The sequence below is a fragment of the Strigops habroptila genome, chromosome 9 (assembly GCF_004027225.2).
Source record: "Strigops habroptila isolate Jane chromosome 9, bStrHab1.2.pri, whole genome shotgun sequence".
NCBI classification, from domain to species: Eukaryota; Metazoa; Chordata; class Aves; order Psittaciformes; family Psittacidae; genus Strigops; species Strigops habroptila.
Window position 1 is genome coordinate 1,635,823 of NC_044285.2, and position 288,358 is coordinate 1,924,180.

Genomic DNA, 288,358 nt, shown 5'->3' on the forward strand with positions numbered 1-288,358 from the left:
CTGCAAAATTATTAATACAGTCATACCACTGCATTTTTCTCTGTCCTGGAAAAGCACATCTTGATATGGTTTTCCCATTTACAGACTTAGCAATCAAAAGCACACTGAATACACAACTCACCATCCATGAACTCTGTGCACAGGGAAATTCTGTTTTCTACAAAAAAAGCACCGTAAAATCCTATGATATATGATGAGTCACACTGGGAAAAGAAAGGGAAAAAGACAGAAGCCTGGTTTAAAATTTGCTGTTAAGAAGATTTTAAGGAAGAATAATGAAAATGAGAAAACGTATATACCTTGTAAAGAATTTCTAACTCCGACATTATCTGCTTCTGGAGTTCCAGTGTTATATCTAAGGGTATGACCTAAAATACAACAAAATGGACATATGATCACAGTTGACGTAAGAGTGAATGATTCAAAATCAAAACCTGAAGAGCTGTGTATTATCTTTATGTGATTAAAGGAGCGGAATAGGTGGAAAGAATATTTTAATAGAGCAATGAGCAAAGGAAGGAAATGGAAATGAAAGGACAGACTTATTTACTTTTAAAAGTCAGTTAAAAGCAGACTAAATTATGCAGCCAATTTTATCCATGAAATGTCATCAGGTTTGTGGTTTAACCATTTGACTACGAGACGAGTTAGAGCTTGAACACAAGCCCCACATGTAATGTGAAGAGCAGGCATAGTAGACCTACAGGTCCCAGTGTGCCAAAGTTAATTCTAAGGGCTAAATACGTGTAGTATTGGAAGCACCTCTGAATGTCTCAGTGGTGCCCTAAAGGAGTGTCTCTTACCACTGCTTTTACAGTTTCAGTTTAATATTTATCCCCTTTTTATATCAATTTCTAACATTGTATGAAACCTGGAAAACTGTTAAATATACAGAAAAAATGCAGATGATACAAATGCTTAGGTAAGCATCACCAAAGCATTCCTCAAAACAACTTCACACCCCTGACTTTGAGCACTCAGCAGCTCACTCTCATGCTTATCCACTGCCTCCTTCATCCATGCCCTCATTTTGAGCCAGGCTGCTACCCAGGACTGAAGCACCCAGTGCTGCAATGAAGGTGGGCTGCACTGCTTAGAGTTATAAGTCTGCAGGATTTTCAAGACAAACCCTCTTAATAAGGATGCTGGTTCTGGTAGAACCAGCATTGACAATCAACTTCAATATGCAATTCCTTGCCATGATTATTTCAAGACTTCCACGCTCAATTATTAAGTACTAGTATATAAACCAAAATGGACTCTAAATGCATTTAGCCACCACAATATTTCACAGCTTAATACTTTAAGCTAAAGGGAAACAAAATGTAGTCAATTTGCAGAATTAGCAGAACAGATATAATAGGCTTCGTATACCGCTGATGCAACAAAATACAGAGACCATTTCCAAACACACAGACTTTACAGTATCAAAATCTGTCTAAAAGAAAAACCGATAACCTGTTTCCATCAAGAGTTTGCTTTAGGGTTATTTATAAAAGCTGTCACTAAACTAAATTGTAAGTGTAATACAGGGCTGCCAAGAAACGTTTAACACACTTGTCTAGATCAATAATCATTTGCCAACAATATTCACTTACATTTTTCCAGCATGAAAAACTTAAAATAATTTGCTGGGATACCATCAGTTTTATCCATTGAATATTAACAGAATTTAATCTTGTCAACAATATGAAATCAGCATTTTATCTCATTAAATACTACTCGCAGTGAGAAACTTCCCTGCCTGTTCCCTGGGTAGGCTTCACCAACCTGAGCAAGGACTAGTTAGCATGATCAGTGTCAAATACTTCACTGACATCCAATCAACCACAACCTGGCATGAAGAAAGGTCTTTGGCTGATTTGCATTAACTATAATTACATACAGACCCTGCATTCTAATAGTGGAATGCTAACCTGGAAACGCAGAGCGACCCTACTAACAAGTACTGAGGATGCTACAGGGTAGGACATGTATGGAAACGTACTGGAACAGCATGGCAAGCATGCACAGCTTTTAACAAGGGCCTGTGGGGACAGGACAAGGGGAATGGCTTTAACCTGCCAGAGGGGAGATTGAGATGAGCTCTGAGGCAGAAGCTCTTCCCTGTGAGGGTGCTGAGGCGCTGGCACAGGGTGCCCAGAGAAGCTGTGGCTGCCCCATCCCTGGCAGTGTTCAAGGCCAGGTTGGACACAGGGGCTTGGAGCAACCTGCTCTAGGGGAAGGTGTCTCTGCCCGTGGCAGGGGGTTGAACTGGATGAGCTGTAAAGTTTTTTCCAACCCAAACCAGTCTGGGATTCTGTGATTTTTATTTAAATGGTGTGGTGGTCCTTTGGGATTAAGCAAGGGGCTCTAAACATTCCTGCACATCTTCCTTAAGTTCCTGCCTAAAATACAGTGCTCCAGAAACCACTTGGCACACTTAGAACCTACATGAACTCCACACACCTAATGTTCCAAGTGAAAAGGGTTAATTTTGAAGAGAGGAATACCTGAACATATTTCCTCTGCTCTCCACTACACCTCCAGGACAAATAAGGATGAGTTGTCAAGTTAAATACAAGCAGTCAAGTGACTGAATTATAATTTACTCTGTGCTCAATTTAAATTAGTGTGAGGCTATTAAAATATACAGTATAAATACGGCAATTCATCACAAGCTGTCATGGATGACTTCATCTATTTGCTGGAGTGGCATACGTTCCACTAAAGGGAACGAGAGCAAAATCACAGGTCAAATTAAGCTGCTATTCTGTTTTAATTCACTTATTTAATCTGTGGCGACATAATTGTCTTTTACAGTATGTACAACTCAAAGGAAATTTGGGAGTATTATAGTCAGTATACAAATGATTAATCAAATGGTCCATTTAAATGCTAGCTTAAGAGCAGGAGAAACTAAAAGCAGTTGAAGAATGCCAACCAGCCAGTGTACACTCACATTTTTCATTCAGATTTTTCCCTCTAATTGGAAAAAAGTTACCTTTGAATAATCTATTCAATCCTCTGCGCATTATCTAGTGTGAAGTTTACATAAAATGACATAGGTTTGGTCTACAGCATATGTAGCATTGGTTTGTTTTCCTGTTCAATATATTCATAAGGTTCTCTGACAACTGAAAGCATTTTAATCAACAGGTTTTCCAAATGTTATCTTGTCCTATCAAATCTGTGTTTTACCATCAAAAAAAGCCCCCAAAAAACAGAACTCTGCTTTCACAGATCCATCCAATGCTGTTCCTATTAGCGTGGTAATCCTCTGTCAAAACACTTGATCCGTGTGATGATCAGGTCAAGACACTGGCATTACCATCCTCCCATCCTCTTTTTATTGCTGAGTATGCTGGGCCATGGATGTGTTAAGTCATTTTCTTAATAGAGCAAGCCAGCATGATCGCTATCATTGCAGGTTTCCTGACCTCCAGCCTGTGAGCAGGTTATTTTACACTATGATAACACACACAGGTTGATGTAATATCTCTTCTGAAATCACACTAAAAAATATAATTGAGGCTGACAGGACTGACAGGACCACCATGAGTAGTATCTACAAGAGAACCCAGTTCCCCAAATCTTTAGTATCCTAATTACCCACCAGGACTAACCAAACCCATGGACTCCAAGGGAAACAAGGAGATGAAATTGCTGGGGAATAGGCTTTTTGCCACAGGGAGGTGATTTCAATTAACCTTGCAAAGGGTGAACTCATTTCCCCTCCTGCCTGTGTGAATTTCCTTGTGCTCCACCTCCTCTCCAGGCAGCTTCTGGGGGTGCCCACAGCCCCCCAGCAGCACAGGGCCCCGGCTGGAGAGCAGTGATGATGGCACTGAGCAGAGCTGGCACAGAGGATGCTCTCTGTAGAGCTTGAAGATTACATGAGGAGCAAGTACCAGGGCAAAGCAGCATCCATACACAACCCCAGCATTTAAAGGAAGAGCTTTTTTAGTTCCATACTGGAAGTTGTAATAAAATTGGTTTTGATAATTAAGTTTTCCATACTTTCGTGCCTATTATAACTCCGAGAATTCCTGTCTTACTGCTCATTACAGGCTTAAGAATCATAGAATGGTTTGTGTTGGAAAGGACCTTAAAGCTCACCCGGTTCCAACCCCCTGCCATGGGCAGGGACACCTTCCACTAGAGCAGGTTGCTCCAAGCCCCTGTGTCCAACCTGGCCTTGAACACTGCCAGGGATGGGGCAGCCACAGCTTCTCTGGGCACCCTGTGCCAGCGCCTCAGCACCCTCACAGGGAAGAACTTCTGCCTAATGTGGAGTTTTCCTGCATAAACAATGTGGACTTTTCACGTGATAAGCCCAACTGAGATCTAACAATCAGAGGGAGGAGAAGGAAACCAAGGTCAAGAAAGAATGGAGAGAAAGAGAGAAAGAAAATTACTGTAATATCTTACCTTTACTGCTAGTATTTTTCCACTAGGGACATGATATGCCCTGCATGAGGGAAAGAATTAAGTAAGTTGAGATCACATAAAATTACCTCTATACATGTGTGCAACTCGTATCCACTAATTTCACAGAAAAATGACTTGGAGCTGATATGTTTTACATTAAGCCCATCTCTGAGAGCATTTCTAAAGACAGACTGATGAAAACAATTGATCACAAGACTATATTTACACTGAAACCATTTAGCAGGTTTTTACATCTGCATGTCTTATATAAAATCTCCACACTGAAGACTTCCATATAGCAGAACAGCGAACATCTGGGTATGAATTTATCCACCTTCACATTTCCATTCAATGAAATAAAATTGATGAATATCCTTTATTCGCATAAACCAAGGTTTATCACACCAGTTTGCAGCCCTATGGGTCTTTTCAGTGGTAAGACAGTGAGATCCACAGCTCTATCAATTAAAGTGCAGTAAAACAGGTAATGGCTGATCCTTTATAACAACCTAAGGACCCACAGAAAACATTAGTGAAATGACCTTTCTGCACTTGTATTTAAGATTAGCACATGTGTGCACATACAAGAAAGCATTATTGTCAATGCCCACATGGACCCAAAATCATTTCCCACAGTATTTCAAGTCATTTGTCTTAATTTCTAAAGAAATTGGCTATTTAACACTGACTTATGCATTCCTGACCACGAACTCCTAAGAAAATAAAAAGGTAGGTGAAAAAAAGTCTACTAAGAATCTGATGTAATTTTGCATAAAAACAAAACCATTAAAGGTTTTCCTCTTCACTAGTTTTATTGTCTCATACTGATTTATGACACTATGCAGAGTAATGTCATATATGTGGCACTAACTTTAAAGAATTATATTATTTTACCACTACATACCTCTAGCAATTATTACTGAAGAAAGGTGGTTTTTTGCATGCAAAATCATACATAGCACAGGGCGAGACTGTTGTTTAATCATATTTATAACCCTGAGTGTTCATATAATTTCTGTTAATGAAAGTTTCTAAAAACTTCACTTTAATTTAATAACTGATGGATAAACATTTATGTGACCAAGTGGCAATAGCTTGTAGGACTAAACACCAAAAATCAGTGTTATTTAATATCATAACAACAGGCAAGAAGCAAAGACGGAGCTCTGGCAGACCGGTGGCTAAATGCATAATCCATGAATCCCATGGAGTAAATGAACTCTGCTGTAACTAGGGATGAATCAACACTGGCAAAACATTATGGACTTAAGATGAGCAGCAACGATAAGCAAGTGAACAGGTTGAGATAGCATGCTCAGCGTCTGTTAGCTGCCGATGTACTGTGCCGGACAGTTTGGCAACTTAATTAGCCTGTCAAGAAAGCTGATCTTTTTTTCCATAAGAGAGATCTCCTGTTTCCAAGTGAATTAAAAGGGAAGACTTGATTATTTAATTATGATGCACGCTAATTCATCCGTGGAAGTTTGGGTTCAATTTCCAGCAGAGGGCAGATACCTGGTTTGGTTTACAGAGCACTGACAGGACCCATTTAACATTTAATTATGGCTGAGCGTTGGATCACAAAGGAGATGCCATGCCCATGGGTGCAGCGTGGCCAGTGGCTCTGCAAATGCCATGCTACCTGGGAGGAAAGGAATTTGTTTACTCCAGGCTGATCCGGCATCTTGGTTGTCCTGACCTCCCTCAACACAATAACTGTAAAGTGATTAATGAAGTTTGAATAGGAGCTTTGGTTACACCAAAAGACAACTGTACACCTCTGTAGTGCTTTAATTAACAGCTAACACTTCAAATTAGTCCGTAGTTGCTACAGTAATTACCCGTTCCAATGAGTGTGTAGGGAAAATGATTTTGTTAGATATTACATACAACTCTAAGTTGGAATTGATCATTTTGGTTACAATCAGCACAGTGAAAGCCTGAAGACTTAGTACCTTTATGTGGCTTCAGAAGGATGCACTGAAATAATCCAACAGAATAATGTTTGCAGCATGAAGAACGTACTTGTGCATACTGCAACCATGAGTAAGTCTGCAGGTGTCTATGAGGAGATCAAACTAATATTCATAAAGTAATGTGAAGTCTCATCTCAAGTGTCACCTCTCCCATATTCCGGTGACACCTCCAGAAGAAAGTAAGCAAACTCAGCACCTTAGAACCAGATCACCGGACGAAGCAAAGCAGCAAAATGCAAAAGGTTCCTCAGCAACACTCACTGCACATTTCAGCCAACACAGGCTTAAAAGTCTTCCAGGATGGTAGGCAAGTAGTGTCACCTAATAAACAGTTCCAACTCCTCTCGCCAGGAATGCCTAACCATAAAGACAAGTGGGTGTTAAAGAGGAGCGAAAACACTTGCTAAATAGCTGTTGAACTACTTAAAGACAAACGTAAAAGCAGGAATTAAATGCATGGAAATGCAAAATATTCAAGGAAAACACTGTTTTGACATTTTGTTCCCTGCAAAAACCAGCTCTGGGAAAACAAGTTCATTCTTCCCCTCTTTCGCTGGAGTTTGCTTTTGACCCACTGCAAAAGCTCTATCAGATTATTACACAGGTGGCTATAAATAGTTTATTGTGAAGAAATTGTACCACATCAGAGACAGCTTCTGCAACCAGAAGTTCAAAAAGCACTTTTGAACTCTCGATACCAGAGTCAACTATTAAAAACATAAAAACATTATCATTTAAATGTTGTTTCACTCTGCCAACTGCAGGAAGCAGGTTCCGATGTGCATTTCCCCTTCCCTCTCTAGTTAAGCGATCGCTGTTTAATTAAAACCAAGGTTTAACAACTCAGAGTAGTAATTCGTCCAACAAAATGTTTATAGGTTGCACAAAAGAAGGAAGAAATCTGCAAGGAGGATGGAGGAAAGAAAGCAGCAAGTTTCAAACCTCCTCAGGAATAAAATATATTCCAGAAAGAGAGGCAGTGTGGGAGAAAGCACTGCACGAGCTCCAAGAGGGGAAAAATGGAGCAAGAAAGCTGGGAGATAGGGAGGAGGTGAGTTATGGAGGCCTTCGTTCCCCCCTGCCCGGGCACACTGTGCTAATGTGGGATGGAGGAAGCGGCCGACATCTCCTTTGGGAAGTTCTAGTGAACACACAGAGCACGTGATGTGGAGAAGTTGGTTTAAAGCTGCCACACGCTGTACGAGAGGACGGGCAGACTTCAACCACCACTTACTCTGAAACCTTCCCACTGGGGAAAAGGAATTCCAATCCTGCCCCTTCCCACTAGAGTTTATTATTCTGAGCCCCCTCCATCCATTACAACGAACAGCTTCTAAGCAAGACTGGCACAGTTGCGTCGAATATTTTATTAACCTTGACTATTAACCATATCCCCAGATATTTAAAGCCCTGAAGGGACCCATGCGAGCCAAGTCCTTTAGCAGAACTTTGTCTCTTCTGCTCTGAAAACGGAGAGGGCCCCTGAGGGAGCGCTGCAGAGGCAGCTTGCCCAGCTCCGTGGCAAGAGCTGGGTTATTTTAGGGAATAAGAAAGGCAGGGTGGGAGCAAGCATGTGCTCTGCTTGAACAAAGCCCTCCAGCTAAGCTGGAAAAACTTGTGATGGACTGCGGAGTACGGCGTGTGCATCCCTTGTGTTCCAGAAATCAATATCATAGAAAACTAGAAGAGGGCTTTGGGGGAACTGCCAACTCTTCGGCATCTCTCCCCCCTCCCGCACTGTATATAGGATGTGTTTCTACAGGAAAGCAAATTAAACAATGAAAGCGCCAGAGCAGCTGGTTTCTGTTTTAAAAAGGCAGAAAAAGGTAAGTGAATTTTATATTGCCTGCTTTGTTCTCCCTGAGCTCCACTGCAAAGAAAACCAGCGCAGAAACGTACGATGCTTTGCCTCAAACCTCTTTATGGAATAAACCGCAACCCATCCCAATATTTAACGCTAAAAATTTCATACACTGAATATGGTGAGTTTCTGATCAGTTCAGAAGTAAAACAAACCAACCCAAGCAAACAGAACATGTACAAGCTGCTTAATAAATAGCTTAGATGTCAAACAAAAACATTCTCCCTCTTTCAACTTGCCAAGACTTAACAATTTTATATTCTCCCTGTGAGGAATTTTACCTAAGAGCACAGTGGGGAGCTGCACTACTTGCTGTGACTGCGGTATAATTCCTTCCAGGGTAAGCAAAGAACTAACTTCAGGTTTCACATGAGAAGCACTCAAGAGAAACAGCAATCTTCAGTTTGTTTTCTGATTTTTAATTGTAAAGCATTTGCTCACATACGAGTGACTTCAGGATGGTCACATCAGGCGCACGGACTGAGCATGCAAAGATCCCTGAGCTTTCTCAAACTGCTTTTCCTAACATAGAACTTTTTACTAAAAACTGAGTTTACTATTTAAATACTCAAAGTAAACAGTCTCTATCTAGAAGCAAAAATTCATTGAAGTTATTATATCATGCTGCTAATGCTGGTGCAAAAAGGCACTGAAGGAGCCTGCAGCAGCCTACCACACACAAGATCTGTCTTCCCATCTGTTCACGCTGGCCACCAGGATATATTTTTCTATTTCCTCGCCCCCAATAGCCACGGAAACAATTTCTAATCAATAAGATATTCCTTGCCAAGGGAAAGCCATGACCTGTCTGCTATGCCAATGACTCAGTCCCTTCCTGTTATAGAAATACAACCAACATCAGCAAATATGACAAAATGATGTACTGACAGTACTGCTGTGTTAGCGGTGTGACTGCAGGATGCAGGGACACAACGCTCCCCTTTCACAGAGGTACCAGAGGAACTTACACCACAAGCTCAGATGTGCTGTGGCTCTACTGGCTCACAAGTGTTGGTGTGTCACTCTGTCAATTGCGCTTCTAGCGGGTAAGAGTGTGGTTGAAAAGGACCTCTGCACACCATCTCATCCAACTTCCCTCTTTAAGTGAGATTTGAGCTCAGTCATGGTTTTGTCTAGCTGTGCTGAAAGCACCAAGGATGGGGATCCCCTGTCTTTCTCAGGGGTTACAGCACTGCTCTACCTTACTTCATCATGGAATGGTTTGTGTTGGAAGGGACCTTAAAGCTCATCCAGCTCCAACCCCTGCCACGGGCAGGGACACCTTCCACTAGAGCAGGTTGCTCCAAGCCCCTGTGTCCAACCTGGCCTTGAACACTGCCAGGGATGGGGCAGCCACAGCTTCTCTGGGCACCCTGTGCCAGCGCCTCAGCACCCTCACAGGGAAGAATTTTTTCCTAGGATCTCATTTATATCTACCCTCTTTCAGTTTGTGAAGAGGTTTCCCCTAATGTCCACTCTGAACCTCCCAAGGTGGCAACCCGAGGCCACAAAGTGAAAATAAAAGTAAATATTTAATATTTCAGGTGCTTTCTCCCAGATATGTTTTCTTCTGCTTCACACCTTGGTATGTATTTGCTAAACAACTGGTAAAAACATCGAGACATCATTTCACTCGCCAAGAATTACACATACTGCCCCATTTCCCTGTATCTGTGTCAGCTCACCCATAGCACTGCACTGATGAACTGTCCTCCAGTCATCCTCCTCACTCAACACAGAGTAACACACACAAGAAGTCTCAGTGTTTCCTAGCAGAAATGAACATATACCCAGAAGCCCCAGGTTTCTTATTTGAGTTAAAGGCTAACACAAAAAGCTCTGGTTGTAGCAAGCAGCACCTTCAGATGTAAGGGCATCAATGAAGTCAAACTGAGCATTTTCCTGCCCTATGAGAAATAACCTAAAGCAAAATGACTGCGCCGGTGTCGTGCAAGATGAATTCAATCCTCTGAGTGCCATGCATTGCAGAGCGACGTGCCAGTCACCAGCTGCAAACTATACACAGCAAATCACCCACACATTTGGTTTACTGTTCATTTTCCCCTTTTTTCCCCTCTTTTTCCCAAGTACTGCCACTGTCTGTCGTGCTCCTGGTCAAAGTCTGACAGTCTGATGATAGAATTGTCACATACTCTGATGGCCATCTAAAGAAACAGATTCAAATTGTTTCTAGGAAATAAACGCTTTGACAGTTGTTGCCTTCTGCAATAGACAAACACATTAGCCTGACTCTCTGGCTGTTAAAACAGGAAATCCAAAGTGCACAGCAGTTGTAAAAAGGAGCTTTTATGGGCTCTGTGCTAGTTCAAACAGCAATCTACACCAACCTCCCCTCCATCTAAAACCCCATTACAGATGCTCGAGTACTGATTGCAAAATGATTTGTTGTTGAATGAGAAGACAAACAAAAAAATACTTGTATCTGAATTTCAAACTTTTCAGAGGAGCAACACTGGCACTAGAAGCTGCATAAGGAAAATGGCAAAGAGCAAAATGTCTCACTTAACCCATCGCTGTGGGAAAGAGGCGGCTTTGCCATCCGGGCCAAAGCACGATGAACCTCTCATCTCTTGCATGCTGTAACCTACTACTTCCATCTGTTACCACTTACATGACTCTTCCTTCTCCACTGCAGCCAAACTTTCAGGGTCATTCAAAACCGGATTACAAGTCTTTCTCCTTGGACCCATCCCATTGCAGTTCAGTCCCCATCAGATCAGATGCAGGCAGAGCCATGTGTTTCAGCTGCTAGCTTTAAACTAGTTCAAAGGACAGAACACAGCAGAGCAGTCTTCTTAGACTTCTGTTTAGACTGACACAGACAGGCATTATCTGACACAGCCAGGACAAAGTAAACCCATTCGAATTTTAAGAAGAAGCTTGAAGCAACAGAATGAGCCGAGAAGTACGTCACATCCTATACTAATGGCAATTTAAATGCCACATGTCTCCACAAGATGACCTACAGCTGGATTTTCTGTGTTATCAAACCATTTGCTCAAGACACACATGCTCATGACACCCACAACATAACACCTATTAAGGAAAACCAGAGCTGTTCAGTAATTCATTATGGACCAACAGTAGAAAACAGAACTGTGCCAAGAAGCAAACATTTTCTAGGTATTCACTGTAATAGCTGAAAGCGTGTTTTCTTTCAATCATGATTCAGTTTTAAGTAGAAAGCTTGCTCTTCCCCAGGAGCAGGCTGAGAGCGTAAACACCATGAGGTTAGTTACACTGCTCCATCCATTACTGGACTGCAACGAGATAACATCATGATGAGCAACATGCTAGAAACAATTCTGGCATTGCTCCTCTGGTATTGCTTCTTGCCATCCCCATTAAAGCAGCTGTGGTGACGTACAGGGAGGGTGGTTGTATGTCAGAGCTGGGTATGGCTGGCTGAGCCTTATGATGGTCACTGGATATCTGAGTGGTTCATTTTTAGCACTTTGAGAATCTGGGGTGAAAAGAAATGGAAAAATCAATGTCACCTTTGCTGGTGCTGTTACAGCCACCGCTCTTCACAGAGACATCACACAGAGGTTAAGGAGAGAGTCTGAAACAACACTGGCAGCATTATGGTGAGAAAGGATTCCTACATAAATACATGTTCTTCTGCCCCATATCATCTCGCATTCACTTCTAAGAGGAAAAGTCTTATTTAAACAAGTATTCTATGCTAGGGGTCAGTGCCTATAAGCTTGGTGGCAAATTCCACCAATTCTCTACTACATGGAGTGTTATTTGTTACCAAGAAACAGATGATCTTGCCCCCACTGGGGAAGCTGCAATGAGAGCTGCCCTATGCTCCCACACCACCTCACCCATCGGTAACAAGAGCAAACTCAAGTTTTCAAGGTTACTATTTGCTTCATCTTCCAGGCTATGGGCATGCAACACAAACAGAACAACTTTAATTTAAGAATCATCCCGTTTCTAATTAAGCAGCCACAGGCAGCTGGCTGGATACGTTTTAATCAGCTTCAATAACGTATTGATTGTATACTGAAGCTTAAAAATTAAAAGTAAAAAGATGACCAGGGAATTGTCCCATCTCAGAACAACAGTAGAACCCTCTGTAAATAACTCCTCTTTTAACCATCAGCTAAATGAACACTTCAATACTGCACTACAAAGTCTTCTGCAAAATTACTTTAACTAACAAGCAGAAATTTATCAGCTTCAGCCAAAATCAATGCTGAAATCAATTTGAACACTGGTTGTGTCTAAAGGGGCTCATTGGCAATTTAGGGAAATTACACCATGTAAATGCCTGTGCTTTAATTGAACAGTTTCATCAACTAGGCTGTGATTGCTGTCCATTCATTTATTTACTTTCACTGCAGCTCCCATTCTGCAAAGGAATGGGTTTTGTCAGACTTGAAGGAGGTACTTTATCTTCATTTTATGCACTTTTGTGCATAACAGATTTTATGAGGCAGGCAAGTGATAGCCAGGGTCAAAAGAAACAAGTGAACAGCAATCACTGGTCAGTCTTGTTTAAACTGCAATGATAATATGCAGAAATTTGGTGGGGTATTTCTGACTTACTCCAGCTATTATTGTTCCAGTGCTTTGCAGTGTGACTAAAAATAAAACAAAACAAGAGAAACAGAAAATTAATGTAGTCTGGGAAGGGAAATAAAGGAAAATGCCTCGATTGCAACACAGGAATGCGGGGAGATGCCATTTTCAGACTTCACATGGCCACAGATTTGTTTTAGCACCAAACAAAACATTGAACCTGCCTGTATCTCCTTTCTTCAGAGCTGCATCAAGCACCAGGCTGGGACAAGCAATGTGTATGAAATGTAGTGGGAACCTGCCACGGGCAGGGACACCTTCCACTAGAGCAGGTTGCTCCAAGCCCCTGTGTCCAACCTGGCCTTGAACACTGCCAGGGATGGGGCAGCCACAGCTTCTCTGGGAAAAGTCTGTGCCAACGCCTCAGCACCCTCACAGGGAAGAGCTTCTGCCTCAGAGCTCATCTCAATCTCCCCTCGGGCAGGTTAAAGCCATTCCCCTTGGCCTGTCCCTACAGGCCCTTGTCCAAAGCCCCTCTCCAGGTTTCTTGTAGCCCCGTTAGGCACTGGATCACCTCCCTTACTCTCCAACACAGCTAAATCACCTCCAGCTTCCCCACTCCAGAACTGACAATGCTTTTCCCTGCTGATGTTTGAGGATGTGCAATACGCTGGCAGGGCGCCGTTTGCAGCCTGTCTTGCAGGAGATAGCAACTTCCCAGCTGTCTTGCCATACACTATGTTTAATGTGCTAATGGGGCACCCCAAGGTTGGTTGAGATAGAGAATAACGAAACAGGCATATGCTGGAATGTACAACTCAACTGAACAGCAGAATTGCTCCAGTAAATTGCTCAAACAAATTAAGCTTCTGTATTTATCCGTATTTCCCTGCTATACAATTGTGCTGGGCGGGACACAACAGCAGCAGCCACTTCTCTCCCAATTACTCAACTGAAAGTGAAGCCGTCTGGTTTAGCAGCATTTTGCTAAGATGGTAACTGATTCCCCCTTTTTCTCCCTCTCTCCCAGATACTTGGAAACTTCACAAATTAATTAGGGCATCATTGGGACTTTACGTTTATTTCACTATACAGAGGGTTATAGCTTGCTGCTGCTGGAGACTCCTCCAACAGAACCCAGAGATCTACAAACCATACACAACACACATTTTGAAAGAATCCCAGGCACGCGGAAGTCTATTCTAGCCCCTAAACAGAGTTCCTTAAATATCTCACTTCTCAGAACCTACAATTGCAAATCAAAACCACAAAACATGTAATAAGAGAAAAATCATCTTTTTGTTTGTCTATAAAGGAAGGAAATAGTAATACTATAGATACGCCGTGTGAGAGACTTCACAGAGTAATTACTTGCCAGAGATAAATAGCTCTACTTTGTAGTACTTAGGTTCAAAATATACACAACTCAGGATTTGGGGTCTAAATAATTTAATGTAGCTACTCCAGGGACTGGCTGGCAAAGCACATACATCCCCTTACAAACCGAAATGTTAACCTTCTGTCACTGATGAGGAACAACCTTGTACAAACAGCCTCGCAGAGCTCTGCAGCCAATGATGGAGCTAAAAGATGCAGCACAAAAGCACACGTTTCAATGTCTTTTGGACCTACCAGTGAATGATTTCTTCCAGAACAGCAATTTAAGTAAACACAATAGATGCACTGCTATACAGAGGTTTTCTTCTGCTGTGAAGCAGCCTCAACTGTGTGTTCTCCATCCTACCAGCTTTTAGGAGATAGCTGATAACAATTAAAAAGCCTGTTGCGCAGCTGGAAGGTCATACACCTACCAGTGCAACAGTCTTAGGGCCCTCTTGTCAGGAAAGGTGCAGATCTCCATGACATAATGGCAGCTGAGTTTCCAAAAATTCAAAGAATTGGGTAACTGGCTTTGCTGTACCTAACTCCATAATTGTTATCACTCCTTAATTAAGAAAATAGCTTATCAAAAGGTAAGGGAAAATAGGAAGTCAAACAACTCTGCAATCCCTTCTCTTTAGAACAGGAAAAACATTGAGATTCAGCAAGTTCTCACTAGAAATATTGCTATAAAGTATTGATTTTTTACCAGACTCAATTGACTGAAAAGTTGTTTGTATAGCAATACTGGCCGAGCCAATATACTGGAACAATTTTGCTACACACAGTAATCAAGTGTATTTCTAAAGTATAATTATACTGTCATAAAAATAAAGCTAAGATACCTCTTCTCCAAGCAATGAAACAGCTGCAGCTGTAAAGATCCCAAATAAATGAAATACATTTTCTAACTAAACATAACGTCTTCCAAAGAGAACAAAACCATCTCCCCTCTCCCCCCTTAAGCCAAGGTTAGCATGAAAAGTGATCAATACTTCAATCTCAATAAACTATTTCAATAGTAGTTAATTCACGTGGAAAGAGAGGCTGAAAATTTTTGCTCAGTGACCTGCGACACGCTCTCTTGTTTGCTGAATGCTGATCATATATCATTGCCATAATGGATATGACTTAGTATAAAGAGCTAGAAAGAAAGGGGGAAGAAAAGATACCAAGCCACGCTCGTTCTTTAGGCTCAGATCAATACTACACACAGGCTCTTCTGCACCGAGCCGACAGCATGGTCTGCTGCAAGAGGAAAACGGCCAAATGCTCGCAATTCATTTTATTTGACAAATGTTCATTGATTTACTGGAATAAAATATATGTGGGCTGCTATCTATGACTAGTGCAATCCAGCTACCTGTAAGTATTCCATTTTGCAGTTTCTTCTTGGCTTGTGTAGCTCAGATGCTCCTTTGGCAAAGAGAACAGGTTCCCTTTTACAGTGGGGTGATCGCTGGCCATGTTGAACACGGCTTGGAGCAACCTAACCTGGTCTAGTGGAAGGTGTCCCTGCCTGTGGCAGGGGGTTTGAACCTTAAGATCCCTTCCAACCCAAACGATTCCATGACGCTATGATTGTTCCAAGGTTCTGCCTGTGCTTTGTCCAAAGCAAAGTCCAAAGCTTTATCCAATTTACTGTGTCATGGCACAGTAAATGCCAACTCCCTGCAATGACAGCAGCCAGCAGCTCTTCAGGGACCTAAGAGTGAATTAGTACAACTCTTCAACCCAATGCACTAAGAAACAAATTAGGGAAGATCTGAGAAGAATGCATAGCTTAAAAACCAGTTTGGGGTGAAAACTAAGTTATTTTTATACCACCTTCTGCACCTAGAAGCACTCTGTCATTGCATGCGCTAAGCACACAGAGCAAGCATAGAATGTTCCTTGCGAATAAGGCAGATACAAGCTGATAGACATTAAATTCAGCAGATCCTCAGTGCAATCTCATTAGAAAAGTCCACATTCACCTGCCTTGGTTTACATCCCTTAGACTTTGGCCACTATCAGATAGAGGATGAAGGTGAGAGACTTCTGTATGACCTTGTATGGCCATTCTTACACTGCTCATAGTTTCGCATTGCTAGCTTATTTCAGCTACTTCTCTAAAGAAAATAACCCAGAATTGGGTAACAATGACACATGAAGGTTCTCCCACTTCATGGGACATTCCTTGTGCCTAACTGTTCCTCAAGTGCTTTCCACAGGGACCTGTGGCCTCCTTTGTGATACTTCTCCTACCTACATGCACTCCTGGAGCCTCCATCAGTAAGCAGGAAAGGGAAGCAACCTTCTCCAGGTCAGAAAACAACACGAAGTCACTGACTGTGGTGTAAAGTTTAACACACTCTCTCAAATCTTTCTTACTATCAATATAGTTGGATATTCCATAGCACAGAATTCCATGCTCAGAATATAAACTGGAGGGATCTGGCCAGGAGCCACTGGTTCCTGCTCTGGGACAGGCTGGGCATCAGTCAGTGGGTGGAGAGCAGTTGTATTGTGCAAGTTTTTAACCCTTGGGTTTTATTCCTCTCTCCTTTTCATTACTATTATTATTATTCTATTTTACTTTATTTCAACTACTAAACTGTAAGTAAGAAAACACTACTGTTTCTGCAGGTTTCTTGGTTTAGCAATACCTTTCCACAAGAGAACATCAATGAGATGTCTGCACTATGTTCCATCTACCGGCCTAACCTGATTTCTGAAGAGTCCATTCCATGACTGGATTTGCCCCTTTAAGGTTCTGGAAGTCCGTTTTCACTGAGCCTTCTGCAAGGAGAGTTGTTTTGCCATGTTGGCAGCCAATTAGAAAGTACACTAAATGCACCGTGACTTTTAAAACATCTAAAAGAACCCGTTAATCTCAAAGTCAAAATGTCTAAGGTATAAACAAAATCATAATGGGATGCTGGGTTACTGTACATGGTAAATAGCTCTCTGGAGGAAACCTTTATTACTCCCTCAGGGCTTTCTTACGAAGTATGGATTTCTTAATTCCTAGTGGAATATTTTTCATACACCACTGCAGACTATTAAGTACCAGATATTACATTTTGTAGTTTAAACTTTGCACTATGCATGAGAAAGACTCTCCTGTCGAGAAAACTATATCTCTGCTATTATAATCTTTACAATATTAAAATTAATACTGGCTGCAGGGTATAAGCTTCACTACCAAAATTTGGGGGAGTTTATCATTTAATGTATTCATCAGCCTGTGTGTGAAGCTGCTCGTGAGGGAGGGAAGTCGCTGCAGCAGCAAAAGGGGTTATTTACTAATTTGGAATTGCTAGAGAAAGGCAGAGCAGCAGTGTCATCACATCCCACTGGTGTCATTCTCAGTACTGGGCTGGCGAAGGGCGTGGTAAAGCAGCACGAATAATGGCATTGCAAACACTGAAGGCAATTCATTATGCTTCAGGACATTTCAAGTTCCACTTGTGAACCATTAACTTGTTACCCAGGAGGGATTCAAAGCTAAGTATTAAAAAGATAATAAAAATGCACCAGCCCTCACGGCACCCAAGAGCAGATACCTTGTAAATATGGAAAGAGGATTCTTAAAAAGTTCCTATTAAGAATTTATTTTATAATCTTCATAGCAGCACTGCCAACCTACATCTCAATACAAATATGAAGGGTAACAAAAAAAAAAGGCACTTTTAAATTCCATTTTCAACAATTTTAAGTGAAATTCAACACTCACTTGTAGACTGTGCCTCCATTGCCATGACCGAGGATGTCTCGATACCGTATGTCTTGTTCATTCATCTCCACAAGAAAGAAAGAAAAACAAAAGAGATGTCATGCTGTGGATGGAAATGTCAAGGAAAAGCAACTCTAGGCCATAAACAACAAGCAGTCTGGGTCATTTCAAGTTCAGCTGCAAGAACGAGAAGATCAATACAACATTTGCTGTCCAATTTATAAAAGACGATACCAAGGGACAAAGTGATGGAAAGTTTAATGACAATTTGTTTGCCTGGGTCATTTCATTAAAGTTTGATAAAAGGTGTCAAAATGGAATGATATAATATAGCTCAAGAGGGTCAGGTCACAGATACTGATAGGAAAAGGGTCTCCAGAACAGCACATAACCAAAGCCAAAGTTGGAGGTGAATGGAAACAATCCAACAGAAAACTGTCACCTTAAGTATGGCTCAAAAAGTTGGTGATTTATTCTGGAATCAGCATAACTGATACTAATTGAGTGACAATTCTGGCAGTAGGAAAGCGTCACAGTGCTTCATTTATCTACCTTTTAACAAAGGCAAACCTTTGGAAAACACAGTCTTGAACTGCTATCCAATAAAGATCATTTTCCTTGAAATACACAGCTAATTGCTTGCCTCGATCTTTCTGTTCGCCAGGACAACTCTCCAGACATGAAGATATCCTCAGATCTTCAACAGAAGCCCAATATAAGCACTGTACATTGCAAATGCTGGAATTTGGGATCTTTCTGATATTGCTTTTATAAAAGCTTATTGTAGGGCTGAATGAGCAATTCCAATGTAAAACTAAAGTTCAACCTTCTCCTGTACAAATACAGTTATTCTGATTTTCCACCTAAATCACCTATTAAAAAAACCCCAACCAAACACTAAAAACATTTTTGCAATGCACATGTATACTTGAAAACATATCATCAGAATAAATTCCAGGCTATATGCGTTTTCTATTCCAAAAACATCTTCCTCATTGCCTGAGGTGGTAAAGGATTGGGCAAATCCCATATTAAAAGAGATTTTCCTAGGAACCATTAACTCATTTCTAGTACCTATTTATATTTTATGGGATACCAAGCTAAACATTCCACATGAGTTGGCATGGCTGCTTACAGACTCTGTCATTCTTGTGTTAAAAGGCATCAACCCCCCATATGATACGTCTGCTCTGCAATCACTGATGTGATTAGAGCTCACGTAAGCACATCTGAAATAGCTTCAAATCAGTGATTTCAAGTACCACAAGCAATATGGTGACAGCTCATCATAAGCTAACTATCTGTATTTATCCACCTTCCGAAACAGCTTTTAAATTCAATATGGACACATGCCCTTAAGTTACTAAGCCATATTTAAGCATACCCTTTCATACGATGTCAGTGAAGAGAAGAGGAACCTGCCTTCAACTGGAAAAGTAAGTGATGGTAAAATGCCCTAAAGAGTCAATACTCAGCATGTCTTAGGAACAAAAAATGGAATATTAATTGATTTTAAATAATATGTTTTAAAGACATAACTGCTGAACTCCAAAATCTGTGCTCTTTCCTTTCACTACCTGAATAAACAGCACCCTTGTTTCCCACAGGAAATACTGTGCATTTCTTCCAGCAAGGGTAGAATCTCCAAATTCTGAAAAACTTCAAAATACCTCAAAGCAGAAGCTGACTCTACATTATCACCTATTTGCAGTTAAACCTGGGGCCAGATATCTTAAGAAGGTATGAAACTGCTCATTCAAGTATCAAGGTTTATGATGAAAATGAAATTTAGTTTAGTACTGAAGAGCTCTTGCTTATTGCAACCAGAAAATGCAGATAAAGAGGAGAGAAAAAAAGAGACACCTCATGAGGAACAATAACTCCTGGGTTTTAAAATATGTGAAGAAACTATACTGAATCCTAAAAATCATTTCTCTCAGACTGCAGTACTCGTTAATTTAAAGCACACACTGGGTTTAAGTAGTTTTGCTCTTCTAAGCTGGAGGACTTTAATTCTCCAGTCTTTGAGGTAACAACAAACATCTTTTTCCTATATTCCCAGCAATGTTCTTCTAAACATAACTCTTAAGAGACATTAAATGAATCCACAAAGCCATGAACTTGTATCTTTGCTTCTTGGGGGGGAAAAAAAGAAGAATTTTTTGCAGTTACACAAGTTATAAGCAACAAATTGAGCAGAACCAGAGACATAAAGTGTGTTCTCTTTTCTCCTGCTTTTTGCTAACTGGTAAAAGGAGTTATTTGCTTCACACCACTCCCTAAAAGACAGTGATATGAGCAGCTCCATCCTCTGCCATTGCACTACTTGCACCCGCTGCCAGCCCAGCACCATTTCTTGTCTCTATGCACAAAGAGCAACCAGAAACCCAGGGTGAAATAGGAAGCCTGGGGTGGAGCAAGTATCTGCCAGCAACTGATAGAGAGATAAAGTGTGATTTACTGGCTCAAATAAAGATGCCAAAAACATGTGGTGATTTATTTATTTTACTGGGAAAACTGGATTCTCAATCATAAAATGATAACATAATAACAATGAACTCGACAGTAAGGGCTGGAATATTAAACCTGCAAACCCAAGTTTGATTGGATGCCAATAGTAACGGAATTAATGACAAAGTGAAAGAGACTTCAATTACGGATCAGCAAACAAAACATCCCTTGCTTATACCTGCTGGTTTTGAAAGAAATCAGTGTCTATCTCTTGTAAATCATTAAAACCAAAATGCTCAATTAATCCTTATTTTATATGTAGAGGCCTGACAGAGGCAAAGTCCTATCGCCATACCTTTGCGTTACGAATCGAAGCAATAATGGTTTCAGAAAGCAGTCACACTCTATGAGCAGACAATTGAAGAGATTTAGTAAATCCCACTTTATAGAGCAGAGACTAATCGGAAAACACAAGCCAGTCAAATGTTTCTTATGAACTGTTGACACTATATCAATGCTGAATCAATTGGTGGCATTTACTCTGAGTGACAGAAAAGAAATAAATATTTATATCACATCACCTATATCAATGAACCTAGGCAGAAAGCTATTTCTAACCTGTCAATATTTGATTATCTTGAAGAATCATGTCCCCTTCTTTTAATGATTAATATGAATTCCTTATTAAACCTAAATGGAAACTACTACAGGAATATCATTATGAATGCCTGAAAGCAGAAACTGACAAAAAATAATAAAAAATAATTACCCAACCCATACTTAAGTAATGATGAGTGTGATTTAACCCCCCTAGAAGGAAGAAAAGTTAAAGTTACAATAGAAACCTATCTCCAGTTACAGAGCTGTGACCAAATTCTGCAGAACACAATGCAGCGTAATGAAAAGCATCTTCTCTCGACAGAAAGCAGTGCAGCTCCTGCCAGAGCAGGGGGACTGAAAGGTAGGGTTAAATTACTTACTTCTTATTTTCTTTTTCTTCTTAAATGGGTTTAAGTAACATTTTAAAATATCATAATAAGAGCTTTAGTTCCTTTATGTCTTTCTAAAATTCTCCTACACAGGAAAAAAATCTGTAAATCTATTGCAGGGCACAGAAAACACTCATTTCTGTTGCCGAGAACAAATGAAATGCCAAATTCAGCTTATGGACTCAACCACAAAAAGGTGCCTTTTACTCACATTCAGTAATTCTACTTCAAAAACTATTAGTAATATTGGAGTAATTATAAACTTGATTTTCAAGGTTCAGAAGCATGCTGCTGGTATTTACAGGATTTTAATTTAACCAGAGAAACATATTGCATAGGTATAATTTTGAAACATTAACAAATCTACCTGGTAGGCATCTGTGAATATTAAACTCAGTCTGCATGTCAGGCTTTAAAATACATTTCCAAGCTGTATTCAAAGGATTCAGTGCCAAACAGGCAAGGCTGCAGCACTGGGCTGCTCGGCTCATGTTTTAGAGGGGCACTCTCATCTATTAGACCACAATGTTACAGGTGATACTGAAGGACAAGCATGAAGACCAGCCTTTATCTTCTTGACACGCTCAACTACAACTACTTGATTCATGAAATGCCAATGAGGCTTGGAGAGGTCATTGTGTGAAGGCACTGAATACGCATCTGAGATAATTAAGATTTCAGCCTTCGAAACATGGAGGGGAAGTGAACAGCAGTTAAGAAAATCAATAAGAGTCTTTTATTTGCAGTGACACAGATGTCTCAGTCAATAGAGCCTAATAGGCAAGCTTGATCGCAACGGACAGGTGCTGCGTCCAAGGCTATCAAAGGGCTTTCACTATGACAAACGTTAAAACATATTTATGTTGGTGCTGCTGAAGAATCTGGGGTTCTTTTAAAGGTAGTTTAATTTAACAGTGTATATTTAATGTCATTATACTACCACAAGCCTGCCCATACATTCAGCTCAAAACTGGTACAAAATGTTTGTCCAGGGCATCCATTTGTCCGTCAATTGTTACATTAAACCTTTTACTTCTGGGTGCCAGAATCTGAATGTCCGGAGCAGGAGAAGCAGCAACACAACAGCTTTCCACAACTTTGGGGGCAGTTTTTGCTTTAGGTTGTGTTTTGGGTTTTTTAAGAAGTTACAATATAAGGTGACTGCAAATAGTAGAGAGCAGTTCCTTGCAAGAACCTGCTAAATATTTAAGTATCAACTGCCCTAAAAAATAGGAAGGTCATTTGAAGCGAGCAGTTGACTTAGTTATTCAAAATTGATTAACTTTCTTCCCTGAAATTGTGGCAGCAGCACAACATGTGTGAGGTACTTCAATCTATTTGGAGCTAAATCTGATTAGCACATTTTGAGAAATGGGAAGCAAATTGCTATGCCAATCAAAGTAAATCAGGACACATAACTCATTCGTATCATGAAGGTTTTCATGGTCCCTCCAGTTCTGTATTAAAAGAACACATTACAGCTAAATGAGCAGTAAGCATCTCTCCACCTATTTGTGGTGTGCCAATCACTGCAGAATGAGGCAGTAACGAGACATGCATGTAGCCCAGGCTCAATTCAATGCACCTACCTGGCCATTTGCAAGTATTTTCTTCAGCTCTGCAGAAGACTTTTTTAAGCTGAAAGAAAAAAAAGAGAGAAGCAATTATTTTAAATGACTGTGCCATTTCACTTTATAAAATGAAGTGAAAGCATGAGAAACCACCAGCTGTCAGCTTAAGTTCATGGTTACATATTCTGAATAGGTTTAACTTTAGCAATGCTGACTGATGGTCAGTATAGCTACTCCTCACACTGCAGACAGCACACATGGAAGGCAGTGAACATTAAACAAACCAAACCTCTATGTATTTTCACCTTTACAAACTGTTTTAGATGCCTGACTGTACTGCCCTGTGAGACAGAACCTATTGTATGCCAGTTCAAAGAAAACAAACAACAAACATACACCATCACACACCATAAGTTTCAAGAAATAACATGAAAATAGGGTTCACATCTAGTTTTCAGGTGCCCCATCTTGTTTTAAAACGCTGAAGGCATTATCCCTCAGTAATTTCTATAAATCTGCAGCAAAGTTGTGTGCTGTCGATGCTGCCTGACCACCTTAACTGACCATAGACTGGAGCATGGTGAGCAGGCAGGGTAAGTTCTGATTTAGGCATCTCGGGGTCACGCCTAAATTCAGGGGGGTGAGTCCAGATTGCCAGAGAGTTATATCACAGAATCCTAGAATGGTTTTGGTTGGAAGGGACCTTAAAGCTCATCCAGCTCCAACCCCTGCCACGGGCAGGGACACCTTCCACTAGAGCAGGTTGCTCCAAGCCCCTGTGTCCAACCTGGCCTTGAACACTGCCAGGGATGGGGCAGCCACAGCTTCTCTGGGCACCCTGTGCCAGCGCCTCAGCACCCTCACAGGGAAGAGCTTCTGCCTCAGAGCTCATCTCAATCTCCCCTCTGGTACATCCATTCCAGGTCAGCTTGCTGCTGCAGTCCCTGGGGTTTTTCAGGAGAAACTATTCCTCTGTCAGTAGTCTTACATTACTTAAAATGACCCATATATTTTTTTTCTACCACAACTATCAGCTCATTGTGTTTTGCAGGTAAAACTATTAATGGCTTCAATGCTTCCACCCACTTGCAAAATACTGCTTCACCTCCTTTCCTGACAAACTCTATTCCTTGTTCATACAACACAACAACCTGCCTGGGTAGCAATATGTCTGCAAAACTTAATCTCAAAGAGACATTCTGCTCTTATTACTGAAGTTAAAAAGTACAAAATAATATATTCTTGAAAGGCATGTGCACGTGTCTTGATCACAGATCATTATTAACAAGAACAGTGAAAACACAGATTTCATATTTGGTGGCTTTGTTCTTTAATAGGCCTCTTGTTCCCACGACTACTTTAAAGAAAAAATAAGTTTTCCAAGGAAACATAAGTTGATCTTGTCATCTTTCATGACTAACAATTTGTGAACATGAAACAAAGAGAGACTTTCAATTACTTCAAAAACCAAACTCGTAGTGCAGAAGGTTTCGGAAAAGGAATGGCAATTAACCACCAAATAAGGTGACAAGAATCTTCTAGAAGCCTCATTTTCAATGCACTTTAAGAACAAGCTCAAAGTACAGGAAGTACTGAAAGCAAAAGCACAACAGCAACAGAAAGCAGCTTTATTTAGTTCAGCAGTGTGATAGATTGGGAGGAGGGCTGCAGTTCATAGAGGCATTCAGATTTATTGCCTTTAAGGAGTCTTGAGCAGGATCATCCCCAAAGGATGGGGCAAACTTTACCAGAGGAGACTGACACAGGGTATTGGCTTTCTTTTTTTACCTCTACAATTAGCAAAGCCACTAAAGGGAGCATCAAAACTGGTTTTAGTGGTAGTTGAAGGGGGCTACCAACAGCAGGACACCACCAGCACTGCCGCCAACCACGTGGGGCGGCATCCTCCTTCTCAATGGGTAACCACATCACATCCCTCCCACCACATGAAGCTGGGGTTTGTGGGACTGTCCCACCACTGCAGCACGTGTGGTGTCTGCCAGAGTGGGTACCGACACTGCAGTGCCTGAACAAGTCTAATGCAGTTTGATGGGTCTTTGGTCGTGACCATCTCTGCCCATTTCCTTTTTCAAAATGCTCTGGGACAGAGCTAAAGTGCTGATGCACAGATAAATGTAATATTATATGCTTATTAGAGTAACAGAATACTACAGGCTGAAAGGGACCTCCAGGGATTTCTATCCCACGTTCAAATATGCTCTTACGTGAAGAAGATGGAGTCAGACTTCTCTTATTTCCTTTTAAGAATATATAAGGGGGTTTTTTGTTTGTTTTAACATCAGTATTGAGTACGACGACTGCCTGCAACAGCTCATGTAGTCACAGGGAATTTACGCTCCAGTATTCAAGAACAGATCTCTAGGAAAAAAGAAAACACCTTCTCTTGCATTTTAAGATCTTAATTTGGGGTTTCAAATTAGGAGTGGAATCTAAAAGGAAAGATAATGGAGATGGACTCCCAAACTCTGCTGAAACTGTATGAAATAGGGCACTTAAGCTGATCAGGTTTTTCAAATATCTCAGCCCACAATAAACCTAGCGCATTTGGTATCAAATTTTAAATCAAAGAATCCTAGAGTGAGTTAAGTAAAAAAGACCTAAACACACAGACCTTGCCACAGACAGTGATTATTAGATCAAGTAAACCAAATCAGCTCACCCACAGACAGTATTTCGATGCTTTACAAAGGACAAAGCCACCTGAAACACTCTGCAAAGACTTATTTCTTTCAGCACAAAACACTTGTGAAGAACCAGCAGTCTGAGCCTAACAAGATCCATGAATCAAGGAAATTTCACCTTCCCCACTCCACTCCTGCCCAGTAGTCATATTGAGAAAGTTATTCAACATCAAGCTTATTGTTGGTACCTCTGCACACAAGGCTCCATTTTGTTTTAATAAAAGCGAAGAAAACAAACCATATGCTCCCATTCTTGACTCTTACCTATTGCTTGGAAGGGAATCCGAGACGGCCGAGCTGCTATTATTAGCAGCCCCTGCTCGAGTATTTACCTGCAGGTAGGGAAAGGATCTTGATCAGTCGGTTGTGTTCAGAGGACACTATTCTAATTAACCTGTAATTTGCCATGAATTTCTCATTTCACTCTGAAGGTTAATTAGCTTGTTGCTAGGCTTGCCGGTGGTTGAGGGCTCGCCTCTATGTAGGTTAGCAGGCTATAGAATTCCTGGACCACGCTATATAATCTTTACATCTTGAAGGCTTAGTTAAATAATACAAAAAAAGGGATATGCCCACCATTTCTTCTCATCTTAAAACCTAAACAACCATTTCATATACCTGTAGTCTTCTGCATTTCAAAATGGGTATGATTACAGAGGCAATAAGCATACCTGAATGAATCAATCCACCTAAAAGAATTTCATTGCTGTGCCTTCCACACAGATAAATGACTGAAATCAAATTAATACAGAGGGGTTTTTTCAATGCTTTGAAGTAGAAGCAGACGTTAGTTGATAAACTGAGTATTAAAATTTAGGCACTTATTAGCAGAGGTTAAAAACAACAAGAAAGGCAATTCCGTTCTTAACAAAACTGTATATACAGCTCCTGCAGCCAACACTCAGCAGATGAATCCTTCTCCCACCCTGACCAACAAAAAAATTAAAGGGGAAAAAAAAAATCTGCTTGTCAGAGCTCAAGAAAGTGCAGTTTTATTTGACATTTCAATAAGTGGAACACAGCATTACAAATCCATCTAACTTTACTGAAACAATTATTGAAATTCCTACCTTCAGGCCATGTATGTTCCGTTTCCCGGGAGGTTTGCAGGCTGAAACAGTAATTGACTAAATTGTAGAACACATCAGGGCCATTTACAAATTTGCTCAAAATGAATCTTTTAAAAAGAAATGAGGGTGACACCAAAATTAGCAGAGAGAAATGATTGAAAAGTGCCTCACAAGACCCAGAGTGGGAATTATGAACCAGGATTTTTAACTTGCAGGAGTGAGCATTTATAAATGCTAAGAGCTTTCTGACACCGTGTAATATAAATTCTAATTTCTGCTTAAAACACATCAAAATCAAGAGGGCTGCTGGCTCAAATGATCAGATTCTTTTTGTAATTCAAATTAAAATCTTATGTCACTATATTTTCACATGCTGTATTTTTTTTCCTGGCATTTAACAGAAATATTTGCAAGATACATTTTAAAGGACTCAGCTGCCACACATCATGAATTAGTCACATAGTCAAACACAGTTTGTTTTAAATGTGGAAAAAACACGTCAGGGGCAACAGCAACCAGATCCTGGATAAATGCAATGCAAAACGCTGCATTTTGGACACAGATGTAAAAATGTGGCACCTTATGATGATGTCTGGATTTAGAGAGGGACTTGCTGCTTGAGGAGAAAGTATTTTCCTCCAGTCTCTCCAAGTGTATATTGCCTTGTTCTTCTGTTCAGTGGATGTGCTTTTGTCAAATGTTAAAGCCACAAAGGCTTCCAGCTACATGTTACAGACAGTTCCCATTTTAAAACTACAGTGCCCTACAAATTGTATGTTAAAGGGCCTGTCACTTTTGATTGATTGTCTGAGGAGGGATGAATTTGATTTTTCTCGTTCTCTGATGCACATGCATTTCCCTTCAATTTTTGACAGCAGGAAACAGAACTATTTATTAGTCAGAAGGACACAGATGATAGTTATTAAACACATCAGTTAGGGCCAGGCCACGTGCCTTTAAATGACATCAGAAATTACCATGTGCATCTTAAAGAAGAAAAATATTATGATACTGTGAGCATTAAAAATAAATCAATCAGAAAACAACAAACTATTTAAAATACACATATAAGCATATTATATTTTTTCCAATAGATTAAAATCAACATTTTGAGCAAGACATCGAAAGCATAGTATTTTTTATGATATATATGTGAATGGTATCTTCACCTTGAACTCCACAGATGGGATATATATATCATAGGATATATATATCTAAATAGATAGATAGATAGCATAGACAGGATATAGATATCTCTATCTATATATATAGATATTATAGACAGGATATATCTCTCTATATCTGTATGTATATATATCTTAGGATATACATGTGTATTAAATGTATATATCTGTGTGTGTATGCAAACACTCTTATTTCTATACATGCATACATGAAGGTTTATTTTCAGTATAAAAAAAGAACTCGGGCTCTTATTACCCAGAAAGCAACAATACACTTCTTTAAAAAAATACACCAAATACCAATTTTTCCCCTTATAGACATTTAAGTTATCAAATGAATCCAGCACAGGCAAGGTAATGCTGGGTGGCACATGGACCATTACTACTGGCAGGCTCTATGGAAGGCACAAGTTCTTGGAAGCTGACTGGAGACAGCAGCTGGGAAGCTTCCTCAGAAGTGAGAGGGGCAGAAAGGGAAAAGGACTCAAAGGAAGATTGGCCTTGCAAAGAAAGCTCCTAAGAAGGGAGAACCTGCAATTACAGGCAGAAAGCTGCACGTCACTGATGGGGCTTTAAACTGCAGTACATAGAGAGACATGGCCAAAAGGGCATGGAAGAAAAGTGCTCGTGCTAACAGAATTTGGGATGTTCATTAGAGGCAGGACAAGACAGAAAACAATGCAGAAGAGTGCGTTTTGCTCAATACTGCAGAAGAGCAGCAGCAGAACTTGGAGGCGGGCTGGGTATGAAGGGAGTAGCTTTAAATCTGTAACCTAGAAAGGAAAGATGTTTTAAGAAGGTGATTTGGAAAGATGAAACAGCAGCTCAGCTCTGAAGCAGTTTAGAATCACTGACAAGCCACTGACAAGGAAATACCCAGCAGACACGTGTATAGTTGAGCCAATGGTGAAAACGTGGAGATAATACATAGGGATTGTATCACCAGCATGGAGATGAATTCTGAATCTGTACAAAGAGGATTATCTTCAGATGTAAAGCAAATAGAAGACAAGAGCAGGAGTAGGAATCTACTTGGCTGGTTCCTCAGAAACAACCCAAAAGGAGAATCTAAAAGAAGGTTAAGCCTGATTTGTAATTTCAAATGTCCCTTTAAACAATGAGGCATGCAGCTACTGAGCATATCACAACTTCCTCGAACTGCTTGCTTAAGGGGGAATATATCTAATTGCCTTCTATTTCCAAGAAGGGTTCCCTACCTACTATGATCACCCACTAGATCAGTTTCTCCAAGCCACATGAAAGCCTCACAGTTTATTTCTTGCAAGTGCTGGTCAGTTGTTTTAGATAGGGTGTATATCAGTAATTAAATGGTCTTCTAAGGAAGAGGTCTCTTCTGCAGAAAGAAAGGTCTCAGCCTTTCTCTAAGGACCCCCTGAGATCCTCACATCTCAGCCTGGGAAGAGGCAGAAGGCAACGTGCCTCTTCACAGCGGCCCTTGTACTCATCTCACAAGAGCACATCTTGACTGCTGATAGCTCTGGAGTCCCACAGCTCAAGTATCCAGGAGTCCCTCTCTCAATGGGATCCTGCAGCCTGAGCCATGAAAGAATAATCTCTGTATTCCCCTTGAATTCAGGTCTCTCTTCCACAGGAGCACACTAAACTACCAGGGAACCCGGCTTCCTTTGGAGACCTTATTAGCATGTGTTTGAGAAGGCTGTTGGTTAATTGCCCAATTCAAACTTCAGAGAGTTGTAAGTAATGGAAGTCGAGAATGTTTAATTGGGAAACTCATGGTATGATTATTTGTGTAATATCAGTTAAGTGAGAACAGTTTCATTTTTAATTATTTCAATTAATTTATTGCTGGGAGATTTACTTGGAGAATTTAAACCTGTTTCATCAATTAAGAAGCAGATTCAAAGAGAGCATCTGAATGAATCAGTGGAGTTATGTAATGTATCAGTCTTTCTTTAACCATTATTGGAGTTCAGAGAGAGCAGAGCATTCCCAAACACCAAACCAGCTGCCTACGGATTTTTGTTCAGGATGCAGATGACCTATTTTTTAATTGCCTCAGCCCACGTAACTGATTACATCTCTCCCTGTTCAGGAGGACTATTAAAGTACTTGGGATCATTTGGATACCACTGCTAAGTGCCCAAATCTCACTCAAAATGTGTCACGGATCAAGCTGCTGTGACTGACACATTCCCATTTTTAAAGTGAACAGTGACAGTCTGTTAAACTGATCAATGACATTAGAAGATCTTCAAGTCCCATTTCTTAAGTACCCAAAACTTAAGTTATTCATCTGCTTTGGTTTGAATACATGCAGAACCATCGCCAACGAGGTTTTTAAATGTACTTAAATATGTTCTATGCAAACTGAATCTAGTTAGTCTAATTTACTCCAGTAAATTAGCTATTTTATATGCAATAAATGTAGTTTTCACTACACTCCCCACAATAATGAATTCTTCTATCCAAATTAAGAGGTAAACATCATGTTATGTGCATTTAAACCTCCCCAAAAACATAACTGTTGATGAAACAGTTTACTGATATCATCATTGTTGATTAGAATTTGTTCAGCATTACCTCTTGGATATATCTGTAGAGGCTCTATTAACTGTCCATTTACTTGCTGTTCCATTACAGTGGAGTAATACTGCAAAGAGATTAAAGAAAGAGATTACTCAGTATTGTATAAATGTAGTAAGAGCTCTTATGGATTGTTTAATTCAATGCATTTTAACTTTTTTAAATTGCCATAGTACAAATGAGCCTTTCGCATGCTTTCTTACCATTTGCAATGCTCACACAATGAAGTGGCATGGGAGGAAGGTAACCCAGGGGCTGCATCAGTACTGACTCCAGCCCAGGAATCTGTTCTTGGCTCAACTACACAAGTTTCAGGCCCACCTGAAACCTGGGAATACTTCAGACGAGCGAGCAAAAGCAACATTTACAGCAAACACAGCAGTTGCCACACCTGGACAAGCTGGGAAAAACCAGTCAAATGTGGAAACAAAGAAATGCTGTAAATATAAGCAGAAACTGTGCAATTAGGAAAACTCCGAGGGAAAAAGGGATCTGGAAATTATCCAAGAACTTGCAGTGATGAAGCACAGTCAGGGCAGTTGAGGCCACATCCCACACAGGCAGAAATGCTGTGCATTGCCTCAGTGTGAACATCTAACACACAGTAGGACAGGCAATGGAAAACCACTGCAGACATGCTGAGACCTTGGACTCCACAGGAACTGCCAGGAATGACCAGGGGGAAGTTTATTGATAAAGAAAGGTGAAGAATGGACAAAAAGGGATGCAAAAGTATCTGAGAACGTTAAGACCCAAGAAGACATAAGATATGTAATGTGGTATGAGGAAGCCTGAGAAGTGGCTTCTCATCGCATGGCATCCTCATGAGGTTGAGGATGAAGAGTGAGATTAAATAAAGGTTTGGACTAAACAGTGAAATCTCCATTAGCCTTTTTTAATTGACCCTCACTGCCGAGAAGGGGTGAACATTCACTAGACAGGACATTTAACATCACAACCAGACAACCCTGGGGCAGGAGACAGACCTTGCTATGAGTTTACTGCCTACAACCCGCACATCTCTCATCACAACGTGTTACACGTTGAAAGCACATCACAAAGCGCGTTTCTTCTGCAACCACCAAACATCTTTTGAAGCAAACACATTGGCTGTGGGCCAGATCTTCATGGCATAAATCAGTGCAGCTCCACTGACTTTCATGCTAATTCTCACCAGCCGAGTGTGGTCTAAGACTTCAGCATGTCACTGTTACCAGCGGCTTGTGATACTGTTACTCAAACTGGCAAGAATGGATGTCAACAAGGAGAAAAAAGCATTCTAAGTCTCTGTGGAATCAAGCCACAGAAATACACAAGCCACGTGTATTTCACTCACACTGATGACTTCCTGTAACACAAGCACTTTTTCTTAAGCAACTTACATAAGATAAAGGTTTATTAACTAGTTAGTGTTACAAAACGCTCTCCTCTTACAATGGGATTAAACGTGGACTGGAGTAAGCAAATGTTAAACGGACACCAAAGTCAATTTATATGCAGAGGTTTTCAGAGCTTCTGTTTCCCACATTCGTGTCAAGAAACAGGAAGACATTTCCTTTTTGTTAAAAACTCATGATGAAGAAAACTGCTGAGGGTTTAAGGATCCATCCAGCCCCCCCCCCCCGCATGTACATCTAATGTGGTGCTGCTAAAAGCATTCCCCTCATTAAAATCTTGCCACAAGATTTTTGAGGGGGGCATCTCATTCTTTTTACTGTACAAACATATAAATGCACATCTTAAATAAGCACATGCTTACAAAGAGCAAAGCCCTTCATTCCAAAAGCTCACTCTTGAAATAATCAACTTTCACGAGTCAGGACTACCCCATAGACTTATACTGCATCAGGGGGGTCATGAATAACACACCGAATCCTTTCCCACATCTCCATATCCCTTTATAAAGAAGTATCACTGGTACCTAATAGTTACAGAGCTGTGAAGCAATCTCCTGCTCCACTAGGAGCCAAAACTGCTTCAGAAAAATAAACTTTTTCGTTACCATTTTACTAGTGGCATTCTGTGACCTGAAGACATATATATACACACAGAGTATAAACACACATGACATACTCTCTAGAATAATAAACTAAACTAAGCATATATGAGACTGTTCTCTACCAAAAAAAAAAAAGAAAGAGAAAAAAATAGAGGGAGAGAAAGAAAAAAACACAGCCCTCTCCATTACTCAAACAGTGATGACAAGTAAATGAAATATCAATCATGTAAGCTGTCAACCTTTTGGGACAGCAATAACTGTTAACAAGTAGTCTGGAAAAATTGTCTGAAAATGACTTGTCCTCCATACATGAGCATTGGAGGTTTCCATGGAAAATTAAGATGCCAGTGGCTATTTGGAACATTGTTCAGGTATTCCTTTTAATGGAAAATTTGCCAGTTATTGATCCAGAGCATGTACCCCTTGCTTCCAGAAAGCTGCGAGCAACTTTCCAATCAGCGCCTGTCAAAAAAATTACTGCCTTTTTATACTGATACAAGACAACAGCTAAAGTGCAACTCTGCTGCTACTCAATGGCTGGCTGTAACTAACCACAATGCACAGCACAAAAATGACTCTATTCACCATCCCACAGTATCTGCATTGACATAACACGAAGTATTTCTGCATACTCTAAAATAACCCCAGAACTGCCTGACATAACTTACTGCCAAGTTCAGAAATGATAAAGCTTAAGGATAAGAGGTGGTGCGTGATTCAAAACATCTTCCCCAATGATAGTGTCATACCTGCATGGAAGAGATCTGTATTCTCAGGGAATTAAACCGAAATAAACCCCTTTGCTTTCATTCGGGAGAATACTGGAACTGGAGGCAAACTGCACCATGTCAAAATTCCTAGAAATATTTCAGCAGCTGCTCAATCCTCCAAATATTTGTTGCAGGCCTCAAAATAGTCAAAAATTACTATTTTTATTTCCCCAGTACATTCTTCAAGATTACAGTAAATTCAATCCTTTTCTTGCAGGGCAAGAACATTTGTTTTCTTATAAACATAGCCCCAAATGACACCTATAGAATGTTAGAAAGTTAAACCATCAGTGCAACACACAAATAGAAAACTAGTTTAAAACTGAAGGGAAAATTTTCTGAGAAGAAAAGCTGCTGAAGCAGAAAGAAGTCATTTACAGACATCCCATAATTTTTAAGGGAAAGCAGAGAGTTGAGCAATCATAACTCTAATGTACTGAAACTTTAACAGTAAGCTTGGAAGCATAGCAAAAAGATGACCTTACAAAGGCATGATTAATCTTAAGACTGTGCCAGGAAAACTCAAGTTTTCCAGTTTAACAGCAAAAACGACAGACATTTTATCAGGGAAAATATCATGAAACACGAGGAATTCCAGTGGGGAAGCATCACCAGTGATCCAGCTGTATGAAACAGAACCAAATAAACCTCAAACAAGCCTAAAAGCCCCTTGACTATAGCAAGATTTTTCTTCCTTTCTTTGACACAACTGTCTTACACTCTTTAATATCAAACTTGTAATAGAATGGTTTCACCTCCTCTGGAAAGAAAACTGCACATGAGAGAGGCTTATTTAATAAATCCCTGGACTTTCACAGAGATCAATCACCAGCATCTGGAACGTGCAGTTCTTTGACCCCAGGATTAAGTCACAGGCAATGACTAAAGTCTCTGTGAACCAGGGTCTGCTAACAGACCTCCAGTCAACCAATGTCCACCCGAGCCTGTGCAAGGCAAGAAATAGTACAACCTCTGCAGCTATCAGAATGATCAGAATTCCATGGAGGAGCCCTTCCTGGAGCCTAGAAAACATGAGCTTCCTTCATGAGAAACATCCATCGTTTGATGTATTTACATGCTAAGTTCACAACAACAAAACTACATTGTTCTGGCAAAGACTACAGAATACATGCCCAAGAGGGATCCATTAAGCAGAGACTCAGGCATGAGGGAGGTGATCCAAGCATGTCCCTGCTCTGCTTCCTCTGCAACAGGGAACTGGTGAGAAGGACTGAACTGAACCAAGTCGTTAAGTCCCACCTACAAACGGTAGTAACGGTGTTTGTTTCCGATATGGTCCAAGTTAAGGCCATTAATATAACAGTGCATTTTCCAAGGAACTAGCAGCCCATCTGGCTTGGAGAGAAAATACCCATTTGTTATTTTCTCGCTTATCAATTGCAATTGAAATGAAACGTCAAGTGATTTTTTCACTTATATCTGCAACATGAAGCTACATTCAAATTATTCTGTTTCCAGAAGTAACTGCATACTTGATTCCTGTAGACAGATTTTATATTTATAGGTATCTAGACAGATTTTACACACATCTCTGTCTAAAAAGGCACACACAGACACATCCCTCTTGCATTAAAAAACAGAAATACGTCTTTAAATCCTCTCTGAATATTGAGCCTGCAGCTACAATGAAACTCTTCTGTGAGGAGGGGTGAGACAGTCTCCAGATGAAAGTAGATTCTGAAAAATTTTTAGAGCCCAGGGGTTCATTTTTAATGAGCCGTTACTTTAAGTACTGCATAAAAAATACAAGAAATTGATAGTCCATTTAGCCTGCACTATACCTAATGCAAAAGTCATTAAGATGCATTATTCTTAATGTTTATGATATGATCAGTAAGTGTACAAGTGTCTTTTTTTTTTTCAAAAAGTCAAGCCTGCCCATGCATCTCGTGATGCAGTTTTTAAACACCTATACTTAATACAGGAATATTTTACTCTAACTTAATACAGGAATTTTGTCCTGTGAGCACTGCAGCTGATGTTAACACTTGGATACAAGCAAAAATACACAAATAGAAACTGATAAACATGGAAAATACCAGCATTTGTTATACTATACCTACATAGGACAGCATGGCTTTCATTTCTTCATCGCTTCTAACAGTAATCCGGTCACCGTCCTCATCTTCATCTAACAAAGAAATGCATTACATTGGTGAGCAATGGAAGAAGGGTATTTACAATTTTAATATGTATTTTGATTTCAATCCTCCCAGATGGAATTACATTTTGGCAGTTTTTCATCAGAAATCAAAATAAAACTAAACTAAAATTGTTTCTCTCCTAATAAAAGCTTCTGGTCTTATTGTCGACCCAACCTCAACTCACCTGCCCTGCGCCAAGATCTTCCCACCCCTCTATCCCCATCCCTGTCACAAATGCATGGGAATCTTGGCTTCTTCATGACACAGCAATGCTGGCTTAAAAATGGTATCTTTTAAGTGGACACTAATCCACGAGGTTTATATAGAGAAGTTTAGATGAAGTTTTTGAACCAGCAAAACAAGTCTGTGTTTTGTTCATTGGGCAGATGTGGGTGAAGAGGAGGCTGGAGGCAGGAGCAGCATTACCAGGCAATCCTGGTTTCATGATGAAGGCTCAGGCATGGCCACAAACACAGAGACAAGGCACTTCTGGAGTAAGGAAAGAGGCTGCTGTAGAAGCAGAACCAGAGGAAAGGCAGCGAGATCCAGAGAGGCTCCAGCAGAGCAAAGCATTCAGGAAGAATTATTAATATGAAGATCTGAAGGAGGAAAAGACCTTCCAAAGACATATGGTGGGTTCAGCAGGTGCAGATTTACCAGGGGGCTCAATCCCCCCCATTAGCACCAGCTGGTGCAGTAACATGCTCCAGTGTCACAGGCAGCAGTTGCTGAGACACTCTGTGAGGTTCCTTCAGCAGTGGCCACCCGTCCTCTCCTGCACTGCTCCTCGTGGGAAGCTCTCACACTGCCACTGACTGGAGATCTGCACCTCATCCAGGTGAAGGAACAGAGCCCTCTCCTCCAAATCAGCTAGGAAACAGCAAGTTCTTTTTATTGCTTCAGCTTTGGGGGAGAAGGGAGGGGTTTGTGATCTGCCTCCAATTTTTGCCTGCTGCAATTCAAATCTCTTCCTTAGATACTTATCAAAAAATTAAAAACAAAAGCAAAAACCAAAGCAGATCAGTGTACAGCCCAGTTTTATACTTGTTTTTACCCTCTGGATTAGGAGCCCTGAAAATAAAGTAACAATGAAACAGCCACAGAATGGCTGACAAATTCACCTGCCTTCTTGCCCAGAAAACACCCATTGTGGGGAATCTCAACCACGCAGGCCCATTTGAGCTGGGATATTTAAAAAGCTTGAGATATCCATCTCTTCCCAAAAACTGATGGTGTGTCAGGACGAGGACAGAGAGAGCAGAACAGTTCTGCCCGTGCTCCAAGGTGCAGGCAAGCCGCTCAGGAAGCTGTAGGGTAATAGAAAAGCCCTTTGCCTGAGCTAATGTGCACTGGGAAATCAAGGAGCAACACACACGTTATATTTCAAACCCCTGTTAAATACCAAAGGGAGAGGACATGGAGATGAGCAAGTGCATTTCCACAGCAGGTCTGCTCCCGGCCAGCGGAGGGTGCAAGCAGAGGCTGGGGCAGTCTGTCTGTCCCCATCTCTACAGACATGCTCTAACTGATACATGTGCTCTCTGCAATCACAGCCCTGCATATTGCATCAGCATTAAAAAGTGCCATTATGTCTCTGGATGAAAACACCCTCTTGCTCCTGGTTATGCACAAGAATTAGGGAAGGGATCCAACAAATTAAAATTACCCAAAAAAAGGAGTTTGTTCATTTTGCTTCTGAAAACCTACCAGGTAATTTTGAGGCTACAATGAAAAAGAGAAAAACAATGCAGAACAGAGAGCAAAACAAGAGACAAATAAGAAGGAAAAAAGTAAGATAAAACCCTCAGAATTACACTTTTTAAATGTCCTGAAAGAGAGCTATGGGACACTGGAAATGTGGGAGCTAGAACTGAAACGAGACAGCACAGCCACGTCCTTCAAGAGCCTCATCTCATGGAAATTTAACTGGTGAACTGCCAGATTGCTAAAAGTACTTGCTAGGGTTAGCAGCCTGCAGCAAGTCATGAATGATGAAAAGATTAAGAAGAGTTAGTGAGTTGAAACTGAATGTTTCCTTGCCTGGAAACGTTTTAGGCAGCAAGGAGGAGGAGCTGTAAAACCGCTACCTGGCCAGAACCCAAGTTCCAGCCGCAGTGTGTAAACAAGTAGGAAAGGCTGAAGAAGCAGCTGCTGGAATAGTGAACACAACAAATGCCATGCATCAACCAGAAGGGATCAGAGTGAAATGCAGAAGTGGGGAAACATGACACAGAGAGATGAATATATGGAGATAAAAGCCATTGAACAGGCCTGGTTTGAGGGAACAGACTGAGCCGGGGCCACCAAATAAAGACAAAGAAAGAAGTGGAAAACTCTTAAAGCCACTTGCAAAACCTTAATAAAAATCACACATTATTCATTGCAAGTGATTAAGAAATTAACTCTCTAGTTCTCAGAATGGCAAAATTCCTGATGGTGATACAAAAAGAACACGTTAAAACTGCGCAGATGAAAAGGCACAAGATGTTATCCGGCATTCAAAAAGCCAAACCTGAAACTGTCAGACAATGCTTGTAAAGAGCAACACCAGAAGAAAATGTACCTCTCATCCATGCAGAGATCCTTTGCTTTCCTACCATGACATTTAAATGGGCACAGCCCAAAACCGACCTAGATCTGACACATGGGTTCAGAAAGATTTCCAGGCTTCTCTACTTGCCTAGAGCACAGCAATACGATTTTCCAGCACATTAGCGAAGCAAAAGTAGAACCAAAAAATCCTACGTACTGGCTGGATTTTGCTAATGTCACTTAAAATGGAGGAAGAAATCCTCACAAGATACCAAATAGAGTGCAGCAGATGGTAAACAAATATTATGAAGCAATCTTCACAAAATCTGCAGCGTGTCACAACTATACAAAATGGCAGAGTTTGGATAAAAGGATCATAACAGGCCATATGTTGTTAGTGATTTTATTTGTAGCGCTGTGCAATGCAACGGTGAAATCCACATCAAGGTCCAACAGGAGGAGAAGTGCAGCCCCAGGTAGGAGCTGCAAAGGTTGGTACACTGGAGATAACAATAACTAAACCCATAGCAGAGGAGCCTGCACTGGATGGCAATTATCCACATCTGAAGAAGCAATGAAGCAGGTGAGAACAAAGCTTAAGCTGGTGAAATCCAGGAATTTGATACGGAAAAAGTAACCAGGAAAATCACGCATCACTATACATAACATATTTTAGATGCCAGTTAAATGGCAGGGGAAATGGGTTTGTGCAGATGTAAATGACAGACTAGAGACATGAACTGAAAGCACAGAAGCAGATGTTAGAAGACACAATGAAATAAGTATTTCCAGGAAAGTTCTACACATGGTACCATTAATATGGGCTACTGCCCTGATTGCAGCGACTGCTGCTGGTGCATGAAGTTCAAACGAAGCTAATGTGGGATGTGGGAGGTATGGGGGAAAAATAAATATTAACAAATCATAACAAAACCTGGCAAGGTCTGGAGCCTGGGTTTGCTCAGGTCCCTGCTCAAAGTCTTGTTTTAAAGAGCGGGGCAGAAGAAATGTCAAGGCTACAGAGAAATAACACATCAGCTCCACTCTGAGGTGTCTGGAGTTTTAGGAGGGGAAAACACAAACATATGAAAAGAAAGATAAAAAGCACTTGAAGTACCATAAAAACAGTATTTCCTTTGATTATCTACACACAGAATTACCCATAAAGCTCTAAAGAGGGGAGAAATGCTAATAAGAATGCAAGGCCCTATCTTGTCATATCTGCTCTCTCACCTTCAGCATCACTACCTTACTGATATAACACCTCTAATCCCCTCCAGCTCCTTCTTGCTATTTCATCTCTATCAAAGGAAAACACAGAGTTACATAGAAAAAAGATATAATAAGCATTAAAAAGGGAATAGCAGGAGCCCTCTCCACTTGCAAGGGAACTCGAGCTCAGTATCTTATCCCTTAAGACACAGATGTTTGACTCCCCTTTGCAACTTCTTGCTCTCATGACAGGACAATCCCCCAGGAATCCCTCAGAAAAGAAAACTAAACAGGGTTCAAAGAACAGAGCTGAAATAGGTACTCGCAGATATATTAGGTATTAGCAGATATTAGCAGGTCTCAATCTGCACTAGCGTACTCACCAAGAGCTCTCCTAACTCAGCAAAAGCATGATACAACCCCCTTCCTGAGGTGCAAGCATCATTATGGACAACCCCAACCTACAGCTTCCTCTGATCCTACACAGCTGCTGGTTTTCCAGGTTGCCAACCAGACCCATGTGGCTTTTTACAGGTTATTCCTACTGCCCCAGTCTAACCTGGTGCCATCCTGCAGCTCTCACACCTCCTCCAGGAGACAAAGGTAAATAACTGCCATTCTCACACAGGAGACAGAAGATGGTGCCTTTAGCTCAGGCCCAGCAGAAGGAGAAAAGGAAAACTAAACCCACAGCCTACTTACAGCAAAACACAACCATTTGTTCTAGTGAAAGGAAACATTCATTTCTAACACTACTATATTTGGTACAAATCTGTCTGTCGTACCCTATTTCTGGAAAAGCTGCTGCTTTTCTGGTTTCTTCCAATGAAGGATTAAAATTTCAAAGCCTTAGACCTACAGGTTCTTTATACTTTTCATTTAACTGGAGCAATATAACTGCAGTGAAGAGTACGAGCAGGGTAAGGTCATGATGGTAAGTAAAGCTACATTGTAGAAATATGCTCATTCAAGATATGATTAAATAATAAAATATTGCTCAGTTCAGAATCATCATTAAACTTGCATTAACACATAAATATTTAACTGTAAGATATAATGAACACAAGTATTATTTATTTAAAAATATGACAGCCCTATAACGTGACCAAGGAGACAGTTTATACAAGTCATACTTACACTCAAATGCTGTTGTCGTTGCATCTGGCAGAACTTGGCCGATGACATCCTAAAATGTAAAGAAGAGTTAGCTGTGTTATCACATGGGAAATCCTAGAATGGTTTGTGTTGGAAGGGACCTTAAAGCTCATCCTGTTCCATCCCCCTGCCACGGGCAGCGACACCTTCCACTAGAGCAGGTTGCTCCAAGCCTCTGTGTCCAACCTGGCCTTGAACACTGCCAGGGATGGGGCAGCCACAGCTTCTCTGGGCACCCTGTGCCAGCGCCTCAGCACCCTCACAGGGAAGAACTTCTGCCTAAGGTCTAATCTATGAGATGATTTAGAATAATCCCTCCCCAGATGCAGGCTGAAGACTTAAAGACCTGCTACTCACCACTGCCCCAAAATTACAAACTATTTAGCGCACAACACAGACCAGTACAAATCACAGTGCTCTCCTCCTTCCTCTCCACGTTACCTTGAGAAAGAACTGCTTTCTTTTCAAATAACTCAATCATCCTCGCAAAAAAGTCAGTGTTGTCTGGTTTTACAGTTTAAAGAATCGATTTTGTGCGTAGGTTATAGAAAAATGTACATCTAACTCATCCAAGTCAGTCATAAAAATGGAGGTTTATGAGTGGCTTTTTATTTAAGAAAGCACGTTTTCTCTCTCAGTCCTGCTCACATCACCCCAATTCCTCCTCTCCATCTCCCAACTGCCCTGGTCCTCCCTCCCGCTGCAAGATATCATCACACAGCTCCATCTTCTGCCCTGAGAGTAGGGTAACAAACAGCTCCACGTGGGCTCAGGGCTGCCATCCTGAATTAAAACAGTAGCTGTGAAACTGCACAAGGTTTTGCTGCTTTCACTCCACAACAGCCCCGGAAAGCGGTGGGACCCAGCAAAGAGGAAATGGACCTCGCAAAGCAGCGCTGCGCCTCTGCTCCATGCAAGCAGGAAAGTTTGGAGGGCTCTTTGCCATTCTCAATCAGAATTCAAACTTTTAACCTTAGTAGATGGATTGCAACACATTGGCTGCCCTGGAGGAAATAAGGTTAAAACACCCAAAGAAGTGAATGCACAAATCTTGAAGGCAACCTCCAGCCTCAGCGTTACGATGATGCCCTGAAAGCCCTTTCTTAGGGGATGTGCAACTCCTACACAAGCCCATCACAAAATATACCAAACACTTCTAAGTGTTACACATCTCTGATCCAAACCAGCAGTTTTTTGCTAATACAAACCTTTTCTGTACAACTAAATCAAGAGAAGAAGAGTCGTCTGGGGCTTTTTTAGCCTTTTCACACAGCATTTACTCAAAATTCAGTGAAAAATCACTGCTCAGACTGAAGTCATCCCAGGCTCCCAGTGCATGTGCTGCTGTCAGCCTTCGCAAGGCTGCAATATGTCATGTCAGGGCACGGCATAAATGCACAGCATGGTTTATTCCTTCCTGCTGCCTGATTTCTCATGTCAGACAATCTCTCCACTGACAGTGTCACCGAGTGATTAGAAATTAATGAACAACCATATTTATTGTGGTACATGCACTGTGAGCATCTCAGGGTGCTGAGCACTCCTCCGCAACAGAGCTTTAGTGATCACTGTCCTGTCACTTTTGTTTTTGCTATTTTTGCTTTTAGTCTAAAACCAGGAAATTAAACATTCTGTGCAATGCTGAAAAGCCACAATTAATAAAATGAGAAAGCAGCAAAAGCAACCTAGATTTCCACAGAGCTAAGCGAAGCAAAGAACATTTCTACAACTTTCTCATCTTCTTCCTTTTAGATGTTAAATTACATGCTATTGATTCATTTTAAACCCTTAACTGTATACAAAAGATAAAAGATTTTCAATATAGCTACCTAATTATATACACTGTGAATTTAAGGAGCCAAACCCCCCCAAACATTGCCATGTTAATAGAAATTCCTCCATTTAAATACTTCTCCGGGGTTTGACAGCTCTGCCAGTCCTCTGTCAAAAGCCAGCCAAGCTGCACCCTCTGCTCCTAGCAGGAAATCTAAGTCTTGCCCAACTGTACTGTGAACTGATTCTTTCTAAATCCACTTAGTTAAACATTGAAAATTCCTCAGCAAACACACCTTAATCCCGTTAGACTTAAGCCCCTTGTAAAATGTTCTTATGTGGGCACACAGATGCTTCCATTTAAAAATTGTTATCAGAAAAGGAGCCTGACCTGTGGTATTTAAACTGTATGCAAGAAGTGTGTAAGCACAGCGCTGAGATAGAGACAGGTCTGACAGTCCCAAATGCCTGCTAGGGAAGCTTTAAGGCTCCCAAAGCTGCGGTAGCACTGAAAGAGATGATAAACTCTTACTCTGCCCCTATTTAGAATAACTACTTACATATTTGGACTTCTTTAAAACAAGTAATAACCAAGTACAAGAACTTAAGAACCATGCACCATAACTCTGTCTTACAGTACATAAAGAGTTGAAAAGAAAACCCTACCAACAGCCACAAAAAACTCTGTTCTTATCAGCTTTAAATACTTGTACTAAATCAACACATCTGAGCAAAACTATTCCTGCAGGAAGTGGGAGGAGGGAAATCACACCCTTACTCTGTAGTTTCTGTAGTATTTTCATCAGCTACATAAGACTTCCCTGCTCAAGCCTCCAGCAGACCTCTCAGTGACCCAAGCTTAAAGGATTACTCTAAATTTCATTAGATTATTCATGTATGATGATTTTCTACTATCACAACAGAGATCCCAAACAATAAAATACAACCTGTAGACACTGTTCAAGCAGGCTCACATACACGATAGTTTCTATTTTATCTTACAAAACTGAAAAGCCTCTAGTAATGAGGAGAAAACTCAGGGAACAGCAGCTGAAACAAGAACTCCAAATCTGCTCTTTGGAAGAGCTGTGGAGCACTTCTCTCTGGGGTGAGGAAGCAGAAAATACGGATGCAGTGCTTTAAACGACACGGTAAATATTGACACCAGGGCTCTCACTCCCGTTTCAGTTAAAACTTGTTTTATCTCACTATGACATCATGAGGTTACCCTGAATTAACACCAAGTGCTTCAACACTCCAGTGACAGCCAGAGCAAACAAATCCAGACAGCCTGATGAAAAAAAATAAGCTTATTGTAATTCATTTGCTGGTGCCTTAAAAATAAATCTATTTACTGGTAACTCACAGCTCTGCAAAGCTGATATACACAGAACATATTTAAAGTGACATTATGAAGAACAGCTCTTAGCACCCAGTTTAGGAGAGTAATCAAGAAAATGCCTAACCTAAAGCATACAAGTAGAGCTGCTTCCACGGGTCAAGCACCACCCTACAGCATCGAGGCCCACCACCAGTAGCAACATGCAGGTAGCAGGCTTTCCAGCTGAATACCTGCTACACCATTTAGTATCTGTAAAGGCTCCTCCAAAGAACAGAATTAGAGCAGCTGAAAATCAAGAAATGCATCATTTAGTGTGTAAGGCACTGCACTAAGCATCCAACTCCTCACTCCAACAGGTTACTCTATGGCTGTGGATGGTATTTGGTGACTCTACACTGCAGCTTCTTGTCTGAAAAAGGAAGATGGAAATAATCTTGTGTGCCAGCACGAAATGCTGCAAGGATATACATGGCTGTTCACACTGCTGGGATTTAGTTAAATTAACTAAAATCATGTCTAAAAAAATATCTTGTTGGTCTCAGATAATGTTATGGGGGCTTTTTAATACAAAGCCGACCATGGCACCTACCTCAGAAGGGTGATGCCAGATCCACCCAGCTTCTCTGGGCACCCTGTGCCAGCGCCTCAGCACCCTCACAGGGAAGAGCTTCTGCCTAAGAGCTCATCTCAATCTCCCCTCTGGCAGGTTAAAGCCATTCCCCTTGCCCTGTCCCTTGTCCAAAGCCCCTCTCCAAGTTTCTTGTAGCCCTTTTATTTAGGCACTGGGAGATGCTCCAAGGTCTCTCTGGAGCCTGCTCCTGGAGAACCAGGCTGAACAAGCCCAGCTCTCTCAGCCTGTCTCCAGAGCAGAGCTGCTCCAGCCCTCTCCAAGTGATGGCCTTGAGACAGTTCAGACCTTATCAAACTTCTTCCTTCTTAAGATTTCGCAGTGCGCAAGAGAGTTTTTGACATGAAAATCACAATCATCCAAGGATATTACTGCACAGCTGTGCTCCCAGATGAACACTGCCATAACACCCATCATCCCCACAACCGAGATGCCCACTGATGAAGAGTGAACAGCACACGTGGCCATCCAGCTGGTGCGGTTCACCATAATGCTCTGCTCTGCTAAATAAAGCAACTGTGTAAGGATACACTCCCCACTTCAGCAGCTGTGCTTGGCTGGGGTAGAAGTGCCTACAGCACAGGCCCTGGACATTGACCACAATGGCTCTTAGAAGCACTTCAGGTATCAAGGGCCCTGCCGGGCTCTTCCCAGCATGCTGGAGGTAATTACTCAGACTCCTCACAGCAGGGCTTCTCACTAGACCAGAGCTCAGTACTTTGCCCTGATAAAACTAATAAATCAATGCAGGTGAAGCCTATTGGTGCTACTTCAACAGCAGTAACTTCTCCTTGAGACCTGGTTCCAAAAGGCTTTTAACATTGTATCACCACTGAACACACAGGTTCATTTTAACTTCAGGTCAAAAAGTCATCAGCTGCAGTCCAATGGAGCAGCCATAGGAGCTACAACAGGAACTGCAGGTGCAACCTCACATGTAAGATATGGTCCAACCACTGAGTTACAGCTGTGCTCCCTGAAGCCCTCTCCAACTTTAGACAGGTGCCCATTCCTCACCACTGCCCCAAAGGAAGGCTCCTGGAGCACCCCCAGAACTAGCACTGCAGCAGGGCCAGAAGCTCGGAGCAAACCACAGGCTCCAGTTCCTACTGCTTATGCAGTTTAAGCTTCAACAGCACTTTTTTTGAACCTACTTGTTAAACAGACTACACAGCTCTGGTTTAAGGCCCATGTACCCGCAGCTACTTTTAAGGTGAAACAACAAGGATGACAACTAACTAGCGGAATGGTTTTGCAAAGCCATGCTTTCACCCTGACAACACTTCTCTATTTACTTCTAAGTAATACAACCAAACTTAAGTGTTCAATACCTCTAAAATGCCAAAGGATAGCCCAAGAATCAGGGATTATCTCACTTTACTGGGGGGAAAAATTGAAAACATGAAGCAGAATGTGCAGTAAACCTGGCTGAGATTCGCATCGTTTGTCTTTGAATGGTACAGTGGGTTGTCCCAGGATTGCTGCAAGGGGAAACTGCCCCCAAACCCCATTGATCTGTCAAAAGTTCTCCTTCTCCTCCATCTATAGGAAGTCCTGGATAATGATAAATATTAGGAAGAACAAAACCTGAAACATCTGCCATTTGCTCCAGTTACCTCTGCAATCTTCCACAGACCCAACATCAAACATTTTCCAGTAAATCAACCCCTTACGGCACACAGTCTTTAGCAGAGATGTGTTATGTAGAAAAGATAAGGGCATCCTGAAGAAAGTTAAGTATGAGCTGCACACAAGGAGGACAGTTTTCTTTGGGCTACGGATGCAGTTAAGAAGAAACACTGCAATAAGTATCCACTACTACTTCTGAGTAAACAGAGGATTCCCTGTACGCTAGATGTGAACATGGGGAGAAAACAAGGCAAGCAGTGGTTGAGTGCAGTTCAGGGAAAAGGAGATACAACAAACAAAGAGCACGGCTACGGGCACTATCACCAACAGCAAGAGCAGCTACAGTCCAGGTGCAGAGCACACAGATACCATGCCAAAGCCAGGGAAGCACTAATTTCCAAAAGACAACTTTTTAAATCACTGTAAAGCGCTGCCTTTGATGGCCCGGTCACACCAAGACCCCGGGATGCCGCATCCCTGGCATCCCCAGGCCTCTGGTTTCTTGTAGTCACTTTCCCATTACAACTTTGAGGCGCAGACAGGAGGCAGCAAAAACCCCGTCCCTGAACAAACCACCACCACCTTTCGCCCCCCAGGCAGGGATTTTGTCACCACTTTCCCTACCGGCCCTGGGTGACCGGTCATCGCCGCAGACCCCGCTGCCCCCGGGTCCTCGCTGGGACTCACCAGCACGTCCCTGAAGAGCAGCTGAGGCGCGGAGTGCACGGTCCAGTCGACGGCCCCACCGTCGGGGATCTTGATGCGGATCACCAGCGCCTGGCTCTCCATGGCGCGGGAGGGGCCGCAGAGCAGCCAGAGCATCCCCGCCCCGGCGGGCTCACATGCTGCGGCGGGCCCGGGGCTGCCGAGCCGAGCGGCACCGAGCCTGCACCGCCCCGCCCGCCTGCAGGAAGCAGCCACTGCCCCGGAACCAAAACGGAGCGGCCCGGAGGAGGGAAGCGCCAGGAGGAGGAAGGGGAAGGAAGAGGAAAGGGAGGCGGCGCCATGTTGAGGGGAGGAGGCGGCCCTCAGTCCGTGCTCCGCCCCGGGGGCGAGCACGAGTTGCTCTGGAAAGCGGGAAGGTACCGCTTTGAATTTCTTACCCCCCCCCTATTATGCCTTCTACTTTTAACAGGAAAACCACTTCCGAGACAGAAAATCCCACGGAGTCAGGCTCGGACTTTAAATAAACTGTGGGAAGTCCCCAGTATTGCCGCTCCTCAGAATTCAGAGTAATGAACTGGGGCCTATTGAGCTTTTCCTCCAGAACTCAGGGGGTTTGTGCCTTCAGGTCGTTCAGCTGACACACGAAAACACGTACACAAACAAAAACCTGTGCCCGTGGCCACCTTGCACAGTCCATTCTCGATGCAAGGTGCCTGTGCTGGCCCTCGCTGTCAGGCTGCAAAGCAAACCAGTAACTGGGAACAGCATCACACCGTGCTCCGCTCACTGCTGTAATATCCAAACATCTGTATTAACGTGCTTTAAGCAGTTTTGCCAATAGTCGTCACGTACTTTCCTCTTTTTCTAAACTACACAATACTCGTCTAAACATTGATACAGACGTCCAGGTAAAATTCTTATATCCAAGTGGTTTTCCATCTCTGTTCAGCAGTGCTGCTAAAGGAAGGACATTTCAAAACACAGTCCATCATGAAGCACAGCTCTGACGAAAGAAAATCCCTGTTAAAAGCTTATGTCCAGCATCTTCAGCAGCAGCAAAGCACGGGTATGTTCGAGTGTGACAGCTCTGTAATCCGCCACAATCACAAGCCATGACAGTCTATGTTCAGCTTTTTAAGAAAGCTTTTTGTCTGACAGAAGTTAGAGGGAAGGATCTCTGATCCATAAGCACAAAACTTCCCAGTTCTGTTTAGCAGAAGAGTGTTAATCTCAATTGCAGGCGATTGAGCTGTACATTTTATCACAATCTCTCACATCATGTATGACAAACTGGACTATTTGAGTTACATTATCAATTTAGATGGGGGAATACAGGAGATGTATTTGATTTAATCTCTGAAACATCTTCAAGCTTTCTCATGTTAAAATTCTATTTTGTTTGAGCTTTAGGAAAAAAAAAATCTTTCAATGGCCATTAGCAGGGATAAATCCTCTCTCTGTTCACTAACTTTATAATTTAGTTCCTACATTAGAAATTAATAGAACCCCAACTCCTAAGTATCTGAGGGATTGGTGCTGCCCACACAGATGTCTTTCTGTTCAAATGAACCTTTTACCTGCAGTCCCTGTGTACCTCTCAGTCAGGTTAATTTCAATCAGATTCATTTTCTATTAAATTTTCAAGAATAGGATACAAAATCATAGGAGTTCTATAGAATTGCAATTTTTCTAAAATGTCTTTTTCATTTACAAGACTATGGGGAAAACCAACTCAATTTCACACATTTGCATAAATATTATGTAGATTTTCCAGGGCTAATCATAACCTTAATCCCCCATTCTGATTCGTGTTGATGCAGCTGTAATCAAACTTCAAGGTTTTCTAGATCTTAAGAACTACAGTGCATCAAGCACATGTTTCTTGGTACAGGTTTGGGTTTGCCACTTACTAAAAGCCTGTGATTCATAAGAATATTCATTCTAACTACACTAACATTTCAAGCAAATAGTTAATACTTATTTTATCATCCTGCAGCATTCCTGCCATGCGAACAAAACTTCACCAAAATCTGCTCTTACATTTTTCCTCAACATTGGGAGGGAAATTTGTGAGGCAAGAACATGGGTATTTTTTAATATGTATCATAAAATACTCCTAAAGTTCAATATTTGACTACTCCAAGAATCTCCTCTTAAAAAGTTTCCGACACAGGAAAATCACAAATTCCAGAAAGCCCCAGGAGAAAATAATGAAGCAGTGTGATTTTCTCCACTAACCCCAGATGACATGCTGCCAGCAAGAAATATGCGTGCATTTCCTATTTATAATTACGTATCCAAAGTTATTGTCTATCCACAATGCAATAACATTCAAAATCTGCAAAGGAACAATATATCTGTTCTTTAATTACAGGAGGATCATGAAGCCCATGACTTCTATAAATTCTGTTTTTATTTGCATGGGGGAAATATCCCCCATCAGTGCCACAGACTTCCAGGCTGGTTTTATGCTACGAGCACAAGAACGTTTGTCTCACTGCAGTCTGCTGCTGCTCTCTGCTGCTTCCCATAGTGGCTAGAGAGGACAGAGGAGGTGTATTTTCTTTCTGGCCACAGAAAGAAAATAAACGTTTGTTTTCAAGGCAAAGCAGAACGCTGATGCAGAAGAAGACTAAATTATTAGATTTGCCATGCCGTGGAATCCCATGGGAGTATCGGTGAGCAGGATGGAAAAAGAGCTGTTCCCCACTGGCTGCCTGGAACAGGGTTATCATGATGATTTGCAAGGCCCTCAAAAAGTAGCGAAATAAGTTATTACTCGTTTCCCTCTCTAATTCCCAGTGCAAAAAGAGTTATCTAACACAAGTCATTTTCTATCTTTTCACTGCCACAGATACCATGTAATGAAGTTTTGAGTCCCTCTACCAGAACTCCATAAAAAGAAGAGGGAGGAAAGAAAGAGCTGACTCCCTGGCCCTGTTCCTGAGTATTCCCATTCCAGGACCCATATCTAGGAGGTTTGCCTTGCCATTGGTGGAGGGATGCACGTGCTCAACCTCAGGATCAGGCTGATGCAGGTGAAAAAGGCAATTTTAACTTCATTACTGCTAAAATTTGCCCAGCTATGACATAGGAATAGCAGACATTTACTATGTAACAGACTAAACAGCATTTGTTAACTACCTGTGCTAAATGTTATTCAACATTTTAACTATTAAAAAGCTTTGGAATACTGTATTACCAGCACTGTACTCTATTACATGTAATTCAGATACAGTATGTAAACCAGACCTAGAGGAATCAGAACCTAAATGCCAGTCCTTGGTTCACCAAGCTCAGTTTATCATCTCTGCTTCCTCCCTGTACAAGTTTCTAGATGAGTATTATAAATAACAAAGGAAAAGCTCTTCATTTCCTAGAGAAAATGGCACCTGATCATTGCTTTAGTAGCATATTTTCATGTCTTTTTTTTTTTCTTAAGAAGGGATTAATACATAACTTTCTATGTTGATAAAATGACATATCAGGGTGAAATTCACCTTTATTACCTCCCCACATCTTCTGATTACCTGCAGGTGCAGCACACTGAATTCCCTTAGGCTTATGAAAGAAGTAGGTCAACAGTGCCCAGGCCTTCTAAACAAATTCTCCTCTAAAATGCATCTCCTAGGAAAGAATCGCACATTGTACCAGCTTCATCTAAACCTGTATAGACCAAGATCCCTCCAAACCTGCATTAAACCTTGCAGAACTAGCTGTTTTCTTTCTGTGCCTTCCTAATACCCTGTGCAGTCACTGTGCACGGGCTCAAACCAAATCCCAAGAAATAAACTGATCTTACTTTCAGTTTGGTGGGGGCAGAATCTGGCCTCAAGTAGATCTTTTAAAACTCTTTCTCATAGTAAACTCATCTTGAACTGAAAAAGAACCCAAACAACAGTAAACTTGATTAAGGCTGAATTATTAAATGCTTAGTTCTTGCTTTAAATCATGAACAGATTTTGAAATAAGCATATTGGAAGCATGGTTTATGTATATTTGAAAGCCTAGATGTGATAGACGGTTACTGAAAACCTACAACACAGACTATACCAGTTGGATTGAGCAAAAATGCCTGGGTCTCATTAACGCTGTTACTGTACCCCATCAGACCAGCTTCAGGGGCTGCATAATTGTTTTTCTGTCAACCTATAAATTCTTGAGTAACAACAAAATTATTATGACTTTTCTTACTAAATAATTCATATATCACAAAGCATGTACGTAACCAGGCCCATGAATCACTGAGCACGTAGCAATCGTATCTCATGGCATTTCTTCTTGCAAGAATAAAAATAGTTTTGATTTTGTAATACTTCATCAGCTCATTCAAAAATTTCAAGTGTTCTTTAAAAGTGGTCTGTCTTGAAATTTACATTTTGAACTTTAAAGTTTTCTTGATCAGACTTTGTCTGAAGGATTGCTTTTAATCATGTTTTACAGTTTTAGTTCTATTAGGATTATTAATAGCACTGAAAGTAATAAATTGGTTTTATAATGAACTAGAACTGGGCTCATAAACTGTGCTTAAAGTGATGTAATTGCTATTAAAATCACACTAAGCCATACGTATTCTACCTTCCCAAGCAAACAGCAACCATAATGCATCCAAGCTGGCTAAACTATAACACAGCATTCCATCATTTCAAACCTTAGTGGCTTCCTCTGTATTTTTTTAAAGGCTGAACTGATATGTATTTGAGTTTTCTGTTAAGATAACACAAAAAATATTAACAATCTGGATCATTTATAACTTGAACTCAGACAAAATAATCTCTTACAGGCTGCTGCAGAGAGCTCTCATGCTCCACGGACATCATTACTTTCTAAAAACATTCTGCAGTGCATTTACTAGCACATTATGATGGATTAGAATAAATAATTAAGATTAAACTACACTCATCTTTGAGTAATAAATATTTGGTGATACATTAGCCCTCTTTATTTCAACTGTATTTATTCACTTACTAATTCACAGAGGTCAGTAATTGACATTGAGCATCCCAATCATTAATGCAAATTTTGATGTTCTACTGCACATATGCTTTATTTAAAAGACTTAAATACAAACACAGTTATAACATCTTAAGTCTTTTCCAGAAATAAAAAAAAAATCTTTTAAATAAACTTGGAATATATCAGTGACTGGTTTTAGTCTACATTCCCATTCATCCTTATTCTGTATTCCCCTTGCTGCAATTCCCCAAAGCTGCCACTTTTTCTTAGGTGTATTTAAACTATACAGCCCAAGAAAGTACAGTATGACATCTACTTCCATAAATACCTATATTTTGGGATTAAATCAAGACAACTCTCAGCATTAATAACTTTTCTGCAGTGAACATGATTAAGGAGTTACAGCAAAAGCTAATTTAAATTAAATGGCCAAAGTAAATAATACATGAAGCGAAATCTCCTTTGTTTCAAGCAAAGTTGGTCTAAACCAAAGGCCTAAGGGCATACAACTGTTAAGAAATACCTAAATTTCATTCAATAATAATGTGCATCAGGAAGATCTATAATGATGGTTTGCAGAGATTTACACATCAAGGATCTTTTTAGTGCTATTAGATTATTCAAGGGGACTATTTAGTCAACTCACATTTTTCTATTTAGTTTTTCTTGCCTATAGAATTATTCCAATCAATTCTGTTTCATCAGAAAATTTAAATCTGTCCATGACAAAGGGCAGGAACAATTTTGAGGGCTGGAAGAGTAAACTCTAGGTTCCTGTTCCACTCTTCCAGAAAGCATTACTACTGGAAGGTGTATCCATAGGTTTCAGAGTACTTACAGCTGAAGAGTACCAGGCTGCAGCAAGCAGCTTCTCAAAACCTGACCTTTTTTGCTCATTCTCAGCCCCACTCTAGACATCCTATCTACCAAATCCATCCAGGAAAGAAAAATTGAGTAGCCTTTCTCTTTGTTGATGAGGAATTAACCCCCCTTCCTACTCTACCAAGTTGGAACTGCTTTGAATAATTAGGGGACACCAGCCCCATAAGAGCTCAGAAAGGAGAGAGTTCTCTCAGATGACTGACTCAAATTAAGGCTGAGGTTATGGATGTCGTTATTGTTTGACAGATTTTCAGATTCATACGTTCACTAAGCACACACACCAGGAAGCTCCAAATTGCACACCAGCACAGGTACATCACGCTGTCAGGTAGTTCTGTTGTTAAACTTGAGATACTGCTGCTCTGCTTTAAAGGAATCTTAAGAAACTGAGATGTGCTCATGCTTGCCAACTTCCGCAGGCAGAGTAAGCACAAATATGTAAAACCAGATTAAATACTAATATGCAAAAACAAAGATCAAAGAAAAAAAAACCAAAAAGATTCTACCTACTGCTGCTGCACACTCAGAATTACAGTAGGTCAACACACAAAGGAAGCTGAGGATGGATCTGACATCAGTCAAGGAAAGGTCAGTTGATTCCAGGTTTCTCATAAGACTGGAGAAAAGCACTAGCTATCCCTCCAGGGAAGGTCAAGAAAGAGAGGACACAGCAACTTATTTCTGAGATGATGTGAGAGTACTAATCATAAACAATTGGGAATATCAATCCTTACTAGTCTCTAAAAATAACTTTAATTTAAATTGGAAAAAAAGTTACGAACTTCATGGTGAAACTATGTCCACCTGAAGGTCAGCACGTAGTGTATTTTCTAGTGATAGAAGGAGTGCTATTATATGTTAAAAAATTATATTTAAATACAATGAGCTGCCTGGAACATGTTTGCGTTACTTCATTAAAACAAACATAGGAACACCCATATTATCACAATTTGGAGGAAGAGACAGTAACAACACACAGTATTTCTTGGGTACTATTGTCAGTGCTAGAGAGTCTCTAGTGAAACATTTGCAACACATACAAAAAGGTATAAAAGTGAAATATAGTAATTAAGACCTGGGCTTTATCGATTGTGTGGCTTAAGTAATTTTTCACCACAAACATAAGATTTAATAAGTAGTTAAAGATCCTGACTTGGCTGCAGTCATTAGCATGTAATTGAACTGGTAAAAAAGATCAGTTAAACCTACGTTGATTACCACCTTATCTTTGAAAGGCAATTAAGGACCTCAATCATTGCAACAAGATTTGATTGTGCAGCCTCTATTGGACATTGATCTTTCAGCAAAGCGCAGTTACATTTTCCATTAATTTACAGTAACACAGTTTAACTCGGATACCTGAGACCACTGACCTGGGTAAGACGTAATGCTAAGCACTCGTTTAGGTTAAGATGCCCCCAGTAGTCATTACTGTTTAAAAAGACTGCTACAAGAAGTGGCTACCTGATCCTCTGGGCTTAGGCTAAGGTTTCACTAATCTGAAGTAGTTGTTAAGTGAGGTGAAACAAAGCTCTCTGCCTTTTTATGTCATCTCTCGTTTAAACATCATTCTTGAATACAGTGAAGAGATAATTAAGACAAGACTTACAAGATAAACTGCACTTCATTTCAAATGGCAGGGGTGCAGAGCAAATCTGCAAAAAGTTAGAAGGGTCATTTTATGCTTCATCTATAGAAAAATAGGTGTCAGCATGAGTGTGTTTTATACACAACATGTGCATAGTATAATACATACAAAAAGGAGGCTGCTAGTTAGAACAATTAACAAAGGAATTAACAAAGCCTGGTTCGCTACAAGTCTGCCTTTCAAAGCAACGGGGTTACAAGACAACCCAAAAGGCCCTTACAGGCAAGAGTAAGGTGCTGTGTGTGTGCAAATAACGCACCTTTGAATAACTACACTGCCAGCAGCTCAGCTTTACAGCCCACTTCAGGGCCACTCTTCAGTTCATTTGGACTGCTCCACAACAGAAGACCCAGCTCTCCTCACACCCAGTGTCCTTTCAGGGGCCTGCTGCCACCAGGCAGGAGTTTATGGGGATTAGAGAGGTAAAGAGGAAAACTTCAGCTGAGAACACCACACAGCATGCTCATCCTTGCTTGCCCTTCCCATGTTTCCCTGAGCCTTACAGAAATATTTGAGACAAGATGGCATCAATCTCCTTGAATCTTCTTGGCCCTCAACATTTCCATCTTGTGTTCAGGCCAAAACTTAAGATAGATTATTAAAAAAAATACTAAGAAGTAAGTATTTATAGCAAAAAGAGACTTAAGGCCAGATGGAGTATTTTACCTTTGGCTGAAGACAAGCAAGTAGGTTTATATTCATACTTGAAAATTATTTTTGTCATGATTTAGTAACTCAAGCATTATCCCTTATAAATAGCATATTTTTCCTTTTAAGGTCTGTAACAGGTCACATACAAGCCTTAATGAAATGAAGGAACGATACTATATTTGCACTGTGCCCTCAGACATCTCCTAGTTCATCCTTTAGCGTGATCAACTTCATAAGAGCAAGAGGTCTATTGATTTTCATGTAATACAAGAAAATATTACATTTGCTTAATTGTTACACAGTGAGATCATTGAACAAGAAATCAAGTCTCTATTTAATGCTGCGAGCAGCACAGAATTGCAGGGATCAATAGGGTAGTTTGTCAGAGATGTTCTCTAAGGAGACTTGCCCATCACTGTATGGACAAGGAGTCATGTTGCCTGCATTTATCGAAAAACAGGTAAGCAAAGTCAGCAGTACACATTATCAGAAATCAAACAAGCTGCAGTGAGTGGAGGTGCAACTCCAATGAAGAGCTGTATTTATAGTCTAGTAATTAAAAACCATTTTATCAACCCTGCGTGGAGACTAAACCTTTACAGCAAAGTATTGACCAGATCTGTGGCAATGAATGAGTAGTATTTGACTTTAACTTATGAGCTGCAGTTATTTAACTTTGTCCAATACAGTGAAAATCAGTTCTAGAAAGATACTAACAGTAATATTTATTATTAAAGAGGCTTCTCATGATACCACCTCTTCAGCTTTGAGACCCATTTACCTCATGTCAAGAACATGCTCCCAAATTAAAGAGTGCCAGCACTTCTCTGATTAAAGTGTTATTTAGTGTTCCTTTAGACAAACCACATGTATTGCTTCATTAAGTGGCAAACAATTCCATTATCTGGAATTAAGTAAAAAAGTGTTTAAATGAAATTATACTGTAGCTGTAGCTTGGTAATCATTTATTTAGGAATGTGGATTCCCCTCCACACCCAGTACGCACCCATTTTGCATTTATCTTCCTACTTATGAAAACTGAAAAATCAATTTACATCACCAGACGTGGGGTTTGGAACAGCAGTATTCACTGGCACTAAAACTAGACATAATCCTGTACAGGTGTTTCCATTGTTTGAACCTACTACCCAATAATTCCGTACTTCCACTATCCAAACAGTTCCCTCAAAGCTTTTTCTCTGGTTCCAACTGAATGTAAGTCATCCCATTATATGTGCATGTTACAGCTGTACTCAGTTACAGCTGGAGAAATCGGCTATTCTGCACTGAAAAAACAAGGGTAGAATTCTTCTCATTCTCCTCTACTAATAAAAAATAGCAGCACTTTGCAAATTAGCACAGAGGACAATCTTCTAGATTACTTAGGGTTTGTTACTTACCTATGAAGAAGTAACAATAAATATATATAAAGCATATATGTATAAAATAAACGTAATAAAGTATATAAAGAAACAACAACAAAAAGCAGCTATCTGGAGTTCAAGAATTGCAAAAGATACAAACATAAACCATATTTAGATATTTTATTTAAATATCATTTGAAGAAATATGATACAGCCATTCGTAACTTCTTAGGGTGGTATTTTTCCAGAGTCTTCCTGGCAACTGTGACTAGTCAGTGCCATGGATTCACTCACACTTGCAGCTATGACAATTAATGCATTATGAAACATCCAGTCAGAGTCTAAACCTGAGCAGGTTCATCTTTTCAGAGACATTCTGAAAAGGTCTAGTGTATTCACAGTTTCCTTGTCCACACGCTACAATTCAGTTCTATAAGTTGGTAGATGTATTGCTTTAAATTAGCACAAGTTTGTTCAGCAGCAATAGTCACTGACTTCCATAAATTCTAACACCCTTAGAAATATTAATTCTTTTACCAAGGCTTTTACTTTTTCAACTTTACTAACCTCTGCAAAAATAAATCTCTTATGATCAAGAAGTCCATGAAGCTTCCTGAAGGCAGGATGTTAAGTCAAGAAATGCACTGTAAAAAAAAAAAACCAAACAACCTTCAGTTGCCTTTAGTCAAAGGGAAGAGATACTTGTAGCAGCTGTAACACAGAAACCCACCAGAGGACAGGTACTTGAGGGTGTGATTTCAGTACATTGCGCCTTCATCTTCTTTATTTAGAAAATAAATAGTAACTGGGCCATGACTCGTATGAACAGTCTCTGTGACACTGACAAAGAACCAGGAGCCAATTCCATATAGTAAAGTTGGGATGCCTAAGAAAAGACAAAAACACATTACATACAGCGATAGCAAGCCAGGAAAATTAAACCCGCCAATTAATAGTGATGATGACTCCAAAATGAAATTAGAAAGAAGGCATTCCTCTAAAAGCTGCCTTATTCACATTTTGTCTTTACTGAAATCAGGAAGCAACTTAAGAAAAGCAGCAATTCACAGAAACTGATAGAAAATGGGAGGACAGCAGCGTGACAGAAGCGAAACATGGTCATGTATACAGCCTGATTTCTACTCATTAAAAAATATATATATATGCAAATACTAGAAACCAAATTCTCTGGACATCCAGAGAGTTAGCTATCAGTTCAGAGTATGCCATGTATCAGAGCGGAGACAGGAAGGAAAATAGGCAGCAACTTCACAGGATCAACATGAAGCTGCTCTTGGGAAAATCAGTTCAGTAGTTAACACTACCAACTCCAGCAAAACTGGAATGAGTAGGAAGGTGTATATATAAAAAGTGCCACCATTTTTAGCACTGTCAAGTTACTCATCTGTTACAGACAACAATATTTTACTTAATATAGGGGAAAAAACATACATGGATTTAGACCCCGAATTCAGCAAAGCACAGGAACACCGAATTTAATGTGCTTAAAGTTACCCAGGTGCTCAAGGTAGATTCTCAGATGAGGGAGGTGACTTTTTAACTGTACTTTTCAATCATTTAAATATGAAAAATGCAGGGTAGCTGCAAGAAAGATGGGGCAGGGGAAAATAAAATTAAAGTTGTTATTACTAATAAATCAATCTTTGAGATTGTATTTTCTCACTACATCAGTCTGGAAAGATCAGAAAATTATGACTAGTGAGTATGTTTTGGGAAAAAGTCACTAAAGACTTGCAAAGTGAATTAGATTTATTTTTTAATGAAATATGAAAACAATAAACTTATGGAATTAGTTATGCCACTGTCACTGCCAGCATTTAAGTAAGCAGTGTATGCATAGGTGAAGTTTTGAATAATAATGTATTTCAAAACTTATTTATACTTATTTTTATATTAATGATAAGGTACTGAGAGAACATTTTTATTTATAAACCTTTATATTGCGGCAGCACTTGAGGATCAGAGGCAGTCCAAGCCCACACCAGAAGCTGGATGCCAGGTGCAAAGATTTGCTCAGGCACTCTCTGAGAAACAGTTTCCCTTCAGCTGGCGCTCGTGTATTTGCTTAGCGAACAGGATTTCACCCACGGTAAGAGAACATAGATTTTTATGTGGAGAACGATCCATACCCGCTAATGTTAGCCTCTTCTGCTTTAGGGCGGGCTGATTTTTCCCTGTCACACAGGACAGCGAAACCCGAACTCGGTAAAACCCCCGAGGAGTGTTGATTTACAGCGCGGGGAGCTCGGGCGTTCTGCGGTTCGCGTTTCCTCACGCCGCCCAGTCCGGCCGCGGGGCTGGAGGTCGAGGAACGTCGGGCGGGTTCCCTCACCTCAGGGGAACGGAGCCGCCCCGCAAGGCCCTGCGCAGCCCCCGCCCGTCTCCAGGGACGCGGCCCTCACCAGCGCCCGCCGCTTTACCTCACCCCTTCCCGCCTCCCGCCCCGCGCCTCGCCCCTGTGCCCGCCTCAGCCGGCGGCAGAAGCTGAGGAGAGGCCGCGACGCGACTTACCGGCATTGAGGACCTTAAGGGCGGTGAAGGCGGCGTTGTGCATGGCCAGGTCCTGCGGGGCGGCGCGGGAGCAGTGGTACTTGATGAAGGGGAAGCAGCCGGTGCGCAGGATGTGGTAGTTGGCGCCGTTCACCCGCCAGTTGAAGTTGGAGAGGCCGAACTGGTCGTTGCGGACGGCGCTGTACTTGACGCAGTACGACGTCCAGTGGGGCAGGCCGCGCTGCCGCAGGTGCTGGCTCAGCACCTCCGAGGCGGCGGGACGAGGCGCTGCCGCCTCCGCCGTCCCGCGCCACAGCAGCAGCCCCACGACCGCTTCGTGCAGCCGCCTCAGCGCCAGCATCCCGCGGGGCCGGCCCACCCCCTCCCTCCCCACAACCACAGCAGCACCCACTGCGCACGCGCGCAGGCCCCGGCCGGCGCGCGTGCGCCACCTCAGCGCCTGCGCCCGGCCCGCCCGAGGGCGGGAAGGGGCAGCGGCGGCGGGGCTGGTGTGAGGGGAGCGGGGCGTGAGAGGCGCGCTCCCTGAGGCGGCCGGGGCACCCCCGCAAAGTGAACGGAACCTCCCGGTGCGTCCTGCCCCGCACAGCCCGAGAGGAGGATGAACTGCGGGAGGGGTACGTTAGGTCTCGTTACAGCGAGTTAAAATATCCCTGAATCGGGCAATTACAGTTTTAGGAATTGTTTTGTCTGCGGCTCGTTTGCTGCTGGTATATCCCGCGGCTGCCGCGTCCACCAAGTTAACATACGCTTGCATAAAACCCACATTAAACTGCATTGATTTTACTTGTGAAATTTGCCAGATTAAAAATAGACCTTTGCAAGTGTTAGAAACTTTCGAAGCAAAATATTTTAAGGTTTTACCCAATATTGCTCCCTGTGAGGGTGCTGAGGCGCTGGCACAGGGTGCCCAGAGAAGCTGTGGCTGCCCCGAGAAGCTGTGGCTGCCCCATCCCTGGCAGTGTTCAAGGCCAGGGGCTTGGAGCAACCTGCTCTAGTGGAAGGTGTCCCTGCCCGTGGCAGGGATTGGAACTGGATGAGCTTTAAGGTGTCTTCCAACCCAAACCATTCTAGGATTTCTCTAAATAAAAGGCAAGTTTATGAACCATTAAACATTCTATGTGAGGGGAAAAAAAAAAAGTGTAGAAAAATAAACTGAAATGGGGACAGATTTTTTCCTTCTAATAATTGTGAGCAGTATCTCAAACTCAGCAATCTTAAACCATTGAGCTATGTAGTATGAATGTGTTAATTAATCACTTACTACTCCACAACATACCCTGTTTATGTACTGCAGTGTACTACATGTGTATGGAACCAGTAATTATTAATCATTGCCAGTAACACATTTGACTCAAGTTCACCTTCCTATAATTAATAGAGCATATAGTTAGCTTTAATATCTTTCTTTGTTAGTGGCAACAATGACTGAGGATAGAGAAGTCTGAATCGGATGCCATGGTTGTCTGTGGTAGAAGGCTGAGGTAATGTATTATACTTTAAGAGTGATATTCTGCTGTTATATTTCATGGTCAAAATTACCTCTTATAAAGCTATTGCTATAAAGTGGACATATGACAATTACTTTGATTTTTAAATTATTTATTTCAAGATACTTTGCTGTTAACTGTGTTGCTTCTGGCAGCCCCTACTTCCAGCAAATGGAATCAAGTAGCGTCTGTATTTATGGTTGCATAGCAAAACATCGCAAAGCATACTTCTAAGGTATGCAAAAATCATGACCAAGCATACTGAAGATGAGTCTTTAGTGAGTCTTTGGAAGGATTACAAAGCATTTTTCCAAATGTCTTCTGTTAATAATATTTGGTTTGCACAATTCAGGCCTCTGTGTTCATTGGATTCTGGTAGAGTTTGATAATTTTTACATGAAAACAGTCTCCTGAAATGCATATTTTTGTGATGCAACTAAAAACCATTCTTCAGTTAAGATTATATATTAAATTACATTCATGAAGGTTGTGGATGATCGTAGTTCCTTATCTTTAGTATCTGGTTGCTGTAACAAAATCTGTAGTCGAAACTGAAATGCAGAGGATCAGTGTATGGTAAGGAGGAGTACCTCTTAGGTGATTTATTAAACGGGGAGTGATGTTAGGTAACCACTGTGAAATGCTGAGGGCCAGGTTAGTCTTAAAATCCCATAGATTTGTTACCTTAACCTAGATGAAAGGTGGTAAAATTCTCCTGATCCATCCCTTTGAATGGAGATCTTTCAGGAAATGGGTAGGGTGAGTATTTCAGAAGACCTCTGGAAGTGGTTTGCTGATGAACTATTTTGCTCTGTGCTCATTCTAAATGGGGAAACTTGGGCTGAATGCCCACTCCCTTTTTTTCTCTTGGGCAATTTCTGATGAGCAGCCACACCTGGGCCACCTTTTATCTCCCCATTCACACTTGCTCTGTTTTCTTCACAGTCTAGATAATGTTCTGAAATTCAAACTACAGCTCAAGAACCCTATTACTCCTTTAGTGAGTAGGAATAAATAATCCAGTTGTGTGAACAAGAGAATGACTATATTTCTAACATTTTCTTTTTTTTAAAGATTGTAATTTCATTTTATATCTGGTGTATTGCTAAAAAGAAAATACAATTTTGGCACCACCAGCATGGGACTTGAATGTGAGAGACTGTAAAGCAGTTTCAATCCTTCCATCAGCTCAACGCTCAGAAGTGTTAATAGTAATTAAAAACTTTTTTCCCCCCCTCAAAATACATTTCACACTTTGCACATACTGAGAAATCTCTCTCACCATGGGAACTTTCAGGTCACTTGTTTCCTGCAAAAACAGGTACAGTTTTCTTTTGTCAGAATAGAACAAAACATAAGGAAGTGCAGGTTTCGTTTACTCCTAGGACACTGCAGTCTATTAAGTGCCAGTGAACTAATGAGCCTCTCAGACCTTATGTTGTTCTGGCTTCGATCAAGGCTTAATTTTCCTTAACCCTTACAAAACTAGCTGGCTCCTAGGCTGGCACTGCTGAGCTCTCCCGTGCCTCCTTTTCCCCCAGGATACTGCTTTGTAAATGCTTCAACATATTGTTCTGCAGCCCCTCCAAGCAGAACAGAGAATAAATATATCTTACCTTTTAGAAGATGTAATAAGCAGTTATACTGTCTTTTTCAGCATATTATTTCTTGGCAAGCGAGAGATCATTGTACCTACCACAGCCCAAAATACTTGTTACTTTCACTTCTAACTATAAAGAATAGAGACTTCAAGGAAGTTTATTCACAGGTTAAATTTTCTGTTAGAAAAATCTGTGGGTGCTGGAATATCCAAACCCAAGACTGTATTGAGATTACATGTAAGAAAGGAACAAAACAAAAGAATTAAACAGAAATACTTTTAGATTTTTATCTGAAGCAGGGATCAGCATTTATGCAAACGTTCTCATCTGCAGTAATTACTTCTGTGATCAAAGCAGGAGAGAAAAACATTAACACAAAAGATCATTTATGAAGGTAACGGATCAAAGACCTGGGCATTGGCAAACCTGGGCACTGATCTTCTGCGACTGCTTGGTCACATTCATTGTTTGTCTTTAAAAACTGGTTCTGCCTGAGCTTTTTGAGAAGTAATCTCAAAGATAGTTGCCATGCTTGGACAGGAGTATCCATCCAGTGGTTAAGATGTGCTCTCCATAGTAAAATTAACTGTGTTGTCTGGTGGCATATGAGAGATTTGATGGATAATTTTACAAATGTACCTGTAGTCCTTTAACATTACAGTGCACAGAAATTATGACGAGAAGAGTCACCATTGTCTGAAATACAGGATCTACCTGATGGACAGATGGATCTGTAAAATCATGGTGCATTGGGAATTGTAGTACGATTCTGATGGTCCCTTCACAATCCATTGTTGAACTAGTGCTATTACTAGTATTTCTGATAATTTGAAAATGAACATGAAAAAATGCTTCAAGAATCTGTAGATAACAAAAGAAATAGTGGAAAGATAATATGGCCAATCAGTTCTAAAGAGGAATCTGGGTTGTGGGCTTACTGCTAAGGTGGCATTTAAGTGTAGGTAGAAGAACACTGGACCTACTTTCACGTCAGAAGTCTGTTTTAGAATAAAGTAGGTTTGAAGGAGAATTTAGGGTTATGGGACTCTTCAGTGGAGCATGATCTCCTCATCTGATTTAGTGACAAAGACAACGTGACCCCTATTAACAAGATTTTAAATTCAGATACTGTACTTCAGGAGTGACAGTATGAACAGAGGTGTTCATCATGATCCTCTGCTTTTTAGCAGTCTATTTTTGTGAAAGCAGGGATATTCTTTTAAACACCATGCTTAGAAATGAGAACTGTTCCCTCAGTTAATATTCCTTCACATGCTGGTGCAGAAGGAAAACCAAACCTGTTCTTACAGATGAGAAAGCGTTTCCAGGAGCATAAAGAATAAGGCGCTTAAACATTTCCCGTTAACTATTCTTTCAGAGCATCTGCTGCTGAAGGTTGCTCCTCTTCCAATTTCAGTTTGTTTTCTGCTGTAATTCCTAGAATTGCTTCGATATCTTGAATTGCCATCTGCAACAGATTCAAGGAATACAAGTTATTTAATGGGCATTATAATGAAATCCAGCAGCCAAAATGCACATCTGGTAGCACTTGCCTTGCAAAGGTAACCCATGTTACACAGCACATGATGCACCAATTAAATTTACTGTTACTATGGGGACAGTTGTGGGAATTATTAGTAAATACATACAAATCTTAGGTAAATAAATACAATTCATTGTAATTGTTACTTCTGATTAATTAACAGTTGCTCTATTTCATGGTAAATCGTCGTTAACTCACTATGAAGAAGAGTTCCCTTTTGTACTTTACTTCAGTGGTTGCTTTTCACTCCTCTCTACTGGAAAAAGGTTTTTTTGTTTGTTTATTCTGTAACATGTTGAAATTTAATTATATCTTCTCTAAACCTGTCACTTCACGCTCCGCTTGGCAGAGGAAAGTACAGTCAGAGTTAAAACGGGAAAGAACCTGGTAGAAATTATGCAAGTTAAGGTACAAGTCTGTAACATGGTGCTGCTCCCCTTTCTACAAAATGCTTTCAGGCAGGATCTTGGCAAGTTTTTATGAAGTTAAAGGTGATGGAGTTTAGCAGGAGGAGTCCCTCTGGACAATTCAGCTATTCTCTGGAATCAAAAAGCAGCATTGTGACGAGTGCGCGTTTCAGGGCAGGGGGTTGGATTCATTTCTGCTTTACTGTCGCCTTTTGCCAGCAAGGTCGTCGCTGAGGAGCTTCAGAGTAAAGGTGGGTGCTCCAGAGGGAATGCTCCCAGCGTGAGGAGCCCCACACGCTTTGTCGTGATGCCCCCCACGCCGCCCCAGGGCATCTGCTGGCACATGGGGACAGGCACTGCGGGAACTCCAGAGCACAGGGAAATTGGGAACAAAATTGACTTGTGAAAACGGTGGCGAGGTGAAGGTCGTGAACTAATGGATGAAGCACACAGTGGCTGCCTGCTTAAAAAAAATCCGTGTTAATAATCTAAGGAGCTATTATAAACCGAGAAGTCTGTTTCTAATTTAGGATTCCTACCTTGATGGTGTCCTTCTAGAATAAACCAGACAATTGTGATAGACCTGTCTGAGGCGGTGCCAGTAGCTCCCTGCCTCTTACAAAGGACGGTCGGGAGCATTACATTACAAATCATTTCACACTAAAGTATGTCTCTTTTCAAAGAAAAAGTTTCAAACTTAAATTTAACTAACAGGTTCCTTGGGAGACTTGCTATCTTGACCTAGACACTGTAAAATACATACCGCTAACGATAAAAAAGGAATGGTTTAGCACTTGTTTATGATCCAGCATGAGGTATTTTCAGCCCTTGTACAGAAATTAACCAGGATCGTTAGTTAATTAACACCTCACCTTAAAATTGGTCTCGCCTTGCATATTAGGTGCTGATATTTCTTGATGGATGATGAAGAGATTGCGAGCAAAGGTCATGAGGACCCCCTGGAGATCTTCTCCAATTGTTCTGTTAATGATATCCAAACAAATGAGTTTACCAATGATTCCCCTCACATGCTTAAAAACAATCGCCCTCTCATTTGTGCCTGTCTGGTGATGGAATTTAATGAGTATTTTCAATCTCACAAGGTGGCAATCTTCAGGGAGATATGAAAGATGAGGCTCCATTCTACCTTGTCAACAGAAAGGATTTGTGCAATAAATAATTTTTATTAATCAACTTAGCAGAAGTAAGCAGTGAGGTTTCAACTACTGCGTGTAAAAGGCTACTGTTGAGGTAGGACTGTAAACACAGAGATTAGCTCAGAAGAACTGTTGCTTCTGCCTACAGTTTGTGAAAGGCATCTGAGAAGAATTGCAGCAGTTACTAGCATTTCTTTGGTTGTAGCTTTGGAGGCCTTGGTTTCTCAGTGGTACGTAGAGATGTAATAGATACGATCTTATGGAAGAAGATACTATGCCGAGGAAGAGTGTACCTCAAGTACTGCCTGGAACTGACAGTAGATCTCCAATATAGTAAATTGGATGAGAATTCACACAGATGTTTCAGGTATTTCAGTGATCTGTTGTTCTTGAAATAGTCTTTAGAGTATTTTCAAATGAAGATAAGGAAATTGCATTGGAAATCTGAGGGAAGACAAATCCAGAATCAGAACACATGGCAAATGTGTTTGAGAGTATTCTGGTAATATATTAATAACTGCCAGGTCAAGCTGGTGATCCAGGAGGTACTGTTTTGTTGATGTGTTGTTCCAGAGGAGTTAGCAGGAATGTAGGTAGAATGCAGTGTCTCTCATCTCAGCTTTAAACCAATCAGACTCGCTTGTGTACTACCAGTAGCCTCACCTACAAGGAGCTCAGTACAGGCTGATAGAATCGTAGCCCCAGAAAACATCTTCAGGATTCATTTGGTCCCTTCCCTGTGCCAGGGCGGGATCAGTGCTACTTGCAGCACCCTCACAGAGGTTTGTCTAATCTGTTACTAAACACTGTTAATGGTGACCACAACGAACAGTCTAATTAGTTCTTCCCTTACTATCAGAAATGCTAAATGTGAATCTTCCTGGCTGCAAGTGAAGTTCACTTCTTCCTGTCTTACTATCCAAGACATGGAGATGGGATTCTTCCTTCCCGCAAAGGCTTTTTATGTGAGGACTGTTAACAGATCTACTTCCTCCTCCTTCCAGTCTCCTTTAATTTGTCCTTGTAAGTCATGCTTTCTAGAACACTCAACATCTCCACTGCCTTCCTGTGAGCAGAATGGAAGGATTACTGCCCATGTCTCCCACATTATCCTGTTTACCTTTTTCCATAAGATAATGACATGGTGACTCGCAGGGCAGTTAGTGAACCACTGTTACTCACAGATCCTCGTCTACAAAGCTGATTGTTCCTTGTATTCATTCCTGCTATCTCAGTCTGATTCTTGCAGCTGGTTCCACCTGAATGTATTTCTATTTTTCATATTATCTCTTCAATTTGCTGAGATCATTCTGAATTCTATTCCTGCCTTCCAAAATGCTTGCAGTCAAATCCAGCACTCGAGGAAGCTGTTTTCTCATCTAGGTCATTAATGAAATAGCTCCAGCACCAAAGACATACAGAACAGACTGAGAACAGGGCGTTGCAGCCTCTCACTCATTACATCCTGTTTTGGCAGTAAACTTTACATAAATTCTCTCTGAAGAGAGGCTTTCCATCAGTGTGTAGTGGATTCATGCAGATTATGCTTTCTTAGACTTCTTGGGAGAGGTTCAGATGTCTGAAGAATTACTAAACTATGGGATCTGCTGTTGCCTGAGTGCTGTTGATCACTTTGTGAAGAACAACATAGAAAAGACATTCAACTCAAACCTTCTTTGCATGATGTGTAGTTAGGTTTTTAATAATGTTGCCTGTAAAAGTAAGCCCGTGCTAATCCCTCTGCTCTCACAGCTAGATTGCAGCTGACAGTGCATCTAGCTAATTGCTGTGGTGTTTAGTCTGCAGCAGTTAGGCTTTGATCTAAGCACACTCCTGTACTTTTGTCTTTATTACTAAAATGAAAGCCTCCCTAAAACTTTTCAGAAGGCCGATCTTAGAGGAAGTCACTCTGCTTTTCTGAACAGGGGGTGACAGTCAGTGAACTTGAGTGTGTGGTGTCCTTATTCTCTGCTTCCTTCCCAGCCTTCATCAGAGACCAGGCTGCTGTGGGGCTCTCTTCACATCAAGGTGTTCCCAGCAGTTTATTGGCCCATGGGACTGACTCTGTATACTTACATCATTCCCAGTCTGTATCGCTGCTGATCGTCATACAATATAAAAACTGTTCCCTGTTTTTCCTGTTAAATAAAAAGAAAGTTGTTTTAATTATTCCTAAAATAGTGATAATTATAAATGTATTACACTGGGACAGTAAGTACATACCCATAGCTAAGAAGGGCTAGGTTTGAATTCTGCATAACGGATTACTGCTCAGTGTAAGCAGATTATTGCTCTTAATTAGAGAATACATTAGGTTTATATAAATACAATACATACAGCAGAGTCTATTCAGTACCAAATACTTTTGTTCCAAAGCAGTAAGAGATGGTCGTAAGTATCTTAAAAATTATCTCCTTACAGTTATTTTTATCAAGAGACAGGTTAACCCCTAAAAGCCTTATAGACACATACATTGAAAGACAGAATATATTTAGCTTTTCCTGTTCTTAGAGCCTGTTTTTCACCTCAGATATACACGGGACATGAACTCTCATTAACCTTCTGCTCTGGTTCTTCATAGGCCTCATAGAGACGAGAGCAGCAAAACCTGCAGTTTGTGCTGAGTTACCACGTGTCGCTGTGAGGTGCCATCCCTGGGGAGGATTTATTCAGAGAAAACTATTCAAGCTCTGCCTTTCCCAGCGAAGCCCTGTGCTCTAGGATCTGAAATCTGTGTGCTGTTCTGTCTGGTGTAACATCTCCTAAATGCTTTTACATTTCGTTCTCTTACAATTGTGTTCAGAAGCCTTAAGCGCTTTCTTCCCTAGCACAGGCTGCATCTTCATTTCTTCATTCCTCATTATCACCCGACCTCCTGTCCTCTGAAGGATTTATCTTCTCTCCTGGGTAGAGAGGTGTGTGAAAGGGCCATTTGATGGCCAAGTGCTCTCAGGAAAACCTGAGCACTGCTCCAGGTGACTGCAGATCTGCACAGTATTCTCTTGGTGGTTTCCCAGAGAGACCCCGTCTCACTCCCTATTGTATAACATGAACATGTTGTCACATCCTCTATCATCCTTCACTGCTCCACCCTTATGCTAAATCAGATGGATTCTCTGTTCTTCAAGACTTACATCCCAGCCGAACTAAGATGACAGGCAAGTTGCAAGATTAGACTCATCAGCACAGGAACTCCTGAAGATCTTTATGCAATTCAGAGTTCATTAATTAGCATCACAAAACCAACTGAAAATAACACAATTCTGATTTATACCAAGCCCTCCTCACAAAACTGCAGAGCAGCACCTCACTGTGTTTTTAACAGAACACTTAAACAATAGATTACACTATACACAACATTTCATCTTTACACTGTGCTGAGGGATTTCACCGTATTGGGATTTACACACACAATTTCTGCAGAGTATCACATTTTCTAACCTTTCCTGCTCATACCTGGAGGTCAAATCCAACCCCACGCACTTTACACGTCTGGAGGAGAACACTGTAGTAGGTTTCTGCAAGGCCGGAGTGCCTCAGTTGGCTGCTTGCTGCGGCACACCAGCTGCTTCTTGGAGAAGGCTAGAGAAAAATCACACAGGATTATTTTCATACCAGTTCAGATCAGAAAGCAACAATTCACTGTTTAAATGGCTTTTTCTCAGTGAACTCATGTAAGTGTGGAGTAAGACTCCTTTGGGAGGAATTCCTGTCCATCACAGTGTCTGTTGAACACAGACATTTCCATGCAGCAAAATTCAGTCCTCAATCATGCTGTTAGTCAAACCTGACATTCTAGAGCAGGTCTACACAATCACTCTTTATGAACCACACTTCCACAGCTTCATCAGTAACCGAGCCCTGTGAAGTCATTCTGAGTGGATTCTCTGAATCCACCCTGCCCTGTGGTAACATACGTTGTTCTGGAGTCGGCTCTTCCCAATAGCAGAAATTCCAAAGCGGATAATGAGTTGTATGTGAAACTGGGGTTCTCCAAGACCAACCATTCCCCCTTGGCATTAGAGTATGTAATTTTTCCAGCAAGTCTTTGAGGAGACTCCAAGGAGCTACAGAGCTGATGCCAGGGGAGTTGACACTATGGATGAAAACCAGCACTGCGTTGGAGTTTAAACTCTCCTCAGTGCTCAGGACTAAAGAATAGAGATGTTCCCCTAAAGCAAGGCTTTCCTGTGATGTTGTTTTTAATACTGGACTGTTCAGAGGGGGGATACTGCATGCTGAAGCATGTAATTTACAGTATTTTCTTCCTAAAATGATACTTGTTTTGACATTGACTCATTTAAGTTGACATAGTTGAAATCCTTATCTAATACATCTCTGCCTGAAAATTAATCATGTTTATAATATTCTGAGAATTAATAACACCCATTGCTCAAGTCATTAACTTAAAAAAGGAGCTTCCAAAATCTGTTCTCTGCAGTAGGGGACCACAAATAAATGAATGCTTGATAAAATAATCCAAGCAGCAGTTTAACAAGCGTAAACTCGGCTGTGGCTGCAATAACACAGAACTATTGTTTAAGGGTTGGCATCAGGTTGATGAGGTGCTTATTTCAGCTACAAAGCATGCATACACATGCATAATGAACTGCAGGATGAATTATTAATGTGTTGCTTATTTAGCCTCATCTGTCTAGAAGATAATGTATCCTAACTATAATGAGTGATTGGGTTTGTACATAATTACAGTAGCAGCAGTATTTAGGAAATTTGTTCTTTCAAAGAAGCATTTCTAAAAATAAAACCATCACAGCAACTCGGGTGCTGCTCCGTTTCATCAAAATCAAACCTACCAGCACTGAGAAGATCTAATAAATTAAAAGGGACAGAATCATTATTAACATCATAATTTTACACAAAGTGTTTTACTTAATCATTCATTACAGATCATGTGCTGTAAAAGCATTTGTCTCTTGGTTTGTTTGTTTCTTCTCAAGATATTTTCCTGAGTGTTTTTGTAGTTAACTCTTCAGGAGGTAAAACCCTCAGAAAGACAGAAAGGAGAAAAATCCAGGCTATAGTGACAATTCATGTTAATTCTGACAGAATTTTAATTAAAAAAAGTTGCCACTTGATTACTTTTCCTTTCTAAAACTTGTACTACTGGGACTAATCAGATTTCATTTACTTCTCTTCTACTAAAAGTGGTTGCTTGACAAGAACAATAGATCAAGAGCTCATTAACCTCTGAATTACAGCACCATGACATTTTGGGAATGGGCCTAACATTCCTCCTCCTCCTCCATGAAAAAAATAGGGAGTTGTCAATCTTCTGTCAACACGTGTAAACTGGCATCTGTTTTGTATCTCAATGTGTATACACACATACACTTCTTATTCTCTGATTTTTCACAGACTCATGGAGTGGTTTAGGTTGGAAGGGACCTTAAAGCTCATCCAGTTCCAGTAAGATTTGGGTTTAACTCAAGCAAGAGCTGGGAGGGATTTCGGGGACCAAATCCTTCTGCAGATGTTGCCCTGACCATTTTACCCTGTTTTGTGCATGTCTCACACAGCTGGGGCGCAACTTCAGGTTCCAGTTTCTGATCTCAAATCAGCACTTGTTCCGAAGGCTCAGCTTTCATCTCAGCTGCTTCTAAGCTACTCCTATGGTCAGGGCAGTGCTTTCACCTCCTCCCTTTTTCTTGCAACATACAAATTACCATATTTTTTACAACTTGAAAACTAGCTGAAATATGTAGAAGTTAGTTACTACCACAAATCAATATTACTGAGTACAAAGGAGGAATAACCAGGTGCCCATAAGCATCCAGAACCTCTCCTTTAATTTTTGACATGATGGTATCCTGAATTAACTGCATAAAAATCTAAAAGTAGCAGTTTAAAGTCTGAAAGGAGCAGATTCAGCTCCTCTAGAGCAGTGATCTAGGACAGATTTTACCTTTTCAGTAGTTTACATTCATAGTCTTATTTGTAACCAAATTGCTGCTCACAGTTTCTGTCTCGTCGTGCTCAATACGTTGGCTTTCCATTTCCTTTGAACCAAGAGATACTTCAAAGCAGCTGGAGGTACAATCCAGGTTTCCATCTGTCACGTACAACATGAGCTGAGTCAAGGCCAGCTGGTCACTATAGCAAAGGTCAAGGTCTGTTGCCCACACCTAATCCAAGCACAGACAGGTGCATTAAAATAAACTTAGAAGAAGAACAGGAAGGGTGAAACTCAGCAGTCGTATGAAGGAACATCTTGTGCCCCTGGCTGCATTGCTGGAAGCATGCGGAGCTGAAAAGTCCATGGTTAGGGTAAGCACTGCTCAGCAACAACTCAGACATCACTGTGTTATCAGTTATTCTCATCCTAAACCCAAACCACAGCACTGTAACAGCTACTAGGCAGAAAATGAACTATCCCAGCCAAAACCAGGCCAGCTAACCAGGTTTTATCAATGATGAGAAAAAGCAGATAGATGAGCTCAGCAGCTGTGAACTGTGCATCATGTAAAATTGCAATCATCTAAATACTACACACCACACCTGCATTTTTCAGCTGAAGAATAATCATTGTTCAGTAAAGTCAGTTTGGAGTTACAAATAGGTATTTTGAGATAGAAAAAGGGGATCTACAAGAAATCTGGAGAGGGACTTCTTACAAGGGCATGTAGTGACAGGACAAGGGGGAATGGCTTTAACCTGAAAGAGGATCCATGAGGCCAGTCCACACTGAGGGTGCAGCAGAAGGAAGTACCATGGATTGCTTCTCTGAGGTTCCCAATAACCTGAGCTTGAATGAACCCCATGAGTTTTCCCCACTTAAAAAATGCTTGTGCCTACTACTCCAATGAGAAATGTTAACACACACAACTGTCTGCCCTACAGTGGACCCCTTTAAAACAAATCTAGCAGTGAATGACTTGAATAAGCCTCTGAATGGTAAATGGCATCATTATAAGGATATTAAGAGGTCAGGCAGTCAAGGCCTCTTGGTAAACTGGAGTTCATTTCAGAATCATATGCACATAGTAATGCCCTTTTTATAATGGTGAATAAATCACATCAGTAACAGTTGTTAATATCTAACTGCCAAGTATCTGTTGCTGTATTAAATATCCTATTTGTCAACTTAAATATTTCCTGCTGCATGGTATAAAATGCAAATCAGATGCTAATGATTGCCTTTACTTAGTAATAGGAGAACGTTCCCCAATTATAATGCTTAATTTTCTTCAATAATTTATTCTTTATCATCACTTCTGCAAGGCAGGAAGGAACTTTCCTATTGATTTGTACTTCTCCAGTCTGTGCTACCCTTTTCAATGAGCTGAATAATTATAAACTATACATACTGTAGAAGCTTTACACTAATTTCCATAAACACTATGGACAAATCAGTCACAGCCAAGGTGTCCTGAACCTTGTTTGAGTTGGAGTTTAGACTCTCAATTATAGTTATGCCCTGGAAAGAGATGGCAGAGCCACATGAGGGGACCAGGGACTGCTGAAAGTTTTGGATACTCAAGGACTGTTCGCTAGCTCAAAGTGTACTGGTGGCTCTTAATCCAGACCTTGCTATTACACCTGCATTGTTCTGACCTCAGAATCTACACCAGCATTATCTGGAAGCTTTGTTGATGCATGAATAGAGGAGGCCAAGTGTGATTGAAGTTGGAACATAAAATGGCTGTAGTGGAAAAAACCACGTTAGTTAAGCAAAGATGTCCCTGTTACTGGGTAACTACACGAGCCGTGTTCTGGCAGCATTGAGAATGGGTTGAGCATTTAACAGCAGATAAAGCATTCAGAAATGCAGCCTGGCAAACAGAAACAGCCATCAGCACGAGACAAGTTCATCCCACTCTGGTGGGACTCAGACAAGCCATACCAAGCATGGAACAGCACGTGTGTTCTACATGAGTTACTCCACAAACCCCACGTTGTAACTGAAGTACATGCAAGTGACATTGTTTTCACTTCAGATGTAGAAGAGACCCATTACTTACTTGTGTGACAAGTTTCACAGAATCTAAACAAATCACCAACATGCCAACCTGGCTTTAACACCCTGCCAGCACCTTCCCAGCCACTGCTCTTGAAAGATACAGAATCATTCCTGGATCCCACAGCACCAGGGGATGACTCCAGCCTCACCTCTGCCCAAGGAAGGGGCTGTAACATGGGGAAGAGGAGAAAAAGCTTTTAGCAGAGCAACTTTCATGCCAGAAATCATGAGGCCAAACAAATGCCAGTTTGAGTTCACTTTCAGGGTGTGTCAACTTGTTTCAGACATGGCTTCATCATCTCAGACCAACGACCCTCACACCATTGGCTTCAAAATCAAGGGCTCAGAGGTACAGGGTGAACTGATGCCCTACCATGTAATGAAGGCAGGTATCCATCATCCCTTCCCCGGCCCGTAACTCTTTAATGTCCAGAAGGAGAGCTCTAAACACCTACTGCAGCTTCAGTCACAGTTACATTCTACATAAAGCCATCATATTTTTTGCTTTTTCTAAAGAGAAGGTGCAGATCTCCACAAGCACAGGGGGAGGAAGGCAAATGTGGCTGGAAACCACCTGTCCACCTCCTTTCATTCTGGGCCTGAGGCTGAACCACCCCTACTGCAAGTGAAAGCAGCCAAATGGTCATTCCTGTGTGCCAGCTGGGATCACCCCCAAGGATTCTTTTCCTGGCTCGGGACTGTTGGAGAACGCTGTAGTGTGGCCATGTCCCTTTCTGCCCTGGCTGTGTCCCAGAACATCCCTATTGTGGAGAGAAAGGAAGAAGGATCAGATGGCATAAGATTCCAGCTTTATCCTAGCAGGGGATTCCCTTTTGACATGAAAATCCAGAAATGCCCTTTAAATCCCCTTTTCCCAGAAATGGGAAAGACAAAGGACGTGGGCAGTGGCTCTTCATTTTCAGATCATGTTTTCCCATTTTATGAGTTTAAATGCAGGCTGGATCATTAGTAACTACTTGACTGAATTCTTCAGTTGAACAATGTCTAAGTCCCATTCCAGTTCCTGAAGATGAGTGCTCTTCCCAAAACTGTAGCACTAGGCAACATTTGTGGTAGTTCTGAGCAAGGATGGAAGTTCAGCAGGACCAAATCTGGCTGGTGAAGCCGTTAAAGACAACAGCTATGGACCTGCTTATAGTGCTCTTACTCTGGAGGTAGGCAGTGGACATGTGTGTGCTGCCTCTGTCTGGCACCTTTCCCCAATCATGTATCAATATGTATTCCCAAATGGAGAGGGAGTTGCTTGTTACATCATCCATTAGATTGCAACGGGTTTTCCTTTGAAGTAATAGAAATTGGGTGTTAAAAGCTTGTAGAATGTCTTGAAAATCTGAGCTGTGGTGGTGTGGGGTTGGGGTTTTATTTGGTTTAATGTTATGAATCTGTTTCCATAGTCTATAAAGCAACGTCTGTGGAGGTCAGGCAGTTAATAACAGAGAATTATCATCTCCTCCAATAAATCAGGAGCTGTTAGAAGAAGGCCTGTGCAAAGGGCAAGTTTAAGTAAAGATAAAGAATGATACAATCATACAGATGAACAAGTATCTGTTCCTTGAATCCATCCTCATTTTCTGCGGGTATACAATAAGGGCACGTATGCAGTTGTAGGTATTTACAACCATAGGTGTCACATCCTGATAGGATTGACTGGCAAATGAGCATAACCTGAGCGCTTTCACCTGAGATTTGGGGACTTTTCAGGACAGTTGTGTTCAGAAACTGGACAGAGCTCACTTGTGGAGAACCGATATATGATTTTCAAACAACAAATGGAAGTTCAAAAGATAAATCAGATCTGAGGGTTTATGATGACTTACGATTTAAAAAAAAAAATAAAAATTAGAGGCAGTAGTTAAAATTTTAGATAGTTTTTAGAGTGGTTTTAGGATGAACTAAGCAAAGCACAGACTGGACTTTCCAGAATCCCACCACTGGAAAAAAAAAAGTAGTTAGAAATATCCATTCTGCAGGACTTCCTGCCTGTTTGTCCAAGGAAACACAATGAAGTCTGGAATCACTCCCTTCTGCAGTGGCTGCCAGGAGATGCTCTCCTTCAGCGTGCACAGCTTAAGAGCCCTCATGGTACAGACATCTCTGTAGTGCCACAACTGTAGTGTAATTCTTTACCACTGCCAGAAAAATGCTTCAGCTTTAAAACATAAACTTCAGAAGGGAAATAGTAAATTCTTAAAGTTACTAAATTACAGCTTTTAATTCTCCAGTTTACCTGTTTTATCCGCATCTAGTGTTGATGTCTGTGTTCTTGTAAAGAGCACACCTGCTATTTTTAAAGAAGTGGTTGAATGACACTAAAAATGTCAATTAGTAAAATATTAATGCAACTCTGGCGTTGGAAAGGGGGTTTCCTTTAGGAGTTTAAAACAGAATTGATCATTTCGGCAGGGATCGCAGACAGGATCTTATCCGGCTGCCATCTCGTGGCGGCTGCTGGGATGGGCTGGTGCTGGCCCCAAAACTTACATTTTAGGGCCCTAGAACTGGCCCTAACCTCTGAGAATACCGCACCTAAACCTTCCCAGCGCTGCAGTTCTCCTGTCAATATGTTCTGCCTCAGCTTTTCCTCTGCATTCTGAACAATTGAATCCAGTGCTGCTCAGTACTGCAGAGGCTGTGTTAAGCTCTCAGACCGATGAAAAAGGTGACTTATGACCCCGCTTCTCCAAATCATCTCTCCACAGATCTATGGATGTAAGTTTATGCGTTCAAGGAATGGACTCAATTAAATGGACTTATTTTAGGTGCAGCTCCTTGACAAGTTGGGATCTAAGCAGCACACAGTCAATACTGTGCAAGACTTCGCTTCAGAGGGTCAAGGCCTTGCTCTTAAAGATCAGTCTTGGAAAACAGAGTGGGAATCAGAAGCAATTCAGTCCAAATTATGCACCTAATTCTCCTCCTCCACTTTTTCCCCCAAGACATTGAAAACAGCATGTCTCCATCTCCCTTTCCCTCAGGAACAAATCACAGATGCTGAGAAGAGAGACAGAAACAGATTTCTGTGGCAAACAGAGCATGTGTCATGTCCCAGCTTTCCCTGCCCCTCAGCTTGCTGCCAGGGTGTGGGTCACAGATCACATCACTGATGCACGCTCCTGTGGTACCTTTGCCATGCTCAGCCCCACGCTGTGCTCCACGGGGAGCACAGTGCAGAGTGATGCTGTCAGCAGCAGGCTCTGCCTTGCACCCTCCTCAGCTAACCCAACACTGCGACTCCCGTCTTAGCCTCAGTTAGACATGGAATCAAGAATGAAATGCAGGAAAGGAAGTACAACGTGCAGCAGACCACAGGGCAGGCAGGTGTGGAGACTATCAGACAGGGGTTAGATCCTCCTACAGGCACTATCCTCGATGCTGTTGGTTGCAAACTGCAAACTTACCCAGTTCTATGATAATTTAAGGAAGAGTTATCTGTAGATAGAAGATGGTACAATATGCAGAGGTTCCTGAATTACTTGTGTGTAGAAGCAGTGGCAAGAACTGCCCAGCTAGGACTGCACATGCAGTGACAGACTGACAAGCTCCTTTGTGAGGATGAGGGAAAGGGAGCCGGGAGAGACTTGGGTACCGAGTAGAAGCATAAGGAAAGCCCAATGTAAATATGAGGGAGCGTATCTCACGTCTGAAAGGTTGCAGCATCACCCACAGCTCCTCCAGGCTGAGGACACTACCGCTCTTGTCGCCTTTTGGTCAGTGTAGAACTGCATGAGAGTAAAGGTATTGTGGTGTCTGTGAAGGGGCATAAAGCTCTACAGTGACCCAGGTGGAGATTACTTTCTCATATCTGCATTCACCCATTTATGTGTTTGACAGACACACATTGTTCCTCATCCATCACACAGTCTCTTTGCTGCTAGTGCTCAAAAGAACACAGCAATATAACAGAAGTACTTCCAGGAATTATGTCTGAGCCTTTCAGCTACTGCATTTAAGTGGGCACTTCTGAAATCAGGGAGCAAATGTTCTGAGAGTCTAATAGGATTTCTTGTTTGCCAAAAAAATAGTGCTTTCAGGAACACAATGTTTTGTGTAATCTCCCTCTCACAAGACAGATGGCATCATTAATTGCCTCTACATCTAGTTAAATTTAAAAACCTGTGCTTAAATAATGTTAAAGTTGTGGTACATGCTGACAAACATAGGAGATACTAAGGTAGAATCAATTGAAACTAGGGAAGAAAACCAAGGCAGAACAGACAGGAATAATTATAAGAGGCCATAAGGAACACTGATTGATTTAATGTGTCCTTGTTCATGCCAGGAAATGTGACCACCTTCATAATGTAGGAAATATTTCTGCATTTGGGTGAAGTCCTGGCTTGAGTGAAGCCATTGGCAAAACTCCCATTGATTTCCACGGGGAAGAATGTCATCCCTTCATCCTTGTAAAGCAACTTTACATCAAGTTGTCCAGTGTGACTTATCCACAGTCCTAATCACAATGCCTGTGTAAATGCATTTTGGGAGTCAAATGTAACCATGATCTGCATTTCAAAGCTAACATTATTCATATCCTCTGGTTTACCGCAGTCACCCTACAGTGGTATCAGTTACCAAACCCCTGATTTTAAGCCTCCTCTGAGCTTAAAATGGAATATAATTATCACAGCACTGCCAAAGAGCCAGCTTTTGCCAATGGATACCATATGCTAACTCTTTGGTTTTAAACACAAGCCCTGTGTTTAAAGCCTTTTCTCACACCGCACAAGCTGTGATTTTCAGACAATGAGGAGAAATGGACACCCAAACGGATTCAAGTGTCTTCTGAAAGTCCACCTCTTCTACATAGCCTACCCCAGGAAATACAGACACGTTCCCTTTTACAGTTACTTCTTAAACAGTGCAAGTCCTAATTGAAGCGTGTAGAAGAAAACAAAAGAGCAAAAACCAAGGAGATGCCTTGGTAATACAAGAAATAATTGAGACTTGATGCTGAGATCTTGAATTAGCATCAGTATCCATACACTGGATTTGAATTTGTGTACAGGAAGCACAACAGTACAATTCATCACTGACAATATGGGGTTTATGTTCTTTAAAAATTATCTCATTTTCTTTAGTCTTCAAGCACAAGGCCACTACCAGTACACTGGAAGCTCAGTCTCTTCATCCAGATTTTACTTCATTTTGTGTCATTTTAGTCAGGCATTATCCCTTAGGTTTGTCCACCTGTCATAATATTCAATCCTATTGGTGAATATCAGCCAAATTTGGAAGAAAGTATAATTATTAAATATATCAAACTCCCATGAGATTCCTCAAGTAAGTGGGCAGAGACCTTACTAGTGACTTACAACAGGAAAGGCTGCAGGGGGAGCCCAGCCGGAGCACACATGGGAACTGGATTCAGGGCACAGCTCTATAGGAAGCCTGGCTTCAGTGGTTTTAAGTTCCTGGAAGTGTTATCTTTAACCTGGATACAATATACAGCAATGCCCTTCATTTGGTTTTCACAGTGACTGGTGAGGGGACTGCTTTCCGTTACCTCCCTCTACTTATATTAACTGTTAGGACGTAAACCTAACTGTTCATCACCACCATCCTATTTACTATAAGCAATTGGAAATATCTCCTCTTCCTTAGATTCATCCTCAAACCTCAGATCCACATTCTAACAGACATTGGTTTACGCCAAAGAGAGCAATAATCCCTGTGATTATTTTTACAGCAAAATACAAGAGATGCAGAACATTGAAACTAAAATCCTCTAAACATCTTAGCCATAAGACCATCATCTGTAATTACCAGCTTAATGCAGGAGGCACTTATTTTAGGGGAAAAAAAAAAAAGGTCATTAGGAGGAATTAAAACATTATTCTCTTACCACTCAGCTCTGAAAGGTTTTGCTGGTTTGTTACTCTTCAGGCTGTTGAAAAAGGCTCCTCAGGTCCACCTGGCAGATCAGGTTAAATTTTATGCTATTGTTAGAATAACCACGTGCTCTACCTCCATCCACATGTATCATGGCTTAGAAATAAAGTGTGTTCAAAAGGGCAAAGCTTTCTCCTGATCTCTCCTGGAACCAAGGAGGAAAGCAGCTGTTTCTTGATCCCAAGGGGACAGCATGAAGTGACATAATCTGCCCCACTCACCTGCTGCTCCATCGTTTGTGGGTGGATGAAAGTTGCAAAATCCACTGAGAAGTAACCCAGCACTCCTTTAGATTTACAGGTCTCTCCAATTTTAAAACAAAGTGAATTAAGAACCGCTGGATCAACAGAACGTTGGGGAATGGTGGTGCCAGATGATCGCAAAGGACTCTCAGCGTGGAGCTGGTCTCCAGATGACACTATTTTTATCTTGCCCGTGGGCTCTATCAGCATATCCACCGTGAGGTTGGTGACATGCTCCGAGAGTGGGAAGGCTTCTATCACACCACCTAGTAAGAAATGAATTAGCTGTTAAGCTTGTAATCAAATTCACATGTGATGCTCTTCAGAGTGCACAGAGTGAAACCAGCCAGCTCCTATTGTGCTCAGGCATTGCAGGGAGGACTGCCATGGAGATACAGCGAGTAAATAAATGTAATGTGAGCAGCAGAGCTAGAACCCATGAATCTCTTCCAAGAGAAGATCTCTCGTCTACTATAGCACTGTACAGTTCAAACAGTGGCTTTTCAGCTGCAGATGCTTTCAAGCATTTCCAAACCAGATACGGCACTGGAGAAACCTGCTCTTGGGTAATATGAGTGGATCCTGGGCTGTCCCACAGCCCAGCTAAACCCCAGGCCTGGAATAGCAGCAAAATGCAATATTGGAACCTCAGGGGAGTGGTATCTCCTGCTGCGAACTAATCTCGGAGATTCCATCCATACAATCACAGGCCTTGTTCCTGTCATGACCTTTTCTCACAGGATGTAACTTGAAGATTTTTAACAACCAGGAATTCGCCGCTCTCTTGGCTCAGTCTGTGAATCAGGGCTTTGAAGCTGTGTACCAGCTGACCAGGATGTGCACGATTCGGATGAGCTTTGTCAAGGGATGGGGAGCAGAATATAGGTGAGACCCTCCAAATGAAACTCTCGTGCTTGCCACTGCCACCCCTGTGTTCCACAGCCTAGGACAGTGTCCTGCAAAGCTGCTTTACTCAGCTTTTAAGCAGGGGGGAATTAGCACAGCGTCTCCTCAGTAATGCAGATCATAGCATCATGGAATGGTTTGGATTGGAAGAGACCTTAAAGCTCATGCAGCTCCAACCCCTGCCAGGAGCAGGGACACCTTCCACTAGAGCAGGTTGCTCCAAGCCCCTGTGTCCAACCTGGCCTTGAACACTGCCAGGGATGGGGCAGCCACAGCTTCTCTGGGCACCCTGTGCCAGCGCCTCAGCACCCTCCCAGGGAAGAGCTGCTGCCTAAGAGCTCATTTAAGTCTATGCTCTTTCAATTGGGGCATAAACAATAAAATAAAAAAATAATAAATATAAAAAATGGGGCACACAAATACAGGAGATCTTTAAGGTCCCTTCCAAACCAAACCATTCTGTGAGTCTATGTCTGTGCAAAGCCCCCTCAAAGATACACAAATTTGCAGAGGTTAGACAAGGGTTTGATCTGTGCTGCCTCTTACATACACACATGGGCTCACCTTGAGCCTTAGACTAGTTACATACTGGGCAGCTTTGAGACAAAGCTGCCACAAGCGGGTTTAACGCAGGAAGCCCTGCTCAGGACTCGGCACCATGAGAACATCTGACAGCATGCAGTGTATGTACATAGCATCCAGAGTTTACATACAGCTCCCTTCCTGGTTCTATGGCAGGAAAAAGCCACTCTCACAGAGGTGTGCTCACCAACACCTAACCTAGATGAAACATTCTCCCATTTACCTGGTGCAATCTCACTGGCATTCCCTAAAGCCCTTTACCAAACGTGACAGCCTTTGTACAGTAAGCCAGTGTTGAGGAGTTGGTGCTTATTGATTCAGAATCATGCAGGAAAGGTGATCCCAGATTAATATCTTAAAAGCTTAGATAGGACACATGAATGATAGAATAGTTGCCTATAATTCATTCATAAATGAACATTTGAAGCATAATGGAGAAATAAAAGGAGATAAATATTTAAATGGGCCCAAGATTAACAAGAATATGGCATACAATATGGTATAATTACTCCTTATAACACTTAACAGCGACTTTGCAGTCTTATTTACCTTGAGTAAGAAATGTTTGGAGGAATTTTTCCCATGTAGGGAATCGTTTCTCATTGACTGGCTGTACGTGCTGTGCTAAAAGGCCCGGCAGCTCCTGGGAGATCTTCACCAAAGCTAGCTCCTGCAGAAACAAATTAAATAGAACCACAAGCAATTTTACTACAGAAATGAAAACTGCTTGTGGGGTGATTAAAAACCAGGCCTCCAACAGGCAACCACAAAAAATGTGGTTACTGTTTACCCACAGTCAGGAAGCCTTTTTTAATTTTCCTACTTACTCCTCTTCCCTCCTATTGAAATCTGTCCTTCTCTGACAGACACCAACCTCCCCCTTCAGTATAGCATCTATTTCATTATAATTTATATCAATAATTTGATCTGGCAACTGAAATGCTGAAGCACTTGGTAACTGCTGAGGGATCGATACTCACAGTCAATAACTTCTACATTGTTTAGATTTGGAAACAGAGCGGATTGAAATAGTCACAAATGCCCAACATAGTTTTACTGGTTCTATGTTTAAGCTGTTCTATCAACCCAAACACCCTTTAGTTTAAAAAAAAAAAAAAGGAGGAATGATCAACCAGAAGTGTTTCAAAAGCAGTAGATATTCTTTTACACTCTCCAGTCTATGCCATAAATTCACAAGTGTATTTGTGCTTCTATCTTTGGTAGAATTTGATTAGTGTTAGTCATACTGTAGGAGATAAACTAGTTTTTTCCTAGTTTCAAATTCTTTCCTATATTATCACACACACACGCAACAAAACAACCCCATTAAATACAGACACTAACTGCATTGCTTTTACTGTTCAGAAACGTCCCAGAAGTACACGAGCATATAAAGTGCAAGGACCCTGACTCTATTGCTTCAGGCTCCTTTCCTTGCTGCTTCATAAGCATTCGCCTGCTTCCCCTGGGTCTCTTTGCTTCTGTTTTACATCCTCTCTCTTCAGCATCCTGTGCCACAGTAGATGACCAACCGTCCTCCGATCCTGGCAATGTCCTAAACCACAATCAGATTATCTTGAGCTCTGGAGGGACACGATAAAACCTTATGGCTAACATCTAAGAATAGGGAAAACATAAAAATCTATTTTTTCCAGGCCAGTGAGTTTGAAGAGATGGGCTTTGTCATGAAGCACACAATGTGATGTCACCAAAAATACAAATTCAAAATCAGCTTACTGTGATTTATGTACTAGAATGAGGAGGAGGAGGATGGGCCAATGAATAGGATATCGAGGAGACCTAGATATATCTCATTCCTGAACGCAGTCTGCCTGGGATTTCAGGCAGGTGACTTTCTGTCTGTGCCTTTGCTGACCAGCCATGAAAGGGGGACAATTGCTGTCCTTACCTCACATGGAATTGAGAAAAAAGATGCTTTAAAAATATTTAGGTACTTGGATAATGATGCTGATCTGGGCTATGTGGGCTCCTGTCATGTACTAAGGAGCAAAGTATGTGGTTAACTTTAAACATACTACATAACATCACCTATAACATAACGTCAGAAAACATGTTAAAAATGGTTTTAGTCAGTATATCAATAGATGAAGCATCACGGCCATAACCACATGGCAAAAAGAAAGGACCACATAAAACGTGAGATCCAGGTTCAGAATTGGCCTGATTCAAATCTGACATTGCTTTTTTCCAACAATCTGTGAGGAGGAATTCAGTGTCGCTTCATGGAATCACAAGTGGTTTGGGTTAGAAGGGACCTTAAAGCTCATCCCAGTTCCAACTGCTCTGCAGGGCAATGCAGATGCACAGTGCCCGGCTGAGGAGCATCTCACGGTTCAGAGCACCCTTGCTACTCGCTGCCTCTGAAGGATATGGGCATCAAACGTGGTCGCCTTACAGAAGGAAGAAAGGGGATTTAAGGAATAACTAATTCAAGGAAATCTGAAAAATGTTCTTGTGAGATCAAAGCCAACATAACAGTGCTTTTAACAAGCAATGCCTTGAGAAGCAAGGCGTTCACAGGCAACCGCTCCTCAAGGATCAGCACCTGGAATTCTAGTTCATGGGGGTGGTTTTTGCAACTGGAAGCTCTAAAAAAGGCAATAATCCTGATTATAGTGAGGTTTAGTAGGCAAATCCAAGCCTGGATCCAACATTCATTCAGGAAGTCAAACCTTTTAAAGGGATCAGTGCTCGGTAGGCTAATTTCATTTAAATTGGACAGTACCTCCAGCAGAGCTTACCAATGGTTTATCTCTTGATGTGGCCCAAACCAATTCAGAATCAGAGGCTGAATGGAAACAGGGAGCATGTGTTCAAATCCTTCAGCTCGTGCTTCTTTGTACCAGTAAAAAAGGAGCAGCCCAAAAAACTGTTTATGTCATGTAAAAATCTTTAAATCTATACAAATCTGGTTTGTATCTTTTTATAATAATTAATAAGCAAGAAGGAAAATCACCTTTTCCCTCCTAAATGTAATTTCTCACCCTTCTGCAAGCTGAATTTTGAAAGGCTTTCTTAGAATGGCAGTTGCAACAAAAAACGAGGAGAAAATGTGGCATATGTTGAAGGCGCTGGTAGGAAATCTACTCCAGATAGATCAGTCAGCAAAGAAAAGCCTGTTGAGAAGATAAGGAAATAAATAGAAAGAAGAAAGAGACATGGAAATAGGAAGACAGACCCGGGGACAGAAAGAGGCTGCAGAGCAGAATGCACGAGAAAGACCTAGGGCTTTTTAGCTAAAAATCAGATTGAAAGGAAATTATTTAGACCTTGCAAGCAAATAGAGTGAAGAAACTAACTCCAAATAAGTAAAGCTGACTGGGCCAGGGAAGAATAAAGCCAGCAGACAGATCCTCAGCAATACAAAGTGCCACATCCCTGTGGAAGTCAATGAAGCTATGGCAATTTATGCCACTTCAACGGCACGATGACAATTCATACCATTTACACAGTATATCCTTTCTATTGCGATCAGTGGAGCTGTGATAACTTATTCCAGCTGCCTTGAATTGGTCCAGTCCAGCTTATTTTCTGTTCTCAGCCACACCAGCAAACCGGGTGATGTTGGAAGAGGCAGCGACTGCTGTCTGACTGTCCAAATTACTCTCACTATTTCCTACTTTGCAAATTAAACTGATGTGATATTGTTTCTAATCCAGACAGGTACACGCTGGCCAGAGCCACAATCTATCACACTGAGCAAAAAACAATGCGAGTGGTTTATAATATGGAAATGGTTTTTGGAAGTGATGCACTGGATCCCCCATCTACTTGAAGTTTGCCACCTGATTTAAAGCCCGGGCATTTAATTGTTAACTGCAAATTTTAAAATCAAAAAGTGCCAATTTTGCCTTCCACGAGCTGGAAAAGTACGTGCTGATAGAAGGCAGCATCGTGTAAACCAACCATCATTACCAAGTAACACAAATGTTTTTTGTATGTAAAATTGCTTTGTAAAATATTTGCTCCATCTGCTGAAAGTAGCAAAGACAATTTTCCCTGATAGCTAATGGCCCATTGCAGCTGTGTGGCGAGCGATGCACCGGGCCTGCGACTTGCATTAAGTGCAATGGTGAAAACAGAGCACAGAATTCGCCACTTACGTCGTATTATCTACTCACTGCTTCCTGAGAGCCCGTCCCTCATTATCGCGGCCTTCGCTTTGGATCAGCACCCAGGCTGAGGCTTGCTTTGACTCGAGAGGCTTTTTGTCAAACCCAGGCACATATGCTATGCTTCAATACAGAAGCACAAAACAGCCACTTTCCGTGACTACAAGAACAAGAAGGTTAGTTCTCTTTCAACTTTCCAGCACTTAAACTGCTGTTCCTTTTTTCACACCACATGGGGCCATGGGTTTCTCTTCTGGCTCATGCTGTCACTCTGCACGCTGAGGATTTCAATATATAAAGATCAAGCGCTTCTTTTAATTCTAAATTCAACTACATACACACACACAAAAAGCAAAAAACCCAGTGGCCTGCCCCCAGAACCCCCTCCCCATTGCCTGTTCCATTGTACACGTTGCTATTTAGCGTACCTCCATTGAAAAGCACATGTTTACATTGTGCCCTGAACTACTTCAACACCTGCTAACAGACCAATAAAAAATAAATAAACCAGGGTCGTTTAGAAAGAGAGACCCTTTCTATTTCCTCCAAACACTCCTAATGTGGCAGCAGCAATATGCTGCCAGAGCCCTGTTCGTAGATGTCATCTCGGAAAACACTATCTGCAGGGAAATCAAAAAGAGAATCACAACAGCTACCAAAAATCAGACAGAGGATTCTGAACGCTCCTTGATGAACATGTCAAATAATTCTGCACGTTTATGCACAACATGTTAATTTGGGATTAGGACTATTGTATTAAACAGTTTTCTTTTTCAATAAAAAAAATACTCTATGTGCATTGCTGTTTTATCCATAGCAGCATGTCTTTTGTAAGGTTGCAGCCTTCATTCCCCACATCTACCTTCAGAGCAAAGAAAAAGTAATGTAATTGTCATAACCTTCAAAAATATCTCTTTTAAAAAAACCCTGTATCTTTATTTCAAATGCAGCATCTGTAAGTTCAGGGCAATGGGATGTTAATTCTCATAGAAAATGACCTAAGTAATACATGAATGCATCTTTTCTGTATTTTAATGAAATATCTGCAAATGCTCAAACAAACCAGATGCCCTCAGATTAATAGTATTTTCCTAATTTATTTTCCTCTTTCAATCTCTCTGCGTTCCTCATTCAATCTCTCTGCTCACTCACCCTCCGTTCTGGCTTGTCTCTCTAAAGAAAGGATTCTAATGAAGCCCAAAAATGTAGTTTCAAGAAGAAGAAGAGACATCACACAGATAATCCACAGCCGCTTCCCAGGAATTGTATCTAACTTGCTGAGCTGCAGTGCTAAAGGCATTGTCAGACAGAACCTGCTTTGTGTTTCATGAGCAGCACACAGTTAAACTTCCTTTATTCCCTGAGTTGCCTGGGTGTTACTTTCTGGATTTTCGCAAAATAAACATTTTTAAAATAATCCAAGCAGGCATTTTATTGGCTGCGATAACATTAACGGATTTCAGATTTCTTTAGTGCTCTTGCTTTATCCTCTCCTTCCACACTGTTATTGCTACAAACTGGCACTTAAATTCAATTGATTCAAAATATTCTGGATCCATATGGCCTAAAACCCTGGAGCTGAAGTTCTGATATTGCCTCACTGCTGTTTTCTAGCATTTGCCTCTACTCCAGTCCCCAGATGGTGGAAGTAACATTTAAACCTCCTTTCCTCTGCCTTGTACAATAGACCTTGGCACCATTTCAACTGTTTACTCCGGTAATTAACAGCACTGATACCACAACAATTACAACTCCTACAATCTTAGCACAATAATGCTATGAATTAGTGAGAGCTAATGGCTGGAAGGTATAGTGGTTCCAGACTGCGAGATCTGTGCGGTTTTAGTCTCAACTAAAAGGTACAAACAGCACGCTCGCGGTACACAATGATTACCTTGTAATTAGTTTACACAAAGCTTCCTATTTAATGGCAAAACGCTGTAATTAACGCGTGACAGAAAATCAAAGGGTACTTTGTAAGCATATGAAAAATTAACACTGCAGGCCTATAGCTTTATGTACTGATTAGAAGCATATTAAATCAATAGGACATACAAACCAACAGCTTGCATATCTGATTATTGCAAGGCTGGGGAACGGATATCCTGGCTTCAATTGAACCAAGGGATACAATTATCATGCTTTATTTTACTTAAGATTTGAGAATCACCTGAGACATCACCATGGCAGATACACAGATATATTAATGAGCTGAGTAAGAGCACCACAGCCTGTCTGCAGCTACAGTGAATATTTCAATTATTTAAGATATACTGCTGACAACACACTGCCCATACCAGGAAACAACCTGCAGCTGCATTGCTGTATAGGTAATCAATGTCTGTCTGAAGTCTTTGGGTTCTCTCTCTTTTCCTGTTAAACATCGTATCAGTTATGAGGAATTTTAAAAGCCTGTCGGAACGCTGTAAATGCGCCTTGTGAGGATGCGTCAGTCCCCAGCCCTCCTCAGGCTGAGGAAAGAACACACCTGCCAGGGCATAAGTGCAGTAACACAGCAGCAAAGGCTGCCTGCCCAAGAACCCCTTCTCGACTTCAGGTGCTACACTAAGACCAACTCAGTTACTTGCCATTTATTCCAGTTGCAGCAATATCCGTAGCACTGCCCTAGGATGAAGCTGGTGGTGATACAAAAGGTGATGGGAGCGGTGAAAATGAGACTGGATCGTGGCAAGGAAAAAGCAGTGTTAGGAAGCTGCACTGTGCTCAAAGAGGGTCAGAAATGATACATGGCATTGCCAGCACGCTCTCTAAAATTGCTGCTTTGGCAGTGTTATGGTTGGTTTTTATTTTGACCTGCTTATAAACATGCTCTTTACCCTGAATTCCTTCCTACAGTAAGGAAATAAGACGTGGTGCATAAGCTTCAGTTTTCTTACAGTGAATGCAATTCATTCAACCCATAAAGAATCCTTTCACCACTATTCCTAATTTCAGATAACCACAAAGTTTATATATTACTTATTACAGCACTTTCTAAAGTTGACCAAAACGTTTAATTTAAGGGAACATCCAGCCTTTTGCATCAGTTTATCTCGGCCTTTAAAACTCTAATTTTCCAATAGCAATCAATGCAAAATCCTGCAACCAGTGTCTGAATATTGCTTTGTACAACCCAGCTGGATTTTCCAGTTTTGGCACCTTTTGAGAAGATTCTGATTTCCTTTTATGCATTTTAGTGAATTTACCAAGATAGAGTCTATAGGAAAAGAAACCATGACAAAATACCGTGACACAACTGGAGGCAGTAGGATTCAAACGCTCTAACATTTAAAACAGTAGGCTGCCAAAGCACATTAAATAGCTTTTTTTCTTCTACAGCAGATATTTAATGGAGGGTTTTGAAATGGTTGTGTAGCCAGGGCCAATTATAATGGCTTATTGCGAGAATATTTGTTGCTTGGTTTTCTGTGTCTTGTTCTATTCTTGGCGTTTCAGCTCTTCTTTATCCCCACACTTCACCCCTTTCTTTGTCTTTGGTCTGATCTTATCTTTAGGATTGCTGCTAGGTAAAAACTCACATCAGGCTGCTGGTCCTGGTGCTTAATTAAGAGTTGTAGTGTAATAAAAGATCATTCTAAAATTAATTTGACTAGTAATTTAATTTAGATATTATTTAGACTTCTGTAGTTATACAATAGGGCGGCATCTCTGCACAGTCCTGTATTATTTTATCTAAAAGGGGAACTGTTAAAAGAATTAAAAAGGCAACACTAAGGGGAAGGTGATGTTACTTTTCCTCTAAAAGGGGGGAAGATGTCAGAAGTTCTGAGAGTCTGAGGTGGCAGTTTGAGTCCCAAGATTCAGAGATCAGGAGGCATCACAGACTTTGATTTATCAAACAGAAGGCACCAAATCCACTCTGTAGACCACTTTTCTACCGATCTTCGGCCTGAATTCTCAGCAGCATCTGAGCACCTTTCTGCAAGATCATGACCATGTGGTTTTTACAGTGAAGAACGTCCCCACAAATGGCCTCACGGCTGCCCAATGTGCACGTGTGGAGGCAGCAATTCTCTTGATATCAAATATCATTAGAATCTGGGCCTCAGGATGACAGATCTCAGCAGTGCTCAGTAGGACAAAAGCCTTACAGAGATGTTTGGCATGGTTTGTGTATGTATTATGCAGTTGGAGAATAATTCTTCAGGTAACTCAGGTGCTGCATTAAGTTAACAGGGTAAAATACCTCAGTAATCCTGTCCTGCACTTCTGCTTGCCCAACATTGCATTTGAAATGAGGATCTAGAATCAGCCTCATTTTTAGATGGAATACATTTTTTACACAGTTCAAACTCACAAAGTATATTATTTTTAATCTGTTGCCTACTCCCTGCCAACGAGGAAAATCTGGGTATCGTGTCTTAAACTGCTATGCAAATGATGCTATTTGTAAGTATTAACATAATTTAGTGCTTACAGTCATGTTCTCATTTCTAATAATTCTAGCAGAATGGCGAGTTTTCCAGTGTACTCTTAGCCTGCAGGATAGTCTTTCATCAAGAAGCTGAATTTTTTAATAACCTGCCAGCATCCGTTTTGTATGTGGCAGCCGATGCCAATGACACAATGTCTTCATTATCAAAAGAAACAGGTCTACACACTGTAATAGGACATTAAAGCATGCCTGTGCTCATAAACTAATGCTTTGATGTTTAAATGTGTATCATTACAATGGGATTCCTTAACAAAGGATGATTTTAATACTCTGCTCTCAACGGTAATACTCAGTGGAGGCTGCAATTCATTAGATAAAAAAGGTCTCCTGTACAAATTTGAACACATATTCTAACAAGACGTTCAAAATGGCAGCAAGGTCCATGCTTTGCCAAAACCAGCTTTAATACTGGGCTGGACTTATGGAAGCTTTCCTGCTGACTCTAGGAAATTAGATCAAATACATTATTCCATATATATTTTCCAACTTCCAACACATGTTTATGTTTAAGGGCTTTAACAGGTTGGTTCCTGGTTGCATCAGAGCTGAATGTGTGATGTAAAAGGGAAACCAAAGCAAGCCAGTTAGCACTGCATCCCATCCAGAGTCACTTAGCCACAAAGAATCCAAAAGGCACAGAAATAGGAATTCTAACACTGACACCGGCAAAGAACTGGACTTGGGGAATGATTCCTGTGCCCCACTGACGTAGGTGCTGGGTGCAGGACCCAGGTGTACGGTTAGTTTTATGTCCCAGAGAGCTCAGCAGCCAGATGCTGACCTACACTGGCTCTGCAGCACTCTGCTCTATACTGGTTGACTTGCCCACACGGGGGGATCTTTAGCAGATCAGAGAACTCAGCCCTTCAGCTTTACATCATCAGCTCTATTTTATAGCATGGAATTATTTTGTAGTTGTCAAATGCAACAGAACCATAACCAGCACAATTTGAAATTTTAATATACAATATAATTCAATCAAACAAAAATTTCAAACTGGTTTGGATTGAATTAAAAAAAAACCAAAAGAGCTATAATGAGTAGTTTATGTAAATTAAACAATTCTTTCTGGATACATTCCTTCTGGCTTTAAACCCATTACATTAGGAATGAATTTGGCACAATATACAGAAATATCAAATGCTTATTGAAATTAACACATTTAAATACCAGTGAATATTTAAACTACAAATAGTTCTCTGAATGGCAGAACTAATCAACTCTGGTTTCTTACGGATTTTTCTGTGGTTGAAATGTATCATCTTACAGCCTCTCAATCACGTGGATTCTTGGGAATTTATGAGTGCTATGCTGTTCTCCTCTGTAAGTATTTATAGGATCTCCCTCCTCACCTAAACACCCGCTGTAATGAAACATGCAAGAGTCTAACAATCTCCAAGACCTCAAGTGTTCTGTCTTACACAGCTGAAAATAACTTCATTAGTTATTAGTGAGGCAAAACAGAGAAAAAATCATCCTTAGAAAACCGGATTATAAAATAATGACTTTGGATGTGGTTTCAAATTGATTAGTGTTGTTCAACTGTATTAATCCAACACTTTGTTCCAATAATTCCAAGTTTCTATGTAGATATAAGGCTCTGCTACCTATATACTTTCATTTACACGTCCCCACTTTGGAGAAAAACTGTGTAAAATCTGCACATCATTGCATATGAAGGAAGTGTTACTTACTCCCCATTGGATGCCAGGCGTTCGTTTTTATCTTGGAATATTTAACTGTTTTATTTGAACCACTGTTACCTATTGCTTTGTACAAGCTAGTCTGGACTCTGTAATATCAACTCTTCCCTAAGTCTTAAAATGAAAGCTCAGAGAAGGGATGTGGTGTGAGGAGTAACCACAGCGGGCTATTAAGAAGCCACAACATCAAACAGGACACCCCACTCCTGTGTTACTTACGTGTGCCCACTTCTCACTCCACGTCTCAGGGCTGTGTTGCTGACGTTCCTTTTGCACCCAGGGGTAGCATTTCAGATGTGAAATAATGTCACAATAGGCAGTGCCATTTCCTCCACACTCATCATTCACTTTAAACAACCAGCGCTGCACTTCCATATTGTCTACAATGAGCTTGCTGAGAACACTGATCATCTGTGGAGCAATCACAGAGAGATATTTTAGGCTATGGTTCTTCAATTTAGACTTCCAGTTCTCAAATAACTGGACCTAAAGTTTATTGCCTAAACACAGTTTCTTTATCCCAGAGATGCTCATGTTATTACAGTATCTTGGATACGCAGCAAAATCAACCTTGAACATCTTTTGATAAAGACTCTATGGCCTTCATCCTGTACTGGAGTCCACGAGACAGCACTGAGCACCTTTGCTGGTCAGAGCAGCTGTGCTCTGAGCGAGAAATTCGCCTGTCCAAGCAATTCTGTCTGATGAGGATCTTAGGTTTTGGATAATCAGTACCGCTCAATAAATGTTTGTGACAGGGAACGACATGGGGTGGACTACACTATCTGCAATATCTGAGAAACAGTTGTGCCAGATTCCAACACCAGCCAAACAGCTAGGAAATTTTCCTACTGGAGAGCACGTTCTCTGGTTATAAATGTAGGAAGGAGTTACTAGGCAGCCTTTATAAAAATGCTAATTATTTATTTGTGTATGTACACAGATTGAAATGGCTTTTAAAATGCCTTTTGCCCAGCTGGTGTAGGATGCAATTAGCTTCTTAGAAGCTGCAGATGCCTTTGAACCTAGTAGAAGTGTTATGAGATCCTGTCGCGTTGGCTACAGCCTTCTACATTTTTACATAGTAATTTGGGGGACTTTTGTTTCTTGTTTTTTAATGTTGACCTAAAATACAGTTCCATGTGTGTCCTGATGCTATTATTTGTGGCTTTTGAGAATCACATAAATGTGTTTTTCTTGATGACTCCCCTACAGTAATGAAAAGGATCAATAACACTGTAAGGACTGTACCAATCATAAAGAATTATGTGCTATCCTTAAGTGCAAATGGAATTGTGCTTTAACGTAGCATCACCTTGCTTTGACTTATTTAACCTCAAATGTCAATATTTCGTACAAGCAAACAGAAGTAGAACTTCCGTAACACTGTAGTAGGAATCGCAAGTATTTGATTCACATAAATTATTTAACAATAAATCGGTTGGGTTTTAGATCACTGATCATGTATTTATTTCATCTACTACAGAAGTTGCAGTGTTTGAGTAGCTGAGATTGTTTTCAGCATTAAAGGTGATTAATAAATAGCAAAGCAACGTGAAAAGCCTCTCTAAGTAGGAATACCTGCAAATCATGGCTTTCATTTTCCTGTACGAGATGTAGCACCACCATAAAAATATATTTAAAAAGAATCAGTACAGATCATGTTTAGACATATCAAGGCAAATTGCAAAACCAGCTTATAGAATGAATGCACTGAATGCAAAATGAGCAGATGCAAACTGAACCCAATACAGAAAACTCTTGTGCCTTGTAGCTTAAGTAACATTTTGTTCTCTTCTTAGGGGTCACGCTAACAAGATAGGTGACTTTAGCAGTGATAAGCTGGATACAAAGCAAACTTTGGTTACAGATACGCTCAGTGAGCCTCAGTTTGAATAAGCTGCCTAAGTGCAAGAAATGTTCCTTTCATCAAACACCTCATTTTCCCAGAATTCCTTGTTCCGTTTTCTGTCACTGGTAAAACTCCAACTAATTTGACTAAGGCCACAACTTCATTCATGGAGCAGCAACACAAACTCTTTGAAATAACTGGACCAAACCCCCTTATATATCCTCAAGAAAGCCAACGGTGAATGCAGAACAATTGGGTTACTGCCTGACCAGGATACAAATTGCATTTAATTGGTCAGGTAGAGCCAAAGAACCCAACCTCACACATGGTTTAATGAAACCCAGTCAGGGCCTGGTCTAATCAATAGGGTCATTGCAATCATATGTTTGCATCCTACCAAGTGAAAACAGGCACCTGCGAGTTGCCCCATCCCACTTACCTGCTCCTTGTTGTAGATGTCTGACTCTCCAGGAGGGGTTGGCACACAGGCACTGGCAAAAATGCGTTTACTTCCAGACTTGGTACTATAGAGATGAGCCACTTCTGGCACTGAGCCTAATATAGGCACATTTAGCATGTCAGCCACAGCTAAATCATCGTTGTGGGGAACCCCTCCAACAATGTAGGCAGCTCTGCTCTGGAGAAGAGTTCTTATTCTCTTGATTGTCTTGGGACTGTACTTCAGCAGCGTGGCCAGGCACATGTGATGCTCCTGGAGAAAGATAACATTATTCTTGTTAAAAGGTGTTCTTTTCTATTCCATGAAACTCATTTATAATGTTGCACACAATAAATACATTATTAATAGCAGGCTGGGTTATGACCTATCCTGTAGCTTAGCAGTTTAAATTGATAAAAGCTGTTGGGGTGAGGCTCCATAATCGTGCACATCTTTAGTGTGCTGGAAATGGGCTCATTGGGAATAGAACTAATTACTACACATCTGTATTTATTTGATCCATGCGGAATTATCCTTCTGTCAGTCGGCAGAGAGGCTGGTGGCCTTTGGATAATAGTGATTCATCTCAGCAACACTTCTGGCATGGTTTAACTCTAAAGCTCCTAAAAATCAATAACAAAAATGAAGAACACCCTCGCTATAGCAGGGAATGTATTTCACCATACAGTTCAGCAGCGTTTTAAGTGATTCTCTGAGAATAAACCGCTTTGATTTACCAAAGCTTGCTCTGATCACATTTAATTACTGGGGATATACATTTCCATTACATGGTGTTTCTGATAGCTACTGTAAATGGAACTGCAGATACTCAAGGGTGGTATTTTTGTTGTTTAAAGTACAAGGGCTTCAACTTTTTGGAAGGAATTTTTCATTTCTAAAAAAGAAGCTCTATTGCTGAATGAGCTGATGACAGATGCTGTAACCTCTAAATTTAAACTAAGAGTATCAGGTGAAACCTCAAAAATATTTCCTACCACATATCCTATGCACAGCCTGCAGATAACGCAGTTCTCTTTGCAAAGATACAGAGGTACATTGAGGTCAAGACAGACAGGGGTGGACATCATGCAGAGATAGTACAAGAGGCATCCACTGCAACAGATTGCCATAAATCATAATTGTTACAAGGAGAAAATCATCTTTACATTTTGATCTCATCTAATTTAGGCCCTAGTCAGGAAAGTTCTCCTTTTCCGGCCAGCATAACTACTGGATTTGCTAGGGATTTCCAGGACTGGGGAACCCAAAATATTTTCCTTCAAAGTCCTGGATGCTCCTTCACAGGATCTCAAGTATAAATCCTGATTTGGATGGAGATGAAGGTGGAAAAGGAGATGGGGGAGCCCCCAGAAGCAGACATAAGGAATCCCCTTTTAGCAGTTCCTCAGTGCTTTGTCACACCAAACAGCTCCAAGCAGCAGCCAAGTCTCTCTATAAAAGTCAGACATACTGCAAGGACAGTAAAGATATAAGTCAGAGACATAAGATACTCTTCAGAGTTCTAGTAGGAAGAAGGGAGTCCTACAAATGTAAGGGCAAAATGAACAACAAACGGGTTTCCTGGAGCCTTTTTCCTCCCGTCAGTTTTAAACCCCAGACTCTCCATGTTGTGATTTGTGTTTCCTTTCTTTTGAGCACTGGGATAAAGCAGGGACATGGCCCATTCTGCTGGTCTTGTGGCCGAGTTCTGCCACAGAGAGAACAGGATCAATTTCCAGCCCCGGTCACTTGCTCCCTGGGGCCACGAGTGGTGATGTAGGGATGAGATTTGCTTTGTGTCTCTCAATAATGGATTTTACACTTAATTAAAGAGTGCAGGAAACAGGCTGTAAAATCTAGTTCATTCCTGCTTTGAGAGCTGCAGTAGAGCTGCCATGATATATAGGAGTGTGAGTGGCAGCAGGTAAAAGCAGAGCGGAGGAATCCTCAGAATTCCAGCACGACTGCACAGGACACTGCTTCGGAGGTTAACCAAAGGGCTGGTTCTGGCTTCTCAAGCCTGTTGATTATTTCATTTTGGTTTTAAGCTTCTCAAGATCAGAGAAGCTGATGTTGGCATCAGCCCTTGTAACTAAGGTGAGCTCCCTACATCACAGCATGTAACTGTTCCCAGGAAATCACAGCTGCACCTCGGAAAGAAACTTTCTTTGGAAGACCAACAGAAACTGGAAGTGTGAAGGCTAGACACAAGAGATGCCTGAAAACAACCTGCTTTTACACTGAAACTACTTCAGCCAAATCACCACAGCCAAAATCATCCATGAAAGACATTTTCCCTTCCTGGACAGCCTGTCCATGTTCAGCAGCACATCTTTTATCCATAAACTGATGTGGTTTAGATGATATTTTTAACATGTTTTATGTAGAAGGCTTCTTAAAGCTTCCAATATTTGGTAGTCAGTACTGGAAAAATCACCCGGTATCCAAAGAAAAACCAGCTGCAATTGTTAAAGTGAAATTTAGAAGGAAACAATTTCATCAACAATTTACCATCCCAATAAGTCCACTTTACAAGGTGAAGGCCCAGCACAAGCAGCTCTGATTCTTGTAGGTGTCCAGTATCAGGTAAAAGAACAATACTGAAGCCAGCTCCTAAACCCACAGATACCACCTTGATGCTTTTCTACAACTTAAGAGCAAATAGAACACATTCATACCTACAGAATTCATTCTATCTGTGGCAAAGCTAACAGGCAGTTCTGGCTCAGGGGTCCCTCCCTGCACAGCAAGAGCACGAAGCTCTTTTCTCACTTAGGTGGTTTTGGACTATTTCAACAGAAAAGGATTCATACGTATAGCAAGTGTTTTGCTGAACAGTATGCTAGTGTCAAGCAACACATTTATGAAATATAAAAAGCTTCTTTCCCTTCTGAAGCCATCGGTTTCAATCTCTATATGGCATAACAAATACTTGTTCCACACTAGAAGAGCATTGTTAATATATGTCAAAAACAGGAGCAGGGTTTCAAGCATAGACCCTAGAGAAGGAAACATAGCACAAAGTTTCATAAAACTCAGATCTCAGCTGAGACCCCATAATACTTATAAAATTATTCTCCACTGTAAGGAGCGTTCACTACAGTATTCTCAGAAATAGTGTACATTAATTAAGGTCTCTTTTTAGACCATGTTTTATCACATGGATTTTAAACTGATTTCACAGGTTCAGAACTAATATTTCTATATTAAGTTGTTTTGAGTCGTGCTTTTTTAACAAGTTCTGCATTGGATTTCCTTGCAAGAAACACTCCAGACGTGACTGATTGAATGCTGGGCTGCCCAGAGATAAAAGTTGGAGTAATAAGAATGGTTTATTGCTACAATTTGCTTAGAGATATAAATCTATCAAGTTCCCAGGCCCAAGCATATAGTAGGAAGGGACAGTGCTCTACAAAGAGCCAATATAAGACTATCTCAACTAAGTCCATAAAGCTAAACCGGGATATTTATTTCCGATGCTCTAACTAGTAGTCTAATCAGTAAAGCCCTTAAACTTGCAATAATATTTCACTGATGTGTACCAGAGCGTTACAAGTTATAAAATTTCCAATTTAATTTTACTGCATCCCTCAAGCTGTAGTAATTAGAAGACAAACTCACAGGGAAGCTGTTTATAGCTTCAGGGGTGAGAATTCTGAACCTGTCCTGCAGGTCACCCATGGCCTCGGGGTTCCCAGATCTAACAGCTGCCTGCAGACCCAGGAGTTTATTGTAATACTGCAGTAAGTCCTCACTCAGATGAAGGGGGCAGATGTAGATGACGTCCACGTTGGCATCTAAAACAAAGGGGCACAATGTTCATTACTGGAAGAAAGGTAGACTCCATTCAGAGCAGCAATCCGCTAATTCCCGGCTGCTTGCAAACAAACAGCTTCCTGAAAAGAGTGCTAGAAATAAAAGAGAGATCTGCAATTCCCAAATCTTAGTGGTTTAACTGCTTTTTCTGTGCTTCAGCATTTCTCTGAAGGCAGGTCGGCAACCCAAAGAAATAGCTGGTTTTCAGAATTCAATCTGCAGAACATATTGGGGGCAGAATTTGGAAGTGTTGCAAGGGGATTTCTATGCACGACTCCCATTAACATGAATGGGAATTGCAGCACTGCTTTAAAACTATATCCCATTAGCTTCAGTAAATTATAAAACTGAGCTATTCAGTGTAGAAAGCTGATGAAACTGCAGGTTTTGTGCTGCCTGGATTTTGTATGGCCTGTTCCCATTCTTGTCCTGTCCACATAAAAGCTCACGGTAGGATACCATTAATAACTATTGTGGAGCACGTGGGTGTGCAGATTAGCTACTTAAATACCACAGTGTGGAAATCTGCTTTTCTGCATGTAAAACAACTTGGGCTGAAAGACAGTGTATAGGCAAACACTCAGAGGTGAGAAAGTGAAAGTCTTTAATATATGTTTGGAAAAATCTTAACTACTCTGCTCTTCTAAAATATTAATGTTAATAGATGAGCTAATGAATTAACAGGCCTTGCAACATCAATAGAACACGGTGCCAAGAAGCACTCCTAGATTGTGATCCAACTCCTGCTGAAATCAGTAGGAAGTCTTTCATTGTCTTTCCTGGGCACAGGAACAAGAGCCTGGGAAGTGCCAGGGACAACTGCTATTCCACGTGAGCGCGTCAGAAGCAAGTGTCAGACTAAGGAAATCCTGAGCCTAACATTATAAAAGAATAAGATATTCCATCCATTCACTTTGTTTTGCCACACTGCTGCAGGCAAAGAACCTACAGCAGAACCTAAGGCTGGAATCTGAAGTGAAGGAGTACAGCATTTGACAAGCAGCCCTGTATCTGAAGCCCCGACAGAGCCTTTATATAGTACCCCTCATTACTATGTAACTTCTTAAACATAATTAAAAGGACAGTTCACTAGAAGTGTCAGTCAATACTCTGTTGCTTTTAGGCATTTACTCAGATTTGCAAAATGAGCCTCAAAATGCACCAGCTTGGGTACAAAAAGACTATTTGCTTGTGTCAGCTGTAATGCTGGACTGCACTGTCAAAAATGGACAAGCTCAAGTGAATCTGTTGAATAAAACGCTGCAGCACATTTTATTGCTCTTAGCACTGCCCTATCAAGAGATAATACAAGTCTCCTTTGGCCACAGTGGGGCTCCAGAGACAGATTAACTCATGGGAGGTCACAAGCAGCAAGGAAATCCTGTGGGATTCTAAAGAAAAAGAAAACCACTATGGTAAATCTCAGTGCTCTTCTGCCAGGCAGAGGTAAAGCATCTGATCTAGGTAATAATTTAGTTAATATTTAAGTAGTTTGTATCTTACTCATGGTCTATTCTACATTTTACAGTAGAACTGGTTTTCATGTGACAGATTTTAAAGTGAGAAAAACGCCTGCTTAATGTGTTCACTTTGTCCCTTTAAGTTTCTAACTATCATTTTAGAGCCAAAAAAATCTGTTTAAAAAAATAAAACCGTACTGTGGAAACCAATATTAGTGCCTAGATAATATATAAAGGCAATTACATTATTATTTTAGGCAACTGTAAATTTCTGGATCCAATATTTTTTGGTAACAAACTTACTAAATGGCATTTATAAAATAATAATGATACTGAAATATACATGGATCATGTGAAGTATCATGAAGTATGTCATTCCAGGGAGCCAGTGAGGCTGGTCACTGACAAATCATATTCTTCACTGCTTTGCTTAAGAGAAGACTCTTATTCCAGGGAAGAAACCACTTTTAAATGCATGTCTTTTGCCTTCTTTGCTCATTTAAAAAAGATCACTTTAAATAAGGCCTTGCTCTTTTCTAGCACATCTTTCTCTCCATATGAGCCTGAGTGAACACCAGCGGAATTAGCTACCTAATTTTGTAGAACACTAAACACTTTTGTGGTGCTCAGCATGCCACAGGATGAGGCTGCTTTACCTTATCATGGAGTTGGAAAGAATCAGCATATTTTTCTTATGAATAACATGGACAGGAGCAAATGCCATAGCAGATAAATTACTTCCAAGCTTATATGTTCTCTATATTTACCATTAATACAGAAGTCCTCCCAGTCATTCTCTTTTACTTACAATTATGGGCAAATAATGAGCAAAAACCAGGCAGCCAGCAGCTCAGAACATACCCAGTATGTCACACAGCCTTCCCATCTGCATGTTCTGCTGGAGACCAAGGTCAGGAATATGCTCACGGATGCCCTGGGAATATCCTGGAAAACAAGTAAAGCCCCCCTCAACTGTATTCAGAAAACTCGCAGGATCAGAAAGAAACCAGACTTTGGATTAAAAAAGGCTGTAATGAAAGTATTTCAAATCCCAAGCATGGCATAGCACTAACTGCATCATCTTTATGAATTTACTTGTATTAGTGAACTGATGTAAAGTCATGGGTTTATGTTATGAGATACTAAATACAAACCTAAACGTTAGACCTGTAGAGCTTTATATTTTAAACATGCAGACTGAGCATTTTGAATCTTCTTTGCTGCTGGGTTTTATTTTTAAACAGTGAAAAACCTGACACCATCATTAAGGAAGACTCCTGGTACATTTTGTCCTTCACGCAGATAAAAGGCAACAAACCCACTTCATTAAGGAGATGCCTGAGCGATACCTGATCACTTTGTTGCAGAGGATGAGTGAGTGGCAGCCTGTCTGAGCTTGGATTATCTATCTGGAGGTCAGACTCCAGCTGATTGCATACTCACATTCAACAAGACAGCAGTAAATGACATGTAACTATAACCTCTAATCCTGCAATTTTTAAATTCAGCTAATTCTAAATAAATCTCTGTGTATGAACACACACAACCTGAGCTCATAGCTGCAATAGCTGTGATTGAATTAATAAGGAAGTTAAGCTTAACATTCCATGTTTGGCATAAAATCTTGACTAACCCAGTAGCAAGATCCTTACATTTCCATATATCCACACACAACCAATCACCTGAAATGTACAAACCCCTCAATTTGACCATAATCTGCTCAGTATTTCAGTGCTTTCATTTTGGAAGACACTAACGGTGGATCCTACAGGCAAATTACAAGGACAATTCTTCCAAGTAATCAGCATTCGGAGGTGCTGTGGCAATGACACTTTGCACACAGGAGAGCAGAACGTAATAAAATACAGAGAAATGGAAATCACCAGCTTCAGTTTTAGTAATTTCTGGTAAAACGTACACACAGTAGTTAGCACAATGGTACCAGGCACCTGCAGAACTACATCAATGCAAAAGATATTGATTTTCTTTTCCCACTTTAATATTAAGCTACAGTAATATGAAAAAGCCTGCTCCCATTAGTTAAACTGGGGGCTCAAGGCTTCACTTTGTTCTCTCAGGTGAGGAGCAGTTGTAAGCCACTAACAATGCTGCCTTCCAGTCTCAAACACAGAATGTCGCTGATTTCCTTGCACTAAATTGTCCTCTGGAAAACACATTTGGTTTTAAGAAATAAGTCTGGGCAGGAAAATAACATGCAAATATCACTTGGAAAAATCAGTAATTATTAAAAAGGAATAATGGTTAAAGAAGCAATCAGAAGTAAAACTTGCATGTTGCTGTGGTTCTGTGGATATGCTATAGCATAAACCCTGACAGCATCACACCAACTACCACATGTACTGTTCTTAGGTTAATAAAACATCAATTCACAATATATTAACTTCCATTGACATGACCCCATTAAATTTAATGAGAGAAATATCCACTCCTTGTGAATTCTTCACCTTCCAAGGGGCTTTATGAACTACATTAATCCTCACACCTGATGCATTCTAAACGCTCTGTACCTACATGGCTGCTCCTCCGACAATGCTTATTAAAGGCAGAGGCTTAAATATTCCTCTCCGTGTATTGAGCAGTTCTTTTTCAAAACAGTGATATACAAGACATGGCAGATCAAAGGAATAATTGGAAACGGCCTGAGAACAAACTGCACCATGTTACAAGCTGGAAGGGGGCCAGTAGTGAACCCGAAATTTTACAGATGCTTTTTAAAATGCCAAATGCGTAGGAGCAGAATAATTAAACATTTCAAATTATTTCTCTGCTTACATTGTGAAGGTTTCTAGTTGGCAGAATTTATGTTTTCACCTTTCCAAATTTTAATTATAAGCTGTTGTAAAATGATATAAACCCAAATTTGGCCACTTGCTCAGTCATGTTATGTGCCTGTTTCTCCAAACCAGTTCAGTCTTAACGTTTCCAAAGAAAAACATGCCACATACAGGTGCATCCCATTTTAAGAAGCCAAATGCTGATCATGATGTAATTCATGTGAAAACCCTGTGAACTCTGTCAGAGCTCCTGATACAGTCAGTGCATTTAATAAAAACAACCATGAATAACTTTTTCAAGCATCCCTTTCAGATCCCTCTTTTGGAGGGCACAATGTATGTTTTCCACTGCCTTACTTAAACAGGATTCCTAATCTTCTAAGAAAACATCTACACTCAAAATGATCTTTACCACTTGCTTCCTCATTAATGGACAATTTCCACTCGAACGCTGCAGCTTCCTGTACAGGCATATCCAAATTGCTGTATTTACAGCAGAAGGTTGTACAAAGCCTGTTACAGAACCAGGCCCTGGGCTCAGGTGAAGTGCTAAATGAAGCAGAATATCCCTGGAGTTTTCCAATTTATTTAAGAGGTTGAAATAATTTAAGGACTTTTATAAATTCCACTGTATGCTACAAATCCATCAGAGGAACAGGGACATCCTGATGCATTTTTTAGCCTGTTTTGATTATACTGAGATTGTTTTTCTTTACTACTCCTTTGAAAGCATCTGTTGTGAACAACTGCTGACTTTTGAATTCACACCCCTAATTAGTAATTGCTTTTCCCTGTATAAATACTCTGCTTCACATTTGTACCCAATTCAGAACACTGGAATGGATAAACTATTTTTAAGAGATCCTGCTTTAAGATAGGACTCAGTCACGTAATTTAACCCACAATATTCATGGGAGACTTTAAAACAGAGGTGTAATTAAAACCAGTTGTTCATCAAATGTATATTTATGTTAAACATCAGCAGCAGAATCATGCACTAAAAGGCTATCGGGGCTCCAAAAAAGGAGCTTAAAACTTATTTACAGTCTTCATTAATTCAGATCTTAACCAATTCACTTCCCAAACTCCTGAATCTCTCAGGTCAATCCGTTTGCTGTGTAAGTACAAATTATAAACCCAGTGACAAGCTTTTTGACAGGATTTCATGGTTTAAGAGATTCTCAAGAAATCCTGTTCTCTAATTTCCGAACACCTACACTTGGCCATCGCGTTTCAGAAAACAGCTTTTAAGCTCCCCAATTCATAAATGTAATTAAATAATTACATTAGTGCTAATTAACATGAAACTGCAGATTATTTAAGCGCAAAAAACACTATTCAACTTCTTAATTATTCTTGTTCACACAGCATTTCCTTTTGCTCAGGCGCCCTAGGTGCAAATAAAGCATCCCATCTGCTCGTAATTAGAACTAAATAATTTCAGAGAATGTAGCTTATCATTTTGACTGCACATTTGATTAAAAACAGTGTACAAGCAATATCCTGGCTTATTGCTGTAACAGCAACAACACACGCAGGCCCATGTTTGCCTATCATTAAAGAAGACCGAAAACATTATCTGTTATTTCAGGGGGAAAAATACAACTTTTTAGTTCATTTCATACAGATGAAAGCAAATTACAGCAAATCACCTCTCCACTGAATAGCGGCCCCCACATAATGACTTTATTTGCTTAATCCCCAAATTAAACGCCGTTTCGAGCGAGGGCCCTGTGTTATTACTCTCATCATGTCGAGAACATTTTCCTGCCGAGACCAATTTGAATAAAACAAGGGGCCTTCCTTGAACTCAATCAAGGAGTCATAATGTGGTGGGTAATAGAGGTTGCTGATAGATTTGCAGGCAAAAGTGTTATACCTAATGATGGGATATGGATAATAGTCCTCCTGGAGGTCCTGATGCGATTCCAGTTGGCTGCCAGATGCTAAAAATCAAGAAGAGCATTGATCAGTGACAGGGAGCTGTAGTGGATTCATCTAGTCAAACTTCAGCTGGTTTTTCCACTGTACAGTTAAGCCAGGCATAAATTATATTAATTGATTTAATTACATACTTAAAACATCTTCCCCAATTAATTTAATTAGGTGGCTACATGAAGCTACTGGCAGGGGAAGATTAGAGGCTGCTCACTTAATTAACAGAATATGAATGAAAAAAAAGCAAGCAAACATAAATGAAATTGTGAGCACTAATTAAGAGCCTGGCTGCAAACTTAAATACTTTCTGACAAAGTGGTGACAGGAATGGAGACAAGAGAGGGCTTTTTTTCCCAGCAAATTAAGTGCCACAAGGTATATATATAAGGAACTGAGGTAACGCAGTTAAAACATTGATTTTCTGACAGAACTACTGAAGTCAAAAGCAAAGGGACGTTTTCAGGAGAAACACTGCAACAGATTTTTGCAGCCACAAAGGCTGAATTGCTGATGAAGGATGAAATATGATACTCGGACGACTGTATGGTTAAAGGGGGAAAAAAATGGGAACAGCTTATTGCAATCACTGAAGCAAGAGATGTTTAGAGAAGCAGCGCTGCCGTAACAGCTGGTAGCACTGCACACCTTGGCCCTGATGTGAAAACTCTCCAGGTGTCTCTGACGTGATTCCTTCAGGCTCTTTTTCACACATGCCATGTGATTACACGAGCGCCAGGAAGAGCCGATCACACCTGATGCCCACTGCTGCTGCCTGAGATGGATGGAGGCCTTTCTGGCCTGGTAGCATCGCCATGTTGCTTGGATCTTGGTAGCGGCCATTTCAGTGCCTCCCTGGCCTTTGTGTCTTTGGCCAGGTCGATTTAAGATCTTTTCCACAGTTGATTGATTCTTTATCACTGACAGAATGTCACTTTTGGTGGGTTTTTCATTACGCTCAAAGTCTGATGCAACTTCTGCCAACTTGTTACAGTTTATTGTAGCCAGTGGTACAGCATAGTCCTGGAGAAGCTTTTCTGTCTGCTCCAAAAAAGAGGCAATGCTCCCCCAAGACAGACAATAATGTTGCTTGAATGCCAGAAAGCCTGGAGCTGTCCGGTCTATCGTGCCGTGGTGAACAGCCATGTCGCAATCAAAGCACGGATCCTCTAAGGGCTGACATGGAGATGTTTGTGGGAGCTGTGGGAAGAGAACAGCCACAGATTAAGAGGAATTGCTATTGATTGTAAATGAGTGGCCAAAACACACGACTGGATTACTATTTATGATTTAACTGTGGGAATTTAAGTATCTGAAACACATTCATGTTGATTTATGCATCATAACCACAAAGTGTAGCCCAGCTTTATCATAAAACCCATTGCCGCACACAGACCTCAGAGATCATGTAAGAAGAGCATTTTTACAGAAATACAATAATTGCACATAAGAACTGTGCCTGATTTACCAAATATAAAAATCAAGCTCTACAGTGACTCACTGACTACAATCAGAAAGTAACTGTAATAGCGTTAGTCCACTGAGACTGCCTCTGCCTGTCCCACGAGAATGGGTGACATCCTGCCAGTATAAATGCCAACAGAAATGTTCCTGCCTCTTAACACAACCCTGTATTTACTGACAATTTCAGCCAGCAACGCATTAGCTCTGATTTTCCATCTAAGTGCACTATTTTCAGGTAATTCTTTTTATTTACATTAATAACTCTTGCATCTCCATTTCTCAGGTTTGCTTTATCTTTGATTTTCAGCTCTCCTCAATGGCACAAAAGTCAAAGTCTGGAAAGATCAAGCAAAAATCCAGACGGTTTGTTATGGAACACAATAACTAGCCATAAAAAGAAAGAAATGTCCCTTTGGCATGGGGATCAAGAACAATCAGCAGGCATTAAGCAGTCAAGGTCAAACTCCCCTATAGTCTTCTGTAAACATAAAGGGAAACACTACATTTGCTTAACTGCAGTGGGGGAGATTTAGATGAGACATTAAAAAACTCTCTTATAAAGTAAAGACAGTTAGTTAAGCACTGGAACAGATGGCCTAGGGAGACTGTGGAGTTGCTATCACCGAAAGTTTTCAGAACAGGTTAGAAAAACATCTGTCTGCAATATTACAGGTACAGGTAATTCTGCCTGGAGGTCTGGATAACCTCCTAACATCCTTTTGAGACTTATTTTCTAAGAGTCTGTGAAAAAACAGACAAATGTAGGTAGAAGACTTGAGAAGGTAGAAACTGGCAATATAAGAAGTGTTTCCTGCTTTACTTCAATATTTACTGGATTTGGTTCAAACCCTCCTGTGCCAATTCAGTGATTTTCAGTCACTTCCTAAACCATCTCTGGTGAAGTCAGTATTAAAAACATGAACAAAAGCCTCATCATCCTCACTCTCCAAATACCTGTGTCTGAGAGGGAATCCGCGGCTCAGGTTCCAACTGTTGAACTGCATATGTCCACACTTGCTTTGATTTCCCTGCTGAAAGCTTGGAGCTGCTGGATGGACGTGGTGCAATGTTACCTTTACTAGAGGAATATGTGCCATAAATTGCTTCCTTTGAGGTTGGGAAGGTGACAGTGTCTGCATTCTTGGCATCCACCCTACTACTAATCTCACCTGTACCAAAGAAAAAAAACGATTGCAGGTTTTATTGTTAGAAGGGCAACAATTTATGGGATTGCTACTAAAGCCACAGCTCATTTTGCTTACATTCCTTTCCATACATGCCACAAGCAGTTGTAGCACACGTTTTAAGTACGCTTTGTGACAGAATCATACAGATAGATCAGAATCATATTGCCCAGAGTCTATTAACTTATTAGCAGTCATTTATTTAATCACACTGCCAAAACAGACACTCGATCAGCTGTTGTAAGTCATGACTTACAGTATCACTGACTTTACACTAACACCAACAGTCACATCTTCAGATTCAGGTGCTTAGAATTTGAAACATTCAGGTAGGAACCCAGCAGGATTTCAGAAGTGAACAGGGGCCAAATCCTGACAGGGATTAAGAAATCTGATTCCCATTCAGTTGCAAGACACAGGATGCTCATGTACATCTTTATGCACTTAGTACTCCTAAGACTCTGACTCATTAGGCAGCTGTTTCCTTGTGAGATAAAAGAGGGGCCTGAAAGTGAAGCTGGAGATAGAATTGATGGTTGTTATCAATCCTTTGTACTCACCTACAGCTGATTTCTTGTGCTGCCTGTGAAATTCATGGAAAGGTGCTGCTTTGGATACAAGAGGAGGTATCTTTGCTGCTGGAGGGATAAGTCTTTGTTCTGTTAGGCTTGGAACACCTACAAGAAGATGACATTATTGAACAATTTGTATATATTCCACCTGTGAAAGAATTAGTAGCAATAAAGAAAGAATTAAACAAAGGCAGACCAAAGTTATTGCAATTCCAAATCAAAACTAGAAAAGCAGCAGTTTTCTGTTATTGAAAGATTCATCTTTCAATATTCAGTATTTTACCTTCAAGAAAGGTGAACTTTGCCTATAAAATACACGAAAGATACTGTAATGGTGCTGATTCCAAGAAGGAATTATATGCTTTGTACAATGGCAATTTAATAAGCAGAATGGGTGAGAATTAACTTTTGTAAACCACAGTGAAGATGGACTGATTGCTGAAACAGTCCACGTGCAGAGCTGGTTGAGATTCAATGATTCATAACCAGACATTCATCGTGATTGTTTATTCTGATCATATTATTTAGTCATACAAGAACCCTCCATCACGCACATTTCTTCTTTCCAGTAGCAACTGAAGTCTGTGAATTACAAGATAACTGACTCAAGGAGGGTGACTGATGCTCAACATAACATATGCTGTGTCCTAAGTTAGCTGCCACATGGAGTAAGTAGTGTAAAGTTGATCTCTACCCTTTGCAGTGTTTGAGAACACAATTCTTACAAGTTTTGATGTGCCAGAAAATTTGATTACCATATACCTGCTGCAAACAGCAAACAACATGGCTTACACAGCATAATTCTGCTTGTAATGGTACCCAGGCGGGCTTCTGTCACTCACCTTTCCTTAGATCTTCTTCTAACAGGGGTAAGGGAGAATCCATGTAATGAAAGGCAGGCAAACCCCAAAGGCTGCTACCTGCATGACCCTTCACTGTCTTCTGACTACACATCTAGGAAGAGACAGAATCTTCTTTTAACAAAGAGAAACCCAGGATTTGAAAGACAGGCTTTTCTACTCCTGCAATATAAAATGCATGCACAGACAAGGTACCAAAAGGAAATACTTTCAAATATGTAAATAACTTTTCTCTGGAAGGAATACCAGTGGAATTACAATATATGGAGCTACTCGCAAATCAGGGAGCAGTGTCACAGACTTCTGAAGGTGTCAGGGTTCCTCAAGGACAGCAGGGGATGACACAGCCTGATAACATGATGTGGAAACATGCCACACTGGCTGTGCTAATGTGGGATTAAAGCTCCCTCACTTCCCCAGTTAACCTGTACTTGCCTGAAAAAACAGAAACTGCTGGTTCTAAGTGCCAGGAATTCAAGCGGTGACAGACATCACTTGGGGACAGCGATACCATGTGTCTCACTGTTACACTTATTATCACACACACATAGAACATTGCACAGGGAAAAGAATATATTGCCTCCTTATCCTTCAGTATTAGAAACACAAACACTCTGCGTTATCATCTCACATTTTTCCCCCCTCTTTCTGTGGTACCCTAAGTACCACATCCCATGCTTTTGTGGGAGACAACCTGTTACCAGTTACTCTATTACTCTAATGGTTAGAAATTCTCATGCTGGATAGAAATGTTTGAACCCTGCTGGTGGGCTGTGGGGAATTCAACACAATGCCTTGTGCCGGGAATTTGTTTTAGTTGTTTTTTAAAATATTATTTCATTATGAATGAAACTACCTTAAAATAATAAATAGATCAAAGCAGAAAACTAGGAAATATCGATAGAGCTGCAAAATGGGAATAATGGTATTTACCTCTTTCGCAGAGCACATTGGGACTTGCTTGTTTAAAACACTAAGATTTAATGACTGATTATCATGCTTGTGTGCAGCTTTTAGTACAGTAGGATCCAGATCTGCACTGGGATCTTTGAGCACTGTGTTATAATTAGTGAATAACATCAACCATCAACTTCAGAGAAAGGGCTAGGCAATCCTAAAGAACTGCTTATAATCCTAATAGGGAAATGAGATAGATCAAAATAAACTATTCTAATTTTTCCTTCCAATTTGTATAATAACACTGTCCACAAGAAACATTATGGAGATAGAAAATAGGTTTGCTTTATCATAATAGAGAATCTTTCAGAGAAATCATAGGCACTCATTTTAGTTATGGCCATTATGAAGCATTATGCTTTAAGGGATCCAGACGTATGAATCTTCATGTCCTTGTGTTCCAAGAAAATAGCAATAAGCATAGAACAAAGATTAACTTTACACCAGCTGGCGTGTAAGTGGCTTGATACTGAGGAAAGAGAATAATAAAGCACACTCTTCCACTCCATCCCAGCCCCAGCAGTTTGTTGTGGACACAACAAAAATACATAAAATGAAATAAATTTAATTAAACAGTGACTCCTTTTCCAGGCTGTTGCTATGAGTAAAGCAGCACTGGTTTTACTACTGGTCACTGTTATCCTAGTTTAAATCTCAGGAGTTTTGTTATGATAAACAGTGCTATGAAACATACGTATTTCATTTGTGCTCATTGAGATTTAATAAGCCACAAAGAAAAGCAATTCAGATGGAGTGTATGAGTTCGGCAGCAGCCTGGAGGGTTTGGTTTTAACTGGAGATGGATATTTAAGTCTTCTTTGCTGTATCCTTTAATTTCCATAAAGTCCATGGCAAGGACAGTGCTGCTATGATTCACTTCACTGCATAGTACAGACAATGCTGGTTTGGGGCAGCTCTGTAGTTTCACTGTTACCCAAGAAAACTCCACCCAACCTGTACACCCTCTTCCATGGTCTTTCCACATCCTATTTGCTGCATTGCATGCCCTCTTGAAGCCTTCAGTGAGAGAGCAAAGCAAAACTTGACAAAATGCTTTCATCTTTCAGGTACTTTCACTAAAATTAAGCCAACTCAATTGCTAATGATAAAAATATGAAGACTTGCAAGAAAAAAGGTTTACTTTTAGCATCATTATATAGTTTTATTACTGTTATTCAGTGATTTAACTTAAAAAGATATATAAAAGATTGCATCTTTTTAAAAGGGTTTGAATAGCCTTCCATCTCCTTATGTCAGTGCAATTCAAAACCTTTACTCGCACCTACAGCTTTTATGCATAAACACAAAATGCAGTGAATTCAATACTAGCTATTCCAGAAGTAGCAGATCCTAGTTACCATTTTAATGTTTATAGTGAGACTCAAACCACCATGGAAGCAAAGGATCACACCCTATCCAGCACTAACTTGCAGGCACCTCACCCGCTTCCTCTCTGGCTGACCCCAAGCAACCGTTACTGCTGATGGGAATGGGAATCTCAGACATTTTTCCTGCATGAATAATGTCTTTTAGGGAGTTTGTCATGAAGATTATGATTGAGCAAGAATGCTTGCCTGCAGTCAGCACACAGCCTGCCTCATCATGAGCACTTTTACAGCACAGTCATGAAGGGAGGGAGCCCTTCACTGCAGTGCAGACTGAGGCTTCTTTATCTTGAAACATACTTCGAGTGTGTGGAAAAACTATTTTTTCCATTTCAAGCACTTCTGAGTGCAATTAACCTGGGACAGGAGAAAAACAATTCTATTACCCTTTAAAAGGGTTTTTCTCCTGTGGATAAACCTCTCCCACTTGATTTTCTTCTTTTTGCTTCATTTTAAACAGGGCACTTGTTGTAAGACCACAGGGATTTTCTGATTAGTTTTCCATTTGTTTTCCTTTTACCCAGCAATATTTAACTAGAACAACTTATTTTAAGTATGTTTATCAGTATGTTTTTTCCCCCCAGTAAAAGAATAGAGACAAGCATTAAATACAGAGAAAAGATGAGTACTATCCCATATCAAAAATACAGTTTATCAACCAGGAAGATTAAATAGATGAGATTTGGTAAGTAAGTAAAAAAAAGCTTGATAGTAATGTAGAAGAGATATAGAAGAGTAACCTATCATTTCATTATTATCTTCTCCAAATTGCCATCTATCTTCATATTTTTTATTAAGAAGTTCCTATCGAGATTTGATGTACACAGTTCACAAGCCCTATAAAGAGAAGGAGGAAGCATAGCTAAATAAAATCACTGGAACTAAGGTCAGTTTTCAGTATGCTCAGGAAACAGGCAGGAAAGAGCTTGTAGAAGGCAAGTCTGATTGGAAGAAATTGGAACCCCATTGAAGTGTCTATTCCACAGATAAAAGTACTAGTGAAACAAGCTCAAACCGTTCCAGAGATGAAGCAGGATAGGAAGGAGAGCAAGTTATCAAACTGGATAAATGATGTGTTCTCTGTTGCTCTCAAAAGGAGAAAAAAGCATATAGAAACCAGAAAATGGGCATATTGATGACTGCTGCTCGCTTGCTCAGATAGGTAAGACAGAATGGATGGTAGCAGAAAGAAACTTCTGGGTAATAAAAGTAACATCACATTCAGAATTATAATTATAATTTAAATAATTATGATTTTAAAAAGCAGCTAGTTTTGAGTAGAATCAACTCACTTCATTACAGTGGAAAAAGGAAGAGGTCTCAGGCTATCTTTAAGGCAAAACAGATCAGATGGTGCTCAGAGGGTTTAGAGTTGGCTGGTCCTGATGAAATACACTCTAGGATACGTAAAGTTTTAAGCAATGGGAGAAAATTAGTTCAGATTGTAAAAACTCCAGTGGAGTAAAGGCAAAGGTGCCAAGTGACTTTCACTCTTTGCTCTCCATCACAGAATCATAGAAATAACAGAAATGATGGTTAGAAGGGATCTCTGTAGGACGTTAGACCAGGTCCGCTTTGGTTTTGTCTAGATATGAACTGCTGTAGGATTTCTTTGCATTTTATAGTTTCACAGCCTTACACAGTCTAGATGGATGCATTTTTTGGGTGTTGATTTACACCCTGAGCAGCCACGCAAGGAAGCAGTATCAGAGAATAGTTTCACTCGCTCTTCCATCATCTGTCAGCTTCTATTGGGAAAAAGGGGAAAAGAATATTTCTCTGACAATCAAGCCAATAGCAATAAACAGTAAAGAAAGAAACTGTTTAACTCTGGTTTCAAATAACCAAATTTGGGTCCTCCAAGTCCAAGAACCAGCATGTGGAATTCAGTGCAGAAATACTGAATACTAAGTAAAGGACAAATTCTCACCAGTGTCAGTGGAACTACTCTGAAGTCAGATGAGTCAAATTTGCAACAGTCTCTGTATCGGATTTAAAATGGGAACCATTTTTATGACTGGTTGTCTTTTTATTCAAGATGATTAATACGATTTCCCTTAGATGTAATACTAAGATATTAATACATCTTATTTCCCTCAGATTTTGTTTGTCTACAGGAAATAAAGTCCAATTTAAATGGAATGCCCAACATTAAGCCTTCAATATGGAGTAACTAGGCATCTTTAACAACAGATCTTGTGTTATTCTTACCTACTTTAAGCTCAAAGTAACCAGAGATGGCTCTGAACTGACCATTTCCATGTACGTGGAAAAATCAAGGTTTGCTCCTTTCATGGCCTACTTCTAGCTCCCCCAGAAATCTGCCTCTATCAAAGTTGTGCCATAACAGGTGCAGAGAGAATAGATGGAGAACTTGGGTGAATCCCACATCTGCTTTTCGAAACAAGCGACAGAAGCAGCACAGAAGGAAGTAAGAAAGATAATTGCTGGCTTGAACCACAATACATTTTACTTGTGGGCAAAGGGCCAGCTTACACGAGGCAGAATATGCAGGACCAACTTATTGGAATTCAGGGGTGGGCCTCCATTCTTGTCCGGAGACAGCTGTGAACCAGCAGCCCATAGCATCCCAATCAGGCACCGAGTTTTGTCAAGGAATGCTGATACGTACAGAACCAGCTTCAGCAGCTTCGGCTGCACCCCTACCTAGCACAGTGACAGTCAATCTCCAATTCCAGATGACAAGAACTGGATAAAAACTTAAAACAAATGGTGACCTTTCCAAAGATTAATTTGTTTACCAACAAAATGTTCTCTGTTTGTCATCTGAGATGGGGGTGACCTTCACATTCCCATTTCTAGGTTGAAAGGATGCTGACTGGAGTCATCTGTTAAGTTAAATCTCTCTCACCAATTATTTCCTTCTTATTTTTTAGCGACAAGAAGATTTTATTAATTCTCTGTGCTGCTCATTATGATCACATACCATAATACACATGCAACAAGCTTCTTTTGATTTACTGTAGTGTAACATCGATTTGTTTAAGTCTCATTCTGCTACCACTGCCACATTATGCTGGGACTGTAATTATAGCCACATGCATAGGTTTAAAACACAATCAGGTCTGCAGGTCCAAAAGACCTGGTTTTTTTCCGACAGTTTCTTCTAGTCACTTGAAAGGAAAAGAATTGCCCTGCTTTGCCTTACTTTATCATTTTGGAAATGAGCAGACATTCAGTGATAAGCATTAGTTATTAGCTTGATGCAAATACTGAATAAAGAATGAATAACTGAGGATATGACCAGAATCGTGGTGCTCAAATAAGTTAGCTTAACCCCCCCCAGCAACACAGAATCACTGCCATCACCATTAGAGCCACGCTATGTAAGATGCAACTCAAAGGCTAGAAATCATCACCATATTAAATTCTACCTCATGAATAAATTAAAAGGTTCCTAAGTTTACAGTATAATATACATTTGTAAGAAAACAAGGACCAAAAAGTGCCCGTGTAATTCTGTAAGAGAACAGCAGCCCTAGAAAAATGAAAGGTGTAGTTGTGAATCTTTCCTACATTGCAGCAGTACATCAGGATTATTTTCGCTGCAATTCAGATTACTATTTGTTTTGTTAGATACTCCATGGGAAGAGTACCTATTTAATCATTATCTACTCATCATCATTTTTCATGTGTTACCCAGATATGGGGTACAAAATAAAATGTTGCCCAGTCTGCCCACAGTGTTTCACACAGAATTGGAGTCCTTACTTTAAGACAGCTACAGAACTTTACAGAGGATGAAGTATTAGTGCTTATAAGACCCAAAAAGGTTCCAAAGGGCAATAGATAATTGTTCTTAGTTTCTATCATAAAATCCAGCATCAGCAACTTTATAATACCAAAAGAGCAAGAAAAGACATTTTTCATGAAACAATAAGATCTTTACTAATAATTTTTCCAGCTACTCAAAGAGCAGGATAATAACAAGTCCGTGTAGATTTGTGCCTGACCCATCCAGTCACCTCACAACCAGCGTGCTTTTAATTTCATCACATTTATAAATGCTGAGGTCTCCTCCAAAACTCAGATGCTGACAGCTCCTGGAAGCACCCTGAATGCAGGTAACCAAGCAATTAGATTTTAATTTACTTCAGTGAGAGTCCTTCTGCCACCGATTTTTTCTTTGAGAGAATCTTTGAACTAATGTACATATGTAGGGCATGTACACGGGGGTGTGTGTGTGCGCGCCCGCGTGTGTGCGTACGAATATTGCCCTCTAATGGCTGATGAGTAAAACCAGGGGAGGAAGCGCCCAGCTTAATTCTTGTAGCTACTTTAATTGATATTTTTTTGAAACTAAAGACCATCTTATTTTAGACCTGCAACTACACATTGATTTATTTTAGTTACTATTGGTGATCTATAATTATAATTCCTTTAAGCACTAGCATAGATCACATGTAACAGAAGTGCTTTAATTCACTATCTCAGTAGTGGATTTTGCAAATCTTGTTGCAAAATTTTAATCCCAGGGAAGCCAGAACTTTTCAAAACATAGACTGGGTCATAGGATTTGAAAACTCCTAAAAAGAATTTACTTCATTAAACCCTGTAGGATAAATTGGATAGGAAATACGTACTTGTTTTTTCAGCCCACCTCCGTGTCATGAACATATCCTTAGCAGCTGTAAATATGTACCAGAGAGCTTGACTAATTCACGCTGAAGGTTTGTAATTCAAGTCAACATTAAGAAGTTCTCTCTGATCCGTGCACGTTTCAGGGCGAGCAGTGAAACACATGGCTCTCTGCAGTAGTATAATATTCCTCCCTGTGAGCGTTTTAGAGTGGTTCTAAACAGCTATTAGCCATGATGCCTTTTTCTAATTAACTCTGTATCACAGGGTTAGACAAATCACCTCTTCGTCTGGGCAGCAGCTTTCAAAAAGCATTTTTTACAAGTGGCAGCTTACAACTGTGCCATTTACAGGTTCTGCTCGTGTTCTTTAAAACCAAACCCCCCAGAATGTCTCTTACAGCACTAGGCTTGCTGCATAATGCTTCTACTACATAGATTAAACCCCAGAAGAGGATCCTTGTGCGAGACCATCGGGCATATTCTTTCATGTGGACCACAGTGCTGTGTTAAATATCAGTCTCCAAAAGTCGGAAGTTATGAGGTATTGTCATTTAAAATAAATTTATTTAGATCTGATATGTATCAACTTTAATAGTGAAAACTAATACATATAATAAGCCCATAAGATAAAATAAGTTACTTACAGGAGCAGATTTTTTCTTAGTTATAAGTGGCAGCCTGGTCTCATTGTTCTGTTGTTTTGAACCAGCTTTATTATGAGTGTTCTCTGGGTGAAGCATAATCTTCATTTCCATTTCCACCTGCTGCTGAAACATATGATAGGCAGAGTCTTAAAAGCACTGCACTAGGACAGAAGTGTCTATAAGCAGGAACTGGCCAACATGTTCATAAATTTGCAAAATGATGACAAAAATTCATGTTGCTTTACTATCCACACAGAACTGGGCAGACAAGGAAGAAGTGCCTTTTGGTTAGCGCAAGGCATACAACTACTATTCACATATATGATTTGCCAAAACTGGTTCAAGTAATTCCATTAAAAGCTCTGAAATGTCCACATTTGCACCGCTGAGTTAAATTCTGAGGGAAAAGGACAATCAGGTCTGACTCACTTGATGAACATAGCTCACTTGTGAATTCCATCTCCCTGGGTTATAACAAATGTTTTATACACCCCTATCTATTGGGATGATGTTACATTGCATTCTTCCCACAGATTACAGTGAGAATCCAATCCACCTTGGCCATGTTTGCCAGAGACTTGAATTCAGGAGTCATTGGCCTGATGGACCAGAACAGCTGCTTTGGATTGGTTATGGCCCATTGGCTCCATGTAGATAGATCACTTGCTTGTAGGTAAATGAGGAAATAAAAAATCCTTATAGTAATAAGAATGAACACATAGTAGTTTCTTAATGTACTGTGTTATCTGCATGAAATGGATTCAACTATTTTGATAATAAAGATTACTGATTTAAAGCCCAATGGTCAGAAAAATACTTCTAAAGTTTCTTCTTGTTATGAGAAGTATCTAAAGCACACACTTCTTCTAGAAAAGCCAAAAGTGATGTCATGTATTTTTACCAGAGTAAAAGTTTCTTAAGTTGAGAACATTCTGCTTCATCTCAATGCATGTGCTCTAGTTTACACCTGGATTTCTATCTGGTGTATCAACATCTCCCAATACTTTTACTGCAGTAACACTGTTAACAAGACTCTGCACCCCACAGGGTTTATTTACCAACCCGTGCTAAATAAGGAGGAATCCTTATGGTGAATATGCTTAATTCCCATTACATGAATATGGGAATACAAAAAGCTCCCTTACATAGTAAGATCCAACTCAACATATTTCTACACAAGGACTCTCCGATACTTCTGTTGTGTGAATGTAAAAAGAAATGTATGAGAATTCTATTTTTTGACAAACAAAATATGCCCAAAAAGTTCAAGAATCATGAGATGTGTATTTGAACTATTAAACCATTGTGAAGCACTAAAAATGGTTTAATTCATTTATCTGCACAATATATTCTCTTCTTTTGATAGTAATTACAAGCAGATGTATCAATGAGATGCTCATTTAGGTTTGGGTTTGTAAGAACAGAAGTTATTATCCAAGCCAATTACTCTCTTACCCACATGGCTGCACAGAGACAGAAAGTTCAATTTTCACCTCATCAGTGATTTTGTGGTATTTATTTTATTACTATAACACACCACTGTACAGAAAGGAAACTGCTTGTGCTATTATGAAAGAATTGGGGGGAAATTGAGTATCTTCTCAATTAAAATAGATGAGTCTCAACACAGACTCCCCACCCAGACTGACAGTGCAATGATCAACGCTGCAGTGGCAGATTCCAAGATAATCTGGATTCCAAGGCAGATTCCAAGGATAACAAGAATTGAAATGCTTAATAAAAGAACACCTGATAAAAGTTACTTTGTCAGCTGAAATGCATGGCAAGTGACAATTCTGCTTTTGCAGGAGCTGGAGTGGATGGTATCATGGGTCTCTTCCATCTGTATTATCCAAAGTCTTAAATTTAAACTGTCTTGAACCATCTTGATGCAGAAAAAGAGTATACTGGAGTATACAGAACAGGTTGACATCTTTGGTACAGTGAAATGATTCGAGCCTTGTTCTACTTCAGCACAAAAGCTATTTCAGAGTAGAGGACATTTTTACCATTAGTAAGCCAACAAATCTGATCCACTGTGTAATTTTGTTTTGCAGATGCACATGGTGCATGGCTTCTAATAGAGTCAAATTCCTTTACGGATGGACTACATTATATTAATCTTTGAAACAATCTGTATTATGGGTAAGTACACCACTTCTCATGTCTAGCTATTTGTTATTTGCATACTCTAGAGCCCCCTAGAAACATCTTTTAATTCACATCTTTAATTCTATCAATGATGAGAGAATATTAACTTCTCTTGGGTATTTAGAACATCACAGAAAGTATGAACTTTAAGGAAAACCCCAACCCAAACCCCAAAGCGGCACAAGCATCAGCTCAGCTGGTTTCAGTTAAGCATCTTTAAAAAGCTAAAACAAGAACTGAACTTCTACACTTACCAGTTAAGGGTAACAATGTCTTTTCAGCCATTGCTATACAGAGGTTTTACAATTACTGCACAAGGAAGAAACATCTGTATTGTTCTCAGGCTTTATTAGAAGAAATCCAGTTACAAGATATAGTAAAGGAGGAAGGGGAAAGTGCTTCACGATTCCCCCCGTGAGCTGGATTTGCAGAGTCTTATCTGGCTGCTGCTATGATTCACAAATACTCTGTGAGTAAATAATTTTAAACCTATTCTGACACCTGTGGGCAAGCTATTTCCCATATGACAAGTCTTCTAGCAATGCATATGTGAAAATAGCATCTGTGCTTACTTGACTCCATCCTTTTTTTATCCTAACTACTATAAGCACAACTTACGCTCCATTTCTACTCTTGCACAGCATACTATGGCAATATTACAATATTGCTACGTAAATTATTAATTTCTCTCAGAACCCCTATGAGTTGAAACATTGATATCTTCAAGCCTAGTTACCTGGAAATACTGTCTGCAAATGGAAAACTATTTATTATAAAGGTGACTACCTTAGACATGAACAGAAGTCTTTCCCACAAGTTGCCATATCTTTTATGCAAAAGCAAGACAGAAAACCACTTTGAGTCTCAGACACCACAAACACTGATATCTGTGCTCATTCGATTCCAACATATAGTTCCATTTAATTTAAACACATGACTTGCAGAATCCCAGTTAAGCATATGGTATTTGCAGGACTGGGACCTTAAAGCAGAACAAACATTTGGTTTCATACTCTAACAATATACTTGGGAGGCCAGGAGGGAAATAAAGAACAGAGGGCTCGTGTGATGATGATACTAAAGTCCTTCCTAACTTAGATTTTATCCCAACTGCGAGGCTGGGAGAAGGCTCCTATCTCTCAGGCTGCTCATTCTACCGAGAATCTTTTAATACTTTCAGTCATAGATTATCAAAACCTGAATCCATGAAGAGTCAGAATGTAACATGGTAACCTACAAGACACGAGTCTGCTCACTGAATGTGGTCTCTGACAGAATAAGTACTATGTTATTTCTGACCTGTGACCCTGGAGACATGCGTAGTGCTGATTTGCTGTACACCTGCACAGTCATGGGCCCAACAGGCACTCGTGGCACAATGAGCTGTTTCTGAGAAGCACCAAGATGAAGGCCCCTGATTTAGAAAGAAAGAATAGTGAGGTTTTAAAAATTCCTTTGATTTTACCTATTAAACCCATACTGCTGCCATTTGGTTGAATCCAAGAGACTATATTTTTATTTAAATTGGTGTTTAAGAAAAGAAAAATCACAGCACTTAACAGAAGGTTGCTGTAACTTCTTAGAAGTACATTTACTTCTGTATTGTTTTTAACTTAAGATAAAACCAAAATAACAAATGACCAGAATAACTTCATCTGGGCCAGTACTCCCATTTGTTTTACAAGATTCTGAATTTGTCTCTGCAATACAACAGCCATTTCACTTACCATTTAGGGGGCCCTTTTGAATGTACTTCCTTATTACCAGCAGAAGAAATAGTTAACACTTGTCTGTTTATAGCATGTAAGTAATTTTCAGCATGTTTCTGTTAGAGGAAAAAAATAATGTTTAGAGTATTACACAGGTATGAAGGATATTAAATTTACTTAACTCAGTTAATTTTGCAATCCAGATGTGCGCTTGACTGAAAAGGTGATAAGCTTTATGCTTCTGTTGGACTAAGTCTGATTTTGGCTGATGGGCACAAGATCAATTAGTTCTGATGACCCAAACAAAAGGAAATCATCCTTCTGAACTGTAATGTCTGATGAATCCCATCATTTGCTCATCAGAAAGGGATCTTGCAGGAAGACAAATACATGGCCCCAGGTACTCCAAGTGAATTACTGACCGAGATATCAAAAAGTGAATAATTTTCTGGATGTGCTCTATTTTACTTACTCTTAGCCCAAGTTCGGTTCTTTCCGTCGCTGTTTCGAGGTCACTGATATCCACAGCTTCTACATTTCCTTTCAAGTCAGTATTTTTCATCTTAACTTGAAGCTTGCAAAGTTCTTCTTGCACCTATAAAACCAAGTTATGACAAAAATCATACCCATAAGCAAAAAACAAAGTTATGTAGCAGGATTTAATCCAAATTGTTTCCTAAATACAGGGGAAAAATACCTGTGGCTTCCCATACTATAAATAAGAGAATAGAAAGGTGTTAACCCGAGCCCTTATCCGAAGCTCACCGTCGCCTCACGCAGGGGCTGAGCCCTCCCGTCCCCTCAGCAGCAGCCCGCGCCTCAGCCGCGGGGCGCAGGCGGCCTCCCCGGGGAGCACCGATGTCCCGCGGGGGTCCCGTGCGCGGACCCACCTGCCCCGGGGCGGCTCCCGCCTCCCGCCGCGGCTCCGCGAACCCGGCCATGGCGGCCGCCGCCCTCGCCCCTAGCAACGGGACGCGCCGGCCGGGCCGCACCATCCGCCTCGCCGGGGGGGGGGGGGGAAGGCACTTGAGGCGAGGGCTGGGCCCCCTCTCCGGCTCGCTCCTCCCCTCACGCTGTCCCCGCTCACCGCCCCTTCTCCCCCCGCCCCCGCCGCTGTGTGGTAGCGGCGGTGCCGGAAGGGGCGCGGCGGCGGGCGCAATGGCGGCGGCGGCGGGGCCCTTCGCGCTGGTGACCAGCTGCGCCGCCGGCTTCGCGGCCGAGGAGCTCGTCAAACGTGAGTCGCCGCCGCCGCGGGGCCCGGCCTGGCAGCCCCTCACCGCCAGCCCGCGCCGTGAGGGGAGCCCCGGGGGCCGCTCTCCTCCTCCCCTCACGCCCCGTCCCCAGCGCGGCCACCCGGCCCCTGGGCCTGCGGTGTTTAACCGCCTGCCTTAAGGAGGGAGTCGGGGGCCTCCTTAATGCTGTAGGGAAATAACCGATTGAAGAGACATGGTACAGAGGTGCAGGTGGTGCTTTGTACCCTCTGACACCAAGCAGCAGGCAGTACCACCACAACCGAGGGAAAAAATGAAGCCTCACATTCCACTGGCCACGTGTTAGACGTGAATCAACTGTCTTAAGTTATAACTGGCCTAAATAATTTGAGAATTGCCTTAAGGGTGAATAAAAATAGTACTTTGTAGAATAACAAATGAAGAACAGGCTCATGAGCCCGTCAGGGTTGCTGCTGGCCATTCACCCATAGAGCACAACAGTGAACTTGTCTCCCTGGGGCAGGTCAGTGGCCCAGATGGCCCCAAGAACAAGGGGAGGGACCCAGAGTAACCAGAGTGTCTCAGGAGTATAGGCAAGGGAAAAACAAGAGCTGGCTAAATACCATCCCTTTGGTTGCATCCTTCCATCTATGAAGTGAATAGACTGCACTGGACCTTAAGGATGGTCCAGTGTCTGAAAGTCTGAACTCTAAAGGTCTGAACTGTTGCTTTACTTAGGTTCGTTTTCATGCATTAGACTATTATTATTTGTTGCCCCAGTGCAGAAGCATAAAGGGAGAGCTAAAACAATTGTTCCTTTCTGCAATTATTAGAATTATAGATTACACTTACCCCATATCAAGTGCACAAAATTCATTCCATAGGAAGTGGTTTCTTTGGCACCTGATTCCCATTTTTATGGCTTGAAAAAGAGTAAGACCTGAAGTAGAGAAAATTCTGGTGGAATTTTTAGCAATTCTAAAATCAGGGGGATTCTACGAAGTAGCTGTTTAGATCCTGGAGGTTTTGCCGTTACAACTTGTTAGTACAGCCTTGCTTTTGATGTGCATACTGAGATATGTAACTTACCAACACCCTACCCCCTTCTCTGGATTTGTTTTCAGCTGTTTGAGTAAGATCTTACTTGGGACTTGCTAAGGCACAGCACAGCTCCTGGGGACTGGCTTCCTCCAGCTCAATAAACCCCATTTTGAACCAAGAATAACAGCACCAGGTCTGCAGTCAAAGGCTGCTCTGTCACAGCACCTGGGTTGATATTGGATTATTTTAAGGATTCCGTACCAGAGAATATTATTATTGGTTGTTGCTTATTTTTAAGGGATAAGTGAATTAAAAGGTAGTATTCAAGGTTCCTGTAGTTTTCCTTTGATTATTTTACATAGTGAAATTAAATAAAAAAGGAAGGTGAGTAAAAAGCTTCATAGAAGAAAGTCTTAAAACTTAACTTCAGGGGTTTTTTTAACTAGTACTCACTTTTAAATGTCTCTTCTTCCACTGTTTTCCAGTACCAAAACTGTAGCCTTACAGACAGTCTGTGTCCTCTGGCTGGGTTGTTTCACAAAAGACATTAAAATCTTCCTGAAAGAAACATTATGATTTACTAAAATAAATACCATGAGAATTTAATTTTCTGCTTTATATAACAAGTGAAATTAGATCAGCTCAGAAGCATAACCAGAACAAACATTGTGAAACATCCAGGGACATGCTGATAAGGCCAAGGCAGCTCTGGCTGGCCAGGCTGAAGGGGTTTGGTGGGTGGAAGCAAAATGCTGGTGCAGTTCTCAGAACTTGGGCTTTTGCTGCATGAAAGCGTCACACCAGATTAAAGGCATTATTTAGTAATGGTTTTGAGCTCAATGCTGAGGTCAGGATCATTATATCAGCACCTCTGAGGCAGTACACTGAGACAGAGTATGTTTGGTTAAATATGCTATTAAATACTGTGTTGGTTGGTAGGTTTCATACAGCAGCTGGGGTTGGAGTCAGTACCAGAAATATGACATGAAGCCCTTATTGGTATCATCCCTGATTTTGCCACTTTGTTGCTGGATTTATTTGGTACATGCTGTTTGTAGGAAAACCTGACTAATAAGTAGAAGAAAGCTGTTTGGAGCATTCACTGTTAGGAGGTGTATGAGAACCAGTCTCTCCTGCTGCCTGCCAGAACTTTCCAGGCTTTTCCCAGTGTTTTCATCCTGTTAAGTAGGAAATAGCTTGAGGACGAGAAGAATATTTGCTAGATATATTTTAATTCATTCAAGTTTCCATGGGATGCCCTGAGTGCTTTATTTCATGAGATACTGTGGCAAAACCAAGCTATTTAAATGCAGAAAATAGGACTGGCTTTTCTCTTTGATGCATTTATCACAAATTAAAACAGCAAATAAGATTTAGTTTATAAAAATGCTGGCCAAATACTGTCTGATGTGACACACCACACCCCACACCCCCCCCCCTTTTTTGGCTGTTTAGGACTCCCCTTCTACCCCACAGCATATTTCTTTTGCCTCTTTACTCCTCGTGTAATTTGCAGGAGTATTTTTTATGGTGTATTCCACCAGGTGGCTCTCAAGGCCCAGAATGTGAGAACTACTCGGTGTACCTACCAACTGAGAGAACTTAGAATCATTTAGGGCTTTGTAGAAGACTGAATTATGTTCTTACAGCATGTATTTAATCTGAAAAACACCAGAAAGAGTGATCAATACCTTAATCCCTTTGGAAAAACACCCCTTCAAACAGGAGTTTGAAGTAATGAGTCTCAAAAAGATACTACTATTAAACACACAATACAAAGTGCTTAAATATCAGTTGGGTATTAGAGAACAGGGAACACTGCTGCAAGAGATCTGCATCTGGGTCTTTGATTATTGTTCAACTCTCTTACAGAAAAGTCCCTTCTGGTCTCCAGTTCTCCCTCTGAAAAAGGATTTGCTGCCTTGCACTTGCAGAACACTTACTGAGCCTCTGTATTACAAAAACGGACTGGATGTTGGGTTTTACAGTTTTGCCATGTCCTCTTCCTTGTCTTCCGAATCATTAATTTATCTCGTCTGTATGGAAGATCATGAAGTTAAAAGTCAACCAGTTTAAGTCAGTGAAATGATCACACATTTATGTAAATAACTGACATGAGTTTCCAAAAGTATTGGTCAGAATTTTGTCCACTTTATTAGAAATTACAGGTACGGCTGAGTGAGGAAGGGACACAACTGAGGAGCTTTCTGGAAAACCAAAGCTGGTGACTGACTGCCTGAGTACAAAAGCTTTCTCTGGACAGATTCCAGACAAGTTTGGAAGTTCCTTGAGCTATATGACACCAGTCACTATTAGTTACTGGACTGATCTCGTGTGTCAGTTGCTGTTTCGTTCTTAAATGGTAGCAAATGGGCAAAATGAGTCATGAACTGGGATAGACTGGAGGAAGAGAGCTGTCCATGTCCAAGAAATGGGGTGATCTTGGTGTAGGTGCGTGTTAATACCGGGGCTTTGGAGGTTGCATGGGTGCATAGTGCCAGTGCTCGTGGCAGGTAATAACCAAAGCTGATACTGGAGCTGGTTTAGAAATGGTCTGTTTGGTCCCTGCCCTCAAGTAATTTGCTGTAAATGAGGAAGCTTCTATTGCTCCAAAGTGCTTTTATACACAAGTATGGGACACAAATGCAGGAATGTCTTAATTAGCATCAGCTCTTATTGATAAGACTAAAAGGTTATTTCAGTAAAATAAGTGTCCGGCATTAGTAGGTGCAGTATTTGTTGGAGGACCTTGAACTCTAAATCATGTTTTTGAGTGACACTAAGCAATGTTCTTTTGTGGCATGAACTTTTCCGTGCATGTTTTTAGTACTCTTTAATGGTGCTGCATTTGGAGGCTGTTTGCATTCCTGTCATCCAGAAAAGCCACTTCTGCCCTATGAAAAAGCAAGCTAATTGAGGCAGCCCAGCAGGCCTGCCTACTGTTGTGGTCACAGAGTGACTCAGTTGGTTTTCCAGGCTCTTTGCATGGCAAACCACTGACACTTTCAATGGCTGAGGAGTTTAAAATGAAAAGTGAGTAACTCTAACTCTGTTAGATAGGTTTGACAATCCGCCTCCTTCCTGCCATATTAATTTTATACAAGTTTATTCTATATGCAAATAAAACTTGATGGGGCTTATCGTGATTAATATCCTCTAAATCAGATATGAAAGTGTTCTGGCTGAATTTACTACTTTTATATTAAAATACAGGCTGTCCTGGAAAGAAATTTCTGGAATCTGGAGGTGGCAAATGTAATCCTTTAAACTAACTCCAACGTGGACTATGTCCTTGACAGCTCAGTTTGAGTTTCAGCATGTATTTCCTTTGTAGTCTCTGCTTGTTTATTCTAAAGGGTAAAACCTAATGGTTTAAGTGACTTTTTGTGGCAGAGAACTATTCACAAGGTACCCAAACTGCATTTAGTTTCCTGCCATGAGTAATCAGGCTGCTTTGCAGTCATTTGTTACAACCCTTCATGCAGGCTGAGGCGTAGCAAGGCTGAAGCCTTTCAGAACGTTCACTGCAGCCCTTCGAGGTTAGTGTGCAACATCCATTTTGACTGGGAGAGAAATTCCACAGGGGATTGGCAAAATCTCTTTGGATGAATGATGGGTCATCAGAAGCACAATGGGATGAAAGAAGACGGCTTAAAATACAGGAACCAGTGGCATGTAATAGGAAATGGGACATGTCCTTATTCTCCTAGCAGTACTTTGAGGCTGAAATTTGTCCATGAACTCTTTTGTAAGGGGGAAAAATAATCACTTACAAAGCAAATGTGAAAGTTCTTTCATACTGGCTTTTGAAAATTGTTTTATAAGTTCTTTTGTGTTCTTGCTAAGGTGGCTCACTTCACTGCAGTGACTTTTGAACTGGCTTCCTTTCCTCACCCTCTTCTCCTCCCTTTGGCTTTCTAAGTCTTATTACTGATTTTCTGGGTTTCAATAATTTCTCTATGGCCCCCTTTATTCTTAGCTTCTTGTGGTACTATTTGGGGAACAGCCTGTTCTAGCATCTCCAGGAACTGTTTCTCAGTACCTTCAAAATACTGCCTTTAAGATCTTTGAAACCCCATATATTTCATTTCTGTTCTTTAACTCTTCTGATGCACAAAGCAATTCTAGATGACTCAATTTTATGTAACTGACCTGTGCTTTAAAGGGTTCATAAGTTTGTCCATCTTGAAAAAGATATTCTGCCCTTCCCAGCAAGGTGTGGATGGGATGTTCTACCACAAACTATAATTCAGCTCCACCAGGTGGCTGTCCTGCTATGAGTGTGTCCTGTGAGGGTTGCTCCCAGAACACAAAGGGCAGTGTTCTAACATCACGTTATCAAAGCACTGCCTTGGATTTTAATTGCCGAACTCCTGCATGGAATTTAATGGGAATTACAACTCAATTGTAGTAACTTGCTTTATTTTCTCATTAGTTACCTTCAGGTTCTGGTCACAGTCAAATAGTTCTTTACATCTGAATGAACATGCAGGGTTTTTTCCTGCTGTAATAAAGTCTAGGTATTGTCTCCATACATCCTGTTTACAGTTAGTGAGTTTGAGGCTCACACGTTAAAAGGCATTTCCAGGAAAAAGGTTTGTTTCTGAAAAGCTTCTGTACCATATTTTATTTTGAAAGCTAGAAAATAAACTCTTCTGAAAGGTAAATAATAAACTCTAGGACAGAGTAACAGATTGAGGTTGAATTTTTAAAGATCTTAAATATATACAGTTTTATTACAGTAGGAAAAGATGGCTCTGTGCTGACATTGTACCACCTTCTCTAGACAAACTGTTTTCTTGATGCTGGTTTTATCACCCATCTCATTCATTTTCTTTTATACAGGTATCACAGGAAAAGATGACCTTACTGTGGGAGCAACTACAAGTGGAAGAGTGAAGTTTTACCCCTGGACAATAGATAATAAATACTACTCTGCAGATATTCACCTCTGTGTAGTACCAAACACGTTTCTTGTTACCGCAGATATTGCTGAATCAGTGCAAGCATTTGTTGTGTACTTCGACAGCACAATAGTAAGACTCTTCTGCTTCATTATATTGTTTTATCTGTATGATATAGTTATATCTGTATGATATAGCCTTATCACGGTGCTAACCACAAATGACATTCTTTCATCTTGCGCCATCCATTCCTTTTAGGCTGTTGTACTTAATTGTTAGTAGATCAACGTTAAATTATTCCTCCTAACAACTGAAGCATTTTCCTTCCCTTTTACTATTATACTCCAGGCGGAAAGGAGGGTTTTGGGGATGCAACTATGCTGCTGAATTAGGCAAATTTTCCTACCACCTCCAACTACTCCTAGCTGATGCTAGTTCAGAAAGGCTGCTTCAGAATAGCCAAGAATGAGGGAGCTAAACATGAGATGCAGTGCTATCATTTGACCCAAAATGGTTTCTACTAAGCTGGCAGCCATGAAAACAGTTCTTTAGCAAAAGCCAGAAAGATTCTTAGAACCAAAAAAATTCTAACTAAGGAACCGTTTTTCACCAGAGATGGGAAAAGGTGTACACCACACATTCTGCAAAGATACCTCTAACCAGACATCTCAGGGCTGCCTCAGAATAAACCACAGCAATGGGAGTACTTCACCAGCCCCCGTAACATCCACTTCAGTATGGAAGATGGAGTGGCTGCACATTAAACCTGAGATACATAAAACAAATACTCAGGATTAGCCTTAAGTACAAGTCTTTCCTAATCTATACTAGGATTGCATCATGAGTATTAGACATGAAAGAGAGGGCCAGGGCAGCGGGATTAACTCATCTGTAAGACAAGTATTGGAAGGAAGTTGTGTAAATCAACTTCTCTGATTAGAACACAAGTGTCTTAAACATACTTGATACGCAGCCTAACACATTTCCTTACTTCATTCTATTCTAATAATGATTTAAAACTAGTTTAAAAATCTAAAGTATTTGGGACTGTATTCCAAATAACTTTGGTTTCTTCCCTTTAGAAATCTGGACTTGACAGTGTCTCTGAATGGCTTCCCCTGACAGAAGAGTGGTTACCAGAAGTCATGATCCTCGTTTGTAACAGAGTATCCGAAAATGGTATGAAACCCACACAAGTTCCATATTAACCTTGCATAGTAATTCATTTTCTAGTTAAATCAACACAATTGTTTCTCAGAATAGCAGTGTGAGACTGGGCTTGAGATTTGATTGAGAAGATCCAGGTTACTTTTGTGACCAGGAATACACATTTGCCTTGGTTCTACATCAGTATATGCAACACAACAACCTATGAGATGCAGATATGTCCCTGTAACTGAATTCAGATTCAAACCTGGAGTTAGTAGTCTTCATTCACTGTAGCACTTCACTTACACACCTCTTTGAGTAACTGCTGCAAAGCCATTTGATTTTATGGTATTTGCAAAAAACAGTTCAAAGAGGAGTTTAACTCTGGAGTTTTTGGAATCAAATTCAAAATGAATGGAGGACCCACACCAGCTACTACATACTTTTTTCCCCATACAAGCCAGAATAAGCAAGCAAGTTTGAGGGAATAAAATGGAGCTGAAGAGTCAACTGCTGATATTAGTCTCAAATGTGTATCTTTACTACACACTTTTGTTTCCCAACTTCAGGTGTTAATAGACAGAAAGCTCAAGAATGGTGCATCAAGCATGGCTTTGAACTGGTGGAGCTTAGCCCTGAGGAACTGCCTGATGAAGATGGTAGGACTGCTACTTCTCTTTTGATTTTTACAGTGAAAAAGCACACCAAAGTATCTCCTGAACAATTGCAAGGGGCATAACTTTATTTATGTGCTACATGATTACAGCATGGAATGCTCCCAGTTGGTGAGGCTTAGCCTCAGCTAGAAAAGGTCAGGAGGAGGAGGAGGAGGTTATTTCCTCCAAGAAATTCCATTTGTCTCCTCCCAAATACAGCTGCTGTTTATGTAGCACCTACATAAAAATAATATCTGCTCCTTTTTCTGGCACTAATCCTGGGACTGTATTGATCATATTCCACTTGGGAAATAAATCTAAGAACAGGAACCAGGGCAGGAAAATTCTTTGCCTTTCGGAAAAAAAGACTTTAAACTGTTGTATTGAAGATAGACATTACCCTAATGGTGACATGACAGGCTGAAAAGGAGATTGTTAAAAACACTTTAGAATGGCATATGCTGTTACACAGGAAATAAACCAGTTTCAGAATCACTGGCTGACCATACATTTATAACTTGAAAAAACCCGTCAGTCAGAAGTGTGATGTGTGATGTTCCACTCTTGAAAAGTGACTGTGCACTTCCTGACAGCCTTATCAGCATCAGCCCAATCTCCTCATTGCTGCAGTGCAAAGACACTGTTTACATCTTACCTCTGTAGAACCAAAATGAGATAAGCAACTCCATTTCCAGGCCTGAGTGGAATTACTCACATTTACTCTATTTCAGGTTCACCAAGTACATAGCTATCACCAAAAATAGTTTAGTCTAAAGTCCCAAGCTAGCACACAAGTCCCACCCCTTCCCCCCTGTAAGGGCCTAGATACAAATTGTATCCTGAATGGCCAAGAATGCTCCTTCTCCCCCCACCGTGTCTTTAAAAGTGCATTTCTTTTAGGGACTTTGTTAGTCAAGGAGGGGGGATACCAACACTTCTGATTTATAGGAACCAGAAAAATCAGAAGTGGATACCCCTTACACTACAGTTTTCTTATGAAGTGCTTTAAAAGGAAATACTAGTAACATTAAGTCAAGTTATTTTTCTATTGAATAATTGTTGTAAAGAACAAGCTATTTACCACTTAACGTAAGTAATAGGAAGAACAACAACCCAGGATGTTAATCTTTGGAATATTAGGATATGTTCTTTCCTGGATTTTTAATATGGTAGTTGGTGCACTGTGACTCATGCATAGGAGGAAGAATATTCCAGTAACATATTTACCCCATCAAGACGCTGTATGAATTACAAAAGATACAGTGGATGCAGTAAACACACCGGGCCAGTATCTGTTTAAAAAGTATGACATTTCTGGCAGCTCATCACAAATAAACTGGAACTCTTGCTACAACTGTCAGTGGTTTGTGCAGTAAGGACAAGACCTCTAAACTGAGACTCCTGATAATGACTCTGATACAGAACCCAGCAGAAGTATCAGAGGGCAAAACGCTTGATCCAAGGGGTCAGACACAGCTTTAAATTCATTTTTAAGGCAGTTTCAATTCCTGCACCTGTCCCTGAGTCATCCTTAGAGGAGGTTCATTTTTAAGCAGTCACATTTTTGTATCCAAAGGGTTTGTTTGGTTTTTTCCCCCATTGCTTTGTGAGACCTGCACAAACATGGGAAGCTGACTAAACCGAGGAAATGGAAAACTGACTTTATACAAAGTGGTGTCAGAGCTATTCAGTAAATAAGTCCTAATAATGCTTTCCCTAGTCTTTGCAGTTACTGTAATGCAGAGGATTACTGGAACACTTGGAGTTGGATGTTGTGGATATGGCTTTACAATGATTTACAACAAGCATTGCACCTTTTTCAAATGGTTAACTAAAGTTCTTTATAAACGAGGGAAAAGTAATTCTAGCATCTATTTTTATGCCATACAGCATTCTCAGAGATCTTGGGGTAAAAGACACCTTGCTTTTAACAGCAACTTAAAACTATTACTGTTAAATTTACTTACAGGTTACTAACCATGTGGGCCTCATACTAAATATTTAACAAAACCCCACTGAGAACTTGGGTGTATGTACAAAAGGCTGAGCTCACAGTTCATAATGCCTGGGAGCCCAGACCAAGAAGTGAGGCATTAATTTAGATTTATCTGGCCTCTCATGAAGCAAAGGCAAGAAATCTGTGCTTCCTAACAGAAGCAGTAATTTATATTGGCTGTGATAAGATAGGACAGGGATTCAGACACACAGCTCCTTACTTTCAGACATGTAATGGGTTTTGGACCAATTATTGGAGTACAGTGTCTCTGTCTTTTTGGTTTAGATGACTTTCCAGAGTCCACCGGAGTGAAACGAATTGTACAAGCCCTGAATGCCAACGTGTGGTCCAACGTAGTCATGAAGAGTGGTACGTAATGTGGAAATACTTCCATTTACTTGGAAACCTTTAACTACCTTTCTAACAACAAGAGCTGTTGCAGGAAATGTAGGAAGATCAAACTCTCATTGAGTGCTTGTCCTTATATCTCATTTCACAAAGCCTAATCCCAGCAGCAACCTTCCAGTGTCTGTCTGCTCCCTGACGTGCAATTTTCCACTCTTGGGGTTTCTTCCTTCCTACATCTTTTAACTGTGTCATGATTTTGGGTGCAGAGAGGCTTCTGTTAGTTCCTGTAACTGCAGGATGGTTCCTGGGACTCTATAGAACTGGGCTGAGAACTAGTAAACTGATAAACTTCTTTCATTTTCTTTTTATGTAGCCTTTTGTTTTTCATACTCCATCAGAATGAGGTTAAGGTGGGTTCTAACTTAATATACCCACTGTAGAGCAATAGAGAGCCATCTGAGATGGTGTGAAGTTACCTCACTAGTGCTAAAATAGTTTTCTTAATGGCTCGTTTCCTGCATTTGACAGATGCCACATTAGGGAAGAACAGAACTTAGTCACACGTTCAGTTCTTCACGGGGGGGAAATTCCTGTGCATCATCAGTTTGTTCTGTAAAAGTCAGACTCCTTGGAAAGCCACATTTTCTATCTCCACAGTGCAGGAACCACACAGCATTGATGCACGTTGCTACAAACCCCTCAGGAAGGGAGCTATATTTGGAAGTTGCTGCAGTCTGACTGTGCCTTCAAAGGGAAATTGTTGAGCTCGTTTTACTTAAAATAAAACTTTTTATGACCTGTAACATATCTTTTGTTTTCAACTTCCTCCTGATCCTGGAAACTGGCTGCCATGTAAATCACACTTCAGTTTTACCTGCTGAATTACCTCTAGCAGCTGGCCATGTAGAAACCGTGGAGTCATACTTCACGTGAAGATTTTTCATAGAGCATAACATATTTGTGTAGCAATAAATGCTTATAGCACTGTTAAGTGTAGCCATCCAAAAAGCCAGTGTTACAGCATTGCCTTACTTCTCTTTGTATGAGAATTAAGTTTATAGATAGGGCAGGAATGACTTGTTTTCAAGTACAAGCATTAAACCCATATTAATTTAAGGTGGCTTACCTTAAATATTTAAGAATTCTTAAGTTGTGAAGCAGATTTTTCACACACCTAGTAAGAAGAGTCTTGACCTTTTAGGTTTTTTCTCTAACCATTAAATACATTCATTCTCTCATCAATTCATAAAGATGGGTATTAAATACAGCATAGCTGAGTTATAAACATTCTTATATCATGTAATACCAAATAAACAAAGTAGTATTGTCTCCAGTAAAAGAAAACCAAGCAATCTTACCCAAGAGTCTCCAGACTTTCCTTTTTGGAATTGGTATGAAGCTGTTGGTTCTCCAGGCCTCAGAGCAGTCTTCAGTCTGAGAATCAGGTGGTTTTCTTACCCTTGTGCAGAAGAGCGTGAGTAGTTCTTCACTAACACCTACCCCCACAAAGGTAGTGCTTTGCTGTTGTCCTTATCTATTCCTTGAAAAACAAAGCTAACTGATCTTAGCAGCAAGAAACGACTTCCTGGCCTCTGAAAGAGGCTTCTTGCTACTTTCCTGCTTAAATAGGTGCTTTAGTGCTCCCAGCTGGAGCTGGTTACCTGAGGTGGGGCCAGGAACGAGCCTGGCTCTCTACAAAAAATCAGCCTGATTGAGGGGGACTAAACTTTGTTATTTAAACAAATGATGAATTTTGACGTTTTAATTCCTATTTTATATGGAAATCGGGATCACCACATGCTAACTAGAAAGAGACTTGAGAAACACTAGATAAAGGCAGTAGAAAACATTTTGCAGTGACATAAGCATATATGAATCTCAGACCCATGCTCACAGCACAGTGTGCTCGAACTCTGCAACTACTAATGAGTGATACCTGTGAAACTATGGACTCCATCATATTGGAGCCACCAACTGTTACAATAAGTGGAGTGAGATAATTTTTGGCTTTGATGCTGTCAGAACACTGTGTAAGGCATCACCCACTTCCTGAATTGCACCCAGAAGTTGAAATAATTTTTACATCCAATAAAAAAAAGTCTTTAGGAAGGCTTTTGAGGGTGTGCCTGCAACCAAGTGTTACGTCTGCCGCCTGCCTGACCACGGGTCCAGAAACAAATAGCTGCTTTTCAGAGCTCCCTGCTGGAGATTCCAGTGCTTTCTAACTGGGACAACGTTCTCTAATTACGCTGCCTGACGTCTTGTGTATGTGGTGGTGGTGGGGATGGGGCCACTGTCCTCCTCCTGTACAGGCTGAACTCTTAATCATAGATACGAAAGAGGTGCATGATTAGATCACTTCATCCACCCCGCTGCCAATGTGGGAACGTTCTCTCTCAAGTACACTCTGGACTGCAATGTCCAATCTAGCTTCGGATGACTCAGACATTGGCAAAATGTCCATCTTTAGTTTCCCAAGACGACAGCTCTTTGCTCAGCCTGCTGAAACTCGGGGAAGCTGCTTTGGTTTGGGTTGAAGTCCCAGTCGTACAAGTCAATTGCCTGTTAATTTGGCTGTCAGACTTCACGGGCTTTCACATGTCTTGCAACTGAATGTTTTTAAGGCAATTCCTTTGACTAGACTGATTCGCTTCTTCCCAAACCTTTGCTGAGTGATGTGTTAAAGCAGTAAAACCCTATAAAACAGAGCAAGTTGAAACAAATACCTGCTGGGGGGAGCATGAGGGAGAGGCCTGGGACAAGACACGCATTAGCCTGAGTACACAGTGGAGATTATAACAGGAAACGAGGGCTTAGTAATTCTCTAATGGAGACGTGTTTACATGTTTTCTAGAGAGCTGATGGCTTCGGTTACACATTCAACTCTTCAAAATGAGATTTTGTATAAATGGCAAGTCAGTTTGGACAGTGCATGAACATGACATCACCTCAACCTTTCAGGCTAGAGCTTAGTCATTAGGGTAATAATTCAGAACACTTTTTTTTTTAGGGAAAAAAAGTAATATTAATCTCTCTGCTGGCACAAGTCACTGTTTCCTGGCTCTTTGTAGTACAATAACTTCATGCTGGTTCTTTGTTAGTTGATGAAAATTCACGTATTTTCAGAAAAACCTCCTCAGTCCCTTGTGTAACTGCAGCTATTCCCTCCCCAATGCCAGGCCAGCTGAACACGTGGCTTAGGAAAGAAGCCCTCATCATATTATCTATTATGCATATATTTTATTTTAAAATAAAGTTTTAAAAATACAGTTAGTGTAATTTAAAAATATTCCCCTGCCTCTGTTAACGTGGATGATTGTTTAGGTTTACATTTGAATTCACTGGGGTTTTTTAGGTTGGATTTAAACCACCACTGAAATACAGAGTGGGTGAGCAGATGTGGACACCTGGCAGTGTGAAAACACATTGGATTTGATGGTTGGGTCCATCCACGAATTCGGAGTTAGATATTTAGGTATTTAAGAACTGCCTTTGCATTACTCTAGTGCTCAACCTGTTTTGACAACATGTGTATAAGCAAAGGCGCTTGTTGCATTTCCTGTATCTAACCACAAACCCAGCGCTGCTTCCCATGGACGGTGAAAGCAGGTCCACGGAGCGTCAGCAAACAGCAAGTGCTGCTTCTGTATTTTGAAAACTGCCTTGTTTGGAATCAGAGACATTTGCCAGACAGAGTCCTAACAGAGCAGGGACTTCCAATAAGAAAGAAGAGCTCACATCTCTTGTGCCCTACACATCTAATCCCTGTTGGTAATACGTAACAGTAAATGTTGTGAGTATAGTTTAAAAACAGAGAATATGATAAATTTTTGCTTAAAATACATCTTCCAGTGCACTGACCCAGTTCCACAGGGTGCTGTGTGTCTTCCCTGAGATATTCTCCATCCTGTCTGTCAGTTACTGTTTGTATTAACATTGCATCTTCTGTCACAGTAACTGCTGGTTTGTTTCCAGACAGGACCCAAGGCTTTGGTCTTCTCAGCACGTTAGCGGGTGCGAACTGTAGCATCGGGTCAGAGGAGAGCCAAGATACAGAAGTAAACAGTAATTCCTATTTCTTGTTCTTTGCTCATACTGTTTCTTGTGTTGCTCTTCCCTGTTGTCACACTTGGTGTGGTGGGAGCTTGCTTTTATTCCCTCCTTTCTCAAGGGGTGCCATCACAGCCTGTTGCGCATGTTGTTTTTCATTAATATCCAAGAGCAGTGTTTTGTGCAAACCAAAACCTATCACTTGATAGTGTTATTTAAAAAACAATGACAAACCTATCATAGAAAACCTTCATGTAGTACCTATTCAGTGTTGCAAAAGTGGCTTTTCATAATACACATGGTACAGGTTTTGCAGTAAGCAGCAGTTTTAAGATAAAGACTGTTTTTGAAGTCAAAACAGGAAGCACCTGATACGCTGATTATGTTTTTAGGTGCATTATTGGGTACTCTAATACCTATTTGTTTCCTGACAGCCCAATCCATCATCAGCAGACAGAGAAGAATCCCATTTAGACAACAGGGAAGATGGAGCTAGCACAAACAACCTACAGATGGACAGCATCGTAGGTAAGCTCTTCTTCTGCTTGGCAGATATACTGGAGCAGGCACCCTGGCTGGGATGGTCCTGGAAAGCCACTGGCTTCCCATCAGTGAAAAGTATGGGAGAAGTGTGCTTGCCCCAGTCAGTAGAGAATAATTACTGAGTTTGGGTGTTCTCCCTGAAAAAATGGGCCTAAGTTTGGACGGGACAGAGCCCCTGCAGCACTACCAACTGGAAACATTCAGATCTGATTTGGTGACATTTCGTGGTGCACATACCATGTACATTGTGTGTATCTAGAAACTTCCATGTAGGAATAAAGCTCCAAGCTTTAGGGTTGCAGACAAAAATCATTAAGAGTTTGACCCAGCGGGAGGTGAATGAAGCACGCTCTGCTTGGGTCAGCCCTAAGAGGTTCAAGTGTTTTGAGCTACAGGTCCTTAAATAATTGCAGGAGATGGGACTTTCTTCCACATTTTATGTGGAGATATTCTAAAGGATGAGTGTTGTTAGTTGTGGTCTAAGCACGGTCTCATTACTCTTTAATTTACTCCGTGGCTGCTCCCAGACAGATCATTTTATAATAAGCAAGAAACCTTAAATATTGGATGAACTCAAAAACACTCTTGCAACACAATGTATCAAAATTAATTACCTCTGTAATGATGCTGTGAGTTGTCTGTATGAACAGTCAGTAAATTAAATGTTTCTTTCCCTCCTATGGGGCTGGAATTTGCAAATGGGCTTTGCAGATGTTAAAATACTGGGCGCATCAGAAAGGCTTTGGTACCTGCTGCCAAAATGGAATAACTTACCCTAAAGCAACCTCCGTGCATTTATTTCAGACCCCGTGTTAGACACGGACATTCAGGAGCTGGCCAGCCTGACCACCAGAGAGGGTGACCTGGAGAACTTTGAACGGCTGTTTTCAAAGCTGAAAGAAATGAAAGGTAATGTAGCAGGTTCTGAGCTCTATCACCTACTCCAGTCACTCAGAGGCATGAAAGCCAGTGTGGGAGCCGGGGAGGTTGTACAAATTCCTGTTCTCCTCTCTGAGCTTGTTTAATCTTTTCATTATTTGCCCTTCACTTGCTTGTGAAGGAAGTAGCTGTTGCTCAGGTGACTGCTGTCACACTGATTTTGTTCACCATGAACTAATGCTACAGTTTTCTCTAAACAAACCTATAAGACGACTTATTTTTAAGCTCTACAACTATCTGCCAATCTTGCAGTTCAAAGCAACAGATGAAACGCGGTGCACTCAGAAGCATCGGCTTTCTGGCATTTGAGAATTGCAGTTGCTCTTACTAAATAGGATTCATTTTTGATGATCTTAAACTAGTTTCTTGATATTCCCCCGAAGCCAGCTGCAAAAGGCATTTCTCTCCCTGCTCACTCCTGAGGGTCACAGCCTAAATTCTGTTCTTCTCCACAGATAAAGCTGCAACGTTGCCTCATGAGCAGAGGAAACTACACGCGGAAAAGGTGATGGTTTGAAATTGCTGCTGAAACTGTTACAACTGGGGTTTTCCTTTCTAAGCCATAATTACTTCTCTTGTAGAGTTCCTATATTCAGACTAGTAAGAACAAGGCACACAGTCCCAGGGAGGACTGTTTCCTGTCTCCCAAGGACTGAATAACAGATGGGGGATTCTGAAACACTGGAAGAGGCTTTCCCCTGTCAGAATGTCTGAAATGAGGCCCTGCAGCCACCGAGGGTCTAAGTCAGCTTCCAGTTAAGTCAATGGGAAAGCCTTGAGCTCAAGGAAAATTTAATATGCCTTAATTAGCACAGGGCTGGTATCAGATGTGCCTCCATGAATTCCAAATTATTACCTCTGTGTTGCTGACATTCCTTCACTTCAGAGAGGATTAGCATTGTACTTAGAACCGTGGTTGCTACATTTAGCTGCTGCTCAGTTTCTATTTTCTGGATGGTAAATGCAAAATCTTCAGTCACTTGAGGGGAATTTTTTCCCCTTTCCCATCTTCTTCTGCTATTTTTAGGTAGCCAAAGCGTTCTGGATGGCAATTGGAGGAGACAGAGATGAAATCGAAGGTCTCTCCTCGGATGAAGAAGACTGAGTTCTGTAGCTGTAAGCACTAGAGCAGCCCTCAAAGAGGGATCTTTTCCTGCCATGAGTGTTCATTGTGAAAGCCCTGTTTAGCTTTAGTTGCTTTATTTGGTTAAAGGGCTCCCCGCATCGGTGTAGTAAGTTACACATTCCACAACACCTGATGGTTACAGTGGTTTTGTCTGACTGTTCATTTATTCTCTCAGAGAGAATCCTGGAAGGTGACACGAGCACTTAGAGGAAATAATAATCCGTTTACATTTTCCAAATTAACATTTTTATTGTTTCCTCTTTTGAGTTTAAATAAACAGATTTACTGCTGATTCTCTCTACGTATGGCTGCTGGTGGTGAAGTGACTACTTAATTCTAAACTCAACATTTTAGATGTAGGCCTGTTTGATGTTTTTATGTGGCTTTATAGCTGACTTACTAGTTAAAACAAACCAGATTTATATGAGCCATGAAGAGAAAGTTGCTGAATTGTGCCTGTTGTGGGCTGCCATGCCAAGGCTGCAAGGTTAATCCTGCTGAGTGCCAGAGCTATGAAAAATGGCCCACAGGCTTGGAATTGTGTTTGTGGCTGTAAGTAAGTGGTCCTTCCCGGGAAATCAGGTGTTGTGCCACACTCCTGGGGTTGCCATTAGAAACTGAATTTGGGATTAAATGCCAGATTTTTGCTGCTGTTCCAGGGGTGAAGTTCCCTGCCCAAACCTTCTGCACTGCTTGGCCTGCAAGGCCTAACAGAATGCACAGACCTTCTATTAGAATTCTATTAGAATCCCAGACTGGTTTGTGTTGGAAGGGACCTTAAAGCTCATCCAGTCCCAACCCCCTGCCACGGGCAGGGACACCTTCCACTAGAGCAGGTTGCTCCAAGCCCCTGTGTCCAACCTGGCCTTGAACACTGCCAGGGATGGGGCAGCCACAGCTTCTCTGGGCACCCTGTGCCAGTGCCTCAGCACCCTCACAGGGAAGAGCTTCTGCCTCAGAGCTCATCTCAATCTCCCCTCTGGCGGGTTAAAGCCATTCCCCTTGTCCTGTCCCTACAGGCCTGTGTCAAAAACCCCTCTCCAGATTTCTCGTAGGCCCCTTTAGGCGCTGTCATCTGTTGATGACAGTATTTGACAATATTGTCATCTCCTGCACTGGCACACAGCCACACACTGACTGGAGAGCATAAACATGCGAGGGACGTGGAAGACAAGAAGGAAGGCATTAGGCTGGTGAGGGAAGGAGAGGAGAAAGGTAAATCCCGTCCTGTCTCCTTTCCTTCTGCACTCAGCTGTCAGATACATGGATAGAGACAGCCAGCAGACCCCTGCTGAAGAATCAGCCCTTCCCTGGTGCTTGCCCTATGAAATGATATGTATTTCCCCCAAGAGCGTTTCCTTATCAGTCTGAAAATGCCATGTTAAGCAATCTTATTCAGGAATTTTGAAATTAAGTTTTCCAAGGTCTTGTTTTTTTCATGTCAATAAATTTCGTGATCTCGAGACAGTGGCTCTGCGTAAGTTATTTGACAGCTTTACATTTTGAAAGCACTTTCACAGTGGTTCTTGACATTCACTGCCTCTTCTTTTAAGATTAAGCAGCGCTACAATAACAGGCTGCTTTGGAATGTTGTAAGTCATTCCCTGGGAAAACACTGCAGCATTTTCAACTCTTCAAGAAATAGATCTGAAGCCTTGTTAGCGGTTTGAAAAGCATTTCTCATGCAAAGACTGAGCGGTAGCTCCACCACAGTAAAATTCTGATTTTTAAGAAGAAATCTTCCTTTTACAGGGATACGCATAGAGACATTCAAAGGAACACACCTCCCAGGGCCACCTCTTCCAAACAGGATGATAGAGAACAGCTCCAGGCCTTGCCATGAATCTTAACCCCAGCACAGGGAGCTGTAACGAAGGACTGAAGGGGGTTCCTTCCAAGTAGGGAATGGTTTTCCCATGTTTGTTTCTTGGTAGCTGAAGACTTGTTTTTCCCTTCCTAAACACTTGTTGTGCAATAGCGATAAATGGCAAAAGTGCAGAGGAAATTAATTGTTAGGTCATTATAAATACAGTAAATCGAGAGTAAAATTCAACTGACCAACTCCAAGCGTGCCACTGGTTGCTGTGAACTTTCAACTCTGAAGGCTACAGAAATGCCGTGTTCAACTAAATTATTAAAAGGAGAAAATGGTACTTTTGCATACAGTAACAGTGACGTGTATCTCAGACAACCGTGACTGCTCTGATCGGGTTAGAGACGTGTGGGTCCTGAGCACCCAGGGTGAGCACGTTTCCATCTGGAGCCCCAACGCTCCCCAGTTCCAGGGTAACCAAGGGCTGGGAGGCAATTCCCAGTCCTGGCCTGGCCTTTCAGCTTCAGGTACAGCCCTGGTGAAGGGGTAGGATGACACCCGCAAGACTCCCCTGCCCGTACAGGCCAAGGCTTGTGACCCAGCTTCTGCCTCAACCGAAACCTCTGTGCAACAGGGATTCACTCTTGCTTTTTGGCTAAGAAAGGCTTCGACATTTTTCATTTTCAATCAAACCTGCATTTTGCTCCAACTTCCCATTTTAGGGCAGACAAGACTGTGATCCTGAAATCCATAATACATTCAGGTGACAACCAGCAGAGCTCGCAACTCAGAGCTGATGTACTACATCACACTTGAGTTCTGGCAACCCCAGTACAAAACCTGGACGAGACCCTTTTATGACCACATTGTTGGAAAAGTGAATGGAAAAAGTATTCTCGTAAATCCTGTCAGGAAAACAACAAAAAAACTCCCCGAGTTTGAGTGAAACCCGAGGAGGAACGTTGGGAGTTCACGGGATTAGATCACCGTGTGCCTTGGCTCCGGTAGTGATGTTGTTTGGGGAGTGCTCTCTCCGAGGCCAGCCGAATGCTGTGGCACCTGACCTGCCTTCCACTGCAACAGCTGCTTCCCTGGACATTCCATGGCTTGGAAGTGCCTCCCAGCGGTGGCAGCAGCCACAGAGACACCTCCATGGCACCCAGATCTCTGCAAAGGACTCCCCAACTCTGCAGCCACCTCTGCTCAAGCTCCTCGAGCAGAGGAGAGGAGCAGCGTCATCACCGCAAAGAGGGACCAGCGACTCCAGACACCTACCATGAGGAGTAATAGCCAAAAATATTCTGCCTGAGAGATTAAGATGGGAGTAAATCCTTAGAGCCAGAGTGCTCCACTTCCACTGACCTTTGAATCCCGTTAGTTAAAAGAACTAGTTGTATTTTTAATTACTTTTTTATATCTGGCTTTAAATTCCTAAACAAAACCATCCAAACTGTAAGAAGAACAAAGCTCTTACCTGTAACTGAGATCTCACATGGATTACTGGGAATAACCTCCATTACACACACCTAAAGGTGCTGCTGCCTCTGAATTATCTGTGGCTTCAAAACTCCAACTGTGTCCTTAAATATATTTTGACAATATTGTTATTTTCTCATGAGCCTCCGTTTTCCAATCAAAGTTTATTAAAATGTCAAAAATAGAACTTACAGTTTCACATAGGAAAGAGGAGGGCATACAGAGTACAGGCCTTTAGTAACAAAATAGGTGATAATGCGTAACAAGCTAAAGCACGTAGGAGGCATCACTGCCCATTAACATACAATCTCAGGTTAAGAAAGTCTAAACTAATGCAAACATGCTCGTACATATCCATCAAAGGTGGAAAGCGGGATGCTGCCACGGGGAGAGTGAGCAGCAGGGCCTGGTGCAGGCTCCTCTAGTAGCCACGTACTGGAGGAAATGTAAGATGAACCAAAAACATTTATGGAGTAATTCGTTATTGTCTTTTTAAAGCCTCATACCTCAGAGCAGACCTGCAGAGCACAACTCTGGAACCTGACCGGGTGTTAAAAGGTACAACAGCAACTTGGGTGAAGGCTCCTGCTGGGGAAGTCCTTGCTCTGCTCTAGTCACCAGGGGTTGTTGCTCAGGTCTGAGGGATTCTCTTATTCTCACATCAAACTGCCTAATTTCTAGCAATCACCAGAAAGGAACATCTGAAAGGTTCGTTACTCTGGGTCCTTATTTGCCCTTTCTGTTCAAAATTAAATATTTGATTCATCTGAATATTCCAGAAAGACAACATAAATACAAAAGCACGTACATGATAAAAAACATCTACTGAACTTCTTAACCATACCGCTCAATCAGCTACGATAGAGTGACTAATTATGTCTCATTCTAGCTTACCAGCTTATTTGTGAAATCCCATTCCTCCTCCCTATCCAGTACCTTAGAGACCTGGGAAGCTCACGGGTGTGTTGTGATGTGGCTGCAATCCTCCACTGAGCTGCGCTCCTCTTCCTCCCTGTGCTCTCCCGGCTAGTAAGTAGGACAAGGCGCTGTGTCAACACTTGCTGGAGTCCTGGGTGTTCTTCACCCTGCGAAGGACTCCGCGTGGTTCGCACTATGCTGATCCTTAAGGGGAGAGGAAACTAACTTCTCTGTAATTCTTTCTCTGAGGTTACCCCCAGCCTTTCCAAGCATGGAGGGGTAGCCAGAGCGTTGGGGAGATCTGTTACGGTTAGATTTCTCCACCTTTGTACACAGCCATGCTGATTCCTGGAAATTAAATCAAATGAACAGCACTGGATTACTTCTAAGCTTAACACAAAATACAAACCGAAATTCAGTTCAATACATTAATAATAATAATAAAAAAAACCCCAAACAGAACAAGACCACAGTCATGTAAAACCACAAGGCCATCAGTGTCATCTGCCAGCAGCCAGGCCCTTGTGTGTGGCTACACCAATTTAAAAGAGTCCAAGTTCCTGCTAGTGACTCTCTACTAGTAACAAAAATGCATGAAATATGGTAAAACTAGCCAAGACTACCACTAAATGAGAAGATTTTCCAGTACAGGCATGGAATCTAAGCTAGGCCGTGGCTGACTGCGTACTTTTGTGCTACATACCAAAGCTACTTCCGTAAAGTTTTAGGGAAACAGGGAAACCCGCCGTCCTCTCCGGCCAAACGCCGCCTCTTCCCTCGCATTAGTGTCCCGGCCAACGGCGCGATTGAGCAGGTTTCTCATCTAAAGGGGAATTTGCTTTCATCTGCCCCATCCACTTCAGCTGTGCAACATCAAAGGAAGCTCGACCACACCATCCCCTGGATCCCAGCCCTTCCCCAGCCTCTCTCTTTGCATGGTCCAGGACTTTCCCTTTGACTTTATAAGGTAACTTTAGAAACCGTAAAGCTTTTATGAATTAGTGAGAAAGCAAACAAAGGGGAGGGGAGGAAATTCATACTTTAGTGGAGATAATCCTCTCCATTTTATCTAACTGCTGCTAGACCAGCTTACATTTTCCATTTGAAATGATTTTACTTGGGGGACGATGAGGTGAGATTAACCAAAGTTTTTATGCACAACCCAAATCCCATTTTTCAAAAGGCAGCTATTAGTAACAGCAATTAATTATCTTTTATCAAGTAGAAGATATAAATCTGGTTCCTACCAGAAATCCAGGCCCAAATCTTAGTTTGGCTTCGTGCTATGGTCAGGGTTCATTCCAGCTTGCAGCCTCTGGGTCAGGCCAGGTCCCTGCACACACCATCACCTGACACTGGAATTTAAGATGTCATTTCTGTTGCTAACGCACAAGGCTCCACAGGGTCCAACTTCCTCCAGGATTATGTGGACAATGAAAACTGTTTGTTGGCTAAAATGAGCAAATACAACTTAAAGATGCTCAGGGAGGAAACCTGGGGCCATCTTACGTAGCAGATCTTTCCCCCCCCCTCACTAAAACTCTTCTCAAAGTCAGATACTTCCACAAAAGCCAGGATAAATTTTTGCTTGTGACCATGTTAGAAACCTGCATCTGAAAGAACATGCCAAATCCATCCTCAACGACGGACAGACCTACTGTTTAAGTGGCTAGAAAACACTATTTTATACAGCTGCTCTTATTGCACAGGTCCATGCAATCAGAGGTTTAACTAAAATCATACACATTACAAAAGCTTGAAACAATGAAAGTCCTAGAGAACCTCCAGCGCTATGATACAAGCCATGTGGCACAGTGAGAGCTCCAGTCCAGATTCCACAAGATGATATTCCTGGATGGTTCAGGAGCCTGTCCACCACTGTGTGTCTTCCTCGGAATTCCAATTTCATGTACAAAATGTCACTTGTTTCCAGGAGAAATCTCTCTACAGCATCCCTTGGTGTGCCTGGTAGAACAAACTCCAGCAGAGAGCCTCACAGATGGTCTGTTCCTGGGTCTGCTGAACATGGGGTGTTTCATGCCCTGTTTTGCTGATGCTCAGCTCCAAGAGCGTTGGGTTTTTGCAGACCAGGCAGTGGGCTTGATATCAGAGTGGTCTCAAAGGAAAAGCCTCTATAGACAGGCAGGTAACTTGGGAATTCCTGATGGGTGCTTGAAATGCTACTGCAGTTGGCACCCATGTGGGACTGCGGCGCTCTGGAGCTGCAAACCACAACCTGGCACTGCAGGAAAACTGCTGCTGAACTCGGTGGTGCTGCTTGGTTTTGCATCTGGGAGCACAACAGGACTAAAGCCTGAACACAAAAGTCCACCCGGGTCTGTCCTTCCCAGAGGCAGATCTAGCTCCTGTGTTTGCCTTTTGTATATAAAACCAAAAAAGACAAAAAAGATTTCCATAGGAATCTGATTATCACTTTCTCCCTTCCCCCTTCTAACAGTTTGGCACAAATGCATATGATATTCAATACAGATATAAAGAAACAGATAATTAGATAGCACTGACAAAGTTATGAGACTTATTTGGCAAATGTGAACCATAAAAACAAGTGCTGAGGGTTGGTTTTTTCCAGTTGTGGGAGTTGTTTGCCATGACAGTTGCTGCAGGGAAAAAAATATTAAACAGTCTGGAGCATGTATGTTTAAAATGAACGTTTTATAATACAAGTAAATACACTCTCTCCCAATTTCTCCAGGCAAAAGCACATCTCAGAGCATTTGAATCAGCTGAAATACGTTTTAAACAGAGGGGATTTGTGTCTGAGACGTCCTGGTTCATGTGCAGTCACATGTGACAGCATGGGACTACCTATTCAATTGCGTATGCTGAAAGCGGCCGTGAGGGCCTGTTCATTTCCATCACAAGAGCAGACCTGGACACTGAAGTCACGGAGCCCTGAAGTCTCCAGAAGTGGCAGATCCCATCCAACAGACTGAGAAAATAGAATACAGACTTTTGGTGGTTAACGCACACTGACTGCAGGGTAAGGAAGGCTTAACTTAGGCAGAGCTCTGCATGTGACAAATGTCTGTCTGTGAGCAGCTCTAGCCAAACATCGCTGCAGCAATATCAGAGGAGCCTTCAGTTTGGCCTTTTACTTCATGTCAATCCAGTCTGAGACCATCAGGGTATCAGCTGCATCCCTCAGGCGTGAAACAAGACTCCGTCTCCTTGTTAGCAGTCCAGCGTGGGAAATTCATTCCTTTTTGGAGCATTATTGGGGGAATTAGTTGTCCTCTGTGCTTTAGATGCTTCCTTTTCCCCCTTCCTGCTGCAATCCCAGGGAGGACAGGCATGGATTGGGTGGATGGTGATGGGAATGCACAAGAAAGGCTCATCCCAAAGTCCCACGGTATCTGGCTTTTCAGAGGCGCTGCATGACATGAGCCTGGAGCTGTGTGAGGCAAATGGGAAGCTTCCTCTGATCCCTCAGCAGCTCCCAAATGCTCACAGCAGCGCAGAGCAGGCGGCCGGAGGCAGAGCACTGCCTCCTCTCTGCTGAAACAAAGTCCAGTTCTTCATCATGATAAACTTCAGCCTCAAATTCTAACTGCAAAGGCCCAGAGCGCTGGAACCAAAGTGCTAATGGTTTCAGTGGAAGTGGCTTAAATGGGTATTCAGTTTATAAAAACAAAACAAAACAAAGAAAACCCACTTTCTTTTTAGCAGATTGTTTTCTCATCACTTCAGTAACTGGGAATTCGTTTACTATGTGTTTTACTAAGGGTTAAGCCAATTCCATTTTCCAGTCTTTGCTCCCCCCACCCATCCCCAGGAGATGTTTCCTTAGGAGACGCTGGAACAACGAATGCTGGGGGAGCCCATTTGTGTGAGGACCTTGTCCAGCCACTGCAAAGGGCCGTTCAGATGCAGCTCAATCCAGCAGGGAGTACTGGTCACAGTCTGCCGCCTGCGAGAAAGAAGGGGTTGGGGGAGAGAAGAGGAAAAAAAGAACAAAACTTCACAAATGTGAAGAGGTTTTACAGCTACTGAAGCATTCTTTCCTGCTTAGACAATAGTCTTGCATGTGAGGCCAAAGGAATGTCTCTCTCCCCTGTAACACGCTTCTGGCCTGCACTGCCAACTGCTTTTAAAATCCTACCTTTTCTCTTTACGTTTCTTACGATCCCAAAGGAGCAGCTCACTACACAGCCTATTTACTACTCAGATTCCTGAAAACAAGCAGCATCGGATTCCCTGAATGGAATGGAAGGTGTTTATCTAAGCAAAATTCTTCAGTTTTCTTTTACAGACCTCATTTTGCCTCTCCTGATTAGACAGCAACCTAAGCATGTTACCAAATAAGTTAAATTTCTCTATCTATAAGCCAATACTCTCATTTTACCATCTGCAGGTTCTGGTAGGATGTGGAAGTGACAAAGAGATCCCCAGGCAGCCTTTCGGACTCTCCCCTGCAGCCTGTTTGCACAGCTCAGGAGGATGTGCTGGATGGTTGAACCCTACTCTACACGTGCTGTGTAGGGGTTCTCCAACAGACCTGTGCTTGCCTGGCTGCCTTGAAAGCAGCAGAAATGCTGCTGTGTGTGAAAGGTTGCAAACCCTCTCAGAAAAGCAGAAATGTGGTAATAAAACGTGTTTTAAAATCCCTCCAGAGTTGGTGGATGTGACTGGAGAGTAGAGGGGGATGTATTGCTGGGTCACTGCACATCCCCTGCCACAAAGCACCTTCCCCCTCTCTCCTGTCCCCCCCTCTCTGTTACTCTCCCTGGGGCCAGACCCCATGGAGTGTCTCCAGATGGTAAAGCAGGGAGGGATGGGGAGGAAGGGAGGCCAAGGCACAGGGCATGGGGCTCTCCCTCCTCTGCCGAGGAATGGCCTAAGCCTTGTTCCAGGCAGAGAGGCAGGGACAGCTGCTGTGGAGGAGGAAGATTACGAAGAGAGAGAACCAGCCTGGAAACAGCCTTGGTTTACACCCTCACTTCCCACAGAAGCTGTCCTTGGAATCTGTCTGTGGGAGGGAGAAGGCAAAGTCTGCGGGGCCCAGGGAGGAACTGCTGCTGCAAAGGGGACCCTTTGCTCTGTGAGACTGCCCTGGGCTCCCACCAGCACCCCTGCCCCTTACCGGACTCCGGGCACAGCTCTGCAGGGCTTTGGCCAAGGGCTGTGACCCATTCTGCTGATGACTCCGCAGTTCTCTCCCTTTGAACCAAGGATGGAAGCAGATCCCTGATGCACCCCACCCGTTCCCGCTCAGGCCGTGCCCAAGAGTGGGTGTATGACAGGGCCTGCCCTATGCAGCCACTTCATGTGGTGAAGTGTTCGACATTAAAGGGTGTCTCATGAGCTGTTTGGGCAGGAGGACTGCAGGACAAGGAGCAGAGCACCTCTCACTCTGACAGCAAAGCACACAGGCTTCCCAGGTCCAAGGAAAACCTAGTCTCCCTTAACTGAGCACAAAGCATTCCCCTTTGCTGCCTGAAACCAGTGTGAGCCATCCAACAACCCTTCCAGCAACACTGTACAGAGACCCACTGCCCATGGGGCTGCTGCACTTCTGCCCTCTGCAAATACATCATGGCAACTTCATTCAGCCTTCCCATCGAGATGACCAACCTATTGACTCCAGCCTTCCCAAAAGGCAACCCTCAAAGCTCCCCATCCACGCCTTCAGCCTGTGGGCTCTCACTGCACAAAGGAGAAAGTCTGCATCATGGGCTGCTTGTGCAATTGGCTTCCCCCCTTTCCCTCCACCAAATCCCTGGCACACCAGAGCACTAAACACCTCACCAGTTAAGACTGCTCCAAAGGCCAAAGAGCTGAACCAGAAATCACTGGAACTGCACTCTGGATGCCGCTCCTGCAGTACCATTCTCATATGTGAATCAGTTCAACAAACAGATGTGCTCTGACAAAGGCAATTAGATGTAGTATTTTGTGGCAAGGAAATGAAGGAGCAAGAGAGCAGCTTCGGCGCGGTCAGCGCGAGCGTAGGGTTTCACTGACTCCAATACTCTAATGAGATAGTTGACTTTCCGTAAGTCATGCTCATCTGGGTTTCATTAGGAGCGTGGCTGCGAGCCAGGGCTGAATGCTCTGGCCTGGGTGCAGGACAATTTCAAAACAAAATGGACTCCAAACATCTGGAGAAATGAAGAAAGTGGGAGAATAACGTGCAGGGCGCAGGCTCCAGCTGATACTAAGGCATCCGTGCAAGGGGAGCACGGGCAGACAGCCCTGTGGCTCCGGGAGACAGGGGCTGCCCCGGATCTTCAAGGAAGGCCACAGATTTAAAGGGTATACACTCAAGTCAGTATTTCAAAATCACATTTGGCTTAAATCTTTGCCAGCTCTCGTAAAACAACATTAATTTTCCAACGAATTTCATCTCTCCTGCTTGTAATATTAAACACTGATTTCACTCCCTTTGCTACCTAGGGACATTGGCTTGCTAATGGAGAGGAGCGACAGCAACACCAGCTATGGAGCACTCATCACTTGCACCATGTGCCCCGTCCTCTGTATTGTCAGAATAACCACCAGACCCTACCACATCTCCTTTTTTAGCTTCAATATTCACTGGAAAAATAGTAACCCTGTTTATCCCACTGCCTCTGGTCACATTGAAGTAATTGCCCTATGACAAGCACTAAGGAAAGGATGAGGAGATTTAACTATAATTGTGCAGCAAGTCTTAACAGTTCTTCCATACATATATTTTCAAGCCAACCTGCTTTTACTTTAACTCCATTAGTTCCTGATAAAGGAAGCATCAAACCCAACCCATACATATTAGGAAGCACTCACACTGATCCTGCCTGATCACAGTGTAGTTGTAAGACACTCAAACTATCAAAACCACATCTAATTTAAAGAAAAAACAATGTAATAGTTCCTACACAGGCCATCTGGATTTATCTGCTGTGCTTCAGGTAAAGCTCTTGGTTCGTAGAACACTGTGCCCAAATACACGTGGTCTTCCCTGGTGTATAGTATGATTCTTCACTGGGAGGGTGGTTGCCCAGAGAAGCTGTGGCTGCCCCATCCCTGGCAGTGTTCAAGGCCAGGTTGGACACAGGGGCTTGGAGCAACCTGCTCTAGAGGAAGGTGTCCCTGCCCGTGGCAGGGGTTGGAACTGGATGAGCTTTAAGGTCCCTTCCAACACAAACCATTCCATGATGCTATGATCTGCATTACTGAGGAGACGCTGTGCTAATTCCCCCCTGCTTAAAAGCTGAGTAAAGCAGCTTTGCAGGACACTGTCCTAGGCTGTGGAACACAGGGGTGGCAGTGGCAAGCACGAGAGTTTCATTTGGAGGGTCTCACCTATATTCTGCTCCCCATCCCTTGACAAAGCTCATCCGAATCGTGCACATCCTGGTCAGCTGGTACACAGCTTCAAAGCCCTGATTCACAGACTGAGCCAAGAGAGCGGCGAATTCCTGGTTGTTAAAAATCTTCAAGTTACATCCTGTGAGAAAAGGTCATGACAGGAACAAGGCATTAGCTTAACCAGGTTAAGAAAGCCATTTCTAAGGACGGAAAGAAACTCTGTGCTGCTCCCCCATATCCTCAGAACGTGTGATACTGTACACAGACTGTTTAAACACAGCATTTCAGAAACAGGAATCAAGGTTGCCACATTTCCACAGCTCATATGCTGAAAAGGAAGAAAACCATGTTAGACAGAGAACGATGAACGCTAGAGCCCACACAGCAGATTGTGATCTACGAGACCAGACTTGGGATCTGCATATGGAACCTCCTCTTATCTCCTTTACAATCATTTCCCTCACGTTGTAATTTAGAAGCCTAACTATGACCATAGCACTTCACAACAGCAATTGCCAAAGGGCCTGAAAAGAAAGGAATGCACAGGCTAAAACCAGGAACTCACTGGTGCTGGATTTACATGGGGGCCACCAGCAGAAGTAATGGAGAAGTTCTGAAGTGAAACTGCTCTGGCAAGCCAGAAACCCAGGGTTATAAAGGCTGACAGCAGAGCTGCTCCTGCTGTAACCCTCTCCTAAATTTATCCAGTGCCTAAGAAACTTCTTTGAAAATTGGAGTTTTCCCCCGATGTTTAGACTCAGCTAAAAGACAGAACAACTTATTCAACAGCCTTCCAGTACCTAAAGGGGCTGACAACAAAGCTGGAGAGGGATTTTTTACATGGACAAGGGGAATGGCTTTAACCTGCCAGAGGGGAGATTGAGATGAGCTCTGAGGCAGAAGCTCTTCCCTGTGAGGGTGCTGAGGCGCTGGCACAGGGTGCCCAGAGAAGCTGTGGCTGCCCCATCCCTGGCAGTGTTCAAGGCCAGGTTGGACACAGGGGCTTGGAGCAACCTGCTCTAGTGGAAGGTGTCCCTGCCCGTGGCAGGGGGTTGGAACTGGATGAGCTTTGAGGTCCCTTCCAACACAAACCAGTCTGTGATTTTATGATCTAACAGTTGAGGTGATAAAGGTGAAATATAACGACATCTCTCAGTTTAAATACATAAATAAATACCCAACTCTTCAAAAAAAGCACTGCTGCTCTTGCTTTCTCTCACATAACCATAAACAAGTTAAACTCTGAGACTTGGCACACAACTAATGTTCATTTGGGATCACATATGGGCCAAGTCTGAAAAACAACCATTTGGACTGTGATAAATTGTATTTTGCTAAAATCACTTCTGAGCCTACTCTCTTGGGCTGGACTCATACTGTCATCTGTTTTGGGTCGAACTGCATATAGCAAAGTGTAACCACGTGCAACAGCTCAGCAGCTGCAGAAACAACGAGCCATTTCTGTGACCATAAAAAAGCACAGCCCAAGAGCCATGGATCTTGCAGAGGGTTTGAAGGGATGCTGTGTCAGGCACACTGGAGACTAAGGTGGAGAACTAAGAAGGATGAGAGCATTGGGGCTGGACTGAGCACAGAGCTATTGCAAGGAAGGCATAAAACTTGATCAGGATCTGCCTGCCAAGCTGTTCAGACTCCAGGACAGGCTGGGAACAAGTTCCTCCAGGACTGTGCCTAGGAGGAGCGGGTACAACTCCATCCTGTCAACGAGGGAATGAAGAAACTTGCTTTAAACCTAGCAGAGATTTGAAGATGAGTCTGAGAAGGCGGCCAAAGGCTGTGGCAAAAGGAGGGAGAGCTGGAGTCCAAAACATGTGCCTTAGATGAATCTGCAGCGGAAATGTGGGTTGTTTATGTCTTCAGATGTTGACTCCAGCCGGGGTGGACCCTTGTGATGTGGCTGGAGAATTAAGTCATGTTTGCAACACTGGCAGCTGCTTCCGAAGCATCTGAGAAAGGAAACCCACTAAGATGGGCCAGAGCCTGCAGTGTGTGGATCTCTTCTCAAAAGAAAGATGATCTTTATTCAAATATTTCTAAACAAAAATGGTTAGTTTTTAAATACACACATACTTTTAACTGTAAAAAAATCAGCTTCTGTAAGCCCAGCTAAATTCCATTTCAAATGGCACCCTCTCGTACTCACTCTTTTGCATGTATCTAACAAAAGAAGTATTTTTTTCCTAGAGAGATGCAATAAATTCTCTTGTAATCTTCCAGCACACTTTAGACAGACGTTTGCAAGGCGCCTGCAAATGAGATTTCCCTAGAATGAATCTAATTCAGAAAGGATGGGGGAAGTTTTACTACAGAACAGTAAAATGCATCAATTTAAATTTATTATGGGTGAACCTAAATTAAGAAAAAATGTTTACATTATAGACTTTTACTTTAAGGTACAAACCAAATTACAAGCATAGCTATCACAATTATAACACAATAACGGGCTGATAAAACACTGCATGGAACAAGTGGTAGATTCTGCTCTTAGTTCAGCTTAGATCCTGGAGTACTGTTTCTTCCTACCTGTGCGAATGTAGTGCAAACAGTTACTGGAGCATATGCAGTAGCTTCTTTTATCAGTACCTTCATTCTTTATGCTACAAGAAAATGCCCTGTTCAAGTTGTCAAGTTGCATATAAACAGGGTAAAAGTTTCTGCTTATTGCCAAAAACAGGTCAGCAAACCCATGCCCACCTTCAGTGAGAGCCTGCTTTCCATAGCAAGTCCCCATCTGCAAAAGGTGAGGCCCACGTAGGATCACAGACCAGGCACCCTTCCTTACCTGGTGGAATCTTGCAGACTGTTGCTGGGTGCCAGCCGTAGCGTTGGTTGCAGTTGGGAGACTGGACAAAAATGGCACTGTCGCTAAGGCACTCGGCAAAGACCTCTCCACCAATGTAGTAGAGTCTTACTCCTCTTCCTAGGAAACACACAGCACAGTTTTGGTTTAGCTTAGAACAATCATCTGCAAGAAGAGCTGGTAGAGACGTAGACACCTCTGCATGAGGCAGCTCGCAAAGCACAGCTGAACTCCCATTAGGGAGCAATAAATCCACTCTGTGAGCGGGTTGAGCTGAGGAAGGCAGGAGGACCAATTTATAAAGCCAGAATTGCACCCTCTGGCCCCACTGTCAATCACAGCCAGCCTGCATGCGTTTACCACCTCACAGACTGCTTACTCCAAACAGAGATGTCTCTGATATTTTCCAGATGAACATTCTATCAGTTAACATATGGTTTTCAGCCTTTTCTGAAAGTCATCGCAGCTGGATACAACTGTTTGCTTATTTAGTTAGTGATTTGGAATTAAATTATACAACGTTTTCAAACCATTGCCTCTTGCTTGAGATGACATTGTATACAAGGACAAACATACACTTCCCATAGGAGTTTGCACAAACTATTAAAATCTCAGTTAATAAAGAAACAAATTTCACCAAGACATTTTTGTTGCTCAAATAAACACTTGCTGTGGTCTTACATTCCTATTTGAATATCTTGCTTCCATTCTTCCATAAAGCATAAGGAGCCTGCTGAATTTAAAGACTAAGTTCTGAATCTTGGTGAGTTTTTTGGGGCTTGGGGTTTTTTTGGTGCTAGAAGTCATGTTAGAAACAAGGAAAGATCCTCCTCTATGAAGTTTACTGCTCAGGAAAGGGTGTAAAGGGGAGCAAGATTAGGACAAAAAGCAGGTTCATTTTTGACAGAAGTCAGCAGAAATCATAGCAAAGCATAAGCAATTTTCACCTTTTATTAAAACTGTATAAGTTTGGGATATTCTATTTAGTGCAAGTTCAACTGAAAACAAAACTGAACGTTACCTTGAAGTATAAGCAGGAAAAGTGGAAACTGAGATGAAAATCAAGGAACTAAGTTTCCATTTATAAAAGAAACAGAAAATAAAATAGTGCGGGGGGGGAAGGAATTCACAAGATCACCACTAACATCCATCCAAAGACAGAAGAATGCATGTAAAAGTTTAATCTCTGTCTCTATTACATGCCGTGTTCTAAAACTGAGCAAGCTGTGTGCTGGTTAGCTAAATAAAAAGCTTTACATGCAGGTCTCCACCTTCCATCCTGAAAGACACCGACTAACCCAAGGAAAGAGCAATTACCAATGTGTCGTCTTGTGAGCTCCACTGCTGCGTTTCTGTTCACGTTGGACAGTAAACCAAGGCAGAAACGTTCAGAGTTAGAGGGGTCAGTGAAACCATCCACGGTCATAGAGGGCTGAGAGGCGTGGAAAGTCTCTCCCACTCGCTGGTTGAGTTCATAGTAGGATATCGAGCACCAGAACGCCGGCTCGCAGTAGGTAACAGGCTGCAGATCTGCACAAAAGAAGCAGCAAAATGAATCACAGGCCCTCGGGAAGGGAAGGGGGAGGATGAAAAAAGCGACTGGTTTAGAATATTGTTCTGCCTCATTCCTTGGGCTCACTTTAATCACCAAACTTTAATTACTTGACAGATTTTAATGGACCGCAGCTAGAAAGTTACATCACCCTGGAGCTTTTGGCACATGGAACAAACACAGTCGAAGATATTAGTCACTTAGCAAGCGAGGTGTCACTTAACTATCTTCATACTTGGAGAGAATTTTTTCTATACTATAAAATGTGGGATCACTTTTAGATAGCCAGTACCAAGGAGAGAAAAGGAAGAAACAGAAAACCTCAGACAGGACAGAGCACAAACCTGCCTTCACCAACACAGGTCTCCAGAACCCTCTTGCTGTGCACTTACACTAAGCAGTAAGTCCAACTTTCATTCTTACTGACTCTATGATCTCTCTGGCACTGGTGAAACCAGTAGAGTCGTCTGAAACATGCAGTGATATGTAACATGGGCATCGAAGTGATTTAAAAATTAGATGCTTTCTTCCAGTGCACTTGATCTCAAATTATCGAAAGAAAATGCATTTCCTCACTAGACAATGGCACGTCTCTTTTGCTGGGCTTATGGTCTGACTCAGCCTGTGGACTCAAGTCCATGAGCAGACTGAGGCTGAGGCAGTCTCAGGAAGACAGTACTTCATCCACAAGAAAGGTGGGACATTCAAATGGCATCGAATGATTTAAGTGCTCCCACTGAAGCCAATGTGGTTTCAGCAGAGGAAGGCTCAAGTCAAATTTCTTGGAAATACTGCACTAGATGATGCCCAGTCCTGCTGCAAGCCAAGAATCTGCTGAGCAGAGGAAGCAGAGAGCAGACTGAGCTGATAAGTGCTCCATTCCCCTCATTCAGCACAAGAAATAAAACCAAGAGAATTCCCTCCAGTCCTCCCCCAGCTTATCACTTCATCTCCATTCGAACGGTGCTTAAAAGCAGAAGAGAACAGCTTCCCATCTGGCCAGAGAGTTAACATCAAGCAGCAAACCCCAGGTTTTTCCATAGGCTTTCCCATCTGTTGCTCTTGCAAGGCTCAGGCGAATCTGGGGCTTAAGAGATCAGCTCCAAAAAATCAAAGACAGGTTTTTACTATCCCAGCCTCCTCTCACCCTGAGGAGAGTGTCTCGATAGAGGTTTGAGAGTCATTTCTCATCTGGTACCTGCTGTTACTCCTTTAGAAGCAGGCTGAAGCAGCCAAAAGCCATGTTGGTTTCCTCTCCGTACTGTGGTGTATGAGTTCCCAAAGTAGCTAATAATCAGAAAAAACCCTTTGGTTTCTGCTTTGTTAGAAGCTTTGCTGGCAGCAAATAAGGAATTGAATAAAAGTGCATTCTGAGGAACTCTTAATCCTTAGCAGAGCTTCAAAGTCTGTGAATTTTGAAGCCTATACCCATTCCCCACACCTTTCACAAACTCTTTCCTAATTATATCATTGAAAAGAAAAATGCTCTATCACAAGCGAAGCCCCGTGTTCCTGCTCTCCTCCACACATTACGCCCACAAAAGAAACAACATATCTTCCTCTTATGGAAAAGGACATCATGCTCAAAGTGAAAGCTAACAGAAGGCAGCTCAATACAACAGGGGTCTCTACAGCAACATAAGAGATCTGGTGAGCAGATTGTCCCATTTTAAACATCTTTACAGCTTAAAGCAAGCCCCTCTCCTGATACACACAAATGATACTGAACATGGGGCTTGCAGCAACCTGCTCTAGTGGAAGGTGCCCCTGCCTGTGGCAGGGGGTTGGAACTGGATGAGCTTTAAGGTCCCTTCCAACACAAACCAGGATTCTATAAACTTAGTGTCTCTGCCGCCTTCTCTTGTATGACATACGTAGTTTTCCCACTGGAAATGGCCACATCAGGCATATTTCTCCAATACCAGCCTCATTTCATCCATTAACAGCTGGGGCCCACAGCAGGATTTGATTAGAGGTCCAGCAAATACCAGAACTAACCTGAGCCTGTGTCCACCCAGGTAAGAAAACAGCTTATGTTCCACATGACCGTGCTGTTATTCCACAGCAAGTGCCTTTCTCACCGAAAGGCTGCTCAGCTCCAGAAAAATCAAATCAACTCTTTTAAATCCTTAAGTTACATCCTCGGGTTGGTACTATTTAAGTTATAAAACCACTGAGGCCTGTACTGCTGCCTATGGTTTCGTGGTCCTGCCCTTCAGAAACCACCTCCGCTTGCTTGCCCCTCAAGGGAACTGTGGATTCCCCACTGAAGGATGTACGGAAATGTTATTTCCGGCTTATTTGCAACTTGAGGAAAGACACAAACCAACAAATCCTATTTTAAAGAAAACCTGGTCTCTAAAAAAATGCAACCAAGCTTTTAATGATGCTGCTTTCTGCTGTGATTTGTGGGCTTAGGCTTCAGCTTAAGCTGTCAGGGGATGGGCATGTTTCCTCTTGTGTAAGAGCTGTGCTGAATATTCATGTTCAATTTATGGATTTACTGTTTGGGGAAAAGTAAGAGAATGTAACTCTGCTAAAGCCAAAGAATCCTGAGGGGGCATACAATCAAATAAAACATGATGCATTAAACCCAAGCAAACCCTGCCTGAATGATCTCCATACAATTTCAACCTTGGCTCAACTACAGCTTTGCTTTCACAAGTGTCCACTGAGTACTGGGATGCTGCCCATATTGCATCTTCCCTACAAGACAAAAGTACTATCTATTCATAGAAACATAGAATAGCTTGGGTTGGAAGGGACCTTCAAAGGTCATCTCATTCAGCTGTGGAGGAAAAAAAGTCTACTGGCTTCAGTGCGTGCTCTAAACAGAAGAGTGGTGGTTCTCTTAATTTCAGCCCGTGCTTTTGATACACATCAGAAGTTACTGATCTGTGATATCCAACTGGATTTGTTGCAGACATATTAATTCTAACTCCCTCAGGAACAAAAGATGAATAGGTGTGCACGCTCCCTTCCCCTCCGTACACTTTGAGAAGGGCTGTCTGTTCTCTGCTTTGGGAAATGGTGTTTCAACACAGAGAGGAACAGAGGCTTATGTTCCTGATGGATTTGACCATAGGGGATGTGCTTATTTCACTTACAGCTTTTGCGTCAAGTGTTTTGCGGAGCAAACACTGACAATGGATTTCCTGTACACCAAGGGACTGCCTCGCTCCAAAATAACAATGTGCATGCAACCACAGGCCTGGCCCTTGGCCAGTGTCAACTCCCTGACTTCATCTCAAATGTCCATATAACGCTGGCAACTCTCATTTTGGTTGTTTTCTGTATCTTCTCCAGTCCGCATTTCAGTGATACAGAAGAGATCACTGGATATCTATAACTTCCATTTAAAGCTTATGTTTGACAACTGAGAATTTGACAGCATGAGCTGAAAGGAGTCAAAAAATAAATCCCAATATGTTACCTTGCAACACTTTTGTGCCTGTGAATGGAAAGATGAAACTCCCTGAGTTCCTTCAATCCCCTACTACAGTCTTACAGCTTTATGCTGAAATACGTACACTGCACCTCAAACAAACCTCGCTTTCATTGTCCTACTTGGTCTGGCCCAAGTTCATTGCCTCTGTAATGCCCTGGAATATGGCCATGGGATTTAAGTCCAAAGTTCAGCTTACACTAAGTGAACTGTCTTAAAAGCTTCAAGTAGTTCTGGTCAAATAAATGGACATCAATACCGTGACGTTATTTTCTTTACGGCAATACTGCACTGCTGCTGGGAGCTTGCTGCTCATTACCCTCATTGCACACGATTGTGTTGTTTAAATTTCTATTCCATTTTCTTAACACCCAGAGAAAGCCTGGTTAAACTTCTGCAGATCAAAGTACAGCCCCAGACACTGAAGCATTCTGCTTACCCACAGAATCCTGTAGCGCAGCAAACGCAGGAGCGCTGCAGGCCATTATCATCCCATTCCAACCCCGTGCCAGGGACGGGACACCTTCCACTAGAGCAGGTTGCTCCAAGCCCCTGTGTCCAACCTGGCCTTGAACACTGCCAGGGATGGGGCAGCCACAGCTTCTCTGGGCACCCTGTGCCAGCGCCTCAGCACCCTCACAGGGAAGAGCTTCTGCCTCAGAGCTCATCTCAATCTCCCCTCTGGCAGGTTAAAGCCATTCCCCTTGGCCTGTCCCTACAGGCCCTTGTCCAAAGCCCCTCTCCAGGTTTCCTGGAGCCCCTTTAGGCACTGGAGCTGCTCTAAGGTCTCCCCTTCAGGAGCCTTCTCTTCTCCAGGCTGCCCCAGCCCAGCTCTCTCAGCCTGGCTCCAGAGCAGAGCTGCTCCAGCCCTCGCAGCAGCTCCATGGCCTCCTCTGGACTCACTCGACAGCTCCATGTCCCTCTTGTGTTGTGGGCCCCAAGAGCTGAATGCAGTGCTCCAGGGGGGGACCTCACAAGAGCAGAGGGGGAAATGATGACAGTTTTGTCATTTGACAGTTTTAAGAGTTGCTCAGCTACATGCCACTTCATTTATTATTTTGTAGAAGAACCTGACAATAAAATCTTTAAAAGAGACAAGAAGTTCTTCATTGGTGGAAGCTCTTGCCTAAAAGCAATAAATATTTGCTTTGCAAAACTTACAGGTATATTTTAATGTTGGGAAGCTCAAATGCTTTTCTGATGTCTGCTCCTTAGACTACAAAGAGATTCTTTGTGGTTAACCAGCTCCTACTTAGGTTTTGTCACCAGACAGCACATTAGACATCCAACAGGCCCATCCACTGGGCAGCATGTGTTAATAACTAGTGTCCTTGTCGGAAGATACACGTCGGGGCCTCTTTCCTAGAAACTCCTTTCTTCCTTATGTAAGGCAGATGCCACAATCAACTTGCCAGGCTGGTTTTGTGACATATAATGGGCTTTTTATTTTGAGGTTGAAAAGAAATTGCTAGAAATTCTCCTCAACTCCTAAGCAGCACATTGGAGCATAATGGATTCAACCAAAAAGAAAAAAGGAAATAAAAACAAGTCACCCATGTATTCTCTTTTTAGGCTTTAATAGCTAAAGCAAATAAAAATTTAGTGGCTCTGTGGCAATATATCCCATGCTTTAAAAGAAAAGGAGAGCAAAAAAAGGAGAAAAGAAATCCCCTCTTCAACAGCCCCAAGATATCCACAAGTCAGCCAATGACTGACAAATTTTGGAGCAGTGTCAAAGTACTCCGTGCCAGGATTAAAAGCATATGTAAACTTTATGGCTATGGTTATTCAAAAGTAATCTCAAGTGGCCTCTGTCTGCTGGCTTAATGAACATTTAGAGAACTGATCCTGCAGCTAGCCAGAACTGTGAGTGCTTTTTATGACAGACCGTTGAGAGCAATTGCAAATAGGGTAAGAGCTCAAACTGATGAAGATCAGACGTTTTATGTCTGTAGGTATGAAAATAAAGGGCAGAGCCATTTGAGACAGCGAGCAGCAGAGGCTCACAGATAACCACAAAACCTCTAATAGTACCGCAAAGGTAAAGGCCCTGTTCCAGGCTCATTTGAGCATGAGACCCCACAAACACCTCTAATGCTCAAAGAAGGTTGTCCATGACATTTATGCTTTTCCATACGTCAGCATTCCTACCTTCTCTCCATTTATTTGGACTCTCCAACCACACACCAGCCACCTCCACTTTGTTCTGCTCAGCTCATGCTCGATTTCATACTATAACAACTTACACACCTGGGCCAGTTCTTCTAGTGGTTTAGGGCACTGGGACACTAGGGCTCTGGGCTGCTTTATCCCTATGTGGTGTAGGGATGCCCCTAAGGTAGACATACTCTGGGGTCCGACAGGATGCCAGCACTCATAGTTTCGCTGGGAGAACACAAAACCACAAGCAAAGCAGATGGACATATTCCTTGCAAACTCATGTAGTCAAACAAGCGTATTTTTGCTGTAATCCTTCACTCATTCTGGTATTCGTCTGCCAGCATTTCTTGGGATTTTCTTTAACTCTCTGATGTAAGTTCAGATTTCTGCATTTCATCTAGAGTTACTCTGAATCACTGTTATCACGGTAAAGAGGATTAGTGGAAAGGAACATCAACAATGCTCACAACCTTAGCCAAAGTGCACAACATCATCATTAAAATGTCACTGCCTTGACCGTAACTACACACCGTTCTCAAGATCACATGCTTACCCAGATTATTGTGTGCTGGAGACATAGGGTTTGGTGATAAGTTTGGAGAACCTGAAAATCAAGACATTGTAATTATTAGTACAGCATCTGCACAAGGGAAAACACACCAAATCTTCAGCTCTGCCTGGGCTTGTAGAAGGGATAACCCACTTCTTACTTAAGACTCACTTTGTGACACCAGCAGCTCCTGTGATGTTGATTACTTGAGCATCCAAATGCTATTACTTATATCAGCTTGCTACATCTGCAATACTGCTAAGCATCTTCATAATGCATTCTCTTAAGCTTAACCCATTAATTTTCAAAACTGAGCAGGCAGTTGTCTGTTTTATTTGCAGTGATCAAAGCTCCAGGTTCCATGATGACAGCGACAGTTAGCTGGGCATTTAACAGCGTGATTTTACATTACTAGGCACAAACATACTCATAACCATCAAAAATTTATATCAACAAATCTTACTGGTTATGGGAGAATGGAGTATTGGATCAAGATATACAGCTGTGACCAAACAACTGTCAGAATTTTATCCTAAACCATTTCAGTTTGGTCCACAAATTGGGTGCATATTTCAGATATCTGCACTTGGATGTCCAGAGCAGTGTCCACAGTCTCTGGATGCCACATGGATGCACAGAGGTGGTACAGCCCATTTTTGCTTCTCCTCTCACACTGAGTTTTGCTGGTTTCTTTGAAATTTGTTTTTCTATAAAGAGGGAAGTCCATGACATCTGAAGGAAGGGATATAGCATTCGAACTTAAACTGGGTATTTATAGCACCTCCCAGGCCAATCCTATTCCAGTCCACTTTCCAAAAACCCATACATACATTCCACACGTCAACCACATTACCAATAATTGTATGCACTAAAATGGATTGTGCCAATAGGCTTATGTTTGATGTAGAAAAACAAACCCACACTGCCTTCCTCCATCTGTGTAAGTGTGGTGAAAGACTGCAAATCATTCATGCCTCTTTTAGAATCCCACGTATGCTCTATGGCTGAAGACATGCACAGAAACCAAGATATTTGTGTGCAGTATTTGCATTAATTAGGTTCTGCATGTCTGTCTCTGTGTAAGAGCCATGTATTTGCATAACCCTCTTGTAAAGCATCAGCCTTTCTAACCAAGGGTGTGGTTTTACTTTTCAAGCATAAGTTGTAAGAATTCAGAGTCCGATTCAGTGGTTCTTTTGAGTAGTGACACCACCCAAATCAAGATGTTTTCAACAGTTACTCCCATGTGCTTTACATGAGATGTCAGGCTACATTTGCACTCCCACAGGGATAAAATATACCTCAAACCACCATCTGATCTTCAGTGCCCCAAAGAAAAACTTTAGAAGTGTCTCTGATGTGACCTAGAAAGCTGCAGCAAATGGCAAAAGATGACTTACCTGCATCCATGCTGGGGTTCATCTGGTGGTCACTTGTTTCTCCATCCTCACTCAAATAGCCTGGAGGAGGTGTCTCTAGAAGCACAAAATGATCATACTGTCACTGCAACTGGATGCAAAGTCTGGATTTTAGACACCAAAAACATTGACTTTGCTATTCACAAGGAGCTAAATTTCTTTTTTAGTATGTTTCTTCCTCAAGCTGCTGAAAGGAGGAGCTGGCACAACCAGGATGACAGTCGTAGCGTGTTTGTGAATAACAGAGGAGGGGGAAACAAAAAAATCCGGATTTTCAATCCCATCAAACTTTAAGCCATGCAGAGAGTTTTCTGTCCACATATTTTCCCTCTCCTGGTGTGCAGCTGCATAGCTTGCCCATGCAAATAAGGTGTAAATTGCTTGTAAGAGAGACACATAAATAGAAGAGCTCAATTCCATCAGAAATTTAGTTTTACTCAAACTAAAATGGCTGAATTTCATTCAAATCTAACCATGCAGAGGGAACATTGAGCTTCAGATTCCACAATCAATTGAGCATGTGCTACTGAAGAGGTGAGTTTAAAGAAAACAAAACTAAACTAAACTATAAACAGCACTGCTGTGTCTACATTTACAGCTTTATCTATTTTTGCATAGGTTCCCACTCCTTAGCTTCATAGTAACGATGGGAAGAAAGACTTTCCAATCATCCAGCTTGGCATATATAGAGACGATCCACTGTGCAATACAACCCTTTTCCCTCTGCTCGCTGTATGGAAGATATATGGTACCTGGAATGTAGTTGCTCTGTGGCTCTATACCTGCTGGGAAGTTAGTGTTCTCTGGAATAGAATGGCTATAATCGTCTAACGGCGGGAACTCAGCTGGGATCTCTGTGTGCCGAGGCACCAGCACTGGAGGTAACACTGCACAAATGGAAAGGGAAAAAACAGAACAGCTTTAAAATGAAGTGACTGAAACCCTAGAAAATGAAGAGAAACCAGTTTGGAGTAACACCCTTAAATACATGCAGCACCTAAGTTGCTAATTAAGGGACACAATTTGATAGTTGCTTCTGAAATAGCAGCAGTTAAAGATGCTATTCTTAACATACCTCAGCTGGGGATGGGATACGTGCTTATCTGAGCACACCTAGTCTGTCTGCTCCTTGTAAGGCAAAGAAACTGGTCTTCCTGAAAACCCATTTAGGAGAAGTTATACCACATGATTCAAAAGGAATAAATTTCACATAAAATGAAACAGCAAGGTGGGATTAGCATAAACATCCAGACTGGTTCTGCAGATTTGTACCAGCACGCAGCGGAAGGATCTGCAGTTCCAGATGAAAGTCTCTCTCAGAGGCAGGAGACTTCAGAACAGGAAGTTCAGTTGTGCTGGGAGCTATTCTTAGATCCCCTTCAACTTAATACTAAGTTTATCCTTAATTTAATACCAACACTTAGGGATACATACAACACTGTCACAGCTCATACTTGTATCTACTATGTGTGTGAGTTGTTTGTGTGCACACAATGAACGCCACATTAGGAACCTGGCAACAGTGCAACCTGCTCAACTTGGATTTTATCGATTTAAAATGGTATTTTCCCCCTGAGTGCAGACTCATAAATTATTCTGCTGCATACAGTAAGAGATTAGCATCAATAATAAATACACTTTGGTTTTAAAACCCTACGCCTGCTGCTTTATTCAATTCTGAAATGCACTTATAAATCCCTTATGCTGGTACTGAGAAGCTGAGGTATCCACATTCGGGGCCAGCAGTACCTGGGGTTTCCACTCTTTGGTAATGATAAGGATTCACACAGACTTCATCCTTCTTCATGTTAAAGGCATACTCGCACATCTCCATGGCCCGCAGCTCATGGTGGCTATGAAGGTCTGGCCATCTCCACAGCCGGCAGTAGATCACATGGGGAAGACCCTTCCGATGAGACACTTGGAGCCGGCCATCTAACGATCTGCAGTCAGAACATACAGATGACAGGGATTTAGACACGTACACAAGGGTAGTACTGACCACATCCCATCAAACCCTACACAGGGGAACGTAAGGTGAAGACTGGAGGCTTCAGCAGGAGGCTCAAAGCAAAGGCTGCCCAGCCAACTCAGCATCCTGACACCATCCCAAAAGGTGCTGGTCACCAAAACCTGCTGAGACAGTGCCGCAAGGAGGCATTCCAGTCCAGTCTTCAGGCCAAGGAGATATCTCTGAAAACTACAATATCTGTTATATGAAACAGCCCTGCTCAGGATTTATTAATTTTCTGAAAAGAGGTTAATTTGGAGGCAGAGACAAGAGCCACAGCGAGTAAGAACACATCCATTTAGTGGCACTTCTTAAAACATCCACGTGTGTCCTCAGGAACAGGCCATTTGCATCACTCAGCAATTTATGCTGTGCATGTAAAGGTACATCTTAACATATGTGCTAAGAAAACTGGACTTTTAAGATACAGAGACATGAATTTCCATTGTGACAAATTCATCCAAAATTAATATAGATATCTTTCCTTCAAACAGTATTCCCAACCATTACAAACAAGCAAATCTTCCAGTTTCGTTTTCCAAATTGCAGCTTGAAAGCAAAGAAACAGATTTTCGGCCTTGCTTACTTTTGTTTTTACATCCAGCCTGTCTCTCCTCCAACTCACTTTTCACCTAATCCCATCCTCAGAATAGCCTGTTCCTAGCAAACCTTCCTGGGAAGGTTCAAATGCTCTCCAGCAGAAGAAAGAGCTGGAGCAGGGTCTCCTCCATCCTGGATGAGGGCTCCACTCCCTGAGCTGCTAAACAGAAACAGCCCCCAGGCACTTTGTTTGAAGTCTAAGCCTTCATTTCCTTTGCTTTTCTTAATGACTGAAATGGAACACTTCAGGGGGTTGGTGAAATGAAATATTCCTATTTTTTAATTTGTCAAGGAAAGAAAAAAAGGAGAAAATTGAAATTTTGCTCGGAATTCTTTCCCTTGGTTCTTTGTGTTGGCAGCCAATCCAGAAAAACAGACCAAACCCAAACCCAAACACACAAACAATTACTCCAGCAGTGGTTGTGCTAGTCTTGGCTGCCCTAAGAGAGTTTTCCCAAAAGCTTCCCTGGCAGAGGCTGGTAACACGCACACCTCTTGTAAACACTGCTACAACAACGAGGAAGGCAGATTGCAACCAACTCAAGCTATTACTGACAAGCACTTGATTTGGGAGAGCAGGAAAACATCTAAAACCTGCAAGTATATTACAGCCCTGGAAAATGCACAATGCTCCGTTATTTACAGCATGTATTTATAGTATGTATTTCTTCATATTGTGCCTGTTATTTATGGGTCACGCTCTCTCTTCAGACTGCTCTGTGATGGGGTGACCAACCAGCTTAGTATCTGGCACATTCTCCAAGTGTATTCTTAAGCCAAGCTCCTTCTGAGGACAGGAAAGCAGAAATCGGTCTTCCCAGGTGGAAAACCCACAAGGAGGGTGCCAGCATATAGAACTGATCTTCTATGGAAGGTGGGAAGGAAGAATCGTGGTGGGCCCAAGACTTGATTTATGTGACCCCACAACTTGTCAGTTTGTAAAAACTTAAAAAATATATCTACCAAAAGTGTGAAACTATTCACTATATTTAGCAAAAAGAGAGTAGGCTGAAACAAGGAACAAACCAGGACTGCTTTTCTGTTCCGCTTTCAAACATCTCTGCCCGCTTGGAAGGATATCTTGCATCTAAGTGAGGGTAAAGGAGAAAAAAGAAGACTCAGATTATTCCAAGTGTCCCACAGCACATACAACTGTGGCAAGTGTTCTTACTGTTCCCAGCCACCATCAGCAGATAAACATCACAGCAGCACAGACAGATTTGGGTTGAGGTTATCAGCTGAGATGGACGACTAACACAGAGTGTCCATGACTTCTGGATTACTTGAAAGGGAGAGTCTCTCCCTGTACTTCCCAGGGTGGAAGAGACTCTTTATACCTCCAACAAACTTCCCAGCCAGCTGGAGGGCAAAGTGCACTCCCTTCCCACCACCCCAGGGCTCTTGCTACAGCTATGAAGTCTTCACAAAAGATGAGCCAGTCCCTCCATGTGCCTGATGCCCTCTCTGGATGCAGTGTTCAACACCCAGATGAACATAGCCCCTCCACCAACAAAGTTCTTGCAGGAGACCGTGGAGAGACACCAGGTCACTGTTGCCTGAGCAGGCCCCAAATCCTGAACAGCTTCAGTGGTTACCTAAACCAAAACCAGCCTAAAAGCAGAACTGACTCTCAACCACTAGTATCACAGCTACTCATTTTTGTTAGCAGAGACTACACACTGTGGAAAACGTGTTGTGCTTGCTATCTACCACTGCTCCTGGCACGAATGCTGTCTGTACAGCAGAAGAGATGGACTGCTCTACAATCTTATCTAAACCAGACTTTTTAAAATGACAGAGCCATATGTTTTATTTTCAGATATACTGACCTCCCCTTCTCCCCTCTGCCCCCAATAAGAAGATATGGGAAAAGAAATTATATTTCCCCAAAGCACTGGGGACTAATTACATTTTTATGATTGTGAAATCTCTCCTCAGGCTCTCTGTTAAGGGACTTGGGACAAAACAACATTGTCTGCTTCTTCTTGGGAACAACGTGGCTAAGTAACAGCACAGCTTTATTCCTTTCTGCTGTCCTGCCTCAACCCTCAAGGAGTAATTTGACCAAAGCAACAAACCACTGGTATGGCTGAGATGGGACACAGGATTAGATGAGCAAAGACTGTGCTCTACTACAGGCAGCTCTTTGTGTAGATACAGCACTCCAAGTACCACAGTCAGTTGCCACGTCTGTCTTAGCTGACTGAATGCTCATTTGTAGATGCAAACACTTGACTGAGCATGAGAACTGTCTTGAGCACCCAGGTATCTCACTTATACAGGATCTAGGCTGCAGTCGTTGGCTTCTGTCCCCTCAGCATCATACTACAAGCTGGTTCAGGTCTTGAACTTGGCAGAAGACTATCCACTTTTCCATGGGTTAACAGGCTGTAACATTTCCTGGAGGAACCTGATTAAAGCCAAAAGCTGTGTGAGATGAGTTAGAATATACTTTTGTTAGCGTGCACCACAGCTGGGGATGCATTTGACTGGCTCACATCTCCGGAGTCCACAGCCCTCAGGGATGACCCAAGCAGGCGTGTGTCTCACATCTATGGGCAGAGTAATCTGATAATAAACTCCACAGCACACACAACTTCTATCCTTTCTTGGTCCTGTTCTGAAGCGCAGTCTGATCTTGAATGCTGAGGCAGTCCCCAAACCACCTGAGAGCTCAGCACATCCATTAAAATTAGCAGAATCTAAGTACCAAAGATTCCACTGGGTTACTGAACTGTTCCTCCCTCTTTCCTTTCTTTTAACCAGCCTGTGTTGAGCAGATCTCCCTGTACAACTGACTTGCTACATTCATTATTCCATGCTACCTAACAGGATTTAAAAAATACAACGCTGCTTTGGCCAAAAATTCAGTATTGGATGGTTGTCTCCAAAAGCAGCACCACTTATTTTGGTGGGACACGTATCTTCAAAGTGTCTCTATACTGCATGGTGGGATTAAACAGCAGTAGTAAAGAGCTCTTCCTTTCACAGTGTCGACGTTTAGAGTGAGCGGGTGATGCACACGCTGGCTGCCAGAGGGTGATCTAGTGCATCTTTTGTAACTAGCACGTATCCTGAACTTGCAAGATAAGAACAAGAAAATATTGTGATCCACAAGCTTGATTTACTGAGGGAAATGTGATGAGCTGTAGTTATCACCTCCTGTGAGTGTGAGAGAGTGTGGGCTATGAGAGCCTGTGAGATAAAGTAAAACCAAAGCCAGAACACAGCAAGATTGCTGAGCTGATACCAGATAGCAGTGGGTTATAGCAAAGAAATTAATTCAACAGTGATTCAGAAATACAAAGTCCTGATGTGAGAAGACAAAGAAGAAGGAGAGAGGAAGAAGTCCGTGGCTCAGTGATGTCAAGGATCAATCCATTGAGAGGAATAGCAAAGACCACAACTCCCTGGCCGGCAGACTGGCTGGGTGGCTGTGCTGGGTCAGGAGTGCAGACTAATGCCTCACAGGGTGTTTGTCCCAGCCCATGCTGTGGGTGTTAGTAACAAAGATAATGACTATACACCCATACCCTGCATGTGGGATAGAGCTCAGAAGACTCAGTGCTTGCTGAAAGATGCCCAAGGAGAAGTCAGCAAAGGCCTGAGGTTTACAATACGGTGCAAACATGATCAAGAGGTATCCAGTGGAGAGGTTACTCCACACCTAGGGCAGTTATAACCATAGATTTAAAAGCACTGAATGAAGAAAGAGAGACCAAGACCCCGGGAAAGCAGTGTTGTGGTTTGAGCCCAGCCGGTAACTCGGAACCACGCAGCCGCTCACTGCCCCCCTTCCTCCTCCCCCCGCTCCCGGAGGGATGGGGAGAAGAATCAGAATCTTATCTCCCACGGGTTGAGATAAGAGCAGTCCCGCAACTAAGGTATAATACAAAACCACTACTGCTACCACTAATAATACTAATGATAAGGGAAATAACAAGGGGAGAGGATACAATTGCTCACCACCCGCCGACCGATACCCAGCCCGACCCGAGCAGTGATCTGGGCCTTCCGGGTAACTCCCCCCGGTTTATATACTGGGCATGACATGCTATGGTATGGAATAGCCCTTTGGCTAGTTTGGGTCAGGTGTCCTGTCTCTGCTTCCTCCCGGCTTCCCCTCCTCCCTGGCAGAGCATGAGACTGAGAAAGTCCTTGGTCGGAGTAAACATTACTTGCAACAACTAAAACCATCGGTGTTATCAGCGTTGTTCCCAGGCTGAAAGTCAAAAACACAGCACTGCACCAGCTACTAAGAAGGAGAAAAATGACTGCTAGAGCTGAACCCAGGACAAGCAGTCAGGTAATTTGCATAAGGCATGGTCAGGACACCACTGCAGTATCTGTAAGAAACAAACAAAAACCCCCTCAGGCTGAACACCTTTAGGATTGATCCATCCTTATATGTTGTTACAAGCCATTTACTAGCAAAGTTTAACACATGCAATTGCTACTCCAACTGTCCAGACTGCTGCTGCTCAAAGCCCAAAGGGCAACTGTGACTCTTAATAGCAAAAACAGAGAGGGGAGGAAAAAGAATGACAGAAACATTTTTAAACAATCCTCTGTAACAGTCTGACACAGAGTGAGGAGTAAATAGGAGAACATTACATTGCGTAACAAGGATTTGATTTCCAGGCCTGATAGTGGGCTTTTTTGGTTGGTTGGTTGGGGGTTTTGTTGTTGTTTTGCTGGGTTTGTTTTGTGTTGAGTTGTTTTTAACCTGATTTGATTTGTAAGACCCTGAATTGGGAAGGAAAAAAGAAACCACCTACCCCACACTTTGAAAGATGTACTTGTTATTTTATGTTTTCCTCTTTGAGCATTTTGCAGCTATCTTTCCTCTAGATGCATAACGCAAGTCTCCCTTGCACCCATTCTCCTTCTCTAAAAGTAAAGTTGAAATCAGTGGGATGCAAAAGTGCAAATTAAGGAAAGTGATACAAGCAGTAAGTTATTACAGGTATTTCTGTCAAGGCTGGTGATCTTCAGATTTACTCTGTCAGAGATCCATTCCCTCCCCTTACCATTCAGATTCATACACTCCTGTTTGCAAAGCCCAATACTTTTATACCACTGTTATTAATCTTCCAAGAGAGCAAAATGCCTGAAAACTCAAGTATCCAGTAACACCAGCATGCACAAAAATTAAGGAAAAGAGAAAAACCATCAGGAAATAAAAGTGTAAGTTATGCATTTCCAAGGATTTCCTACTAAAAACCATGAGCAGAAGCTGATTTTCAAACCCACGACAGTAAGCTGCCAGTATGCTCTAAAATGCACTAAGAACTATGGCCACAGGCTGTGATTTTCTCTTAAGAACAAAACGTAGTTAGTAGTTCCTTACTGGCCCTGCATCTGGTCTACACCAGGAAAATAAGCATTTATTCTTGTAGCAGAATCTGGCTTTTGTGTGCAGAGCACTGCGGTATCCACAGGGCTTCACCCAAAAGTTGGATAAAATCTCAACTTTCCCTGAATGCTGGCCAAATGAACAACACTGAGTAAAAAAAAATGACCCATGCAGCACATTTGTGATTCAAAAGCTGATCCTTTGCCATCTCTTTCCCCTCAATTTGCTCAGCATCACTACATTTTCCAATTGCTGGTGCAGTTTTAACAGTACTGTCATTCAGGTTCTGGAAATAGAAGAAACTGCGTCAAACGGAGGTTTGCAATGCACATTATCGCACTGCCGTAGAGGAAACTAATAATTAATACTTCTCCTTAGCACTTTACATTTATAGATTAAAAGAATTAACAAACATCTCATTTGCAATACGTCTCTACGGAGAGAATAAGTTCTTGCTACCCCCAGAGCAATGAAGTTGAAAGATTCTTCCAAAGCAAAAGGAAAGTTTGTGTCAGAGGCAACACCAGGAATAAGGAGCTCATCACCCCCTCAATGCTACCAAAGATCACCACTATTTTGTGCTGGTAACTCATCTGGAGTGCTTACTCTTCCCACTAAAGTCTTCCTTTGGATACAGAAGAAAACCACATGTTCTCTACATTGGCAGATAGTAGCAGACATCAGATGCTTCCGACCTTCACAGCGCGTTGCTGGCAGGCAAAGGTTGTGACACGCTCTGGGCGGGTGTACACCACTCTGTGTGTACTTACAGATAAGCCCAGCATCACAGCACAGCTCCACGCATCTGCTGGCCACGAAGTCTTCAAGAGAGACTGCCAGAACCTGCAGCCTGCAGTATCAGGTAGATTTTAAAGGTAAAGAGCAATTCCCGTTTCTTCTGATGCTGCATAATTCTTCTGCTCGAGTCTCATTTGTGCTGGGTTTGAAAAGTAGCTGACAATACAGAAATTACCAATATATCTTGTGTGGGCTCCTAACTGCCTATTTACATCTCTCAGTCTTTACTAAGACTTTGCAGACTTCCCCTTCCCCCACTTGAAAGCTGAAGAAATACAGCACGGAGAGTTGATGTCAGGATCAGATTATGACAGCATGAGTCATTTATTAAGATTCCAGTAATGCTAAGCTCTTTAGCAGGTGCCTTGAGACCGTATTTTTCAGAGTCTAATTTCAGATTCAGACATAAGTATGTTTTATTGGTTTACCATAAACTGTCTGTCCATTGTTGCTGCTCTAAAGCCGCCTTCTGCTTGTCCTGTACTCCACAGCAATCTTCCCCGAGCTATGTCCACTTCAGCTCCCTGCTGACACGCAAGTAACAGCTTAGTTGAATTTAGATTTCTTTAAAGCTACAGCTAGATGTTGCTTTGTCATGTAGTATCATGACCTAACTGTTTTTTCCTCTGTAGTTTTTACTAATCTCTGTTATTTACACCACTTTTGCTCGTGCCACAGCTACAGGATATTGCCACTGGCTATCAAACCCAGCTCCCTTTCCTCTATTTATAGCCATTTTGTAATTATATGCCCCTACATCTTTCACCTCCTCCTTTTTCTGATAGCCAGTAGCACAGAAGATGGGTACTTCAGAGGCCCAACCATGCATGCCCTTCACCCTCCCACCCCAGAAAGGACATCGTATGTCCTAATGCTTAGTTAAGGCTTAATCATAAACCCAATTTTAAACTTCCTAATGTACATCCCAACATTTCTGCCATCTACACTTGTCCACCTGCATGTGGACCAGCGAGGTGCATGGCAGCCCTCAGAAAGGGTCCACTCTTCCATGACTAACATTTCAAAGGACAGCAGTGAATTCCCCAACAAGGCACAACCTGAGGACACACCATTTCTAACAACAGCAGCGGGAATTACACAGTTAAAACGTCTCTGATGGTTCCCCTCTACCTTTGGGAAGCCCAGAGCTGTCAGCAAAGAAGGTGAAAAACCCTCTAATTGTCCTTGTTGTTACTGCAAGAGGCAGATAGGGAAGCTTTATTTTGGTAAAAATGTGGTAATTCACTACTACTAGTTCACCATGAATAGAAATCGGTAGAGCGTAAGGGATGGAAGCGGAATCTGAGGCCACAAGTGTTTCTTCTAAGGGTACTGCACCCAAGCCTTTTCCCAGCACAAATGTAACTTTTTGCATGATTTCTGTAACTCCTCTCAACTTGAATTCCAGTTTTTCTGAGCAGCCCTCGTCCTTTTATTGAGTTCAGCAAAGTTTATTTGCCCAAATCTGTGTCAGACTCAGCTGAATTTATTTGTGCTCAAGCCTTAAGGGGACTGAGGGTGGAAGGAACAGACACAGCCTCTCGAAAGGAGCGTGCCTTTTTGAAAAGTCATTTATCACATGAGCTCGTCATTTCTTCCCAGAATCCCGTGTTTAACTCCAGTCCTGAAATCCAAACCCCAACACGCTTTCATCCAACCAAACCAGCGACTTCCTCTCGCTGAGGAGATTCCAGGCATACTGATGGGGCTGTGTTTTTGTATGTTCTGAGGACTTTCATAAGGAGAAAATGGAAGGATGGAAATGCCAAAGAGATTCAGATAAGCTTCCGTAACACAGAGCGCATTCAAAACAGAAGTAGCTCAAGAAAGAGGGATAAACTGGAGCACATGGTCCTGCTAGCAAGAGAAAAGAAAAGCTGCTGTAAAACTCAGTTATTCTGTTAGCTTCCATAGCACCAATACTGATTTACATTTAATATCTAGCTTCAACATGCATCATCTTCATACTGTAGGGAAAATAATCTTCCTATTTTCACTGAAGTCAGGAGAGTTTTGCAAATTAGCATCAACTGTTGCTATAGCCCAAAGAAAACCAGAGCTAAAGACCCAAGAAAAGAGTATATTGCTTAACTGCTGAAAAAGAAACTAATGTACTGCACAGTGTTTAGACAGAAGTCTCACACCAAGAGCTGCTGCCCCAAATATATGTCTGCTAACAAAAGCAAAAGTGATTATCATAGTGAGTGTTGAAAAATGACAGTTTTAAGACCTTGGACTCTCCTTCACACTATATACAATTCCCAGTGCCTTCAACAGAAACTTCATATAAATTCCAGGAGTCGGAACTGACTTCTCAGACAAATGTTTGTGCATTCTATCAAGTTGGGACAAAGCCAACATTTCTTATGGAAACATTTTTGGTGGTCCTGGGCAAAGAACATGTTTACTTTATAGCAGATATAACTAAAAATACACTGTGCTACAGCCTCCAATTATCTTGTTGGAATAGTTTCAGGCTACTCGAGGTTCATCGCTGTTATTTTCTTTATTATATAGTGAAAATGTTGCTGCTTTTCCTGTAATTTGAAAAGCAGCTATTTCAAGATTGGACATCTGTGTTTGTACCTCCCCTGCTCGGATAACAAGATCCAGGGTGAAGTTTTCCAGAGTGCCCATCTCCCACTTGCAGAAGCATCTCAGGTACTTCAGACAGGGATCGATACATTCCTTGAATAACATGGGCCTTTTAAATCTTCCATTAACTCCAGTGGCTCTACATGCTATTGCTTTTCAAGCTGGTTTAAAAGCAGCTCAGCTCTGGAATTCTTTGCCCAACCAGTACTAACCAACAGCACACCACAAACGAGGGGACCCTGGTCCCACAAACGCTCATGCTTCCGTCCAACGTCCTCCCCCACTCCCAGCCCCTCCGCAGGGATGTCCTTAGGGATCCATTCAACGGCAGAGCTACACATGGCTCTGGGATGAGGACCTGCTCTTCATTAAGGCTGCAGCTTGCTTACAAAAACTTGAGTCTGGGTTCCTCTGCCATCGGTCTCTCCCATTCTCCCAACTGATTAACCAGCTCCCATTTCCAACCGAGCTTTCCCAGCCTCCGACCCGCTCTGGCATCCTACGAGTTGTTAATGAATCAGTTCAGCATGAATCACTTCCCATGTGCAGACTGTGTATTTCATCACAGAGCCGATTCTCACAGACTTTCCTCCTTGGTCCCGATGACAAAGAACTACCTTCACTACCAAAACAAGCCTTGAAGTTTCCACAAGGAGTTAACAGAAGGTGTGTGCTGTGGGAGAGAGGTGAAAAGGGTAGTGGAAGAAGGCTGTGTTAATTTTACAGCTCTGACTTCCTTAATTATGAGTCACCAGCAATGCAGGAGAAATCCAGCTTGAAAAGTAAACCTAAAAGAGTGAGATGTCTTAGGGGAATGCTGCAGATTTCAGATGAAACGCCTCATTAAAAGCCCACAGAAGTTAATATTTTACAGTCTTTTCTGTCTGTAATTACTACTGAAATCAGAGACTCAGGACTCTGCAAGAGTCCACGTGTATTTGGAGGAACAACTTCATAAACTTCTCTGTCTCATAATCAGGTTTTACAGCACATCTGAGGAGGGTGAGGAAAGAGATGAGGTGGTTGTTAGTTTTATTTTGGGGGACTGTTTCTATACAATAAGAGAAGAGGGTTATTTGTACGAGAGAGGTAGGAAATGCTTCAGCTGAAAAATTTTTTTCCCCACCAAAAACTCTCAGCAGCAAAAAAGGAAGCTGTGTATGTGGCTACCTGAAAGCTTCCTTTCTTCCAGTAAATCTACAGATCAGTTGAAAGGGTGTTTCTCAGGCTACCACTCACAGCAGACGTACCATGCAGCAAGAGAAAGTCACTCCCTCAGCCATCCCCTCCAGCCGAGGTAATTATCTTATTCATGGAAGCCCAATTCTGCTTTCCTAAATTACAGATGATGTTAAAAAATCCCCAAACCCACCCTGAAAAACTTAGAGAAAAGGAGAGGGGAAAAGTATTTTCCCCATGCTGCAAGGAATTCCCTTGCTCACCAAAAATCACACTTCTAGATGTTGTTGCTCCCTCTATCAGGATGCACCACGTTCCCATCAAGATCTCCACTATCTATTGTAAGCAAAGCAGCACTAACATAAGCTGTTGTTCCCTTTCTCCTTCGCTCTCCCCTGCCTAAACTGCATCAGCTCTGCATTGGTGATACAACCGGGAGCAAGGATGTAGAATTTCAATGCTTACCTCTGACTAATGCAGGATGTGTGGGAGAGCAGCACAGCAGCATGAATAACAGCTCTATGAAGCACGTATCAGTATCACGCTAAGTCATTCTTATCATCCAAACAGGATCTTAAGCATGTGCGTGCACAGTACCTTTCCTGTAAAGGTTTTATCATGGCTATTGCTCGCATGGAAATCCAGCTGCTATGACATAGAAAGGAGCAGGAAAAAGCAAGCAGCTGACATCGACGTGAACAAATACCTTATTTCCATGTAAACATCAGTAGTAATAAAAACTTGAGGCAAGAAGTGATTAAAGAACAGTCCAGAAAAAAACCCAACACGAAAACAGGTCACCCTTCAACCACCACAGGAGACAGAACTGTTCCCAAATGGGATGTTTTTCAGAAGTTTTCCATGAGGTGTCCATAACGAACAGCTGAAAATATCAACTGCATCAAAATTCACATTTAAGGAACAAGGAGCCATTTCAAGTGGCTTTCCTGTTGTCATCTCCCCCTTCCCTCTCTTCAAACTAAAAAGAATTAACATTCACATCCTGGGAACCTCCTTGGATAAATGCTTAGACTTTAAGGTTAAGCTGGAAGCAGATCTGCTCTTGCCAAGGAGAGGGGAACAAGGAGGGAAGCAGACTCACAGGTAAATATTGGTTTGTACTTGAAAAAGCATATTTTAAAGCTGCTTTTGATTTTCATGCCAGCTTCACATCATCCTCTGTCAAACCTCGGTAGAGCAGAGTGACGCAGGAGGAACGAGCACCCTCTGTCTTTGCTCCAGGGTAACAGTGACACTGCCAGCCATTATCAGCCAAATTATGGAAAATGACCAGCACAATTCCAGAAAGAAGGGATGTTTTTCTTCCTCATTTTCTTTTTGGCCTCTCTTGGCTGGTGCCTTTAATACCAGCCACACAGGAGTCTGGCTGGACTGTTGTGTGTGGTTTTGGCACTCACGGAAGGGGCAATGAATGCTGTTTGGGAGCACGACTCTCCTCATCTCTGCTCCCATCTTGTAACCAACACAGGCCTCTCTTTCCCGGGTCTCATATCACTTTGCCATCTGGCAACCTTTACGAGTACTGAGCAGTAACAGTAGATAAAAGACTTTAAGCACTTTAAAGCCACAGGAGAGATTCCTCCTGGCCTTGCAGCAATAGTCCAGCATACCTTTGCTGTGACCTGAAAGGGGAATCCACAGAAGATAAACAAATTTTCAGTTCTTCAAATCCTAAAGTGTTTTCAAAGCTCTGCAAGTGTACAAATAGATGTATCCATCTTTGTGGTAAAACCAACACAAGAGTAACACTCAAATGTTCCTTAACACCTCAAAGGAACACTTCGGAGCTTTCACGGTCAACATGAAGACCACCATCACTCACTCCAAATCAAAGCTTGAGGGAAACTTGAGAAACAAACCATAATAAATACTCAAGATGAAATGCAGACAGGAGACCCAGGAACACCACCCAGCTTCTCTAAAACAACACGATGAGGCATAGAGAAGTAACAGTCAATTATGGCCTTCTTTTTATGTCTCCTCTTTAGCAGCATAATGCACTTGCTAGGGCCCTGGGTCAGCAGTGACTCAGAGAACAGAGGGCCTTCCAGTGAATCATCCACACATTTTTAAGCACCCTCCAAGTTGTGTTGATTGGGAGATGTCTCACTACCTACACCTTCCCTAAATACTTACTGGGCTGTCCAAGGTATGAGTGAGAGCAAGCAAGTGATCAAGGGTGCAAAGGAGCAGGCAATCCTCTCTGAATACGTGAATGTTACAAAAAGGAGTAGGCAACACGCAGAGACCTAACAGCACTACTCACTCCTACAGCTTGTGAATACTGGCACAAGCTACATGAAGATAGGGAAACAATGGGATAAGTCACAAACATTTGATTTCACAAGCCAAGACAGTTTTCTTTCCCCTCCCCTCGTGACTAAGCCTTTGGTCCACACGCCCACTCTACCCTCAAAAAACAACTCCATGAAACAAATTTGATTGCTCTAAAATACACACAGGCAATGACCAATCACACCTCCTCCTCACAGCACCAAGTCTATTTACTAAGAGTCTGCACCGTCTGCTTTGTATGTAACAGGATCCAACTCCCTCTCTCAATGAGACATTAAACACCAAGTCCAACTCCTCCCCATTTTCCTTATCCCACTCCCAAAGCTCCACATCTCCAGACAACATCGTTTGCCCAGATAAACTTTCTGAAATCACTCCTGCTGTGTAACTGTGATGTTAAACCTCACTCTAGGAACCTACCCACCATCTGAACCGCTGCTCCGCACCACCTCCAGTGCCCTTCCCCTTTTCTACTTTGTTCACTACTTGAGACATTTTCCTGCACAAAACGTAAGAAAACACACCCAAAAAACCCAAACCCCCCAAAGCAAACGAAGATCTACCCCCTCTTTTTCCTTTTAGCAACCAAAGCGACTTGCCTGTCCCCATGTCATCCCCACTAACCTCTTCCTGCTCTCTGGCACATCAGATCACTATCTTGTTCCTCCAACCCATCAAAAAGCACAGCTGCTAAAATTATCATTCTGACCCATCCATCACACTCCTCTCTTACTCTGCCCGGTATCTTCTACAAGGTATTAAGTTCAAACAGCACAGAGCCCAGCCCTTAAAGCACTCCAGCCCTCTTTATATCACATCTGAGAGCTCATCCCAACAGCAGTTTCTCCCTCCTCCTCTCAAATTCCCTGCCCAGAGTAGACATCCACATACTTCTCCTTGGCTTCAACTTCCCACCTCTCTCCCTGCCTTGTGCTGCTTTCGGCATTACCCTAGGGCACAGAAAAACCTTCCAGCTCTGATGAGATGGAAGGATGATTGATTCTTCACTGTCTCATTGCTTTGGAAAGGCCAGTTGAACTCAGCGTGCCATACACCATCAACATGATACAAAAGGCAAAATGGTTTAGAGGGAGGAGATGGTGCAAAAGTATTAAGGTAATTAATACAGCCCGTGGTTACAGTTTTCTCTGGATACTCCCATGAGTACTGTCTTGCATCTTTTACATTGCCAGCTATTCAGGGACAATCTGTATCCTTCCTCCCCACCCCTAAAGCAACAAGCACATTCTTGGCAGCTAAATTATTAATAAGGAACAAATGGTAATTGATTTAGAGAGGATTTGTCTCCTTAAGTCATCTAAGTCATGGTGCCCACACATCTTTGTTCTGCTTCCGGCCCCTCCAAAAGTGCATTCTCCCACCCAGACCCGTAACGGAGCGTATCCAGCTCCAAATTATCTGTGTTTATGTGACCTCTTTACCACTGTTGTATCTAACCACTCACCAGATACTGCAAAAGAGAAACACAGTGCTCATTGTTCTTTCTGTCCCTCTCTCTCTCCTTGGCCGGCAAAGAAAAGCTTAACTGGATTAGTTCTTAAGGATTTATTTTTATCCATTGTGAGCTTGTGAAAAAAATTAAAAATTAAAAATAAAATACTCATGGAAAAGATGAGTTTTGCATCAGGCTCTGAATGTGCTGAGCTTGGGGAATTAGCTCTCTCACTGCTGGTGGAAAGTTCCACAGTTCTGGCCCAGCTCTTCACACCAGAAGTATCTGTCCTCCTCCTTTTCCTCCTCCGGGCACTACTTTCTCACATTGCAGCTCCAATACTTGCAACAACAATTTTCACTCCTGTTTTGCTGAATGAACTGAGGATCACTGGATGGGTCCTCCCCCTGCTATGAATACGGGCTTACTTGTAAGACAAGCTTGAGGAGTGGCCCCTGAGAGCAGCTACTCCACAGGCTGTTATGGTAGTTGTAATTAACAGCACCACACACACATCCTATTGCTTTCCTAACACTCGCCACAATTTGTTTGGCATGAAGAACTGATCAGCAGTCAGCTTGCCATAAACTCAACCTTTTTAAGGCAGGACCTGTGGCTTTATTGAAAACAGCACAAAGTTTGTTTCTAGAAACAGTATGGAGATGCCATGGAAAACGCAGCACTGCTGCTCAAAATGCTGGCTGAATCCCAAACAATGGGAACTCTGACATGAGGCAAAAACAGACCTTCAAAGGCTTGTAGGCAAATATACTGTCACTGAATATTTTGTCATGGAAGCAAGAGCCTAAAAATATAACACGAGCAGATAATGCACTGCGACAGGCCGGCGCACATCCTGTCTTTACTCTGTAAACACCATGATGCGAATTGGCGCTACTGTAGAAATCAGGCCACCCAGACAAAAAGTAGGACAGTAGGTTTGTAATAAACTGCAGCCTTCATCCCAGAGCCTCTATGCTCCTCGTCTCAGATATCCTGTTCTGCATTAGAAGAGCAGGAAACCCAGTGAGAGCACAGCCAGGCAGCTGGTCCCAGTGGCACACGGCTTCTGGGAGCACAGGGAAGAGGTGTGGAAGGGGAAAATGGTGTTATCATCCATCTTCTGATAAGGCCGGCACCTGCAGGAGCTGTGTGCCCTGCCCACAGCAGGAAACCCAGCCTTGAGATGTGCTGACTCACTGCAGCGTGGCTGCTTGCAGTTGGCAGTAGTTAAGTCTTCTAAAAACACCCCTCTTCCCTGGAAGCGAGGGGCCGTTGCTATCTCCTTTCTCTATGCAGAAGTCAAAGAAGAAAACCAGAAGTGCCCCAGGGCACTAGAAGACATCATATTCTGCATTCCTTGTGCCCATTTGCAAAATTTGGGCTTGAAGGGGAAAATATTTTGTTTAACATAAATGAGAGAGCGGTAAAAGCCACAACAGACTGAAACAAAAGGGAAGGGCTGGGGGCACAGATCTCCACCAGAGCAAACCAAGATTCATCTCTTGTTCTAACAGAAGTAGTTTAGTTACATTTGGGTGAATTAGAACCAAAGCCTTCAGATTCCCTTTAGGTCTTTGATTCTTATCAAAATCATCCCCAGTGGTCTCAATGCTTTTCTTTCAAATACGTGTGATAGGTTCCTCTTGTGGAAGTGTGTTAAGGACACTGGAAACACTCCAGTCCACAAGAACAGATGTCGAACTTTAAAAGCATTCAGTGCAGTTATGCATAACAGTCCTTAGAACAAAAAGCCATAAACAATGCTTGGGTCTAACAATACACATGATCATTCACACAGTCTAATCTTTTCTCAGAACCTCCAATGTGCCCAGAGCTATGTAAAGTTCTAAGGCGTAAAAGGGTATTCAGCAAAGCAAACAAAAACAGGTTTCCCAAACCTGAAAGGTTAGTTACCTTCCAGGAAGGGAATGAGCAGAGCTGAACGGTGTGTGCTCATTTGCACATGGAATGAATTCAGTGAATTCCATTCCAGCCCTCTAGATGAATGACTTTTCAAGATGCTAATTGTTTTATGGTAGTACCCACTAATCCCCACTAAACCCCAACCAAACAGCAAGGCTAATACACAACCAGCATAAAAGAGAAAGTCCCTGACCCAAAGAGAATGTGATTTCCATTTACAACAGGATGCAACAGGTAAATGAAATGGACAAACACGAAGGAGCAGTTATCACAAGGAGCAGTTGTTATATACCAGAAGTGTGAAATGGCTTCATGGGGAAAAGAAATTAAAAACATTACCACCACGTTCTTCTTCCAGCAATTAATCAGATTTTACTGTCAAAACACGTGTGCTAAAAGTCTAGGTGGGCAAATCTGGGAAGCATTTTGTTTCTTTTTACGTGCAGGGGAAGAAAAGAGGGGAAAAGATGTGCACAAAACTAAAAATAGACATTTTCTCTGAAAATCACAGAGTGGCATCAGGAAGAGGAGGCTGTGGGGAAATATGTGTATCCATAAGGCAAAGTGCACCAAAGCCTTTTTGCTTTCCTCTGCAGATCACCCTTGATATATTATCATGGCTCTCTTAGGGACTTTTTCAATCTGTTTTTTATTACTACTCCTATTTTTAAGGAAGATAAGGTTTTGAAACCTCAACAAGGGCTGCACGCTCCCACACAGAAGAATTTCACTGCTATAAAAGCTCTGACTGCTCAGACAGCTACTACTTAGTAGCTCTGGTGCAATAAAAAAGCAGCACGGACCTCTAGAAGATGGTGACATTCGTGGATGCACACTGCAGAGAAGACAAAAACAGAACTTCAGAGCTGCTTTGCCCCCAGAAGCTGCTCAGGGCTGCATGGTGTGCCTGCATCCCACACAGCACACAGTCCCTTACACAAACCCTCTGTGCCTTTGCCATGGGTGGGAGGAGCAGGAGGGCTGCGTGTGGCTGTGTGGGCAGGACCAGCACCTGAGACTCAGCAGCACTGCAAATAAACACAGTTTACACGTGAATAATTGTGTACTTCTAAAGGCATTTCTTTCCTCAACAAACAGCGATAATCTGGAAACCTTGCAAAAAAAAGGTTTTTCTTGAGCCAAATCCTTCAGATGTTTAAATAAATAAATAAAGGGAATAATCAAAGGCAAGAAAAGGGCTGGAAAAGGCCCAAGGTGCAGACCAGCACCAGGGGATCCTTACACGACCCACACTATAGCTGGTGCATTCCTGACTCACAAGCTAAGGTGCATCCGGTGGATGTGTCAGGTGCTGGACTGGCAAAAGCATTCCCTCATAATGGCTTCTTAATTGTTTTCTGACAGCCAGGAGGCATCCTCCAGAGGGCTGTGAAGCCAGAGATCTGGAAGACAGTGTGCCATTTGTCAGGAGCAGGCATAGAGCGAACCAGCCACCTGCTTCCCGTCTGCCTCTCTGCCATCCTCACCTGCTGCTGTGTTTAGAAAGTGTGGTCCCAAGAGAACAATTCCTCATTACCCAAGCTGGCATTCCAGAAACACCCCATCCGTGTTATGTTTAGGCATTTGCTGGAATTTGTGCACCAGCTCCGTCAATTTAACTGCTTAAATCTAATCATATACTTAGAGGACCCCGAAGAAGGAGGTGGATTGAGGAAGCACTTAAATGCTTTGCTCTGTTAGGATGAAAGAGACTTTGAAATCTTGAGACGCTCCTGTTCTCTTAGATAATAAAGTGTTTAAAAAATAAAGACCTTCAATAATTTCTTTCACATGCACCTATTATTCCAACCTCAGAAGGTCTCATGAACCTCAAGGCAACAACTACGAATGCTGATTCAAAGAGAATATTCACCCCCACTCTGTTCTAAACTCCTACCTGAATAAAAGCCAACATATTTAGCATTTTGCTTCCTGCTGTAGAGATTCGACAACTGTAGGCCTTGCCTGTAAGATGAGGAAAAACAACATGGAATATCATGTGTCACTTCCTTTTCATCTCATGCAAACCTGGCATAAGCAGGGTAAAGGCACTCGCCTTTTACCTAAGCCTTCACGCACGATAAATCAAGAAGGTTGGGCCTTCACTCAAAGCACCTTTTCTTGAAAGCTCTGCATTAATCAAATCCCTTCAGATCAAGCTCATTTGAATTTACTTTGAGACTGATAATAGCACAAGTGTATTGCATCATCTTCATTACAACAGTAATGCCTTTTAAGTTTCTTTTTAGTAGCTGCCTCAGACATGCCTTAGATAATTTTGTTGGCCAACTGAGGACTAATGCAAGACATATTCTGTGAATAAATGCATTTCCAGAGGCTCAGTCTCAGAAGATGATTTTGCAAATGGCCAATGAGAAGTGCCTGCTTTGAAGTGTTCCTGGAATCAGTTACAGTTGCTTAAACCACTGATCAAATTCTACCAAAAAAGGCTTAGAGAAACGTTACTTCAGACTAGGTTTATCTTTCCTATAAATGCAAACTACTGCATTAAAACCAGACCTTTCCTCTGTGAAATATGCACTTTCACAGCTTGGGAGGATTTCACAGAGGTACTTAAAGCCAACATTTCGTGTTCTTTCTTGGAACAGTTGAAAAAAACTCAAAGCCAAACTGCACTGGATGGAAAAGGTAACTTCAAAAGTCTTTCCCCTAAAAATAAACGACAAAGTTAACACCAGCCTACACAAAGGACCAGTTCTGTTACTCACAGTGATACAGGGTTAACATCACTCCAGTTTACTGGGTTCCATTAAGGATTTCTTAGCCAGTAGGTCTCGTTTTTCCCTTCTTGATGTTTCCTCCCCAGCTGAGGATCTGGGCCAGTCAGTACAAGAGCAGGTACGAAATGCTGCTGCTGGGCGAGCAGAGATTTCTGCCTTGGTAGTGGAAATCATTACAAAAGGTCTATGGTAAGAGAAAATGAGGTTTGTGCTCGGTGGGAGTTGCTGGGTGCTCAACAACCCCCCATCAGGCCACTTACTCTCATGCTTCAATAGACTTAATTTGATTGTACACCTATTGAAGCAATCCTGGCCCAAGCTTCCCGAAGCCACCTGGATTTGTACTTCAGCTTCACTAGTGAAATCCCAAAGCATACTCTGCCCAAAACTGAGCACAGCAGACTGCAGGAAATGCACAAGGTTATTTCTATCCTATCATTCTAAAAACGGCCTGCTGGATATTCTGAGGAGGGAACAGAGGAACGGAGACTGCTACATAGAAGGATTCATTACATTTCTTCTTTAAGATTATTCTGTTCCATTTCGTATTTGTCGCAACATTAAACCACTTGGACTCACATTTTGCACAGAATGTTTACAAGATGTGTGGGCAAATTTAGCAATATATATTTTTTAAACTTGATTACTTTCCCACACACACACACAGAGTCTGAGTTACTCTATACATAAGTTTCCCTTCACAGTAAAAATGCCGGGACTTTCCATATGCACTACTGCTGGAGAATGGCTTTCCTGGCAGGTCTTGCTGCATCTGAGGGATGGCATTAAGCTCCCTGCATTACTCCAAGTCCTATCTGAGGAGAACACACACCTGGAAAAACCACCAAGGGAAGCCACAAAAGAAAATACACCAAAGGAGCTCACAAATCACAAGTGCCTTTCTTGAAGTCAGAAGACATTTCAAAGAAAGCACACAATGGTGCTGCCAACTTGCTCTCGATGGAACATTTTGTTTTAAAAGACTGTTTTACAACAAGGCTGTTTTCTTCTTGTCAGGCTCACAGGAATCCTCAAGACGCCCTTCCTGAAAAGTGTCAGCATTGCACAAACGGGCTTCGAGAAGGAAGGAAGATACTCAAAACATCTCCCCAGTGAAATGCTGCCTGGGCTCCTTCCAGGCGGTGGTGCAAGAGTGGTGCTGTTACTCCACCTCTGATGGCATTAGTCCTTAGGCACATGCCTTTGCTTCTCTCATTTTGCTGTGGTTTTCCTAACATTATGCTTTTATAGGAGAGTTTTGCAGCGAGTTTGAGGGAAATGACATCACCAGCCCTCAGTTCAATCAGCTTAATACAGAAAACTGCCTTCAAATAAGCTTTAAAAACATATTTTGGTGGCTCTTTAGCATTTGAAAAAACGTTAGTGCATCCAAACCTGTAAAGTCACATGAAGAACTTCCAACTCAAACATCTGAACACTGATACATATTCATCCTCTGTGCTGCTAATTAACCACGAGCTGATTTTCTTCAGCACTGTGTTTGTTTCAGCAGCATGGTTGTCCAGAACCCGCCTTCCAGAACACAGCAATAATCACGCTTCATAAAAACAAATAGCTGTGTTCACTGTTACACTGAAAAACATTCCCATTGAATGCTGGCTTCTCTCAAGAGCACAAAAGGTAACAGGGTCTGATCAGACCTGGAAAGTCTCCACTTACAGAGAATGAACTGGTTCTCAAGAAGTGAAAATCACAATTTTTGCCTCATAGGCCAAGAGTGACACAAAATGGCAGAGGTAAAGTTAAAACTCAAAATACTCTGTTGTCCAGGCACAGATTCCCATCTCCAGTATGATCCTGTGTTTCAATACAGAGCAGTAACAGATGAGACCATAAATCCGTGTGAGAAAGCAAAGATGCAGCACCATGGGAGGGATGCTGCAGCTTGAGAAAAAACGGCCACATGTCACAATTTGTCCCCAGAAAAGAAACTAAACCCCAAGGGAGTACACAGTTCCCTGGAATGAACCAAATGAGCCCTCTCATATGAAATCTAGAAACGGAAAACAGCACAAAGAAGCAGAGACAGGAAGGCGAGAGGCACAATGGGCTCTCTTTAAAGGCGGCGATAAAGCACTTGTGCTGGCACAAAAGGAGCGAGAAGGAAAGAAGCCATCTATCAGCACTGGGGAAGCAGGTTCTAGTGAAGACATTGAGTTTTAGAGCTGATCAGATCAGAGGTACACTGAGCACAAGCTGCCCAGCAAGGAGTATGAACAACCACAGCACAAACCCGAGAGCGCTATGGGGATGCTACAGAGAATCTAGGTTGGTAATAGATGTAGGAGCTCTTTCTTCTTTACTCTTTAGGTTTCTAAATAGCTTATCAATTCTGTCACTAAACACGAAATTAACTACACAACTGTGGGGTCATAACAAATTTTTCACTCAAATAAAAGAAGAATTAAAACTCACAGGCTAAATTCTGACTTTATAACAGCGTATCTACAAATGGGCTCCATTAACTTGAGAAAGACTAACTGAAGAAGTCACAGCTACCAGTGACAGCCACATATTGGGCACAGGGAAAGCCATCCTGGCACTGACTACGTGTGAGAGGTTGGGTCTGCACATACAGGAGGTAGATGGGTCCCACTTGACTGCTGTCATTCCACTCCCTATTTTCTGTCTGTAGGTTCTCTTGTCTTTATTTTTCCAGGTAATGTCTAATATTCTTTCACGGGAAGATCTTCCACACATTACGCACAACGACGACCTGCTTTTAAATAACCATTGCTGGGCTTTGTTTCATTTACATTATTAAATGCTTTTTAATGGCATTTAATGATAGATTACCAGACAATGAAATCTTCATGACGGAGTATGATGGGTGACAAATGAAGGTCAGGGTTGCCATTAGCTGAACTGGTACTAAATAGGTGGCACAATACCAAAAATATCAAGGTTTATGTTCTTCATTGATGAAAACCGCACATTTCCCAGTAATAAAGCCCAAAGGTCACCCCAAAGATCACAAAGGAAAAGCAATAGTGTTGCCAAAAAACCCCAAACCCCCAAGTTCCCAAAACAACACGAACATAATAAGCCTTGCTAACAATCCATGGTTTGACTTTGTCAAACTTGTGGGCTGCATGTATTCACCACTCCTTGTGGGACTGCATTCCCAAAGAACAAGCCCTCCTTCATGTGGGGTGTTCCTGGTTAAAACAATTTAGGAAGACATTTTTTACTCTCCTTATTCTTTCTACCACCAATTGTTCCCCATGTTTTGTTTCTGTTTATGCAATCAAGTCCTTTCACTCTTACCCATGACCTAACTACCGCTCTGACCAACATATGGGGTTCGTGTTGTGCGCTGGTAGGCAAGCGAGCACAAGACTGTATTTCAAATTGGCAGTAATCCCATACGGAACTCTGTGACTTTCCTTTTCCCCCAGCAAGGTATTTCTGCTGACAAGGCACATGCACAGAGACACATTTCAGCCCTGCATGCCGCAGAACATCCCATCATTGTGCAGTTCTGCTTTCTCCAGCCTGGTTTTGCACAATTCTAAGTCTTGAATGAGAACTCAGAAGGGGAAGCCTCAACTCCTTTATCTTCTGTTTTTACCAAGCCAAGCCTGAAACCTTCATGGCACAGCAATATGAACTAAAGTGTGATTCTTCTAATCATTTTTTCTCCAAAAGTCCTACTGTTGATGCAGCAGTAAGAAATGTCTTCTTTTACCATTAAAAATTATTTAACATTTATAACTGATAAAAATTATACTGGCAGACTGCTTACTTACCCCGGAGAATATTACCAAGGCACAATACTCCACAATAAAACTTAGCTTTTTAACGAAATTTCCAACCTTGGTTAAGATCTTAATGAAGGTTGGATTGTTTTGTTGCCCAGAAGCAAGAATAATACCGGATGTAAGTACCAGGTTTGTAGGGAACATCCTTGCTTCCATCAATCTCCTTTGTGGTAGGGACTGAGACCTAGAGCTAACAGCAATGCAATGAAGACCAATTCCAAGTATGGATGCATATGCTCTTAGTGGCACCCAGCTGGCAGAGACATTTTGAGTCTCCATCACAGTCACCGTCAACTTGGGGACAACCATACTACAGGAGGGGCTGCAAAACACTCACATTTAGCAGGATCCTCCTTTTTAAGCCCTACCATCTTCCATTGCCTTCTGCTGTCACAGTGTGATCCTATCCCTATGTGCAAGACAAAAAGCCATCTGAAATGTCAGATCTACACCAGCAGGAGATGGACAGTCAAAACATCTTTCCTGCACATGCTTCTGTTGAAATTGTCAGGAAATTTAGTGGCAAATCAGGACGCACACTGATACAAGATCCTCTGCACTGTGAGGGCACCCTCCCATGAGACAGTTATATAAAATAATTGACCAAAATTATCTGAGTGAAGTCACTGAGAAACCAAATGTTTCACCAATAAAATTTAAAAAGTATTAATGATTCCAAAATACTTATCTCAGTGTCCTGAAGAATTATTTGTTCCATTTCAAAGAAAGCAAGGCAAAGGGACACTAACAGAACTGAAGTTATGACAAGAACAGAAGATCAAGTCTCCCAGTTCCCTGTGTGCCTCATGTAACGCTGTTCCCACAACGTGTGTAAGCATTCTTTGCAGAAAGTAACTGTAACAAGAAATAAACTTTATGTTATATCTCACCGTGGCAAGACAGGAAATTCTTCATAATTTGCAATAGTAAAGAGCAACATTTACTACATATATGCTATTCTAACAGAGACATTTCTAATAGCTTCCCTAGCTGCTACAATCCTCCTGCCTAAAAACTTCTAAAAGCATGAATGTGTATGGGGGAAGTGATGGAGCTATTCTCCTTGCATTCATGCATACCTCCTTGCTATCTTCTTTACAGAACAGACACTCCTGCTGTATCAGGCAGAGCCCAGCAAAGGCAGATGCACACAATTACACTGAGCAATTCCCTTGTTCTTCCTCAGAGACTCAGGACTTAATCCAAAGCTCGGGAAGAGTCTGTGAAATGCACATGGGCTTTGGATCAGGCCAGAAATGTCTGTGTATATATCTGCTTAGCATAACTTAAAAAAGAATCATCTTCTCACAGTCCAGAGCTTACACGTCATTCCCGTGTTGCTTCAGCAGTGAATTCTGTGGATTGCCCTTTACCAGTCACCCTCCCCAGGTCTCCCACAGGTCACTGGAAAACGAAATACTGACCCCTCCCTTGCAAAGCTGAATGTCTTTGTCCCTTCTAGGCTATGTGGTTTGGCATAGGCAAATACATTCTGAATGAGTATGGAGTGAGTACATACAGCAGCAGTCTTTTATTCGTTGGCTGTTATTGAAAAAAGAGGTTTTTGGAGTGTCTCTTGTGGGAATTCCATTTGCTGAGGCTGTGCAGGAGGCCCATGGAGTTACTCAGAGAAGAAGAGCTTCACTGGAGCTGCTCCAGAAAAGTAAATACAAAACCAAATTCAAGTACTCACGTCGCAGACTTCGCACTTCACCAACACACACACACCCCCCCCCCCCCGACAAACAGCAAAATCCACGCTCTAAGGAATCAATAAAACACACATGTGAAGCACATAGTAAAACCACAGGGGTTTGACAATGCGCTCCAAATGGCATTACTGAGACTGAGGAGTTCATGGATCAGCACAGGCAACAGTAAAGCAGACAGAGCAGGGGAAAACTCGACTCACCAACCTTCTCACCCCACCTGAGCGGAGGTCCTCACACAAAGTCATCGAATGCCCCCGCTGAGGCTCCAGCTGGTCTCTGACCACAGCTTCCCCAGTGAAAGGGGGATCTTCTGGGGACTTCCCTCCTCTCACACTCAGCTATTCTCAACTACCCAACCGCAACGTCAGGGCTCCAGAAGAGCAGCTTCACGCTACTTTTGCACATTGTATTACTCATTCGCAAATTCCAACCCAGGTCACAAACATGTCTATGCCTTTTGGGCTCCTCTGGGGTTTGGTTTTTCGGTCAGCCAAGCACACAAGGGTCTATGTGCAATTTGCTGGCCTTTGTCTAAAAAGTGTTTGCCTGTAAAACAGAATCCCAGACTGGTTTGTGTTGGAAAGGGACCTTAAAGCTCATCCAGTTCCAACCCCCTGCCACAGGCAGGAACACCTTCCATTAGACCAGGTTGCTCCCACCGTGAGTTCAACCAGCCTCATCTCCTTAGACTGGTATAAAACTGAAGTCACAGCACAAAGATAATCTCCTTTGCAGTAACAGTTTATACCAGCATGTTGTGAAGAAGGTAGGTAGCATTTATCTCTTCCGGAGGTTGCCAAGACACAAGCAAACACAAATCTCTAATTAAAAACTCCTCCTGAAGCCAAAAGTGAAGCAGCTGTACCACCTGGAGAAACGCAGCACTACTTAACACAAGAATTTCCCACCTTGGTAAGTGTTACGTCTCTCGGCAGTATTTGAAGTATGTGGCCAAAAAAATACCAACATCTGTAACAAAACTCCAAACTTGGAAGAAAAAAACACCACTAAGAAAGCTCCCCACACATATGCATACCAAAACCAAGGTATCTGCAGCACAAGGGAAAAACAAACCACCAACCAGAGAGAGAGAGATACAGCAGAAAAGCTTAAGGGTTTTTAATAAGAAGCATATATCAAATGAAGTGATTTACAACTGTAAGGTTTAGAGAACAACAGAGTATTAATCCCAAGGGGAGGACATTTTGCTCATATACCTTCTCTGGGAAAACAAAGCAGAAAGCTGGGATGTTTAAGGAGATTTCTACTCTTCTGATAGGTATCACATACATAGACACAAAGATAGTCATTTGCTAGCTTGGATGTGTTAAGTTGCAATTTGAAAGTCTTTCTTTTTAGTGTTGTACAAACTACACTGGGAACAACTTCAAGTTTAAATAGGGTGCCACTGACCTTCCTTTTCCTGCTCTGGTAAAGACTCTGAAAACTGGATGATATTACAGAGAAACTGTGTTGCAATGGCTAGGCACAACAGGGTCACACAAAGTTCAGTCTTCCCTTTGAACTTTCTTGTCTTTGTGGGCTGTAGTCAAATCCTCAGCGTTATTTTAACATGGTTTTTAAAGTTTAATTTCCTTTTTGTGGCCTTGCATTATTAACATTATTGACTTTAAAAGTGATCTGCAGTCCCCTTTTCATCTCGCAGCAAGCATGAAAATATCTGCAGATTCCTCCCCCCTCCATTAATTAAAAACTTGCCTCAGTGACCTTCTTTAGCTGCTGCACAAGGTCTTTGCTGCACAGGAGTCAATAGGAGAAATCCCTTTTTCTTCAGTGGAAGCAGGATTTCTATAATCCACCCTTCCCAGGAAGGGCTTTGCAGTTTAGCAGAGCAAGAAGCCAGCATTCAGCTTCATCAAGAGTGTTTTGAATTGGTTCCTTTTGGGTCCTCAGTGCTTGACACATGGTAATTTCAAATAAGCAAAGTGAAGAAGAGTTTTAAACAAGTCTCAGTCTCAACCCCAGGAGCAGAGCAGTGACAAACCAGCAAAGCTTTGTGACATTCTGCTTTAAATCAACATCATCTGGACCCACCTAAACCACTTCATTGCCTTTGGGGAGTTCCCATAATGATGTAGTTTGTTTTGAGCCTGTTTATTTCCCTAAAGGCAAGGTCCATTAGTGGATTTTACATCTTGGGATTTTCTGTGTGGTACTTCTTTGGGGGATCTGACATCCAGTTGAGACAGGCACTACAGGTGGAAATTCCTGGCACCTGGCTGAGAACAGGGCCCTATAGAGGAATCCAAAAACACGGGATGCAGAAGGAAATATCACAGCAGCCCAGGCACCGAGATTAACCTCAGCCAAATGTGGAGTACTGAGCATTGCTTTTCAAAATAACCAATAACAGCAAATAGGCAATGAAGTGCTGAAAAAACCCAAAGTTATCTGGAAAATAAAATTCCATTCTCAAACACATTCTATGCCTAACCTGTTCTTTTTTCCTGTAGAACTCCATCCTCATTCCACACTAATGCACTAAAGTAAAATCAGGTCAGTAAAGTGTGACTGCAAGAGGGGCTGCTGAGTATCCAGGACTTTGGGAAAACAAATATCAAGGTTCTCAGCCAGAAATACTTTTTAAAATCCAGGAATACAGCTTCGGGCATCTAATTTTGCAGAATCTAGAATGAAAAACCCACCCCAAAACAACCAGCCCACCACATAAATCCAGTTAAGATCCTATAAGCTTTTCTGTAGCAGCCACTACTTCCCATAGGAAAGCAGAAACGATTCATCTAACCGTGAAGCACTGAAAAGAAAAAGAAGTCACTGAACAGAAATAAGTTAGCAAGGACAGTTTGATGACAGGTTTCCCCGATGACAGGCTTCTAAGAGATATGCCAGTTACAATAAATATTTCCAAATTAGATATCTGCCATTACATTGAGAGAGCCAAGGGCTTAAAGATGTCACATAACATAAATGCAGCTCTGTTTCACTTTGCAGTTTCTGGAGCAGTGAAACCCTCAGCTTGCTCTTTTTTTGCCTTTCCCCCCCTCTCCCTTTTCTTGATATGCCAAATCCATGACCAACACAAGAAACTTCTTTTGCTCCTCTGTGACTAACATTTATCATTTGGGTATAAAGTAGCCATTATTCAACCGAATGCGAATTCAGCAAGTGCTTTTCAAAAGGAGCCACCCCCCAGCAAGAACCGCAAACCAAACAGCCGCCCACAGCCGGCTGGAGCATGCCTCTGCATTCCTGAGCGCTGAATAACAGCAGCCGCTCCGAGCCCGCGCTGCGCCCGCTCCGCGCTCCTCGGAGCCCTTCCCCTATGGCACAGGCAGTGCTGGAATGGCAGCTTGTGTCCCACGTCACGCAGTCGCTTCAGCTCCTTTCTAAGTGTGGCTTTAAAACGAGATGCCCCTGACTTTGTCAAATTAGAGAAAGAGAAAGAGAAAGGAAAAAAAGCATCAAATAAATTAGAAATAAAGCATAAAAACCCAAGTCCCTCAGCTGTGTTCTAGCGCTGTCTTGGAATCATGGAAACTAAGAAAAAGGCTGAGATGCATCTCCTGGGTGATTCTGTTCCAAAATGATGCCAAAGATGATGCCAAACGCATCCTCACGGATTCAGGCATGAAAGTCAAACATGAAACCAGTCTGGTCAAAGAGTGAGACTTACCCAGAACTTATTTCTTTATTCAGGAGGAAAAGGCACCTTATACTGGAGGGTATAAGGTGCAAACTCCAGACATCCTATACTAGAGGGTATGCAAACCTCAGACAGACAGGCTTTGGGCATCATACCAGGAGAAACCTCAGTCTGCTGTGCCAGGCTTGGGTTCTCTGGGTGTGCAGGAGGGAACAGGAGCTGCCCTTCAGGTCTGCGGCAGTTTTCTTGCAGTTCTGATCCCATTTCTCAGTGCTTTGCCCATCATTTACCCCAGTGAGGCCTCCTCACACTGCTGGATATAATATGGCTCTAGGGAATGGGGACAGCACAAACAGCTGCTCCAGGCTAAAACTGGAGAAATATCCCAAGAAAGGAATAGCATCTCTGGCAGGAGAGCGTGGAAGGCTCACACAGCCTCCAGCAGCTGCAGAAGCAATTTTGGACAGAGGAACCACAGAAAGCAAAGGGTCCCCCCAGGAACCAGTCCCCTCGGAGTAAAACTGGAAATATTTCCAAACAATGAAATCAGGCCACAAATAAATTCTCAACAACGTGCAGACAAATTGCTTATGTTTAAAACCACTTCTTTACTTAACGTGAAGTTCAGTCATTTCCCAACTTCCATTTGTTCCATTAGGCTGCAAGCCAGCCAAGTGACAGTCAAAACGTGACATGGGGCGGGGACGGTAAAAGCCTCACCTCAGTGTCTTGTAAATCATATCAGAGAATAACAGAACAGTTTGGGTTGGAAGCAACCTTAAAGCTCACCCAGCTCCAAGCCCTGCCATGGGCAGGGACACCTTCCACTAGAGCAGGTTGCTCCAAGCCCCTGTGTCCAACCTGGCCTTGAACACTGCCAGGGATGGAGCAGCCACAGCTTCTCTGGGCACCCTGTGCCAGCGCCTCAGCACCCTCCCAGGGAAGAACTTCCACCTAAGAGCTCATCTCAATCTCCCCTCTGGCAGGTTAAAGCCATTCCCCCTCGTCCTACCACTACATGCCCTTGTCAAAAGTCCTCCAGATTTCTTGTAGGCCCCCTTTAGGTATTGGAAGACTATTACAAGGTCTCCCCTTCAGGAGCCTTCTCTTCTCCAGGCTGAACAAGCCCAATGCTCTCAGCCTTGTCTCCAGAGCAGAGCTGCTCCAGCGCTCTTCTTAAATGTTGCACAATGTTCACCCTCCACACTTCCCACGATCAAAGAGGGACGTTTTGCAGCACACAACAGCAATTCCCAGACTGGTCACCTATCAGGCAGCAACTGGATTTGAAGATCTTTAACAGAAAGCCAGAGATCTCTCTTAAACCTAAGTATTTTTCTTTTGTTCAGTGTTAATGCAGCATTTCCATGCTGTGGAACGGTCATGGAGTAAAGCATCACCATCCAAACACTGTTGTACCACAAGCTGCACCTCTATTTATTTATGAGGCTGGGGAAAGAGTCTGATGCTTTGGGTTTGCTGCTCTGCTCAGTTCATCAATGTTACCTCTTCTTTTGACTGGACTTTTATAATTCTATGAGATAAAGCACCAACAAATCCAATACTAAAGACAGATTTTAAAATGGGGTTGCCATTTTGAGTAACTGAATAAAACCGAGTAAAAAATGAGTCACTTTTTTGCTGCAGAAGGTAGTCAACCTTCCTGTGCCCTGTGCTGTATCAAGGCACGGAGACTTTCTTCTCTTTTGCTGCTAGCTCTGCCAAGATCTTTACGGGAAGGACTGGAAACTCCTATGATGCATTACACGCCAGCTCTGATCCAAGGCAGGTACCCAAGTTGGTGAGCCAATATGATAATCCTGTATTGCTAAATCCATTGTTTCCCTGAAAAACCTTGAATCACATTCAGAGCTCTTGGCCAAGGAAACCGGATGGTACTTTCTGCAAAACCTGTCACCACCACTCCCAAGTCAGCAAGAAATTGTTGGAAAGAAACAAAGATTCCCCCAGGCTCTTCCGATAAGAATGTCTGTCCCACTCTCCTTCCTGTCCTCATCTTTTTTTGTTGAATGTGAACAATTCAGGAAATAAGGACAAAATAATAAAACCCAAAAATCTTTGCTTCTGCAAAGCTTAGCAATTTCTGTCCATTGAGAATTAGAGCCCAGGTTTCAAAGCAACAAGTTACTGGGGGGGGGGGGAAGCAAAAGTTTCATTGTGTAACTGTACAGAAGAACTCCGATGGATTAACTTAATGAAATGATTCCAAGTTATATTCTCTGTGTATTGATTGACTGAGTATCTACCACTTATCCTCATATAATGGTATCAACACAATCAATAGCTGTCCAAATCATGTCAGCTGCTCCCTAATTTACACTTCCATAGTTGCAATCTGCTATTCAACCCATTGTAACACAAGCCATCAGCCTGGGATCTTTAACCAGCGTGGTCAAAACACAGACATTTTATCCATATTCCCCATGGTAAAGGAATACTTTTAATCCAATTATCGTTTCGTCACTTAGTTTTCCAAGTTTTGATCACACAGGCAGGACATTGTGTGACACTATCTGTTTACTTCAATTCAGCCTGGCATTTCAGAGAGAAATGGAAGATACTCACTGATATCTTGGGCAAATTAACGAAGACCTGAGAATTCCAAAGAAAACAAAGCTAAATGATCCTCACCTGGATGATCTCCCGAATGATTCCTATCATTTTCAACAAAGATTTTATCTACCCTCATGGAAGGAAAAGATGCCTTGCTCGTATTAAAAGTAAGTGTCACTCAGGAGAATTTATTCATTCTTTTTTAAGAGTATTTATTCAGAATATTATTTTTAATTGCATGCTCTTGGTCTGCCATTAGAAATACATTTTTTAATCTGCATATTATTTCCCTTTCAAATCACTGCTGGTAAAACACAGGGTCATGGAAAACTATGGCAGAAATAAGCAGAACTAACTCAATGCTTCTACCCAACAGTTCAAGCAACTGGTAGGTGAACAGAGATGGAACCAACTCCTTCAGAACTTCTTCACAAAATCCTGCAGTTGCTACTGCACAGGATGCAACTTCCAGATCTGATCGGAAAAGAAGCAAAGAGAGCAAAGATTCAACAAACTGGAGGACAAATGTCCAACTGTATGAGTCACTACAGACAGAATCAGCACGATAATGCTCAACTCTGTAGGTGGGATTATACCCATGATGGAAACAATGGAACATATGGGCACAAGAAGATTCCTTCTTCTTTAAAACTGTCTATTGTTTAAGAACAAAGCAAACCACATCCAAATACATCTGGCATCAACATCTAATGCTTTGCAAGCTGATCCTTCATTCAAAAAACCAAAAAACCTGAACATCTGACTATCCCATAAATTCTGCTGCAGCACATGATGGGTCTGGACAGTTTCTCAAGGAGGAAGTTCACACACACATTGTGCTGCCCACCCCGGGCTGCTCCACCGAGAGCCAACTGGCCTGATCCTCCTCACCCTCTGTCCCTTTCATGTGGCGGAGAGCAAACTTTCTCTAAGACGGTGGCTGGAAATGGCCTAGTGCTACCACAAAGGCATTTCATCCAGTTTGCATCCTATCCCCTGCTTAGATCTGAAGAGTGGCTGGGAAGAGGGCAGCTGGGAGTTGGCTGGAATGCCCTGGAATGCAATGGCAGGCTGCTTTTAAACCACATCTTTTCCCTGCAGGGAAGAGGCTGCCGACAGGAAACGGGCTCATGTGCTGTACAGAGAATTAATAGTAAGGAATATGTTTCCACAAAGCACTGGAGCTACCACAAGCTACTTCATGAGTACACCCAAGAAATTCAGAGCTTCATAAAATGCTTGAGGTCTTCCTCATTGACATGTATTATAAGCCTGGATGTGCTCTCGTTTTTGTCTGAGGGCCCCTGGACAGGAACAAGACAACCCTAAAACTTCCCCACAGAAATAAAACATGACTATGTGCACATCATGCTACAGGTTTACCTGGGAATGAGCCTTAACTGTCGCCCCACTGCTGAAAGAAAGAACAGGGCCCAGTTAGCACCAGCTGGGCATCAATTTCCATTTGTATGTGCTATTTTGAGCAGAAACAAGCCAAAAGGTATGCAAGCAATCTCCTTTCTTCTCAGCCTGCATCTGAATGCTTGGTTCCCAGGGTGCCACTCTTGTCCACGTATTGACTCTAGCTGAAGAAATGAAGTGGAAATTAATCACCATTGCCATTTTAAACAGCTTTCCTCCAGTTAACATCTTTCCAGGCTTCCCCAGGCCCATCGGCTCTTTTTCATCCAAACAAAAGAAGGTGTTCAGGCAGATCTTGAAGATCTACATTGCTTCATGCTTTCCAGACCTACTGAAGCCTGGTCAAAGCTACAGGTTGCGGAAGGTCCAGCAACTCCAGATACAAAGTCTGACACTTTGCAGAGGCATCTCAGCTACCACACGTTCTGTAGAGTCAGACCATCTGGGCAGCCCAATACGATGTGTCTAAGACCTAAAGTCCAAAAGTGCCAACTTGCTCTGTGTGTGTAATACACACACGTGTCTGTCAAAGAAATCCTGACTAGAAATAGAACAGCCTTAAGCTTTGCCTACAGCGTCTGCATTACAACAATTAAGAAGGCAGCTCTGCATTGGAGATGGTCCACACAGTAAAAGGAGCTTGCAGTATTAATCACCTTCTGACAATTTCCACAACAATTTATGATCCTATCTCCTTTAATTCCCCCAAAGTGTCAAGAGTTCATCCTGCACTGGATTAGAACCAAGAATGAAGCAAAGAACAAAATTCCACAAAATGGCAATCACCTTTCATCGCGCAGCTCAGTGGTAAAAGCCCTTTTCTCAGGAACCCTGGAGAGGGACACTTCAGCTTTTATAAAAGCTTTTATAAAAGCTTCTTTTGGACCTTAAAACCAGCCAGGTGAATGCCAAATTATTCATCCTTCTGCTCGCAGCCAAAGAGCTCCCTGTCACCCCACCGAGTCTCTAAGCTTTGTAAGAGCACCAGCCTCTCAATCGGTCCAAATGTATCTTTCAGACTATTCCCTGGAATTGCAGTTTTTCAGGAAGCTGAAGGCACCAGTCTCGGCTCAGAACCATTCAGATAACGTAATGCTCAACTGGTCTTCAACAGCTTTGGATTCTAAGATACCTGAAGATCTGTCTGCCATCACAAGTCCCAGTGTGGGCAAGTATTTCAACACATCTTACCTCAATGAGCACTGCAGCCCTTGCGAAGCAGCTGAATGCCAGAAGACAGGCAGATGTCTTCTGCTGCTTTAAACCACATGGGGTGAATGAAAATCCCTTGCATCTCCTTAGAGCGTGTGCTCCTGACTGAGACTACAAACTAGTTTGCTTTGCTAAGTGCTTGTAAAGCATATTTCAAATAATTATAATCTTGAGGTCTTCTCTAACATCACCACAATGTATATTTATTAAGTCAAAAGCACGCGTGCTGCTACCAAACAGTTATTTAACATTAATTACAACTTGTCCAAGCAAGCCTTATATGCTGTGTAATCATATGCTTCTCCTCAGGGCAGAAATGCTAAGTGTAGCTTGAAACAACAAGATACTGTTTTGTTCTGAGTTTACCCATAAAATACATACTTGAAGTATTGTTAATATATGCCTTTCCCACACCCCTCCTGAAGCTGTAAAATCCTATTAGCACCTCAAATAAAAACAAAGGTAAATTGGAAAGAATATAAGAGATCTTCAACTCCAATTTTTCATAAAATCATGGAAATCACACTCTGACTTGCTCGTTGCTGCTCATGAGCACGGCACACGTGGGCTTGTTCACCACCCAGCATTGTTCTGCTCCAACAAAGGTGGTGGGTTTTTTAATGAAACCCTGTCAGATGTCAGATACCTTCCTGGGAATTTGCCCACCTTCCCACAATAGTCCATACTAGCAAAACTACTTCTAAGCAGAATCAGAAGTACTAAAAATGATTGCAGGACTTCTCCAGGTGGGAAGAATCAAGGTTCTTTAGCCAGATGTCAGGTCTGTGGCAAGCTGCATCACCTCCCATCACTTCTACAGAGGCATTTGCAAAGTCACAAGTGTCAGGCCATCACGGGGACACCCATGCTCCAACATGCTCTCTCCCATCCCTCTCAAATCATGAGGCAAACCACAGACTTTAATTCAGACTAAGTCAGCAATACATCATCCTACTTAAGCATCTTTGCCCTCTTGAAAGCAGTAGACCCAAATGCAATCTAGTTTTAAGGTCTTCTCAAATTTAGTTTCATTCCATCAATAGAGGATACATATGGTTGATAAAAGGTAGTTTTCTAAACATAGTATGTTTAGACTTTTGTAAGGCAATTGGCTGCACAACTTGGTAAAAATATACCCACAAAAACAGTTTAGGGAGAAAGAAAATGCCTTAGAACAAAGCGTACAAGAATTTCAATCCATTGCTTTCATTAAGACCATGACCAGTGACAAGCGAATCACAGCAGTGTGAGACTATGTTGATTGAAGGGGAAAAAGTGAATACTGAAGGACTCTTCAGTCTAGCCAAGAGAGGTATAATGAAGCAATGCTGTGAGCTGACACCAGGCCAATGGCAGCTGAAATATGGTACCTTTATTTTTTTCTCTTTTAGCTGTTGGAAAGAAATGGCCAACATAATGAAGTCTCTGTCTTGGTATCTTTAAATGAAGGAAAGATGCGTTTCTGGACGACACACTCGTACAGGTTACTAATTTCAATACAGAGGTCAAAACTCTACCCACAAGTCTGACCTCAAAGTGCATGGTTTACAAGGTATTAGACTGGACGATCCTGTTGCCATAAAGGTAAAAAGACTCTCTGAGGACTGCAGTAAACTCTGTGCAAGCAAGCAGCAGCCTCATACAGAGATAGGCAGAAATGGGATTATGCTTTTTAATGGCAATCTACTATTAGACTACATCAGAGGTGTAACCTGAAGCTGCATCCTTCGTCCCAGAATGCTTCCTTTAGTGTTGCATTTGCTTGCCAGTGGAGATGTGATTTCTAGAAACAAGGAGCTAAACTAATTATGTGATGTTCCATTTTCTTTAAAAACCCAAAGAATAAGATTAAATATATATTAGTGAGCAGACTGCAGTCACTGCAAGCTGAAAAGATCACTTTACAAGCAATCCTCTCCAGAATGCTTTTAGAGTCCAAAGCAGCAGCAAACCCTCTGTTAAACAGACCTGCTATGAAAAGTAAAAAGCTAAAATTAAAGAAGTATTACTGCAGGCAAAGCAGCTCCCTCTAACACATGCATCTGACAACACCTTGGGCAATACGCATGCACGAGCAACTGCAGATTTTAGGAAGGGAATGGGATGGTTGGACTTACTCGTATGATTAGTTCCACTGATTTCTATGAGACTCAATCTGGAAAGACTCTTCAGAACGTGTCTGACTTCCAGCACGTGTGAGTGTGGTGGGACTGCTATTACTCATCTCAAGTGTTCATGGGGCAAAAAGGGCTTCCTATGGCTCTGCAAGGACGTGGGGCTGACCATGGGAACCTCACTGCAGGACTGAGATCATGGAGATCTTAATATAAGGAAAGCAGTTCTTAAAGGAAGAGAAGGTGATAAAAAAACCCAATAAACAACACGCACAAACCCCAACTAAATTCAGTGTTGACACTTGGAGATAAAATCTTCCCCACTCACACCCCTCCCCCATAACAAAAATAAAGACAAAAATAAACCACGAGGCAAAGGAAGGAAAAACCTCACAAGTTTTCATGTGTGTTTTAGGCCTACTGCAGCAACTGCTTCACTTTGGCTTTTATCTGCTTTTGTGGTGTTTCCTAGCCCTTGCCTGCAAATGCAAAGTACTCTCCATGCAGACAGCAAAGGGTTTTAAACAACAGGCAGAGTCTTTTGTTACTAATGGAAATAGAGACAGGTGTTGATTGCAGAATGGACAGGAATTGCTGTGTACAGGGAAGCAGAAATACTGGAGTCCCTGAGACCTTATTCCAGAGATCGCTGTAAGCTGCTTCCTCCAGGCACTTACTAGACCAGGCCGTGAGAAAATAAGTTCTGGTGATGACTATGGTTCACACACACACTGTAATAAACACTTCCAGATTTCATGTCTCGCAGCATACTATTACTGTTATTCATTATTTGCTAAGAGATGACAGAAAGCAAAGTATAATAAACAAAAGAACAGAAAACTCCACAGCTCCCGCCCCAGCAACCTTAGACTGGTTTCGCATGGAGTCCCTCCAGGGTGCAAGTCAAGGCTGTTTTTTCCCCCCTCTGCCTTTCCAACAGAATAAATGAACAAGTTGAACAGCTTGTGATATTTGCATGACTGGGGAGAGATCATGTGAACAGTTTCAACAGCCAAAGTCTAAATAGTTTGTGAGTGGTAAAAACCAGTTAGTAACAAATTCCTCTGAAGCCCCTCACCTTGCTGATGATTGCACTGAATGTTACTACAAGTATTATGAAATGAATCAGTAATGACAAGCAAACCCTGTAATTTCCACAGTAGGCTCTTTCTACTTATTTCCAGCTTAGAGATAATCCCACTTTTATTAGGTGCTGATATATCACTCTAAGTATTGCTAGTGCACTGCAGAGGAAGAGACCAAATGCCAGAGAATGAGAGGTTTTAACTGAAATAATCTCCTGAAGGGCTTCAGCTAAGGCAAGAAAGATGAGGAAAGTAATGTTACGTTGATTAGAGATGGATATGAACACTACCATCTGATGGTAACAATACATTAAAATTATACAAGATTCTTTTGCCGTAACTTAAAGGAAACAGACTTTAAGAAGCATATTTTCATTGAGCGCACTCCAGGCACAATTCCTGTCATTGACATTTACACATCCATGGTCTGAAATATTCTTGTCTCTGACAAAAAGCACAGTGGTGATCTAGCTGATTTTCAAGGAAGAAAAGAATCACATGAAGTTATAGTGCTTCACATCTGCATATCTGGGTAGCAGATTATTGCACATGGGAAGATTAGGCAATTGACAGGTTAATGTTGCCTCTTGTACAATTACCTTATCTGTGTGCTAACAAATGTTCACATTGCAAAGCCAGACTTGGTTAAGAAAATGGAGGAGTAATTCAAAGGTTGCTCATTGACTTGTTGCACAAGGGTCACGCAGATACTCACGTTCCACACGCAGAACATCAAATCCCTGCAGAGGCCAGCAAAGCCCAGGCAGTTCTGCACCCACATTTTGTTCTGTTGTAACACCCTGCTCCAGCATGCAAAATGCTTTCGACCCTCAGGAAAAGTGCTAGACTAAGAGTATCTCAAGAGCTCAAGTTCTTCATTAGAGGACATGACCACTAAGAGGCTACTTACCTGACACAATGAGACAGCATTTAGTCTTTTCTTTGAAGGGGACATCAAAAGGCATAAGGGAGTCCGCATCTTCAGTGCTACTCACTTCAGAGGCACTCTGGAAGCACAGTTACCAAATGGCCAACTGTAATGGCTTTGCATGGGGTTAGATGCCTGTTCACCAAGGAATCACAACATACCTATTTGCTACTAAAGCCCCAAACTTGTATTGAACAGTCCCTGGAAGCAAGTGACAAGAAACTACCAGTCTCTGGTGTAGGATGTGAGAAAACAAAACACTTCATCATAGTCACATTCTTCAAAGTCAAGTGGTTCAGCCCGTGAGTAATATTCCTGCAGTGGTTTGTAGGTGACAAGAACCATGCTTGTAGAAGTGGAAACGACAAAGAAAATCATGTTACTGATGTCTCATTATCACAACATGTAGAGATATGACAGCATAAAAGTACACGGCAATGAGATAATGTGGAGTTGTCGTTTCTGTTAAAATTAACTTGGCTACCAAACACCGTGAATGAGACACAGAAGCACAGCCTGAGATGTGTGCTCAGTCCAAATCCTCTCTGCCATTTACTGGCATATTAAGAAAATATTTGAGGTTAAAGTACAAGGCAAAAAATTATTGACAAATAAAAGTGGAGGTTATTGCGATCTCAACTTCCCCCAACGTAGCGCCGCTTGCTCCAACAAGCTGCCAGCCAACTGCACGCCTTCACAGCGGCTTTCCCTTTCCTCAGCCCATGGAAAACTTCCTTAAAATTCCCTGCACAAGCAGCTTCATCCATGTAGACTGCTGCACAAAACACAGAGACACGGTTTCCTTTGTCACCTCTTCTTCAGTCCCTGAAAACTACTGCAGTAGACAGAAACATATGCAGAATTTAAACACTTTCCTTGCTTACTCCTCCTCCAGTCTTTTGTGCCAGGAGATAACACCAGAAAACTAAACTGGAGAAAGGTTATCCTATGAGCAAGCCCGTACCCTGCATTCCCAAAGGATTGCCAACTTCAGATTAAGCAGCAGACCTCCAGCCCCATGATAGCTACAAAACAAGCTGCGCCTATCAGCTTTTGTGAACCAAGAGGCCTGCTTGGCTGTTTATTCTAAAGACAATTTCTTCTAAAGAAGGTAAATACCTCTGAGTAACAACGTGACTTGCTACAAAACCATAAAAATTTAGAACAATGCTGCAAGCTTGTGTTGGATCCAACTCAACATGAGGTGCAATTTTTAACTGACAAGAATAAGTTACTGAATCACTGGTAGAAAAGTTCCTGACTGTGTTTTGAAATAATCCTTCTCTTCTAAAAATAAGTCTTCAGTGATTTAATTTATAGCAATACGTCACATTACAGTTACACTGGCCCAACTTTCAGCCAGCTTTTGACAACACTCAACCCTCAAATGAACCTAGAAAAATACTCCTCAGAGCTCCAAGCAGCACAGTGACTGCAAAGCAGAATTAAGGATGAAATACGATGTGATTTGTAAAATCAAGATGTGATTCTAACACAAAAGTGGGGCAAAGTCTTTTACGCTTCCCCAGTTATTCTCGCATAGTGATGTGAATTCAGAGCTGCTCTGGATTGCAAAAATGACATCCCTGAAGTCACACAGGTGAAAAAATATGAGACTTACTGAACCAGTAACAAAAATCAAAGCCCACTCAGGCTTCAAACCCAAGAACTCCTGTGCCTGGATTGTTTTACACATTGCCACACTAACTGATGTCTTTTGCTTTCACAACAGAAAACAATTTGCTCATTTCCTTGCCCTCCAAGTAACCATCTTTCCCTGTTGTTTAAGACACAGCACAAGGAAGAATAACATTTAAATAAAAATACCCACCCCAACCCCTAAACCAACAAACAAAGAAAACCACACGCAGGAGAATGAAAGTCACAGGCTCACAGTCTGTGGTCGGCTGCAGCTCACGGAACAGTTTCAGCAGGGCCACACAGAATAATGCCCCCTTCACCAGGCCAAGGGGAGGAATCTCTCATCCATACCCACTACTCCATCCCTGTGGAATTCCCTCCTAGCTTTTAAGCTCTTGAAGCAACTCAAATCTCTGATCAGCATTAGAGCTGATGGAAAACCATTAGCTCATTTATGCAGGCACATGTACATACTAAACAAGGGCTATTCATATTTTGTTCTAATGTTAATAGACCATTATCTTTTTTTTCAACAAAGTTACAGTACTTTCTTTTTTTCCTCTATAGAATGGTTAATTAAAATACCAGTTTCTACTTGAAGCTAATTCAACTGGTCACAAGGTTTTATTTATATACACATATTATATATTATATATATACATAATTTTATATGCATAAAACAACATAAAACAAGAATTGTGTTAAAACTTCTAAAGGCCTCTCTCCAGTCCTAAACGTCCCACTTTTCCTCTCTTCTACTGAAGTGCACACAGATTGTCCAAATGCATGTACTGAATGGCTTCAAGTGCAAGCAGATCTTTTATTGACTATCAGATATATTGGAAACACATAAACTTTGAAGGCAGCACCCCAAAACCAAACGAATAACAGACTATTAGTGCCCATTAGCTCTACCTCCCACCTTTCCTCTGTCTTTTTCTTGTGGAATAGCTGCCCTGCTGGTACAGCAGAAACTGAAATGCCAGCCTAAAAATAGAAAGCAAGAAAAGAGGAGAAGAAAAAGGTGGTGTGGGGGGAAAGAACAGGAACTGAGAGAATAAGCACAGTGAGAAGCTCTGTAATATAAAACTGTCTCCAGCTTCAAAGTCATCAACCAATCGTAATCTAATAAATGCTTCTTTATTCTTCTAAAATCAGAACACTTCAACTGTCTATTTTTATTCCTGTTTAGAAGCAGCTATCTCAACAGGGCTTTCGAACCAGTAGAGCCTGGCATGCAAAGCAGTGACTTACAAAACTCAATTTCAAGCCATCATTTCCCAGACCTTCACTTGCTTATATGGTTTCATTTGTCTGGCACACCGATGCCCTACAGCACAGACACCATTAGCAGAAAATGGGGAATTAAAGGGAGAAAACTGAGGGGATGTTTACATGAAACTATTCTTTTAACCCAGAACACTACTTAAGGGTTCTCCCTTCCTGACTGTACACCATTCCACGTATCTAAATGGCTATAGAGCTCTTCTGATATCCTAAGACACATATTCTCTAAGTGCAATCATCAGGAAATTGCAACACTTCAGATAGATTTGGATTAAAGCTTGTTCTTCTGGCCCTCAGACATGCCAATAAGAATTGCTAGGTACCCTTCAGGCACTGAAAAATCAAGCTAATAAGGAGCTGTACTCAGGATGAGTCTGGAAAATACACAAGCATAATGAAATACCATCAAGTATCCAAGGAGGTACATCTTCAGCCCTTTCATACCTTCTTTGTGTGGAGGTTGCCTGGAGAAGTTGTGGATGCCTCATCACTAGAAGTGTTCAAAGTCAGGTTGGATAGAGCTTTGAGTGACCTGATCTAATAAAAGATGTCCCTGGCTCTGGCAAGGAGCTGGACTAGAGATGGTCTTTGAAGGTCCTTTCAACACAAACCATTCTGTGATTCTAAAATCCTAGAGGCCTCTTCCTGTAGTTCATTGAAAATCAGTTTTATGAATATAATTATTAATGCTACATTATGAATGTTATGATTTATTGGTATAGTGCAGAAAAAGCTGACTCCTGTTTTCCATCCAGAGCATGGGAAGATGCACCCTCAAGAGTAATGTCGTTTCTATCTTGCATATGGAACACTGTAGCAGGTCTTAGGATGTTTGCACCCTAAATGTCACTTTGCCTCTACCCTCCACGAACCTCAGGTAACTCACACAAGCTCTCAGGACTTCACTCTTCCCATCAGCAAAAGGGGGTACAAATCCTTTGGCTCTAAAGGACTCTAAGATCTGTGGTTAAAATGAGAGGTCACACTTGCTCCCCCTTCGATAGCACATGGGCCCTTCAACAGGTTGTGGAACGGCCATAATGAAAATGTCTTTAAAAGGACTCAATAAATATTGTATAAGAAGCTGACAGCATTGGAGCTTAAATGTTGCCCTTCAAAGAAAATAACCATTTAAAACACCCAAGGACTGATCTGGATGTTGTTTTGCTCTTAGGAAATCTAAGTAATAACCACGATCTCAAGCATTATTTCTCAATCCTTCATTTTAGAGAGGAGATACATTAAATACGCTGTTTCCCACAGCAAGAATTCAAATTCAGCTTGTGTCAGTACCTTTGAAAAGAGCATTTATTTCTAACTTGTAAATGATTCAAAAGAGAAAACTTAATTAATGCTGTTGTTTCCAGCCAGATGGCCAGCTATTAGTTTTCAGTCATCTCATTTGGAACAATTCACCAGAAGTCTTCAGTTGCAAAGGAGTTTTAAAGCTAACCACGACACTGCCCAGCACTGTTGGTGGCTGCCAAAACGTTCGGTAAAAGACACAGCTACAGATATAGAAATGTTTGTTTTTTCCAACTGGTGTTGCTGTGGGTTATGGTTGTATAAGTCCACTAACAACAGCACAACCGCTTGACAGACACACATTTCTTTCATTTAACGTTTTGTATTTGGATGGCATTAAATTCACATATGGTTATATAATATTCCTTAAATGAAAACATGAGGCTACATGTATAGTGTTTCCCCTGGACTTGTGCTAACAGACTTCGAACTTAAGCTCAGTATCAGACCACTGTGGTATGATGTGTATCAACCAGTCAAAATATTCCATGTGTCCAGGAGGCACCAGCACAGAGATGAATAGATAAATATTATGCAAACCCAGTTAAGGTTTACCACTAAACATCTATGGAATTCTAATATTCTCACTGACGTAGCACTTGGATATTTTCAAAGAAAGTTTCCAACAAAAATGAAAAGTGCTTTCTTGGGACGAGTGAGATGCTGAGCAGCAACAGAGAGCTTTTTAAAGCAGCAAGGTAGTGGGTTTTGCAACAGAGTTCACCTCTTGAGATTTTAAGAGCTTTTCACAACTGCTATTAAATTCTCTGACATCCTTGTGAGGCACGAACTGTATGTGCTAGGTCGTTAAGTGTAAGGTACAAGCGGGTTGAACCTTTTGCTCAATGTTCCATAGCGGTATGGAACAAACCCTGCTGTTCTCAGTCTTCCCTAACCACAATGTACATTCATTATGCAGTAATCCACAACTGAAAACCTATCTTAATTCACTTATGACTGGGAAAAATAAATATGCACTTACAACTCTATACATGAACTTTCAGCCTATAGTTCTACCAAACAAGCAAAACCAGATATGGGAGAAAGCTTCAATGATCAGCTGTCTACCTACACACGAGTTATTTCTGGTATCTAATTCAGAGCAAAGCTCAAAGCAGCGTGCAGACTGCTGGCAGACTTTTCCTGGTGACAGAAATCAGCTATAAAGTTGTATTAGCTTTAACAATCAGACAGTGATTACCTACTTCTTTAAAAAACCCAGTTATTTCTTTTGTAAAGCTTGTTTCTAATGCAGTGCTTTCAAATCAGCTGGTTGCCACTTTCTGCCACTCTAACAGTCACCTTCTGCAAAAGCTCCGCTAGCCATAAAAAAAAGAAAGCCAGATTTTGAACAGAAAACAGTAACATGAAACAGGCTGATAAGATGGCTTTGACTTGTGGTGAAGCTTATGGGCACTAAATCACGTAAATTTAGGTCCAAGAAGCAGATATGGAGAAAGATTAGCCAAATTCTATGCAAGTTTTACCATTCCAAGGCCATCTTGTGTGGGGTCTCACTGCAGCTTTGCTTGAAGTTTCCCGCCAACATAAGTAATAATTCTAGACCTTTCCTCCAAGAGGCTGCTGACCATGGGGGAAGAAAGAAAGGACCAAGTTATTCGCAGACCTTGTGCTCCTCTGAGTTCAAGGCCTATAATTGTGGGTAGGCTTTATCCAGGCCATGCAAAAGGAAACCCTACTCCTTCCTGTGCTCTGTAGCTGTGTAGCAGGGGAGGCAGAATGGGGCTCAGGGAGAAGCATATTATAAGGGCTTCACCACTGGTATGCAAGCTGATCACAAATGAAAAGAAAGAAAAAGCTAAAAACCACAGTGAGAACAGCCAAATGCCACCTTCTGCACAGGACCAGGAGCCACTGCCAACACCAAACCCACTGCCAGAGGTATCTCAGCTACAAAATGTGAAGGGCCTCTGCCAAGCCACGCTAGTGCCCACCAGAAAACCCTCCATGGAACAGGAGTGAGAACTCTTCTGAAAATGAAATACTTTGCAGAGAAGTATCATTTTCAACAAACTTCCAGCTAAACCCTGCCTGGACAGATTTCCAGCCCAGGGGTGACAAGCCCAGTCTTTGTGGGTCTGGAGCCCTCAGGTCTCACAGGCTCTGCTGGTCAGGCTTCAAGTCCTGCAAAGAACAACCCACAGAAGTCCCAAATGCCCTGAATTTAAAAGAGAAAAATGGGTAATATTCAACCTACAAACACCTCTCTCTTTAGTTCACTACTTTCTTGTGCTGACCTGACTCTCCTTTCTCTTGCATATAAAAAAGAATTTACTGAAATCCATGTAATTACACAAGTGCAAAAAGAGTGGGAAAAGAGTCAGACTCCAGGTGCTTATTAGCCTTTCTCACAGGCAAAGAATGCTTTCTAAACACTGATACAATTCTTAATATGCTGTTACACGTGTGCTACAAATTGGCTATGCATCTGACTCAAGAGGAACAACAATTTGTTCAACAAATAATGACAAGAAAAGGATCTTTTTGTACAGTTCCACATGTATAGAAACCACAGACTTTGTATCCCCCTGAAAAAAAACCACATCTGGTCTTTCTGAGTGCAACAAAATTAAAGGTGCTTGTACTTGGGTCTTTGTCTTCCCACACAGCAACACTTACAATCTAGTTAAGGAGAGAAAGGAAATTTGAGGGATAAAAATGTTCTCTAGCTGTTAAATAGGTAAAGCAACAATAGTTGCAGATTGAACACAAAACCAAGGAGGCATTCTCATGTTCCACACGTCTTCTACCAAGCCCAGTATTTTTGTGAACTTTAACTGTTCTACATCTGTGAAGAGTAAGTGAATTTCTCTTTCATGAGGCTCACTAGTGAGATTTGCAATTTCATCATGTCTTCCACATCAACAGCAGCTCCTAATACTTTAAAAATGCAATCAAATTGACTCCTTGTGGAATAGCCAAATGCTGAATACAAGTAGGTTGAAGACTCAGACTCACAAGGAACCACCACCATTTTCTCCCCATGCTTTCCAGTGTCCTTTCCTCAGTGCTGACACCTGGCAATCATGTGGAGATTCTCCACTAAGAGAAAGGAATGATGGTTCAATACGTGGAGCAGTTGCTGAGGCACACAATACCACAGATTTCCTGACCTACTCATTTTTAACAGCCTGAAGTCTGCCTGCAACACACACAGCCACGTAGAACAGAGAAACCTACCTTGTTGCTAAACAAGCTAATTTGGATACCTGAAACAGCACAGCTACAGCAGCTTAGGTTTAATGGGCTTCATAGAACCTTGGAATGGTTTGTGTTGGAAGGGACGTCAAAGCTCCTCCAGCTCCAACCCCCTGCCATGGGCAGGGACACCTTCCACTAGAGCAGGTTGCTCCAAGCCCCTGTGTCCAACCTGGCCTTGAACACTGCCAGGGATGGGGCAGCCACAGCTTCTCTGGGCACCCTGTGCTAGCGCCTCAGCACCCTCACAGGGAAGAGGGCTTCTTAGTTGACAAGGAAGATTTCCTGATCTGGGGCTCACACAGTTCCTGGGTGATCCTCTAAAAAGCAGGGCATTATTATTTCTTACCTGGCTGGGCTCTTCTGAAAATTAAGGTTACCCTTCCTGTTTTAAGTAGGTCTCCTATCAACTATGCACAAGTAATTTATTCCAGCTCACATTTGTAACCTATGCTTCCAAAGGATCAAGCCTTTAATACAGAAAGAAAGAGCTCTTGCTTTTTGTTCTGTTGCTACAGAGCCACAGTACCAGTAGCAATCAAACTTCCCTGCTTGCCTAAGGGCAAGTCTCACCATTCTGTCAGTGATGGTAAAGAGATGGGTGAGCAAATGAGGATCAGGTCTACAAGGCCTCACATCATCTTTACAAGCAGTATTAGCTGCAACAATTGACACATTATTGTCTCTTCAGTTACAGAGAGGTTTGTGCTACCAGTGACAAGTACAAGAGCCCAATTACTAACAACTTCCTTGCCTTTATGTTTGGACTCAAGTCACATGTAGCAAAATGTAATTAGCAAACATTTGCTGAGCTTGGTGGAGTCAGCCTCCTACAACCAGAATGTCTGGACAAGAACCTCTGCCCTGTCTTTATTCCCTTGCTCCTGTCTGCTCTCTTCACTGCCAATCAACACAATCAGCTTTGGACTGGAAAAAGCTTTTTACCCAGCACATCAAGGCAGACAAGGCCAGAAGTTAATGAGGACTATTCATAAGCCTTACTGGAAGAGAGAAGAGAGTGCTGCATCCCATCCCTGAACATTTAATTGCACTCAACAGAGGAAAGCTAGGGAAAAAAAATAATAAAAGAACAGAAAAAGATAATTTGGGAATAAAATCTGATTTCAATTTAATTCAAGCACCGTTTGGCCCTATTTATTTCATAAAGTAGTTCATGCAGGATAATGGCATTACTGTGCCTCTAACAGCATTAGAAGCTCCTAATAAATTAACAAGTGAAAATTAATGGCTGCTCAGTCCATTAAATCCTGTTAATTTTATTTTTGTTGCAATAATACAGCAATCACAAGTTTACATTATTAAACCAATATTTATTAGAAGGGCTCATTTTAATTGGATCCCTGATGTGATAATCCCATACAGTGTGTATTTCTTGGTTTCATCCTTTTTTCGCATTTATTTCTCATTATATTTAAATGACTGCAATGTTCAGGGTCTTTTCCTAATACTATAAAAGTTAAGCAACCATTTTAAACATTTTATTTCACAAAGATTCAACACTTACTACACAATATAATGAGAATCTCACGACTCCTTTCAGAAGCTATCTTAAATATTTTTGTCTCTTGAGAAAGGGGAGAAGAAAAAGGCAGAGATATGAATGTCTGAAATCATCTCAGCAAATGGTAAAATACATTTTTTTCCCCTTAGCCCATAGTGTTCTACATAAACACTGCTGTTGTCTTTCAAGGCAAGAGATTTACCACCAGTTTTAATGCAAAATGTTAACTGGCCTGCACAGCTCAGGAACACAAAGATAAATACACATTGACAAAAGGTTTTGAATTATACTGGCTGCTGACAGAGACATTACAAATTTTAGAAGACATCTTGCTAGGGGCTGGGTCTGATGTGCTATTCCTGCAGCAACTACTTTGAGGGAAGGGGCTGCAAAACTGAGCAATGCTTTCTCCCCTCACCTCCTCCTTTCCCCAGTTCCTTCGTCTCTGCCAACAAAACCAAATGTGTAGTTCCTCCCTAAATGGTTGTATCAACATTATTGCTTCAGCTAAACAGTAGTTAGTTTGGGTTTTAGTGTGGACTAGAAGTCAACTACATATGCTATTACCCAGGCTAATGTAAGAGGCAGCAACTGTGGGAGAAGAAGCTGGAGGGGCTGTGGGGAACAGAAACCTCTGTGCCCCAAGAAGGGGGTTTGACCTTTGGGGAGGCAAGAAGGAAGAAGATGAGAAAGGCACTGATGGACACGTGGGACTGCAGGCAGAAAGCACACCTGCCTAAAGGCCTACGTACACTCACTGTATTTTCACCTTTAGACTCGATCTGCAGTCACACTAATGCCACAAAGCTAGTTCCCAGCAGCTTTGTAAAACAGTGTGTACCCTGCAGCTATTGCTGCCACAGCTGAGCAAGCTCATGTGGGCACTGCTGGCAGCACGGTTGTGGCAGTACAAAGGTTAGGCCAGGGCTGTAAAAACCTGCCCATAAAGCTAGGTCAGTACATAGGTTAGTGGACACACTTTTGTAGCAGTAAAACTACCAGTGACAGGGAGCCAGCAAGCACAATGGCAGCATTTGCACACAAGGACTGGACTATAATCATCTCTACTGCATCAATCACTGTTATGCCAAGCTAAAGTGCAGACAGTCTCAAACAAGTCTATGCAATATTAAAGCTTCTCACATACAGGGAAAAGCCAAAATTTAAAAGAAGGTAGGTTAAAACTGGTTTTAAAACAAATACACACATATGCATGTGGACACATAAACCTACAACTGGCCCTCTGCTCATTGCTGACACCAAGCACACACCAGCCTCAGAAGAAGAATGTACCTTACAGTCCTGCCAACAGCCTCTGTCACTTCCCATATTTACAGTGTTCATGTTTTCCTGGTCTCCAGGCCATCCTAACAGCATGGTCAATTCTTGTAAATATTATGTGATCAACTGCCAACACAACAGAAGGGATGCTCACACCCAAGATGCTCCTAAAATCACTTACGTATTATCCTGGCTTTCCCCACCAACATGTAAATCATTTAAGGAACACCTTGTTCAGCTGCTTTTAATAATGAAATGTGAAATGTTACCATTTCAGTTGGTACATTCTACCCTTATCAGATGAGTTCCATAAGAAATAACACCCACCTCTCTTCAAAATTATTTTCTAAATTAAAAAGAACACCACTTAAAAGGAGGTGTTCCTTACACACAGGACTCCTGGCTCCCCTAAAACCACTGGTGGTACCAAAAGAAATAAATACAGTAATAAGTTCACAAGAAAAAATATGCATATGAAAATATATTACAAAATGTCCTGAGATTTATGTCTTGATATGTGTAAGTACCACTAAAGCTCTTGAAACAAAGCATTTACTATCTCATCACGTATCAGCAAGACTATATATATTGCACAGCTTTTAGAAATTGCTAAGTGCTCATCACATGTTCTGCAGTTCAGACCCTTATATAGGTTAAGAGTTAGAGACTCAACACAGTTCAGAGAAACGCACTTTATTTCTAGGGCAAAAAGCTGACAGTTTTGTCAGGTGCACAGTATGGCCTCTCTTCACATCAGCAATAGTATTAGAAACTCATTGCTCTTCTTGCAGGGATCAATTCCACAGGGTTCTGTAGATATGTAATTCTGTAGTAACGTCAGCTGTAGACTGACGTTGCCACCATTCCATGCTTACCATGGTCCTCGGTCTCAGAAGTGAACAGAGCCATCAAAAATTCAAATAATCTGATAGCAGCTGGAGCAGACTTAAGCTTGCTCACAGAGCAAAGCAGAGAGGCCACAGACCCAAACCCTGGCTGTGCTGGGGTATGTGCTTACAGCACACTGCCCTCAAGCTCGGATGAAAAGCGATCAAAATGCCCATCCTGAAAGCTGGGCTTTCAAGATCAAGGCGACTACCACAAAGGATATATTTTAACGGGCAAAAGAATGGGTGTGTTCAACTTTACCTCCCAATATAGTATGAAAAATGTCTTGCTGCCATGCAGCCCCAGCCTGAGACAACTCACCAGGTCAGCTCCTGACACCAAGGCCCACCAGCTTGGTGCATAGAGGTTTAGAGGGAGCTCCCTTCTGGGGAAGGATGGGCTTTGGCAGCAGTGTGCCAGACAAGGGAGGGAGGCGGGAGGTCCTCTAAAGGAGCCATTCTGCCCAGTACCAATAACTGCAGCACAAGAAACAATCGGATGGTCTGAGACTGGATGGTTTCTCAGGTGGAAAAAAACAGGAAGGAAAAATCCTGCCAGCAGCGTGTTACACTGGAATCCTTGAAGGTCTCTCCAGCCTTTTGCTGCCTGTCACAGGTCCTTCCAACAGAAAATCCAGGGCCTGAGCTATCTGTCACATCATCTAACAAACGAAGCACTTGGAAAGGCTATATATGCTGAACAAATACACAAGAAACTATTCACTGTTTAATAATCTGTCAGGAGATAGAATGTAGGATGTATATTTCCAGTTCCAAGTAGATGAAAGTGACAGCAGGAATAAATTTCATATTCTAATTCTTTAGCCCTACAACAATAATTATTTTTTCTCTTGTTCTTTCTTAAAAGAATCCCACCTGATCACTAGGAACTTGCTGTATAGCCCTTATTCCCATGAGCCATGTTTCTGCAAAGCTCAAGCACTTTTACGTCTGAAACTTGCTTCATCTCATGGATACAATAGCTAATTTTGGACTTACCCTACTCCTGCTGGGCCAGAGTCATCACTGGCATAGCTCCACTGTAATTCAGTCTACTGATGCATTACAGAGAATGCACAACACGAGCTAATCCTTAATGATGGTTTTTCCCCCTGCCCTCTCGAACATACTTGAGTAAATAGTAAAATGACATATATAGAATTATTAAAAGAAAAACCAACACCAAACAACAAACTAAAACCATACTAAAATTGTCTTGCAAGCACTAATTTCAAACGACATGGCAATCAGATTCACAGATACATTAGGACAAAGAGTACAGTCCAGAGGAGAACACACAGCTTGAAGTCACAAGGCCTGGTTATAGTTCCAGCTCTGCCACTGACTTCTAGACAAGCTGTTTCACATTTCCCGACCATTCCCCAACCTCTGATACATTAACTTCTCAGTACACAGCTGCAGAGGGTCCACTGCAGTCTAACCTAACTGCATTCATTTAGCTCTCTGTATTATACATCCCAAATAATAAATGTACATATGAAGTGTCATGTTTAAAAACTAGTGCCAAGGCAGAAGGAGGTACCAGCAGAATATGCTGACACTTCTCGCATACCAGGGTTTAAGATCTGCAGGATCCAGGTTCTGTGTGATAAATGAACATGAAATGTTTTAATTTCTGTACAGATTTCCTTTAACAGAGCAAGATCTAGGGGAAACATTCACTTCTGTGCAATAGGGACAGCCAGGACAAGCTCTGGAGGTGATAATATTTACAGCTTGTGCTATTTGCTTGTGTTGTTACTTATTTTCAAGCTTTAAAATGTTTTTTCTAAATGAAACCATCTCACTCCACCTATCTCTCTGCTTCCTTTGCATCATAAAATGTCAAAACCTTCTTCCTCTCTTATATAAACCACCTTGTTACTAGTAAAAGAAGAACCAAGAGGCTTCACGCTCTGCTCGCTAACAGGTCAGCCTCAGCTGGGCACAACACCCAGGTCATAGCAGCAGGGCTGCTTGAGTCATTTTCTTCTTTTGAAACGGTGTTGCAGGGGAGCAGTTTAAACAGGGTATTATCGATGTGGAAAGCACACTGCTTACCAAGAATGGAAAAGGAGAGGTATTAAGGCGTATTTATCAGGTGGTAGCTCTACAGGTTTTGATTTCTGCCTCAACTAGGCAAAGCCAGAGTAGCTAACAAAGGCTGAGGTGTCTATTTGCATTACTGGCCAAAATCTTAACCACAGTCAGTCAGTCATCACTAAAAAGACGAGAAGACTTTATTTTTCCTTTAAAAATAAAAATAAAAAAACAAAACCCCACCACTATGGTTGGAAGAAAATGTCAGGAGTTCCAAACATCTACATTTCTAAGCTACTTGCTTCACTTTTTCATGCAACAGATGCTGCTTTGTATTAGCTACTGCATATTAAATCATTGTGACAACCAAGAAAGCATACATTTGTTTGTGCGAGAGAGAAGCATGAATACACACACAGAGATATCTTCTCACGCAGAAGCATACAATTATGCATCATTCAAATATTTGGGATGAACTTTGGCCTTTGTTTAACAAAAAAAAAACGTACCCTCAAACAACAATCAGTAACAGAATCAGCAGTCATCTGGCTGAGCTCACAGAAAGCAACAGATCTGCAGCAATAAAACACCACTTGTGGCCAGCTATTCGAAAGTTACTTGGAAATATTTTCTTAGATGGGATACTTATACACGCGTCCTTTATGATTTATGATGGCCTTACGGATCGATCTCAGAATGGAGGCTAAAAATAAAATCTATGTTAATTCAAAAAATGTGAATAACTCCCAGTTTTATCCCCTCTCACATGCTTTTTCTGCACTCCAAACAATCCCCTTCAGCCATTCCATTTGCATTCCCGATTTAAAAAGTAATTTGAAAACATATGCACAGCAGGGCTCTAAATCACCTCTTCAGAGTAATATCTGTCTAGCTAATATGGAAGAAACCAAGCAACCCAAACAAAACCATTTTCCTGATACATCAAAAGACAATCTGAACATAACAGTATTGGAGAACACGCTGAAACTTTTGACAATGAGAGTATCCATAATAAGTGTAACTGTAATCCAGAGCGCTTCCAACTTTTTTTTATCTCGGCTGAAGATACATTTTCTCCCCTACGTTCCCCTATTACTTTCTTCCTCTCTTGTTACTAGACAGTAATCCAATTCTCTAGCCAGTTATATTTTTTTTAAAACTATATATAGAGCCAGGATAGAGCATGCAGCAGAGAATTAACACCGCACCGAAGTGCAGCGGGGCTGGAAAGCAAAACAAGCCCTTTGCCAGGCTGTGCGGAGCATGCCGAGCCCCTCGGGAGAGGGCTGCGACCGAAGGGCCTCTGAGCACCCCGGGGCCAACCCGGGGTATACCTGGGCCGGGGTGCCCCTTGTTTTGGGCTCTCCCCACCACCACCACCACCGCGGAGCCCCCTTACCTGGGGATGGTGATGCACTTGGTGTTGATGTTCTGGGTGGTGATCGCCTTCTCCAGCTCGTCCAGCTGCCCGGTCTTCTTCAGCTTCTTCACCAGGCTCTTCACCGCCTTCTCGCACCATTTCTCCTCCTGCCCGTTCTGCTCCCCTTTCTTCCAGCCCAGGAGCCGCTTGACGATGGGAGGAGTGAAAGGCAGGATGGAGGACATGCTGGCTCGCCCGGCAGCGCCCCGCGGCTGGCTCCGCGCTGGCCCCGCCGCCCCCCGCGCTGCTCCGCTCCGCTCTGCTCCGCGCAGGCCCCGCCGCGCCGCAGGCAGCACAAAGCCCGGCCCCGGGCGGCGGTGGCCTGGCCTGGCCTGGCCCGGCGCTGCGCTGCTCTGCTCCGCTCCGCCGGTGCCTCAGCGCCTCGGTCCCGCGGCACCAAACTTTGCCCGGAGTTCGCCGCCTCTCCCCGGCGGCAGCGGCAGCTCCCTCCTCCCCCTGCTGCCCCGCTCTGTGTGCGCGGAGAGGCACCCACTCCAGCTCATTCCCAGTCTGTCTCTCATGCAAATTGCCTGCTGGCCGCCCCGGCCCGGCTTCCACCCCCTCCTTCCCTCCCAAACACGCTCACTCACGCCGCCGAGGGAGGGCGGGGAGGCGGCCGGCCCGCCGGGAACTCCGCTCCCCCTCCTCCCTTCCCCGCCGCCGGCAGAGGCCCCCGCTCCCCGGGCGGGACAGGGCTCTCCCTGCTTCCCTCAGCCCCGCTCCAGCGCGGCGCGCGAGGCCTTCCCGCCGCGAGCCCCCTCAGAGCGCAGGGCGGGAAGCTCCCCTCAGCGAGACCCGCGGCCCCTCGGGCTCCCCACAGCCGAGGCCCCTGGTGCGGGTTTACCCTCCTCGGGGCCGTAAAAGTCCATAAGCAAGATCAGGAGCCTGGGACAAATCCAATCGAGGGAGAAATTAGCAAAAATAAACACAAGTGACAAAGTCCCCCTTAGTGAGTGGAAGCGTGCTCAGGCAGGGTGGGATGGATACAGTCCCACCACAGTTGTTTCCTGTGTGGAAAGATGTGTTTCCACGCAGAGACAGCTGAACAACCTGGTCAGTCCTGCTCAGACAATTAGCAGGGTTTGTTTCAACCCTTTGAATTTACTATTCGATTCCCTCAACTTTCCACCCTGAGCACCAGGTACCCAAATAATCTTTGCCCCGTATCAGGCACAAATGACACCCTGGAGATGTTTACTACCAGACCTGGTCAGAAATTCTCAGACGGAATATTTTTGTCAGTTGGTTCAGATCTAGGTGTGTTGTGGAGATGCTTTGGGTTTGGCTGACTCAGGGTGGCATCCAGGTAAATTTCCAGTTTCTCACTTTCCATCATTGCACACACTTCAGCATCGCTCCCTCCATGCTGAAAGGCAGTCCAGGCCCTAGAAAACATGTAAATACAATCCATAAGCTCCTCAGGGCTCCAGTTCTCTGATGAACCACCCCAAAATGGTGCTGAGGCAAGCAGCAAGGAGGCTGGGGCCACCTGCACTGTCACCAGGTGCCTCCAGCAAGGTTAGTTTGTGTTTCTGAACTCCATCTGCTTCACAGCTCCTTGCAGCAGCTGCCCAGGAACAAAGGGGTAAAAGTTTCAGGGGACCCAGCTCCCAGATTCTGAAGTTTTGAGCCAAAATACACTTCCCGCTTGTCTCCATCCTGTCAGAAAGGATGATGGTGAGCCTGAATTCGGGAAGCCTCTGGGGCTGCTCAGCAGCTCCCAGACACACAGGTTCTTGCCAACCCACATTCTCATATTCCAGGTTCCAGTGCAACCCAGTGGGGAGACTCCTCGAAAGCCGGCATCCAAAACCTTCCCGTGCCTGCGGATTCCAAGCAGCCAGCCCTACAGATTGCCTTGTGGCAAGTTAGGAACCTATGGGTTCAGACAGCGTCTGAGGCTCAGGGGCAACTGGCTTGGCTTTCACAGGGATTTAAAACAAACAGTGTGCTTTAGTCCAAATTGTCAGGACCAAATTCTGAAATACCAATACAGGGTACAAATTAAATACTCCTTTTCCCCCTTTTTCTCCAGCATTCTCATATTATTCCCAACATGCATTCCCCGAGCGTCTTGAATTTTGGAGGCTCACCACTAAAATTTTGGACCATTGCCCTGACCCAGTTTTTGGCTGCCTCGGTTGACATGCCTGAAGTAGAGATGTGGAACCCCTGTAGATGATCCCAACATCATTTGAGGAAATAGTTCCTCAATACCTCTAAAACAATGCAGGACATTTTTGACACTCATTATGCTAAAAGCAGGATGCTTATATTACTGACTTGCTGCTTCCATTGGCTTGCTGCATATTTGTGTTTTCAGAAAAGGCCTAGTTCCTGATAGGTGGTGATCAGTTCAGAATCTGAACTTTCACTTAAAATCTTGCTTTTCACAACTTTAGAGAATAACCTGAATATGTAAACCAAGTGAAACACAGATGGTGAAGTACATTTTTTTCATGCAGAAATAAGTACGTATTACCATTTTAAATGTGGGGAAGTTTAAAGTAGTCTTTTTCTATTTTCTTAGCCTTGGCCTAGCACATTTGGAACTAAAAGAAGCCCAGACGACGACGACTGAGCCTGAAGGACCCTTCTCAGACCTGGCAAGTCAGTACCACATAAGGGTGATCTCAGTGCAGATTTCTGCTGGGGACTGTATCTGTTTCCTTCTAGTTGTTACGGCTAGAAAATTGCGGGGACATTTCTCTACTTTTTGCATCCCGAAAGTTTGCAGTAATACTCAAATCTCATCCCTACACTCAGAATTCATGCTGTGACATCAGTTCAGCCAGGCTTCCAGAATTTTCTGTACCTATTCATGGGCTAATCTTCACTCTGTTACAGTCATATCACAAGCAATCGACTGGGTAAATTTGAATAAGGGGAAGGAGGGGAAAGAGCTGAGCGGTTTGCTCACACTTGTACAGTGATTTAGTGGCAAAAGGGTGAATAGAATTTGCTAAACCCTAAACCAAACTGGGTCTCGGTTGCTTACCATGTTGTAAATGAGGCACAGGCAGCTAAATCACTGATCTAAACTCACAGCAGCACTGCTGAACACTACTAAAACCAAATAAACATTTGGGTTTGGAACGCAGAATAAAGTTTCAAGATTAGGGACATTACATTTTATGGGAAAGCCTGTGTGCCTGCTGGGGTAACCTGTCAGAATGAACTGTTCTATGAAAATATGACTTTCTGAACCCCTAGACAGTAATCCTTTATTTCAGAGAGTTTTGGACACTCTCATCGTGGAAAAATTAACAGGCAGGAAAAGACAGGACTCTCCCAGTCTTGCATGGTCTGGATCCATTCACTGGTTTACAAAATGTCTGACGTCTTGGAAGCCACCTCTGGGCAGGATAAGTTTATGCATTTATTTGTGATATAATTTTTTCTTTGCTTTTTAAAAGTCATTGTCTTTGCTTGGTTGAGGTACAGTACAGGTCCAGTACTAACTGTGGCTTGCTCTTAATTAAAGATGTGTATAGTCTGCAGTAATGTGAGGAAAGCATCTACTTGGTTCATATACTTGAAAAAACCCAATACCCTTTACAGCTATCTTGCATTTCTAAACCTTTTACTAATACACTAGGACCTTAACAATTAGTAAAAATTAATCTCTACATACCTTGTTTATTAGTGGGATCAATGAATAGGAACAGAACTTAAACTTTGCTTTCACAAAGAGAAAAATCGGGCTTTGGTTCAGAAATAATATAAAATGAGCATGAGAAACAAGAAGGTGTTTGCTAAAGCTCACATACGCACATGTGCACCTTTATTAGAAATATTTTTAACAGCTTCAGAGACTGACAAACAGCTTCTGTGCTTCACCCTACGTTCCCTTTATATCCTGCAAGTAGTGAGAAGGGAGCGAGGGATTTTGGGGCAGACACAAAGCTGGTTCCATCACCTCCCACCACTCTCCCCAGCACCCCTTGTGCTGGGGCATGCTGGAACAGGCAGGCTGGAGGAAGCGTGGCCAGAGCTCACTGTTCTCTGGCTATGCTCAGCCAACAGATGGTTCTTAGAGGAGCTTGGTGCCTGCCGAAACAGCTCCCAGGCTGTCTTGACATGCAATTGTGGCTAGTTTGAAAATCAGGGAGTGGTTGAGAACCAGCTTCTAATGTACTGCCCATCACTCTTTCAGTCCCTGACTGAAATATTAAGTATAATTTCCTCTGTGGTCATACTTGCATGTGGAAGGGAATTTGACAATGACACTGACCAAGACAGCGAGAAGCAGGTGGACAAGCTGTGAAGTTCACAGCAAATAGGGATTTACTAGAGCTACAGCTAAGAGGGCAGTGACCTCCTCAGCTCCATTTGCTCTATATTGCATAAGTAGCAGCAACACTAAAGGGTGAGGGTGAGATAGGCAGCAGTGAAAGTGAGGAGATAGTTTTAAATTGGGTTATATTCATAACTTAACTTGTAAATAAGGGCTACGACATTTAACTTTGAATCTATGTCACATACAGTATGCATAAACAAGGGAAAGTGTGGGAGCTTTCCTTGGTTAAGGTAATATATATATATATGTAGAACAGCATTTATATGCAAGCAAACCTATCTTAATCACTCAGAACAAACCTACAGGAAAATAACTTCTGGTGTGAGTCATGAAAAAAGCAAGGTCATTCTAAGTTAATGTCTTCAGAGTTAACTTCAGCGCTGTGAAATAAACAGCTCAGACAAAGCCTTTCAGGGTGCAGCAGCTATTCTTCTCTACATATGAGAAAACATATAGATACACAACAAAAAGTTGCTTTGTTGAAAATTCATAATATTGAATAGTCACAAGCTAATTCACCTGCCTGTTCCAAGAGGTTCCATAGTGTAAAAATCACAGAACCACCTCCAACCAAAGGTCTAATTAAGCCAGAATCCTGTCTGTGACCATGGCAGTACCTCTTGCCTAAGGAAAAAATACAAAGCAGCAGCATGTCCAGAGTGATTCTTCTCATACACTCTCCCAGTTTTTGGCAATTATTTGTGTAGGCACTCCTGAACTGGAGTTGATGTCCTGGGAGAGCCACAGACAGGCCGTTCCTACACTCCAAGACCTCTCTGCTTCTGACTTACATTTATAAGTGTAAATCACTTATTTACCACCTGGGACATAGAGCTACTGTAAAGATAAACTGAAATTGTCCAATGATGCCTGTAAGATTCCCTCACTACTCATTTTACAGTGTGGGCAGCACTTTGTGACCATGCAGGAAGAGAAAGGGCAGCGCTGTGGTTAGAGCAGGTGAATGCTCTCCTGGGACACTGGAGCTGTCCCCTCTCTGACACCATGCTCCCATGTGATATGAAGCACCTTCTGCTAAAACTGTGCATGTTTATGGTGTGCCCCTCACTCTCAGGAGGTCTGCTCCCCTGGGGTCAGGTCTGCAGCAGGGCACACGCAGCTGCACGGGAAGCTGCCGAGAGCTCTGCTTCAATAAAGCAGGACGTCCCTTTAGAGCCTCCTGAAAACCACACATCTAGCAGAGCTTTGAAAAGGGCAATCCTAATCCTGGTTTCCCCTGTTCATTGAAGGCTTGACTTTGAAATCTTAATATACCTTATATGCTAGCTCTTAACATGGTTTGCATGTGTCCAGTAAGTGATGGGAGATGGCAGTCAACAGTATGGAGGATAGTTCTTTTGTTTCAGGTTTTTTGTTGTTTCATGGGAGACAATAAAGCCTCTTGCTGGGGACACCACGGCCTCTTCCCCTGCACAGCTCTCGGAGGACAGGAGAGGTGTGTGCAGGGACACAAAAGCCTCCTGAGGCTGAGCCCTCGCTGAAACCACAATCACTTGGCTACGGCCTGATCTAATCTTTACAAACATGCTAACAGCTTGAAATTAATATGCTTTCAATTAACCTGGAGATAAAACTCCCTACTAGAGACATCCACTGGGCCATGTAGATATCCTGACAGCATGGAGCGCGGTATTTTCAACACCCGGGGCTGCAGGGAGGCAGCACCTGCAAATGCTCAGCACTGCCAAGACTTTGCATACAAGTAGCTGCTGTCAGGCTGTTGCTCACACACTGCGCACACACACACACACACACACACACACACACACACACACACACACACACACACACACACACACACTTGCCTGTTCCAAGTCTTGAACCTGAAATTTGGTAAAGTATGCCACGTGGTTCAAATAAGATCCAAACTCTCAGTTATAGGGACCTTTCTTCTTGTAAGACATTTCCATCCTCTGGTTGCTAGAGTTACTGAGGTCCACGTAAAATTGCACAGTCTCTTGTGGTACAAAAAGCACCAGTAAAAGAAGCTGAAGCCAGAAGTAAGGAAGGAATGGGCCAGGCCACAAAGCCCCAGACACAGAGGCTCGTTACAGGTAACAAAAACTTTGGCTCCCAGCCACAAGTGTTTTATTTGAGATTCTTTTCCTATGTCCATATACGACTGTTTGTCCCTTCTGAATTCCTCACTGTGCCTACAACCCTTGGCTTTGCCAGGGCACATCTGTTAAAGTCTTCATTTTGGCTTTTGAAGTGGGCATTTTATATCCAGCTGAATTTTAAAAAAGATCCTGAGCAAGGGCTTTTAACAAGTAAATATAAATATATTATTTTTATGAATAGGCCCCTGTTTTCACATGTTCCACTTGCAATAGCCTCTTGTCCACAACTGCTGGCATGTCAAACCCCCTACGGGAAGAATACACTTCTGAAGGAATATACTTTTTCTTCTTGTGCATAAGGGAGATTCTCAAGGGATATATTAATGAAAAACTCACATGTTGTGCAGGGGGAGGTCCCACCATGGAGCTACAACCTTGAGTAGCAGAACCCGCCCTGGCACTGCTCCAGATTCAAGCTCTGTCTCTCAGACACCCTCTGCTTGCTATAACATTTGTTTTGAGCCTGGGCAGAGCTTGAGGCTGCTTGTACCATACATACACACACACACCCCCCAGAGAACAAATGCTTTGGATCTCGGCCCTGCCTCAGTGAAGTCAAGTGGGAGCTTACTAATTTCAATTACTACAGAGTTTAGCCAGTAGTTTTTAATGTGGTGGCTTCTCTACATTAAAACCAACAGTTAAGAGCTGCTTACTTCTTCATTTTTGAGGTTTACTTCATTAAGATGTGCCATTACCCTCTTTTTCATTTTAATTCTTTAATTCTTTTAAGCTGAAATGCAATTGAGGCCCCACAAAGAGACTGTCATCCTCATCTGAATCAAGAATCCTCTTTAAGGCAGCAGCAGTAAGGCATGGAATTATTTGCCCGTGAATAATATGTTAATATTTATACATAGCTTGCTTAGATAAGAAAAACAACTTGAAGATTTATGGGAGAAGTTCTGTACGGCCATGCTTTATGGAGAAACTTTTCAAGCTCCATGTAGAATCCCAAGTGTTGATTTTGCCTCCTGACAGTTTAATGTGTAACCCAAGAAAGTGCATTCTTCAGGGGCGATGGGGGAGAAAAAAAGAGGCATAAAAAAGGGAAAATCAAACCACCACAATCTGCCTATTCTTCTTTTCTGCTGGGGGTTTCAGTACATTTTGGAGAGAGCACAGTCACATTGATATGGGGATCCTCAGACACAGTTGAGCTGGAGAGAGTCCACACACACAAAAAACTTGGGTTTACTTGTTTCTTTAAGTCGTTTTCTGGGTGCTTACTACTGCAAAAACGCAGCTTTGCTTTTACATTAAGTTTCCATAAAGCTCAAGCCCTTCTTAGGCTACAGGAATGGCACAGAAGGGGAAGAGAATCACAAAGAAACGCTCCTGCTCCATGTGTGTGAGAGGAGGGATGTTTACTCCTTGTTTATTTGTTCTGGGGGGAAATCAAGTGCTTTGTGTGAGGGCTCTTTGCTAGTGAGGCTGAAACGCTCTCAGGGCCCTGCTAAAGCATTGCCAAGTCTGTCAGCAGAGGGAAAAGAAATCTGGGCAGACTGCCCTAAATTAAAACTAAACTCACATCAAATTCAGTTTAAGCATACAGTACTTGGTATGGGGGCTACAGGCAGAATTACCAACTCAAGCATTCAAAACTCCCAAGTCAAGACCGTAACATATGATCAAATAGGCTTGAAATTGTAGCAATTAAATTAAAATAATAATGCAGTTTTCTTTTTTTGCATCTCAAAGGATTCATGTTTCTTACCTTGTCTTGGCCCACATAAAGGAAGAGATGAAAGGAAACCAAGGCTGAGGTTCTGATGCAATTATATGGGAGCTAAGGGCTTTAAGAAATATCACCTGTGTGAGGCTTGCAGCAAACTTGTGAGAGGCAGGAATGGTGCAGAAGAAACCAGAGCTGTGGAGAAAATGCAATTAATTATGAATTTACCTGAGATACCAAACAAATTAAGGAAACCTCAAATGCTGGTTTATTGTAACATCTTGGGATCCTACACTATTTATTCTTTCTTTTAGGCTGAGCTAACCAGCATAATTTGGAGCTGTATCAAGATTTCAAACCAAAGCTCAAGGCTGCCTACAGAAGTCATCTTGTTGGTTTTGATACGAGGTTTTGTAATGCCACATCACTGGTTACAAGGCTTTTTGTAATGTATCAAAGAGCAATTTTTTCAGTATGGATGGTCTTTCCCCCCCATGTCAGGGGTAGAATTGAAAATCACGTGCTTCAGCACTCAAAGAGTCCCTGTGAAGTTAATGGAAGCCAATTTAGGCACCTGGCTACAGCCTTGATAGAGATTTTCAAAGGCACATGTGATTTTTATGACCTTACTTTTGCCTTTAGAAATCTCTTTCATGGCTTAACTTCAGATACCTCTTCACAAAAAGTCAGTCCTCTGTTTACTTATCAGCACTTATAGATGTCCTTTATAGGACCTGCTTTGAAATCACTGAAGCAAATGCTGTGGGTACTGGAGAGGGGAGTGCAAAGTAAGGAGACTAGAGAGAATTTCAGTTACCTAACATTTATCAGACTTAGTCACGCGGAACTGGATCAGTGCAGCTGATACGGAACGATGATTAAACTAAACCCTGAATCTATATTCCCATGTGATCACCCTCATTATCTCTGCTATCAAGGTTGATCTGACAAGTAACTTTTATTTAGAATCAGCCATACTTCTTTTTTCCGCCTACCCCAAAGGCACCAGAGTTGTTTGCAGCTCCCCACTTAGAGAAAGTAAAATGTAATTTACGCCTACAGGGGAAAGAAGGAGCTGGGTAAAAGAAAACTGGCTTCTTTATTTGGGGGGCCTGAGCCAAAATGGATTACAGGAGAGAAATCAGGGTCCTTAAAGTGTTTGAAGATCCCTGAGTTAAAAAAGATAGAATGCTGTATACCTCAGTTATTAAATATCCAGTGACTCCTTGCTTTATCATATACATTCACATAAAACAAAAAAGCATATATATTTCAATATCACATTAATACTGCATAAATTGTTATGGCCTAAGCCCAGAACACTTCACCTTTAGTCATGTAGACAAACTGCTCAAAGCAAGAGGGTACAGAAAATATTAGTAACAATCACTTTAGCCAGAAATTGCACTGTACTATATACTTACAGGATACTGAATGTGCTGCTAGATACAGCCTATGTTTAGTAAATGGGTCCATATCTCTGCTCTGGTCTATAGGCAATGACCTTCTGGCTGACCTCTCTTTAGTGAAGCTGACTCAATAAAAGAGAAATAGTTAATTCCTCTCCCCTACCATCGCTCTTCCTGACCAGATATGGTAATGACAAACCAGAGGTACAAAGGTTCACAGAACTGACCATTTCCAAAGAGATGCACCATCCCTAAGAGAAAGGAAGCCAGGCTAGAAGCTACATTTGCAACAAATGGGTACAAAGATGGGCTTTTCCAACTCTGATTTCTGGTTTTGGTCTTGCTTGTGTTTTCTGGCTTGTTTTTGAAAAACTTAACCAAGCTTCCTGAGGTGGAGACTGAGGCACATTTGAAATTAGTCAGCTCATTTTTTATTACTTCTCACAATCCTGAGTTACGAGTTTTCCTCAAAGATTCCTGAGTTGTAACGTGAGGTTCTTTCAGGTCTGGAGCCTGGCATCATGTGGAGGGTGGTTTTTATGTATTATTCAGTTGTCAATAGTTGCCACTAGCTACTAAAATAGGGGTTGGGGTCAAGGGAGAGGAGGCTGTAAGGGTGCTGAGAGCAGGGGAGAAGAAGATCTGATATCAAAGTCATTTCTTCATCATTGGTTTGTGCTTCTGTGAGAGGAGAATCCTGAAAAGGGCCATTGCTGCTGGGGTTATGAGAGCTCTGCAAAGCAGGATGAACACAAAGCTGCCACAGCACAAGGCAGGGTTTGAATGGAGTTAGGTAAGCTGAGGATTTGGCCTTTGCTCTGCATTGGGCTGGTACTTGGTAACAGTGTGACTGTGCTACGTAGAAATTTGTTTTGATATTCTGGGCCCTTCATTTTATGAAATATTGGCTTCATTACATAAAATACCTCTGGGGCAAGAAGGGAAACCAGGCAAGTTGCAAAATAATTCTCTGATCAGCCACTCAAAGCCCCATGAGATCTGTTATTGTGACAGCAACTCTCCCCACGATGCATGCAAACTCAATCCCCCCTTTTGCACTGTCATGTCAAACCTTGTGTCCATCACACTCTCATAGCCTGCTTCAGGCTTTAGCCAATTCTGGTGCTACCTGAGATATGTGGAACTATGTTCTTTCTCTTGCTATTTGAACACAGAGAGGCCTCAAGTAAGGGGAGAAATTTGAAGGCAGCCACCCAGATGTTGCTGCCACAATGTGGGAGACAGAGCCTTTTGTCTCTGCTGTCACTAAAGCTGGAGAACAATTTATCTGATTTGTGCATGGAGCAACATGATGTCTCTTTCCATTGTGCGCGAGCATTTCTCCTGCTTCAAATGTTGCACTTAATGGAGCAGTTAGTACTTAAAGCTACAATGTTTTGTTTTTCTTCAATATAATTAAATCTGGAAGATACCAAATCAACAGTTTGCCAGTATAGAGGATTAGACTTCCTGTTGCTACTTGTATAGCTCAATAGATGTGCAGTGTTTCGCACAAATACATTAAGACCTAAATACCTGAACATCTATTCATCTATATCAGATGTAACTCCCTTCTTAGCCTAAATAATTAATATATGTTGCCTGAGTCATTAACGTGCCAGAACTGATGAACACTGGACAGTTAAGAGATAAGCTTAAGGAGTAGAAAGTTGACAGCAAACTGTCTCATTCCCACCCACCCAGACTCACCCCCTCAAAAAGAACAAAAAAAAAGAAAGAAAAAAGAAAAAAGGCAACTAATTGTTCAAATTACAATGGAGTGAGGATGGAGAGTCAGAAAATAGTTCAACAAAATCACAGAATCATGGAATCACAGAATCCTAGAATCCCAGGTTGGAAGGGACCTCAAGAATCATCTGGTCCAACCTTTCTAGGCAAAGTACGACCTAGACTGTAGAATAGCCTAACCTTGGTTAAGGTAATGCCCAGCACCCTATCTAGCCAAACCTTAACAGTGTCGAACGCTGGGGAGCCACTACTGCTCTGAGGAGATTATTCCAGTGGCTTTTTGCTCTCAGTGTGAAAACGAGACAAGTAAGACAAAAGAGATTGAGCAACCTCAGGGTCCTTGTACATATGTGGAAAGGTGGGTGGCAGGGCTGAAAAGAGGAGGACACAGAAAGGCAAAGGTGAAGCTGAGAAGGAGTTGGATTTCTTTGCCTAAGAGATTTTCTAGCCAATGCTATGTTAATTTTGTGTAGTGCCAAAGACAATATAAACTGTAGAGAAAATCAGATCTGTAGTGGTCGAGGATGTAGAGAAACAGCCAATTGTATATTTAACAGGAAGTCAGGGAGATCAAAGAGTTCTCAAAATGGTTTTGTTTTTAAATGATACCCTGGCTTTATTTTGTTTAGATTGAGCTGGGGGCCTCTCTGAAGAGGATAAAAGGAGAACAGAAATGTGTAACAAAGACATTTCCCCTCTCTTTAATAGTCAAGGGAAGTTGACATCCCCATCAAGCAATAGCAGCATTATATGTACCGCTGCAAGAGAGGAAGCTATTTTATCCTTGGAAGGAAAAAGAGATGTTATCTTCTAGAAAAGAGGTGAAGTTCTGCAGAAATTCAGTGCTGTTAATAGACTGTTATGACAGTGTGCAATTTCATTTCCAGTGAACAATGCATGTCAGAGGCCTGAATGCTACAGCAGTTAGCACAGATAAAATAGAAAACATGCTCTGCAGAGCCTACACTCTCTGGTAACATATCCCTCCAAACAGTCTTTTCATTTTAAGAGTTAAATTAGGTTTTGACTTTTAGCTATTTTCAGCTCAACGTGAAGGGATGGTTTTGCATTAATGGAAGTGGCAAAGTCTAGCCTGTAATGAATTAAGATAGGATTAACATTAGGCTCTGAAAAGAGAATTCTCTGAAAGATCTTTTGTATAAGGGAACATTTTGTAACACTTCTGGAGCAGGCTTTGGGCACAAATGTTGCAATTAAATTAGGTATATGCTTAAATCTGCCTTTTTTCATCAAAACACTGAAACATCTTTATATTTTTTTTCTGATTAAGGATGATTTGAGGGCATTCTGAAACACGTACTTGTTTTGCAGGACATTAAGTTCATAACGTGCATTCCGTGCTGTGCTTCAGTTTCATCCTCCTAGTATGTGGGCTGCATTATGAAGCTAAAATCTTAACTTCCATTTAAAACAGGATATTAAAGATGACAAATTAGAGGATACAAGAGGAAGAAGGGGTTGTGCCAGGGGCAGCACTTATGCCCTCTCTGCTTCAGAATGAGGAACAAACAAGAGGCTGTTTCCCATTTCTGCAGCCACGGCTGCTGTTAGGATCAGAGTCACAGCAGCCCCTGCCAGTGTTACTGCAGTTAAGGTGGTGCCAACCTTTCCATTAGAAACCTTATAGCTGCCATTCAATAACTTGGCCATAAATACTTGCTTCAAGCAGAGACTTGGCATCGCACATTACCAGTCCCTCAGCAGATCTGCACACATTTCCCTCCTCTTGAGTCTTGCAAATGCCACAAGTATTTTAATGCAGAATATCTGTGATTTGGGTAGGTATTTCTGTCATTCCAAACCAACTTCCTATCTCTGAGTGAACTGTGACACCAGCCTGCTCATCAGTGCAGGGGGAAGCTTCACTCTTTAGGTGAAAACTTCAGTGTATGCACTAAGCATGACATACAAATAAATTATGGAATGAATTATGGCCTCTCAGGTAGCTTCTAAATACATATTCGCATTTTCCCTTTTGCTGTATCATGCAGCTGAAGTCCTCAGCGTGACCTGTAAGCCCCGTGTGCTCTCTTAGCATCATCTCTACCAACACAGGCCCAGATTTTTAGCTATATTCAGGCTATCAACTAAAACCTGTATTTCCACCAATGCACCTAGTTTGTTTTTTCTGCTTAATGCTCATGGATGACTTCCCATTTAATATAACAGTTTTAGGGATGTAGGAGGCTCCTACACTTTGCTTGCTGGCAGGGCTCTTCATCCCCATGCTCATCCAAACACCACAACTGTTTGGCTACGTTGCTGCCAAGGGCGGTGACTGTAGCAGGATGGGGGAGTCATGCTGCAAGGCTCTATCTCCCAGTCACAGAGGGGCAATGCCTGGGTGGGAGCAGTGTGGGTTACCCCTTCTTCTCCATGGTATGCAGTCCTCATGTGAGAAGAGAGAGGCTGTGAAACCCCATCTTCCCTTCTCTAGCCACAGCTGTGGTTGACTTGATGAGTTTTTGTTCCCTTTTTTGGCATATGCTCCTACTTCAGCTTCACCACCCTTGCTCATAGGGATAAAGCTCTGCTTCAGCCCTCCGCGCTCATTCCCATGGTGGCACGAAGAAGTGTTCAGAGGTGGTGAGTCAGGCAGCCCTTTCTCACCCACAGGCAGCTGCCTGTTGGGTTTGTGGTCTCTGCCAGCAAAACGCGAGGAACCTTCATTTCACTAACCTTAACACAAGGCTTACAGTGTTCTCCATTTGACTGAGGTTGCCCTCAGTCCGTCCTTTTGTTTTCAAACCCTAAAGCCTCTTTAGTTTCGGGACTCCCCATAGCCTTTCACAGCAGCTGTTGCTGATCACCAGGGGTTCACCCACTTTCCTCCTCAAGGCCGGGGCCATGAATGCTTTAGGTACAGCCTCAGATGCAGACAACACGTCCAGACCTGGCAAGAGGGCAGAACACGGGGCAGGGAGCCAGCAGGAGGATTTCCCTGCTGCAGGAAAGAGACAGTTCGGCCCCACGAGTGAGGGCCACCCACCTGCAGAGCCAAGGCTGTGCTGAGCAGCACCGGTCCCCGCTGAAAAGGGCATTTGTTCGAGACAAGTGCTCAGCAAACCTCTTACCTGCACCACAAACTGGCAAATGGCATATCATTTAGACCATGACCCATATCAACTGGAAGGAGAGGATGTGAAATATGGCAACACTGGGAATCCTAGAATGGTTTGGATTGGAAGGGACCTTAAAGCTCATCTAGTTCCAAGCCCCCTGCCATGGGCAGAGACACCTTCCACTAAACCAGGTTGCTCAAAGTGCCATCCAACCCGTGGTAAAACCCACAGACATGCTGAGAAAACCAAAACTACCCCCAAAACCTCTTAGGTTTTTTTTTTTAAACTCTCTCTGAATAAAGGAAATTTTTCTGCTCTCAACAGAGAGGGGAAGAAATTACATTGCTTGTAGTAATGCTGCCCTGAAGGAGGAACTAACCTGGTTCACTCTGGTGTAAAAGAGAGCAGAAAGTTGCTGAGGTGTGGAGGACTCATGTGCTGCTCACACTGGCTCTTCTGAAACACTGTTCACCAAATCAGCACAAAAAAATGCTTGGCACCCAGTCACTAACCCAAGATAACATAGCCTTGCAAAAATGTAGTCTTCAGCCTGACATTCCTTTGAAGATGTGCAGCATTCACTAATTCGCTTGATTGTAAGGAATAAAAGAGTAGATTGGGGCCCTAAACCACATAGTTGTACATCTATGACACCTCTCAGAGGCTCTGAAGTAGCAATCCTTGCTGCCTGCTGCTTTCTTACTCCCTTCTCCCCACTCTCCCCATCAAGTGGCTGCCTGGGTGGAATTTCCCGGGGACTACACAGGCAGTTTGGCAGCTGCCCTTATGCCCAGGGCTGCTGCACGCCCAAGAGATCCTGCAGGCGTGCAGCAAGCCTGGTGCTTCTGGAAAGCATTGGATCTACCATGTGCACACTGCTCAGGCAGAGCAAACATGTGCCTGGAGTTTCCAGACCTCCTGCTGCCACTGAAAGGTCTGGGGCGGGGGGAACCCCACGATACCTTCCACCCTGATAACCAAGCCTTGAGGGACCTGGCATAGTTTAATCTGGATCTCTCAGGGACCAGAATGTCATTGCAGTGAGACCTGTGTCAAAATCAGGAAGGGCAAATGAAACCTGTGGTCTGGCTTGGGGTTTACACCGGGACAAGGGAGATGACAATCTGGTACACTCAGTTTATAATTTCTGAAACACCACCTTACTGTATCAGTTCCCCCTCCTTTGTCATCAGAGAAAAACTCACGCTTTCCTTACTGAAAGTTCAGTCTAAACAGAAATGTCACTGACAGCCCAGCGAGACCTTTGGTTTTCTAGTTTCACTCTCCTGAGCTGTGGGAAAGATTATGCAACAGGAACACTGGTGAATCATCTTCTGGCGTTGCAGTAAATTAGGAAATGTTTGCTGCAATATTGTATGGGTTCCTACCGCCTATTTGTGGTCTGCTTTTTCTTTTCCAGTGGATCTTGGTGTCTTCAAATACCAAGTGGTTGGCTGATGCCCTTGTCTGAGCTAGGAAAAGGCTCCTGGATAGGTGCTGCAGCTCAGCTTTGGAGAAGAGGGTAAGGATGGCAGCTGTTGTAAGGAAATGGTGCTAAAGGAATTCTGAATGTCCTTGCTCAGCATTTGTTTCCCAGGTTTTTGAACCACTCACTTTGTTTCTCTGCTGTAACTCTTAACAACACGCTTACCCATGAGGCACCACAGCACTAAGGGGGTCAAGGAGATTTTCCTCAAATGTTTGTTCTTGAAGCATAAAGCTTGGCAACAGCTCAGAGACTGTTCTAAGAGAGTCTGAGTTTATCAGAGGAAGGACAAATTGAATGTAAGAAAAATCATGAGTCAGGCTCATCCCTCCTTCCTTGCAGCTTGTTTTGTTTTATGGCTCAAAATAAGTGTATACTTGTCCTGAAGCACAAGAATTCACAAGTTGAGCCTTCCCTTTCCAAGTTTAAGGATAGATATCATTTTGGGAAGGAAACTGAAAGGTTAAGAGAAATATTAATATTGTAGGATTCAAAGTAAAACCGTGAGAACTGGAAACACTACAAAGGACATTTACCAGACACTTGGTTAAGATGTGTGATGCCATAAATAGCTCCCATGTAAAGACGTGAGCCTTAGTCACAATTTCATTTCTGGTTACTCCTTGTACCACTACGAAGGATTAGAAGGTGGAAAGTCCTGCAAACATCTAAAGCTAGATCAGAAATTCCACAAATGAACCCCCCTGTTGTTAAGAAGTACAGTCCTGAGTTAGGACAGTTCTGAACTACACAATATGTTATGCTTGAGGTAAACTTAAATTCCAGGCAAATAAAAAGGGGCATGAGCTTATTAGCTTGCTCTGTATAGCACTTCATGTTCACTTCTTCCAAACAAGAAATTATGAACTTATTTTGCCATGGAAATCAAATAAGGCATCAAAGCCCAATTTCCTAAGGACAGTATCTATCATTTCCTTTGAAGCAGACATTTTTATGACTAGCTATGTTAACAAATCCAAACTAAGTATCCAATCTGTCAAGGAGAAAAATAAGTTTAGAATGAAAGTAAGTATTACTCATTAAACTTTAATGGCAAGACATTTAAAAGAAGAAAACCATTCGTTATAACGTTGGTGGAATAGTGTGTTGTCAGATTCTCCAGGGAGGATTTTTATCATGATGTTTAAATATATTAAGGGATGGTTGTTACTCTGTTCTCTAAACAAGACTTATTAGAGGAAAAGTTTATAAGCAATATATATCTGCTTGTGAATATTTCCTTAACTGCACAGCAATTAAAAAGAGCTGCTGGGTACTAATCCTACCTGTCCCAGAGCACGTGCATGGGCAGAGAGCTGTGCTGATGCAAAGCTGAACTAAGCAGCATGTATTAACATCAAGAGGAGAGAACAGAATGGCTTTGAGGGTATCTGCAGGATCAAGGACTTCTGTGATTAGTATCTGCCACTAGAGAAAGTGCCATTGGTAATGAATTTAGACCCGTGCTGGTACATCCTGAAGCTAGAGACCATTTGCTTTTATCACATCTTGAGTTTTGTGTCCTGATTGATCTCTGGTTTATGTGGGTTCCCGCAGCCGAAGCGCGTCGCCAGCCGCCTGTTAAACACTAAGTAGGTCACTGCGAGGGAAGGCAAGAGCCCCTCCCCTCCTGACATCTGAGGCTGGTTGCAGAAAGGGTCTCCTGGATAAGCCAGATAGATCCCACTTTATTGGAACACTTCCCTTGCCATGGCACCATCCACCAGGATAAAACCTCGGACATAACGTGCCCCCTTCCCTGACTTCCACTGCCTTTTTCAAGACAGAACTTGTTCTACATTTCCTTTACTTACCCGTCACTTCGGTGATCACATCACACAGGTCCCTGACTCAAGTCATCCCTGCTTCTGCAAAACAGCTTCCCCTTTAAAGCCAGTTTATTTTTTAAAGATACATAGGAGTGATTCTGGTTTTGTTGTAAACAACTTCTACACCTAGAAATCCACCCTAAGAAATGAAAGGAAAGAGCTACAAAGGCTTGCTCTAGCTTTCTCTCAGCACAGTCACAGTGTACCTGCTGATGGATGCAGTGCTCAGCCCTATCTTCAGCCATCTCCACCTGGCAGCACAAGAGCATGCAAACTCTTTGAACCAAAGATTACCACCTCTGCAATCTTTAATGATTTAATACCCTTAATATCACTGTCTCGTCTCACTTTCTTTAGTTGCAAAACAGTATGAGGTCACTGCAGTCTCCTTGAGTGAAATGCAGCTATTACAGTTGATGCTGTAGCTCAGCCTCAATGCTAAGGCTTGCTGAAATCTTTGCCAAACTTTCATCACCTGAATTGAACATTTCATCTCAAAGGCCTGCCATGGCCTCTGGTTTGCCTTGAGGTTTTATTCACTCTTTTGATTTAAATTAACTCAAGTGAAACCATTCAGCCATTTCTGAAATGAGGACAGAGTAAAATAGGTTATTTTGCCTTTTTTACAGTAACTCTGTGGCTTTTCCTCTGAGGAACATCCCTACTCGCCAGAAGAGAAGCCTGAAATTTGGCAAAGGAAGGGGACTATTTTGGGGGAAAAAGAAAAGTCACTCAAGTTTGCCCAAATTACAAAACTATGAAGAACTGCAGCTTGGAAGTGCTCAGAAGGTTCAGTGAGCAAGTTTGTACATGGATGCTCACCTGTGGTCCATGGGTGGCCTGGTCTGGCAGAGCAGGTATTAGCAGCACTCATCAGAGCTGGCTTTGCCACCACAGCTCATGGGTGCTGCAGGCAGTGTGGGTCCAACAGCCTCATGTGCTACACATGGAGAGGAGCCAGGAGCTGTGGCAACCTGAAGACTGAACTTGGGTCAATGAAACTGGGAATGGATGCCAGTGCTGGAGAGAAGAGAGGACAGAATCTTGGCTATGCATTAGAGGATGGAACAGGAGATACATGCAGAAGGGGAGCGGGGAGGAAGACAAAACTGGACATGAGTAGGAGTTGTGGAAGGAACCAGAGCAAACACAGACCTGATGATTGGTCTGTGTCATCCTGCTGTGGCCTCCACAAAACCATTTATTACAAATTATATTATATCTTCTTGGTTTCTGTTAAGGGGTGAATTAGGACTGCAGGGTGATGGAGGCTATAACCTGATGGGCCCCATTCCTCCTGTTGCAGGAGATGGGAAGCTTGTAGTGAATTAAGGAGGAAATTAGAAAGAGAACCAGTTAATGCAGCTGGAAACTGACCTGGAAAAAATGTCAGCAAAATCCTTGCCTCTGCCACAGAATTGTGGAGCAGAATTAGGAAAGTCACTTTAAAATATTCCCAGATGGTCACTAAATACACATTCTTCATTCACCAAGTTCCTGACTCCCAACTGGATCTGAAGAGAGTTGGGCTTCAAGAAGCTCCAGCACTGCATGGGACTACAGTCACAGATGCATCATGTCCAAGGCCAGAATTGGTGAATACTCTTGAACTTGATTTCTTTGCCTCAGATGTCATCTATAAACCCAGCAAACCCAGCATTATACCATTATACCACCCCCACATCTCACAGGGGAACAGTGAAAAATGAATTTGCTAATGCTTGTCATCGGTGCCCTGAGAGAGCTCATAAGGAAGTGAATAATTCTGTCTTCATGGCAGATTTGAATAATGCAGTAAATAAGGCATGGGGCCACACATTGCACAACAAGGAAGAACAAGAGGTTGAATAATGGTTCACTAGGCAGGTTTGTACACGGAAAGAGACAGGAGCCCTACGAGGAAAACCGCGCGGTCATATAGTAGAAGATGACATCGTAACTTAAGGACATATATATGTTCAAATAGACTCAGTGAGCATCCTTCTTTCTCAGTGACATTTCCTGCCTTTTGAGCATTTAATCACCTTTTGAGCGCTTGATTTTGACACTTGAGTACCAAAATAAGTCTTCCTGTGAAAAAGAAGCATTGTTCAAGTCAGAGAATAAATACCTTGTGTACAACGAAAAGGGTCAGGGGTCGCTTTAGGCTGGAAAAGATTTCTTGCTTTTCTGTCTCTGCGCACAAATGGTTCCCTGCCCACACCTCTCCGAACAATTGTCTAGAGAGTTTCCTCTTCTCAGAGCTGCCACAAACCTGGGCAGAAGCTGCTGTGTTTGCCTGTGCTCATGTCACATTTCCTGGGACACCAGCGCACGTGATGTCACACTTCTCCTGCAGCTCCCATCATTTTGAATGGATTTCAAAGTGCTCATCATCTGCTAGACTTGGACTTCTGGTACTAGTCAGTTGAATAACACAGAAGGATGAGAAAGGCATGAATTGGAACTATTATTTGTCACATATCTGTGGCAGCACAAAGGCTGTCTTTTGGGATTCGAGTGCCTGAAGAATATGCTTTCCTACTCTACTTTCCCTGGAGATGTACACAGTGACTCCCAGCCACTTACATATAAAATGTTGAAAATGAATTATTTTTAAAACAAGTGACCTTAATCCAGGGAGAACTGTCAGCCTTGGACCTAGCTCAAGTTTCCCTTCTGAGGCTGCTCTACTAATCTCCAGCTTATAAAGCTGAAGGCTGGGGGAATCAGAGAGGCTTGTGATCTTTATGCATGGCCTCCGCACAGCTGCACAGTAGCTTTCCCCTCCTGAGTCAGTCTTTAAAAGGACTTTATGAAGGCTGATGAACCTAAAATTAGATTTACCAGCTCTAGGAGGCCTGGGACCGCATCTCCCAGTCCTTGCTCTGTCTCGAGGCTGCATCTTTATTCAGGCAGTGGTGGTTGGAAACCAGAATTCTTGCTTATTTAGGAGCTGTGTGGACAGACGTGCCGGAAGGGAGCGTAATAAATGCGTTGGTTTGTGCTGTGCTCAAGTCCACATTTCCATTGACTCCACCAGGTTTTGGATCAGGCCCTAGGTGGGAATAAGGGTAGTGGGAGACAGTCTCGTTAGCACAGAAGTGCCGTTATATTTACAGTGAATGCCAGTAAATGATAATTTCCTGTCCCTGCAGCCCTCCGTGTGTCTTCTCTGCCAGCAAATCCCATGGGGAAGGGAGTGTCCCTTGTTCTGTGTTTGTTTAGTGCCTAGTACAATGAGGCTCTCTTCCAGTTGGGGCCACTTGATGCTACCACAATACAAATAATAATGATTCTAATAATAAAATGCAGACTTCAATGGGATGTGGGTCAAGCTACTCAGAAACGTTGGCCTTTCTTGCTGACTTGCTTCCTCCCACTTCCTCGCTTCCTCCTCCGGTAGGAGAGCACTTCTACATCATCAATTCCCAAGGGTGGTTGTCCTCACTGTTGTTTGGCTCTGCAGGAAGCACCATTGCTTAAGACACTTGGCCTTGATTTTCTTCTTTTGATTTTAATCCTTTTTCCACTGACGTGCTGCAGAAATTCTCTTTCCACACCCTTCACTTCCCGGGAACATCTGCCTGCTTGGATCATCCTCCCGAGCACGGCACCACTTGCTCCCTGTGCATAAGGCACTGCGTTAGCAGCAGCTATGACTTTCTCCAGCCCTGAAGATATGGAAGAATTGGAGCTACCACCCAGATACCAGGGAGGAGGCAGCAGAGCCTGTGGTGGGGCTTCCCAGCAGAGGACAACAGCCCTGGGTATAGGGCTGGTGGGCGAGTGCTGGGGTAGCTTCTCCCCACAGCACTTTGTGGATGCAGTGCAGCCAGTTTAGCTTTGTGAACCAGGGCTGGATTCAATTCTGTTTTTCACAGAGCACTTCATTGACAAAAATGGCTCTTGGCTAAAGTGCTGCTTTGTTTTGGTTGGAAATTTTCCAAGTTTTTGGACAAAAATGCACATGAGGGTTTTGATTTTCTGTCACTTCATCCAGTCCTCTATTGGAAAAAAAGGAAGCTGAGGGAAAAAATGGACAACTAAATAAATGTGAGACCTCACTAAAAAGATACAATAATCAAGGAACAAAATCTGTGAAAAAAATTTAACTGAACAACCATTTTTGCAGAGAATATATTTAACATTTTCCAACCAGCTTTACCAGTGACCTGTAATTAAAGAGGAGTCCAAGCCACAGAGTTCAGAACCAGACTTTCCCAGAATTTATGGGTGTCCCTGTCTGGGTTTGGTTCAGCCCAGTATGAAGCATGCCAGGAGCTGAGATCCAGCTCCCACCTCTCCTGAGGCTGGACAGAGATGGTTTGGAGGCACCTCCTCATACAGAGCATCAGCCCTGACAGGCAGGGTGAGCACCTCTGGCTAGAGGGGCTGGCTTGCTTCCACCCTGCCCAAGACCCGGGTATGGGAAGCAGGACAGACGGAGGCGTCTGTACAGCTCCCAGTATCAAACTGGGAACACTCCTGCTATAACACAATTAATGAATTGTAATCGCAAATCATGCTGCTTTGGAAATTCAAGCCAACTACAGGAAAAATCAAGAGTGGAAGAGGAGAGAGATAAGGAGAGAAAGCAAAAGGAAGGCAGCTGCACAGGTTTGAGAAATGACAGTAGTTGCTTCAAGCTACAAGCTGCCTTATAGCAAAGGGATTCCTTATTCACCTCTGAAGTGCTGCAGGAGAGGTAGTTAGCACAGCCAGGCTGTGTCCGTGGGTCTGGAGAAGGGTCTTACCTCTCCTTGTGCTTGGTGCAGTGGGAAAACATTTGTGACACCCTCAAGGGATGTATTTCTCTGCTGGATATTATGGGACAGGTTTTCAGGCGAGCTCCACATCTTGGATGCTGACCTCCTTAGCAAATCTGGCCCTGCCGGTTGCTGCCAAGTTCCTGAAACACTGGCTGGGGGCGATTCTGAGCGCATGGCCACGCCTGCCCCGGATCCACATCGCTCTCAGCCTCCCAACAGCTTTAGATTGGCACGATTTCAGCATTGTTTGTCATTCCTTCTGCCAGGTGTTGTTTGTGGAAACATGCTGTCCTCGCCACGGTGCGTTATGTCTTAGAACAACTTCATCTCGTGCTTTGGACCCAAACCAAGGTGCCATTCCTACAGGCTAATAAAAAATGCTTGTTTTATTTTCTTGGTGTGAATATGCTGGGGTGGTTTGAAAGGGATTCCAGGGTCTGATGAAAGCAGGCTACCTGTCTTGCTCCTTGTTGAGGCTGGTTGGGGCAGGCTGCCAGCAACAGCTGGTTCTTAATTGCACAGACACTTATCTTGTCCTGACACCACACGCAAACATGAATGTTTTGCTGGAAATATGAATTTGGAGATTGACTCGATGGGCTTTCAAAAGCCATAGGAATATTCTGGTGCATCAAAAGAGGCAGATGGAGGGAAATGGTGAGTGCTCCAAGTAGAACCACCAGGAGACATAATCTCCATCAGCTAATCATTAGGTTCAGGAGATTCCTCTTTTCTTAGACCAGTTCAGGAAATAGCAGAATCAAAGCCATCTTAGTTTGAAAATCAAATGCTGGTGAGAATCTTAAACTGAGCAGTGCTGCCCGAACTTCTTCACCCACACAGTTACCCCTGTTGACGTTAGGGCTTCCTCCTGAACTACCTGGCCTTGGACAGCCCATCAGCATCTGCTCTTGCTTGAGTCACTGGTTATTTGAGCCCAGGACATGCCTATGTCAAGGCAACATCGGTTTCTGCAAACCCTGCGCAGGCGACCTGCTGCCCACGCCTGCTCCAATACCCATCTCTAATTTTCCACCCCAGGAAGCCCGTCTGTGTGTCTGGGCGGGAGCGCTTCCCAAGGTTCCAGCTCTGCCTGGCTCTCAGCGAGGGGTTTATTTTTGGTGCGAATCCCTAAAGCCAAAACCCCGCTCCTCCCTTTGCTCCAACCGCCAGCGCTGGGAGGCTGCGGTAAACACCGTCTGAGGAGGGAGCAGATAGGGAGGACGAGCTGGGAGCAGGGCTCCTGCTGCAAGGAGGGGCTGCAGGGATGGGTATGATACATCCCCGTTGGTGTTACTATGATTTATAATTAAGGTTTCCCTGGTGTAGACATGAGATCACCAGGAAAGGGGACCTTGAAATATCTCTGTTTCTTGTTCAAGGCATGACATTTAAGATTGCCCCTACTAAAGAGAGTGCTTAAACAGAAAACAGCAGCTGGAGTAGTCAGTGTTGGTCATCAGCTGTCTGTCTACTTCTCGCTCATCCTCAATCCCATGAGAAATCCTATGGAATTTAACAGGCTTAACCAATATCTTCCAGAAAGATTAAACTGAGTCATTGCTCTAAAAAAACCCTGCAGTGTATGAGAGCAATCTTTCTAAAGATTCCTTTCAAAAATCTGCAGTGGGTTAAACCTTCTGCACTACTTTAAATGGACAACTCAAAGGATTCATAAACAAAGGTCTGCTCTGCTCTGGAAACTTTGCCTTGCACAACTTCCCTGCTTAGGAGAATGGGTTTTCACCACACTTACGTCCAGCCAAAGCCCCACCACTGTACTCTTGCCACCAGGTCAAGAAAGACTTTTGCTGCCACACCTCACGGTATTCCTGCATAAGGAAACATTTCCTTCACCAGCACAAACTCTTTCCACCGCAGGAGTTTGCTGGTACCACACACTGGAAGCCACTGCTAGTGAGGACAAAACCTCAGTGAGTTTGAAGCTTTGTTTAAGACCAGAAGTATAATACGAGGAGCGGAAAAAGGTGCTGCTAGCTGGTGCAGTGAGTTCCCTTATGAACACAGGCCACTGAGACACAGGGAGATAGAAGAAAGGTGAAGGATCTTATAAACCTATTTCCCTTCCAGACCCTGACACACGATGTGTAACACTGCTGGGCTTGAAACGCATCTTCACTCCAATTATTTCCCCCCTTCCCTTTTCTGACTTGCACTGGGCTCTTTTGCTTTTTCTTTCTTTCTTTCAAACAACCTCTCACACCACACATGCACATTCCATTTGCAGCACTTAAAATTTCCTAATTTTTCTTAAAAGCAAGAGTGAACCCTCACAGTTGGAGCAGAATGGGGATGAGCAAACACTTGCTGCCCAAATGATACAGAAAATAAAGCAGTCCAGAAAGGCAATAAGCACATATAGCAAACGTATCCATTATCTGAGCCACATCCAAGTGTTAAAATAAGTAAATGTGCTTAACTGAGTGGGCTTGACATTAAGCACACACTGAAGGACTTTGCTAACTCAGTGCCCTGGATGACACAGAGAGGCAGCAACTGACCTTACTCCTACCCAAAATGGCATTTGGGGGGTGTCTGAGAGCTCAGAGCCTGCCAGTGATGCTGATGTCCATATGCCAAGGGTGATCGTCTCCCAAACGTGTTCCTCCATCAAACCAGGACTGCATGAGGAGCAGAGGAGAGGATTCAAACCTCTCTTTCCCAAGGCACAGGGCTTTGTGGTGGGCATTTCTGAACAGCTCCATGGACAGGCTGCAGTGAACATTGAAATCTAACAACTTGCCCAAAAGCGTGTTGGTTTTTCCTAAACCCAAATTTTCAGCACTGGTAAAAGCTGGGGTGCAAAGTTCAGGTATTTTTAAACACACTCCCCCCCCCCGCCAAGGCAAGACCAAGGCACACTGTGATGGAGAAATACCTGGGCACTGCCTGCAGCACAGTTTCAGTATAGCACCATGGTCCTGATCACTCCTTCCAGTCTGGACAGGGTGGAAATCTTCAGGTACAACCCCAGTTGCAAAGGGCTCGTGTTTGGAAAGCACCGTGCTGTGCTTTGAAGCCTTTCATGGGGGCCAGGAGCCGCTGTGAGCACATCCCTGCTGATGGCAGCAGAGCTGCTGTTTACCTGCTGCTGGACACGCTTCAGGCGAGTGTTATTGTTTGGTCAGTCAAATACTGGGGCTCCACTGAGGAACATTTTCCGTCTGCAAGGGGAAAAAAAAGCCTCTGTGAGTTCCCGGCTGCTCAGCTGGAGGGGAGTGATCCAAGGTGCCGGGTTTCCACATTAATAATCCCAGGTGCTGGAGCTGCCCCTCGCCACGTGTGTGCTGGGTGAGTGAGGATAGCATGGGTAGGACACAAAAGGGATGGGGAACAACTCTTCTGTTGTAGACACCCTTTTAATTTGGACTCTTTCTCATGCATTCCCAGCACTGCACACACAGGGCCTATATGGTTTACTGGAACTGGCTTGCTCAAAAGTTTTTCATTAACGTTTTACCCTGAAAAAACACACACATCAGCCACACAAGCATGTGGTTTCAATCCATTAAAACACTGATTCAGAACGTGTTTAGCAAACATCTCCTCCTGCATCTGCAAACAATAGCTACTTCCAGACTTTCACTGGCCCGTGGTTGCTGCTGCTAAACGCATTCGCCTCCCTAAAACCAAAAAGGTGAAGTTTCTTCCTGAGTGACAGCCACCCCTCCGAATGGCTCTGCCTTTCTCCTGCTTCCCAGTTGGGAACGCGGCCATCCCCACCAGCTTGGAGGAGCAGAGATATAACCCTCCATCCTGATGCCTTCAGAAAATGAGACAGTCACAACTGTCTTTGGGACATCCCTTGGCAGTGCATCCCGGGGCTGCAGTGGATGAGGCACTCCAAGAGCTCTGAAAAGGGCCTTGGTCAATCTGAAATCCTTTAAAAATGAAGCAAAGAAAAGGGAGCTTGTGGCTGGGGTTGGGCACGCACCCTATTGTGTGCCTATTCGGGGTAACTGAGCCCTGCCGGCATCCCTGAGCAGGTCAGCCGTTCATCCCTGTCATCCCCCAGCACGTCTGTGTTCTGTCCTTGGCAGTGGAGGTAACTCACTGGCAGTTCCTCCACTGAAATATCATCTCTCCTGACAGCCGTTAAAATTACCTGAGATGAACAGAACCATCAACTGCCTGGAAAACAACAGCAGCCTCTTCTTTGGGGCAGGTTTCCTACAGAAGAGAGGTGGCACAACCAATAGCACAGGGACCGGGATAACCCCTGAGGGATGACCCACATTTGTAGGGACATTCCCACAAATTCAGTAAAAGCCTGAAGTCCCCCTTCCCTGTGCACTGAAGCAGATTTTACTACTCTGAGGAGGCAGAATTACTCACAGGTGGTTCTTTTCAAAAATACATATGGGCTGAGGCTGACAACATATGGTCCAATGGCATATTAATAACAGAGAGCTGAGGTTCCCTTTTAGTCACACAGCGACCAAGCAGATTGAGGGAAAAGACACCTTGAACAAGGAATTCCTACTGCCCTGTTGTGCCTGGATCACCCTGACCCAGGTCACCCTGTTCCCACAGCCCTGCCTAATAAAATTAGCCATTTATGTGTATGCAGAAATGGGGATTTTTTTAATCCCTTGCTTAGATGTTAGGGATGAAACCACAGACTTTCTCCCCCACTCCAGGATTAAAGCACATTTTTGTGGGATACATATAACAAAGCCCATGTAATGTCTGGAGAAGGAGCTTTGGTTCCTGTTTTCCTTTAGCTATCCCCAGTGCTAATGTGAATGAAGAGGATGCTCCACCACATCCCCTGTGGGGCTCACAGTGATGCCAACATGGTCATTCCTTACTCCATGTTAACCAACCTCCTTTCCCCCCTGGGTCACCTCTTTGTTTTCCCTTTCCACCCAGCTGTATTTATGCTGAGTAAACACATGATGACTTTGTAGGCATTTTTCCCTGACCTTCTCTGTTCTTAATTGCAATTACAAACGAAAGTACAGAACAGAGTGGCCTTACTCCCACGCTGGCACACACCGTCCCAGACCTGGATCAAGCTCCGCCTCTCCAGTGCACACTCACGGCTCTCGGAGGACATCCAGGATTAAACCCTGCTCTGCTGACCCTCCCCTGCTTTGCACTGGTGTCAGAGCAGCTTTTAGTCCTGATTTACAAGCAACGCAGCCTTCAGGGGGTCACAGCCCTGCACACAGTGTTCACCTCACCCCAGCGAGCAGGAAGCATTCCCTAACTCCATCATGATCCTGCTCTTATCTCCTCAGTCCTGGGAACAGATCAAACATGCTGCAGCTGGGAGCAGCACTGCTGAATCCAAACAAAGCAGCGCTGGATGGAGATGACTTGGCCAGCTCCAGCTTTGTGCCCTGCAAGCTGGAAGCTGCACCCATTCAGTGGGATAAGCACTCAGCAAAGCCAAGGGTGGGTCCCTCTGCAAGGACAGGTAAAGGCTTTTCCCCAAGGGACAGGACCCAGCTCATGCCAGCAGCACCAACCTTTGGACCTGCAGCTTTCAGTGCTGGCAGATGCTTGCTGCAAAACACACCCAGGATCACACTGGTGCCAATAGAACCATCTCATTTTTGAGGTTAGAAGTGTCCTAAAGTGCATTTGCCAAATATATAAGCTGGATTTAGCTTCTCTGGAGTGGACAAAGAGGATGGGGACTGGAGAGGATGAAGGAAAGAATACAGACTTGATTTTGTCCTGTGATCACATCAAGCTGAACCAGAAAGGAAAGGGGCCACAGCTCCAGAAACAGCACCAGAAATGGGGCTGGGGAGAGGTGACCCCCTCATTGCTGTAACATTGAACCAATATCACTCACTTCAGCAAAATGTGCCTAATTAGATTTCCCTAAAATTAAAGGCAATTGGAAATCACAGCTCCTTGGAATTTGCCTAAAAAGAATTACCTACCAGCATCCTCTTATAAGGGCCTATTTTCAGGTAACTGGTGGGGCTGGGCTCTAGGGAGACCAAAGCACAGCAGCCTCCCTCCCTCCTGTTTGATCCAAAGGAAAGCTCAGTGTGCTCAGGGTGAAAATCCAGCTGGATAAAATAAATCTCTCATCTCTTACAACATGTAGTAAAAGAAAGGTGCACGGAAGATTGACTTTTATCGTGAAATTTGCCACAGTTGATTTTTCTAGCTAAGGATGTTCCTTCTCTGCTGGGCCTTAAATTTGTCCGCATGAAAGCACTATGGAAAGCTGAAGCAAATGAGTGAAGGTGTGAAATCCATATACATAAACTCAATGGCTGTGAGCCCCAAGGCTGAGGCTTTAGTTTGCTGCGCTTCATGCAAGATGAGCTGAGACCCCTCTGTTTGACTCCGGGCGAGCCTGCAGACAGACCTTTCACCTTCCACCCTTGCTAATTCATCTTTGCTCTGTATTAATGGGACAACAAATCCAGCTTTCGGGCCCCAGAATAGATCTAATGATTGCAGGCATGGGAGAGGCACGGCTCCCAGCCATCTTCTACACGGGGAGGGCAATTTGTATCCCAAAAGCTCAGAAGGTTTTGGCAGGATATTTTACTTTGATATCAAATTTCCTTCTAGCTCATATTATACCATAAAATCTCCACAGATGTGCTCTGAGCCAGACCTTTAGCAGGAATATAGCACTGTGGCTGCAACAACTTTTAAAGGACAGTTATATTCATTAATGCTCTGGCCTCTAATTCATGCGTTTCCCTTTTACGAGTGCCCCAGGTTTAAATAACTTACGTTTGTTACAAGGAACCGTGAGCAGGAAGATGATGGTTAGACAGGAACCACCGCAACAGAACAACTTCTGCTCCTAAACCAGCCCCTGTGCTGGAGAATGGGAAGTCAGAAACACTCTGAATTACACACAGTGACGACCCAGCCTAACACCTAAATGCGTTCAAGTCACTGCACTGCTCCAGATACTCAGATCGCCCCTAAAACAGCCCCCAAAATCCCCGAGCCCCCAAACGCAATAAACCCAGCAGAGTAAATGGATCAGAGCAGCCAGGACGGTTTCTGCCCTTGCAGTGCCCGTTCTCGGTGTACGGGCTCTCTCTTGTGGCTGCCTGCACGCAGCACACGGTGCTCGGTGCCTGCTCCAGAGCACAGAGCACAGCCCTTCTGGGCATAGCCCTCACCCCGAGCCCAGAATGGTTTGGGTTGGAAAGAACCTTACGATCACCTAGTTCCAACCCCCTGCCATGGGAAGGGAGGTGCTGCTGTGGATGCAGCCCTCAGAAGGGCAGAGGTGGGAGGCTTCTCGCCCTAGTGCAGGTAAATGCTTTGCTTACAGCACTTCCAGCATTGGCTGCAATGGGCAGTGGCAGTTTCCTTCCAGATTAGTGCCCTTCCAGGCAGCCAGGGCTATTAACTGCACAAAGGGATGTCATGGACCGATGCTCTGTGGCTGTGGTCTCTGCTGGTTTTATGGTCTTGGATGTTTTTGTGTTCTCCTGCGCTGCCGAGCCCGGCTGTGGGCAGAACATAATGGTACTGGAAAGACTTTGGAGCACAGACAGCCCTGCAAAGACAGCTCTGTCCTGCTGCCTCCCAGCACTGGGACTGCAGGAAAGGATCCCATCTAATTGCCAAACAGAGCTGGTAGCTCCAGGTATCTGTGTCAATCTCTATTTCTCACAGCCCAGCAAATAAAAGAGCCTTAATAACACAGCGTGAGTGGCTGGTGGGTACAACGACCTACTGTCTGCAGCTGCCATTCCTATTTTGCAGGCAGATCTCTGGAAAACCATGCAGAGCAGCCCAGCCTTGCCCCCCTGCAGCTGCCCAGGACACAGCTCCTGATGCCAGCAGACACCTTATAGTACATACCTGTGGCTGGGTCACTGTCTGTGTGTGTGGTGTGGAAATCACCCCATGCCAGCCAGCAGCACCGGAGAGCTCTCTGAGCTCAGCCACCCCCCTGGATTTGGGGCAGGGCTGGTTGGAGGTGAAAGCTGCTGCTGTGACCCAGAGGAGAGCCCGTGGCTGTTCCCTGCAAGTGCTGAGACAGCACATTAATAATCCTGAGTGACAGCGCTCGCAGGAACTGATAGGCCAAGCTAATAGATATGTAGAGGCACGGGAAGGTGTCCATATGCTTTGGTGATTGCATCGCTCTCCCTTATTGCACCACATATGCTGGGCTTTTTGCACCTAATAGATTTCTAAATCGGCTCTTTCTATCTGAGTGGTCGCCTTAAGTGTTTCCATATCACATCTCTTATGACTAATAAGGCTTCCATTTACTTAACCTGCGCTGCCATCAGCGTGTGACGTGGTTTTACGCCAGCACTGGCCATGCCCTGCTCAGACCTCCTCCCTGATGATCCATGTTGGCGGTTCTGTGCCATGCCGTGGCGCTTGGGTGCATAGGAGCAGCTCCATCCCAGGGACCAGGTGTCCCATGGGATGTCCCTGAGGCCCTGTCAGCATCACGCTCGAGGCTCTTTCACATGCCCCCATTCAGAAGGAGCACAGAGGTTTGGGCTTTCCTTTCAAGACAAGACCAGAGGAAGAAGCAAAGGCAGTAGCTGCTCTTTTTGTCACTCTGCAGGCCTATAAACATGCCCCATTAGAGAGAACAGCCTGGAGGGGCCTCTCTAAGCATGGGTTTAGCAAGGGGATGAAAGAGGCTGTTGAGAAATGAATAGCAACAACCCAGCAATGGCAGCACCTTTCAGGGCTGGGACCTGCTGACCCCTGAGCTGCTGGATGGAGCTGAGCTAATTACATAGAAAATAAACAGTCCTGAAGTGCCACTTGCCCGGGCAGGATTGCTGCCCTCATGGAAAACAGCCCACGCTGCCTCATGTGCTGGAAAATGGGACCAGGCAGCAGGAGACATGGGGTCAGTGCCGATGCCATGCGTGGCTGGATGTGGGGAGACGACAACCTTGAAGCTGTGGTCTTGGTGTATGCTGATTGAATCTGAGTGTAAAACAACATTATTGCAGAGTTAAGCAGAGCAGGCAGGAGGCAAGGACACTAATGCAGGCAGCCAGGGCGATCACCTTGATCTGCCCATATGGGACCTCATGGAGTGCTGGGGAACCAGGGGTGAAGCAAACAGCAGGACAGCAACAGTCAGTAACAGTCGTACACAAGTAGCCCCTTCCCTCCCTCCAGACCTGCAGAGCACAGTCGTGCACCCCTGCTCTTCCCCTGCTCTTCTGGGCCAGACAGGACAAACTCCCCTCAGGAGATGAACTTCACAGTTGATCCAGTGTCCAAACTGCCCTTCTGTGCTGGTTTCATTGCTCTTGGGCACGAGCAACCAGAATTCCACTGGATATGCCAGGTCTCTGCAGCACCATCTGCAATGCCAACAACATTCCTCTGTCTCCATGGAAAATACCTCTCTTGATGTGTCCTTGCTTTGTGTTTTCCCAGCCATAGGCAGGCTCAGGACCACACTGGAACTGATGCACACAGGGATGGTCTTGCTGTCCCACTATTACTCCTTGCAGCAACTCTTACACATCTCTAAGTGCTGCAGTCCCAACACTAGCGATAGTCCGTAATAGGTGGTGTTTAAGCATCTTGCCATACCTTGAGAGCCCCGGTCCTCCCTCCTGGCATCCCTGCAAGGGTTAATGGCAGGGTTCATGCCCCAGCAAGGTGGCTGGTGCCCAGAGCAAAATAAGTGATGTTCTGGGATTGTTTTGTTTGATCAGTGCTATTAACCTGATAGATTGTTTGGGGAAGGGTTTTATCTCAGCCCTCACATCTGTTCTGCATTTGGAGGCAGCGGTGAGAGGCTGGGGGTGAAGAGCAGGTGCTGTGAGTGTCTGGTGAACATTAGGGAACATTCACTCGGGGGCTCCGGAGCTGACAAAAAGTGCACTGATTGGACAGATGTTACTTCATTACTGTCAACTCGTCATCCTGGATGTTTTAAGGGAACATTTGTTTGTTAAGGAAACACAGCTGTTACCAGGAAATTTGGGTTTCCTTCTCTTTCGTTTAGCTGCAGGGCAGAGAAAAAGCCCAAAGTACCTGGGCACCTGCGAAGCCCCTTTCTGGGCAGCACCCTGCACCCAAGGAAGGGGCATAGGCCAGGGAGGACCTTGCCTGGTTACCTCCACCCTCTTGCCGCAGGGCTCAGCCCTGTCTAAACCCTCTTGGACATGTTTTCCTGACCTGGTGTTCAAATTTTGCGGTGCTGGAAGGCTGCTGGCACCGACGCTCCGGTTGTGGGTTCAGTGCTGGAGCCATGCAGCAGAGGTAGCTTCTCCATGGGCTTCTGGGTGCTAGAACCTTCCTTCCCTTCAGGTTAAAGGCAGATCTTCCAGAAATTATCCCCAAAGCATTATTTGTTTCATGGTTCCATCCCACAGCAGTTACCTGGAGGAGAATCAGAGCAGAGTTTAGCCCACAGCCCTGCCATGAAATTCCCTCCGGGATGAGTGTATGTATCTGGTGTATCCTACTGCATGCCTTTCAATAAAAGGGGTCCATAGGCTTCCCTCCCATGTTCAAGCTATCTTTTATCTATAAATAATTGGGAATGTCAAACCTGTGTCTTTGAGGGCAGCCTTGGGCAGGTGCTTCATGCCTGGGACCAGCCTGCAAAATATGTGCAACCTACAGATGCACACTGCTGATCTCTCATGGTGAGTCTCAAGAGCAACCAGGTCTTAAAATCATAGAATCACAGTATGGTTTGAGTTGGAAGGGACCTTAAAGCTCATCCAGTTCCAACCCCCTGCCACGGGCAGGGACACCTTCCCAGTGCCTCAGTTTCCCCACTGGGACTTTTGGACAGAGCCAATTCCACCCCACAGCAGTGTCAGGAGGATTAATTAGTCCCTCCATGTCCTGTGATGCTTTGGGGGAAGGCAAAGCTTGCTATCAGCTGACTGTGCAGTTTTCAGAGGAGGAGCAGGCTGTGTTGCAGTGACAGCCTCTGAATCCATACTGTGCAAGATGAAGTGGGCAATGAATATCTACTGGAGTAGTGAGAGCATTTGTTAGCAAAGTTCTGCTTTATTAGGTATTTAACCCAAAGCAGGTCTCATTTTGCCTTTCCCCTGTGTTATAAATACACCTGCCAATACCTGCAGCTAAGTGGGTTGGGAACTGTGCAGCTCATCCAAGCATCCCTTTGCGAGATCTTCCAGACCAGGGCCTCTGGAGCCACTGAATCACATCGGCTTAGGCAGCATCTGATCAATTCTGAATTATCATTGTCCCATCTATTAGCACACTAAATTATTGCCCTGCTTCAACCCATCTGTATCTATATGTCTTTCCATGCTTTGCACAGACTTGTTTTTCCTTTATCGATTTCTATCCTCCAGCTTTTTCTGCTTTGATTGATTCCAAGAGAAACGTGCAAATGAGGAGTCAAACATCTTTATGACTGGGGAACTTATCGAAGGAATTCACTGCTCTTAATAACCTCCCTCCCACTGTCGGGTAAGCATTTAACAGCCGATAGGCTTTGTCAGGAGGAGCAGGCTGCTCATCCAGAAGGATGAAGTGCTTTCTCCTTTCATTTCATCCCACTGGTTGCGGGCAGCTAAAGAAGGTGGCTCAGTTTTATGCCTCTTTATAACCCATTTCTGCTTTTAGCCCCACAGCCCCCAGCTCAGGTGCTGCTCTTATGTGACAGCAAGTCCAAAAGAACAAGCTCATTTCAAAAGGGTGTCCTAAAAAACTACTAGGAACAGGTCAGCTCCTGCTACTACCCGGAAAGAGCTCCCTGGTATTGTATGAGGCTGGAAAATAATCTTGTGTATCAGCATCAGTGCTTCAAGCATGCCAGAAATCAGCCTCTGGAATAAGATGCTAAAAGAAGAGAGAAAACCTCTATAGATGTATCATGCAGTAGCACCTACGCAGAGAGCAGTTACTGAGTGCTTTGGTAGGTTTCCAGCTACGCAAAATGTGTCCTTGTCAAACAAATCATGTCCTTAAAGGCTACTGAAACTACCTTTGCTAAAAATACACACTTAACTGGGGATGGGTGCATGGAAATAACAGATCTTTGATGGAGGCAGAAAGCTGTTGATTAATTCTGTTGATTAAATCTCCTCAAAACCAAGACAACCAACAAAACCAGCTGTGGGAACAGCTCCTGTCTTTGTATTGAGCCAAGTCACCTTTCATACATGATCCTCATCCAGGTTATGGCACATGGAATCCAGCTCCTGAAGCACAGATTCCCTTCTCCTACCAACAACGGAGGGAAACAGCCAGGACAAAATCCCACCAGATTTACAACAAAGAGAGTTCACAAACCCCCCCAAACTGCTCAAGATTTACCTAGCTTTAACTGACATTATAGTTTGCAAAACTGTGCTGATCCTGGGCCATTGGGGACTGTTGATTTTTAGGAAGGAATCCCCAGTGGTTTCCTATTTAAAATAAATGGGACACTATGACCCAAAGTTCCCCCAGTCCTAAATACTGGGAATTACCAGCCTGACGTTCCCTCCTACCCACATCCCTTGTAAAGGCTGCTGGGATTGCAAACAAGGTGCTGCAATAACCACCAGGCTTTGCCTTGGCTTATTAATGTTAAATAAAAGTTGGATGCTCTTTGCAGTTACAGCTGGAGCAGAGACTTTCAGAACGAATCTGCTGAAAATGACTTTTATATACTGACTGCCTGAATGGATAATTAAACAAATAACAAAAGTGAAATGCAATTTGGTTTTACCTCCTGGGAACATTAGTGTTGGTTTATTCTTTTTATCAAAAGACTTAAGAAAAAAACCCCAACTATGCAATTTAACAATATTGCTTTTGTAAACAATTTGAAAATCCAATAACTGTAAAACTTATGACATGTTATTAAAATGTCTTCTTTTTTTTTTTTCTTCCCCTACAAATGAAAAAGCAATTCCAATCTCAGATGCTATAATTTAATTATACACTTTCTGTTCTAAAGATACCATAATTCTCAGCACTGAATACATTCCATTTAATGTCCTTCTGGCATGTTTGGGAAGCTCAGACATCACTGAGCACGTTGGTCCGGTTTCATGAGAACTTTGCTCACTGGGTTCCTTGCTCTTCCCAGCTGTGGGGAGTTCAGGAGAGCAGGAGGCCACTGCATGTGCCCAGTGTCCCCACACAGAGCTGGGGTGACACCAGCCATAGGAGGAAGCTTTTGGATTTCTTCCTAAAACATCTAACAGGCACGATGCTGGAGGGGCTTTTGATGGGGATGTGATGGCACAGGGAAACAGGACACTTGCTTTCCTTCCCCCAGCCCCAAGCAGCAATAAGAAATCCTACCCAGGCACTAGGATCACAACAGCTAGCAAGTCCCTGCCCTAAGCCCTGAGCTACAGAGCTGTCGATGCTGCCCCAGCAACAAAGTGCAGAGAGCCTACAAGAAACCCAGAGAGGAGCTTTGGACAAGGGCCTGTAGGGACAGGACAAGGGGGAATGGCTTTAACCTGCCAGAGGGGAGACTGAGATGAGCTCTTGGGCAGAAGCTCTTCCCTGTGAGGGTGCTGAGGCGCTGGCACAGGGTGCCCAGAGAAGCTGTGGCTGCCCCATCCCTGGCAGTGTTCAAGGCCAGGTTGGACACAGGGCTTGGAGCAACCTGCTCTAGTGGAAGGTGTCCCTGCCCGTGGCAGGGGGTTGGAACTGGGTGAGCTTTAAGGTCCCTTCCAACCCAAACCATTCTAGGATTCTATGATCTATGACCTTGAGCAACATGACTTCAAGAGGCAAACCACCCTGTGAAGCAGGGACATGCTTGTCCATGCCCACTGAAATGCCACGACCCCAGATCCACAAAAGTGCTGTCACAATCCTTGATCTCCCCTGTGCTCAGTCTGCCACTCCACATCCCTCTCCCTTTCCACCTCCTGTTGCAGTGACGTGGTCAAACACAGACTTGATGCTTCAGCCATGACCTTCAGCAGAGCAAGAGCAGGACCCACCCTGGCAGCAAGAGTGATTCCAACCGAAGAACTAATTTGAGCAGAATTTAAATGCTAACAAATAAATAAAGGCAAGCTACAGTGAACTAGTAATAAGATACCTTTGGATGTTCATTATGCTGGATTTCCAGGCGGTTAAATAGTTTAATGCATTTCCCTTTGGCTTGCATATCAATCTCGCAGCCGGTCTGAAAACAGCGTCTCATATCCTCCCCCGTTATACATTATTGGTGAAATGCCTCAGTGGCACCAGCAGTGACTCTCCCACCAGGTAGGGGCTGTGATTCATTGACAGCAGCAGCGTGTGGATAATTGATGGCAAGTGATTGTCAGCATGTAATGATTATCTCTTCGGGTTGTCTGCAAAACAATTAATGAAAAGAATTTATTTAATTAATCATTTCCTGTAAATAAATGCATAAAATAAATCACGGCGTTGTTTCTAAAAATGGGTTGCTGTAAACGGCTGCCACATGTTAGAGTGATGGAGCTGATGGTGTGGAAGAGGCACCAGAGAGGCTGAAATATGAAGTGGATGACAGTTGTCCTTCCTCCAAACTTTGGAAATGTAGGAAGTTTCTGAGGGAATGGGCACCTTCCACTAGAGCAGGTTGCTCCAAGCCCCTGTGTCCAACCTGGCCTTGAACACTGCCAGGGATGGGGCAGCCACAGCTTCTCTGGGCACCCTGTGCCAGCGCCTCAGCACCCTCACAGGGAAGAGCTTCTGCCTCAGAGCTCATCTCAATCTCCCCTCTGGCAGGTTCAAGCCATTCCCCTTGGCCTGTCCCTACAGGCCCTTGTCCAAAGCCCCTCTCCGGGTTTCTTGTAGCCCCTTTAGGCACTGGAGCTGCTCTAAGGTCTCCCCTTCAGGAGCCTTCTCTTCTCCAGGCTGCCCCAGCCCAGCTCTCTCAGCCTGTAAACCATTCTGTGACTCTGTGATATTCCTCACTGGTCTCATCTCCATCGCAGCAGAGCCCCAGGACCCCCATGGGGACAGGAGCAGAGGCTGGTGCTCAGCTGCTGGACCTTCAGGTTACCTCTGCTTGAACCTCCCTCGGTACAGACTCTCTTTTATTCCTGTTCAAGCTCCGGGTTGCTCTGAGGACTCAAACTTGCACCATACAGTGAATGTCAGTCCAGACCTACCTGCTGCAGAGCCCCTTTAGCTGCTTTCTGTGTTACTGATGCTCAGTCTTCAACCCTGTGCTACCGCAGCATCACCTAACTCCTAACTGCTACCCCCCGAAAAGGCAGAAACCCTGCCACACAGAGGTGTCAGTTCCTTCAAACACCCTATGTCTGTGCTGGATGCCACCTGGCATGAGCCCCACGCAGACGGGACAGCATGATCCTGCATCCCAGCATGACGTTAGGGTGTTTGAGATGCTTGAAGGGCTTCTGCCTCCCAAAAAAGCTTGTGATAAAGCATCTCATAGGGATAAACCTGCCAGATTATGGGCCGTAAATCAGGGCAGACTTTGGCCTTCACAGAAAACAGTGGGCACTAGAAAAAGTAAGCAGGTAGATGTTCAAATAATAATGCTGCCAGATTTCCATATCACCCATAACTAACCCCAACCAGAGACACGCACAAGATGTGTCATAAACCGACAGCGTTTTCAGAAAGCTGAAAGTTTCCAAAATTAATTTTCTTCATTTTACTTTATTAAAATTGCTTTCATTTATCTCCCCTCTTAAATATTTTATTTTTCCATATTAATGGCTGCAATTTCTACTGCAGCTTGTTTCTGTCATTAACACTGTACAAACTTAATATCATTAGTAGTTTTTTCCTTTAATTATGTGAGTGGAGAAGAAAAAATCAAAGTTTCCGTGAAATTGGAATAGTATATCTAAATTGCCTCATGTTTATTTTAACATTAACAGTAAATGAAGCTAATGGGCTTTTATATTATTAAAAGCAGCCATTTGTGTCCTGCCTGCTGTAATATATAGCAAAGCTTTAAAAGATGTTAAATAATTAGTTATTTAATAGGGATGTGCAAAATAGATCAAACAAAAGGCAAACTTCCTGGTAGCAGAAGCTTCCATTCAAACCAGGGCCCCTTTGTGATGCCCTAAAATTGTGTTTTTCCTATGCACGTCTTATGTCCCACTGTTAATCTGATTGCTTTAATCTACAGCAGGCCCAGAGGGTTCCCAGTTTGCCAGCCTGGGGGATGGAGGATTCCATGCCCAGAAGCGATGGTGATGATGGCACTGGGAGGATGCACGGCTGTGGCTCCCATGGGGCTCAGAAACAGCTCCTGCCCCATGCAAGGTCTTTCATGGAGAGCAGTGACCTTCCCTCATCCCCTGCCAAAGGCTCCTGTGCTCCAGGAGGTGAAGGGGGTGATGCCAACAGGGAAAATCCTGTTGGCTTTCACCACTGCGGCATAAGGACAGAAGCCCCAAGAGCATCCTTGTGCTTTGCAGGTGTGTGTTGTCTCTATGCAAGACAAGCACACATCAGGAGTTATTTACCCCAAAATTCACACAAACAAATGCATTCTCCCTTCCTGGGAAAATCTCTGTTGAGGCAGCAACAAAACCTTAACTGTGAGGTAACAGGAATGGTAACGCTCTCTCCATCACTCCTCCATTGGATGAAGCCTACGGATTTCAGCGCAAGGACAAATTCAAGAGCAAGTTGCTCACTTGTGGCCAAATTGCAACACTTTAGAACAATATTTGGCAATTATGGCTATTGCCTTTAGGGCAATACTGCAAAAGCCTGCTTGTCTAACAGGGATTAACTGCAGGATTAGTGCCACTTTCCCATGTTCCCATAAGGCAGCACAAGCTGGATTCTTTTTAACACCTTGTGCTTGTATAGATGACATTTAAACACCTCCTGGTATTGCCTCTCACTCTCTCACACTCGTACTTCAGCACTTTACAAACACCATTAGCAGCTTGTATCTCCCTTTCCCATTTGTTTCTGTGCCGAGGAGATGCATCACTTAAACCAGCTACAGCCAGCCCAAGGAAAGGGAGTGCAAATGAGCAGTTCTCTCTTTTGACCTATTAGTGCTATTAAAAATGTGCCTGGAATTAATAACAGTAATAAACTGCTGCAGCTTAAATAAAATCAATAACAAATAGCAGCTTTGCAGAAGGCCTTGGGAAAAGGCTGGAAGAGGGGAGGGAAAACACAGGGAAGGATGCACAGGGGAACACACCTGGGAACGACAGAAAGTGATGGTGTTCCCTGGCTTAAACTTAAGCAGGACTTAACTCTCGGGGGTTACTTTTTGTGTGCTGCTCATCTCACAGCATCTTCACAAGGGCTTTCTGAGCAGTGTGCTCCCCCAGCACCAGCCTCTAGAGTAGCTGTAAGTCTTGGCCGGTGAAGAGATGCTATTTCCTGTGCCTTGGAGACATGGAAAGCTGTTGGGATAGGGATCGCTCTGCCTCGCTGCAACATGGGCTGCACGTGTAGGACTGGAAAAAATAAATAAACTGGCCCCATATTGCAAGCCGCAGGAATTTGTCATCTGAGGAGCACTAGAAAGGGGAGAAACCACCATGTGGTTGTGACTCCTGTCTAGGAAAACTAGTTCACACCAGCAGACCGTGAGTTTACACCAGGTTGTAATGGCCTGGTTGTTCTTTCATCACCCACGAGTGTCTGGCTGAACTTTAAAAAGTAGCTTCCAGTGGTCGAATGCAGCTTGAACAAATGGGCACAGCAGAGGAGCGTGCTGGGGATACCAGCGTGGGTAAAGATGAGGGATGAGGTCAAGTGTTTCTGCTCTATCCTGCTTTAGGGAAAATAGGAGGTAGAGTGGGAGAAAAGAGGAATTGCTTAGGGAGATACAAGGTTTCCCTAAAACACCCGGATCTTGGACCTTGGGATGACACTCGACTTAGAGTTTGCAAGCCAAAGAGCGATCTGACCCAAAGCACCAACTTCACCCACTGCTTGGACTACAGCAGGGTCAGAAATGCCACAATCTCCCTTGGAGAGAACCAAGATCACACTTGCTGAGGTTCAACCTTCATCCATCAGTGAAGGAGACACTCAGGAGCCGAAGTGCAAACCATCACCCGTGCGTGTGAAGCAACATTGAGCATCCAACTCCTGTCCCTAGCTGCAATTTCAGGGAGCTTCTACACCTCCAGCTGCATCCATGCTCTTCCCCCTCCCCAATCCATGGTGGGTACCACTGTTCCTTCATCCGATGCGACAGCATCCAACGATCCACCGCGGGAAGGCGGATGCCTTGTTTGTCCTCCGTTGATCCTACACCTCCAGGCAGGAGGGATGGGAGGAACGTGGCCCGTTGGCTGAGAGAGAATAATTACAGGGAAGTGGCAGCTTTCCTTCTGCTTAACTTGCTTTGGAAGGAACAGTTGGGGGTACTACAGAAACTAATGTAAGGTAATGTAATCATTTACAGAAGATTTGTGGTAAATGAATGTTTGGCCTCTGTCCAAGACACAGCCAGGGCTCATTACGCCGGAGGAGATGGCAGTGAAAGCTTTCCACGGCCACTGTTTGTCTTTCATTTCATCTCATGTCTGACCCCCCTGACCTCAGAGAAGACTTTTCTTTTCGCTGGCTGGATTTCAGCTGCTGGAAATGCCATTTCTACACAACAGCACTGTACACGCTCAGTGTGCTGGACCTTCTGTGCTGTAATGAGCCCCGGCCCGTTCAAACCCCAGCACTTGAGTGAAGAACACAGTATTTTGTTTTATTATTCTTTTTTTTTCCACATGAAACCAGCAGTGAGGGCCCTGGGACAGGGTAACTTAGCAACTCCACCACAGGGATTAGGAAAATTGACTCCAGACCAAACTAAAACAGCAGAGTTTCCTGTTTTGAGCCGCTCTGTACTATATTAAAATTATTTATGAAATGGGTAAGAAGGAGGGGAAGGATGGGGAGCTGGGGCTGCTGCTGGGGGGGGATTTTCATCCCACTACTGAGCTCGCAGCAGAAACAGGCAGCGTGTCGGGGACCGGGATGCTGAGCTGGGTCTCAGCAACAGGGCTATGGATCTGCTCATGCAAAGGTTGGGTCAGCAGCTCTGTCCCTCCAACATGGTTAGCAAGGCACTGGGAAGCATCCCGAAACCTCCTGGCACTATTGTACAGGTGCAGATCCTCATCATGGTGAAGGAGGAAAGATCAGGTCGATCTGAGCTTCTGGGACAAAACAGATGAAATCCACAAGCACACAGCAGTCAATGAGCAAACCCATCCCTTCAATGTATTTGCTGATCTCTCAACTCCAGGCAAAGTTTGCAGTGCTGCAATTAAAAGATTTCTATTGAAAGGAGACAAACTGCAAGACAAACAGAGGATGCAAAGAGGCACCAGTGTCCTGCATTCCTCAGACCTCTGCTTGGTCAGGGCAGAAACACCAGCGTAGTTTTGGCACCGCACTGGGGTCTGCTTTGCGCAGCAGCATTGAACAAGGGTCAGGGGGATGTGGACACGAAGGTTTTGAGGGAGACCTTTCTCCTACACTTTCTTTGGCTGTTTCCATTCTGGAGCCCCAGAGACGTGCAGGGGAGAGCTGTAGCTCGAGCTCTCCTGGCTGCAGTTGTGTCCAGGGACCTTGCCAGATATAGGGATGCTCTTGGCATCACCCCAGAGGTGTGGGCAGAAGGGCACATGTGCCCCTCATGCTTCCCTGTTGGAAGCAGTTCTTCTGCTCCTCCCGTGGTGCCCCTGTGGTTGAGGCAGCTCCATTTTTTTGACGCTTGCCTTTTTTTCATTGTTACAGCTTTCAAAGAGCTGCTTCTGTTTAAGGATTTTGGTAAATGGCATTAAGCAAAAAAGATTGCTGGTTTCAAACCTCCCCAGTCTGCTTTTTCCCAGGGGGAAAAAGCCAACGAGACCCGCAGGCAGCAAATGGCTCTCTTAAAATCATCAGCAGGTTTAAAATAGCCTTGTCCCATGATTGCCCATGTCAGAGGCCTTGCTGGGAGCTACTGGAGGCTCTTCAGGGCCTCTAAAAGACATTTACTGTGCTATGAGTTGGGCTGGGGCTCCTCTTCTAGTTATGCACAGCCACCCCAAGAGGCCCCATAGCTAAAGACTCACAGATGAGGTATTAACTAGAAAAGCATCATTTCACGTTGGCCAACATAGATTGAGGACCTGGATGGTGCAGTGGGAGCCGACCTGATGATGGATTCCTGTTGGAATGGGCATGGGCTGTCCCCACACTAGGTGGGAATAAGCATATCACCAGCTTTGTCCATGGACATGGATAATTTCTGTCCTCGAGGCTGGGTTGAAAGCTCTACCATCATTCAACACCTGAGAGGACACCTGGAAACTGCTTGTTTTTCCATGTAAGATTTACTACTTAAAAGGAGACATGCCTTAGATGTGCAAGAAGGAAATTCAAAAGGCAGAGAAAAAGTACCTTGTCAGAGCCTGGTTCTCCTGCCATTTATCTTCTAGTCCTTAAGACATATTAAAATAGATTTAAAAGGACACTTGAAGTTTTTTCTCTTTAAGGAACACATTAGTGCTACATAGGCTTTTGTTTTAATTAAAATAGGTATTGAAATCCTCCATGAAGCTTCAGTGCAATTGTTACAGACTGCAGTTTTCTTATGTGCAGTGCAGCCAAAATATACTGTAGCTGTTATCTTGCAACAAGGCAGAAGTCTTACTAATTTAGTTCAATCAAATCAAAGCCGCCTTAATTTACAAAGCAATAAAACGTGCAAGCATCACTTTAGATCAAAGAACTAAAAACAGCCTAAACACAAGTGGAATGTTTATTTTGTACAATGGTCCATAACTGCATTTATGTGATTTAAAAGCTTTTTGAAGCATGTGATAATATTACATGCATATAGAATTGTGTCCTTGTTGTGGATCATTACTCCCCACAGAGACCAAAAAGCATTTGCTGTTCAACTCCTACCTAAAATATTTCCTTTTCTGTTTTTTTTTTCCCTTGCCTTAAATGGGATCTCTATGGTAATTTTTTTTGCAGGGTTGTGATGCAAAATCTTTTACTAAAAGGGATGGCAATGCTCTATGGCGTAAAGAAAACTCAGCCAGTTTTCCAACTTCGGATGAAGGGAATATTTGATGGTTTTCCAGCACTGAAAGATGCTTCACTCAAGGGGCAACAACAGCCAGGCACCTCTAAGAACCCAACCCCACCACAGCTGCTTGGAGGAGCCCAACACCAAGCAAAAAGCTAGTTAGGATGCTCTGCAGCCAATTTGCCTCCTCCTCCTGATATCAGCCATATCAGGCTGAGGTTTCTGCGCTATGCAGTCGCAACGTGATGGGAAGAGCAGGGTGGTCCATCCTGCTGGGATGGATTGAGATGCGTAGGAGATGCTCCGATCTCCCTGTGTTTGAAGGGTGTTTGATCTGGGGAGAAGCCCACTAGGGTTACCAAATAAAGACTAGAAAGAGCCCTGTGTTTTTAGGTTTCAGCTGTGTGCCTGTAAATAATTTGGTGCAACAATGCCTGCTCTACTGTACTTTGGAAGGAATGAAAAGTATTTGCACGTTAACAAAGGGATTTAATGGATTGGAAAATGACTGTCGTTTTGAACATGAGGCTTTCCACTGTATTTGAGAAATCACACAAAGTGCTGAAAAACTGGATGCTGTTTCTCACCTCACCATTAAATCCTTCCAGATGTAGGGAGAATGAAATATCTGGATAACTGAATAAGCCACCCCAGCGAAGGGCCAGCTTTTCGCCAGCATTGTTTGTAATGTGAACATGTAATAGTGCAGATTTTGATAGATTTGGGAATATTTCTGCCAGAGGTTTTTTGGATGATGCCTTAACACCAACATCAGGTTTAAAAGAACCCACCCAAACCCAGACCTGAACATTTGGTTATCTGACTTTTCCTTGACTTCTTACTCAGGCCAGGAGATGGTGGCAAAACCACGGACTCTCAGGAAAAATAGCTGAAATACAGAACAGAGTGTTTAGGAAAAAGGAAAATTAATACTGGGAAAAATCAATTGTAGTCAAATGATGGAAAACTACTGAAACTGCCACAGCTTTCTAAGAAATAACCCATCTCAGCCAGAGTCCTCTGTGCTACCGACTTCCCCATCCAGAGCCAGCGCCGGGCAGCCATCCACGGGATTTGCAGTGGGAGCAGCCGGCTCGTGCCACCCTCTCTTGCTGCCATCCGTGCAGTGGAAAAGGCAATTAAGCTAACTGGATTTTTTAAGTTTTAGAGTCACTGTAAATAATACGGAGCATGAGTTATGCCACGAGGGCGACAGTAATTGCCAGCTTCTTCACTTTTTATTGCCAGCAGCACACTGGGAGCTGTTTTATTGGCCCATTTGATTGTACGACAGCCCTGCTGGGGTATGTCTTGCCCTCCCTAAATCTGCCTTCGGGGCTGGGCTCTCCAGAGCCTCCCACAGGCTCCGTTTACCTGGCTGTCATCACTTCCCAACCCGCCAGCCCCAGGGATGATTTAAGCACTCTTCAGGCCACGAGCACTAACTGTATTTTCCATAGTAAGACCTGCAAACACCGTTGTTTGAGTGGGGATCTCTGGGTATTTTCTTCCCAGTTCCTCTGATGTATTGACATCAAGTGCTGCTCCTGCCTAACATCTATGCCTGCCTGACTGCAATTAGTGCATCCTACAGGATTTCATCCAGCATGAACCAAGATGCCATTCATGGATCTGCTAAAAATCATCTGTGCTTCTAAGCCAGCACCCATTCAAATTAAAATCTTCCATTCACTCCCCCTGACTTGGCTCAGGAGTGAATGAAACCATCAGCACAATCCTTCTTCCCACTTATCTGGGTGTAAAATAGAGGAGTATCCCACCACTGCGCCTATACACCATATACATCTGTTGTATTTGCTTCCATCTACCATGTGCCCATGTTTGCTCCAGAAAAATCCCTTCTTCTCATGGTGGCCAGGACGTAAATCATGGAAAATGACACACAGTGTGGAAGTTTACAATACACAACCCTCGTCCTGGTCCGCTACCTATTAATAAAAAGCAGGAGCATTTTCTCCCTCCTCCTGCTTGTCCTTGAATCCGTTACTTTTCTCGCTGCTGCTTAAGATGGCTTTATAAAGAAGAGGAAACTTCAATGGCAGCAGATGGCAGATAAGTAGGAATGGTAAATAGTTTTAATTACTGCATAATGTAAGTGAGACAATAAAGGGGAGAGAGTGGGAACAAGCTGCTGCCATGGCAGCCCTGGAACTGTTGCGGGACCCAATTTGTCTGGAAGGCAGCATGTGTTGCTTTGAGTCTTAGGAGGGCTTTAAAAGAGAATGCCGAAAAATATTAATTGCATGGCTCATCTGCCCATCCATCTTCACAAGCGAGTAACACGCTTCCTTAATTTCGGGGGAATCGTTTTCAAATGGGAATCATGCAAATGAGTATTTTAGCTATTCATTTGTTTTACTGCAAGCGCTTTGTGAGCAAATGGCCTACAGCTTGCAATGAATTAAAAGACACGGGCACTGGAGACCGATTTTTAATACAAAGTCTTGACACAGAGACGACCCCGACCGACAACACAGAAAATGTTGGCATAGCAACTTTGGGCATTTTCATGCAAATTGGCTCCTATATAGATGATACGAATGCAATGTTTTCCTTCAACTAATCATCATAAAATTAGTTTCACTATATTTAAATGCTTCTACTTAATGCATTATATCCATATGCATGAAATTGCCTCAGCTAATGCAGTACATAAAATGCCAAAGATACAATGAATAGCCAAATTGCAAACAGTTATGTTATCTCCCATAAAAACTCCTTTTTTCTTATTGAATGTGGGGGCCCCAAAGGCATCTATCACAAATTGCTATTAATGCACATACACACATAGGCGTGTGCACACACACACAAAACACCTACATTTAAGTAACATTAAGGTTCTTATGCAATCTAATACAAGCCAAAACACCTAAATTCAAGCCGGGCTCTTTGCTTATTGTTGCCTCCATTGTACTTACATGTGGACTCATGACTATGCTACTTATTAGCTTCGCAGGGGAGATGAACCTGATGTTATATTAATATATATCCAGTTTTCTGAACTTCAAAGAAATGGCATTTTTGCATGAAGCTGCCCCCATGCAGGTCCCTGGGTCACATCCCACTGTTCCTGTAATTCTCAGGTCTGCTCAAAGGAGAGGGAGAAATTGCTGCTGCCACTTGGAATTTCCTTGCTTTTGATGATTTTATTCTGCATCCTGCTACTAAACTGCATTTAGGGTTGGGGGTTTTGACAAGATTTACTTTTTGTTATATCTGGATAATAGTGGTCTGAAGGATATGTTTGTCCTGCACATGCCCTTGTTTAACACTTGCTTTCAATTTGGGACAGGATCTCCCCAGTGCCTCTGCCTGCTCCCCACATTGAAATCAAGTTTCCCTAAGCATGACCAGACAGGAGAAAAATGACTGTCTGCATTATAGGCCTGACCAAGCAATTTCTGGAGTCAATGAAATGGACTTCTTGGACCTTGACTGAACTCAGTCCAATGCTCAGATATGGAGGTTGGTGCAGTCCTCCCCTACAACATGTCTCTTGGACTTGAATATAAATGTCCCTGGGTTGCACAAACAACCATGAACTATTAGAACAGAGGCACAGAGGAATTCACGTTTGCTTCCCAAGGGACTGTTAGATCACAAAATGCTAGAATAGTTTGTGTTGGAAGGGACAGTAAAGCTCATCCATTTCCACCCCCTGCCACGGGCAGGGACACCTTCCACTAGAGCAGGTTGCTCCAAGCCCCTGTGTCCAACCTGGCCTTGAACACTGCCAGGGATGGGGCAGCCACAGCTTCTCTGGGCACCCTGTGCCAGCGCCTCAGCACCCTCACAGGGAAGAGCTTCTGCCTGATCTCTTTTGGAGGGTTCAATACACGTTTTCAGTGTCAGGCAGGACAGACCTCAAACATGTTTTGTCTGTCTAAAACACTAGGGACAATACATCATGAAAGAAAACCTTACACCATGCTAAATGCTGTTGGGGGAGTTGTATATTCGGAAGCATTCAGCCATTCATCTCCTCCAGCAAAGAATCCACTGGGAAATGAATGGTGAAATCTCTATCCCACCTTGGAGATGTTTCAGATGGTGCCTGTATCTCTGACTTCTGAGGGTGCGAGTGCCACCATGGAAGGGAGAAGTGGGATCATCACACCCAAGTAATAGCCTCTCATGAGAAGGAGATCTCAAAAGACTCCAGTGTCTATACACAAGGGTTGCAATGTTGTGCATCCTCCTCATCCCAAAATACCTGATCAATTGTGCATTTTAATTTTATGTATTTTGCCATAGTCCTGAGGGCCCAAATGCTCTTCCAGAAAACACTGGTTTTAATTGAATCAATTCTTCTAATGCTGTAAATATGGATAGTCCCAAGCAATCAGCAAGAGTAACCTCCAAATAGCGCCTTGCTGGTTTTACAAAACCTCAAATTGTTGAGCAACTCATCTGATTCTGATGTCCACTCCTGGAATTCCTTCTCTGTGCATCTCCTCGGTGGATTGGTACCACTTACACAGAGATAAACCACCTTTACCTCATTACTCAAGGACTAATTGCAAGATGATTTAATTAAAGCATACCTCTCCTTCCCCCAAGTTAGTTGTATTTCATATTGCTCTAGTAGGAGTAATTTGCAGAAATTAAGCATTGCATGTCACTGAAATGGTACAGGTGCAATGGAAGAAAACCCCCTTTCCTGCAGCAGCAGGCAGTGCCACCAGAGCTCACTGAAATCTCTGTAATGAGTCATTAATTCAGCAAATGCTGCACTTTGCAGCAAACATTCAAATTATCCACAAAGAGGCTGTTTTTAAAACTTGTAGGTTATTCAGAATTGCTCAATGAACACTTTATGCAAATGTATTTTAGCCCATTGGGCAAACTCTTTGTTTGGAATATTTGCTACATAAACGCACAATTAGCCCCAAGAATTTATTACATCATGTTATCTATAAGGCCAAAAGCAGGACGAGGAGAGGAAGTCAATGTGGATAACAGGAGCATTGAGAGCTCTTTTGGAGAGCTGAAGAGGCACAGATCCAGGATAAACCGTCAAGTTTTGGCCAAAGAGTTGGCAGAGAGGTCAGGAAGAAATGACTTTATGGGTGTGAAACCACCATGGCTGCTGTCACGTGTGCACGGGCCAGGGATGCTCCTATTCCCGACCTGTGAAAGCACATTTACACACTCACAGACACCCGTGCAGAACACATCCGCATTTGCCATATATTAAACACTCCAACCAAGCCCCACAGGTGCCTGCGATGAAGACCTTGAGGGAATGGGGAAATGATTTCTTGTGGGGGCTGAGAACATCCCAACTTGCACCATCCCCTGCTGACAGCAGTGTCACAGGGGAAATAATCCCAACATTTACAGCTTTGCTTTCTACCAGGGCCAACAATTTTTCAAGCTGTTAATTCGCTTCATCTCATGATTCACAAGTGCGTGCCTCCCAGATATTGGCAATCATAATTTTTATTACTACTTATTGTAACAGTGAAGTCATATTTGTCTCCATTTCACCCCGGAGAGTCACGCAGCAGCAGATTAACACAGTAAGCAAAGCAAGATAGGCAGATGCTGATGGGATAACACTATTGCTGCTCTCCAAAGGTGTCACTTCCTGAAGGTGCTCACTGCAAGTCCTCCGAGGCCACCGTGCCACTGGCACACAGGGTCCATGCTGAACACAGCTGGGGACATGCGTGTGAGTTCAGTCTCAACCCACAGACCAGGGAAAGGCTCAAGGGGCTTTGGGGCAGCAGGAGGATTTCCTGGCCCCCTTTATCTCATGCACTGGCACAGTGAACTGAACCTCCTCTTTGCTCTGACACGCCACCAATTCCCTTCTCTGTTGCTCACATGTGATAATATGTATTTAAAAGCCATAAAAATAAGACCCAAATTTTGCTGAAAGAGAAAAACCACCACTTCTTTGGCTTGATATAAACCATGTTTTTGTCCGCAGATGTGCACCAAGTAAAAGAGAGCTTGGCAGGAAGCTTTTAAAATGGAATGAAATCTTGATGCAAGCTACAGGACAGGCTTTGCCTGTAATCCCACAAACACCTCCTGCCCAGGAGCAGGGTGTCCAGTCCCACATCCAGTTCCCTATTTGTCCAGGTAAATTCCCTGCTCCAGGCAGGCATTTCTGGATATAGACAGAACATGCTTGTGTTCCCAAGCATTTGATGTATGCAGTTAAGCACGTTTCACAACATCCATTTTGTAGGGTTTGGGAATGTGTTATTTTCCAGACCCTACTGTCTGTGAAGCTGGATTGTATCAGATGGCGGTTTGCACTGTATCCAGATAATTCACATCCTGAATGTACCATCATCCTTTTAAGTAGACAAGGAATGACTCTTTTAAGGAAAATTTGACAAAATCAGGATCACTTTATATATTGTCTCCTAGGCCAAAGCCTTCCCTGGCTGGGGAAAACAAGTCCACTCTCAAGTGTCCTGGTCAGGCTCCCTCCAGCCCTAAGCATCCCATGGGATTTTGCCACGTATCGATGAATTGGCATCATCACTGTGGAGGAGAAACCACCCATCATGAGGATTGAAGGAGGGAATGAGAGTCAGAGCCCATGTGCTGGCTGGACCTCGTGGAGGTAGGTGATGCCAAAAAGGATGGATGGCCATCCCCGCTATAGGGTACCCGATTGCTGTTGGATGCTTCAAGAGAGATGAGATGGTTTCCTCCCTGGAAAGCTTCCTTCCCAATAGGCAAAAATAGGTAAAACTGTAAGGAAAACCAAACCAAGTCCCTTTCTCCCACCCCTCTGTGCTCAGGACATTCCAGCCCAGGTGAGGGGATTGAGGCAGCTCCCAGAGAGGCACCTCTGTCACTTAAGCTCTAATTTGATATCTAGAAGTTCACTAATTTTCTTTTCTTTCCTCTCTCCCCTCCCCCAGATGGGGAGCACTTATGCTTATCTTCAGCTAAATAACTCAGGTCATAAAAGGTAATACCATGGGTAGCAGAATGTAAACAAACACATTCTACCTCAATAAACATGCTAATTTCCAGCTATAATATTCACAAGTAAAATATCCATCACACAGACCCTATTTGGCGAAGGCAGCAGCCCTCATCAGTCAATGAAGTAGGCTCCTGCCAGTTCACTGCGGGAGGCAAATAGTACAACTTAACTCACTTGATGATGCCCTTGGGGGGAAAACATGAGCCTCATAAATGAGTCTGGAAATGTGATAAAAGGATAATCTTGCATAAATGAGTCTATATCATCATTACCTGCACAAACAGAAGAGCGTGGAGATTGTTTGAATGATGTGGCCACATTTAATATAAATTAAGGCAGGGAGTTACCACGCACAGGGAGCGTTCGTGGTCTGACTCGTGCTGGTACATGCTGGGGATGGTGAAGCTTGGATGATCCCCCTGATCTCCCCTTTGTCCCCCACTGCCATGCACAGCCCCCCGAGCCTGCGAGCACCCACACTGCAGGGCTGGGCTGAGCCTGATTGGGTGGGATGGCCAAAGATCCCAGGGGACTGAACCCATGGGGCCGGTAGCAAACCCAGCACTTGGCTCCTCCTGGCTCTCAGCCATCCCTGGATGTGGCATTATGTTCTGTTCCAACCAGAGGATAAACAAATGACCTCCCAGAATGACCTTAGTCAATGGAAACAACCCCAAAGCACCTTGCTACAGTGCTGAAACCACTCAGAACAAGAGATGATACTGAATGACTTTTGATACAGCCAAAAATATGTAATACAGAGCGACATGACTTCATCTCCCCTGCATTTGCAAAGGCAGCCCAGAGCTGCAGCACTTCCCGTGGCACCCCAGGCTCTGCTGACAATCACACCCACCAGTTAACACTGCTTAAATGCCAAAAAGGATAGCCAAATATTATTATTTTTTCCAAAAGATGCAAAATCTTTCATTTCAGCTTTTCAAGCAACAGCACTGATGTTAGGGAACATCCACCTCAGCTGAGCTTCAAACCAGGCTGCTTGGATTGTACTCTGCTGTATCATTTGCTAGATAACATGGCTTTGGGAAGGCTGGGTCAAATCCTTCAGCAAAGGAAAGGAGAGGCAAGGAGAACATAGTGCTCCTGCTCCCCTCACTTAGCCTGGTCCATAGGACCTCCGTGCCTCAGTTTACCCAATACCACAATGTTGAACTCACATGGGAACTACGAGGGTTTCAAACAGTTTGATTCATCTCCAAGCACAGCACTTAGAAGGATAAAGCCCAAAGCCTTCAAAAGGATAAAATCCATCGTGCTTCACTTTACCCACCAAATTAATTCCTTGGGTATCACAACCCATCCGCACAGTGACAGTTTGCAGTGACCCCCCTGGAGCTGCCAAACCCCTTTCACAAACACCAAGCACTCGCTCATCTTGTTTGGATCAGGCTCTTTGCAGTTTCAATGCGTCTTTCAAAACAAAATATATTCCAACTAGTCCCTAGATCAACAACCACGCGGCTGATTTAAGCAGCATTTGAAATGCTTGTTGAAAAGGCACAATTAAAAGCACGATTCTTAATTATTTAGACTATATATTGATCTTACGGTTCCATCTGTTGCTAACTGCTACACAGTGTAAATGAAAATCCTTGCTCACGTCAGACCTGTCATATACCATCAGCCCGGGAAGCGTGTGCAGCTCTCACACAGGGATGGGAAGAGGTTTGGTGGCTGGTTTGCAGGGTAAGGACCACCGTGATGCTCTGAGCTCTGCTGCTGGCATCAGGAGGTGCAGGGGACACCCCCAAACCATGCCCCGCAGCCACCCAGAGGTGCAAACACAGGAGGACACACGCTGTCCCCTTTTTTCCTGCTGCTCAAAGCCCTTGCTCAGGTTTTACCTGGCTGCTCCGTCGCAGCTTTGGTAACTGAACTCACCCAAGGACACACTTTCTCTGTTTTGGTTAATTCCCGGGCTGGGATAACGATGAATGTGGGTGTGTGTATACATGTATGTGTTACCTGAAGCCACAGAGTTCAAAATACAACAGAGAAGCCTGGAAACCCCCTGAACTGCACAATAGAGCAATGTTTTATACCACATATGCCAGGAGACAGAATGTCCTGTGTGCGGCATGTCATTGAACATACTCCATTTCCAACCTCAACAGCTCAGCTCCCTTTTGCCTAGCGGGATCTTCCCATTACAAGACCCTTGCACAAACATATTGCAAAATACTGATTTATATCATTTTGTTTTCAGCTGCAAATGCAGCCATTCATGTTTGCAGCTACAATCCCCCTTTTAATTACACGGTGCTACATCTGAGAAACTCAGAGGTCCTTTGAAATGAGATGCTAGGATTAAATGAGATTCTATTTACAGAGGATTCACACCTTTCTCTTTAAGAAACCCATATTTGCACCTGGAAAAACCCATGACTGCTGAAGGACACCTTAGGTGGAGCCATCAGCTTGTCTCAACTAAACGTGAAGAACCTGAGACAATTTGGAGCAGCTGAGAAGCTTCACATAGTCAATGAGCAGCCACCATGGTACTGGGAAGTGCTGTGGTTTAACACAAAACTAAAGCCCCAAGGAAGCAGTTGGAGCAGTTGCTTAGGGGTTAATTTTGTTAACCGGCTGTTTGGGCTCTTGGAAAGAGAAAAAGAAATCAATAAAATAGAGGAGCAGAAATCTTAGTTGCGAGTCTTGGCTGAGAAACGAGATGCCTGTGCCAAAAAGTGACACATTTAAGCTGGTGTGTAATTTTGATCTACATGTTTAAAATATTTTCCTCCATTCTGTAAATTGAGTGTTTGAATGGGGTGGAGGGAGGGAAAGTACATTGTCATTATTGAAAACATACATTTCTAATCACGACAACTTCGGTCTGTAAAATATGTTGGCTGAAAGAGCTGTGTTAAATAATAGGGGGTGGAAAACATGACTCACAAGTGCTGTGGATGTATAGCACTTGGAAGGCTAAAATGAAATGTTAACACCAGTCTCCTGAGGAGGTGGAGGCTTTGAAATGAAAGCCCAGCAGCTGGTGGAGCAGCACGGGCAGGGGCGGCCGTGCGGGGTTAACCTGCTGGCCTGCAGAAGAGCTTTGGTTGCTACTGTTGATGCTTTGGTGACCCCCGTTGCATCTGCAGCAGTGGGATCCCTCCCCAGACATAGAAAGGACATGGAGCTGTTGGAGCGAGTCCAGAGAAGGCCATGAAGATGCTGCGAGGGCTGGAGCAGCTCTGCTCTGGAGCCAGGCTGAGAGAGCTGGGCTGGGGCAGCCTGGAGAAGAGAAGGCTCCTGAAGGGGAGACCTTAGGGCAGCTCCAGTGCCTAAAGGGGCTCCAGGAAACCTGGAGAGGGGCTTTGGACAAGGGCCTGTAGGGACAGGCCAAGGGGAATGGCTTTAACCTGCCAGAAGGGAGACTGAGATGAGCCCTGAGGCAGAAGCTCTTCCCTGTGAGGGTGCTGAGGCGCTGGCACAGGGTGCCCAGAGAAGCTGTGGCTGCCCCATCCCTGGCAGTGTTCAAGGCCAGGTTGGACACAGGGGCTTGGAGCAACCTGCTCTAGTGGAAGGTGTCCCTGCCCGTGGCAGGCGGTTGGGACTGGGTGAGCTTTAAGGTCCTTTCCAACACAAAGCATTTTATGATTCTACCCCATCCACTCAGCGCACAGAGACCATGGTCATGGGATGAGGATCCCAGACAGCATCATAGCACACACCTAAGTAGAGACACTTGGTGAGTGACCTGAGCAGAAGGAAACCACACACCCACCCCTTGCTACTTATTATTATTATCTAATAATGCAAGCTGCACAGCCAGCCATCAAGGTGACACTCTTAGAAGAGAAAACAAGGTTTCCACCTTGTAATTCCTCCAGACTCCCATGTCGGTGGTACTGGTATGGATGTTACCTCAAAGACAGTGGGGACACCCTGATGATAACCCATCCATGTGCTAATGTGGTCACTGCCCAGGCCCTCCCAGGACGCTAATCACAACAGTGACAGAGCTGAGCCTTGCACCAAACCCAGAATAATTTCAGGTCAAGGACTGAGAAATTTTCTTACAATAAGTAACTCTTTGCAACACTCAGTCCTGCTGAAATGGGATTAAAAATGCTGTTCTGTCATCCTTTATAAATCTGCAGTGGCTTTTACCAGCTTTCTAATTCCTCACATCATGAGCCAAAGCATGTGAAAGGGGAACTGCTCATTCTTTGTCCTGGGCATTCCCCAGTGCTAATTCCCACTTGCGTAATCAGGGCCATTTGGGCAGGGTGTTACGTGCTATTTCTCGATCGGGTCTCAGGGTGGAGGGAGCTCTGGTTCATGCACTTTGCAAATGACAGATTACTGCTGCATCCTCCTCAGGCTGGCCATAGGCTGCCGGAACACGAGAACTGAAGATGACGATCTGCCTTCATCACCCTTTTGTGTTTCAAGGCATTCTGCCACTTGCTATTACTGGATCAAAAAGATTTGTCCAGCCCCTTCCCCTCTATGAGTTCTGTGTTTGTGCCAGTCCCAGTGATCCTGGTGCTGAATTCAAGTGGAGCAGACTGGTACCATGAAGAGCAATTCTGCAGCAAGCAGGGCAGTTTTTACAATTGCATCTTCCCATTACAAACACATCCACGTGCCAGCCATGCCCTGCAGCTACAGACACCTGGACACCAAAATACATGTCTCTGTCCCTCTCAAACTCTCTCTGTACTTTACCTTGGTTTCCTAGCAAGGATGCACACCTGCTTTTGCTAGATATCAGTCCAGTTTGCTGGATTAAAGACAAGAAAGACCAAGGGGTTATTTCATTCTTCCCAGCAGGACTTTCCAGCAGTGACTGCAGCGGTTGTTGGGCTTGATAAAAACCTCTCTTTTGAATCAATGCATTAGGAAACCAAGCCTTCTCCTTGTATTCAATGTATATAGTTTGTCTTTCCATCAGGTATCCTTTTGTTATTTCATTTTATGCTGAGGGATATTTATGTATTTAAAAAAAATTACCCTGTCTCACACTATCTACCATTTATGATGCCCTTCGAATGCCTGCAACTTTATCTAACCAGGTTCCACCATCACTTTTGGAGAGCCACTGGGTTCAGGTCTATGCTGTCTGTTGTGATAGGATGGACATTGCTAGGTCCAGCCTAAACATGCCATTTGGATCAGGATCCCAATCTGAATTTTGCCGCTTGGGCCCATCTCTAATTTTATTATTTCCGTTGAAATAAATTATGGACTTAATTGGAATTTCTGATTTGATCCATCTACTCCCCGTGCTGCATAAATATCCCTCAGCAGTTATTTTTCCCCTTGCCCATAGCTCATTATATTTTCCTGTCTTGGGATCTTTTTTTTTTTTTAATAGCAATTTTATCCCATCTGTTAGGGAAAGTCCTTGAGGAAATGAAGCTATTTGGGGGCTCCGCTTCCTTCCCTGCTCTCAGGGACAGGGGCACGCTGGGACGAGGCAGATTCCCAAGCAAACACCCACCCTCACTCCTCCTCATGCACAGACACTATTAATTACCATGTAAATGACTCTGTGCAAAGCCTCACCCCATTCTCACAAGCAGCCCAGGAAGCTGGTGCACTTCTCTCTGCAGCTGCATCTTCAAGTTTGCTCTGTGCTTTAAGGCATGTGCTGATCTGTGCAGGGAAATTGTTACTTTGGGTACCTAAATACCAATTTTCTCCCCCTGCTTTGTTCTAGGAGCCTCAAACTTTTTATCTCGGTTACACTGTGCACTTCAGTTCTAAAATCCCATTTAATGGGTTTCATAAAAGACTTCCCTGTGCATTAGGAAACTGACAATACAAGGCAGAGGGTGGTAGGGTTAAAGAGGCCAATGTACAACACAGCCTTTAAAATACCCTTAATTACCAGTTATCTCAGTCATTCAAATCCCCTTTCTACAGAGGCACCCCTGGGTCAGGGATGGACCATGACCATGTTCCTCTCTGCCACCGTGCACCAAAGCCCACATGGCCACAGCTCAGTGCCATTTGCTCGGCAGGTTGTAGTATTGGTCTTTGTAGAAAGCACCACTTATTGCACTCAAAATATCTGACCTCCTTTCTTGCAGAGGCTTCTCCAGCCTCAGCTCCTGGAATCCTCACATCCCTAAATCCTCCCTCTCACCCCCATCAACACACTGGGTCCTCTGCCCACCTCAGACCTCCCCAGCTCTGGCAAGAATTTAAAGAGCATATCCGTGGAGGCTTCAGCCTTAAATTTGACCCCCAGAGCATCACTCCTGCTATTCCTTAAGGCACTGGCATGGACCATAACTAAGGCTGTGCTCCACATCCCCAAGCAACCTGCCTGGGTGCCTTGTACCTAGCGCACAACCCCATCGAGGAGATACTTGGAGCTGGGGCAGAGAATGTGCTCACTTTTTCTAGAGCGCCTCATCCTCCAACCCCTTTGTTTTGGTTGGAACCTCCACTTTCTGCTATAACAACACTAATTGCCCCCCTTCAACCACCAGCAGCACCCAGAGCCAGCTAGAGGCGGTTTTTGGCTGAACGCACGTGTAACAGCTCAGGCTCGCCAGCAGATTTGCCTTGTACAAACTATTCATTACAACCTATCGTGCATGTTTTAGAGAGGCAAAATTCCAGCTGTCGTAGCTGAGAAGTGTAGGAACAGGTCGGGAGACTTTCCTTTTCACAAATACATTACAATAATGGAGACGAAGCAAATCCAGCAGACCCACACTTCTCAGTCTTAAATCTTGATGCAGAGCTCTTCTGGAGACCTTCCTGGGTATCTGGTGTTTCTGTCATTTTTCTTAATGAAAAATTAGCGACCATAAGGAATAACTTGTCAAAATATAGGGGAGCATTTCATGCATGACATATTTTCGCAGACGCTGGAACAGCAAGAGAAGCCAAAACAAATAGCGAGAAGTATTTTCATTGCCTAAAGTTGAATATGATTAGGATAAACTGCAGCCACATTTCTAGGAGAAATTTATGTGCTGGCAATAATCAGGCAATTTCAGCTCTCAAACCACCGCCCCTTTTCCAAATGGAAATCAAATTAATTAGTACATTTTCCCCCCTCAGAACAATCTTTTACGCAAAGCTAATCCCCAGCCCCGCTTCGCTTGGAGATTAAATGAGCTCCCTGATGTTGCTGATGGAGGTTTCGGGCATCTCCGCCTTGGTCCTGGCTGCCATTTGCTCACTTTTCCTTTTTCTTGTGAACCAGACCACATTGTGGCTAAGCTTGACCCAGAAAGTACCAGCGTGGAGGGCTGGGAAGGGTTCCTTCACTCAGGAGGAGGCAGGAAAAGCTGCTCCAAGCTACTTAAGCAGAAACCTTTGACCATCATCATGTCTTCTTAAAGCATTTTACCTCTTGTCATTTACTCACAATAATGCAGATACTCCCAGGCCCTATTTGGGAGTGGGGAAACTGAGGCAGAGGCCTTTGCATCACTCGCATTGACCTAAAGGTCTTGGGGCTGCTCCCATAGTGAGTGCAGCACTGCTGCGCTGGCACCTTGCAATGCTCATACCATGCTGTGGTGAGATGGGTAAGTCAGCTGAAGCCTAATTCTGCAGCTGGCAGAATCAAACCTGGCTGGTAAACCTCACCTGGGGCAGCCAGGTTCCTGCAGTCAATAATTCATCTGAGAGGAAGAAATATGATGTGACCCCTCAACAAAAGCTGGGACCTTCAGGAAGCTCCAGCACATGGCCAGCGTTAGCATCTGCACCACTGCTGTTGTAGCAATCATTTGATGGCCATGCTCTGAAAAGCCCAATATATAAACAAAGTCCAAGGCTTTTAAAACTAAGGATCATTAGTGCTATTTTATGATAGCCCAACCTTACTGATTTTCTCACCCTATTACACCCCTTCAGTGACCCTGAAGCATAAACAAGGAAATCATCATGAGGACTGTTCACATGCCCTGATTGCCCGGTATGGATCACACAATTGCTGTACCACCATGGCTACATGCTCATCACACAGGATGGAAGATGCTTATCAGGTTTCCCTTGCTAGTTCCAATCCCTTTATTAAGTTCTTCCCTTTCCAGCAGGGATGCTTTGGGCCTGAAGCTCCAGGGATGCTCCGGCCTTGCCACATGAAGAAACATCCAACTGACATGGAAAAACATCTAACCACCCCTTCTGGACCAGCACTGGCTTTCTCTTTGCATTTCCATGTGCTGCAGAGAAGGGTGTAGACCTCTTTGGGACCAGCACATTTAGACCCATCAGCAAGAAGAGAAAATGGTTGGCCCTTCACATTGATTTTCATGGAAACAAGAGGCACATGACCTCTTCCCAGCATGTCCAAAGCTGTTGGCAGCAGCCAGAGCCCAGCTGCATGCCCTTGTTGAGCCATGAATTGTACAGGTTGGGTGCGATGGTCCCACCAGCTCCGCAGGACGGGCATTTCAGTCCGGCATTGCCAAAACTGCTGCTGAGTGATGGGCAGCTCCAAGCCCTATTAATTAGTTTCTGATTAACTTCCCGTGCTTACAGAAACCTTCAAATCAGCACTAAATTAGATTACCAAGATTAGGTTTATTATTTTTTCTTGAGTTCTTCATTCAGAGCTGACAGAGGAGCCTTTGTTTCAGATTGGAACTGCTGCAGAGAGGCATGGGGTATCACACACCAGTGCCTCCCATACCGTGTCCCACCGCAATCCATCAGGCAGGGTCCCACCAACACCTACAGGCACTTGCCTCGTCCTTTGATTCCCGGCTTGAAGGCTCTCCCAGTGCCCTTTTGGGTGGCACTTTTGCAGGTCAACAGCTAGCTCTGCCCATTGAAGCAAATGTTTTTGAACTCGCTTTCTCCCTCAAATGTTGTTTCTTGGGAGCAAAAGCACATTGTGTGGATAAGTGCGGCGCAGTCCAGCTGATTGATGCTCTTCTTTTTAAGTGTTGGGTGCTAGTTTAGTAACTAAGGATCCACCATGCTCATAAAATTTCAACACAGCCAAGCATGATAGTGCCATCTGCTACTCGTTTGGCGAGACATCACTTTATAGCAGTCGGCAGCAGTAAGGTGCCACGCTCAGTTATTAACTCCAGCAGGGCTGTTAAAAGGGCAGTTGGGGTTGGGGAGGGCAGAGCCCAGATGGGTTTCTCCATCAGCCCTTGAAGGACATCGCTTGGTCCCAATGGCTTTGGTGGTCATGGAGCTGCTTTCTAAACAGAGCGTTTCTGCAGGGGGAACACAGGGCTGGAGTCAGGAGTAAGGGCTCAGGATAACACATCCAGACAGAAAGATTGATTGTAATTGTGTAAGATAGCCCTTAGCTCACCCATGATTATAATTACATTAAATTGCTATTTAATGGTTTTCACATCATCTTTGACAGTAGGTTATTTTTGTAATCTTTATTTAAAATAAACTCCTCCTTTTTTTTTGTCTCGTTGCTGAAACCCTTCTCTGCTTCCTTTTTGCTCAGTGCATTAGGAAATCAGTTTGTCTTCATTATCCCCAGACTCCTGTATCATTTCATTATTACCACAAGATTAGAAAATAAGTAGCTCCCCCAAAAGGGCTTCTGGGTGAATAAACTTTCTGGTTAGAGTAAAATGAAGTGTAGCCTTTTCTCAGTGCTATCCATATGCCACAGCCTGTTGTTTCCTAATGTTACTCTGTCAGAACAGCAAGAAAATCTGGGCTTGAAATATCCTCCCTCCATGTTCAGCAGAGCCGTTGCAGCAGGGGTTTTGAAGGCAGACCTGCCTGCTCTCAGGACAGAAACAAAATCCAGACCAACAAGTGGGAAACACAACTAATATTTCATCTCCAAAACGCTGTGTTAATGGTTGTGTGCTGTAATCCGTCACTGCTGGTGTACAGCAAACCAAAGGGATACACAGATCAACCTGAGCAGAGACGCCGTGCTCCAGCTATCCCTGGACCTCAAGAGTTGGGTTTTGGCTAAAGCCCACCTCTAAATCCACCACTGGTCACAAAGATGTTTATATCTGTCTAAAACAAAATGGGAGGTGAAAAACCTCTGCATGGATTCAGCAGCAGCAGGAGCTGCTGAACTGGAGCATCCTCATGGGATGCCGCATCCCCAGCAGCATCCCTGCTCCTGCTTGACCATATCACATTGTCACCTGTTTTGGACCAGACTTGCCCCTCAAAAAAATAAGCAGTTATGGTCTAAGGGTTTTAGCCCATAATTCCTAATAGAAAAGCTAGATTCAAGTAATAATTTTCCTCTAAAAACTTGCAAAAAACTATTTTCAACGACTCTTTGCTATGACCACACAGTCAAGCATTTCTGCAATGAGCATGTAATGGTTGACAGGGTTGAGTATCTCAAGCAACTTCTGAACAAGACCTAAGTACCTGAGTCCTCAACCCCCAAACTCAAGTGAGAAAAACTAATGGTACATTCAGTGGCCTCTGGGGTGGATTACCTGAATTAAACACTGCCTGTGGCCACCCAGAAACCACCCCAAATGCTTGGGTTGGAGCAGGCACTGCTTGGAGGAGTAGCCAACTTCCCTCACCAGAACAAGGTTCCCATGGTGGCAACCAAAGCTTTTCCCCCTGCTGGTTAAGAAGTCAAAAGGAAGGGCTTGCAACTGGGATCTTGTGGTTGGGGTATGTTACACTGGGAGAAAAGGCAGTGTGGTGATGCTCAGCTCATCCGGAGCACCTACATCCCAAATCCCCATGGTGAAACAGCCTGGGATTGCTCCGGCAGGAGGAGGGTGATGTGCAGGACTGCAGAGGGGGCCAAACCCACCCCCTCCGACACAGGGGAAGTTACCTAATGAAGTCCTGTGACCCGGCCCTCTCCCTTATTGTCCCACATAAACCGCTCTCGTGTTGTTTAAACACTCCGCTGTCAAAACCTGATGGTTCTGGGACAAAAATGACCTCGCAGAGACACGCGGCTGGAAAACTCGGCTCCGGCAGCTTGTGTAATTAACGGTCCTGTTCCCAGAGAGAGACAATGATGAATCTCTGTGCGCCGGGCGCGGTGGGCAGGCCTAATTCAGCAAGCCCAGTCACACTTGTCACCCACACTTCGAGCTGTATCAACAAGCCGGCTGGCCTAATGAGCCCAGCTTCAACAGAAAATGACCTCATATGGGGCAGGACCCCAGCCCTGAATTTGCTCTTTGTTGTTGCAGCCGCCTCCCTCCGACACGGTGGACTCGCTGCGTAATCCCCTGGTATCCCCTTGCTCTTATGTGTGTTTTATATCGATGAGAAATAGGCTTTGTTTGTGCAGCTCAGGGCATGTTTAAATTGCTGGGCTACTCTATGAACAGTTTAGTCAGCCAGATGGAAAAAACAGTGTTTCCACCTGTATGGAAACGTGTGGGACACACGCACCTCTTTCTTTTCAAGCTAATGATTAATTTATCACTTCTTAAGGGTTTTTTTCCCCCCTTAAATGTGATGGAATAATTAGCAGGGCTTTTTCCTAACTAAACCCCACTGACATTTCTCTATGCTTATCAAGAAGAACTGATCAGAGAAATACCTGAGATAACAGAAGGCACTGAAAAAAACTATTAACCTGGAAGGAGGAAGGTCCTTAAATATTACTCAAACCCTGTTTTTCTTCCAGAATGCTTATCAAACCATGAGCACTGGCAAAAAGTAACAACGGACCTGCTCAAAACCAAGAAGAGCAACCCCAAGCCACCATGGTAAGCATTTGCCTGATGCACCTATGCTTTACTGCTCCTCACCTTAGCTGCATTTGTCTCTCAGCTCCTCTGGCAGGTCTATAACATTCCCTTGTATCCTTGTTACTTGTCAATCCACATCATGAGCAAATCTACCATGAAACGATACAGTGGAGAGAGGAAAGCAGGGAAGGAGCCATATGGCTTTGCATCCACCAGTTAAAACCAAATGCAGCCACAACCCTCCCTCTATATAAAGCAATATGTTAAACAATGGCAAATGGGCTGACGTGGGCTCAGTTTGAGGTGGGATTTACCATGTCTTTGCACCTATTCTCCCAGTTCTGGGAGGCCTGCAGCCACTGTGGTGGATCACAGCTTGAGAGCTGCTAACTCAGGAGGTGGAACACGCTCACCCCAACCAAAGCAATACAAACTGCAGGTCAGGCCAGATGTAAGTCATGGCTGATAAAAAAACCCCACTATTTCTGCAGATGGGTTAATACGAGCTATACACCCAGTAGGGAAAGAAGGGATCCTGTACTTGTGACCCTGAGCCCTGCTCCACACAGAGCCACAGGAGAAGAGCAGCTACAGGTTTATGGTTGGAAACCCCAAAATATTTCTCTTTGAGACATGACAAAAGCCAAGCCCCTTGAGAACTTGTGGTTCAACACAAGTTCACTGAAACAGATAAACCTCCAGGTACTATGTGGTTCAAGTGATTAACATCTGACATAACTGTGCTGGGTTGGAAAGCGCCCAATCTGCAAACAAAGCACGTGGTTTGTGTTCTGTGTTAATGTGGCACTTGGACATTTGTCTCTTCACTGTGTGTTGTTGCACATGTCTGGCATGATGCATCTGAGCTGCAGAAAACCCACTGTCACTGATAGGTTGCCCTTCATACACTTCTTTTAGCCTACTGACTTCGTATCACAAAAGCCATTAGGGTAATGTAAGAGATAAGGTTTCAGTCAACGTATTTGTCCTCAGACCTAATGAAAACACAGTGGTGTTACATTTATAGCTCCAGAAACCACAGTCTCAAATTCTATATACCCTGGAGAGACCTTATCTGCAACCCAGGAAGCAAAGATAAAAATCACATTTAGATATTAACTTCCCCTTGTGCAGGGTCTCTCGCTGTTGTTGAGTTTTCTGCTCCTCCCAAGGACGCTGGTGCTCTGTGGCCATGGAGGTATCGCACCAAAGGGGATATTTTGAGGTTGCAGCAGTTCTACCATCAGCCACTGTGGCAAAACCTTGGACATGTCCCACCAGATTTGTCAGTGAGTCCTCCCAACCACCACTGCTGACTGTAAGGAGTCATGATTTCCATGTAAATACACCTGTAGAGAGAAAAACCCCTCTGGTGATGGAGCCATCATCCAAGAGCTAACCCTGGACCCAATCTGGCAGCAACTACAATGCTTACAGGTCATTCCCCCCATCTGAGCTCTCCTCTTCCTTGCCCATGCTTGTCACCGAAGGCTGCATCATCCTGCCTGCATGTTGAGCAGTGCCCAACAGCTCCACTTTGCGTTTCACTTATAAACACCCCTGCACGTTACTTAAGGTAATATTTCCATGTAGGCAGGGATTTGCTTAATACTGCTCCTACTGTTAAAATGCAGAGATATTTATTTATCTTCCAGTAGCATCAAAGAGAGGAAAACTCGGAGGCACAGAGCAAGTTAAATCTGCTGGAAGCAAGAGGGAATAGAAAGGAATTGAATTCATACCGCAGAACAGCAGGATGGGCTTACATCCACCCACAGTGAGGTATATGGAAAGGGCATCCTCAGAGAAACCCTTCTTCGTCATTCTGTGACCTCCTGGAGGTTTTGGAGTGATATTACCTACATTCACTGAGAGGCAACTGCACTGCCTGTGTAAATCATAGGATCATTTACTTTGGAAAAGAACCACCAAGTGCAACCATAAACCCAACACTGGCAAGTCCACCACCAAACCATATCCCTGAGCACCACATCTACACGTCTGTCAAACCCCTCCGGGGACTGTGACTCCACCACTTCCCTGGGCAGGCTGTTCCAATGCTCAACAACCTTTTCCATAAAGAAATTTTTCCTAATATCCAATTTGAGTCTCTGCTAACACAACCTAAGGCCATTTCTTCTCATCCTAAATCACCGCTTCAGCCATAAACTTCCCTTCTGTTTAGTGTGAACCAGGAGACATCTGGACAAATTCTGCATAAGAGGAGAGTGAAGCAAAGCCATGCAAGGTTTAACTCCAGATATAGGAACGTGTAGCACATCCATTTACAAGTGCAGACGTGCGTGCAGAGCAGGAGAGGACACAGAACAGCCCAAGGCCAGATGCCTCATTCCAGCCACTGCAGAGCTCTCCTAAAGTGCCACAGCCAGGATGAGTCTGAGGACCACCAAGTCTTCTTTCTTACTCAAGAATCCAAATGACAAAGAGCACATGAATGCTCCCACGTCTGCTACTCACACACATTCTCCTCTCTGTCCCCTGGCATGGTTTATAGCCCAGCATCAAGAACTGCCCATTAAAATCCCTGTGTGCTCAGTGCAGCCCAGCAGCACAGAGCTGTACTGAGGAGAAACCACAGGCAGAATGGAGACTCCAGGTGTACCAAGGCACCTCCTGAAGGCAAGTCACCAAGCTCAGTGCTGCTTTTCACTAAATACATGTAATTAAAAGGTACATGTTTGGCAACTGCCCCTGCTCCCTAAGCCCAGGGAGCATCCAGGACAGCTGCAGGCTCAGCAGACCCCCAGTGTGGGCAGCTTTGGCCATAGGTTTCATGCTGGTTTTGTTTTACCTAGAAGGGTCGCTTAAACAAACAAGACTTTGACTGAATTTTGGCTTACAGGGCTCCATGAGGCTTTGAGCCCCCTGGACTTGGCTCCAAGACCGCCCAGGAGTGCTTTGGACGCATCCCTGGCTCACACCTTCCAGCTGCACTGCCTCAATATTTCCCCTTACAACCCGTATCTGTAGGCAACCTGGCAGCACTGGAGCTGAAATAACCCTCATACTTTCTTTTCCCCTTGGCTGCAAACTGGGAGCAATCACAGCCACTGCCATCGCCCATTACCAAGATCCCAAACAGCCGGACCTACGGAGCGGCTCCTCCACTCGCACGAGCCCCATGCCGAGGGTGCCACAGGGAATGGAGCAGTTTTCACTGTTCACCTGCCATGCAGGGAGGCTGTCGACGTAGGGAAAAATGAGGATTTGCATCTTGGCTGGGGCCTTCCCGCTGTCACTTGGTTTGGCTTTCGAGTTCGACAGCTTCTTGTATTTCCACGAGCTTGGCACAGCTTGTGCTGGGACCTGATCTACAGCTCCGCAGGAACAAAGACAGGATTTGCTCCCCATCACCCCTTAGACACCAACGGGGCCTTTTCGCAGTGTATTACACTGTTTCACGAGGGATCATGGAATTATATCAGCTTTTCCACAACGGAAAATTCTAATACAATACATCAAAATATCCAAATTCAGCTACGTGAAGCTTTCTCAAAGGCCTTTGATTTGCAGGAGGGATGTGTTACAGCTGAAACCTGAAGGCTGCTGAGTGCAGCAGGGTGAAAATGCAGGATCCCTATACTGTAACATGAAACTGCTGTACAAGGCTGGTTCGAAAGGGCTGCAGAAAGGTTTCCTGCACGAAGGAAGAGGCTTTGCGCCCTGTCAGTTTTATCCCAAGATGCATGAAAACAGAGAGATCAGGGTGAGAAACCACAAGCAAATATTCCAAATAACACTTTTTGCAGGCAAGCTTTGACACAGTATGTTAAACCAAGGCTGTGCATTAGGGAAGACACTGTTTTCCCATGCTGGGATGGTACCCAGAGGATTGAGGCAGGAGAAGGCAGCAGCAGGCTGCATCCCATCTCCTCCCCATCCCTGTACCGGTGATTTAACAATCTTGCGGCGTAATGGCTCCGTTTCCTTCAATACATATTGTTCAGCTCAAAGCCAACGCGTCTATTACTTTATTGTGCTCTCTCTTTGCATTCATAATAATTATGGCATAGAAATCTAGGGACAACTTAAGACACATTTTTCCATGGTCAGTGGCACTGATGGAGCGTGGTTTCCTATGCCTTCCTGACAGACTAAGGTACACCTCGGTGCAGGATGAACATCCTTCTGCAGGGCTCTGAGGTGGCCCCAACGTCTACTCTCACTCTGCATCCAGAAACCCCACGTGCCTCCAGACCCAGCCTCTCTGGCAAATTTGCTTTCAATCAGCCATAGGTTCAGAAGTCACTGGGGAGGCTCTACAGACACGTGTGGCTGCAAATTGTCCATTTCCTTGGGATAAAGGGCTTAAAGAAAACCCCCAAAATTTCTTTTCCACCTGCTCATGAGCTATATCAAGCTGTGGGACAGCAGGGCTCATAGTGGAGCAAGGGGGCTATGGGGAGCTGCCACTGGCTTTTGCCCCATTCCTCCTCCATGTCCTCTGGGGGAAAACAATGGCAAGGAGTGAATATGGGTCTCAGTTGAGCGGCTGCAATAGTTCGTGCTGGATTGGGATGTTCAGCGCCAAAATCAAAGGGCTGGTGCTCCTAAGCCATGTATATACTTTGGAAAAAGCAATTGATAGAGTTTGTGTGTGTTGCTGAACCTTTATCCTTCAAAGCAAAACATCAGAAGTGCAGAGCAGCAGGGCTGAGCTGAAAGTTTTCCTCTCACCCACAGAGGCACCTGAGGCAAGCACACCATCACATCCCGAATGGGAGAGGCCACCGATGCAGCTACAACAGGACTGTTTCCTGACAGATCAAGAAATCACAACCCAGACCCACTCATTATTATTAATCAGTACTTCCAGGGCTGAATGTGGGGCTCGTGTCAGCTTAATCCATTGGGGCTGTGATTAGAGCACCACTCTTTGGCTGGAAATCTTTCCTTCCAATAACTTTTTATACTACATTCTTCACTCTTCCTTTCTTAAAAGCAATACAAAGGCAGTGGGGGAATTCCCAATGCACTGGAGGTGATGCTGGTTCACAAAAGCATCAGGTAAAAATGCATTTCTTCAGCCAAGCACCCAAAGGTGCTGCTGGCAGCACAACCTGAGCCTTCTCCCATGTCACAGCGCTGCACCACCCTGTGACCTCAGTCATTTCATCAAGGCACACAGCACCTTCCATGTCACAAGATGAACCAGTGAAAAGAGACTGTGTAGGTCTGGCACTGCGCCTGGCCAATGAGAATAACCTGAATATTTAACTAGAACCTGGAATATTCAGGCAGTGAAGCCCCTTCTGTGTTCAAGGGCTATTTAAGCAGGCTTGGAACCAGCAAAAATGTTGGGTCTTTGCCAGGTCCTGCTCGGGTGCAAAAACTCTCGGCATTTTGCCCAACAATTTTCACAGTAGCAAGGGAGGACTTCTGGTGATGGAAAATGCCAGAGAGGTCCCTGTGGGCACCGGGGCTGGAGCCCCACTGAACTCGGTTTGTGTAAGCAAGCTGAGCAAGCCATGGAAAAGAGTGACTGAAAGACACACTGAGCTATAAACCCAAAAGCACAAGAAGTTTAACTTGTAGTAGCCTGATAATGATTCAGTGTTTGCTGATTCTCCATCCTTGCCTTATCAGGGAAGTCCCATAAAGTGCAGGAGAAAATGATAGCAAGTGGAGAAACATTATGTGGAGGATTTAATGAAGACATTTTGGACAAGCAGAACTCTCTATCGATGGGATCCTGGATGCAGAGGCACTGCAGAGGGCTGGCATGCCTGGGAAAGGGAACGGGCTGTTCCCATCAGGCAGCTGGAGGGTTAAAACAGGAGAAAGTCTTTGAAGAAAAACTGCTGATGGGCTTGAAGGAATCCTTTGAGGACAGAAACCAGTTCCTATAAAAATGTTTTTCAATATATTTTACAGACTGGGCCCATTTATACGAGTACCAGAACTGCTGTGCAGGATGAAAGCCACTGTCTAGCTGCTCCAGCATCCTGCCTCCGAGAGCAGCCAGCGCCGGATGCTCCGGAGGAAGGTATAAAAACAATGGAGTAGTCAGACATGGGATAATCCAGCCTCTTTCATCCAGACCTCTAAGAAAGATTAGTTTATATCCCGCAACCCAAGATTAAATGTACTTTAATAGTTTGCCTGGTTTTCTTTACTGACAGATCCCTGTATTCCTGCCATGGCATTTTCCATTTCTATTTCGGAGCAGTGAATCAGGGTCACAAAGTAACGATTCACGGTTTGATTTTGGGGGAAGCCTGGCAGTTTTGGTGCAAAGGGTGGAAGAACTGTTTGCTTGCAGGAGTCTGATGGGTGACGCTGTGGGCTTTAACTAGGATAAAAATAGGAACTGATTACATTCCAAAGGGAAAAATAAACTGCTAAGTTTCCACTGACTTGGAGTTGCAAAAATGCATCTCGGATTCTGGAGCACTTGGTAAAATATTGTGGTTTAGGCTTGGTAAATAGCAGAGAGCATTAGTTTAGAAATAGCAGCGTAAATACACAGCTTAATGGGATGGCTTGTTTCAGGTTCTTTTTTGGGTTGTAGACTCATCAACCTGTTTTAGCTTATGTGCAACTTGCATTTCAGTTTTAAGGGAAGCCTGGCCATGCACCTTCGATCTGCCACCCAAAAATGGGCTCAACTGCTCCATATCAAAAAGATAGATTATATCATATCATACACTTCAACAGCTCAATGTCCACACGGCATTCCTCAGGTGGCAGCATTGAGATCAGCACCATTTAACATCTTTATCAGCAACACGGACCATAGGACCGAGTGCGCCCTCAGCAAGTTTGCCAGTGTCACCAGTCTCAAAACAGAACGATCCTCCAACAGACGCTGGAGGAAGCACAGCACTTTCAATCATAGCTGAGTTGAAAAGTTGTTGTCAAAACTCTTGGGCCTTGGGCACCATTGGTAATGCCCACCTTGAGCATGTCCATCTGCTGTCTACAGCTTCAGAGACCTGCCTAGTGCCAGGGACTTCCCTTTGCCATCTGCTGTAAGCTCCACACCAACACAACCTTCCCTCCATGCTGAGCTGCAGCTCAGGAGAGCCAGCTGGAGAAATCCCCATGGTTGTGCGGAGCAGCTAAATATAGATTCTGGGTTCTCCTATCTCAGCACATGTCCAAAGCAGATCTGAGAGGTGCTGGCATGCTGCGAGGGTGACCATGGGGTGTCCCACAGGATGTACCTGGGGGAAACAGGCAGTCAGAGCAGGGCAGCTCTTTGCCACTGTTGGAAACAGGGTTGTGGCCCATGTCACTGGTGGGACATGGAGCAGGCAGCCACCAGCACATTTTGGCACATGTCCTTGTCTCTTCTCTTTGAGCCATCCAAGGCACAGCACTGAGACAGAGCAGAGACAGAAAATTAGATACAGAGCGCACAGTCATGGTGCATCTGGCACAGGACACGAAGCTTTCTGCAGAGGGAACCCACCAACGGCACCATCTGCAGCAGCAGGCCTCCACCAGCGTGGTGGGCACCCATCTCACCACGTTGCTCTCAGCACACAAACCCTGCTGCTCCTCCAGCTCCAGCTCTGCTTTGCCACTAGATGGCACAGGTCATTGAGAAATGCTTTATTTTATCAATATTCAGTCTTATCCCAGAGGCAGATCCAAACAGCAGCCTGAGCCCTTGTTCCAGCGGTGGCCACAGATACCTACAAGCTTGCAGCAGGGAAGAAGGGGAACAACATCCTTGTTCAGCCAGAGGATGGATGTCTCAGAAACATGCCTGGTGCCTGCACACCTCTGGTTCAATACCTTCCCCATCCTGCTATCTTACTTCCAGTAATGGCACTTTATTTCTTGCCAGCTAATGAAATATCTCTGTAAAGCTGCCAGCCAATAAACCCTGGCTCATACATTACATAGCCCTTCTACAATTATTTTTCATGGTGTAAGAAAACAAATTAACAGGTAAGTACCAACTGGTTCATTTTTTTCCCTTATTAATTCAACAAATTCCAGATTTCACAGGCAGGAATTAGACCCAGGGCTCAGCATTAGACTCCTGCATGTCCAGATCCCACTGAGCCAATACCTGTTGATAGTAAAGGGGAGCAGAACCGAAGTGCTTTGGCTCTAACAGAACCTGAATATGCAGATGGTACCTATCTGAAGTGAGCCTAGGTAACAGCATTTCTTTGCCATCAGTCTGGACTTCAAAGGAAATTCCCCTTTGCTCCCAGCTCCCAGAAACCTTCTCGGGATCAGTTTTTACCAGCAGGAACGTTTATGGAGGGTGAATTTCAAAGCCACATGGATTCGTGGAAAATTAATTTCAAAGCACATGCCTGAGCACTCGCAAGCATCCAAATGTTCATCTGATCAGGGACCAGAGCTGCTTCCACACAGCTCATCTGGTCAGTCCCATTCAGCTGAACACTTACTGCTCCCCAGTACACATCTCAGAGCTTCAGAGAGCTTAAAAATGCAACATACACTCAGTTTACACTGAACGCTCGTTACACACAGGGGACAGTAATCATAAAGATGGTGGAAAAAGGTTAAGTGAACTTAATAAGACAACTACCTGCTCATTTCCAGGTATGGTGCCCCTCAGTTTCCACCAAATTCAGCGTCTGAAGGGGAAGATGCTACTTTCAAACACGCAAGAGCAGTTGAATGACACGTTTGAGCATTGCTGATGTTACAGGTTTGAACCTTGTGAAAACTGCAATGGGAAAAACAGTTTTCTGCTCAATGTGGAAAGAAAACTAAAAGGAAAAGAATAAAGGAGTTGCTGTTACAGCCCTGGGCCTGGCAAATGGAAAAGGAGAGAATTCAACCTGGGAATGCTTCTGTGAAACTGAGTCTGTCACTTTGATAAATATAAATACATGGAACACACAAGCACCAGCAGCTTTCCCAAGCAGGAAGATGTATAAATCCCTGGCAAACAGGGAGTCTGCCCAAGGATGGGGAGCAAGTGAACACCCCTGGCCACCTTGGAGAACATGAATCCAGGGCCAAGCCTGAGCCCCTGGCTTGACTCAGGAGCAGATGCTCTGCAGTGCAATACCAGCCACCCTGCGCACTGCTCCTCTGAGAACAAGCTCCTGGTTTTATCCTGTGCTGCCACTGATGCATTTTTGGCCTTTTTTCCCTTTTTCCATAAATACAGACATTTCCCAAACATTAGCCTCTATTTGCCAGTTTTGCTTTCCAGGAATGAAGGAAAATGTGCATTTTGTGGGATTTCTGACCAGCAAAGCATTGTGCCAGGGCACGGTGCCTCTCCCACCCACTACATCCTCCCTGCACAACCTGCAGTTGCCTTCCCAGATCAGGTCTGTTACACCTTAACACAGTTCATTGTCTCTTCCAGCTCACCCCTTTAACCTCCTCTTCCCTCAAGCTCCAGTTTAGCCTTTGGCCAAAGCCCTGTGGATAGAAGGAGCTCTCTGGACCTTGCAGAAATCTTTCTAGATGGTGGTCTTCTTGGACCCACCAGCCCAGCCTGCAGTGGTCTTACTACAGCATTTTCCCCACCTAAATTAAGAGCATCCTCTGAACCCTGACATGGTGCAGGTACCCAAGCGAAGCCCCACAGCTGGCTCCTGCTCAGGCAACCTGGTCTCAGGAGACCACAGTTTGGATGAGGGCTGTGACCAGCAGGAGCACTCGCCAGCAGGAGAGCCCACATTGCCCTCTTACCCCTCCCAGAGGCTCAGCATTGACTTGTGAAATCAAAGCAACTCCCAAAACACTATTTCTCACACTTGCACCTAGAGCAGTGCTGGCTCTTCAAATGACTTTGCATTTAAAGGCAGCTTCTATGCATATGTATCCACAATTACTTATGCATAACATTAAGAAGCACAAAAATTGGCTCGTTCGAGCACAGTAAACAAACACCGAGTAATGCATGATCCTAATAAATCTGCTATTCAGCTCCATTTAAATCAATAAAACAAGTCAAAATGATGCAGCTAACAAAATATACTGTCCATCAGTGCTGGAGCCCAGTCACTCACCACACACTGAACTTTGCAGAAGTGCTCTCAGAACCCAATTCACACAATGATTCTGGTACACATTGCAAATCAATGTACTTTGTCAATTGTATTTGCACTTTTTGGTGTTTGTAGAGCAAAGGAGCTCTGAGCAAACAGGGCTGGAGAGGTCATCATGATGCTCTGGTTTCTACTTTGAGGTGATGAAACATCACACCCACGGGACTGATGGGCTGGGTAAACCAAGGTACCTCCATCGCTTGGCTTAGGGTGCCAAGACAGCCAAGCAGTGGTTTGAGGACTCTGCAAGCTTTGGAAAGCAACACAAAGGTTGTTTTCAGGCACCTGAAGAATGTCATTTTCAGATATTCTGGACCCATGACTAGAAATCCTTCCCTGTTTCAAGTGCAAATCCTCTCTAATATAAAATAGCTTGGATCAAATGTGTTTCATGTTACAGTCGCTTTGGGGGTTTGTTTTGCTTTTTAATAATGCTCCAGCCAATATCATCAAGTGCTCCATGAGAAATGTTTGTGGCATTAACTGCAATTACAAAAAGAGTGAGCCAGCATTCCAAACCAAAGTTTGCCTGGAAAGGCTTTAAACGAGCAAAGAAATAAAATGGTTCACAGGCTGCACCAGTTCCTTCCTGCGCCTGTGTGTGGAAAATGTTAAACGTGTTCACCAAGCAGGTGAGGGTCCCTGCAGCACCTCTGGCCAGGCAGAGCACCCTATGGGGTGCAGAGCACCCTATGGGTGCACATTCCTATGCCTTTCTGCAGAAGCCAGAATTACTCTTCCTTCTTTGCCTAGAAATCCCACCTGAGCTCCATCTTCCAAGCAGATTAAGAAAATGGATGTTCTGCCCAGAGAAGCTGTGGCTGCCCCATCCCTGGCAGTGTTCAAGGCCAGGTTGGACACAGGGGCTTGGAGCAACCTGCTCTAGTGGAAGGTGTCCCTGCCCGTAGCAGGGGTTGGAGCTGGATGAGCTTTAAGGTCCCTTCCAACACAAATCAGGCTGGGATTCTATGAAACCCAAAGTCATGCTTAGAGATTTCCAGTTGTACAGGCACCTTGCTAACACAGTGGCCAGGGCTGAGGGCACTGGTGGTCCAAGGACAGCTGTGAACATGCCCCCATCCCTGGGGCAGGACTGCAGGCAGGAGGGACAGGGACCATGGTCTGCTGCTGAGGTGCTCCAGAGGTGGAGAGGTACAGCTCAACCCAAAGACTCAGTCTGTGCTTTTCCACTTGTACTAATATTTAAAAGGGTGAGACCTCAATAAGCGTAAAATAAGTATGAGAAGGTCATTTGCAGTACGGGAAGTGTGTTATTGCATAAAGAGATCTTCAGACAATGGCAAATTGTTTTTTCTCATGGTCAAAACAGGCCTGAACTGCAAATACCTCCAGCAAATCTAATCCCCACTTAGCACTAGAAGACAAATCCACTCACTTGCCACAGCAGCTATAAAGCCAAACCAGAGACATTTGTTTTCATTTCAGCTTGAATACTCTCAGGTACTCCAGTTTCTTAGAACCCAGTTAGCCAATGACTGGCACTGGAAGGAAACACGAACTACCCTGCTTGTTCTGCAACCTTAATTGCAAGCAAAGCCCATGGAGTAGGGGTCTGTGAACTTCCCACAATTAAACATAAGGAAAATGCTGTAAGTAGTCACTCATTACGGACCTCAGGGTGGTTTTTGCATGTGATGCTGTATCTTCCATCAACCTAATTCTCCTCTTCCTACACACCTTCACAACACGTTCGGTGGGATGCCCTGAGCTGGATGCTGGCAGGAGGGACAGCAGAGTGTCTTGGTGCATGAAACAATCATACCAACTCTTTCTGTGCTGACTATGATGGTGGTGTCACTTTTCCACCTGAAAAGACTCCTTTGGATGGGTGCTGGGGCTGAGATTCAGCCTAGGGCTGAGAAATAGCACCCAAAGGCAGAGGGCTGAATAAACACCCAGCAAAGGGCAGGCACGTTGCTCATGGGGTAGCTCTGATTTCACCTGCCTCTCCAGCAACATCTCCACAGCAGTGTAATTACACAGACAGCAAATGCTTGGAATGAGAAAAATCAAAGAATGGAGGATTAGACATGACATATCATCAGCAGCTTGGAATTGCCATTAGCAAGAAGAGCAAAAGCTTAATTAGAAATACACTTTTTTGAGTCACAAATGAATTTCTGTTGTCTGAAAGGAATGTACTGGTGAATTAAAGAAGCAATCATCACATGTACAGCATCAGCTCACGCCAGTTACCAGTATCCTCAACACTGCACTACAGCAGCACTTCCCCTCCCCAGATCTAAAGGCTGCGGCTGAACAACAGCACACAGTGTTCATATTATATTATTTTTAATTAATGCTGCCAAATAGTTGCACATTTTAAACCAAATTAAGCAGCAGAAAGCACACAGCGTGGGACACACACAAGGACCCTCAAGGGAAAGGACAACTCTTGTCTGCACAAGCACCAAGCCTGGGAGATGCTGGTACATGAGTTATCAACACAAGAGCCTCATCTAAACCCCCTAAGACCTCAGTGACCATAAACACCCACAGGTCAACCAGCACAAGGGGAAACTGAGGCACATGAAAGCAAAGTGATGCCCTCCGGGTCCCTCAAGACCAAAAGAAAGGTGAATCCCAGCTCAGGGACCAGTCCCGGCACCCTCCCTGCAGCCAAGCTCTAATTGTTTAGAGGCTTAATAAGTTGTAACTTAAAACT

General features: G+C 43.1%; 5 protein-coding genes across 14 annotated transcripts in view; 1 reads left to right on the forward strand and 4 right to left on the reverse strand.

Moving 5' to 3' along the window:
* The window catches only part of MAP2K5 (mitogen-activated protein kinase kinase 5), a 123,437-nt gene extending 76,871 nt beyond the window's left edge, over positions 1-46,566 (reverse strand). Inside the window, exons 1-11 of one of the 3 annotated variants that reach the window (XM_030497375.1) lie at positions 46,321-46,566; positions 40,244-40,292; positions 35,282-35,349; positions 30,426-30,495; positions 26,680-26,720; positions 25,874-25,941; positions 22,926-22,974; positions 17,897-17,961; positions 4,411-4,450; positions 300-368; positions 122-203 (exon numbers count right to left, since the gene is read on the reverse strand). In XM_030497375.1, the coding sequence (XP_030353235.1) occupies positions 122-203; positions 300-368; positions 4,411-4,450; positions 17,897-17,961; positions 22,926-22,974; positions 25,874-25,941; positions 26,680-26,720; positions 30,426-30,495; positions 35,282-35,349; positions 40,244-40,292; positions 46,321-46,455 (736 nt within the window). In that variant the 5' untranslated portion in view covers positions 46,456-46,566. Of the gene's footprint in view, positions 1-121; positions 204-299; positions 369-4,410; positions 4,451-17,896; positions 17,962-22,925; positions 22,975-25,873; positions 25,942-26,679; positions 26,721-30,425; positions 30,496-35,281; positions 35,350-39,127; positions 39,184-40,243; positions 40,293-46,320 lie in introns of those variants that run through there. The other 2 variants (XM_030497374.1, XM_030497376.1) reach the window with 2 other exon arrangements.
* A 9,395-nt stretch (positions 46,567-55,961) lies between these two features.
* On the reverse strand, positions 55,962-58,776 carry C9H15orf61 (chromosome 9 C15orf61 homolog). Its single transcript, XM_030497388.1, has 3 exons — positions 58,333-58,776; positions 56,531-56,686; positions 55,962-56,444 (listed from the first exon to the last, which is right to left on the reverse strand). The coding sequence occupies exons 1-2, from the start codon at positions 58,670-58,672 to the stop codon at positions 56,559-56,561; spliced, it is 468 nt and encodes a 155-aa protein (XP_030353248.1). The 5' UTR covers positions 58,673-58,776; the 3' UTR covers positions 55,962-56,444; positions 56,531-56,558.
* Positions 58,777-58,779: 3 nt separating this feature from the next.
* On the forward strand, positions 58,780-136,525 carry AAGAB (alpha and gamma adaptin binding protein). 2 transcript variants are annotated; one of them, XM_030497385.1, is made up of 12 exons: positions 58,780-58,946; positions 59,746-59,813; positions 116,459-116,546; positions 125,359-125,549; positions 126,500-126,596; positions 127,136-127,225; positions 129,504-129,587; positions 133,542-133,624; positions 134,051-134,144; positions 134,964-135,068; positions 135,554-135,603; positions 136,126-136,525. In XM_030497385.1, exons 3-12 carry the CDS (start codon positions 116,504-116,506, stop codon positions 136,201-136,203), a joined length of 915 nt encoding a protein of 304 aa, XP_030353245.1. In that variant the 5' UTR covers positions 58,780-58,946; positions 59,746-59,813; positions 116,459-116,503; the 3' UTR covers positions 136,204-136,525. The 2 variants fall into 2 exon arrangements, with proteins under 2 accessions (XP_030353245.1, XP_030353244.1); XM_030497384.1 differs by lacking the exons at positions 58,780-58,946; positions 59,746-59,813; positions 116,459-116,546 and adding an exon at positions 119,351-119,495.
* IQCH (IQ motif containing H) lies at positions 61,551-119,347 on the reverse strand. Of its 4 annotated transcripts, none has more exons than XM_030497378.1 (21): positions 119,152-119,347; positions 118,734-118,856; positions 118,280-118,377; positions 117,852-117,966; positions 114,402-114,521; positions 106,797-106,908; positions 105,943-106,059; positions 105,153-105,367; positions 103,383-103,934; positions 102,679-102,745; positions 98,866-98,949; positions 96,350-96,525; positions 92,729-93,001; positions 90,657-90,848; positions 80,695-80,815; positions 78,637-78,923; positions 70,503-70,670; positions 67,984-68,109; positions 66,604-66,665; positions 64,243-64,351; positions 61,551-62,888 (listed from the first exon to the last, which is right to left on the reverse strand). In XM_030497378.1, the coding sequence occupies exons 1-21, from the start codon at positions 119,254-119,256 to the stop codon at positions 62,787-62,789; spliced, it is 3,324 nt and encodes a 1,107-aa protein (XP_030353238.1). In that variant the 5' UTR covers positions 119,257-119,347; the 3' UTR covers positions 61,551-62,786. The 4 variants fall into 4 exon arrangements, with proteins under 4 accessions (XP_030353238.1, XP_030353239.1, XP_030353240.1 ...); XM_030497379.1 differs by having other exon boundaries at positions 114,402-114,524; positions 119,152-119,207; XM_030497380.1 differs by lacking the exon at positions 119,152-119,347 and adding an exon at positions 119,027-119,051 and having other exon boundaries at positions 114,402-114,524.
* A 3,133-nt stretch (positions 136,526-139,658) lies between the features above and the next one.
* SMAD3 (SMAD family member 3) lies at positions 139,659-214,241 on the reverse strand. Of its 4 annotated transcripts, none has more exons than XR_003993128.1 (10): positions 213,696-214,235; positions 161,435-161,628; positions 160,438-160,572; positions 159,668-159,742; positions 158,271-158,321; positions 151,878-152,090; positions 150,543-150,680; positions 147,734-147,878; positions 141,679-144,359; positions 139,659-140,779 (listed from the first exon to the last, which is right to left on the reverse strand). XR_003993128.1 is itself a non-coding variant. In XM_030497383.1 (9 exons), exons 1-9 carry the CDS (start codon positions 213,899-213,901, stop codon positions 144,236-144,238), a joined length of 1,251 nt encoding a protein of 416 aa, XP_030353243.1. In that variant the 5' UTR covers positions 213,902-214,241; the 3' UTR covers positions 139,659-144,235. The 4 variants fall into 4 exon arrangements, 2 of the variants coding, with proteins under 2 accessions (XP_030353243.1, XP_030353242.1); XR_003993127.1 differs by having other exon boundaries at positions 141,135-144,359; positions 213,696-213,901; XM_030497383.1 differs by having other exon boundaries at positions 139,659-144,359; positions 160,468-160,572; positions 213,696-214,241.
* Positions 214,242-288,358: the final 74,117 nt, after the last annotated feature.

Bases quoted from the DNA above. Each gene is read 5' to 3' on its own strand.
- C9H15orf61 (XM_030497388.1), bottom strand. From the start codon at position 58,672: ATGCTGGCGCTGAGGCGGCTGCACGAAGCGGTCGTGGGGCTGCTGCTG. The intron at 56,687-58,332 runs GTAAGTCGCGTC...GTCTTTTCTTAG, and splicing joins CCTTAAGGTCCTCAATGCCG to GCATCCCAACTTTACTATAT.
- IQCH (XM_030497378.1), bottom strand. From the start codon at position 119,256: ATGGTGCGGCCCGGCCGGCGCGTCCCGTTGCTAGGGGCGAGGGCGGCG. The intron at 117,967-118,279 runs GTAAGTGAAATG...TTTCTAAATCAG, and splicing joins TCAAAAGGGCCCCCTAAATG to GGGCCTTCATCTTGGTGCTT. The intron at 70,671-78,636 runs GTGAGTGGGGCA...TGCTTGGATTAG, and splicing joins CACAAACGATGGAGCAGCAG to GTGTGGGCAACAGACCTTGA.
- SMAD3 (XM_030497382.1), bottom strand. From the start codon at position 213,901: ATGTCCTCCATCCTGCCTTTCACTCCTCCCATCGTCAAGCGGCTCCTG. The intron at 161,629-213,695 runs GTAAGGGGGCTC...TTCTGACTGCAG, and splicing joins AAGTGCATCACCATCCCCAG to ATCGTTAGATGGCCGGCTCC. The intron at 160,573-161,434 runs GTACTGCTGGCC...CCATTTGTGCAG, and splicing joins CCAAAGAGTGGAAACCCCAG to TGTTACCTCCAGTGCTGGTG.
- AAGAB (XM_030497384.1), top strand. From the start codon at position 119,420: ATGGCGGCGGCGGCGGGGCCCTTCGCGCTGGTGACCAGCTGCGCCGCC. The intron at 125,550-126,499 runs GTAAGACTCTTC...TCTTCCCTTTAG, and splicing joins TGTACTTCGACAGCACAATA to AAATCTGGACTTGACAGTGT. The intron at 126,597-127,135 runs GTATGAAACCCA...TCCCAACTTCAG, and splicing joins TAACAGAGTATCCGAAAATG to GTGTTAATAGACAGAAAGCT.